Here is a 263,125-nt window from a genome sequence, read left to right as displayed (position 1 = left end):
CACCACCAAACTGAGCTGGAATCTCACTGCTAAAAATGTGGAGAGGGAACCTGGTCCTTCCCAGCTCTCCTCTCCTCTGCAACCTACCTATCCCAGTCACATAAACGATGGGAACAAAACAAGGTGGGTCAAGTTACCCTGTCGTGTTCACCAGAAAGGGTCTGCCTCAAGCGGTAAGACATTTCATTAACTCTTTCATTTTCTGTTTCGGAATCTCTCCTACTGACAGTTATTTCACCTTCCCCCTGCAGAGTAGCAGACCTCCATCACAACTCTGAAAGTCACTGCTTTGACTCTGGGTGAGCTGTGTGCTCTTCACCAAGACTTATGGCTGGCACAGAGTAGATCTTTGCTTCCCGGCATTACATCCCTCCTTATTGCATTTCTCATCTGGAAGAGGCTGAGCCTCAGCCTGCAGCAGCTACAAGCTTTCCACGCAACTAGAGCTCCTTGTGGCATCTGTACCAGTGTGGGCTTGCCTAAACCAGCATTTCTCTGTTGTTCCTTGTACCAAGCCCTCACTGATGCCCTCTGCTATGTCAGCCTTCAGCTCCTGGTAAAATCTGGGTCTAGAAGGGTTGGGAATACCCTTTGCCATCTTTTGTGATGAGGGGTGTAGTCTCAAGAAATGAAGCTCTAGAAACCTGGGCTCTATGCTTGGCTCTGCCCCTAGGCATGACATCCCACCTCTTAGTGCCTCTGTGAAAATAGTAATAATTGTGAAATGAAAATAATGACCCTGACCTGCTTCACACAAAGCTTTGAGATCTACAGATAACAACAAGGTGTTCTTACTAGCTAATCCAAGTGGAGGATGTTATTAATGATTTGTAACAATCAGACTCTCAGCAAGCAATTCAGCAACTATTTTCAGCCACAAAGGCAGCATTATTCCAAAACTTAAGAATGCTTTTCACAGGAAATGGAAATTATAGGATCTGAGTTTTTGGAAGAAAATATAGGATGGGAGAGTTGTAAGGGGGCTGGAGTTCCTTTCCTACTGTCAGGGAAAGGGGAAAAAAAAAGAGGACAATTAAAGCTGTGCTGCCCTGCGCTCCCCTGGGAGCCCCGTCCTGCCAGCTCCAGTGATTGGTAGTTCGGACTATTACTTCACTGTTCTTGGAGTAATAAAAATTCCTGGTGAGTTTCATTTGGAGCTCTGATCACGAATGGCACAATGATTCACAGAAATATGGGTAGGATTGGATGCCAAAACAGTACCAAGTAAAATCTGCTGAGCTGGTGGGTTCATGCATTGTGGGTTGTGTCCGTGTCCCGTCCCCTCCCCCCCCCCCCCCCCCAAAGGAATTGGATCTATCTGCTACAGGGAGGAGATGAAAAAATTAGGGAACAGGGGAAAAACGTAAGAGAGAAAGAAAAAGATTTGAGACTATGAAAGACAGAGGACATGGAGGTAATGGGAGTAGAGAGCTACACTGAACACTGCAGGAGGAAATTGCAGTGGCTTAAATCAGTAGGTCAGTAGACATATGGGTCACTGATGGATGTTAGCAACTGATATTGTGAAGTGATAAATGTAGAAAAGACATAAAGGAGATATACTGGGTCTTAAGGCATATAGCAACCCAGGAGGGCTAGAGACAGGAGGAGAGAGTTAATCCTGTTTGTCCTCTCAATGAGCCCCTCCAATCTCTACTAGCATGGGAGACCCCTCTTCAGGGCTTGTTTCTGTTTATGCCCTACTGGACGTATCCTAAACTTGGACCATATAACAAGAAGTATCTCCTTCCCTCAGCATTGTCATTAATTACAGTCAGGGTCCTAGTCTAGTCTATAATTTGGTACACAGAGTTTGCTTCAAAAGCCCTTTTGTACCCACCGCCTTTGAAGGAACAGAATTTTTATAGAGACCAAAGAGAGCTTCAAGTCTTCCCCTCCTCTTGCTGGGAGGAATTTCGATTAACACTGACTGCAGTCATGAGCCATACACCTCTGAGAAGTGTCTCAAAGAAAGGAAAAGATTGCAGGATTAATGAACAAGGAGAGAAGGGTGGTTAAAAATTAAGAATGTGGAAAAGAAAATGTTCCCTAGTATTATTTTTGTGTCTTGTTTTCTCTCTCCTGTGTATCTTTGCCCTCTCCTTAAGCCTGCCAGGATAAGGACTTTCTTAGTTTTGGGTTGGTTTTTTTTCTTATAGGAATTCTTGTTTCCTACCTCTTTTCTTTTTTTCCTTTCTCCCTGTTAAGGAGGTGAGGTTGAGCAGTTCTCCTGTAACTAAGATGACATTCATCACACTCATCTTCCCAGATCTGTTCTCACCCAATGCAACAGAACCCCACATCAAGTGGAGTTCTCCATACCTGTGGCAGGGAAATAAGTCTTCATGAGATCCCGCACAATGTTTGTGATTGCCAGTCTATTTAAGATTCAACACTGATGGGCAGCAGTACAAAACATTTCAGATGGACAAACAGATAATGTTTTGTGCTTAAACAGAAAACCTAATAAATAGAAAAAGATGTTGTAAATTTCCCTTTCTTTTTATCAACCTGGTCGGGGGTTGGTTTTGTGCTGTGATTAAGCAGAATGAGCAGTACAATCTGAAAAAGATTGCCCTGATGGGGAAAAGGGACAGGGTGAAAAGGTCACCTAAAGTCTATAAATTAAAACCTACAGTCTAAGTACATTCTCTCCAATTCTCTCTCTCTCAAAAAAGAAAGGAAAAAAAACCCAAACACAAACCTAAATAACCTCTATTTATTGTTATCACACAGCATGTCCAGGAAAGTATTTTGCATACTGCCAAATTTTCTCTCTAGGTGCCTACACCTTTGCCAACCTGTGCAGTGCTCAGCTCTCCCACATTTTCCCATTGTGGAAATGGATGCTCAGCTGAAGTTGCTCTGCAGGGTTGTCATGCAGTAGGTACTGGCTCTGGTGACACAGGAAGGTATGCTTTTCCCCTCTCACTTCCAGAGCAACATTTCAGCATGTTGTGAAGTCACAAAGAGGTATTGCTTCGATAAGCTCTGACTAGCAGAGGTCCTTAGTGTCATTAGGTTCTCACCAAAGTAGGAATTTTCTCTCTTGCATCCCAGTCAGAGTTAGGACTGACTGCCTTTCTCAGTCTGCCCTGCTTTTTTCTGAATCCCAGCCACCACATCTACTGGGTACTCTGTTTCTAATAGAAGTGTAGATTCTGAAGCCAAAAGGGATCAATGAGATCATCTAACCAATTGAGATTAGCTGCGCAGAGATCACCATGCTGTGTGCAGAGTACTAGTTCACAGTTCAGTGGGATCTAGTCCTAAATTCCTGTTGTTGCTGACCTATCCTCTCTTGGGCCAGCTCCTTTAACACGTTCAAGGAAAGTTCGTATTTCAGTCATCACTTGATTCTGCCTTAGGGTAGAGGATGGACTACATACTTTCCTCCCTCCCAGGAGACTTCTCTGTCCATTTCTATGACTATCACGCTGGAAAGGTTTCCTTTAGGTCAAGCTCACAACCACCTTGAGTTTCTTTCAGAGAAGAATAGTGTACACATTAGCCCACTCATTATGCATTTTTCCTGCTGCATCTCCATGTTTTATTCCCTTAAGGGTATTACAAGTTTTGACCATAGGAGCCGACTCCTGCAGCCCTGACCCACACAGAGACACCCTCTGAAATAAATAGCAGCACAGCAGCCTGAATCTGCTGGATGCTGAGACCTCCCAGCCGTGGGTTACAGGACTATATATATTGTGCAATTTGTATGTCCATAGTGGTATTGATCACAGCATTTGTAATGTTTCTCCATATACAAAGAGCAAACAGATGCTGTCAGTCAGAATAACATTCATTGTAGATTACATGAACAAACTAACTATAAGCAAAATCTCTGTGAGACAGCTCTGTGTGTTGAGCATATATCTCTCTTTTTCTTCCTCTTTCCTCTGGCATGCTGCAATGAAATTAACACAAAATAGTCCTTAAGAGCTAACAAAGTGCAAATAATGCTTAGCTCTCATGTAATGCTTTTCATTTGCCAATCTCATGGCAAACTTCATTACCCGTATTGCACAGGCAGGGTAGCTGGGGCATGGAGGGACAAGGCGGTATGCCCAAGGCTGCAGAAGAAGCAAGTGGCAGAGCTGGAAAGATGCTCCCCATGACCCTCCACTCCCAGATGAGTGCCTCAAAGTCCACCAGTCATACAGTTATGCACGCAGCAGGCAGACAAACATGCAGGTAAGAACTGTTGTTGGAACAGACGAAAGGCCCTTCTCTTTGCAGGCCTGCTCTTTAACTTCTTTGTCCTCTTGTCAGATTTTATTCCTGAGCCCAGATGGACCTGATTATTGTGATTACTCATACACCACTGTAAGGTGAAATATACAGCTTCACCCCACTGACTAAGAAAAATAAATAGGACTCTCTCCCCACCACCCACACCCACTCCCACACTTCCCTCCGAACTTGAAATAAAAAACCTGCAAAAAGATTCCCGATGGCTTTGTCAGGGAGGGGGGATGGTGAGGATTGGTACAGTATATAACATCTCAGCTCTCCCGGATCAGTCACGCTTCCTAATTCAATAAGGTGAGAAGGAGCATAATTTGATCATATTTGTTTTGCATCACTGCAAAAACAGAAAATGAGGGGCTGCAGAGCCGCACCAATTTACTTCATCCGACCTTGATTAAAAGAAAATTAATTGCCGCATCTCTCAGGATATCTCAGGCAGCAGCCAATGGCTCTCCAGAATGGCACAAAAAAAAAAAGAAAGAAAGAAAAAAAGAAGGAAAAAAACCAGGGAGCGAGGCACAGAGAATCTTTGCCCTTTCATCTCGTAGCACAACTGTCTTATTGGAAGTGTTGGCAGGCTGAGGGGAAAAAAACAAGTGCTCAGGAAATCATGGGGAAGTCAACACAGGTTTGCCAGGGTTTTCAGCCTAAATTTCCCTTCTGTGTTTACCACTGCATTCCCAACTGTTGGGGATTGTACCAGTCTCACAAGGTCTGTCTTGTGAGGCCGCAGGAGCAAAGCTGGGAGCATCTCAAGGCAAGACTTGTCTTAGGGCAGCTGGTAATGGGACACAGAGGCTTTTCTTGCTATACTTCCCCATTCACTCGGAGCCAGGTCTCTGCTAGAAATTATTTATGGTAATGTCAATTAGGGCCATGATTTTTTAACTGTATTTCTACACTGTGAAAAGCTGTAGTGTAGCTGCAGTGATACAGGAACCAAAGTGCTTTTACCAAGATAGCTGATTTCCCTCAAGAAACTAATTTAAGCCATGCCAAGCCAACAAAAGCACTCTTTGGCTGATCCAAGCTCTGTCTCCCTAGTAGGATGTACTGACAGCAATACCAGCCAACATGTTCTAGTGTCAATTAGGAAAGACAGTAAGATGGTGTAATGAATCTCGGATAGTCTTAAAGAAAGAAAGAGGAATACATTTCAAGTATTATTCCAATACCCTTTCAAGGGGTATTCAAAAGGGCTAGCTTTTGTCCAGTGAACTTTAGCCTTAACCTCTCAAAGCCAAGGAAGAAAACAGGCTGCTCCAGAGGGTGAATCACAGTGGCTAGGTTGGCTTCTACTCTGAACTGCCATCTAGGCAAGCGTGCCTCTCTCTGTGTTTGCACAGGGAACAGAGAGATTAACCTCAATATGCTAAAGATAGCCTCTGTGAACAGTCCCCATAAAGACTCCACCTAGAGGGAAGAACCTTTCAAAGACTCACTTGCACTCTAAAGTCAGTGACTCCCCAAACAGCAGCTCCTACAATACTTACACTTTTGAAAGTGAGGTACAAAGGGAAAAAAGTGTCTGTGTTCAAAACAACATACATAAGTCTTTTTCTTGTTTGGTCCTTTGGATTCAGCCATCTGAGTCACTATTTAGCGGAGAGGGGTCGGACATTAGTTGCTATTAGCTGGCTATGCTCCATGCTGTAGGTGCTACTGTATGCTCTTTTTGGCAATTTCAGTAGAGGCCACTGACTAAATAAACAGTGAGGATTTCTCTTGACCTTGCTTCTATTGACTGGATGCAAAGGGATGAGAATCAGCAGCTGATGGCTGCCCATGACCTTGCCCATCCTGTCCTCGCTGCTGCCCAGGGTCCCCATTCTTCAGCTAACTGGAGACCTCGCAAGCCCTAAGCCTGGGAACTTTCACCAGCACTAAATTCTCACACAAAATTTCTGATGGGAAAAAAAGATGACGACTCTGGCTGATCCAGTGCAATTATCAGATCAGAAGCGCCTGCTGCAATCCCACTCAAATCTGTATTAAAAATTCATTTCAAGTGTACTTTTTTTTTCTTTAGCTGCAAGTAGAAGAATTTACCCAGCTGTTTTATTAGGAAATTAAAGGGCACATTTTTCTAAGCAATGCACTGGAATTTAGATGGACCATAACCATGACTAGTGTTAATGTGAGAAAGGATATATCTGTCCTCAACATCCAACCATCCATCCATCCCACTGCACACGTTGCTGTATTAGCTATAACCCAAGCAACGCTAAATCTTAGACTCTTAATATCATAGGAATATAGGATTAGAAGGGAGCTCTAGAGGTCACTTAGTCTGGCCACTTTCTTCTATGCGGGAGCTACATCACTCTTGTTTGCCTAGCCTGTTCTTAAAATCTTCCTTTGATGGAGATTGTACAACCTACCTAGACAATCTATTCCAATGTTTAACTATCCTTATCGTAAGAAAGTTTTTCCTAATGGCTAACCTAAATCTTTCTTGCTGCAATTTAAGCCCATTATTTCTTGCAATTTAATTCTTACTTCCTGGGCCTCATCCTTTACATAAGAACATTTCTGCAAAAGTCTCAAAGTTTTCATAATTTAACATTTCCAAATTCCATCCTGATAAAGGTCAATCTATTGCACACAGAAACAGGAGAGACATCTAGTCCCTTCTGAGGTAAAAAGGAAACCAAACAGATCATTCCACAGACAGAAAAATTTCGTGCCACAGAAGATTCCCATTTAAGAAAGAAACTGCAATATTTTAAATTTGTGATTTTACAAATAAATTAAAGGCAGGGTGTTTGTTCTTTCCATGTTATCCCTACTGGAAAACTGTAGCTTAATGTATCATACAATCTGTTGTTTTGGAATGGGTGGTAAATGTTTCAAAAAAAAAAAAAGGCACAAATATTTGCTAAAGAGTCCTGATTTAAACACAAATACTTTGGGCAGTCCACAGGCCTGTCCTGGTCCCTGAAATCAAAGGAATGATCCCCACTGTGGTTTGTTCCACGCACAAAGCAGTTACAGATTTTACCCAGATTCTCAGCTGCAGAGTAGAATATGGGTCATAATTAGGATGGATGGGTACAAAGAGCAAAACTGGAATCAGACCCAATTTCCTCAGTGCTCCAGGATGCAGAGATATAAACCTTTGATTTGGGCTGTTACAGAGCTTTACACTAGCAACCACAAGGCCCAAAGACAAGACGAGGGGCTGCATGGTGTCTAGTTCCATACCAACTCCCCCAAGCAGCCATATGCCAATGAAAGCCCCAGTGCCAAAAAAGAGTGCTTCCCATTTGGACTCCTGCAGTCCCACTTACGTTTCCCAGATTACAAGAAAATTTTATTTCACTTATGAAATGGTGACAATTTGCTTGTTTAAATTAACTGCTCCTTTGGGTGCTTTTTCTGGGCAGTCTTGTAGAGAAAAGAACAGTTTTAAGTTCTGATTCTGCAGAATTTGAGGTGGCACTTAGCGATAAGCAATGCTGTGCAAACCCATCAAGTCATACTGAGGCTAAAAAGGGTCTTCCTGCGCCAGAACTTAAGCCTATCTATAAGTATGTGAAGAATCAGAGACCAACAGAGCAGTTTGGGGAAACAAACACACTTTATACATGAAATCAAATTAACACTCTTATGGTCACACAGACAGTAGAGTCAACCAACCATGAGAGTTACAGTGGAATCAACTTAATTAGCACTCCTGTTTTTAACTGAGCAGTCCATCTCCTCCAGAAAAACACTGTAGACTTTAATGGAAATGGAGTTCCACGGAAATTTTCCTAAAACCCTCCAGTCGAATGGAGAATGAGGCCCAATTCAGCTTTTGAATCATTCTACAGATTGCTATAGGAAAGACAGAATTCTGTATTGAGTGGACATAGTCCATCAATAGAATATATGCAAACACACACAGTGCACGCAAGTATGTGTAGATACACAGGCTAAGTTTTTAAGCTGCGAATTCGCAAGCCACTGCAGATCTCAACATAGGGTCATACAGGAACTTGCACAGGACTTTTGCTCAGTATGTGTAATTTGCACAAACAATTATGTAAAAATAGTATGAATTTTTGATTACAATTTGGGGATGCATATGAAACCTAAGATTACTTTAATAAAATATTTGTGTATCTATAAATGAGTCTGCAGAAGTATTTCAAGTAGTGTAAGCACGGTGGGAACAGGCTATATTTATCACATGTTATTCTATGTGCAACATTTAAGTATACTATTCCAACTATTTGTGTGATACATACCAGGTCTGACTGCTTTTATTCTGAGTGTGTACGGAGCTTTGTATATAAAAGATAACAAGCATGCATATATGTACTGTGCACATGTAGCAAGAATATTTACAGACTCTGCTCTGTGTGTATGCATGAATGCACATATGTGCACATAAGCATGTGTTTGCAGTGTATGAGATGCAGTGGGGGACCTTACATCATTGCAACCACATGTGCTCTCATATAGAACATATGTCCCAGAAAAAATCATCCTGATGTTCTTTCTCTGCTCTCCAAGGTTAACTTAAATAAAACAAAGAAAGCAGTTTCCCTGCTCAATAATTCATGGCTTGCTTTAATAGCCCATCTTAAAAACATACATAATTTCCCCCAATTTTCTGATACACTAATTACCTAGCTCTAAAGCCAATGGTGTTCTGTATTTGACCTAAGTGATACATTATCTGGAAACCCTTTCTAGCCCAGACACAGAACCATTTGCTTTCATCATCCATCACTTTTGATTTTCTTGGTGTTTGTCACCATCTATCACTCGAGCTTCCAGGTCCTGATCCTGCTTAGACTGGAGTCAACAGTACAATTCCAGTGGGAGCAGGACTGGAGGAGCACCCAACTTTCCTTTTTCTTCAACTCTCTTTCTTTCTTTTTCTTCGCTGTCTAAAGTAACAGCAATATATCACACCAATACACTCAGGAGTCCCTCAAAGATCTCAAAGCACTCAAATAGACTACCCAGACAAGTACTTGCTAGCTCAGTAAATCTCAAATCACTTTCCAAAAGAAGTTCATATTACTAGCCTCATTTTACAGATGATGAAACTGAGGCAACTGGCATAAAATGACCTGACTTCTTCCAATGGGCAAGGGCCAGAACCGAGGAAGACGTGTTATCTCCTAAGCCCCCACTGAGGCTCCACCAACTTGGCCACACTGCCTACCACTGCCCTTTCTGCCACGCAGCTGTCTCCGTGGTGGAGCACAACTGCTGCTGAACAACCCACAGGAACAGTTAGGCCAGCACAGCCTGGAATAGGAAACGAAGGAGTATCCTGTTCGTAGCTGAAAGTGCCAGGAAAGTTTAAAGAGGTTGAATGCAGCTTCTCACACTGAAATTTGCCTGCAACTCCCAGACTAAGACTATTGTTATTGTGAAAAGTGCTACTAGATCTTCCCTGTCAAACAGCAGGAAAGTCTTTGGAAGAGAAGATAACATCCCTACAGTAGTGATCCAGATACCAACTGAATGAGCAGCACCATTTCCCTAGCTTATTGTGTGGTGTCTAAAGAGGAGCTCTTGAAAATGCCCTCAGTTGTGGGTACACAGTATCTGAAAATCTAGCCTTATAAGAACAGAAGTTTTAAAGGTTATGGTTAGGGCCTTTGTACACTTCTTGTATCAGACCAAAGTGTGTTAAAAAGAAACCATTAATACAGTAAATAAGTCACATGTATGTAAACATGCAATGTACTCTCTGCAGGTGAGGGACTATATGGTGACTACAGTGTGGGTATAGTGATGTACAGCGTGACTCTCTGTATTGCTACCCAAACTGAGAAGAGGCAGGGACTGAATGCAGAACATTCAGCACAAGAAGGGGGGGGGGGAAAGTTTATCTTTCCTGGCGGGCAGCTGTAGCCAATTCTTATTTTTTTAACGATTGGCCACAAGGAGGGGACAAACAAGCCATTTCTGTCTGTCTTGCATTTCTGCAACTGGATGTGTGGCTCTAGAGGAGGAATATGTGCTATAACTTCAGCACGCACATGTATCGTCCACGTCCAATGGCCAAAACACATTGGTGTAATGCAATGTGAATCCTCTACTTCCAAAACACAATCTGTGTGCAATGTGGATTCAGTAAGTGTGTGTTGCAGAGTGTAGTAGGTGTGACTCTGTGTGCATGAGTATTTTATGTGCTTGTGAGTACAGTAGGTGTGGTGTATATGTACAGTACAGCATGTGTTTGGATTCTGGGAGTAGGGGATGTTTAGTAATTAAATCCCTTTTCATCCTTCTGCACCTGTCTCCTTCTGAAAACTGAGAGAACAGACGTCAACCGGGACAAGGGCTGGATTGAATACAGCCAATTCTGAAATATTTATTAGCTTGTGACACCACTCAATGGAGGAGAAGGAATGCTGGCTAATCCACCCAGCAAGTGCTCGCTTGGTGGAGGGGCATTTTTCTACAGTGCCTCATTATATTTCAACTACTGTCTACTTTGTCAAAAATGGTATCATTTTAATTTGTGTCTATATTTATTTTCAAATGCTTTTGCTAGTAACCAGAGATTTCAGAGCACTGGGTTCTGAATCTAGGCTTACCTCCTGGACACTCATGGCTTTCTGGCCATATTACAGAGGTGTTTTAAAGCTTCTGTTTTGTGGGTGTATTTTCTTCACATTGCACTCTTCTAACTGCCATTCACACCAGTGAGGACCATGCAAAGTACACTGAACAGAGAAGAGACATCTTAAATTTCCTGGGTTTGCATTCATACACCTGCACATCTCTCAATTTGTAATGCAACATGAAGCTCCCCACAGCACTACAGATAGGACTTGAAACCCAGATGTGAGCAATCCCTCGCTCTCACTAGCCCTTAGATTTCACATAAATGGAAGTTACATGCTTGAAGAAGGAGCATGTAACAGGCTGTTGCAGGACACTGGTCAATGCCTTATGGTACAGTAGTCAGCAAATTTGTCTGGATCAGTGACTATGAATTGACTTTAGCCTCAGGTATAACTGTGTAAGGTTTAAGTCATGACATGGGGACCCAGATTTTAAGCTTCCTTACATTTGGGAGTTCTTGCATTTGGACTCTGGTTATGAGTAGCCATCTGTGCTGGCAAATGGATATGAGCTTTCACTAGTTCCTCTAAAAAGGTTCCTGACCCATATAGGGCCATTGCTGGTGAAATCCTGAAGTGTTGTGGACTGCCTGTAGGGCAGTGCTGGACCTCCCTGTGCTTAGAGAACTTCATCAGTTCATCAAGAGTATCTTAACCAGCGAGACGCCTCCCACCAGGGTATGCACTGTGTTTGAAACAGTTCAAACTACCACAGGCTGAGTTTGTATATATCTATTTACCTTCCTATATATGTACAGATAACATATAGCTATGCATTCCTGCATATATATATGTGTATACATGTGTACAGGCAGGCATCCATGTGTGTACTTATAGCCATATACCTGTATGTAAGCTTGACATTATCTTTCTTTGCTGTAAGTGGCCACACCCTAATCCCTGAGAAATGATTATTATTTTTGAAGGTAAAACTACACTGGGAGGGATGACAACCAGGGCTTATAGTGTCAAAGGAAGGGTTCAGATAAAGCAAAGATTAAGGTCAGCTCTTGTAGCAGCAAACAGAACAGTTAGTTTCCTTTTAAATGGGAGCTTATGTATGTGTTATACGCCTTCTCAAAGACACTATCGCTGGAGAGAGCTTGTCCCTTCCTGTTAAAGAGTATTCAGTGCCCTTAGAGATAACTTCAGTCCAGAGGCTGGCTTTAGTTGAAAGGGAGGACTGGACTTTGATTTCTAGTGGAAAGCAAAATCTGCTCACACCGAAAGCCTCTGTGTGCAGAGACTTCCTGGGAAGGAACCCTCTCTTCACCAAAGTAGAAAATATCCAGTGAACCTCATGGAGCTCAGAATTAACCTTCTCGTTAGGATCTCTTGGGGATTCGACAGATGCCAGCTAGATACAGATGCTGCAGATCCCTGAATAGGGATGGGGGTTAAAAAGTTTTCTTGCCAGCACTGCGCAAAAAAAGAAAAATAAAAAAAAAGGCAAGACTGACAACAAATTCCACTGTGTGAGGCTTATTCTGGATGGTTTTGGCATGATGCATCGTTGCAACTATTTTGTTTGAGCAGTAATTAGACGTGGCCCTGGGGGACTGCAAGTGCATTAGAAGGGACGAGGCTCACCATGAGCCAAATGGCTGCTCTTATTGTTCTCCGCAGGGTACTTAGGATGTTCTTAGAACCAAATCCTTCCATAATGCTGCAGAAAAGGGACTGCAGCATGAGACCTGCAGCACCACCGATTCCCTACATCTGATAAAACTCACTCATTTTAGCACTTGCACATGCGCCACTCACCCACTTACCTGACCATATGGACAAGCGCAATTCATCATGGTGGAGCAACCTGACACTGTTTCTACATCACAGCAATGTATACACACTTTTGCAAACTGTGTGTTATATACGTACCAACAAATATTCTTTAAAGCAATTTTCAGTGTCAAGAATGGACAGCATGAGGTTTGAAAGCCAGAAGACCTGATGTCCCATTGATTATATCATTATCATTGTCTCCACACCCACTGATAACATTCAATCCCTTTTCCAATTGATCACATTGGGTTCCTCGTATCTGTTGACCATATTAAACTTCTTGGTTGTGGAATTATTCTGTTTGTCCTATAGTACACCATCACACTAGCTTCAAAACACTGTAGCACGTATTGATTGTACCAGGTATTCTCCGTCACACCGATTATACTGATTCCTTTCACTGCACTGAGCATATTGGGCCTTCCTGTCTCATTTGCTATAGTGGCTTCCTCGGCTGTACTAATTATATGGGTATTTTCCTGTCTCAATAGTTATAGCCAATCTCTTTCACAATGATGCTGACATCCAGTTATCACTGATTATATTGGAACCAAAGTGCCCCCTATGTCCTGCTGTCTCAATGACTTCACAGCATCTTTTCACTGAACACCATACTGCTATTTTATATGATATAATAGTCTATACCAAGAAGCCCACTTAGACACTTCAAGACATTTGGTTTCCTTTCAAACTTACGCCTGTAATAAACAGACAATACCATACATTTTCATAGAACAGAGATAAAGAAATAATATTTCCCATAGGTGAATTCCTCTCTTGACCCTATTTCACAATTTCTGCTCAGATTATGTTGCAGCTAAATGGAGGGAAGGAGTGCCGGTAGGACCCTCTTACAAAGATGGAAGCCTCATCTTTGTCTCGATCTCAGCTTTTGAGGTGCTTACCCACAGAAAGAAACTGCAATCTCAGATTTCAGTTTCCCCTCTTCAAGACCCTGGTTTCCCTCTAACATTTTGAAGAAAGTGGAAAAGGAGAAGTAGACATAATACATGCAGTATACCAGAAATTAGGAGAACAGTCTCATTTTAAGCAAATCCAGACAAGTATGAGACTGTCTGCTTTGCAGCTCACAGCAAAACCTGTCCCTTCCTTCTCTACTCAATGTTGCCAACGTGCCATCGACATACTGGCAGAAACCCCATCAAAAGTTAAGAGATTCTGGTTGTGCATCTTCCACTTATGACAAAAGTTTCCTAGAAATCTCATGTCTCAGCCAGGCAGACACAGCACTCGGAACCTACCAGAATCAATTCCGGGGTCAGTGCGCGGGACAGCCTGGGAATGTCATGCTGATGTAGGTCATGGTGAGCACTGTTCCACTCTGTATCTCTCACTCTTGCTTAAAGGGCCACCTAAAAGAGACGGGAGTCCCCAGACTATGGCCACACGATCCCTTCTTGCAGATGGGCCAGGCCTTCTGTTGAGAATATCAGGGCCTATATACTACTTTGCAGAGTGCTTCCCCTTTAAGACAGGACTGTGCAGTCTTTATTTGCTTGTTGAAACTGTTCAGTTTTAGGACAGGGGGGGAGGTCACACCTGTTGTGGAACTTGATAGAAGGCTTATTTATAAACTTTCAGAGCTTGGGATTCTTGCAGAGCTGAATGCGCTGATGTCCGGAGGGGAAGGTCACCGAAATGCTTGTTTATAAAAGCAGCAGCAACTGGAAAAACCATAAAAGTCTGAAATGATGAAATTAACAAGCTATTTGATCAGGCGCATCGGCTGTGCTCTGTGGTCAGCCAGAAAAACCTCGCACGTAAGAGTCTACCCTGCTGGCTGCTACCCTGAAATTCTCCTTCAGAGAGGCGAATGCATTGCACCCGAAGAGGGCAAAAAATAATCAGCTGCTTAGTATAGTCTACTTTTGGGTCGCTGGCTGGTCCAGTCTTAATTTGACCTTGCATGGAAAGGGGAAAGTCTACTCTGCACTTGGTATCACAGCTAATCCACTCTTTAGTTTCGCAACTTCAAAGAGTTACACCACTTGTTAACGTGCAGAGTGTTCTTTTAGCAAGGAGTCAGTCACACCCCAAAAATCTGCCACTACTGGGGGGGGGAGGAGAGGTGGCAACTTCTGTCTTCAGAAACACTTCCGGATTTCTGCAAAAATGTTGCGTGAAAGGTGTTGGATTTTTTGATTGATTGTTTGTTTGTGTTGCTGTTTGGAAAAGCACTTATAATATTACAGTTTGGAGAGAAGGGGAAATAAAAACCTTCCCTTGCATTTTAGCTTTAGTTTCTATTCTCATTTGACAGTAGAGCAAATTCAAAAGAATTTCTTTTTCTCCTCTCTTTTTTCTCTTTTTAGTTTTCTGTATATGTCAGAATCTTGGTTTAAGGAAAGCTTCATTTTCACTTGGTGACTGATGGCTGAACAGGTGGCTTCTGAGTTTGCAAGTGTCAGATGAACAAGCAGTTTAGAAATGGACAATTTGCAGCTCACTTTCTCTTGCTGACGGCCCTTTTTCTGCTGACAGATTCTTGCCCCTACCAGCCAAATCATGCACACAGTATCTGCCCTCCACCCCTGATAAAAAAAAAAACTTCAGGAGAAAAAAAAACTAAGAAGAAAGAAGATGGTCTCTTGGGAACTCCTAGCCATAAAATGGAAAGAACTTCACACTTGAAGGCGTTCTTGCCAGCTCAGCCTACTTGGACATAATTCATAAGAGGGGCAGGATTTTCTGCTTCATTTTCTTTCCTGGAAAGCTTGTTTGTTTTATGGGATTTTTCTGCAGAATCCTGTATAAGTGGTGGGATGCCAGAACCAGCACCAGTGACTGTCCACTGAACATGATGAGTTTGTTCAAATACCAGAGCCACCAACCCCTCTCCACAAACCTTTTCCTCGACCACAGCTAGTCAGGATCCTACCTAGAAATATTGCCAACTAGGGGATTCTGACAGGTGAATGCCCTTCTGCCTGTTAGTGATGAAGTCTTTTGATGATTATAACAAATAGGGTTGTATATAACTTTCTGTTGAGGCTCATACACAGCATAGGCATCCCGTCCCCACCATAATCCTAATCCTGTCACCCAGGGATGCAGCACCCAGACATTAGCAAGCAGAGCTCTCCCCACTGCTGGTGGCTGGCTTGTCCCAGAGGCACAGGGGAAGGTCCTGCTGAGAACAAGGGAGTGCCAGTGTTGCTCGCAGAGCCCAGGAAACGTGGGCAGGACCTGCACAGGTCCATTACTGCTGCCCGAGCTGACAAGAGATTCCCATGCCATATCTGTACATGATCATGGGGTCACCAAATGCTGTATTTCATTAATTAAAGCAGATACCAGAGTAACCTTTTTTGTAAACTGCATTGTTAAAGTATGGATTTACCTAAGGTAGCAGTCACTCTTCTGATGTTTGGCTATGGGTGAGTAACTTAAGAGCTGTTTTTTAAAGGATCTTAGAGGCTCTTGGTACCAATTTTTCAAAAGGATTTAGATGCCTTTGAAAGATAAGTGCCCAGAGGGGTCTTAAAATTTTCAAGGCAGGCTACATTAAAATCATTTGGATTTATGGGCCTATCTTAAACAGTTTTGATAATCTACAAGGTGCCTATCTGAATCTTTAGATAAAGAGAGCACTTTGAAAATATGACACTTATGGACTTGAGGAATTGTAATCTGGAGAACACATCTTGCTGACTTTCAGGGGCATTTAAACTCCTAAGCCTCTCAGAAATGAAACTTAGGATCCTAAGTCACTTAAGTGCTTAAAAAATGTTGCTATGTGCCTGTACGAGCTGGATGAGGACAGATGAGCAGGGAAGGATTAGATGCATGCATCTGTCTTTCCATGTAGCTCTCATAACACTTGAGTGTCTCTGCATATGGATAAAGGTGGATTGATGAGTGCATGACCATATGCATGAGCATATAATACGGCCGATTGGATGGGACAGGGAGGAACAAAAATTGGGTGGAAGTGACAGGTGATTACATGGATAAATAACATCATCTTGCTGAACATTTATTTAGTGCTTTTCATCCAAAGGTACCCTTAAGTGCTTTACAAACTGTTATGGATATAAGAATGACTCCACCAGCCACAGCAGCTCTTTAAGAGTACACAGCCAAATTATATGATCAAGTTATGACCAGAAATGAAGAGTATCAAGTCCCACTGAAATTACCTAGAATTTTTGGCCATCAGCCATTTAGGATTCAGTCAATACACCCAGGTTAGAGCTGTTACACAGGAAGAAAGTGCTATGGAGATCTAACAATGACAAATGGGAAGGACCTACCTTTCAACACCATTCAAAAAGGAACACTGCCAAGAGCACATGAGCTGGGGAAACTGGTTCAGCAGTAATGCAGAGCGGAGAGGGAACTACTGGCTCTCCATGGGTGGCAAAAGGGAAGATGGGGAGGGAGATGAATAAATGGTTATATGGTATTTTAATGGAGAACAAAGTTACAGGAGTTTGTTTGAAATAAACATGCATAAAAAGAAAAGGAGCAGAATGGTGAATGGATGAGACATCCAAGGGGGAGAGGGGTAGTTCAGACCTGAGAGGTTTTCAACACTGACTGTCTGAAGCTCCAAGCCCACGTTCTCACTGGGAGGAGATCCCATCTCTTCCCACATTAGCTAACCTGGGCTGTCTTTCTCGAGGCAGCACATGCACTCCAAAGAAGGCAAGTGATGCCAGCTGCTCTCTTGCCAAATGGTGGAGTTAAAAGCTGTACAAAGTCATAGACAGTAAACAATGAAACAGAAACGACAACAGCAGTTTCTCCTGCTGCCTCCACCTCTGTGCCTTGCTGCTTCCCTCTTTCACACTCTTTCTCTTCCTCTATCTGCCAAAAGGATGAAAACATGATTGAATCCATACTCTGTGACACAGCCTGGGGAAAAGCAGCTGCCCGGTATATATATTTATTTCAGTACAGCAGAAGAATCAAGACTACTATTCTAATACAACCTAAAAACTGCTAGGCACTGAACAAACAGGGAAAAATGTGTTCATCTTCTCTTCTGCTCTCCTAGCTGCATTTCCTCTGTCCGCAGCATCAAAATAGCCAGTATCTCTGACAAGTTTAATGCTAGTGAGATAGTGTCAGGAAAGGATGTCCCATTTTTGTATACCTAACCTGTACAGAAGTCTTTTCCCACCGTGAGGGGAATTTTTGGAAATGCTGCCATTGCAAAGTATAGTTTCCTCACCACCTTGAGAAGATAGTGATTCACTGAACAGAGCATGCAAGGGGCCAGCTCTGTCCTGCAGCTGTAATAAAGAATATCCTACTGTCATAAGTGAGTGCTGGTTCTTCACTGTAGGGAGATCTGTCCTTGAGTAAGGGCCAGGCTGTACAGCTCACACACACAACACTCTGCTTGACTTCGAGGGATTCAGGCAATGGGTGATGAGTGACTCATAGAACCAGTTTCCAGTAATGCATATTGCTCAGTATCAGACGAAATCCACTGACATCTCTGTGTTGTTCCCTTCCCTTTACCACTTCTGCAGCAAATACTACTGCATCCTCCCCTGCTCTGTCATTTCCAAGATCCTACCCACAGAGCCCTCCTCCCTGGCATGCTCTCCCCTCCCCACTGTCAAGCACCATCACACCCTTTGGCTTTCGCCAATGCTGCCTTGAACAGCCGTGCTCATTGCGATCTCTGCCCACACCAAGATGCTGTTACGATTGGGTCTATATTTGGAAATACTGCCTATATAGCTATGTCTAGTGTTGGAACTATGATTCTTCCCAGTGTAACTGTACTGCCAGAGCCCAAGCATATAGGTAGTTATGCTGACAAAATAATACTCCTGGTAGTAGAGTTTATTTCCTTTGAGGAAGTGGTATAAGCTGCAATGGCTAACACGTTCATAGGCCAGGTAAGCGAGGTCAGAGCTGAGAGGTTCTCACAGAACAGCTATACCGATATATTCCAATTTGCCCTTCCTATACACAAGTTTAGCTCAAAAACTGTTTATGCTTAGTACTGTTTTCATTGGGTCTCATAACTGGATCACACAAATACTAAATGACTAGTAGCCCCTGCTAAGGTATATTTAAATCAGGAAAGGAGGATGATCTCATTTCTGAAGCAATGGCCTGTGAATCAGGAGATGCAGCTCTGATTTCTAGATCTGCCAAGACTCTATGGCTAGCCTGGACACGTCACTTCCTCAGGGCTTCACTGGTAAATAAGAGATACTCCTGCTTCCTTTTTCTGCTCCTCCAGCTGCAATGCAAGCTCATCAGGACAAGGACTGTTTCTAGCAATGCAATTATATGGTACAAAGCATAGTGGGCCTCAGAGTTGGTTGAGACTTTTAAACTAAAATATTAATCTTAATTATAGCAGGGAAAATAAACAAAACAACAAAAATGAAATATGGTTATAAGCTTGGTGAGTGCTCAGGTTGCAGTTTTGTACACCAAAAGGAAATCAGATTTTTTTAAGTAAGATTTTTAACAACACTTGCTTTAGTCAAAAAAGCTATATTTGGGGGAAAAATGATTATAAAAATAAATATCAATGCTTTTGTTCTGCACCACATATTTTTGCCCACTTACAAGTGCTCCATACTTTCTTGCACGTATTCAGTGACGCTGAGACGACAGAAGCAGAGACTAAGTGCAAACCAGCTATGTTGGCTATCAGCTGCCAGACTACACAGGATATAGTCTTGGAAACAGCTAAGAAACCATCTTTTACCCTGCTTGCCTATTTGAGTATTTGCTGTGTCTGCCTGGAAAGTACCAAGTTTCTTTTACTTAAGTTTCTCAGGGTGCTGGTGAGCATCCTGTGGTGCCCAATTGAGTTGAAGTGCAGTTGTGTTTTTGTCTATGCAGTTACAGATGTTTTCCTCTGTCTCTGGGATGACCACATAAACAGGAATGGGGCCTTCTGCTCTTTGAGTTTGCTTTCATTTCTCAGTAGATACTTCCTTTGTGCACAAATAGCGCTTACTATGTCCATGCAGGAGTGTTTTTGCTATACCCTGGACTGTTAATGCTTGTGAGTAGACTTCACTGTCCTTGTGAGTAAACAGATCTCCCTGTGCCTTTGAACGTCCGTCAGTAAGTGAAATTGCTTTGCTGCTCCTACGAGCATTCTGCCCTGAATTTCTGAACAACTGGGCTGACTTAGTGGAGGACTTTCGCAAGCATGTTTTACTCATACCAGAGTATATTTCTTTCTCTATTATTTCACTAACTTTGTGTTGCGCTTACCGAGAACGAGGGAGGTCCACAATGCCTAATACAAGAACTGTCTGCATTTGTGTATGTGTCATGACATGTTTACAACTGTGTATCACTATGTTTGTCAGCATATATCAGTATGTGCACCTGTTTAACTGTATTTGCGCTTGCTCCTTTTTTTTGGCTTTGTGTGAGAATCTGTGAACATACTCTTTTCCTTTCTTTTTCACCCCAGAAGTATACCTTTTTTCCCGGGTAGGTGTGTGTATATATATAAGAAGTGTCCTTTTTATATTTGTTTTGCTCTTCATATGTTCCCTTGCACTTGTACTGGAGTGTTCATGCAGGCATGTTTCAGTATAGTTGTGCATTGATATTTGTTCCGAGTCGTGTGTCTTTTCCCGTGTGTGTAATTCACTGGCTCTGTCTGTGTGCTTCTCTGTATTTTCTTTCCGTTTCCCCATCTATGCTGTATGCAGTTACCTGGGTTTGTGCATGTATGTATCTCCCTGTTTTTATTGTCTGAGGGTTGTTTTTTTTTGATGGGGTAGGTGGTGGTGAAATTGTTTGTCATTTTGCTTTATATTTATCTTTCAATGTTTTCCCTATGTTTGCATAAAGTAGATGCAGACTACAATTTGGTGATGAATTCTATGAATACTAATCTTAGGCTACCCTTGACCCTGAGGTCAGCTAAAGATCAAAACCAAACCATTTAATATTTTCCTTTTGCAGATCAATAGAAGCATAAATTCACTCTCAATGACAACTATAATTTCAAACAGATCTATAGGAGGCATGCATGCATTTCCAGGACGAGCCGCTCATGTGCCTGTTGGGGAGTGCAAGAAAAAGAGTTTCTCTGTTGTTGTGGGTTTTGTTGGTTGTTTTTTTTTTTTTTTACCATTGAATCTCTTTTACCTTTTTTTTTATTGCTCTGAAATGCTATTTTCAGCAGCTGCTGTCATATAAATATCTCTTGTTTTTCTTCTCCTCTTTCCCTCCTGGTGAAAAGGGCAGGGGACCTATTGAAAATTCTGCTTTATCTCTTTCAGGAGAGTTCAAGTGCGGGTCGAACAATCGATTCCTCCTCCTTTTCTTTTTTAAGTTTCCTGTCGTTCTTTTGCCCAGATCAGCATTGAAGGAAAATAGGAAGGGCAGCCTGGAGTATGTACATCTATATACCCAGAGTCAGAAAGAGAGAGCACACGAGTGTGCATATGTGAGCATATATAAAGATGTTTTTATATATACACACACATACGTGCACACACATATATACATGTTTTTTCCTGTGGCTATCTGTATGTCACAAACCCATGAGATGTTCTTACAGTAAAACTATTTCAGAGACAGGAAAAAAAGCTGGGAAGTGGGAAAAGTTTGGAAGTACTGTTCAGTTCTAAACCGGAATATTAACCCTTCCAAAAATTCTCCTCTAGGAATTGCAAAAGCTTTTAAGGAAATGCTGTAAGATCCCAGACAGTTCCTACAATTTTCCATGTGGGGGGAAAGGAGGGCTATTCTGCAAGCAGCATTGTTTCAACAAAATAAATTCAGCTGATAATCCACAAATCTTTAAATCTGCATTTAGTCTAAAAAAGGTACTTTTCAAACATTTTCACCAAACCAAAGTGGCAGGAGGGGGGCCGGGGGGGGGGAGGGGGGGAGGCAGAAATATAAAAAAAGCAAAACAAATGACACCATTAATCTGCCTGGATTTTCCACCTCATAGAACAATCTGTTTAGGAATGACTGAAATAAAGTGGAATGTGGTTTAGATTTTTTTTTCCTCTGCAATCTCTCTCTGCAAATTCCTTGTTTATGGAGAAACAGTGAAAACAGGAGTTAGTCCCACCACCCCCTTAGCAAAAAAAAAAAAAAAAAAAAAAAGGCACCATAAGCACAGGGGAAAGAAGGAGGGGGGGTTTGCTTTGTGTAGGAAATAAAGACCGTAAAGTGAGGACTTTTATTGCTGGCAATCAGAGTATTGCTGCTGGCAGTGGCTAAAGGTGGAAAGCAAAGATGATTTAATTTATAGAAAGGACAAAGATGTCATGTAGCAGATTTAATCACTGAAAAGAAAAAAAGAAAAAACCTAGCTAACGTCATAATTTACATTTTGGGATAATAAAGAAGAGTGAAAGAAAGAAACAACTGAAAAACCCTGAATGGGTGAAAAAAATAAATGAAGGAAGATAAATAGATTTGCCTGTAAAACTAATAAATTTAAAAACAAAACCAGAAAGCAAAACACAGCCCCTTGAAAGTGCTGGTAAAATGGACCATCGATTTTGGAATTCATCTGCATTTTGTATTTTAATAATGCTTACTCTCTCTCTCCCTCTCTCTCTTTTGCAAAATATAAAAGCTGATCTGATAAATATTAATTTGAACCATCATAATGTATTTGAAAATTCCAGCTAAAATGTCACCACATGGAACATTAATGTAATATTTCAAGGCCCTGAGAGCAATACTCATATTGATTGCATTTATTTCACTCTAGGGAGGAGAAATAATTCTTCAATGTGGGACACATCTGGTAGCCAAAGATGCAAAAGGCTGAGGGTAGAAATGCAAAATTATATGGAAAAAACCCCATAACCTAACCCCCCAAAACAAAACAGAAGTGCAAGTGAGGCTGACAAATGCAACGCATTCAATCTCATGTTTCAGTTGCAGCAATTTTTTAATTTTTTTTTTCAGAATACTTCTCTTTGAATTTTTAGGTTTGGGGGAAAAAACCAAAAAAAAAATCAGAAAGCAACAAAAATTCCCATCATGTTTTTATGAATCTTTTGGCAGGAAAACCAACAGTATCATCACAACTCTAAAGAAAGAATGTGTGTAATTGGATTGCTTATTGGAAACACAGCAGCCAGGCTGAGAAGACAGCACAGCACTTAATTCTGCAAAACTTTGACAGAGGTTCCCAAGAAAGATGCTCTTATCTGAGGAGCTTCCTCTGAGGTTGGGGTTTGAACTTTGTAATGGTGGTAACCCAAATGTGTGTGAGATTGGAGCTATTTTTCTGTGATTCTGCAGAAGGAGCACGGAGACGCTGCCTGTCTGGAGTCCCATAAAACAGATCTTTTCCTTGTCATTAAGAATATTGATGTTCATTAGGCCCGGGCGTCAATGAGTCTTTGTGCAAATGAAACGAAATCTGAGTCAAATTGTGACCCTGAGTCCAACACATAACCGCAGATTGGCTGCAACTGGGGGGCTGGGGACAAGAGGTTCCCCCAGCACCAAAAACTCACCATCCCAACTCTGAGACAAAAAAAATCTCTGCAAACACAGCCAAAGAGCCTAAGGAAATGCTCCTGCTCCCCCCAAATCACTCATCATGTAACGTGGTTTCTGATAAAGGTGGAACAGATCAGGGCTACTTTTAGTAGTCTCTCAAGGCAAGATCTCCCCACATGAGGTAAAGGTTGCTCTCTGCCCCAGCTCTTGGCAGGGCATTAGCACTTTTGCAGGTAAAGCTCTTTCCTTTTAATTTGCTACTAGGGTTTTTCTCCCTCCGCTGTAGGTCTGAGGTTGATGTTTCTGCTGTACAAACTCCAGGCTAATAAAGAAAGCTCGAGTCCCGTAATTCACGGCAAGCTGCTTTGACGGAGCACTTTTAGTGTTAACAGTGTGACGGGTGCTTTTCGGAGCTAATGTCTCACTGATATTAACGGCCATGCCCATAGAGCAAAATCTGCAATGTAAAAGCGAGTGGCTTGCTAAATATTTACAGGCTTGCACATCTCGGCTGTCCCATTCATTTCCTTGACCTTTCATGAGGGGGGATGGGGAAGGAGAAGGAGATGCCAGGGAATGGTCTCTTCCGAGGTACAAACGCACTACAGCCAAAATTGGCTCCCCAGCCTCTGATAGTGAGACCTTGAGCTGAGGTCCCACTCCTTCCTCACCAGCAGTTCATAAAATTAAGTCAAGAAAAGCTACCACAGGCAGTGGGCAGGCTTGGGCCCGAACTTTCTGAGTGGGGATGGGGGAATAGCTCCCAAAGGAGAACAGCCCTGCTGTGAACTGTGTGTAGGTCACTGAGGCACTTCACTGCAGATCAGCACAGAGGCCAGTCAGATCCCCAAACCCAGTTGATTCCAGGCACAGCTGTTCCCGGAGGAAGGCAGCATTCCCAGGGAATTAAAGACAGGAATATATCAAGGAGACTTCTCAGTTCTGCATCCAGCTCTGCCACTGACCTGCTGGATGATCTCGGGCAAGCCTTTCCCCATCTCTGCACCTTAGTTTCTCCTGACAGCATTTAAAATAAATAAAGAAAGGGTGTAGCAAACCCTCCCACACGAAGACGGGAGAGGGCATTGTGAGGCTTGTTTAATGCTTAGAAAGCACTTTAAGATCTGCAGATAGAAAGCGTTACACGAGAGCCAAGTATTATAATTAAACTTTATATAACCGGGCTTTGTAGAAACCTCGGGGGCAGGAGCAGCAGCTCCGGTACCTGCAGCATCGTGCAGCCTGGCCGCCGCGCAGCGGGGCGAGCCGGGGGCCGGCTCACGGCGGGAGGCCGCCGAGCCAGCGCGTGCCGGGGGAGCCAGCAGCCCCCGCCGCCGCCGCGGCCGGGAGCGACAAAGCCTCCCTTTGTGCGCGCCTCATCGCTCAGCCCTTGCGCGGTTGAACGCCCTCCGCGTTCGCTTAAACTGCCACTCCGCCGAGCTGCCAAAATATTGTGACGGCTTGTGCCGGCGCTGCCTGGCAGCCGGCGGGCAGCGGCGGCCGCGCCGAGCCGAGCCGAGCCGAGCCGAGCCGGCGGTTCCGGCGTGCCCCGGGCGCCCCCTGCTGCCCGCCGGCCCGGGGCTGCCGGCGACACAGCCCGGCACTGCCGGAGACCCGGAGCCTCGGGAGTGCCTGGGGGGCTGACGGGAGGAGAGGGGGTCTCCGGAGCGCAGCAGGTGATAGCCAGGACCGGGGTCGTGTGAGGGTTTCGGTTCGGGTCTGGCCCGGCCGTGCTTCCCAGGCGGGCTCCCTGGGAGCCCTCGTCCCGATTGCACGCCCTAGGCTAAACGAGAGATGGAGGGAGGGCTGTTTTAAAAGAGCAGTTATTCAGAGATGATTTAATTAAGCCCACCAGAATCTGAAGTCCTTATACAGAGGAGGATCTATACTGCAAGATTTCAGCAGAGAGTACCTCAGCCTGGATAAGTCAGCCACATGCATATATGTGAAAAGTTACAATGGCCAAAACAGTTTAGTACAGAATTTACCACCTGTTTAAGGACCAAATATGCACAATACAGCTTTTCCTGCAGATAAACCTACAGGTCCAAAGGCTCCCCAGCCACATCAGCCCCAGCGCTTTCTCCAAAGATGCAGCATCCTCAGACTGACTTTTATTGCCAGATTCAGAGTCTGGATAGTGTCCTGAACGGGAGAAATTAATTCCCTGCAGCTGGTCTGCCCCACTACCTTGCAAATCCCTATGCTCAGGGCAGGCAACTGCAGTGCTTCCTCCAGCAGAAAAAGACAGGAATTAGCGCTTTCCCTGCTGCTCTCCATACACCCCAATGCAATACATAAGACTGCTGGGAAACTATGGGGGGACTACACCCTCAGAAGGACAGAGGTTTTCAATCATGCCATAAGCCCCCACCAGCTGCACAGCAGCAGCAGTGTGAGCACAGGGCTTCAGGTGGGCCCACAGTGCACTCAGGGTGGGACTTTGTACAGGTGCTATACCTCAAACCACTCACAGGACAAACTCTGACATGACACTTTGAGCACCAATGGCCTCAAGAGTCACGCTCAGGGATGTGGAGATGGTTCCCCCAGTCCTTCAAGTATTGCACAAGGAAATGCCCTCCTCACCGTCTCTCCTCTGCCTGCAATTTCCTCCCTTGTCATTTACATGGGCGTCAGTTCCAAGTACCAGGGGCAGGACAGAGCTCCAGCTAATGAACAAGCCCAGACGCTCCTTCAGGCTTCCACCGAGTGTCTGTCACTAGAAGCAGGGGATTAAACAGGATAGTGGTGGAAAAGTTATGATCCTAGTCTTTCACGTGAGCGACCTTGGGTCTGGGTCACAGAGGAAGATGGCTTTGGAGTAGCCTATACTCTTCAGAAAGCCAGCACCCTGCCTGGCAACCTGAGCTAAAGAAAGAGACGGGACAGGAAGAGCAGGTCAGGAAGGAGATGCAGTGGCAGAGCAGCATGTCTGTGGGAGCTTACGACCATGCATGCCAGCTTCTGGGATGTGTCAGGCCCACACAGAGGGTGATAAGGAACAATGCCTGGGGCAGCATGCAGGGCTCAGGATTTCTTTCTCAGGATTCTTGCCAGGCACAGAAATGGGCTCTGAACACAAAGACCCAGTCCAGGTATTTCAAATTTGCTATTGAAATTTCCTAGTGCTTCATAAGCCACAGATGAGAGGGAGGGAAGAAAGGCAAGACCAACCATTGCAGATAGAGAACATTTTACAAAGGTCTTGGGTCTCCATAGCTCAAGACCCAAGGGCTATGAACCTACAATCTGTGGGCAAAAAATGGCCAATAGTAACAAAAAAAAAAAAAAAGTTGGTCTGGAAGCTTTTCTGCAGCACCATCCTTCCCCCTGCAGACCACATAGTTGACTTTGCAGACCCTTAGCAAGGCAGCCTTACTGTCCAAAGCCGAAGTCCCTGGAAGGCTCAGCAAGTGCCCACCACCCAGGGTGAGTCAGGAGGTGGTTCCCAGGCAGCTGCCCTCGCTCGCTGCAGGCACGGCCCTAAAGCCTGTGTGTGTGCTCTCTGCCATCAAAGGCGGCCCCACCTTGGGGCTAAGCTACAGAATGCCTCATCATGGCCCACATCTCCGAGATTAATGACTGCCTACACTAGGACTTCTCCTTTATCCCAAGATGATCCCAATGCATATTTCACATCCACATGCTGCCGAGCTCCATTCCTGCCTACATCTATGAGCTCATGCCTTCCTCACCCATCTCTACTCCCTGCACCCCACCCAAGCCAACTTTTCTCCTTTTTCTTCTCCTGCCACACCTACCATATACTTGTCACTATACCAAGAGTGGCATTGCAAGCCAGAGTCCCCAAGTATCTCTGCCATTTGGAACTCCACCTCTCCCAGAAGGCCTGTGTGCATGCCATTCCAATAGCAAACTTTCGTACAATTAGTGGAGATGTCGGCATCAGGACCATAACACAAACCACATAGTGGGGATAAGCCATCCCTAGAGAAGGGAGTAGAGCAGCTGAGCCACTGTGGGATCAGGCAAGGTAGTCACATCCCTCTCATTATCCTCCTTTGTTCAATTTTAGAAAGAAACTGGTTGCGCCCTGGCTGTCCTCCTTGTTGTCCTTCACACCAAAGAAAAGTGCTTCCTCTTCTCCTGGAGTAAAGGCCTACACTGGGAGAGTTTTCCACACACTTTGCACTGAAGGGAGGAGTGACAGTGCAGGATGAACCATGAATGTCCCACACGTGCTACTATACCCAATCTGTAGAGGAGAATACTGAGACAGAGAGATTTGCCCGCTAAGCATTAATGTCAGAGCTGAAAAGCACCCTGGGCTCCTAGGGCAGGCACAGGGAGCATCAGGCTGGCTGGTTTTGAGTCTAGTGCTGATCCATGAGAGCTGAGCACGCAGAAAGCATTATGAAAAACTCAACGTTATGCCAGACAATTCATGTGTTTGCCTTCTCCTCCTCCAGCATCACTGCCCTTCTCTGGGGTCCCTCCTAGGTGCTGAGACATCTTCCCTTGGTGCGCACAGGGAGGGCCACAGAGGTCTGTGGTGTCCCAGTACTTCATTGCTGAGGCTGCAGCAGAGCAAGGCAGAATGATGCATGGGGACAGTGCTCAGTACATTAATAAATAATCACCTCTCCCATGCTCTGCAGGAGAGCGTGACTTCACAGTGATGTGTGTGAATGTCACACAGGCCCTAGGAGAGCTGCTGCTTTGACTGATAGCTCAGTTCCCGAGGGGCCTGCTTCTCCTTTGCTCTCCCTCCTGAGCCAGGGATCAAGGTAAGAGGCTGTACTGATTGTTGCACACAGACATAGGAGTACTTCACCAGCTAAGATACCTCCATGCAGCTGATGATTCTCTGCCATCACACTGCAAAGGCTTCTCCGCACATATCTAGAGGCTACAAAGAGCCACATTCTACCCTTTCTGTCCCCAGCTTCATGACAGATGAAGTCACCTGGTGCTGCAGCCTCCTGCTTGACTGGATCCCTGGAGTCCTGATACCCCAGCCTCCTCTGAACCATTGCCTGCACTAATGCAGCAGTATAGGAAAGGACTGTACCACATTCTTCTGCATTCACTGCCCTGCTGAGTCCAGGAAAGAAAGGAGCTTTTTTCCAGGACAGATGAGGCACAGAAACATTGCCCCCAAATCAGGTATGCCTAAATTTAAGCATATGCTGGAGTGCCTTGCAGACTGGTGGATCACTGAGTGGCAGAGGACTGGCCCTCCAGTTTGGGTTAGCACCCAAGATTCAAAGCAGTGACAGATGCACATTAAGACCGGTACACCTAGCTGGGACTAACCTCTGTGAACCTCACAGCAGTTTATCTCATGCTGGGTCAGACCTTTGCTTAATATGGTCATTCTTTTCAGCTGAGCCCACACTGACATTACTGTACTGCTTCCCTTCTTGATTCTGTGCTGAGACATCACCTCCTGTGTGGACTGAGGGTCCTTCTGAGGCAAAACCCTCCAAGTGCCCTGGAGAGACCAAGCTGGATACAGTCATAGCTAAGTGAGAGCCTGTGCTCCACGTTCAGCAGAGAATCAGATCAGAAAGCGTTAGAAGTCTCCTTTATTGCTTTCTATGGATCTACCAAATATTTCTAAGCATTTGCCCTGCCGCTGTCCTTTCTGTTACCTCACACCTGCAAGCACTGGTTCTCCTTCACTCTCCACCCCTGAGTCATTCAGCTTCTTGGCAGGGCAAAGGGGAAGGTGGGCAGAAAAGCTGTACTTAATTTCCCCTATAAGTATTGTGGAAGAACAGGAAAAGGGCTAGTGTGTAGATGTGAGAGGTACTATAAGACAGAAGAAGCTTTGCCCCAATTCACTATTGCCCCTCATCCTTTGTTTAAGGGGTATTTAGGGAGTGAGATTTCCCCTGTATCCTCTATGGGCATCACATGCCTGGCTCACCTCATTTACTCAGCTAGAGCATGTTTTATTAATCTGGAGTCTCGACAAGGTTCTTTACTTCTATTAATTTATTAATATTGCTAATTAAATATCATATTCGCAAATGTAAATTTCCTAATAGTGTCCCTTCCATTTTCAAATTTAAAAAAAAAAGAAAAAGCAGCAGCAGCTTGTTATGTTAGTCAATTGAAAGCAATTCAGTCTAATCAGAAGAGCAGGACTGTCTTGTGTCTGCAATAGAGGGAGGGCCACTATTAGTTTGCTTTTGGGCAAATATCCACCTTCTACGAGTTTTAACAACTGGCTTTCAGAGCAGGAACAAAATGGGACACGTGGAGTAAAAGGAAGGGGGTGGAAGAAGGGGAAAGCAGAGAGTTTGGTGTACATGGGAATAGGTACCAGGAAAATACCTTAGCAATTGGCACAGCAGGATTGATGGGGGCGGAGGGGCACACACATTCTAGACCCCAGGGGCAGCACTGGGTGTAAGGGAAGGAATAACTTAATAGGCAGCTGGCAAGCCTGGGGAGCGGTGGTCTTGTGTGGAAAGGGTAGTGGGAGGGGACTGGCCCCTCTGTAGAAACATAGTTGATAGGGGGAGATCCAGCATCTGAATTGTATTTTGCATGTTCCCCTGCTGACACTTTCATCTATGTATTTATATATATATATTTGGGAAGATGTGATAATTTGAGTGTTGGGATGACTGGGCTGGTGTTGCATTAAGGAAAGTTTTAAAAATACATTATATCGTTTTTATTATTAATGGTAATGATAGGGGCCTGCTCGTTATCTTCCCTTTTGTTATGAGCACTGTAATCTGAGGATGCTGTGGCAATGTGAAATGGATAATGCAGTGGTACTGCTCAATTTGGTTCTGTTTTAAAATTCCATCCTTCTTGATATTTATGATCAGAACCCAGAAAAATGACATTTTGTTGCCTTTTTCAAAGGGTTTATCAAAAGCAAAGAAACCTTTTCCTTGCCTCCACTACACAAAACAGACCTCAATAAAAAGAATCTTATACTCATTGTTTGGATGGAGAAACAGAGGCACAGAAGGCAAAATACAAATTCTAAGATTATTGCTGAATGCCTCTCCAGATCCCAGCCCTTTCCCTAGGTTAAATTCTAAACCATTTGCAGGAAGGCACAAAACAATACATTATGAGAAATTTGGGTGCAGAACGTGGGACACCCAGTATTTCATCTCTTGCTTTAAATGCTAACGACTGCCCTAGCCCAAAATATGAAAGTAGCTAGAGGGGCACATACTGAACCAAGGGAAAATACAGATTGTTGTCTCCCAGCAGGTAATTTTTTTCTTTACACAGGAAAGAACTCCCAAATGTAAACCCACCAATGGCTAGAAGATCCCTAAATGAAGAACGGTACTGACCAGAACAAAAGCTGATCCCTTTCAAACCGAGAGCTCTATGGTGACAGAGACACATTCACTCAGATGCAGTCAGACCTGTACCTTCTGGGACAAACAGGTGGAAATAAGGTCCTAGACCGAACACCTGTACTGAATCCCAGCAGCTGCCCTGCTTTTTCTGGTGCATTGCATGTCCACACACATAAAGGCTGGTGAAGGATGAATGCTTTGCACTCTGGTCAGAGGGGGCTTTTGTTTTAAGAGAGTGAGATACGTGTCAGGTGGAGGGTTATGACTAAAGGGGCAGAGAAGGAGAAGGGAAGCAAACAGCCACAACAAAACCCCTTTTCAGTCTCCCACGGAGAACAGAGACAACACAGAAAACCCTGGCTGAACTGGAAGGAACTGGTTCTTGTCACCTCACACACACTGGTCTCCAGCTGTTAATGATCTCTGTTGACATGAACATCATTTCCTCTGCGTCCTGGCGTGTATAATTGAGTGGGTCTGTGATGAGGAGACAGCACTGCCAGCTTCCCAGTTAGCAGTTACTGACAGCCTAATCTCAGCTCAAGAAATGTTGCCGAGGTATTGGCTTCTGATGCCATGTTATCTCCCCAGTTGAGAAAGTATAGAGCTCACCTCCCCATGCAGATATAATAGGAGAGGACATCACCTTAATTCCACCTCCATTAGACCTCAGAGAGTCGACTGCGACCCCACTGACCTCATCAATATTCAAAAGCTTAACAAAAAAAGGCTATAACTGGGGAAGTCAGAAATAATGTAATGCAGTATTGATTATTTTATGGTACGATTAGGTGTAATTACATCTCTCAAATTTTATTTTAATGTTACTTTCTACTACTTTTAGCCTTTTAAAATTATCCAAAACATCTCCATTTAATGGAACGAACATGCCTTCAATTTAAATGTGAAACACTCTTTTTCTGCTAAAGTGTGACCTCAATATATTTGAAAACATAAATTACTGCTATGTATAAACCATAAAAAATGAATGATGAATTTAATTCTGGTGAAGCGTGAGGGACTGGGAATGCAATGGGGAAATACTGTTTATCCAGAGGAGAGGGGACAGCCCAGGTGGAGAGACGGAGGCGAAATATGACCTTCTCTAACACTGAATGGGACATGACATGCGAAGGACTTGACTTTGGACTTACAGACTAAGGGCAAAAATAATTTATTCCCTGGATCAAGTCCTCAGCTGGCCTTGATCAGCATAGCTTCACTGCAATCAAAGGAGTGATACTGATTTACACCACTGGAGATTTTAATCCACTGTATTTGCTTGGTGTTTGATTCCCTCCAGCTCTGTCAGATGAGCAGAGATGGATGTTACAGCCAGAGACCCACAGGGTAGCCTCCTAACACTTCACTTCATCTTTCAGGCCTCTTTGCACCACCAGACTGGTGTAGAAGGACCTTTTCGTAAACAGCATAGGGCCCTAAGATCCCAACTGAACACTCCTGTCTCTCATTTGACAGTATCACCTCACCCATTATTAGAACTAATGACATTCATTACTGTGAGATCTAGGAGCCTTAGTCTTGAACCAGGACTCCATTACCAAAGAGAGGAGACAGCTGAGTGTCCCTATTCAACCTCTGCTACAGGGCCTTCTCTAATACACCAGTGGTTGGGTCTCTGGGCATTATCACAAGAGAGATATTAATAAATAACGATAGCCCAGAACTGCTTCCTCAGTGACTACAAACAGGGATGATTTTTTCCTCTGGGACCCCTGTTTTAAATGTAAACTAAACCTGGTCTTCACCAATGCTATCAAGTCCTCTGAGCACTTACTGTGCAAGGGTAAGTTAAGACTTCATATTCATAGTGTTCTCAACCTCCTTCAACAAACATTTCCCTATTTTACCTCTTAACATACAGGTAGGGAAGAAAGTATGCTCTCACCCATAAGTGTGTATAATAGTTCAAGTTTATGCTTGAGGAAAGGAGAAGCAGGGTGGCTAGTAGGGTCGCTGATAATGGTCTTAGAGCTCCTTTGGGCCAGTATGAGTGACAGACTGTTAAATTAAAGTAATTTTCATATTAGTTCCTTCCCCACCTCCTGCCTCTCACCCACTGAAATCATTTAAGTCTAAGCTTCTATATCACTGGGAGTTATAAGGAAGGTGCGTAGGAGGAGAAATTAGAAAGACAGACAGACAATTGAAATGTAACTGCCGGAGAATCTCAGCTTCTGTGCTAATGTATTCCATACATTATTTGCAAATGGAAAAGACTCTACGCAATCAAGGTATCAAATACCTGGAGAGAGTTATCCTCCACTGCATCTCTCAGCTGTACACTCTGAAGGACATCGCACACAGTGCACTGTCCCTATCTGTGTCAGAACTGAAGAGAAGGATGGATGCAGTTAGCAAGCCACCCTGGCTGGGCATTCATTGACCTCTGCGGTCAGTGACTAGAGGCTCCTAACAAGCTCCAGATTGCAGCTGCACTGTTAGATAGGTCTTGCCTGAGCATGGGCTTTCAAGGCTAACTCGGAATTCTGTAAAACCATATACCAAATCAGAATGAGTTCCTCTGGAGGAAAATCAGAAAGGGAACAGGTCTTACTACAAGATAAAACCCAGCTCTACTCTTTTAACCTGCAAAGATAACTTTAGGCAAAAGCCTGTAAATTACCTCAATTGTTAAGAAAATGTGGGAAACAAAAATTTATTCACCTGAAACAGTATCATCTGGGGAAGCTCTGTATTGCTGGATGGTTTATTCAGTAAACTTCAGAGAAAGGCATTAATAAAACCTTAAGTAAATTATCCATCTGCGTAAGTGCTTCATATTCTGCTTCATATTTCTTTCTGTTGATAAAAAAAAAATCACTGAGCTAGTTCTAGGCTGAGGAGAGCACCAGCCTACAATATGCTACACCATCTTACACGGCAGCTCAGCAAGATATTCCATCTTGAAAAGTGCTCGTACACTGCTTTCCACTAGCCATCACTGTATTTAGGCTGCCGATTCCTCCGAGTTGGCAAGCATTGCTCTTTCATAGACATTTTTACAGGGGAAATCCTTTTGTAACGGGAATACTATCCAGTGATACCACTCATTACGGAGAAAATTTGTAAGCAGAATGTAAGTCCTGACAAAGAATCAGGAGAAAGAGCTAGGATCCTCTCTGCAGACTTGGAAATCCCACAGGTTTTTAAGGGAAAGATACCACTCCTGTTTACAGACCTATGCCTATAGAGAGGTGGCATGCCTATTGAGCGCTCCCATACTCAAAGAATGGATTTAGCCCTTCTGGATCAGCAGAGAGAGCCTGTCATTTTTACAGTCTAGAATGTGCCCTGACCTGCTTAGCCTATGCTATTGTACTTCACCTCAAAGGAGCAACTTTAGCAACAGGTACGAAAGACTAAGTTCAGCCTCAGCAGCAGCACAAGGTTGGTTGATATATCAAAAAATTCATTTGGAGGAAAAATCAGAGCAGCTTGAAGTCTTACAGCAGAAAGCTTACACCAGTAGAGATCCATCTGGTAGACTGTTCTGAAGGAGCTACATTTTTGAACATTAAGCTAAACTGAAATCCACAAACCATTACATAAATTTATTAGGTGGGTTTTCCCTGGCACAGTTGGATCAGCTCCGGTCAAATTGTGCAAGTTCACTGAGAAGATAAAAGTGGTAATTTTAATTATGTGAAGCAAAGGAACTATCTAGTTTGATTGTCAGTCTAACCAATTTCTGAACTTAGGCTTCCTGAAACTCATGTACCCCGTCTCAGCACCTGTTCAAACTGAGAATACAATGGGTTGTGTAAAGTGGTAATTGCAGGGATCGCTCCCAATAGCTTTGTAAGGCTGGTCTTTGTTCCAGAACTACTGGTATGGACTTACCATGAAGGACCTGCCTGTTTAATCCACAACTTTTCAAAATACCTGCCAGCAGTTCAGTGAATTCAGCAGCCAAACATCCCAGGATGCTCATCAGCTGGACTTGCTGATTTGTTGCTATCCATCCTTCCAAGTGTTCCCTTATCTGCTTTACATCAACAGCTAGGGTGCCAAGATGCTCATTACTTCCTAATGGTCCATATTCCATTTCTATATTTTTCTTCTTAAAGACCAATTAAAAAAAAAGTTAAGTAGCTCAGCCATTTTAGAATCACCATTGATTCCAGCTCTCTCCTAATTTATTAATGGGCTTACCTTCTCTCTCGTATTTCTTTCCACCGATATACTTGGAAGAGCTCTCATTATTTATTGTGGCCCTTTGGGCCAACATTAACTCATTCTATTTCCTACCTACACTGAAAGATGGAAAGGTTTCTCCATTTGCCTGCTGGCTTCCTCCCTGTTGCTTGATGAGTTCAGACATCTAAAGGTTTTCAAATTTGAAAACCGAGGAAGTTCTGTATCGTTCCTATTCAAGTCACACCAACTCCAGCAAGCCTTGGAGATTAAAAATTGCAAAAGTGAGCATGTTCTAGTATCTCAAGAACACAGAAATGATACAGTATTTCAGGAGCAGTCTATCTAATCCAGATTCTGTTACCATTACTTGAGAAACAAGTGCTTTGGAGAAAAGCACAAGATCACAAAATTGGAGTAAAAGTAATTTGACTGCACGGAAGACTCCATCAGCTCCAACCAAAGCAAATAAAATACACAGGTTCAGCATTACAAAGTGTCCCAAGGGAGTCAGGCACAATTTCCCTGTTTTTTCTCTATTTTGAGAGAATCTCAACCTGTGAGGATAGAGGCTGCCAGGATTTACTGGATTTTCTCTCTTTTCAGATGAGCAAATTATTCATAAGACTGAAGTAGGGAAATCCACTCCTCCCTGGCCACAATCAAGTTTCCCATCAATTAGGCAAATTGACATGAGGTTTAACATTTTCCCACTTATGTTTCCAAAAGTACTATGAAAACAACCCCTCAAACTGATATCCAAACTAACCTTGCTGTGTAAAGCAACTTCAGGAAAAGCTTTAGAGGGTAAAATTGTTAACCAGAAAGACAGAAGTATTATCAGCAGTAGAAGATCGGCCAAATACAAAAGTCTGTAAGAATAAGGAGGGACTGTCTTCAAACAAAGTGTATCACACAGACAGGCACTGAGAGCTCTCACAGGTCAGACATAAGATTAGCATTCACAAGCCCATTCTAGAGAAAAAATTATTTCTACAAGGATTTCAGGTGCCTATATTGTAGAGTAAATGAAAAAAGGATGCTTATGGAGGCATGAATAAAAGGTACAGGTGTGCACAATTGTGCATGTATGTACATCTATGTACAGCAGAATGTTTCTCCATAGGTGAATGTGCTTCCACAAACAGATCTTCTGCTCTCTCATTACTCTTCCCTCACGCCCAGGTTTGCAGTAGTGACAGAGAAAAGGCTCGCAAATGCACTTTACCACTTCACAGCTAGTCATTCTGGGCTATATTCAGACTCTTCTCTCATCCTGACTCAGATTTAGAGCAAGATGACTAAAGAATAGCTTGCAATTGTGCTTACTCCCAGTTTTATCCATCGTTTTTCAAGTCTTATCTGCAGAAGCAGGAGTGTAATCCAGTGAGCAGCAATGTTAATCCCAAGGGAATACCAATCCCTGGGGACAGCCAAGGCCCTGCTTCCTGTTTAAAGAATATGCAGTGACTGGTTAGGCAAATTGTGTGTCTGCGTTTCCTATGAATATCCCTGACCATCTATTCTCAGCTCTGTTTTCTATTTAAAGTTGGCATGATGGATGTTCAGAGAGATCCGGGATGCTCATCCCTAACAGAGAGTACCAGTATCAATTCTCCTGAGATAATTCAATTTATCCATTATCATAATCTGTAGCAGAGTAGCACCTAGATGCCATATAATGCTGAATGGACACATACTAACAGGCAGCTCCTATCCAGAAAAAGAGAGAAGTCTGAACAAATAAATATGCAGAGAGGAAAAACAGAAGCACAGGGATAGAAAGCCTCCCTCTCCGTGACCAGTCACACACAGCAAGCTAATGGCAGAGGTACAAAGGCAGGATTCCTGATCCCCAGTCCAAATCAACAAGTATGATGTGAACAGCTAAAGGCTGGAGTAGCACTCTTAGGGTATGCACTCAAACCTCATTACCAAACAGGATAGAACACCAAATTCCCTTCCTTGATGCTTCTATTCTTTATTGTATCAGCACTGGATGGCATAGAAACTCCAAATATAGCAGCTCAGAAATCTCTTGCCTATTCCCTACTTGCCGGCAAAAAAGCTTGTTTTGATATTTGCAGGAGTGAATTAATTTGGTATTCCCGATAAGATCTCAGACACACCCCAATGACACTTACACCCACAGCCTCAGAGGCTGATAACATCATCAGCTGACTTCTCAGCTCAGCAGCAGTCTTTTTCACCCGTTTCTAGGATTATGAAATACATATTTTGTGTGGCTGGCTAATGCCAAAGTTACAAAATCCATGTAATTAAGATTAATTTAAGAGCTGGATTGGATCAACTTGTGGCATCCACCCATTAATTAAAAGAAACACTTTGAATTTCAAGTGGCTGCCTTAATATTTCACTCTGTGCTGGCACTGTTAACCTCAAATTGGCAAGCAAGATGCAAGTGCCCAGGTGCGAGAGGCTGGGGGCCATTGGTTAAGAAAGGCTGCCTGCATCGGGAGACAGATGCCCTCTTCTGGAAGGTGCATACATATTATCTGTACTGGACTACCTGATTCAGTGCTTCTATGAATACATGTACATATATCTCCTAGCTAAATATACACAAGCTAAAATCTATATACATTTACACAGACTTACGTACATATGACACATCTTTCCAATGCCACACATATGCTGTGCATAGATGTTACCTGCGATGACGACACATTTGACATATTACGTGAACGTTTGTGAGTTATTTCTGAAAGTTTGGACTTTTTACTACATATGCATATGTATATTAGCTCTAGAGAAGAGTATGTAATGCCCATGTGTGATAGATTTTATAAGCCACACAAAGACAACACTGAAACTGGTATGCGTTCAAAGCTGTAGGGAAAGTATTCCAACCCAGGGGAAAAAACAGTGACAAACCTTCTGCACAAATTTACATGGATGGCTTGTTATGCATAACCCCTCAGTTATGCAGGGTCTTTGGGGGTCCTTCCTGCCCAGCTCATCTCATATTTCCATAAAATCTGACCATTGTTATTAATTATTTGCACTGTCCTAACACCTACAGTCTTAAACAATCTGACATTGCCTTTGTTGCATAAACAAGGAAGGGAATCTACTAACTGCCCTGAAAAAGCTTACAGTCTATGGTACAGAGTGTTAAAACCACACTATACGCTGAAACATAAAACTTCAGGTCCCAAGATTACCTTTCATTTGGAATGGGTCCATTTACCCCTTGGGAACAAAATGAGAAATAACACAGATTTGGAATAACTTAGTTTTTCAATTTGACTATGTTGATCACCTCATGCATATATGGGAATATGAACAAAGATACATATATGCACCTTGGGACATACTGATGTATATGCATATAAGAACATTAATTCAAAGAGGAAGTTCATTTCGATGAGATGATGTACATGCACATAAAGTGTGTCAAATGTACAAGAATGTGGAGATATGTGCATACATATAAGGAGATTGCATTTATACGACCATATGAACATGTCTATGAAGGTCCTTACTTACGCAAACTTGTCAGAGAAGATGCAGACTATGTGTAAACAGCTGGAAAGATGCATAAGACCAAATGTTTTTTCTTACTGTCACAGTACAAAAAAGTTAAGAATCTCTTCCAAATCCAGATTTTCTCTTGGATTCTACAGCTGCTGAGTCTATTTGTTTTATGTATTTTTTATAATCTGAATTGCTCTCACGCAAAGACATCATTTTAATCCATTTAGAACAAAATCTCTCCCTCTTCCCTTTATGACAGGGTCACATTGTCTTCGGGGGAAAAAAGTCCGCCCCAGCACAGCATGCTGTTCTCTTCAGCACCTCCTGTTGGGTGCAGTTAGACTGGTCTCTTCAAATATATCCCATCATTTAACCCACGGCCTGTGGCTGAATCAGAGATCAATAAGTCCCTCATAACAGCTTTTGCTGGATGAGATGTAAACCAGCCACTGTCTTTCTGCCTTATTCCCTCTATATCATTCCATCAGCACTCAGTGCTGTCTGAGTACAAGGCTTTGATCAAACTAGTAGTTTCCCTTCCAGACATCATCATGATCCATATCCAACTATCCTTCAGCAGGGCAGGCTCCAACACCCCTTATTAGTGGCTTTGTATTTGCAGAATTGTGGCAAGTACAGGCTGGATGAGAACTTGCATATGTTTAATATAATCTAAACAACTGAGCAAGTACTGGATTTAGTTTAGTTTACTGATTGGTTATTCCCAATTCTATTACCCTTCTTCATTGCCTCTCTTGACACCCTGATCAACAGAGGTAATCCAGTCACTTACATTTCAGATACTAAAGCAAGTTACAAACAAATATAAGAAACAGATATAAAGGCAGGTATAACCTTACCTGTCTGTGAAACACAGCCACATCTGGAGTGCAGTACAGCAGATGTTCAGAGCATGGCAAAACTGTGGTCCAGTGTGTCTGCAAGGGAAAGGAAAAATTTGATTAACATGTTGCCCTGTACCAACTCTAAATCAGTTAACAGATTTTTTTTTTTTAATAGGAATATCTGTATTTTTGCAGAAAAACTTATGAAAGCAGCATAGGGGTGAGAGGACTTGTTTGAGGTTATCAGCAAGTGATCCAACAGTAGTTAGAAGTAGAATCTAGAATTAAGGAGCAACACAGCATTGTCTATTTTTCCAGCACCTCTGCTCAGTTATGCTTAAGAGTACCATGAGATCTTTAACAACCAGAGATGACCAGAAGGTCACCCAAATGAGCCTGCAGAAGCTGCTGTAACTAATAACCAACACAAGTTTCCATGGTGAGGATTATAAGATAGCCACCTCTTCTGATACTAGCAGATCTGTGCCCTGCTGATAGACACGAAGCCTACCTGCACCTGAGGCCAGGGCACAGCAGCAGATTTTGAGGTGTCAGTGTACTCTACATGTGTTCTCATTCTTGGGGAAAATGTTCATGATTATTTCATTTTGTGGCGGTAATGGAAAATACATTTTAGTGCTTGTGTTCTGCATTTGCAATTCATGTTCCCATACATGATTACATTAAGTCTGTGTTCTGTCATTTTTGATGAATGTAGCTTGTTTTCTGTAAAAAACAGACTCTGGGATGAAAAGTGACAGAAGTGAAGCTGTAACAAAGGATGATCAATTTTTTATGGCCAGCACCAAATGCAGGGGAAGTCCCTGAATGTCTCTCTGAAGCTGGGGACCCTTCAGTCACCGGCTGAAGTATGACCCATTCCTGTCACCATAGCGCTTCTGGCAGTCGCAGGGCAACAGTGGCTAATACTGCTTTCTTCTTTTGCCAAAGTTGATAAACTAGCTTTTCATTAACAGGTCAGTGGCTGAGAGCAATTTGGCCTCTGCAAACAAGTGTACACAGGTAAAAAGCAAGCAGCACAGCAAGCAGCAGTGGGTGGGTTTGATTCCCTTATTAGCACAGTAACATCTATGATCCTCAGATACGTTGTGCCGAGTAACAGAGACCCTGGACCAGGGGCTGCCTCTCCCAAAGTCAAAAAGCAAAGAAACAGGAAGAGAGGAAAAAAAAGGCATGAGGAAGAGAAGTGATTAACTCAGATAACTGTTGGAGGCTCCACTGGAGATTATCAGGATAGCTGCACTGAAGGTGACAACCCAAAGGACATACTCAACTTCCCAGTGACTTCAGACTGGAAAACCAGAGTAATGCAAGTCAGGCATTCTGCTGGAGGTTTTAGCTGATCTTGTTCAGACTGAGACCCCGAGTAAGAAAAATTGATCCCACATATTTGTAGGGACAGAGGGTTCTGCTGATGGCAGTTCCAAAACCTGTTTTGTGTGTTGTTTTTGTTCAGATGGTCATGAGCCAGATCTTGATCTCTGAGACTTAACAGTAACCACCTTGAAGTTGGGGAACTGACATTAGAGTTTTCCTGCTTCATAAAAGCTGAGAATAAGGCCCCTTGACACACAACGTGAGCTTATTCTGCTGTTCAAAATTCTTACTCAGGCTACAGTGGAAGAAGTTGCAGGGCTGCTGGATTTGCTTCTGGCCCCCCTCCCCCAGGACATGTGCTCACCATAAGCAGATGGTTTCAGAGATTAAGTTCTAAGAAGGTATTAGCAGGAATATCTGCACACAGCACCCCAGCAGCTGCCTGTGCTCACACCTGTTCTAAGTTTCACAGCTTTCAAAGAATCAGTGTTCAAGGCTTTTTTGCCCTCTCCTTTTTTGGAAAATAGAAGCTTTCAGGGCAAACGCAGAGCCGGCTTCTACAGACACTCAGGGGTTTCTCCCCTTTGCAAACAGATTTCCTGGAGCTGCACCTCAGTCCAGATTTTTGGCTATTATAGTCAGGCTCTGAAAGAGAATCAAGCTATTTCCCTAACCCAGAAATTAGAACAACAAGGAGAGCGGCAGCTTAGGTAGAAGTCAAAAGCCCTTATCACAGGAAAGGGAACTCACAACTGTTCGTTACCTTTAAATAGTAAAAAAATTATTGGATCACAACAAAGACCAAGGGACCCACCCTTCACACTTCAGTGTATTTCTTCGGCAATGTTTCTTCTGATCATCAAATTTAAAATCAGACAGATCAACAAGAAAAATGGCAGCAGGTAGCACTGGGGGCTGTAACAGTGGTCTCCAGCTGCTGGGCATGTGGTTAAAGGATGTAGCTCCAGCTTCTGCACTGCTGAGGACGGTGTCTTGTGACATGTGACGTCACTAAATGAAGCTGTAGGTGCTGAGCTGAGCTTGGGTCACTTTTTGCAGGAAACAGGAAAGGGATCTTCTTCCATAAGAGGAATTTAGGCACAATGTAATCTGGCACCTGGAAATGCAGTGAGTCCATGTAAGTAACAAAAAAAATCATCAGCAAAGCAACCATGCCAGAATGTCTCCTTGGTTTACCCATACTCTCCAGTTGCTTGCCATCAAAAAGCTGGGTATTTCACTGCCTACTGTGGCATCCAAGTTGCCACACAACAGATAGTAAAAAAAAAAAATTACATACATACAATAATGAACATTTGATTCTTTCATGTGTACCTGATTGTGGGAAGCTAGGAGATGAGTAGCCATTCTTGAGTGTTCCTGATGTATAAATAGAATTCCTAGTGCATATAAGCACTTACTAATGCACCTAGCACTCCTTAGAGCTAAAGCGTTTATGTGCTTGGATGCACGTGCTCACTTCTATTGCAGTTCATACGTCAGTCCATGCAAATCCTCTGTATGGTAGTGCTGCATGTTGTCTCCTGTTCTGATAACTGAAGCAATAGTCTGATAACATTCAAAAACCCAATCTGTTGAGTAGTAATGAGTCTCTATCACCACGTTTGGAATCCAAGATGTTTATCCAAGGTGATCTATAGCCATTTTCTCAGGTCTAGTGTACCCCCACCCTCTTCTATAACAGCCAGTAGGAATGGCCTTAGTCTTCACTCCCTCTCCTACCCAACATGATCAAGTGAGGTATAAACATGAAGGGGATGCTACTGGTAGCCAAAACCATTCCAGGCAAAGGCATGAGCATCAAATAAGAAACAAAGGGGTAGAAGCAGCAGAGAGAAATGAGACAGAAGAGAGTAGGGCTAGCACAGGAAACCAGAAGGAAAGCAAAGGTTCAGGGAGGAGGTGAAGAAATTTAGACTTCACACAGCCAGAAAAAAAAAGAATGAATGCAGAGAGGACAAAGATGGTCAAAGATGCCCCTCACTTGCCCATGACGTTGTGCCACTCCGTTATCCCACTGGTCCAAACATTCCTCACTACTCTGCCAGCAGTGCTCATTGCTTATTAGCAACGTGCCATCTGCCTCCACCACTGCCAAGGCACCAACCTCAGCAATCAGTACAGATCTGTTGGTGGCATCTGTTGGGACAGTCCACAGATACCAGTGGCTTTTCACTGCGCGCACTTGTTTTGAGCAATGCTCAGCTGGTACCCGCGAGTACTGGGCTGACCCCGCACTGGGCCACCGCCCGCACCTCGCGCAGCGGGGATGCCAGGCGGCTCATCCCCGCCGCCGCCCGAGCTGGGCCACGCCGCAGGGGTCGCGGCAGAGCCCCCCCGCCCGCCGCAAGGCCAGCGCGCCACCTGCAGGCCGCGGGCGCTCCGCTCGCCGCGCCCCGCCGGCCCCGCTCCGCTGGCGGGCGAGGGCTTCGCGCTCCGCCCCTGGCAAGCCAAGCTTCCAAGCGGCCTGGCCTCCGGCGCCGGAGCCGCCATCCCCAGGGCAAGCGTGCCACGCCGGGACGCCGGCCCGACTGGCTGGTGGTTTGGAAGAACAAAAACCTGAGCGCTGAACTCGCCCCCCTCCATCTACTGCAACAGGAGGATGGTCCTGGAAATAGAACCATAGGTTGACAATGTGAGCAGCATCGGGTATCTTGTGAACACCGAGAAATAAAAAGGAAAGGCACAACCACATTAGGCAGGACAGGAAATTCCTACTGCTGTGTCACATGTGGCTAAGCAGGGTCTGCAAATGGCAAGCGGGCAAAAGCTTCAATAATTTTTTCTGCCAGTTTTTTCCCTGGCTACCTGATGGCCTCACGCTGCTCTGAGAGCTGCTGGGGCTCTTCCAGAATTCACACCTCCATCTGCAAGTACATGTCTGCCACGTACCAAGGTGTGCAGTCACCAACAGCTTCCACTAAGCTGAGGTGCCATGTGCCAGAGGTCCTCCAACAGTGCCAATGCTCAATTCCCAAACACTCAGATCCAGGTGCTTCCTAACACTTTCTGTACATTTGAAGAAGGAATTCACAGGAAAACTGGTGAAATCCATGTAGTGAACTGCATTTGCCATACACACGCAGTTCCCTTCAGATAAGATTTTGCTTCTACTCTTTGGCACTTTGCAGAAGCTCAGAAACAGTCATTTATAGAAAAAAAATCCTTAAAACTCCAGAAGCACCCACATAATTGTCACAATAGTCTTCCCTTCCCTCCCTGCTTCTTAAAGAGAAATCCGCTATCCCTTCCTTCCCTCACTATTAAATAGAAGATGGACAATATTTGGTATCAGGATTACAAACATATTTTGCAGACCAATGTAAGAGCTAGACAAGGGAGCTCTAGAACTGTTAGAGGAGAGGTGAAAGTGGTTCCTGCCTAGTAAGGGAAGGAATGCCTGTCTTCCCCTCCCACAGAAATGAATGAACAGACCTTCAAATCACAATGGCCTGCCATGCAGAACAGCTACGTGACATCTTGGTTAGACTTTTCTACCATTGGTTACTTCTGTTTTATCCACTCATAGGACTTTAGAGCTTTGCTTGTGACCCTGAGGCAGTAGGAGCTGACACTTTGCCAGATGAATGAGATAAACTAGTTCCAATGCAACACAGTAAACTTCTTTAGAAAACAGTTCTAATGAATTTAGGTGAAATATAGAATATAAGCAAAAACCCAGTCAGACATAGTGTGGCCTGAAGGAGTTCTTGATTCAAGGACACTTGATTAGGAATCATAAAGGTTAGCAGTCCCTGCTCGTCTCGGCAAACCTCTGCCCTCCCTCCACCATCAGGGTGTACACCATTAGTCATGCCACACTTTGATCCCTTGCCAACTGCGACTCCTGTCCCTGCATGGCGGTTTATATAGCGTTGCAAGGGCGCCCTGTGTGACACTGCCAGCATCACCTAGTGACATGGCTGTGTCCTCTCCATTAGACACCAGACTGCCACTCCTCGCCTCATCTATTGACCATTTCCTCATTTCCTCACATCTGATAGCAACGTGTTCAACAAAACGGGCAAGCCACTCTCAGTACCAGCAGAGTCAATACCATACCAACACCATCAAGATCTACTGCTCTCGTAAGATGTTAGCGCTATTATTCTAGATTCCCGTGCTAGATCCTTTTTATCTCCCTCTCCATCACAGGCTCTGAGGATGCTGGTGGGAGAGAGAAAATGGCCATATAGCTTGGGCAGAAGATCTAGCATTAGAACCCCGAGGACCAGCTCCCAGCTCTGCCACTGTGGCTCTGCCATAATTACTTCACCCACCAGTGCCTCAGTTTCCCCATCTGTAAAATGAGGATAAGGATAATGACCTACCTCAGAGGGTGTGGTTTTCAGATGGGTTAGCGACCAGCACTACAGAAACACCCCCTACCAATAAACAACCCAGCCTGGCACTGAAGGAACCGAGGGCACCGCATCCTCCCCTCACTGATCCTGCTAAGGAGAAAAACTGCTTGCCAGAGCTCTCCTGCCTGCGACTGCGCAAATGTCCAGCCAGCTCCATCCTCATCGAACCATCCTGTGTCTATTTGATAAAGACGAATATTGCTTTTTAAATAAATATAAAAACTCCGCTTCCTCCTTGGCGAGTTCATTTTGAGTCATTTTATCTCTTTCCTCCCCCTAGATTTTTCCCCAAATAATGTGATTAAGTGAGTCAGCGTTCTGCTTTCCCTGACAGCCTCTGGATTTAATTCAGTTTGAGGACTGTGACCTTTGACTCCTTTTTACTATACTAACCCAGCTAAGAGAACACTTAGCGATTTCTCCGCTTCCTACTGGGAGAGTATCTGGTGGGGGGTGAGGAGGGGGAGCAGGGGTGGAGGGGGGAGGAAGAGAAACAAACTTTCACATAAAATTATGGTATATGGATAATTGAGAAGTTTAAAAACATGAATCTAATTGTGCTGTCCCTTGAGAAGCAGATATTGAGCCATCCTATAAAAGGCTTGGAGTATCCCAATGGTGATTTATTGCTAAATCCTAGTATTTTTCAATACATTATAGTTTTTAAATTGTGTTTAAATTGAGTGTAGAAGAGCAGAGGCCATTAGGAGATGCAGAAATGATGATTATATTTAAATATTCATGCACGCAGTACCTTATTATTGAATCTGAACACTAACAAAATCAATATTAAGTGCGGTTTGACATGAATTTATTTATGAATTTCGACTTTCTAAGTACTGTATTTTTTCACTCAAAAATTGTGAGTATAATGTAGTAATGATATCAAAACAGAGTGTCAGAGAGCATTAGCTGAGGAGGTTATAAACCTCCGTATTACAGGGCCCCATATCGCCCTCAAAAGTGCTTAGTGCACAAAACCAAAATGTTTTTTTTCTTTTTTTTTTTTTTGAAACACGTAAATACACACACACACACTCACTCAGAAATAGGAAGGAAATTCTCTGTCGGAAATTGCACTGCAGTGGCTTTGATTGCTCTCCGAGCCTGCTTCAGGGACCAGGCAAACTGGGATTTGAAGACAGACAAACCTGAATGGAGTGCCCTGGGCATGTGGTTTGTGGGGGCACTTTGGTGCTCTGAGGGGAAGCTGGCAAAAAGAGAACAGCCCACAAGCACAGGGTGTAACCAGGGTCCCAGCCAGAAGGGAACCAAATATATCAGTGTGTACCAAGAAGCCACAACTCCTGTCCTACTCAGCAGTGCTGGGTCAGTCACATTGGGATCCCAGAAGGCAACGCCAGTCAGAAGTATTCTCATTAAAAGAGTCTGGTGGTAAGTTGTGCTCAGATTGGCTGCTAGGTCTGGCAGAAAAGGATGCCCCACTTCCCTTCGTAAATGTAATGCCAGCAAAGAGAATGGAAACAGGTTTGGGGTCTCTATTCATAAGCAATGTGCAATATGGCAAGTACCTCAAGCAGTTTTCATTCAAAGTGATACAAAGATAGGGAAACTGGAAAGAAATCATCCCCTTTGTCCTCTCAAAAAAAATGCTTCCTATATTTTGCATGCTTCCTTTTTAAGGTGTTAGTATCTCAAGCAGGACACTCGGTAATCAAGTTGGAACTCCCCCAGGAAAGAGAAAGACAGCTTTCGAAAGCTTGGCACTTGGTGCCACTCATTTACCCATGATCATTTAATGGTAGCACTGCAGCAATCCCCCTGCTTCACTGACTCTTTGTCTTTTCAATTCAGACATTGCTGCTCTATCGCCATTGCCACCTGTGGAGACCTGGTGGGTTTTCCATGGAGCTATCACTCCCTCCTCGTTAAATGATCAGAGATTTCAGCTGTGGAAGATAGAAGCCTTTTTGGTAATGGGGAGGGGAAGAGGAATAATTCAGACTAAAGCCTTGACATAAGGGGACACAGAGGAGGGGTTTGTGCAGATCTATCCCCAGATAAGTGATGTATATTAAAAGCTACTGCCCTTCCTCCCCCACCAATTCATTTCAAATGTGAGAAGAGTTTTGAAGACTTATTTGCTATTGACAGGAATCTGGACTGAGCCTGCCACATGCTGTATTGTGCATCCTCCTTTGAGCCCAGCCTTGGATCAAAATACTATGCAGCCCACAGGAGGAGACACTCACCCCGCTTTCCTTCTTTAGTATAAAATGCTCCTTATCCTGGCATCACTCCCAACAGACAGGGCTATCATTTCTGCTTGGGAGCCATATACTTATGAATGTCAGACCACTTAAGTTAAAATAAGACAAAACAATTTTGGTAGCTCTCAGTCCAATCCATTGTCAGAAGCCCACAAGGAGCAGCAATAGATACCATGGCAGCAGGCTTTTCCTAGTGTTTGCTCTCTGGAGAGACTGCTACAGAAAGAAAACCATGAACCAGGAACCAATACTTACTGAATCCAATGCAAAGCCATACTGCCTTCAGTAATACCAAGGGCCAGATATTCAAAAGGTTAGTACTTAAGAGGGCTCAAGCATTTCATTTGAAGCAGACCGTCAAAGAGCACAGCCCAACATACTCATAGTTTTCTCAGGTCTCTAAAATACCAGGTGTTGGCAAGCAAGAGCCAGGGATGCCAAGCAAACCGCGCAGTACAGGAATGGTGCTGCAGTCCTAAGGGAAATCTCTTCCACTAGGAAGTCTTCTCAGTAAGCCCTTCAGCAAGGTGAACAGCATTCTGCAAAGTACAAGCTGAAGACAATACATTCCTGGAAGTCCTTTTCAGATGTAGAATTTCTGCTCAGATTAATCTTTCCTTCCTCCTTATTCTCAGGCTTGCCTCTCTCTTCCCTGCTCACGCTAGCATTTCCCAGTACAGCCTGCCAGGCTCTTAATGAATTGGCAACGTTCTTCAGGGACTGGCATTGACACAGAAACCCATGTAAAGTATCCCCTCTTGGAAGGGGTTTGATCATGGAGCACTGACATGATGGCAGATCACACTGCATACGCAGAGGCCGCACACGACAGGGCAAGCAGCAGAAAAAACATCACTCATTAAAATTAATTCCTTTCTCATTTTCATCTTAAAAGGAATGCTCAGATTTAGTGGTCTCAGCTGAGTCTCTGATGGATAGAGGCCTGCATTAACAGAGCCCAGCATACCCAGTTTGACTTGGTTTATGCTCTGCAGAATGGATTAATTCAGTGACTTTTCCAGGAGTAAGAACTAGTGGAAGAGTCCAAGACTAGGGGACAGCACTGGAAAAGACTTTGTGGGTCACTCAGTGAAGTCCCTATTACCACGTGCGTCCACATTGTATCATCTCTTTGTTAAACCCAAAGCAAAGCTATAGGATTCCAGGGGCCACATGGCCCCAAGGAAAGCTTACCATCTGAAAGGTTTGAGACTTCTCAGTTCGACAAGGAACCCAAGCATCAATAGCACCTGGATGTCAGAAGCTGAAGCCTTGATCAAAATAAGGGAATCACAGTACTGAAAACAGTAAAAATGTATGAGAAAGACATCTCCCTTTCTATCGTGTTTGCAACCCTGCAGAACCAAAGGGTGCTACATGGAGAAAAAGGGAAAAAAAATGCATTTTATAAGTGTAACGCATAGAACAAGTGATGTGCCCAAGGTACATAAAGCTTGCAACAGAGTTTGGAATCAAGACTGAATAGCACATGTGCCAGCATATTGCCTTAACCGCAAGATCTTGGTTCTTAACTCAAAATATACCCTTGGATGCAGTACAAAGGGCACTCAGGAACATTCAGCACCCAACCTTACTCTAAGCTGTTGGTAAAAATAGTCAGGTCTTAACCGCACTATGGCTTCCATCAGTGCTACCTTCTGTGGTTAAGGACAGGACAGTTTAGATTTCTTGGGAGAGGACACCAGGCTGAAGTGTCGCTGGTCTGACCCAGGTACAGCAATTCCACATTTCTCATGAGATCTCTTTCCCAGAAATGCTGAACACCATCTTGGAAACTCTGCACACAAGATATGTCTAATGCTGGCATTATTTCTAACACTAACAACTCGTTAAGTTTTTCCACTATGCATCTGTATCAATATTTTAACACAACTGTTACAAGGAAAATTGCTTTTTTTTGTGTGTCTGTGTCTCCTCCCTCCCCTACTCTCTCATTAAATCAGCATGACAGATTTTAGCCTATTCCATAACTAAGTGAATATCTCGGAAATTTAAAATCCCCAAAGCACAGTGACGGGTTCTGAAAGCTTTCCAGTGGTGCAGAGTACGAACAAACTCGATGGGCTTCAATCGTTCCCTCCCCTTATTGTAACTACATGCAGGCTGCTGTGAGAGTGCTCAAAAAAAATAATGGGATCAACCCAAATCTCAATAGGAGATAAGAACCCAATGCACAACTTAAAACCATGAGATTCAGCAGTATGACCACAACAGAACTAATTTCTCAGGTAAGATTATCTACATCAGTGTAACACCACCACCAAGTTTGATCTGATAATTTACAGCTGGCTCAACTTGGTTTAAGAGGCAACACAAGGAGTGGGGCAAGGGGGGATCCATTACACTAAAATGGAAGCCAGACATCAGGATATGGATTGTACAATCTATAGATGGAAAAGAGTAAAAAGGTCCCATCCAGATCAGTTCCCAATATGCGCAGACCAGCCATTTACTGGTATTTGGAGATATGACTAAAATGCATTAATGAAAGATAATTACCTCAGAAGATCAGCATAGACAAAATGGTCTGTAGTGGGGGCAACAAGCAGAGTATTCTCAAGCAGAGCCAAGGGCGGGGGGGGGGGGGGGATCCATTCATCAGGGAACTGATAAGAAAACCCCAAGAAGAAATTGGAGGTCTTTGACATGGAATCACCACCAGCATTTTTAAGGGGGGGGGGGTGAAGAAAGTGCTATCACCAAGGGGAAAAAAAAAACCAAACCCTCTTTTCCAGTAAATCGATGTATTTTGCTCTAATTTTATTAGGAATATAAAAGGAGCCTTTAGAAAAGTGCTTAGAGAGCAGAAAGAAAAAAGAAGAGATAGGGAAGGCTAGCAGTGGAAACATTAGTCTGTCTGTATTAGGAATCCCATACTCACATTTTATTGTTACTGTCAGGATGCAAAAGGCAGCGCTTAAAACAAAATAATACATAATGTATTACAGGGGCATAAACATCAGCAGTCATTTTTATTTTAAAAAGAAAATGCAAAAAAAATATGGAGATAGCTTGCAAGTGAGGGATCCAAGGCACAGCATTTATATCTGTGTCCACTGAGATAATCAAAAAGGTATTAGAGCAGCTGATGGAACAGGGTACCACAAAGGACTCCTCAGCAGTTTACCACTGTTCTCATTACAAGGTGGCTGAGGAAGCTCGTTCAAAGAAATCATGGGGTCAATTTTTAGGCTGGGTGGGAATTTAGTCCAACTCTAAAGATGAGATGATATTTAGGGAAATAAACTCCATACTTTTGAATGACTAGTAAAGAAAATGGGTTTTGTACATTTGTACACATTTTAGAAGGAGTGAAAGGGAGAGAGAGATAAGAAAGATGCAGAAATAAGGAGTCACTTATGTTTTCCAGCCAGCCCTTTTCAACCATTACTTTTCTGTTGCGCTTGCCTTATCTATGTTGACTTCTGCTTTTTTAGAGTTAGCTCTCTCAGTCTCTGCACAGCACACCTAAACCTCGGAGTCTAAATCCAGCATCTTTTGTCACTGCCATAATATAAATAAGCTTTATAATAACTGCCTGGCACAGAAGTAAGCAATGCACATGCCATCTGTCTTGCTTGATGGGACTACTGGGAGGAAGGAGGGGTCCTGCTGCAGCAAGGACCCTCCCTTCCACAGACTCTACTTGTCAAGTTCCTTTTCCTGCATATTGGGTGTTTGAATCAGCCCTACTGTTTCCTTCAGGTATCTGTCTACTCACAGGGCTTATATCTTAGAGTCAGCTTCCAGCAGAGATTGTCCCATATTCAATGGGTTGCTTTCCTACCTCATGCTAGCTACACTCTATTGCTGCCCTGCTTTCCATCCCCACAGCTTCACCAACAGGGTTCAGCCCTGCCACTGCTTGGTCTACTACGCCATGCAAACGGCACAGCTGGCCTCACCTGCCTTGTTCAGCTTCCTGATTCCAACACGATCTGCTCATCAGGAAGAGGGGACTCCTTTTCTCTTAGGAAGTTTCTAGAGCCACACCTGCTTCTGAGAGCAGTCACTGAAGTCAGGAATGCAAAGAACACCACATGAGTAACAGTGGAAAGCGCAGGTAAGATGCAATGAAGCAGCATTGCAAGGGGAATGCTTGGGGGAATGAAGAGGTTTTTAAATACAGAATATATCCCCTTTAAATATTTCAGCTGACAGCTGGATCTAACACCCCCACGAACAGCTGGATCCTCCTCTGTAAAAAAAAACAAACAGTTTTTCCCTCTCATTCCCTGTGATTCTCTGAAGTCCTCAGAGGGTACTTGATCCCCCTGTTTCCCTATCTGGTTGTACTGCTTTTGTCACAACATATGCACACTAACATGGCACAGCCACAGTTTGCTGATGGGATGATGTCAAGAGGATGTGACTGCTGGTGGCCTGGATGGGCAGTCATTTGGAGGACAGGGAAAGAGGATAGGGGAGGCAGATTGGCCAGAGGGCTGGGACGAGGCAGGTAAGAAATGAGATAGGCAGAAAATAAAAGACAAGCAAGTTCAGGAACGGAACAAGATTAGGGAAAATAGGAAGTAGAAATGCAATGATCTGGCTTTTTAACTGCCTGTCACAGTAAACCACGATGTATACATCTGCCAGAGCTCGTCCCATTTACTCTGCAAAAGTAAGTGGGGCAAATCGTATCTACCACAGAGCAAAAACAGGGTGTTAAAAAAAAAAGAAATCAAACTTGCTCTATTTGCTCATTTCAAATGATCTGGAAAACAAGGGTCCACTCCAGGAGCCAGGAATTATTGACAACCAAAGTTTAGAAGTCCCTTATGGAGGTGATATGCATCAGAAATTGATGAATTAAGGAGTTCTACAGTTCTGGAGGACTTGCTCTTGAGGATTGGAGAGGAGCTAACAGCTGGGTTTCATCCCCAGCTATGTTACCTGTTCACTTCCCAGCACCTGATATTAGCTACAACGCTTAACGGCTTCACCAAAATAAATAAGGATATCTCTCTTAAAATGAGAACTCTGGAGATGATCAGCATTAGTGGGACTCAGCAGTGTGTTTATCTTTCATACAAGCACAGGTATACGGAATTTGCTGATTTCAGGTAGTCTTAGAGGATACTAGTTCCTAAAATGAAAATAATTGCATGCATGCTAGAATCCTCTGCTTGGGAGAGAACTGTGGGTGGTAAATCAGAGCAAAGATATGCTGATGGAACTAGGTAAGCAGCCACGTTGCTGGACAGGACTGCTTTATGAGAAACTGTTTCAGGTCAGGCCTGAAGGGCACAGAGAGCCGTGCAGAGAAGAGTTCATCATGCACCTATTTGGATAGCCCTTGCAGTCTCCTTCCTCTCAGTAAAAATTATACTGTTTAAAGAAAAACAGAAAGAAAAAAGGAAACCCCACAGAAGAAATTATGAATTGCACAGCTTGTGAAAATTCTGCCCACAGCCCAGAAGATAATCTTCCCCTCCCTCCCCTCATGCCAGCTCGTCTCTGTGACATCTTTCCACTTCATAAATCTCTTCCTTGATTGAGAGGCAGATCTGGGAAACAGCCCCTAGGGGAAACAGTTCCTGAAAAGCCTGCGTACCAAGCCAGAGGCATCTTCTCATTGAGGTACAAAGCAAGTAAAGGCCTCATACTCAATGCAACTGCACGAGGGTTCTTGGCACCATCTAGTGCCAAGAAAAGAGACTACGGAAATCATGCTGGAGAGGAGAGGCGCTTGAAGAAAACTTGGGAGAATCTGTTTGGCTAGTAGGGGCAGCTCTGCTAGCACAAGGAGGACGAAGTAAAAGCTTGCCATCTCCAGATGCTCTTTGTACAGCAGATCCTTCCTTGTAGCAAACAAGCTAGAGGAGATGCTACATTATATAGGGAAGGCATTACGGAATCTACCTGGAGGGCATTACCTGCTGTTCTTAGCGGCAGCTTTGGTACTACAGGTGGGGCTGTACATGCCAATGCTGCATACCCTCCCTACTGTCCTGCAGACAGCAGTGGGATGGCCAATGATGGCTTCCAGAGCACATGCCAAAGTCTGGAACCCTCCAAGGAATCCTGAAACCCTGAGCTGCAAATGAAGTTGCATAAAAGGAATATGGAAGACAATATAAGGTAATATCAAGGCCACAGACTGTATGAAAATGGATCTGACAGACGGTGTAACTATCACTTTATGAGCAAAGGAAAGTCATTCATCAGGGTGCATTACTCATCCACTTCCCTCCTCTCCTGTACAGCAAGAATAGTAAACAGTTGCCCAAGTTACACAAAACAATCAGCATTTAAAACAAAACAATGCTTCTTGGTTTTCAAGTTTTCCTGGAGCCACCTCCCTTTCTGAGAAAGCACATCATCTTTCATCGTTGCTGAACATAGGCATCACCACCAGGCACATGGAACCGCAACGATACTGAGCCCTAGTACTGAACCTCCAAGAAAGTTATCACCTGGAAAAGGCTACTGGTTTGTGATGTTGACAAATTGGAGCATGTGTGCCTTGGAAGACAACAAGCATCGCTCCTGCCTGCAGTCCTCGGAAAGCAAATGAAGGAATCAATGAACTATCCAGGAGTAATGTTCTCAAATCAACTCAGCTCTTCATCTTTCTAAGGGAAGCAAGCCAAGGACCATGCTGAAACCTTAACCACAGGGCCCAGCAAGTCTGTGGACACTAAAGATGTCAGGGCAGTTTCCCAAAAATCAGGTGTTAGCTTTGGCATCCTTGGCCAATATTTACATTCCTCCTTGCTGTTACAAAGCAGCCTTTCCATGCAGTTAACAGCCAGAACCCCAGGGGAAGGTAGGCGCCTAATTCCAATTTCATTGGGAATAAGATGTCTCTGTATCTCTGAACCTGGACAACAGTGCTTCAGGATCCCTGACAGGCAAATGGGTGTGGGAGAGTTTAAAGCCCATTTCTACCCCGTCTTGAAATTCGTGTTATTGTTCATTCCATATAAAGCAGTTCTGAAAAGCTCCCAAGCCAAAACTCCCCGCTTGCACAACAGGGTAATGATTTACATTCACTTTGCTAGGGTGCAAATGGTACCTTGTGGTGCTAGGAAGCAATAGGGATCCAGACCCTGTGACAGTTAAATAGGAAATCACTGCCATGGCAGTGGATCAGACAATGTGGGTACAATCCTGTTACCTGCAATGCTCAACACTGGAAACATGCAGCACAGTGCAACAGCATCCATTCTACAGTCCTGTCTCCTTTAAAGACATGGACACATGCAGTTTTAAAGTGCTTTAAGCAGCTAATTAGGGTGTCTCCCCCTCCTTTATCCCACAAGATGATAATTGCATTATAAAAATGAATATGTAACTAAGCAGAAACCACAGGAACGGTGATGGCAGAAAAGGAGATGGAACCAGCAGCAGCCTCACTCCACAGGCACAGGTGGAAGCCCTCACATTAGAGAGACTAGCGCTCCAGTGCGGTTTCTATAGCTGTGGGGAGGAAAACCTCGAAAAAGCCCCACATCATTTAGAGTCACAAGAGTCAGTGAATGGTTTAGTGCTTAAACAATCAATGTCAGGAAGAGAGAAGATCCATGAGAGTGTGTCCGCCTCTTGCTCTCCCTGCATACATCTCCCCAGAATCAGAGTAATTTAGAGAGGGGGGGGGGGGGGGAAAAAAAGACAAGACTTGGCTTGGCCTAACTGGGGCTATCACTGTAATTGTGGAAGGAAGTGAGAACATACCAGCAGGGCCCCTGGGAGTAAAGAGCAAAGTAAGGGGAATGGAGACTGTATTTGTCAGACCCTATGAAACTGAAGAAGTGTCAGAGAACAGCACAGTGATGCCGGAGGGTGGAGCAGAGCTAAGGCAGTTAGATCCTCCTGAAACAGCAAATAGCGAAGGATCTGGGTTTGGAGCAGTCTCACAGCTAGCACATTCTTGGTTTCCCTCAGTAGCTAACACCATGGATGACCAGGTAACTGGGCACATTCTCTATACATTTAAAAAGAAAGGTATCATTGCAAACAGCTGCAGGGATGATAAATATCTTTATGCTTTCACAGAGGAAAGGGGGGGGGACTCTTCCTACCGCCAGTTCTTCACTGCCCCCTGCGGTGCATAGGCAGCCTCTGTTCTGCCAGTCCATTCTTCCACATCCAGTGCATTATTATGAACCCTCCAGCACACACAGCTAATTAGGGAAAATATCCTTTCTAGCAATTTAAATGATTTTGGCATTTTCAGGAGGGCACATGTAATATTCAAATTACTTCCACTCTGCGCTGCCTTGTCTTGCCTGGCTCATCTTCCCAGGTGAATTTGTAGTCTCTGAAATGCTTTAATTTCCCACACAAGCCATGTCAAATATAATTTTGGTGCAAAGTTGGTAATTATACGTAACATCAGTCTGATGTTAAAAACACTGAAAAATTTAGCAAGAAGAGACGAATGGAGAGACACAAGTCTGAGACCAACGAACGAAAGGCGTGCGGCCCCCTTAGTATTTGCGCTCGTTAATTAATAATAGCATGTTTTCAGGAACTGAAAGGATGTGTTTCCCGAACTGACTGGAATTCACTTATGTCCCAATTACATTGTCTCAGTGAAGAACTTCGGTCAGGTCTCGCTGAAGAGCCGCAGCTAAACCAAAAGCAAAATCCAGGCTCCCACTGAAGTCCATCACAGTTGCAAGGATATGTAAAGGAGCAGAAATCTCACCCTTGGGCTCAAACCCAGAGATTAGATTGTCTCCTCCTCTGCCACCCTCTGCTGCAAACCCCTCTGGAAGTAGTCAAACAGATTTGCATCACTGAGTCACCAAGTGTATGGGTATGTATTAGAATAAGTGTGATTATAACTGCTGGCCCCAAAGTATTGGGCAAACATTTTAACAGACTTGTTCCTTGGCTCCAAAGAGAAGAATTAACACAAAGAGTGAATTATCTGACCCCATCATCAACCCTTCCTCAAGGATGCCTGGTCTGCCTATTTCAAGGAGCATCCCAACCCAGCTTGTTTTTTGACACCATTATCCCAGCACAGTGGCTGCCTGTCAAAAACAGCTGAGAATCCCTGAGTTAACCCATTCCACTCTAAAATCCACGCGTGCAGTAACAGCTGGGAATCACAGAGCCATTTTCTCTGAAATTGTTGCTCCTAGTAATTAATTCATGATGTTAATACATTACGGAAGGGAAAACCCAGGTATCTCATCATCACTGTTTGAACAGCAGTTTCTGGCCCATGTGAGAACTTGGACCGCAGCTGGTAAGGAAGGCTTGCTTCATTTTGATCCCAAAGGCTTTATGTCAGTAGTCAAGAACCATAATAAAAGGCCTGATCACATAAGTAAATTCAGTACACCCAAGCAAGGGTTTGACCCCAAAGGGTGAAGTGAGAGCCATTGAATAAAAGCTATTATTTCAGAGGAATGGGGTTTTTAAAAACAGATGAAGCCTCAAATAAACTTGAAGCTCCTGGACATATGCAAACCCCACTTTTATCACATATTAGCCATTGTGTGCTTGTATACAGGGATTCAAGAGCTAGTCTTGAATTTCATTCTTAGTGTTTAGCATGTCACACCCCTCTCTCTCTCTTCAATCCCACTTTACAGAAAAGGAAGAGACCCCTTGTTTTGGAGAATGAACACTCCCTGGCTTTGCAGCTCTCTCCATCTACTCCCTTAAAAATTAGTTCCAAATTCCTGTACCCTTTTTTACTCTCTTGAGTTTGTGCTACTCATTTAACAGTGGCTGGCTGTGCATAAACAGAAAATCCATTATGCTCAGACCACATAGGCCAGAGAAACACAGAAACTTTCACCACAGCTTTATGTAAAGAGATTAAAAAAGATGATCTATGCAGCTCCAAGCAAACAATGAGCAGGATAGGATTATGGATCCAGAAAGCATGACCCACAGTCCTGTTAAGGGCACTGTGTGTGGGTACTTGTTGCAGGGAGAGAGGAGAAGAGAGAAAGGGAAAGATTGGAAGGAGTCTACAGAAGATCAAGGTATATATCCTGAACAAATATACATTGATGTTACCTAGCCAGGAATACATTAGTCCTGAGGTAAACACTACCAACATTGCTATTGAAGCTTACTGCATTTATAAATGTAGCAGCAAAACAAGACAACACAGACTTGGAAGGGGAAACTTTTTTTTTTGCCAGACCTCCTGGGATCTCATCTCAAAGAAGTTGCACCCTATACCCTGACCCTTTACTAAACATCCACACATTGCTTTATACTAAATACATAGCTTATTATGTAAATAATAAATGTAAATTTATTATAGTAATTTATAAATAGTAAATGTATAGCCCTTAAAAAGAGGGCTTGAGTTCTCAGCAAAAACTCTTAGGAGGCATCTATCTAGCCTCTAAGAAAAGCAGGACCTCACTATATATATCTGTTGAGATAATTATTTCATAACCAACCCATTGCAACACAACACTAGACAGACTCTCTGACCCTTACCCACTGGCTGGAACATATCAAGAAGATGCATTTATACACTAATTAGATAATCACACATGTAAATACAACCGATATGCAGGATGCATTAATTTACTTGCCTGTTCTTGAAAATCTGGTCTTGGCCCTTTCAATTCTTTTACAGGATTCCCATCTCACTGTCCAGTTGCTCATTCTGCTCACTGACTTATTCTGAGTTATCACGGGCTACTGTAGATACACTCACCGTCTACAGCTTGCTGACATCAAGGCAGTTTTACTGAATATATTGTGGCCACGACACAATGTTCACATAGCTCATCAAATGCCTTCTACTGCTGCCTCAATTTTGCCAAAACACTGCTTATGAAACCACACAGTAAACCGCATCAATAAACTCATCAGAAATAACCCTTTTCCCTAAAATGGGTTTACTTTAGCTTACATAACTGAATTAGCCTACCCAGTAGTCCCACAAACGTTCTGGGGGCACAACTACAAGGGTGGAACAGGGGCATGAAAAAGCAGTGGAAAACCTCAAGCTTCCCTTACTGCTATGAAAAAGACATGGAGCTTCAGGAAAGCTGTTAGAAACATCTCAAAACCAGGTTGAGCATGGAGGGTCCAATTAAGCATTGCCATGGTCCTTGTCCAAACAGGCACAGTAGACTACCATGTCAATTTAGTAAGAAACCTGTACTTTAGCACATGGACTTTTACTCTTAATGTAACCGTGGTAACTGACACCTCACATTAATACATCCTAAAATTTGGTTTTTTAGACTGTAAATTCTTCAGAGCAAGTCCATGACTTTGGACTTTTGCACACTATATGGATAAACAACGGTATGAGGTTGTGCTTTATGAAGCTCTTAAGACCCTCAGATAAACGCAGCTTTCTAAATGTAAGGAGTGATTCTGCACAGCTTTGCCTTCTCAGTCTGAAATGATAATGTGCAAGAGGCAGAAGAATAGGAAGAGATGACATTTGACCTCCAATTTCCTAAGTGCTAAGTAGCTTTCCTTGCCATTTTGAATCAGGTCCGCCCTTGTCTCCAGTGGAAGACCAGGATGCGGCGAGGTAGCTGGACGAATAAATAATTCCTTTGCTGCCATGGCAATGGTGCAAAAAGACTGGAGCACATGCCAAAGGAAGTTGTCATAAATCACAAGTTGGTCAATTCTGTTTAGCTTCCAAGCAAGGGTTATGCAAACTGGTTGGAAAGTGCCTCACTGAGGAGCCAATTTTCATTTTCTTCAGGAAAGTAAAGGGTTTTCTCTCTTTAGTGCACTGCTTTGCAGATTATTTAGTCTTCTCTCAACTTCAGACCCTGTTCCTCCTCGGGCCTCAAAGACTCTAATTTCAGAAACATCCCCTATTTCCAGTGCAGCTCAAACTCTGCCAGGGTATTAGGAACATAAAGGGTCAGACCACGTCCCACTGTTCAGACTTTTTTCATCTGTGACTTAACAAGGAGTCAAATAGATCCAGCCTGGAGAAACTTGCTTACCTTCAGGGGTAATCCTTATCAAGGATTCTGCAGAGTGAGCTAAGAATGCGGAATACACATTTTCAGAGACCACACTCTCCTGTCCCACTGCACCTTCCAGCAATGAAACAGTCTTTACGAGTCTGCAGCGCTTCCTACTGTCTCACCGATGCACCAGGACAGCATTCTCTGCTGCACATAGGAATTTCTGTGACTCTTATGCCTATAAACTCATTCCTTTTGGGACTGAGAAAACAAACTGGGGACTTTCTGCCCTTCACACTGGGGAATGAAACACCATGCAGACACTACCACCAGCAAAATGAAATCCAGCTTGTTCTTTGACAGCTATTTTGGTTTTGTGGGCTACAATCATTGAAGCATCTGGGAAAGGGGGAGGAGGAGGTTCTGCTCCATCATTCGAGAAGCTGCACCCTCGGCCTGCTTTATAAGGTACCCAGTTGGCAACACTCTCCCATGCGTGGTTCTGTTACTGCTTGGGGTGGCCAGCTAACAAAACTCCACTGCAAACCTTGCTGAGTCCTGTCAACACTGCATCTCATCTGGGCTAATGTAAACCAGAAACTCACCCTCCATCCCCGGGAGGGGTCAGATATAGTTGTAAAGCATGAGAGTGCTGACAGGGTCTCCAGCAACATGCTCCTGTTGTATCATTAGGTCCATATTCACTGCATCTCAGACTCCTCCTGGATGATGCCTAGGTTCATTCTGATGCCAGAGACATTCTGTAGGCAGACACAGGCTTCTTCCCAGTTCACCCAGTTCCACTCTGCCCGATTCCTCCCCCTAAACTTCACATTTACACCCATGCTAAGAGAGCACAAAACTCTACCCAGTCAAAACAGTGGAGCATTTGTCCTTCAGATGCCTGATGTTTAGATGGCACAAAGAAAGAAAGGATTTGGCTTCTTCCTGCTCTTACTGATAAGCCCTTCTTGATTTGCCAGCCCCTCCCAGCTGGTGGGACAGATATAACAGGACAGAATTATTCGCTAGGCTCAGCAGAAACCTCCTGTCCCAAAGTCTACAAAAGTCAGCAGAAAAACAGTGATAGATTTCAGCAGACACTGACTAGGTGCAGGCTCCCTAAGAATAGTAGAAAAGCAACAGCTTCACCTGCAGAAATATTCATAATTAACAGATGAAATCTGACAATAGTATTTGCATAAGGGTAGGCAGTCCCCTAAGGGCCAACAGTCTGTGCTGGTATTGGACCAAGAGAAGGCCTCCATGACTTAGTGGTTCCTTGTGAAATACACTGATCTCCTGCAGGCTTTTCCTCTCTCAGGGTAATTCACCAACTAACTGTTCCATCTAAGGCAGCAGCTGGGAAGAAAAGGGATTTTGCCTTTCTGTTACAAATGTCCTGTGGCCTGGCACAAAATAAAGGACACACTGATCACTGTCTTCAAGGCCTCTGAAAGAATTTAATGCTAACTGAAGTTAATTCTGGAGTCCTTGTTTAGACAGAGAGGATGAAGGAGGAGACTGAGTGAGAGCGCCAGGGTAGAAACTGATTTCCCGTCATTTCATTTCATTATTACCAGAATCAAATAAGCAAAAACCTCACGCATCAGGCTTTTATAATCATGAGATCTGAAAATGAATGAATACATTGGATTACTTTGTACTGACTTGACTTCAGAGCCTTTACAGTGATAGAATTTCAGACTTCTTTTGGAGATTATTGATGTCAGAACTTGCCTTTGACTCATGCAAGTAAAAAAAAAAATCTCACCTAATCATAGGACTTTATCATGGATCTTTAAGCAAAATGTCCATCCAGTTCAATTCTACTCTCATCACTGTCTCCTGAGGTTTGAAAATAAATTACCATTAAGCAAGGTATCAGAATTAGACACAGAAGAGCTAAGCTAAAATCCAGCCACACAGAGTGGTGTTTTTGGTGTTCGTACTTAAAATGGACTTCATAGCACATGTCACCATATTTCTATGCTTTAATTTTTCTGTTTCCCCATCCAAACAGACTCAAGTTATTTTATGAAGTAGGCTGAATGGGAACAGAGGGTACCTTTGGTCAGCAGTGCTTGATCAGAAGAGAGGCTGTAGCCTACAGATGTAGTTAACTCAAGGAATGCGTCTGTGAAGGTCCCAGATCAAAGTCTTGCTGCTTAAGCAGGTGATGAGCCAGCTAAAATTTGGGATACATTCATGGTTTTGACTTTGTAGCAGTAGAATGGTCTCCTATAATTTTTTGCGTTGAAACCTAGCCGGCCTGTTACCAGCATGATACAATCCAGCAGCATCTAATCGGCTGCTGCCACCCTCTGCCTTCCCCCACCCTCAACACTGGCGGATGTGTCAAAGCAAAAACATCTCTGCATTTCTGATCTCCCTGGGGTCACATCTGTTTTGAGTCAGGCTTCTCATTTGGTTCCAATCCACCGATTTCCTGCTACTGTCCATGAAAAAGAGAGTGCGACTCTGTGGCTTCCCCTGGGTGTAATGGTCTAATCTGTACCTTGTTGTGCACTGTAGAGGGGAGGGGGAATCAGTGCTACTTGGGAGCAGATTTCTCTTCCCTTATGATTGCATCCTGTTCTTATGCAAAGCACCTTTATTCTTGCTAGCAGTGGCAGCCCCAGATGTCCTGGTGCCCTCCCTGTATCATCCATATTCCTCCGGCCTCCTAATTGAATCCTTCCCTGGCTGGGACAAGCTTTCCTCATTATGATGAACTGGATCCAATTCTACTCCCTCCCCTCCATCTCCCAGTCTTTCCTTGTGAACACAGGGCAGGCCCCACAGAGCTTATGTGGGTGGATGACCGCACCAGTGAACTGTTCTTGCAGCTACTGTAATGTTGCTCATGAGGTTAACAGAGCAGGAAAGCCCCAGACAGGTACAAAGTGGTAAAGGCATCTTCTCTGCCAAGATTCTGGCAGCATCAAGATGCAGTTTAATTCCGAGAAATAATACCTAGTTCTTTTAATCTATGGCTTTCAAAGTCATTTATCTAAAACATCAGGGTTTTGCAGCTGGTGAAGCAGCCTAAGAGTTCTCACGAGAGCAGTGGCAGAGCCCAGGAGTTAAATGGGTCTCTTACAGCCTCATCCCATAGGATTCTCTCTGTAGGAGGTCAGTATCCATGAGCAATGTTTCACTCGTGCCCTGAACAAAGCAAGGCGATATAAACAGACAAATTATCTTTTTTCACTCTCACTCATCCACTGAAAATCTCAGTATTGGGGAAGAGTTCAGTCCCCTTACCTTATTTATCCTTTGGCCTCTTAATCTGAGATAGATTACCCTATGTTGCGCCATACAATACATATACAGAGACCCAAGTTTTCTTTGAATGCTCTCATCCAGAAAGTAGGAGCAATGTAGCAGTATTACCACACTTAAGATTACTCTGCTATGAAGTTGTATTAGCCCAGGCAGAGCATCACACTATATGTTGATTTTGGTACTTTAACTGGCTTGTTCAGAGATAGTTAGCTTATTACGACATGGACTGCATTAGGGTGTGCAGGAACAGCCAGGCTTATGTCAAGGCAAGTAAACTCGGGTAAACTGAGCCACAACTATATTAGCTGCATTGATGTCAAGGCAAGTTCTCAAGAGTGCTCGGCAAAGAACCAGTACTGCAAATTCCCCAAGTGCCACCACTTTAACTACTAACCCACACTCTTCCACTGCACTAAGTACATCTGGATTTCATCAGAGCCTGGATATTATTTTTAATAATAACCCAATCTTTGGAAAACAAAACCCCCCAAAACACCAGAACAAAACCTCTGATCTAGAGGCTTTTCAGCATCTCAGGGAATGAGAGATGCTATTATTGTTACTAGAAAGACTCTAAAGGCAATAGTACAAGGAATGATCTACAGGGCACAAGTATGTTTGTTATGAAATAATTTGGATCCACAGAGGAATTCCATATGTGGCTTCCCCTCTGGTGACTAGAGGTTCCCACCTTGGCAGTGATCCTGGAGTCCCATGCCTACAGGCTCAGCAGCATGGAAGGGGAGGGTGGACGCTGGAGGAGTAATGGGATCATCAGCCGCTGAGGCTGCTGCTTGGCACGCCGACAATGTTTGTTTGCACCTCTTTGAAGATGAGAGATGAAAGTGGCGCCCACATGGGCTGCCTTTGATTAGCTTCTTATTTTTAACATTGCAGCTGCGATTATTTTTCTTTTTCTTGAAGCATTTCTTCCCAGTACCAGAAACTCTGAGGTTCCCTTCTCTAGGGAGGTTCAACTTCAAGGAAACATAACAAAGAGAAGCGTGAATGTAAAGGAGACTGGACAACTCAGGGCCAGTGGGGACTTATGTAATTTTATTTTTAATTTTACTTCCATTTTTTCCCCAATCCCCCATCCTCAGCGGGTCTCAAAGAAAATACTTGTTTACTTCTTTTTTAATATGGAAAATAAATGAGTCCCAGGATTGTACAGAGCTGTCATGAAGAGGAAAATGTCTAATGGTTCCATTCCCAGCTCTGTCACTGAACCACTCTGGGACTTGGGGAAAAGTCAGTTCGCCCATCTGTAAAATGGGATTTATAATGCGTTGCTTCTCAGGAGTATTGAAGGAATATGAGTAACATTGATGGAACACTTCATGCACCTTGGATAGAAGGGGCAATAGTCCTGTGAAGTGCTGTCCTTAATAGATACTTAGAGGAGTTTCCTTCACTGTGGTACTTATCTGACCACAGCAGCCGAGTGCCTCACAGCTACTGATGGATTTTTTTTTTCCTATTACCTCTCTGCATCATACGATTGTTGCACAGGAAAGCCAGGCAAATGGCAAATTGAATGAAATGGACCCAGTCACATAGACAATATGTGGCAAAGTCAGGACTAATCCTTTATTTCCTAAATTTCTGCCACATCTGTTAGACTTTCCTCCTAGTCGTATGAGTTTTGTGATCTGAAGGGATGAGGGAAAGCCACCTTCCCTTCTTCCTACATCAGTCAGTCACACTATGGCTGTCTTCCTACTCCATAAGGAGCAAGTGGTCTGAAAGGGGAGTCAATGTTTGTTGTGTATTAGGCTATTTCCTATCATAACAGTTTTGGTTTTGTTTCTTTCACCTGATAGAGTAGTTTTCAGCCAAGAATTTGGTCAGATGTTAATCCACGTCGGGAAAAAAGTTTAGCCTGCTGTTCCTCATTTTCAACACCACTTTACAGAGATGGTAAAGAGCTATACATACAAGTGGTATCAGACAAAACTGCTGGTAATTGGCACTTCCAAAAGATAGCTTCACAAATCTCTGCCACTTGTATCAGCTTAAGTTTAACTTCTGTCAGAGGGCCTTAAAAAATGCTATGTAGAACCTGATAGCAACCATGTCAATTAACAAGATGGAAAAAGCTGGAGTAGGGATAAGAGGAACAGCCAAGAATAAATAACAATCAGGTTCTCAATACTCATGCACTTCAAAAGAAAAAACACAACCACATATGTTTATATTTATTTCTTTGTATTATCTATCAAGACATTTACCAGCCAAAGAGAAATGGGGGCACATGGGTTGAGTAAAAAATTGTAGCATACTTACACAAATCCAACCAACTCTGAGAGCAAAATATGTTTCCACCAAAAAAAGTGCCTGCTAAACCCTCTAAAAGACATTTCAGCCTTGGTATGGTCAGTCCAAAAAGCTTATACTAATCCAGTCAAAGCATATCATACCCAAGTTTCCTTGTCTTTATGGCATTTCACCTGCTCCCAGGAAAAGAGGCAGCCAGTTGTTCCAGCCCAGTGCATCATCCAGGTAATCCCAATGCCTAAATACCATCCTGCTCAATCCAGCTCCTCACAAAGGGATAAGCCAGTCTTACAGGCTCTTCTCAAGCATATTATGAAGAGATATATTGTACAGAATAGCTTATAATATATACCTACTTCAAATTCACCCCAGAGAAACAACATACTCCGGCCCAACTCCATCCAGTAACACAGACTCCAGGACATTAAATTAACCCCCTGCCAAATTTACTGCAAGCCATCTGACCATACCATTTAGCCACAGTAAAAACAAAATCTATACCTAGCTACAGTCAGGAAAGCAGGCAACTCTGTTGAAAACCTATTTATATCACTCAAGGAGATCAATGGAGAGCCCAGGCCTGGAGGCCAGTGACCTTGGATTGACACAAAACTTAAAGTAAAAAATTAATGGTGTCAACTCAAGAGACCACAGCTGTTATTTCAGAGGATTCAAAAGCCAGCCCTGCAGCTTACTGATCAAGAAAAGGTGCTTAAGTGGGGATGCATTTTTTGGAAATAGAGCAAATACTCACCCGTTGCTGGTGCAGGAGCAGAGGCACAGAGCTGCTTCCCCAATGGCTGCCTGTGCCACACAGGCAGGTCCTTCACAGCAGCCGAACCTCCCCAAGTCTGTCCCGGGTGTCACCAAGTGTGGTGTGACACCAGCAGTGGTGTTTCTGGAAGAAGTCTCTCCTCAGGCTGTCCCGAAGTGATGCTGTGGTGAGCTTGCCACAGGCTGCCTCCAGAAGGTTCTCCCTCAGGGGCCTTCTGCCCAAGGAAAGTCAGAGACCTGTGAGGAGGCAGCGCAGGGAGGGCAAGACACCCGTTGTCTGAGGAGTCTGGAGGCCACACGCAATGATAAGATGAATTTTTAGGCCTAGGATTTCTCAGTTCTGCCTCAGCTCTTCCCCAACTGCCCCAGCCCAGAGCAGCAACAATCCCTGAGGAGCCACTCAGAGGGCTCCGACAGTCACAAAATGGCAGCCGGGGGAACAGCGTGCCCCAATCCCGACTTACTGAGGTACCAGCATGGCACCATGTAGAGGACAAGGCCAGGTACTGCTGCCTGGACAATGATGCAAGACACCCATGGCAGGAGGCCAATGCTTGCTTGTGCTGTGGTACTGGCAGCTGCCTGCTGGACTGGCAAAAATGGAGGGAAATGGCGGCCACCTAGGGGGCCCCCTGAAACAGGCATCTCCACCTCAGCCTCACACAGACACAGTCTCCAAGGTGGCCCTGACCCAGCAGACACAGCACTAGCTACCAAAAAACATCTCTCTGGTGTAAACCCCAGCCACACTGAGGCAATACTTCCAGGAAGGGCTTTTGAAGGTAGAAGAAAAGACCTCACCCTGTCACAGCTGGCCCCAATTTAGAGAGGACAGCTGAAAACAGGACCTGCCCCCCCCTAGCATGGCTGTCTGGTAAGCCCTGGAGAAAGGTAACAGATTCCTGCATTTTGTTGTTCATTTATTTTTCAATTAAAATGACAAAAATGAGGTCCTGGAAACAGCAGGTTACAGGGACAGTGATGTTCAATGGAAGTTATACAGAGACAGGTTTTATTTTTGGAGTAGCCACTGACTGCTGGTGCAGTGTTGTAGACATGTTGGTGTGCCTCTGCTGCCTTTAACACCTCTTATGTCACTTTAATTTAACTGTTTTTAGCCGAGAATATATTTCTGGGTGTACAGGCCTGTACACAGCAGGTCTGCGCACAGCAGGGTTGTGCTCTCAAATGTGGCCACATGGGCCACTGGGATGCAAGTCATAGCAATGCTGGCCATGCTCTGATCTTTAATTTGCTCAGGGACTTTTTTTATTATCATTATTATCATTTTTATAATTTTTTGCACTGGGTGAGAGAGCCAGGAGGCTGATTCCCCAACCTGGGACCAGTAGCTCCCATTCAATGTCCAACACCAACCCAGCCAGCTCTCGCAGTGGAGCTGGCTGCCACATTGTGGCCCACTCCCCCAAACGTCACATCTGGCTGATGTAAAACACACATGTTTTGACTGAAGCTTTTTCTTTAAAATGCCAACATTAAAGGAAGGTTTGCTTTGTAAAACTGAAACTGTAAAACTCTTCTGAAACCCAATCTGGGGGATTAAAAGAACCACATAAAAAGGGATAAATATGACCTGGACATTTACTTCCTGTGCAGAAGTTCGCTGAACATGTGCCTCCCAGCCTGTCAGTGTGAAACAAGACCTTCTGCTCTTATTTCAGAAGGGGGGGGGGGGGAGAAGAGAGGAAGACAGGAAATTTTGTAAACTGACAACTCTTTTCTATCTCATGGCTAATGTCAGAGACATTGGTTTCTCTACAGTGGCATCTCATACACCTTCAAACTAGAAAGATACACGACTAGTAATAAGAAATTTAGTATTAATAGGCAAACTATTCTTATTCAGACTATATGGTAAAATTGGGCTTGATCCATTTTTAACTGGAAGTCAGTGGCAGAACTCCTTTGGATTTCAGTGGGAATAAGATCAGACCTAAAGATATGATGGACCGAGTCCAAGGATTCTCTGATGATGTACAGAAGAAACACATGGATAGACAAACAGATCTTCAGTTAGTCAGAAAATGGCTCACTTTCAAACAAACTACTGCAAGATGTTTATATCAGTATTGCCCATTTCAAGTATTAAAACTCATAGTTGGGTTCCAAAAACCAACTTTACTTAAGTATTATGAGACTTGAAAGGAAAAAAAAAAACCAGTTATGGATTCTCTGTATGTGTTTCCTAGGTTTTGAATCTTCAAGAAGATAGAACATTTTTTCTGGTTTTCTTTACTAATAGTGAACTGCTAGAAGCTTGATTTTTTTAAACCAGAGCTGACATTGTGATTTATTATAGTATGATTTCAGAAGATGAGACTTAGGGGAAAAAAACATATAAGAGTACGCAATACATTAAAGTCACTATTGTTCTCATGGAAAGGGTTGTCAAGCATTGGAACAGACTGCCCAGGGAAGTAATGTAAGATTTGGCATCGTCATTCTGTTTTGGCAAAAAAAAGTCCCTTTATCCCAGTCAAGTTCCCTAGAAGCCAGTTACACACTAATTTGGGATTATATTTTTCCTTCCCCCCCCCACGATGGATGATGCTGTTAAATTACACTGAAAGTGACATTAGTTGCCCAACAGTCATAATTTGGAGAAACACAACTGAAATATATAGGGAGCACAGCACTGAATCTAAAGGCAGACTTTCCACAGAAAACATTGGACTCTGCACATGAAATGTTGTGGAGCACCTTCTTGCACCACTGGCTTGTAACTGCTGCAATAGCTGACCCTGTGGATACACATGCAGGATCCAGCCTGAATCTGAGTTTGAAGTTCTCTGTTGTTTGAGGTGCTTGAATCTGGAGTTTGTCAGTTCGGTCCCACTGTCGTTTGAGTTTTTTGGTGGGTTTTTTGTTTGTTTGGTTTTTAATTTTAGAGCGATTAAGTCTGGATTGCTATTGGTGTTCTTGGATAATGCTCCATGTCCTCTGTGTGAGATATAGACACCCAATAACCCCACACCATAGTAGTTTTTTTCCAAATACACTCATTTTAAGTGGGTTTGATCTTCGAGATGGAAAGTTCATCTATTCTACTTGCAGCCTCGGTTTTCTAATTCCCATTGAAGCCTTTCACAATCTCTGCTATTGCATAAAGCTGGTAAAAAAAAAATCTTTCTTCTTTCTGTTTAGTCCTGGCCAAATTTAAAACAACACTTTTATAGTTTCAATCCAGAATCAAGTAAAAAAAAAAAAGGTGCGTTTCGAAGTCATCGTTCAATGGAGAAAGACCAGTTTCCAAGTCCTTTCCAAATCAAAAGTGGACAGTTCCTCAGTCATTTCCAAGCCGGAAAGAGGCCATTTTATGAGCCAGAAAGCATCCATTTTCTGCGTCAGTCCTGAGCCAGAGAGGCTAGTGTCTGAGTCAGTTCCAGGGGGGGAATGTCTGGCACTTTTCCAAGCTTGGGAGTGTTGCTATCACAGCAATTGTTTGGTGATGCCATCCCAATAAAGCTTCATTATGGTGTTTCTCTTTCTATAAACTTCAGTGCCCTCCAGTGTCCCCAGCAATCACTTATCTAATATTAGGATATTAAAAAATATGGAAAGATTTTAAAGAGACTTATTAAAATGCAATTAGCAGCATGTACAACTTAAGCAGTGAGATTATTTTAAAAAATGACTTGATTGTGTGGAATGCCACGCACCTTACAGAGATAATAAAGCTGCCAATCAAGTCCATTTTCAAATTAGGAAATTTTCATTCTTTTTTACAGCCCCCTAAGTGAATATTAAAACTGATTATTAACCTCGGAGTGTAGCAGCGGCCCCTAAGCCTGCAAGCTCTAAAACGAAGGTTTCATAACTGTTGGGAGCCTGGGCTTCATTCCCCATTTGGACTGAGATCTCTGTGCTTATTTAAAGGGACAGTGCTCACCCTTTGAATAAGGAAATCTGAAAAGCCTGGATGGGTCCCTTGTTTAGAAAGGGACAAAGCTGCAGATCTTGACATTGCAACTTGGGAGGCCAAACCAAACTGCCTGTAATGACCCTGCCTCGATATTACACAGCAGAGTTTTGCCATCAATAAACTGTAGGTAAGACTGCCCCCTCATGTCCAAACTGTGAATCTCACCCAATCTTTAAACTCCCTGGCACACAACCTTCATTTTGTCTAAGTAAAAATGTGTAGATTAAATGAACGTTATGTGGGAACACACACCTTCGGCATACTCAGGTTGCTGTGCATAGACTCACAGTGTATGTTATTATTCTCAGTGTAAGTTATTACTTCCCTTGCTAAATGTAAAACCATGTCATTTACCTTGCCTTCTTTTTATTTATTTTTTGTCCTACTGAGACAGTCAAGTGTGACACTTCCTGCTATTTGACTTTGCTGGCATTTTTATTTCATCTATAAAAAGGATCTTTCTCTGAGAAATTAAGTCACATTACACTGACAGGTTACTCCTTTTGCAGCTCTTTACTCCGCTGTCAACGTGGATTTATTGATGCTTCCTGGATTTCTCTCCTCAAGCTTGCAAACTGGAAATGACGAATTCTCTGGAAGACAGCAAGCTAATTCTTGACTTGAATGCTTTATTTTGGGATAAATGCAAAGATTCAAAGGGAGTTGCTTAGGAGGGGGTAGTCACTGATTCTGACTCCAAAGCAAGAGTATATTTTAGCATGTGCTTAACTTTAAGTATATGCTTAAATTTACCTTTGCTGATCTCTTTGGGACCACGCACAGGCCTGAAGGTATGTACTTAGACATTTAACCATATTGGTGCTGGGCTGCTTTGCAGGAATGAGAGTCCAGACAATATCTAAACAGGGAGAATGTCACTGAGTTTCAAAGTATCTAGGATAGAAGTTATTTTACCAGCACATGTATCTCATGACTATAGCTCCCTCTGGAATCTAGCTACGGCACCTGGATCTACTTATGATTCGCATGGAAGCTATCTACACATCTTTTCAAAGTAAATAATCTGCCTGGGTTGGATAATGGGGGTTAGGAGGATGACAAATTGGGTTAATAAAATGTCAGCAAGAGCCAGGTTTTAAGTCTGGAATGAGTCACAAGTTAAACAAGTTTAGTGGCCAGGGTTCACCCTTGATCTTGAATTGGTATTTGTCTACATCACTGAATAACCACAAGTGGTCCAGTATAATTCAGCATAACTGGCAATCCAGCGTTGGCAATATTGTTGGGGTGGAGAAGGGAGAAAGATGTTACTGCCTCTTTAGAGTCATGCCACAGTTAATGAGAAGCACTGAAGAAACAGTAGCCACAGAGATGGTATTAAGACTTTCCAGGTCTCTGGGCTGAAAAGAAGCACCTCCAGCACACCGAATGTCCTGTGCTGCTACTGAAGTTGGCAACGTGCCTCTCTTCTACTCCCCAGACTGGAGCAAGTATTTTCATGGCTCACCCATTCTGCTGGTCTGGGCGGGGAATGTATGGAGTAGTTTAGTATGCTCATCAGGATGAACTGAATATTGGTGATATTTTAGCAGTCTGAAGGCTAGAAGAGAAAGATACGCAGTCAGTCAGCATTGAGGTACACCAGTGAAGACGTATGGAGACTCAGGGAGGTATACTGCGGGTGGATTAGTAGAAGTGCATGTAAGAGTTCTGAAAATAACTGTTAGTTGTTGGGTTGTTAGTTGTTTTTTTTTTTAATTTCCATAAACAACTATTCACTGCTAAGCAAAGTTTACGATGATTGGAACCACACTGGCAATGACAAAGAGAATTAAGGAGATTTAATGGACATATAATCTTTGCATTCGTGAGGTACTAAGTGTATGGTAATGCCAGCACAGTAAATAGTGCAGTTATTAACATATTCTAAAATTAGATCAAGGAAAACCAGCATTCACAAATACTGAGACAATTCCTGGCAGAGAAGAGAGATTACTGAAAAGGTTTGAGTAAGTGCTATGAATGGGTGATTGCCAGGCTGGAAAGCAAACTTCCAAAAGCATGAAGAGTTTGTCCCAGAAATTGCCGTGCAGTCCTTGATTAGGATCAGCTTCAAGAAAAGCCTCACCGTGGGTGCTGGCAGAGCCAGACATGAAAAGAACAAGCTCTACCTAATGCCAAATCTTCCAGCTGCAGCTTTGACAGTAGGAATTGCCCTGCAAGTCTGTACTCCAGAAACACACAGTACAGAGTTACACAAATGGTAAAGCAGCAGGAAGTCTGATATGCAGCAATTCAAATACATTAGACTAATCAACTGAAAAAATAACCTTGCATTATTTGTAGCAGCTTATTGAGCAAGGTAAGTTTTGATCCAAATATTCCTGAACATGGAAGAAGTGAATAACTGGATGACACAGAGTTTGCTTCTGTGTTCTTCTCCACTCCTGAAAATAGACGTGGAAAATCTGAAACAGAAATCTGGATTTTTCTTTATTGTTGGAAAAGGGGAGAGGAAAGAATATCTAAAGCACCCCTTCACTAGAAAAGAGCAGTTCCAAAACCTGGGATCTTGCCACCCCCTCTGAGCTTTCCTAACCCAAGCTGTGTGTTGCAGAATCCCTAACTCCTCCACTCTCCTAGCTGCATCTCAGCAGTCCCCTCCAGGTGTCAGCCTTGCACTTTGCATGAGATTTTCTTCCCTCAGCCACATCTGGAGTGAAGTGCTGGGTTCAGTGGAGATTCCTGACAAGAGATCATCAGAGATGTTAAAATATTAAATGCATTCCCTAATTTTATTTCAGGAAAAATGCTGAAATATCACAGCCCGACTAGGCCTCCCTCAAAATTGTAAAACTGATGCCATTGTGTAAGGGAGGGGCTCTAAATGGGCCCATGAGCTTTCTACAGTATCTGCCAAGAGAACTGTGAACATCTGCCAACCCAGAAACAGTTCAGGAGCCAGGACTTTCACTTAAGTTTTCTTTTTTTAGGATGTAATTGACATGACTGTCCTTTCTTTGGCCTTAATTCCTAACTGCTTCCCAAGATACTAAAAGCTTCTGCTCCCCTCTGCACTCTTGCACATAAATCAGAACTACACTGAGATTTTCTCAATTGGATCTCATCGTGGCAGAGCCACTGGAAGCTAGAATGAAGGCAAGCACATGCAGGCCCACCACATCCTCTAACCCTGCTCTGATTTCAGGGTTAAGATTGTTGGCAGTGCTGTTGTTTGGTTTAGGACTAGCACTGTGGGAAAGACAGCAAATAGAGATAAATGGGCATTGTCAGATACACTTGTAGCTATGGGATTGGACAGATAGCCTGGATGTCAGAAGTAAGATTCGCCTTAGGATGTTGCTGTAGTTTATGATATTGCTCAGAATTGCTACAAATCTTTAGATAGGTCAAATTTGGGATGTATTCTTAAAACTACATGCATGAGCAATAATGCATGAAATTGTTAAAACAGTGAAATCCTTTGACAGAGCGGGAAGGGAGTTGTGTCAAGACTGAGATATGTAGTGTGGGTGGAGGAAGTTTGCAAAAATACAATGTTTCGTTCAGACTTAACTGTCTTTCAATTTCATGAGTAGAAATTAGAGTCTCAGCAGTGTCTGTTGACCTAGTAGGTGTTGAGATGACATCCGTGGATGAGAAACTGGGCTATGGACTTTCAGAATGACCTTGGGGAACCTGGCTTACCCCAATACCTCAGTTTTCCAAATGGTTGCCTACAACATTAACTGGCCAGAGTTGGATTAATTGCATTATAAATGTAAGGGCACTAAAAAGACATGAAAAGATTCAGAAAGAGAAAGATAGAAGTCTATCACCTCTGGCAGTTTCAACTGCACAAAAAGTCCATTTGGTCACATCTGGTTGATCAGTAGCTCTCGCCACTCTCATCAAGAATGACTTTCTGTTCTATGAGCATTAGTTCGCCCCTTTCCACAGCTGTCAACTATTTCTCATGTAAAGGTCTTGCTCCTCTTTCAAAATTACCTGTATTAAGGCAAATTATGTGTTCTCTTCCTTTCCTTGTTGAAAGTCATTTACATGAAGAATCACAGAACAGAGATTATAGATACTGGGGGAGGGAATGCAGAAATATAGCTAAGACTGGAAATTTGGGTGGGCCTCAATTTATCGTGGACAGCCAAAGAACAAGTGTCTGATGTCATAGTAAATCATATATATTGCAAATGATTTAAAATAATGAAAACCCATATGCATTAAATTTTGCCCTGTACATCCATTTGACATATTTTAAGTAGACAAAAGATAGATTTTACATAAATCTTCAGTAAATGTACTTCGAAAAAATATCACCAGGCAGTAAAACCTAACCATTTTAAAAACAGTCTGTCTTATACTTGAGCTCCTGCTTCAGTGTGCATCATTCAAAAACAGCAAAAAACTACCCCAGACTGTCTGCCCACTCCTTGAAAGAAGAGAAAAAAACAAAGAAGGAAAACCAGACAAAACAGCTTTTGAACAGATCCTGCCAAAGTTGTCCTTCACACTATTCCAGGTCTTACAGGAATAGTTGCTACATCTTACCCAAGCCACCTGTGTCTTTACCTTTGAAGGAGTCTATTTCCAACCTCCAGTGTAAATACTAATGTTTGTGTTCAGTATTTAGGATCTGTCACACGCTGACACTTGCAATTTTATAGACACGAAGCTAGCTCTTTAGCACAGTTCCCAGTCTGTGGATTTTGTCCTTTGGTTTTGTGCTGACAGAAGTTCATGCTCTTCTATGCTGGGAGTTACTACGCAATCTAGCAAAAAAAGTCTCTGAATCCCAGCTCCAGTATACTGTAAGAGGCAACAAATTCCTTTGGAAGATGCCTGGCACATCTTCACCAGGAACTTAGCTCTGGGAACTGACTAGATACCTCTGAGAATCACAGGCAAAAATTCTTCCCAGGCTCTGCTGTGGATGGTCCAGAAAGGCAAGGGAGGTGACTTGCAGATGGTTTGATGAGATTCTGCCAAACAAAACAGAATGAAGTTAATTTTGCATTCTTTGTGTACAGGATGCAAACATTTGACAGTTCCCACAGGTACCAATCAAACAAGAGGGTGGAGATGTCAGATACCACACACTGCTGTGCTTTGAACCCTGGTTCACAGCTCAGAAACAAAGGTAGCAGTCAGCACCCGATTGCCAGCAGTAGCTATGGAGCTCAGAGGGGCCTTTTGTCATCATTGTTGGAGTCCCAATTACTACATAACATTTTTAGTTCCTAACAGAGCTCCCACCCAAGCCGATCCTTTTGTATAGTGGGGCTGGGTTTGTTGAGTAGCAGCCAGGACACCACCACACCTGGATGGTTGACCTCAGCTGCTTCAAAGACATGCAATCTAATCAGCCTCACTGTCAGATAAGTTAATTGCCTATTCTGATTGTTTCTTGTCCCACTAACACTCAACATCTGTCTGGTGGTAAAACAAGTAGCAGCAGCAGTGACTCTTTGTACTGTGTCAGTTAGGGAAATATGGCCAAAGGTTTTTTTCAAAACAGCTACTAGGGCTGAAAGGACCCAGACTGATGGGCACTGAGTCCTTCCGGGTCTTTACAAGAGCCAAGCATGTAAAAAATATGACTTTGATTGTGTTTGCTGAGAGATTAAAAACCACATCACCTGTTCTAATCAGTTTTGGAAGAGTTAAGTAAATAAGGACATGAACCAAAAGGAACGTGGAAACTCTGCCTCTTTAAGAAACAGGACTAAACCATCTCAGGTGGATTAAAAGTGAGGTAATTGAAATCACGGCTTTATAGGATCATGGGAAAATTGCCTGAAATATTTCAGGCATTATAATGAAGTCTTAGATGCTGTTTCAACTAAGGGGATTAGGAGGAGTGTTACTGTGAGAACCATGGACTAAGTGATCTTTCCAGGTACTTTACATGGGTGGAAGCTGCTTATTTTGTTTAAGGGAAGCTTTTCTCTAGTAGTTGTTTCTAGACTGCTAGGTATTAGTAAATTTTTATGTTGATAATGTGCTTCTGTATGGAAAGCTGTCTTTATGGTAGGTATTTCTGGGGAGGGGAAGAAGTAATTATTGTAAATGTCCCTGTGGGTGTGGTGAAAGCTCCTTCAAAGGAAAAGGGGAAAAAAGTAAGTATTTTAAAGCACTACTTCTATTGCATGTGAATGGATTTTTCAATTGTAGCTAGGAAAAAAGAAATACTACTGATCTTGTTCCTTCAAGGGAACAGCGCCTCCTTTTCTATGATATAGTCTCTGTTTAATTAGAGGCTTAAATGGCTTTAAATTACAAAGAGAAATAAATACACTGAAAGGTGTCCTGCTCCTTCAGACAATTGCATTCAAGGTGGGCTTTATTTGGTGCATGTGGTAGAGAAGATTGTGCTTAGGTATGAAAGAGTAGGGTAAGGCTGACTGAAAGGAAGCAGACTACTTAAGGGCACAGTCCTAGGGATATGATGATAATGTGCTTTTTTTTTTTTTTTCCCTTGCTAAATGTATTTAGAATGAGAACCAACACAGAGAATCTAATGTTTCTATTTGCTCAGACTTTTCTGCAGAGAACACTTGTTTCGTGTCCAGAGAGGGGAAACTGTGTTCATCCTCCTTACACTCAGAATAAAGCAGGAGAAACTCGATGTTGAAAAAAGACTTCCACTGAGTAAGGCAAGAGGTAGGATTTATTAACTATTGGCAAAATCAGGCCAGATTCTGACTACGCTGGCATGCCATCATTCATTAAATCCTCCTGCTTTTTACTGCTGTGTGATTAGAAATAGGCCTAAGCACTCCATGTTTTTCAGTACCCACAGTTGTGTAGTTTTTTTTTATCATGAGGTTATATTTAGATGCCCATTGATGTTGTTTTTCATCCCAAGTGCTTTTGGGAGGGTGAACAGCTGATCATTACACTGAGTTTGCTTGTACCCATGAGCACACTTAACCTAGAGCAGCAAATAGTTATTGTATTGCATTTTGTTTTGTGCCTGTGGGCACACTTAAGTCAATATACATGATGGCTAGTACCACGGTATTGCATTTGTCTACACCCATGGGCACTCCGAATTGCCAGTGTGAGGGAATTGGTGAATTAACTAGCTGTATGCCCACTGGTGTAGTTACTTCAAGAGCAATACTACTGTTAATTGCTTAACTTAAATCTAATCATAATGCAAAATAACAGAAGGAAACTGCTGCAAGAATCCCAGCTTACAGAATATGGATAGTAACATTTGTTTAATTCTAAGCTTGTTTGTTGCCAAAACTGAGGAACAAGCTCTTGGGGCAGAAGTCTCTGTTGTGAATAATTGCCCTTCTTTCCCTGTCTTACAGCCAGCAAGCTGCATCAAGCTCATTGCTCTCTTCAAGCTTTTACCTGCATGAAATCTAGTTCAGGGTTGATGCTTACTCTGCTCATTAGTGAAATTACCACCAGATGCTTTGTTAGATAGAGGTCACTCTGGCTGAATGCCATGACAACCTCTTCAAATAGTGGGATTGCTAAACTATAGCTTTGACTCAAAATGGTGCAGTAGGTAATGTTGACATGCTGCAATTACTGCTCAGTCTTCACAGCATGTTCAAACAATGCTGACTATCTCCGTGCCGACTTGGCAACACCAGAACTGGATTTGGGATGTATATTGTGGATGACTAGAAAATGTAGGAATTTAAGGGGAACGCCTACATGGAGCATGAGCTTATCACATTAGCCTGTGTCTAGTCAGGTTCTCTCAGAACTCCGTTGAAAAATGGTAATTAAATGATAAGGCTGAGTCTAAAGTTACATGGGCATAGATGGGCTAGGTTTCAGTGGTGCTGGGAGCCAATTTTTGCAACTGAAGTGGGAGTCTTAAATACTCAGCAGAATACATTAATGCAAGGCACTGGATTAGCCTTTCCTAGCAAGTACGGTCATCTTTCCTTACTGATAAGACTTATTTTTACTTCTTTTTAGGAGACCGGTGCAAGGAAGGCCACCTAGGTGGGCACTTGGAACACAGCCCACATGTGGACTGGATGAGTGTCAAAAAGGAACAGAGGAGGGCGAAGAAGGTAGTAGAATTATTTTCCTTGCAATAGCGTGGTCCAATCTACTGATTAACTCGCAGAGCAGAGCTGGTTAGAGAAAGCTCTGCAGTGCACTTCTTTTCTCTCTGACAATGGCAGGCAGGACTTTCCAGCTCTGCTAATGACAAGCCTGTGTGGCTTCCTGTTCATATGTATCTTGTAATGAAAACTGATTGTGTTGCAAGTCGTACCAGAGACATCTGTAACTAATGTGACTGTGATTGATGGACCAGACAAGCTTATTATTAAAGTATCAGAATAAAATAACTTGGAGATGTGGAATGGCAATTATCCAGATACAAAATTATTAAAACTGTAGAACAGTTACTAATTTATAGCTTTATAGTATTAACAGTAAAAAAAAAGTGTTTATCTGGAGGGCTATGCTACTGAAAGCAGATGATTAACCTTATAAAAGGAACCAGACCAGGTGGAAAATACCATGGTGGCAGGAACATTGTTTTTCTTCTCCGTGTGGTTCTTTTGGACAGAGACTTGTGTAGGAGAGACAAGCAGGAGAAGGCTTGGCACGGTAGCCCAGCTAGCAGTCCTTCCTGTGACTGCAGCTTAGGAAAATGTATGTAGATGGGCTCTTCTGCACACTTTTTTTTTTAAAGAATCAGAAAAGTGGCAGCAAGAACATGAGTGTCCCTTAGCCATAATGGCTTTGGAGTTCAGAAATTTGTAATACTGTATAATAAGGCTTAACCCATTAGTCTTTCCATTAAGTAAAGGAAGATTGGGTCTAGAGAGGATTAAGCCATGTTATAGCAAACACTTACTAGGTATTAAAGGACAGGGCTAGAACTACTAGCTTTTTTTTTTAACTTCTAGCAATCCTACAGAATTGTTTGTTGACCTGTTTTATACCAGGTCAGAGCAGGGCAGTGAATGGGGGGGAGAGGCAAACCACCCCACCCCCCCAACATCTGGAATAATTAAGGAAGACATCAGTTCTGAGTGATGAACAAGTTGTTAGGGAAGGGGGGGAGGGTGTCAGACTAATACACTAAATATGATATACAGAACTGAGCTGCCATGAAACTGTCTGCATTAGTCAGCCTGGTTAATCTAGTTCTTCCCAAGATCCTCAGGGAATGCCTGCAGGAGATCTGCAGACAGAGACATGTCGGATGAACCCTTCCTACCAAGAGCAGAATAGATGCTATTCAAGTGGCAACATGCCTCAGCTGGTATCACTGATTTGTGTCTTTTGGCAGGAGGGTTTGCCTCCTGTGCTAATGTTAAAGATAACCTTAAATGCAGGCACTTTCCTGGCTGATGCTCAGATACAGCAGTGAATGCTGTACTCAGCATCTCTAACGCTATCATCGTGTTCTGTGAAAAAGGGATCTTAAGGTGCATATGGTGTCTCCTCCTGCCCAACTGATAGAGCTCTTGGTACACTTAAGATCATTCATGGCAGACCTCTCTAGTGATGGAGACCCCTCATCTTCCTTGAATAAACTGCTTCATTGGTTAGGGCTTGTTAGAAGGAGCGTGGGAGGTTTTGGTGGTTTGTTTGTTTTTAACTTTAAGGGTTTTTTTGGCTACAAATTAAGTGCACTCATTCTTGTCTTTCTGGTAACGGGGATGGGAGAGAAGGGGATCGCTGCCCTTTGGTAAGGCTTTTTTTGCACACCGGGAAGTCTCCGTTTCCCGCACACTCCTCTGCCTCCGCAGATCCCTTTTCAGACGTTTCCGCGGGCCGCCTGCCCCGGGGAGCTGCCCCGGGAGGCGCTGGGCTACGAAGGCGGGGCCGAGAGCGCGGCTGACGTTCGCACAAAGTCCTGCGCCCCCTCTCCCGCGAGAGCGGGACCTGACCGGTCTCTGCGAGCCGCCGGTACGGCCGTGGGGTCCCTTACAAACTACCGCGTTTACCTTGAGCGACGGCCGCTACCGGGAAAGCGGGTCCTTACACCACCTGCGGCTTTGCGTGCCGCCGTTCCCAACGCCAGGCTGGCACTGGCGAGACCCGCCTTAGTCTGGGCCGCTCGGCCCGACGCGGAGTCCCCGGGGCCGGCCCGGACTGCAGTGCGGGTTTGGGGCTCTGCCGTTATCGCCCTCGTTTACCGGCAGCAGCCGCCTCCCGGCCCGCGGGGCGGCGTTACGGAGGGCCTCAGCCCGGGCCCGGATAGGACTTCCCGGCCCCACGTGTGTGTGTGTGGGGGGGGAAACCTCGCCCCCATCCCCGGCGGAGGCCCCCCCGCGGCCCACGGACAGCACCGGAGCCGCCCCGCCACCGCCCCTTCCCGGCAGCTCCCGCGCTCGCAGCGCGGTTCGCGCAGGCGCGGGCAGGGCCGCACCACCGGCCCCGCCGCTGGGGGGGAGCGGGGCAGGGAGCGGTCCCTTCGCCGGCTGCTGCCGCTGCCACTGCCCCCATCCCGGGAATACAGCCCGCGGCTCCGGCTGGGCGCGGGCGACGCGTCGCCGGAGAGCGGTCAGGCCCACGGCACTCCCCGCGGCCGGGCGTGCGCCGCTGCTACTTCTCCCCGCCGCTGGGAATGGTTCGCCCCGCGGCCCGGTTCGGCCTCTGAGGGGGCCGCGGCCGCCATTTTGTGCGGCGCCAGCGGAGGGCAGCGGGCTGGTGAGCGGCGGAGGCGGTGAGGGTCTCCCGGGGACGTCCCTCCCTTCCCTGGCCGGTGAGCGGGGCGCGCTCGGGGCCCGCCGAGGCCGTCGGCGGTGGCGGGCGCGGCGGGCCGCGCCGCGCCCGGAGGTCGCGGGCTTGGGCGGGCCCAGGCAGGCGGTGGGGCCATGGGGGGCTGTGCCCGCCAACCCGTCACCGGTCCCGGCCCCGCTGGGGAAGGCTGCGGCGGCCCTGGGACATTCCTCCGTACTTCGGGGAGCCGTCGATGCTGGTCCCTCCGCAGCCTCCGGGATGGGCCGAGGTGTTGGTCCGTGTGTCTGTCGGTACGGCAGGGCCCGAGGCACTAACGTCAACGAATAACGCATTTCGGTGTACCCTGTTGTGTAATAAATACAGATGGGCTTATGCCTTAAGGCTAGAAAGATGAACACCAAATCAAGGGAAACCAGGTGATGGCTTACGCCCGCTTTCCTCCCCTCTCCTATACTTTAGTAACTTCCAGCAAAAATGTCGGAGTATATCCGGGTGACGGAGGACGAGAACGATGAGCCCATTGAGATCCCCTCGGAGGACGACGGCACCGTGCTGCTGTCCACCGTGACCGCCCAGTTCCCTGGGGCGTGCGGGCTGCGCTACAGGAACCCGGTGTCGCAGTGCATGAGGGGGGTCCGGCTGGTGGAAGGCATTCTGCACGCGCCGGAAGCCGGATGGGGAAACCTGGTCTATGTTGTTAATTATCCCAAAGGTTTGTCTTCGTTCCTTTGGCTTTTTTGTACAAGCTTGCTTTTTCAGTCAAGAGGTCTGTGTGAGTCACTGCTAATTTAACATGCCTACGATATTACTGTTGAACCCTCTCGTTTACAGAAGTTCAGCGATTTTATTCATGTATCTGTCCTGCAGAGCAGATCTGACCCTGCTGCGTTTTCAGATACGCAGTAAGATTTTTAACTCTCTACCCATACAAACACTTTAATGACAGTCTTGCATTATCCTTGGAGGGTTTACAGCCTTATATAGACCTTTGAAGACTGTGGTGTAATGGGATCTCTGTGTACTCACAGATGCTGCTTCTCAAGCCATGGTTTGATCAGAGGTACCATTTAAAACAAATGCTCAGGAGCCTGATCACCCTGCCCCCCCGCTCCCCCCCCCAAAAAAAAAAAAAAGGGGAAGGAAGTAAATTGCTTACAAAATATTCTTGTTAAAAATTCCTGTCTTCTCCACATCCTTATAGGACTGTGAATGTTACTGGATAATACTTTAGTAAACTAATGCAAAACTAACTCAGTCAAATGGCATTTTGGAGGAGGACTTAAATGTAGACTGTTCTTTCTTCTGTCCTTATTCTTGTAAGCAGTTGGGTATGGATTGTAATACTGAGCTCCCAGCAGCTGGCATGTGTTCTTTTGTAGTCTGTACTCTTTCTCATCGTAGTCTATGATTGTACACCATGTGGTTCATAATCAGTGGAAGCAATTTCCAGAGTTGAGGATGATGTCTAATGTACTTCTTTATATTCAGATAATAAGAGAAAAATGGACGAAACAGATGCATCATCAGCCGTGAAAGTGAAACGAGCAGTACAGAAGACTTCAGATTTAATAGTCTTGGGTCTTCCCTGGAAAACCACCGAACAAGACTTAAAGGAATATTTCAGTACCTTTGGAGAAGTTCTGATGGTGCAGGTAAAATCCTTTTGCAGCCCAAGTAAGGAGGGACATTAGGTAGAAATCGGTCTTCTGATGAAGCCAGTAGAAACAAACAGAGCCATATAAACTCGAAGATCTGAAGCTGTGTGTCTCTGTTCCTAGGTTGCATTTTGTTCCATGAGCTTTGTAGCTGCAGGCTTGCGTAGGTGCAGATGGTCAGGAATATTTGGGAGTGGTAATTCATGCAGATCAGCTTAATGGGTACAGTGTTCTTAAGAGCTTTATAATTTATATTACTAATTATTGCAGCTGTATGTGTGTTTATATATATGTATATGTGTTAAGGAATTGGAGATTGCTGTGATGAGATTGTTTACAAGACTGATAAACTCTCAAACAGAACTTTACTAATTCGTTCCGTAACAGCACACTTCACGCTAACAGTTACTTCTGTGTTATCACTGCCTACACCAGGCTGTTAGTCTGTAACGCACATCTCCTGATTCAGCTGAGTGCACGTGGTACCGTGGACCTGGTGCTGCTTGGTTAGCATGGATGCCTGGGACCTCAATGGCCTTAGCCGCCGAGGTGGCCTGGCCAGGCGTGAGGGCTCTTTGGTGGCAGAAGTCGGAAGACAAACCTGCTTTGGTTTTTTTCTGTCTTCATGCGTGATGTTTTTGTCCTCCCAGAAGGGGGATCTCACCTTGGCTTGTTCTTTATCTTTTGTTGCTTGCATGCCTCCTGTGCGCAGCTACACGGGTTTGTCCCTTTGGTGGACAAGTTGCTTATACAGCTGGTCTGGCGATGCCGTCACAATATTACAAAATATTTATATCCCATTTTTGGTTATGCTTGGGCTCAAGGCAAGCTAATAAGTGTCACAGGCCCCTTCTTTGACTATATAATATTACAGTAATTTTCCTAAGAAAATGGAGGCATATACAGTGAGATAATCAAAACTTTTTGTGTACTTTTTCTGGTGATCTTAATATCAAGGTTGATACAGGAGATAACTGGTAAATAGCATGTCATTAAGTCACACGGGCATATATTGTTTCTGTGATCTTTTAAAAAATCTGCTTTTTTTTTTTTTTGTCTTAGGTTAAGAAGGATATTAAAACTGGCCACTCAAAAGGTTTTGGTTTTGTTCGGTTTACGGATTATGAAACCCAGGTGAAAGTAATGTCTCAGCGGCACATGATAGATGGAAGGTGGTGTGACTGTAAACTTCCCAATTCTAAGGTACTTTCGCATTTATTGCTAGTTTTATTTTTACCAAACACTCAAAGTGCCCTTATTCAGCAGCTGTCTTAGGTGAGCAGATGAACAGATTAATAATCCACTCTTGGATGTGGCTTTTCAGTCTGTGAATGGACAGGACAAGTGAGACCAAGGAAGGAAAATAGGGAGGAGGTGGGTGAGCAGGAAGTGAACAAGAAATGTTGGGAAAATAGCTAGTTATGTGGGGGGAATTAAGTACAGATGGAAATCTGAAAAGAATGTGTTTTAATGTCCAGCAGTACCTGCTTAACATGTCTGCTGCATGAATAAATGGAGAATAAAGCAAGCAGAATTACAAACCTAGGGAAGATCGGAATGAGTCTTTGAATTCAAAACTGAACCTGAAGCTTCTGTCTATTTCCTGCGTGTATATATACAGTTATTACCAAAAAAACCCACAAAAAAAACGTCCTTCCACAGTGGCCTTTTCCCTGTTCTTGTGTATTGCTCCTGTCTTCATTTTCTTGTGACTCTTCTCCACCTGTACCAAAGTGTAGGCATGTTCTCTGAACAGAGCTTTTTAAGTCTTTAACTTACAGTCTCAAACTTTCTTGATCTTCAGTCCTCGGAATAGGCTAGATTAAAAGGGGCCTTTATCGTAATGTAGGTTCGTTCTCAAGGACAGCTGTGATTTTTTTTTTCTTTTTTTTTTTTTTTTCCTCTCCAATTCTCTCCAGCAAAGTCCTGATGAACCTCTGCGTAGCAGAAAAGTGTTTGTTGGGCGCTGCACTGAGGACATGACAGCAGATGAACTCCGACAGTTCTTTGCCCAGTACGGAGAAGTGGTAGATGTCTTCATTCCTAAACCCTTCCGAGCTTTTGCTTTTGTTACATTTGCAGATGATCAGGTATGTCTTAAAATATTATAACTTCATATTTAGACAGCCTACGTTTCAGTAGCTTGATAAAGCATTATTGCTGGAACTACACATGGAACACTGCCTTGTCCACTGTCTTGGGAATTCCAGTGGTATTCGCTTGATTTGATTTATTGAGTTGTCTAAGGTTACACTTTTCAGATGCTGTTGTACAGACGGGTTTTTATACTGCAGTTAGTGTAGTAGCGAATGCAAAGATAAAACACTTCAAATTGGATTAAGTATATGCATATGCTTCCTTTGCAGGTTAAATATCTGCTCAGAATCATGTGGGTTTTTTTTGTCTTGTACTACTAACATTTAAAAAAAAGAAGTCTAACATATATTTAATCAATCCCTTATTTCTTATAGGTTGCCCAATCTCTTTGTGGAGAGGACTTGATCATTAAAGGAATCAGCGTACATATATCCAATGCTGAACCTAAGCACAATAGCAATAGACAGTTAGAGAGAGGTGGAAGATTTGGTGGTAATCCGGGAGGCTTTGGGAATCAAGGGGGGTTTGGCAACAGCAGAGGAGGTGGGGGAGGACTGGGTAACAACCAGGGCAGTAACATGGGTGGAGGCATGAACTTCGGAGCCTTTAGCATCAACCCTGCCATGATGGCAGCAGCACAGGCAGCCCTGCAGAGCAGCTGGGGAATGATGGGCATGCTGGCTAGTCAGCAGAACCAGTCGGGGCCGTCGGGAAACAGCCAGCCTCAAGGCAACATGCAGCGGGAGCAGAACCAGGGCTTTAGTTCAGGAAATAACTCCTACGGTGGTTCCAATTCGGGGGCAGCGATAGGCTGGGGTTCGGCCTCGAACGCGGGCTCCAGCAGTGGGTTTAACGGAGGCTTTGGTTCAAGCATGGATTCCAAATCGTCAGGCTGGGGAATGTAGACGCAGTGGGCTCTCATACTGACTCTATGGTGGGAAATCAAATTTTTCTAACTCGTGGTAAGTATACTGTAAATTACATATATACTAAAATTTTCCAAATCAGTTTGTTCAGTGTGCAGTATATTCAGCAGTATTTTTGACATTTTTCTTTTTTAAAAAAAAAAAAAAAAGAAAAAGAAAGGTAAAAGGAATTTTCTAAGTTTTGTTACATATCTTGTTGGAATACTGAATGTTTGGAAGCGGACTGCTGTTTGCCCGATAGGTAAACTAACACTACAATCGATAGGAAAGGTTCTCCTGTAATACTTTATCCCTTGTTTCCTGGCTACCTGAATTCTTTGCATGTTCAAAATGGAAACCATTGGTCAGAAACAGCATTCTCTCCCTCTTGTTTTTAATTTGATCCCACCATAAGACTCTCCAAGTGCCCCAGTTGGAGAACACGGTGTCGTTTTTGTTTCGTTTGTGTTTTTTTTTTTTAACACTGTCTCCCCTCCATACTAAAGTACGATATGAAGGCTTCATTTAATCTCCGCAGTTCATCTCATTTCAAATGTGTATGGAAGAAGCACTTCATTGAAAGCAGTGCTGTAAATATTCTGCCTTAGGAATACTTCTGTCTACATGCTTTCTCATCCAAGAATACTTCATCACACCGCACATGCTGCGTCTTAGACGGTGGGTGTTCCATTTTTATCCGCTACTCTTTATTTCATGGAGTCGTATCAACGCTATGAACGCAAGGCTGTGAGATGGAACCAGAAGGCTGTTTGAACTTTTGAAACCTTGTGTGGGATTGATGGTGGTGCCGAGGCATGAGAGGGCTGGTATGTGCGAGATAAAGGAGAGAGCGCATGCAGAGACCTGGTGGTGCATTATGGGATTTTATTTTACTTGGCGAGATGTCTCTCAATCCTGTGGCTTTGGTGAGAGAGTGTGCGGAGAGCAATGATAGCAAATAAAGTACGAGTGTTTATTGCATTCAAAGGACATCCATATGTGGAAGACTTTAAGTGGGTTTTATACCTAGTTAATCAATTAGTTGAATGTGTTACGTGAAATGAATATTTGTATTTTTTTTCCCTTATGTCAACTGCTGTGAATGCTGTATGGTGTGTGTTTGTTTTTTTTTTCTGTTAATGATCTGTAAGTGTGGTAATGTGACTTGAAGATGATGGGGTTCGTGATGAGAACATTGAGCTTGTGGTGTGCTTTGCAGTAGCAGAGATCACTAGCGAGCTCAGTGTGCCTCTCCAGGGTGGAAGTTCCACTGTCTGTAAGATATCCATAAGAATGCTGTTTGCTGCAGTTTCGTGTTTGGATGCTTTTTATAAGATTTGTCACTGTAGGAAATTCTTAAATAAAACTGATTTAAGTAATATGTGTCTTTGTTTTGCAGCCCTGAATGCAAAGAATTCATAGCAGTTAATTAATTTTGCCCTTTTGAGATGAACTTCTGTAAAGCTTTTTTGCAGTAATTCGGTTTGTTTCAGATAAGCATGCTCTAAAAGTTGACAAGTCAAACGGAGCCACCGCTCATCATGTATCGATACCCGACACCCAACTTTAATCCACTGTATTTTTGCACTGTTCAGTGATACGTATATACCTAAAATCCAGTTCCCACACGTTTGGGTGTCCACACCTAGAATGGTAAGCAGTTCCCTCCAGATTGCATCTGTACCAAGGAACGTTACTTACTTCGTATTTTAGGAGTTGGAGTTCCTCATCAGAAGTGGGTTGGGGGAAACAAACACTGTCAAGATGTATTTCTGTCCACAACATCTCCTTTGGGGATGGATGTTTTTAACTTGTTTTTAGACCAGTCCATTCATGGGAAGTAGGGTTCTGCAACACTTTCAGCCCAGAAGAAAGCTATAAACTCATGTTTAAAACTAGTCACAGGAAAGACTTTCCAACTGAATAAAGCATTAGTAAATGTACGTAGACTTTGATGGAAGTCTTAATCTGAAAAACGAAGTTTATTACAGGTGCAGAAGCGTCAATTAAGAGGCGGCTTCTTAACAAAGAGCAGGATGTTTCAGCAGAAACTGGTGGAAGATCATTTCCACTGCCAGTAGGAGTTGAGGAATTGTTTAATCTACTTGCGCTTGAAACCCACGGAAGGTTGATCCGTATTTTTTATACACCATACTACTATGCTGTAGCTATGAACGTTCTGAATATGGATATTTACACAGTTTTTAACCTATTTAACTTTTCAAGTTCTATCTTCATTACTGTGTATTATATTGAGGCTTGTGAATAGAAGACCGTCTAAATAGTGGACAAAACTGCACTACTGTTAGTTTTCCACTTGCAGTATTAAAAAATCAGCTGGGTCTCAATGTCCATCTTAAAGGGTTTGAAGAGGGGTTCTAAACACTAAGGCTGAAAAGTAATCCCACACTTTTGTTGTTCATATCCCACTGCAAAAAGTTGCTTAGATTTTTTTTTTTCCTGCACCTAAGTCAGAATAATCTCCAAACTCTGTACCATCTGTGAATTTTGCATTTTAGCACTTGCACTATTACCAGCTACTTCTGCTGAGTAACACTTAAAAATGGTATTCTTGGACCTCCAAAGACTAACTGTGACCCCCCTGCAAGGAACTTCATGGTAAGTTTTTGTAATTAGCATGGCTTTAATTTTGTTTAAATTGTCCAGGTTTAGGTTTTAACAGGCTGGTTGGCAGCATTGAGTAGTCTTTTTGCTAATAATTTTAGCCTTCCTTCACCCTCAAGCAAAATCCCTGAAAATTTTAGAATAATTTTCGTTTTAGTAGTATTTTCTAACTGCTTTGCATACTCTAGTGTTTATAAGTGAGTAAATAAACTACTATTGAAAACATACTGAAGTGTCTGGAGTCTTGTTTTTTTTTTTAAAGAGGTTTAATTTTCAGTTACTCTAGAAAGTGAAATACTAACGAAAGGATGTGAGATGCAGGAAGGAGGAAGCTTATGTAATTGTAAGGGGGATATATATTGTAGTCAACAGTTTTTTCGTAACGTTGCTTCTAATTAGTTCTGAGAATCTGTCGTCATCTGAACATGTACTGAACTTATAAATCTGAATGTGAAAGCTTATTCTTTATAAAACTGTGTTCAGAAAAACATAGTTTTTGCAGCTGACAGCAGGAACTTCTTTAAGGCAAGGGCTGTGCCTACACTGTGTACAGCAGGTACCTATAGAGATACCTTGAAGTGTGCAGCACTGTATGTAAATGCTGCCCCCAAATACAGTGTGCAGCTGGTTCTGCTGGGAGTCTTCAACTACCAGTATACACGAGGCAGCAGTGCAAGGTACCTGGATGCGCTGCACGCTTCCGCTGGACATGTGTTCATTCAAAAGCTGCAGTCTTGCAAGACTCCAGAGCACTATTTAAAAGAAAACAAAATATACTTTGTTAAGTACAGAGTAATACCTTCTTTAGGCAGATGGCAATTTTGTAAATCTAAAGGTCTTTTAACAGCTGCTGGGACAGAAAACAGAAATTAATACTGTATTTGGATACTCAGGGGTTTTTTTTCCTTTATTAGGCTTAACAGTTCTGTTAAAAAGTTAAACATTAAGTATTTAGTGTTGTTTTCTAAGTACTTAAATACTGTAGCTATTAGTGTAATCTAAGTAATTGCTGGTAGGAGTTACAAATAAGTCTTTTCAGAATTATTTACAATAGTGCTTTCAATCCAAGGGAAGTAACTGGTGACTCTTGCCTAGACCCCATTCTGCCCCGCAAGAGCACAGCCTAAATGCCAGGACACAACACCCATGATAAACCTTTTGCTGGCCTGAGCACCTAAGAGCAGTCCTCTGCTGTCCCCCTGACCAGCACCTCCGCCCCCTCCCTCAGCTCCAGCCCACGGCAGGTTTTCTGGTGAATGGTTTCTTTGCGTACACATCTGTATGTCCTTTCTGGCTGATGACTGCCAGCTCAGCGTGCAGCAGTAGAACAGAAGAGCTCCTCGTCTCAGTTCTACCCGACCGTTTGCTCTCATTTGAAATCTGTCATCTTTTCCTGGTAAACAAATGGGTGTGATATTGGTACTAATTGAGACTTTATGCGCCAGTCTAACCAATGCCATATCACTGTCTTAAGTTGACAAGATCATTTTTATAACCTTCATTAATAAGCGTTTTTTTCTGCCCAGGCTTCTTCATAGCAAAATGAGCGTTTGTTCAAAAGCCCCAATTTAATCCTCAAAGCTGAGGGGTTTCTTTGATCAGCTACAACATCAGCAGCTGTTAGAACCCAGTTGTCACACAAAAGTGAACCACCTCCTAATGCTCCTTGCTCTGTAATTAACATCGCTTGCCAGGGAAATGCTCCAGGCTTGGCTCTCCCTCCTCCATATATACGCTCCACAGTTCCACTTCTCTGCGTTCCACAAACTGCAAAACAATGCGTGCAGCAATAAGTGCTGAACATTTTAAGGTTCGGACACTGAATTATTATGCTGGTGTGGATTAAATTAATGATTCTAAATGTAATGCCTAGATTGTTTTGGAATGGTAAAACTGCTCGCCAATGAATATTTGATTTAGAGTACAATTTTCATTAGTCAGTATTTCATACATCCTTTGGAAAAGTTCTGTAATCAAAAGAGAGAGTTTTGCTTAGGAATTTGGGCATAGAGAAGTAAGTGTATTTGTTCTGAATGTAAATTAAGGTAACTGGAATACATGGATATTCTAATCTAAAAGACAAGAAGAACAATTACGCTTTTACATTGTAAAATGTTTCTCCCAAAACTCAGTCTTGGAGCTTGAGTAATTTTACGGAGTAACTAACTTAGCAGTTCAAGCATTAAAAAAAAAAAAAACAAAACCAAAAAACCAAAACAAACCAAACACCTCCAACCCCGTACTCTGCAGTAAGGGTATTCAGTGGCTTTTCCCCCTCACAAATACTTCTGGAGTGTGGTTCAATTTTCCTGTCGGAACCAATGCCAAGCAATTTAAAAGGAACAACAATTTAGTTACTTATGAAACTGCATTCTCCAAAAGAGAGCTGGAATAAACTGAAGGTTCAGCTTTTTACTCTCTTCAAGGGGAACTGAACTGAGTTTCTGGCATTAATCTGCAATGCTAGCAGCAACAGGGAGCCTCAGGCAAGACATGTTAAAATAGTAAACAATTTAACAGATAACTATAAGGTCAACATTAATAACTACAGGGAGCACCAGTCACACTGTGTAGTTACCATAACATTTTGCGTTGTGTTAATGTTCCTCCCTGTAAAACAGCAATTGCCGCACTTGCCATTCTGAAAATCAGAGTAACATAAAGATGGTCACCTGATTTTTAAAATGAACGTTCTACAATGAGGTGGTTCTGCCTCATCAACTTAAATGCAGTAAAAGAAAATCTAAGCAAGCCATGCTGTTATACCCGCTACTTAACTCTTTACATAAACAATGGAATAGCTTAGTTGAGTAACTTGGTAACAGCCCAGCATCTGTAGTTCACTGCAGGCTGGCATTTAGGAACAAGCATCACAGAACGGAGCTGAGCCCCTTCATTACAGGAAACGTTCTGAAGTTCCAACTCAGGTGCATGTAAGTGCATTATCGGCCTACGTACAATCTGCCTCGCCGGCTCCGTAACAAAGCGCAACCATGGACCAGCAACAGTCATGGACCAGTACTAGCCGAGACCTTGTTAATGATTTTGCAGTAGCTGCTAATTCCAACTACTTTGTACATTCATGCATTGCCTGGTTCACAGACAGGAGGGGTTCTCTCCTTTGGAGTTTTTCCAGTATCCATCATCGCTGCATGTATATTTACCTGCATCTCACAGAGACAACAAAAATAAGAACAAGTGCATAGAACAACTGGGCATCATTTTAAAGCAACACAGAAGTGACACTCTAGAGGCAGTGTTAGACATCGTATTTTAGGTCTCCTCTGAGTTTACTGCAGGCTCATAAGAGGGTGACTCCGCATCACTTACCCGCCTCTGGCTCTGCGCAGGATCTAATACTATTAAACGCCACTAACTGGGGAACGATAAGAACGTGTTAAGCTCCCAACTGTTACTGAATTAAGCCCACCTGGGGTACCTTTCAGTATGCTTACGTACACGTCCTTAAAAACGCAAATAACACTTCCCAAAGTTAACAGCCTTTGTATTGTGTTTCAGAAAGGTTCTGCTGACCTTTACAGGCATGTCTATGTCAGTCAGGGGTATTCACTCTGCACACCATCAGAACCAAGAACCTCTCTTAAGCTGATGTTTAGGACCTACCGTTACTATTAGCCTTCATGGTGCAGAAGGGGGCTTCACACTGGTACTGAATTTCAGCATTGTAGATGGTCTTCTCAGGCCCCGTAACGTCAGTAACGGCACCGCTGCCTATGTTCTCAGGTTGACCACAGTCAACAACTAAAGCAGTTCAAAAGCATATTAAAAAAAATAAAAGCTAGTGCACTGAAAAAGTCAACCTAGTCAAGCAGGATTCAACTGTCGTCTTCAGGGAATGGTACAAAGCCTCTTTACTCGAGATAACAGAAACAGAAATACCAGTGAAGGTTCTGTGCTCACAGTTGGGCAGGCAGACATTGGTAACACCACAGCTGAGTACTGGGAACTGGGAAGGTTTTAGTAGATGCTGTGGTTTCCTCAGAGCATTTGCACTCCCATCCACTAGATTAAGCTGTGACTGTGCAAGACTCACGCTGCACACTGTGTATGCAGGAAACCGATACATATATTAATGAACACAGACTAATTAAAGATAAATTGTACCAGTACTTTAAGAGTACAGGTACTGTATTTTTCTTCTATGATGCTTTTGCTAGTTACATAAGACTGTTGGGACGTTCTACACTATTTCAAAGGACACTACCACACTTTTTTTTTTTGTTTTTTTTTTTTTTTTTAAATAACCATCAGTGCTTTTTGGAGATTTTAAAGAATGGCAGACATTGAAACATCTTCCAACTTACAAGTACAAAATGCACTTTGACAGAAATGGAATAGTTACCAAACAGAAGAAAATGTTCTCATACTGCAACTTCTATCATTGTCTTTAAAAACCCAATGTTTTAAATATAAATATTTACACAGACATTTTCAAATTCACAAATATTAGCACTGACTCACTGAGGCACTCTGCCATTGGTTTGTTCTAAGACGCATCCTTTCGACATTCCACTACAAAAGACTTCACAACATTTTAATTCTCCAAGAAGCACGAATAAAAATAAAAGGTCAAATTAATTCCACATCAAACAGGGTTAATTACAGAAAAACAACGTCAGTTACACATTTATTTGCTTATTCATAAGGGAAAAAACAGTAACTAGATTTTTATTTGCTTAAAATGTCTTTACTAAATGTACTGCTTTGCTGCACTACTTTCAAAGTGGGGAAAGGTAAATCATTCTTATGCCATCATCACATATATCTAAATGTGGGTGCTACTAAAGGCCACAGTGGATTGCTGTGGATGTGAGGGAGAGTTACCCTTTCTGGAATTTGGAGGCTAACGTGCATTTGTTATGTAGCAACTCCACCACTTACACCTGCCTCGTCACCAGCAACGATGGCACACAGTGCTGGTCAGTGCATTTCAAGGACAACAAGGAATACAGCCTTCACTTGCCTGTTCCACACACACCCAGCTTTCCTACTATTTGCGTTGAACACTAACCCTCACATCAGGTCGGTTATTCTGGGTTTCTACATAAACAGTAAGCAGTAAATGTGTGCAACTATCAAATCAGACAGACTATAAAATAACTGTTGAGGTAAGCCTGTGCCTTCCTAAAACACAATCACCTAACTGATTTTAAAATTTCGCTGTAAGCATACACGGACTACAGTATCTTCCAAAACTGCCTGCTGGGAAGCAGGATGTTATTAAGAACTAAGTCTGAAATGTGGCATTCAGCAGGAATAACCAAGTATTCCAGTTTTAACTTCCCTGGAGAGATGTAGTAACAAATGAAGGAACATTAAAAATTCTCGCTACACTGATCTTGTGAAATCTTTCATAAAATCATTCTTTTCTTCCAACATAATTACAAGCAAATCTCTAAGCAGCAGTGTTCAGAGAGCATCATCATGGGCATACATACACGCAGGCATACACAGAAACTTAACTCTTTGGGGAGGATATCAAAGAAAGGACAACTGCTAACAAATTCAGTGTTCTGAATACACCTCATAATGTGAACAGCAGAAATTGTTAATGAGAAAAGGCACCTACATGCTTAATTCCTGAGAAATTAAGTCCACTAGGGCTGACGGTGCCATGGTTCACCTACTTCCAAGTAGCACATACCCGATGTCACAAGAGAGAGGTCACCCAGAATGTACTGCACTTGCACTGGTGCAATGTGTCCATCGGGTGGTGCTTCAGGACTGGGACATGGCAAACCTGCAGAGGATCAGAAAACAGAATATTCCCCATAAGAGCGAATTCGTTACTTACTGCTAAAGACTCGTAGGGGAAAAAACCCACCCTTTCTCTGCCCTTTCTCTACACTGTTTCACTTGCATGGACACAAATCTACAATTACTGAGAATAAAAGGAAAAACTGTGACTGGCTTACTGCGATGCTCCCACATCAAAGGTGTGCAGTGACCTGCACAGAGCCAGGCTACCGTGACAGGACTAGCCCAGTATGTCTGCTGCCTAAACATGCACCTCGTAACTCTTGACAAGTTGGGAAAATTGTTCCCTAAAATAAAATCATATGCCTGAACCCCAGTTGAACTGTAGGATCAGCTGGATTTCTGGAGTTCTCTTAAAACCTTACTTCAGAAGTAAACTACTTAGTAGCTACATTGTTTAATAGGTACGCTACTGAAAACTAAGCATGAAACCACTGTTTCAAAGCACCACTATTTGGTCGCTATTCAGGCCTTTCCAGAATGAAGTTCTGGGAATAGCTTAGACTTGAGGACTAAACAGAGGTCTCCTACCCACCTGTTGCTGTGTAATTTCATCTTCCACCCAGTGTGTGCTCCCGAGATATCAGTTATGACAGTAATATTCACAACACTTGCCTGTGTCTCAATTTTTGCAAGCAAAGTCTTTCCACAGAATGGGCCAAATCGCTTTTTGGGTGTTTTAACCTGAAAAGAATGAGAAAAGGCAAAACAAACTGTCTTTACTCCTTCCCCCATGAGGCTTATGGAAGAACAAACAAAGATTTTAATGCAATTATTCCCTGAACTTGAATGGTCCTTTCTTGCAAAGTTTAAAAAAAAACAGGCAGGTGGTTAGAGTGATGGCTCATCACTCCGGTAACTCAAGAGTGCCTTTTCTCCAAGCATTCTAAGTGCTGCGGAATTCCTGGGAAGTGACCGCTGGGTCCATTTTATAGATAAGCAAACTGAATGCAAAAGATTTAACTGACTCCCCTGGCATCACTGATCTGTGATAAGGGCAGAGGTTGTGATGAAATCTTTCAAGTCATCACACATATGTGTGCTTGGTTTTGTTTTTGGTGAATTTCCCAAAAAAGGAAGCTTTGAAACAAAAAAAACCAACAAAACTGAAGGGACGAGAAGAAGAAATGAATGAGGAGAGATACAGGGAGACGAAACTGTAAATTAACATGGCAAGACACAGGCTGAAGAAGATGCAGTAAAAGAACTGGGCCTGTCTCACAAAAGCTGTGACAAAATGCAATAAAACTCAACTTACCTTAAGGACATCATAGCAGCACAACACTTCTGGGTGTGTCTCCACATTAAAAGTCTCCATGAAGTCCAGCGTGATCAGGAAGCCATCTTCTACCTGGATACTGTAGCTGCAGGAGCTGAGCGGGGGATAAGGTGTTGGATAGTCAGGGCTGGTGATTTCTCCACTTCTTTTGGTAAAAACCTGACTCTGACAGTGGGAAAAAAACAAAACCAAACAACTGAAAATGATGATCGTAGTTGTATTAACTCAGTTCAGCTGTGCTGGGTAAAGGTAGTGGATCTTTTTCTACACTAGTCTATCCCTTTGAGAAAGTTTCAGAGCCACTATCCAACTACCTATGAAATGAAGCTAGTCTCACATATTTCACCAGCGGGCATCTGTCACTGTTGAGAAAGTTGCCCTCTCTCTCTGTTGTGGCAGGACCAGGGCCCGAGCATTATCCAGCACTCCTACCTCAGAAGCGGTGCAGGGAAGGACACCAGGAAAGCACCACTTAGACAGTCACAGGACTGGAGGTCAGAAATAAGTGTGATAGCTGGAAGCTCGTCAGAAACATTCCAAGGTGTTAAATTTGCAGCTTGTCTGCTGCATGGGAGTGTGTTGAGTGGTAGGATAGCTATCAGCTCCTCAATTCCAGAAGCCTCTGAATGCAGCTCTTTCTTTTTAATGCCTTTGTTGCCAGACATTTAGAATGTAATTGTATTCTCTGAGCAAAACCAGCTGTGCCTCTTGCCGACACAATTGGAGCCACAAATGCTCCCTGCTGAAGAGAAGCAAGAAGGAACAGCCACAAGTGCCCCGAGGATCTCTGCTTGTTGACAGCATCTGATCACTGTGAAGTGGTGCTTTGATCAGCTGGGAACAAAGGCTTTATGATGTGCTGCAAAAGCTGTATGAGCAATCCTTTAATTGATGAGGAATGCTGGACTGGCTGATAACACTGGCATATTTTTGCACCACTGTGACACCGAATTAATTGTAAGAGGGAAATTGTTTGACTTTGAATTGTATCCTCAAACACACCATGCTAACCTCCACCAACAAAAATGCCATTATCCAGTCACTGATGAGTGATTATAAAATCGACCATACAGTTTAAGGTTGTCATTTTAACGGAAGGGGACCAAGTTGTGAATGAGAAAATTAACATTATTGTCCCTTAACCAACTATGGATTTCATTAGTCAAGATTCTAAGCTCCTTTTACTTCAGAGAATGAAACCTGCTTCCACCCTATACCTATGCAACAGCCCTACTTGCTGCTACAGGAAGTATTTGGATACAAGCGTTTCCTTGGAAAGGAAAGCAGGAACGGGTAAAAGAATAATGTTTTTATGTTTGTGTGGCTCTTAGCACAACTACAATACCACAACACAAGTAATGATGCACTTGGGCACCAAGTGTTTCTTTTAGCACAAGCTGTAAATTCAGAACAATCTTTCTCTGTCCATCTTCCCAGAAAGTTATGAGCAGCTGCTTTTATTTGACATAAACCTATCCACCACCACAGTGACTTAGCATCTGTGTGTGCTCTACTCTGAATTCATTGTCCTAGATTTCCAAACACAGCTGACAAATACACAGAGTAAAACAGTTAATAAATACCTAGAAATGCCTGTTAAAACTGAGCACTCTCCTAATTTTTAAATCCTGTTTGAAATGCCTTTCTTGGTCTAAAGAAGCAGAGAAATCTTGACTAATTCACCTGGAGGTTCTGGCTGCCTCTGAATCTAGCCTAACAGCACACTGCTTTGCACCAGCAGACATAGTTGAGCTACAATGGGAATTAAATCTTTTCCTTTCATGCTATACTTGTAGAGGATTATCAGCAAGTGGGTTTTTTCCTTAATTGTTATTACCTCATTCTTCCCAGCTAAATGCACGTTTCTGTAATTCCACCGATTGTGCCTCAAACTACAGAAGCATTTGATGGCTATGTAAGAATAAAGCATGTTTTCCAGCACACCCTCCTGAGCTGCTGCAGGTGCTGCTTACAATACTGCCAGTGACACAGTTCACTGCCTCTCCTCAGTCTTTAAGGCCCCACTATAATGCCTCCTTCCACCTGCTGCAAGCCCAGGTTAAGAAACACCCCAAAACGCAAAACCTACTTGATATGCAGCGTTAGCAGCATACTGCTCACTGCCATGTCAGTGCAAAAAAAATCTGCTTCTCTTAAAAACTGAGATTTCTTCATGCTGCTAATATCTGTCCCAGCTCTACAGCCCCTACAGGAGTAGTCTGGAGGCAATTATAGCAAGAGATAGGAATGAAAATATGAAATCCTTGGGTGTGAAAAAAGTCTCAGTGTGAAGTCTTACCCTAAGCATACAAGCCACAATATAATGAGTACTATCTTTACACCCCTAACTCCCTACTGAAATCATTAGGAAGTTAGAATCTGAAATCTTCTGCTAGTTCTGCATCAGAATCCTTTCCTATTACCTACAAACCCATTTTTCCCCAGGCATGGGATCTACTGTGTAAAGAAGGGATACTCAGGTTGGTAAGATTAAATTCTGTCTTACGAGAACCTCAGAGCTAGAAGGCAGCAACACCTTGGCTTCTATTTACCATAATGAACATGTCATCTTCATTCCTTAAAGGATGTTTAAAGGAATGTTATTAGACTAAAGCTCAGCATGAAAACATCTAAGGGAGAAATGGTGGAGAAAAGACCACTGTGTGGTAACACACACACACATGCATGTAGAGACAGAAAAACACTGCATATAACCAAACATTATAGTTTCTGAAGGCTGTTTACTTTCCCTAGTAATAAGAGGGTAAAGGGACACATGATGAAATTAAAGGCCAAAAACCACAAATCTGATACAAAAACAATATTAAGAAATAGCATATAATTAATCTGTGCAACGTGCTGTCATACGAAATTTAAGGCAAACTTTTGCATGCTAGTGCCGTAAATTCAGCTTACGCTAAGTAGCATACAGACAATGCAGGATCTATTGCACAGGATTACGCTTCTGTATGGGAGTATACTTTAAAAATCACTTACTGAACTGTATCTTCCACTGAAGCGTAAGATGCTGGCCAGTGTCAAAGGCAGGAGATTGGACTCAAGGGATCCTTAGCCTGGATCCATTCTAGCAATGCGTATTCCAGAATTACTCTGAGCTGCCCAGGTGCTAGTTGAGAGGGTCTTCAGGGCAGTGATTGCTCTGGGTTCACGTAGCAAAAAATAGCACCATGCCTCTGCACAGAGCTGGGATCCCCATAGGTTGTTATAGTACAAGTAAGAACAGTGCCCCTTTAATACCCTAGTAATTCAGAAAACTGGCCTTCACCTTGTTTTGAAGGTGAAAGTTAGAGACTAATAGTTCTTCATGCTTCGTTACATCTGTCTCCTTTAAACTCATTCTCCTAATTTTGATGCAAGATTTTCATAATACAGTTTGGAAAAATGTGAGTCATCACCAATAAACTCTCTTGACTTGTGCTCACATGAGTAGCCAAAACTAGCTGACCCAACAGAAGATACTCTGTTAGTCCAAGGGAATTTGCAGCTTGAAGATGAAAAGGCTTAGACTGGACCTTACTTTTCTCCTAGTATCTCCTGGATGTGGCCGCTGGGAGTTTCCTTTGTCAGGGCAGTATTTTTTCCATAAGTCTGCAGGCAAGAAAGTCATAAACTAGCCAGCACAAAAAGGATCAAATAATTTTTTAACATCTGCCAGCAGAAATGATGTCCCTTGACTTCTCAGTCCAAGCTTTAGAGCTGTCCAGAGAGTGCTCAATTATGCTTAGGCCATATTTTTATTAGAATCACAGTGAGCTGTTTGCCAGAGGCTTGAACTCTGAAAAATGATCCCCTCAAAACTTGCAAGTCCATTGTCATTGGCTCATTAGGTCTCCAATGAAAGGTGGGTCATAAATTGTATCACCGAGCCATGACAAAATTTCAAGCTGCTTTGATCACAATTCACTGTGACCATGAAACAGCTTCTGAACAAGATTAAATACAGCAGAAGTAAGCCTTGGTAACTGCTTGCACAGCCACTCTACCCCCAAATCAGTTCTCTGCAGCATCTACCTTCTACAACACTTAACTAAGCATCTTCCCAGTAAGTCAAGGCAGTGATGTTACCTCTCATTTTGCAGATGGATGTTCAAAGGTGGTATCAAGAGACTTGCCCAAGATAACACAGAAGTCTGCAAATGCAGTGACCTGAAATGAATCAAGCGTCTCATCTAAAAGACTCTCTGTGCCTCCCGTGCTCACTTGGAAAAGGTGAGCCCCGTTTACTCCAGGCACTAAAGAGCAGAGAGAGGGTTGGAGAAACTGAGCCTCATAAATTACAGTTAAAAGCAACTCCTGCTAAATTGCAGAAATAAGGAAATGCTGGTCGACTAATACTCCTTAATCTCTCGAGCTTTTTGAACAAAGCATTGTTTTACCTTCAGCAGTTCACCTACAGCTGCTCAGCTCTGACTTGTTAACCTCTTGTAATAATCATCATGTTTCCTCCACAGTTGGGGAGCTCTAGTCACTGACTAGTACAGAGCACGGCATTTCTCCAACACGTTTCAAGAAGATGGTCCCTGCCCAAAGAGGGTACAGTCTAACATAGCTACATATCTAAAATCTGGATATTAATGTGGAGCAGTGAGAGGCACTGTGAGGGACTGAGACAGTATCAATCAACGCCACAAGCAATTGCGCTGAAGAACAGCATTCCTTGTGTTGCATCTACTGTGGGGAGGGCACTGTTGCCTTCCCTTGTATGAAGGCAACACACCTAAGCTGCCCTGGTGACATTCATATTACTTTACCAAACTCCTGGAACTCTGAGGCTTTGCTCACCAGAACACATTTCAGCCATAAGGCTAGGTTCCCACTGGGAGATATGGCCAGAGTCACAAAATTCGGATCAAAAAAAAAAATTCAAACCTTTCCAAAGAGTGAATGGGCTCTGAATATAAATAGTTTCAACCTACAAGTCTGGGTGCAGACAAGAGCATATCTAAAAGGAACATTAGGGAACAAATGTGTGGTTCTGGCCTTGTTGCAGTTTAAGAACTATGGAAGGTCAAGCAACAAGAGCTGGACAACAAATTCAAGAGTCTTCAGGTAGCTGTGATGCTCAGAGGCCTTTCACAATGGCTTCTCCTGCCTTATCTACCTTCTTCTTTCCATAGTGACACATGGGAAATGCAAGAAAATGAATGTCCCAGAGGCTGCCATCAGCTTTCAACAAGGAACAGCCTCTTTATTGTCTGCAGGAGGCAGGTCTGAAAGGCAAGGAACCAAGACATACAAGTCACCGAGTAAGAGAAGCTTGCAGCCCTTGGGCAGACTGCAACAGGCAGGTCAGGAGGGAGGGCAAACCAGCTCTTCCCAGCACATCTGTCTCCATCTCTGCCTAAGCGAGGAGAAGCTTAATTATCTCACGCTGGAAAATAAAGGAGAAAAAAAGAGCCTGTCAATATCAGCCTGCTCAGACAGGAGCCCAAAAATCAAATGGGGCAGCTTTTGCCCTCATCTCATGAAGGCAATCCGCAGAGACCTTTGCTTTGCAGCCCAGCCCAGGGGCTGGAGTGGCTTCAGCACTTGCATCTAAAGGCCTCTGAAACGCGAACAGGTTCCAGCACATCAGCTGCACCACAGTAATTCCCAATGCACACGTTTCCACCCATCAGGGTAGCCCAGCCCTTCAATATTGCTGATAAGCTCCCTCTACTAGTGTTATGTTCAAGGAGGGGGGCATAAGTATGCACATATGAATGGTCAATGCAAAGCTGCTAGTCTGCTAGTTCATAGCTGTTCATTCTGCACCTTCATATTAACACCAGGCACATGCTTTATAGCATAAGTAAATCCATATACTTGGGCTAAAAGCCATCACTTCAGGAAGGGGAGGTTGAATGAATAGGTCTGTTCCAATACACTGGAGATATGAGGAGTTTGAATCTTGAATCAGACCCAGGCAGCCATGGCTGGAGACGGTTTGTAATAGGCTGGAGTTGGGAAGCTAAATGCCAAGGTGGCATTAAGCACTGGAAGTTAGATCCAATTCTGCATTTCAGCACTGGGGAGCTCAAAGAAACTATCTTCCCATCTATGACAATATTTACTGAGCAGTATGTGTGCTGGTTCTTTCCAGACAGGATTCAGCTCTAGGTGGGCAAAGCTGCACCCACAAAGGATGGATCTGACACTACATGTAGGCACACGTTTCACTGCAAAGTGAATCCTGAGGTGTTGATCACTGCGCTGATTCAGACAGACACTTCGCTGCCTGACGACACATAAGCTTTCCCTAGTTCTGAACTGAGAAGCAGAGCCAGGCAGAAGTCAGCTAGCTAAACCTGTATGCCCTTCTGAACAAGAGATCTGTGCCTGGCCTTGTCTCCCATTTAATGAGCGGATCACTGTATCTGGTGTCAGTGATATGTGGACTGTGCTGCTTCTTGGCCTGTGTCCTTTCCAGGGAGAGTAAGCAAACTATTTCTCCATTAGACTTCGCAACTCGATTGTTACTTTTTCCAACACATCTACTAACTCAGGTCCAGAATACTCAGTATCTCAGTACCCAGGGACCAAGATATACACTCATTTTCGCAAGGCTGGCTGCACTGGCAGCCATGAAGACTGAAAGTGTCTGCAGTGGGCAGCGTTAAGACAAGTTTGTTGCTTCTCCATTCAATCTGTCTAAAGCTGAACACAGGTGGATGCTGCCTAAGGAGTAACCAAAACCAACTGCCAGTGCACCATTTTACTGCAACACAATATTGCTGTCCCTAACGGCAGCAATTAGCCCACAGCCACTCTGCAAACCAGGGCCTCTGCTCACAGTCCTGACTAACCCCCTGTACCTTCTTCCAGCTGCACCAGGCGCATAGGGAATACTGAAAACAACACAAAAACCCCACAGCTTTCATCTCAATGCTAGTTTTGGGACTGGATTTAAGTGGATGTTGTAGGTAGGGAAGTATCTCCTGATCTAGCAAGAGCTCACCTGTGCATGTCCTCTTGTTTTCATGCAGTGTGTAGCCAATCCGACAGCTGCAATAGTAGCCCCCCACATAGTTGTGACAGTGATGATTGCAGAGGGGTTCACCACCAAACAGCTGTTTGCACTCATCGATATCTAATGGGTGAAGCACAGAATTAGGCAACCAACACTCTTCAACAACACTTTGTCTTGGTCTGAGCCGCTCTGTGTTTTGTGAGGTTGGCCTGTTTGCCTTTGGTTGCTGTGCCCTTTTGCATCTGCCTCCGTACAATAAGACCAGCTTCTCCCACCTCACACCAGCAGAGACAGCCTATGAGAGCACAGGGAAGCACCAACCCCACCATAGCTGTGTTTCTTTCATCTGCAAGAGGGGCTGGTCTCTTACCTTCAGCAGCATAAAAGGCCTCAAAGCCTGTGAATGGTTTCTCATTGGAGTAGTCAGACCGAAACACTACCATGAGGTTGTTGTCAACGGAGACATATGTCTTGTTGCCCGGAGCCTCCTCAGTGTCTGTACTATCCTTTCCACACAGCGTAGCCAAGGTCCTCCCACCAGAGCTCAGCTGCAAAATGGGCAGACAAATCTACCAGATGAGCACAAAGCTTTGCTCTTCCCAACCTGCTGCCATGGCTTGGAAAGCATGTGTTTAATGGTGTGAGAAAGGAGGCTTGGATGCTCTCAAAAGGTGCTTCTAGAAGCCAGTCTAGATCCAGGGACAAGTAAGAGAAGATTTCCCCTATTCTCTGTGACTTAAGCCCGTAACTTTGTCTCTCTTTTTCCTTTCAGAGGCCCACATAAAGCTGTGATGCCAGTCTGGGCTATCAGCACCATGCTTTGTTTATAATGCTCTTGTTAACTTGGCACTCTCAGTGACAATCAGATCTCAGTAAAGCCAGAGACAACTGGGGTAAAAAGGTTTCATACACGGACAAATTCAAATGTATAGTAAAAGGTGTCTCTAAACTAGTGACTCACTTGCTCTATGATTCACTTATTACAGTTCCAGCTCTTCATTTATCTTGTGTTTTTAATACAAGAGAAATGTTCTGATACATGGGGTTCATGTTGTACATGGTAGTCATAGAACTGTGTACTACAGACCTACCAGAAATGAGTACTCTGTCCTGCCCAAAGGAAATTACATGAAGAACAACACAGATTTGGGGAATGGGAGCAACCTGCCACATAAAACCATGGAAGCGAGATCTTCCTAAATGGGAACAAGGCTCCCTGATTCGGTTCCATCAGATTCAAAAGTACTGCTGATGCATTGGTTTTGCATACTCCCTGTGTATACAGCTCCCTCTTCAATGTGTATCAGGCCCATGCAAACAACAAAATGAATGCAGAGATAGCATGGCCTCAAATGAGTGATGGGGCCGCCTAGACTAGAACACATGCTAGGACATGGAGTACAAACCTTTCAGGGACATTGCTGATCACCCAAACACTTCCCCAAGACAGTATCTTTGTTTCTTTTCCTGAGGTTGTTTCTCAAATTAGCTAGCAAACACACAATAGCAAGTGCTGCAAGTGCACGTTTAGACAAGCTGACAGTATCTTGTTTAGACTATCGCTTACACTTTTACGGTCTCCCATTATACTCTGTGTAAAGCACTACTTGTTAATTTAAAACACACACTGTAACTTCAGCAAAATGAAGCTCAAATGTTGTTTTGGGCAAAATTTCAAACCTTTTGCTTCACGAGAGGGGAACATCAGAATTTTCTGAGCACAAACAACTGAAGTTTCAGATGTTCCAACATGACAACCAGTTCTACTTCCTGGTCCCGTTGGCCTCAATAAACACATCATTTAGAAATCAGCTGAGCCTGAACTTTACTAGCAGACTAGAAGCAAGCGCTTACAACAGTTATGTTGGTCCTGCATGTGTCCAGGATCACATATACACAGTTTTTAACAGCTTCACCTGCTACACATCACCCTGCCCTACACATACCTTCACATAATCGTATTCACACAAGTAGGACAGCTCCAGGTTGAAATGCGTGAAGTAGATGCAGACAGAATATCCCTTGGGGACAGTAATATTCCAGATTCTCTCCTTGTGATTTGGGTAGACATTTGGGAAGTTGGGGGACGTGATCCTCCCATACATTTTCTGCAGCACAATGCTGCTGCTTACTCCACTGTAAAGCATAGCTAGCAAGACAAACAGCCTGTGTCAAAGGAACAGAGATTAATGGAGAAAGAGTGAGCATCAACTCAGATCATACCCCAAAAGCCACACATCCAAGCTGCCAGTCTCGGTACCAAATCACAGATATCTCAGCACTAGCTGAAATCTTCATGCCCAACACGCTTCTCACTTGACAATGGAAGAAATCAGGAGGTATCAGTGGAGTCATACTGTAGTAACAGCTAAATAAGATGAGAATCACAGTCGTGCCTTCTAAGGCCTGCACAAAGCCAAGTGGCCAGAGGAGCTGGGGAGGTCCCTGTGACTGCACTTACCTCATCATGTTGCTCTCCTGTCTGAGCCTGCTCTGCTCTGAGCCTTGGGGAAGGAACCTCTTCTGACGTATTTGCATTTGGGGGTGGATGTATTTATTGTGTGTGCTCTGCTGTGTTTGTCTGGATGTTGAACTCTGATGTTTATCTCCCTTCCACCCCCTTCAACCTGCTGAGTTCTGGGAACAGCAATTACTAAAAACCAGGCTTGTGTTCAGCACATGAGGCCTCAGTCAATGACAGGGAGAGGCAGACAGAGATGGAGCGGATGGATTAGGAATGCTGCAGGCTCTTGGAGGGAGCCGCAGTATTGCAGCTCTGCGGGAAGGCAGGCAGTGGGAAGAGGTACAGAGTGGCTCCAGACAGTGTCTGCATGGGGGAGCGAGGGGAGCTGGGCAATGCTCCTTCCCTCTAACCAACTGATCTACAATTACTATTAATGCAAACAGCATGTTACTGGAAGTACAGTTTCTTCCATTGTCAGAGCAGGAAGGTGTTGAAAACAAAATAATGGGGGACATTACAGGATTTCAGAATAGTGAGTGAGTCTGGTTAGATGGTTCTGTGTAATGGGACAGGAATACTCAGGCATCACAACACTACAACACACACAGGCACAAGTTTAAGAGAGGCCAAAGTCTTCCAGTTCTCAGCTGCACATTTTAATCCAGTGCAAGCTTGTGTTGACAGAAACCTGCTCCATGCCTTGTTTATACTCATGGATTACTTTTTATCCCATCCACCCTAGAACACCAATAAGGTAAAAAAACATACTTAATAAATTATGTCTTTTGAACCTGGCTTGCTACAGAAACAAGACAAAATTCCTCTGCGCTTACATCTGCCTGTGTAACCTAGCTTACTAACTTTAAAAGCTCAATGGTCAATTTCTACCAAATCTGGCAGAAGAGGAGGGGTTCCAAGGATATCAGTGCAATGGAAATAGGCAGATTGATAAAAAAATGAATTCCTGTTACTGGGATTCTCTGAGGAAAAAACTGAGAAATGAACTCAAATTTCTTTTAAACATTTGCGAATCCACACAGGGATTTCATACCACTGTAAGACCCCAGGGAATTCAACTGGGAGAGCCAACGCTATAGGACATAAAACTTTAATTCCACTGCTTGCAGACTGCTTCTTTCCAAGTCTGCATTTAGGTTTCCCACAAAACTCTGATTCCAGCACATACGGAGATAGGCCTAAAGTTATAGAGGGTGAAAAGCCAAATATGTTAATGCAGAACCTAGGTCCCACCTCCTCCCTGACAAAAACGGACAGAGAAAACTGATTTGCAGCAGGGAACAGACTACTGCACTGCATATGCAGGAAATTTATACTGAGATATCCTGTAATTAAATGGACACCTTTTCATACTCATTTTTGAACAGCCAAAAAATCATTACCCCAGGCAGTGAAGTTGGTGCTGGCAGGAAAGCAGGAGTGCTTGAACAGAACTAAAGCCAACAAACCATTTAGCAGACTGCAAACAGAAAAAACCATTTAATAAAAGTGAAGGAGAAACCAGTAGCAGTAATAATTAATTGCGTAGCAGCAGTACCTACAAGCATGGTTAATGGACAAGAACCCAGAGGGGACTAGCTTTTCCCAAGGCCCACTAGCTGCTAAAATGATCCTATCAACACATGCAAGATGTAGACTTTATACTGGCTGGAAACGAGGGAAGAGAAAGAAATTTTTGCAGAAAATCAGTCCATGCCTAACTGAGCTGGTGCTTGATTCCCACAGACATAAATACTTCCAGAGACGTCCCACATTAGGCTTCCTGCTCAGTTCAGTAGCAGAGGCACAGAGAGTCAATTCTGATCTTAGGTCTGAAAAGTTTCTCACAGCCCCAGAATTTGATGAGGCCCCTGAAGCTGATGGTTGCCGCCTAGCCTGAAATAAGAAAGTTGACCTAATAAACTGTAATCCTGGAGACTGAGAAACTGAATGCTTGGTGCACATATTAGCTTTCCTCTGGCATGGTCTGTGGGGAGAGAAGACTGCTGTGATTTTAGTCCTTAACACCTGACATGACCAACGCCAAAAACATTGTCCCTGTTTCTTTGCCCAGAAACCTTCCACCTCCAAAAGGCCGCTGGGCATCAGCTAGCCAGGTGCAGCAGTATCTTGAGAGCACTGTGATAGCTAACCTCAGGCCCCACAGATGCTCCTCTTGCCCACAATTTCCCTTTTGTCTGCGCAGGAATAAGCCAGCCTGTAAGCTGAGTGGACTTCATCCACGTCACTGCAGTTTCCAGCTGTCTGTAACTTGCTGAGTTAGCGATCCACTTTAGGAAGCCTGGGTGTTATCTGAAATGACAGATGCCTCTTGAGAAGACTGCCCAGCTGTCTTCTTGTGGCCCTGTCTCCTTCCATGCTTGAGGGCTTAGGTAGCACAAAGATAAGCCGTCACTTTCAAGAGAACCACCAACATGTGTGAAAGCCAAGGTTCACAGAAAGGACTTCCCCTTGAAAAAAAAAACAACCTTCTGTGGAATGGAGGAATATGGAATGACACAGAGATACTGGAGAGACCTTGTATGAGCCCATACTCTCCCTCAGACCCTGCACAGTCTCTCAAAATATGCTTTTACTACTCGACACCGAGGTCTGTCAAGGAAAGGTTTCAAATCCCTCCTGTGGCAACAGTAAGTGCAGACTGCTAAGCCACAGACATGAATAAGTCAGCAAGAGCAGAGCTGCTCAGACAACACAGTGCCCCTCAGGCTGGTACCACTAAGATCCAGAGACCTGATCTCCACTCTTCCTGCAAAACCAGACAGCAGCAGGAACCAACTGAAAAGATGAGAAGGCTGGAAAGCAGTTGTACAGCTAAGGTCTTCATTAAAGTTGTGTGAGATCCAGGCTAAGTCCCGGGTTAGCTCTTCTAGTTCAGATTTCCCTCTGACCCCAAGTTTTGAAACTGGAAAAATGTTACCTGAGGTAAATTCTGCCAAAGCTATGTTCCTACAGAAAGAGCTTCAGCTGTGACAAACTCTGAGATCCTGTAAAAATGAAGTCAATACAGCTCCACATCCACTTAATCAAAAAAGTCCCAGACAGCTCTGTTCTCAAATAGACCATGCAAAACCACACACTGCCTCAGAAAATCATCTTGTGCCAGGGGAGAAAACCATCTCTGGGCCTTTGAAAGGCAGCTCCTGCATTCTGAAAGTAATTCCATGAAAACCACTGCTATGACTGATCACAGTCAGGACCAGATGTTTCAGGTGTAATAAACAGGACAGTGAGCATCTGAACGTGCCTCCAGATCCGAAACACAGGTACGGTCCCAAAGCAAGAGACTGGTTAATGGAGGCAAAGCATGCACAGGCCTTCCTGGCTTCTAAGATGAGACAGTGCAGTCATTTAACATAGCAGTGGCTATCCTTGCGTCACAAACCAGGAGAGCAAATGAGCGTAATAACTGCTTGCTGTGATCCCCGAAGACATTGCTCCCCACTGCCCCTTATTTCTCAAATGCCAGCTGCCTCTGCAGAGCCCTAAGAGATTGTTTGGATGCTTGCTGTTCCGTGGCTAAATCCAAACCTCCTGCATTGAGGGGTTCAGAGGACTGGGGGGAGGACACAGCAAAGGAAAAGGCATTCTGTTTCCTCATTACAAATCAAACAGCGTGACTGACATCAAAAGACAAGCACACAGACGGAGCAAGCAGAGCATGGAGTGGGGCAGGGGGCAGAGCCCGGCTGCTGTGAAACAGGAAAAAAATAATCTTGCCAGGGCAAAAATAGCAGAGAAAGCTCATGCAGTGGGGCAAGATACCTTCTCTCTTCAGTTAGGGCATGCTTTCCTCCTTCCCATGCTCTCTACTGCTACCTGACTGTTTTATATTCCGTTTGCAAAGATGGACTCCAGCTGCTACAGAGTGCTAAGGCACATTTCTCCACCAGCGAAAAAAATCACTGGATTTGTCCACTCTACTCTGCACTACCTGACTTCCAAAGGACAGCCAATGCAATTCTACAGTGTCATCCTCATCTGAAAGCACTCGGATGTGAGCATAAATTGCCTAGGAAGATCAACAGAAGCTCTGGGGTAAAGATAGTGGTCGACAGCTTTGCTCCTCTGCCGTGAACAGAGCTCTCAAAAACAAGGGTAACTGTCATCTGTGTGGGGCTGGTCTCAGGCTGTGAAACATGACCTCTTCAGGAGCACCACAAAGCTCTGAGTGCAAAGTACATGTCTCCGAACATGTGTGTCTGTGTGTGTGTGCACACGTGCATGCACGTTAGAGACCACGCACACACAATTTATAAATTATTTATGTGTACACAATCAAAATGATAATGTGCAAATACCTGTATAACTTTTGCTCAACTCCACAGCTGCAGAATCCAACAGTATGTAGTTTTCACATATGCCAGCCCATTTCAACCACCGCACAGATGTATGTGTATGTATTTATGCACATGACTATACAAATTCCAAGGCAAACCCCTGCGATGCACACGCTCATCCCCTTGAGGAGAGAATATGACAGCACGCAAGTAAGAGATGCTGGTCACATTACTCTGCCTTCTCCTAGAGAAAACTCCCACTCTGCCACAGGGAAGACAGCATAAGAATTGCGTAGGTCAGAATCTCTTTTCCCCTCACCTGCCTCCCCAGACCCATTAGCCTGGCTCCCAAAAATTGAACTAGCTCACAAAGCTACCATCTTGCTCCCGCCCACATCCCTGGTAGCTGCAGCATGTCTGCTGGGCTGGCTCTAAGTCTGTGACTTCACTGTAGCAGCTGTTTGTGCTGGGAAGAGAATTTGGTTACAATTCAGATACAGCTAGAGCCAAAGCTACTAAACAGAGAAGTGCTGTCTTCTCTCCAAGCAAACATGCTATGCACGTTACAGGCACAGCTAACACACTTTCCTTGGGTAAGCCTGCCTCCAAACAGCTAAGAGGAACAAAGGGGACGGCTGAGTAACACACGTCTAACATGTATCTCTTGTCCAACATAGAGTCTCAAAGGAGAGAAGGCAGACTGGGGGCGACAACAAAGAAAGGCAAGAAAATTATGACAAAATCTCTGTACTAGAGGACACAAAGACCAACCAAGGATGAGCCCATCAGGAACTCCCTATTGTGAATAGAGTGAGGCTAATCAAAAGCCTCCCCTGAACCTACCATAGCCTCATCCAGCAAGCAGTTTGGCCTTGCGAAGTAATTAGGAGACTTTTCAGCTCCCAGAACAGCACCCAGGAATGACAATCTCATTTAGAGAGAGTAGTTTGAGGTGACACACCTGCCGTGATGACTGGAAGGCCTGGAAAGTCACTTGCCAGCTTAGAAAAGGCTATTAGCATGTGCCATTCCCTCCAGCGCACAGTCTCCAACAAGAGGATCCACTTGAGCAGTAGCCTCTCTCCAAAATCATTCTTTTTCAAGGGAGAACTGAAAAGCAACCTTGGCAGAAGAACCATATCCATCCCCGGCTGGATTTTCCATATAATCCTCCACTGTTATATCCTTTCTTAAACAAAGCTTAAACTCTTTCCTATCTGCAGAACCAGACTCTGCAGTGTACAGCGACCACCACTAAATTTGGGATGAAGCCCTTGTTTTTCAAAGAAGGGGAACCAAGACTTCATCTTCCACATCAAAACCACAGCAGACAAGTTGCTCTCAGCTGAGAGCACAAGGTCTGCCTTTGGAAGTCAAAGCTTGGCTGCTTGTCTCTATTTCCATCTCCCTTTCATTTCTTCCTTCTTCTTTCATGACTGCTCTTCCTCTATGTGCAATAATTAACACTGTGAAGATCTGTATTCATCTCCCAAATGTATAACCTCCTGAGACTGGAGGAGACAGTAAATTCCTGAGGCTCACTCCCCCCTCAGGAAGAGGGAGAAGCTGAGAAACGTGCTGAAGAATAGGTTTCAACAGCATTAGGACTGGCAAATTCATTAAACCCACCTGCAACAGGTTCCTTGTCCATATATACATCCAAATGCATTTTCTACTCATCCCTGTTCAACTCAAACATTTTTCACCATTTCTCTTCCTCTGCAATTGTCCATAACCTCAATTTTTTCTAACAAAGAGGCTATTACTCCACTAATCTAGATAAACAGTAAAGCCAGCCCAAAGCACTCCCAAAATAAGAGCTACTGCTCAGACATTAAAGAGTTAGTATGATACATTGAAACGGACAAATCTTCCCTCTGGCTAAATCCCTCACTGAATACACACAACCTCATTCCTGCCTTGGAGAAAACAGATTGAAGGCAATGTCAGGGCCAACAGTCGCATCAATCAGAATCCATATATTAAAAAGCCTGTAGCACTCCAGGAAAAAAAAAACAAACCTACCAAGCAACCAGCTGTGCTAAACTTTTGCTTACCACCTCAATGGAATAATATGCCTTTCCCAGCTATTTCAAATCGACCCCCCTTCAAAGAAGTCTCGGATCCCTGATTGTTCTCCGCTCTTTGGAGGATAAGTGAGGTACCTTCTAGATGCATTGCCTTTTACAAAGACTGGCCTTATCTATCTTATTTTTAAGGCAGGAATGTCAAATCTATTTCTGCCCAGAAGAACTGGAAATGTTCAAACCAAACAGTGTCTTTCAGTCTGGATCAAAGCTCACTTTTGCCAGAATTCCATCCTAACGCTCTTGTTTCTTGCCCCAGGGGATAAAAAAAAAAACAAGCCCACCAAAATGCAGGGCAAGAGTTCTGTGCTGCATGGACACTTTACTCCTCAGATTCTTTGCTAGCTTTTGCTTCTCTCACAGAAATCTTCACAAAGCAATAACCAGCAAAACATCCTTTGTTCCCATGTGCTTTTGTTTTGGGCGATGTCAAACACTTGGATTTGAGGTGAGATTGCTGTTGTTTCATAGAGAAATTTACCTTGTCTTTTAAATGAGTGGGACACTTACCTGGGCTTCCTGCTCCTCACTTTTCAACACGTTTAGTGAAATCCACAACACTGAAGTTTCTGCAGGAGTCATGACTAAAGCTTGAACAATAGAGGAAATCTGCAAAAAGAAAATAACAGCATTTAAATACAGTTTTCAACAAAACACAATTAAACAGAAGCACTACAAAGGAGGAGTGAGCTCGTGCCAACACAGCACTGTATTCTGTCTCAGAAAAATCTGCACTTCAGAGATGGGCAGAGCTATAACCTGGCTGTACAAAAACAAATGCTCAGGTGTTGGTACTCAAATACTCCTTAGATTAAGAGGTTATCAGACTGCTGAGCATAAGTGATTACATATATGGCTTTTTCACACGTGCTGGACATATTGCCACCTGTTTTTACCTACTAACAGCAGGCCCACCACTTGTTGAGCCTCAAAGCTGTATGCAAAAAAAGCCCACTTGAAATTGTTGACATACCCCAGAGGCATTGGGCCTGCTGGCAAGTGAAGGGAGACTTGGCAGATGCTATAGCTCTCTAATTTAAAATTAGGCACAGAGTCTATGAAAGTATATCCTAAATTGCCCCAGCCATAATATCTGCCAGTGACTTCCGCTAGCCACCAAACGGCTGCAAGAGCTTACTTTGCTCCAGCAATGCTCAGCTCTACTGGAAAGGCAAACAAAACCATTTGGCTATATGCAGAGTTAACTTGGTACAAGGATACTGGATCTAACCTGGATTCCAACCTGAATGCCAAGGCACTCACAGCACTGAGTACTTAATGGTTTTAGTCAAGCTCCAAGCCTCCTTAGCTAACAAAAATGAAAGAAGACACTCTGGGGGGTCAAAATGAAAATACTTCAGGTACACCTCTGTGGGGCAGGCCAAAGGGAAACAGTTTTGCTATAGCATGTGTTTATCTGAAGTGGCAAGAGCAATACAGAGCCACCAAGCAGCCAGCAAATTAAAAGATCATTGCCTGTAATTTAAATGTTTGGCTGGGATCCCCTGAGGCCTGGTAGGAAGAATCTCTGAGGAAAGGAAGATATTTTGTTTGATATATGTTAGCAAGGAGGAAGCTGAGCCAGAGCGCTAGCATGGCTGGAAGAATCATTCTTGCTGAAGTCAGATTATTCTAACTTGTCTGTTAGCCTCTGCTTAACAGCACTGTAATGACCCAAAATTGCAGCTGACAGATTGGTGCTGAGAGTTTGTCTCATTGAGGCTACCGCATGTGGATGGGCCATTACTCTTTCAATTTTGGTCTCTGATGCCTGTTAACATACATTAGGCTTTTCCATATGGTGCTTTTTAGTCTGGTGTCCAGGGCAGCTGCCTGGGCCTCTGTCCCCACCCACATGCTCAGGCCCTGTCTAATGAAAATGGATTACAGCCCCAGCTTAGTAATGGGACACAGATGGACCAAATGGTTTTTCGCTTTGAAACATATTTTCATTTAAGAAAGTCTCCAAAGACTGTGGGGTTTTTTTTCTTGTATCACTGTAATATTCCCCCCTAATACATTGCAATCTTCAGACAGGTGAGGAATTCAAAGTTGCGAACTTTCAGTTTAACTGGATCTGGAAATCTACAGACCAATGTCCTATTCTAGTACTGCTATTCTGCTGATGGCCTTGACAGTCACTTGCATGTTCTCTCACTTTCCTCCTCTCCTATCTCACCTCTTCTACTCATACTGAAAGATCTTCAGCATGAGAAGCAGCATTTTTTTGGGCAGACCTTCTGTTAAGGCCTGACAGGCTGTTGAACCAGCCTCAGCTGAGGGACTATACTGCCTCCCACATACAGATAGTAATGAGAAATTAAACAACTGTTTTGCTATTATGAAAGCCTTGTGCAGACACAGCAAAAGGAGCCTCCACAGTCACACGTGAGAACACATGACAGGGGACTGTGCAATGGGCATGGCAATCAAGGGTCATCCCCCAGCAGGACTCCTCATTCTTCAAGTTATTCTTCTTGTTAATAATATTTGTATTCCAAGAAGAAGCAGAGTCCAAATGTCAGAGGAGAGTCAAACACTTCCACATAATTTGTGGGAAAACAAAGTTCATCTTTTAGATGACACCAGTGTAGTACCATACACTCACCAACAAATGTGCAGAGTTAAAGTATGCAGTAGGCAAACATCTACTGCAAGATGGGAGCCATCTGTATCTTGGGCCAAGTGTCCTGTGCCATAAGTTGCCACTGCAAGCCTATAGCCCAGTAGTGTTTTGCAAACAGCATTTCACACACCTCTTACGCTAACTTGCTCTTGGTGGCTAGCCTGGGGCATCTCATACTCAATTCCATGCAGACTAGACAGGACTTGGTTGCAGCCCGCATTGCCACAGTGATCTGGGAAGCCGCACAGAACAAACTCCCCTTTGCTGCCTGCTTTGGTGACCCACTTGTTCTGTGGTACACCCTCTAGGAGATAGAGTTCCCTCGCATTCTGTGTCTGTACTCTGCACTGGGAAGTTCCCAAGGGCTCATGAGGCTGTCTCCAACTTTCCGAAGTGCTCCTTGTTATTTATGGTTTCTGCCCTCGTGCTAAGTCTTTTCAAATAATTTGGAAATAATCCCCTTAATGCTAGGGCAGTGTTTGCCCATGACATCTCATTTACCAGGCAGTCTATCTTCCCAGAGAGGTGAAGCCTAGCTAAATGTTTCTGAGGGACAGGGCAAGTGTCTGTCTGTGTGCACGTGTGAAAATGGGATGGGACTCAGGAAAACAATTCTCCTCGAATCTTTCAGCCTTCATTACAATTCTTCTTTTAAGTGCCAGCTCTGATTTATGGCCTGCCATTCAGAGGCTATGAAGGCCTGCAGCGAGAACTGACCAGCTGTCAGAACAGGGCTTACAGAAACAGGAAACATATTAACTTGTCTCTCCGCCTGCCTAGATCCCGCAACTGATACAGGAGCTGACAAAGATGGGCTGTTCTTGGCACGTTACTTCCACTGAGAGCATTGCTTGGGGCTGTGACTGTTCAAAGGTGGAGACACCCAGAACCGTGTGAAGATTCCGCAGGTGCAGTAGTTTGGACATAGCTGTATCTTGTGCCCCAAGAGAGAGACTTGCTGGATTGTGGTCCCCACCCTCCTGCTTGCTTCCTGCAGGATCTTTAATACATCAGCTGGTACTTTGGTTTGTCTCCTGTTAAATATGTTTGATGCACAAGAATGTTGGCAAAGGTGGATCATCTCATGAAGACTCCTTCATGAAAACTGCTAGTTAAATAAAAATGGAAGCAACAACTTATCTGAAAATAAGAATACGCAAATACAGACATGCACAGCCACTTTCTCCTTGCAGCAATAACACTCAGTAATTTCATATTTTATACCAAGCCAGAATAACAACATAAGAAGATTGACAAAATGCAGGCCTGCCTGTGACTAAATGGTTTAAAGGGAGGGAGGACATTCCCTTACCTCACCCTACTGGGTTTATGTACTCTCTTCCACAGCTTCCGAGTCACACACTATTTAGACAGCTTTGCAATATGGAGACATTCCCATTTTTATTCTGGAATGGAGCAAAAGGCCACCAGTGGCATTTCTTCTCAGTTATTCTGCTTCTAGCTCACTCTGTCCCATGGCATGACAAGCTGCCTTCCAGCACTGAACAGGGTTCAGTTATCTTTTTCGGAAGAGCAATCATAAGGCACTTTCCAGCCTGCTGGCTCCCAGCAGTGGGTAAATTCATCACTTCACAGATGAAGATGAGCATTGTTTGCAAGCCAATATTTTAGAGCACAAAGACTGCTGTTTGCTCCCCATGGTTCTGGGCTCCTGAAGTGTAAATCCATGGGGTTTTAGGCAGCTGCAACTCCCCGTCTGTACACCTGCACCTAAGCTTCTGGCAGGGCACCTCTCACCATGGGACTGATGTACCTCTGACTAGATTAGCTGCACAAGGCCAAGGACAGAGACAGAGCTCTCAGAGCAAAAAAGGCTTGTGTGGAAACATGTCCTGACCTCTGGGTTTCACTCTGAGCAGGGGACTCCCTGCACAGAGTCTTGTCCCAACTGGAAGACTTAAAAGCTCTGTATAAAATATTATCACAGAAATACTGTCCTTTCCCTTTCTCTATTAATTAAGCTGCTGCCTGTGCTAGGTTCAGCAGATCAATACACCCAGTGCTATCTAGACAATCTGCTCTTGTTCAAATACATAAACAGCGAAATCAACCAGATTTGAAGACTCTTCCTCCTGTGCAACAGTGACCAAAGCTACAATGTGTCTAAAATGATGGACTCTAAAATCATCATCTAAGGGACCAAAAGTCTCCTGGACAATTTCTGGAATGTACAAGCCAGGAGTGGGCAGCTTTCCACAGCCATAAATTCTTGGCTTCTTCCTCTCTGTCAAGAAAAGACTAAAATACACCAGCCAAGCACGGCCCAGTGAAATTGAAGACATTTTTAACAGCAGACTTACCTAACCAGCAAACAATCTTACAATAGGAAATTGGCCTGTCTTCAAGCCAAATTCAACAAGGTCCCAGCTATAAAGATTGCTTTTATATATATATATATATTTTTTTTTTTTTTTACACTAAACATTAATTGGTTTAAAACAAGAGTCCTCCAGGTTCCCAAGGTACTGCTAGAACAGAAATTCCTCATTCCCAGCTGAATGCCCCGAGCCCAGGGAAACAGTACGCTCTCTCCTCTGGCACAGCTACATATTCCCTTGTGTGCTGTAGTCCTGCTAGACAACAACCTTTATCCAGTGCAGCCTACCACTTAAGACTAAGACATTCTCTGGGGAGGTGGAAGACATGGATTTGAATTGTTCAGACTTCCTTCACCTCCCAAATGCTTCCTCTGAGACTTTCTATGAGCCCTACATAATTTTAACAAGTGGGAAGCAGACATGCTGGAAGGTTTGAATCTAGATTCAAACAGCTCTCTCCAAAGCTCCTATCTTAAGGGACTGAAATGCTCACTTTTCTCTCCAAAGCTCGTATCTTAAGGGATTGAAATGCTGACTTTTTTTCATCTGGTACCTCCCTCCCAAGGCTGCAAAACGAGATACAAATCTAAGAGTGAGAGCTCAGTAAGCTCCAAAGGTGCTGGAGTCAGCAAAGAGGAATACACAGATCAGACATGTCTGCTACAAGAAGACTCACAGGCTCAGTGCAGGTAGTTAAACTGATCTGCCTTTGCATGGGGTACAGCTGCTCAGTAGTCTGGGTTACAGGCTGACAGCTTCTAGAGTCTCTGGTTGTATTCCCAGGCTTCTGCAAAAGGCTTATTCACACAAGCTGATTAACAGCAGCGTGCTGTTCTCCAATAGCTCCTGTCTCGCTTACGTGACACAGGCCCTTTGACTCCCAAATATTTCCTGCTTTAAAGGCTCAGTGATTATTACGAAATCAAAAGCAACTTTAACCACAACCGATATTCTGCAGTAACGCTGTCAGAATCTTCATTTTGAAAGTTCCCCCTATGCTGACAAGTCCCAGTTTGCTGTGTGTCTCTGGATAACTGATTTTTACCTACCTGAACTTCATCATCCACTGCCTTAGTGGTAACTCTGACCGTAACTCCTTATGAACCTCTGAAGAAAAGCTACATCTCTTAAATCCTTGGAACAAGAGCACCTTCTGATTTGCCATCTCTCAGGCATTTACAGCATACAGACATTCGCACTACAGTTTCACCAAAAAGCACAACACATTAACACTGCCTGTCCTGACCTAGTCTACAAAGACTACAGTGCTCTGGCAACCCCCTCTCGCTCCCTGGCATCCTCCTCTCAAATCCCTGCAAGTTCTATCAGAGTTCAGCAAAGACAGGAAAAATCCTCTGGGTAAGACATCCTCCCAATTTACCAAGAGGTCATTTGTACTCAGGATTTCCTACATTGTACATGTCTTACATGAAGCTATTGTACATTCTGAATGGTCAAGATAACAGCTTCTTTCACTGAGCAGCCTTCATGGAATATAAAATGCATTTACAGCCTGCTGTTGCTGAGGGTTTTGTGAATACAGGAGCTCAGAGAAGTAACTGAAGTTAAATCTTCAAAGCCCACTTCACACATGAGAGAGGCTTTCAGAGCTCAGAGAACAAGGTCACTGAACAAACTATTTACAGTGAGTAACAAATAGACAGTGAACAAATGCCTTCTTTAACCTGTGTTATTCTTCCACTCAACAAAACCTAGTGTGGCAGGAAAGTCAGCAGAGCCAAAGGCAGAGGTACATGTGGCATCATGGTTAGAACAAGACACAGAGCAATCTCTTGGATCAGTATCTCCCATCACCAAGCCCAAGGCATAAGGCAAATCTAGCCCATACTGCCAAGAAAGATAAATAAAAGCAGTGCTTCTGTGTCACAGGGATGTTGTCAAGTTTGTTGCTATCTAAACCACCAACTTATGAGATGAAGGTTGTCAAAAACAAGCATCCCGTCAGAACACATTCTGTGAGCCACTACATTAATCTGTGACCAAGAGCAACAGCAGAATTCACTCGACTCAGTGGAGAAAAGATTCCCCTTTAGTGCAAACGCAGTTACTCTTTTCCCAGTTTGTATCTGACTGCTTATATGCTATCAACCTCAAAACAGATTTTTTTTTTCTTCAATAAATGGACTGTGCTTTTCAAACACACGTTCAGTGTTTCTGAGCAGAGCCATATATGGTAACAACGTAAGACAAAAAGACACCCTGTGCAACCTTATGCTTCATTCTCCCTGCAATACTAGGTTTAACCTTAATTTTCTGTAGCTATAATCAATGCTAAAGGTGCCTCACAGGCCATGCATTGTTTGAGAATGACAGATGTAGGACCACCAGACTAGGTAGTACTGTTGTGTTCCCACTAAATTTAACTCCATTTGCCAGCTACCTGCAGACAGACAGTATCTTTGTGAAGTCTGGTCAGATTGTAACTCTCTCCTTGGTCCAAGGCTGAAAACGCACACAGAGCGTACTTCACACAGTGAAGTATTGATTCCCTGCTAGCTTACCTGACAGTATGTATTAAAACAAGATCTTCACTACTAAAAGCACATACAAACAAGTCACCATGGAGGGTACTAAATTTCAAATTAATACCTCCCTAGTTCCTCTGTCATATCTGTCCACCTATGCACATGCTTTGATCTCAGAGTAAATGAGATTTACTCTGTTTTCATCGAGGAATAAGCTACCTTGGACTACTTCACATTTATCATGGGATAGGATATGCACACACAGAGTTACCCCTGGGTACTGAGTACACTGTAGGTTCACTGCTGAGCTTGTCCCCATGATAATTTCTTCACTTGCCTGTAGCTTGATACATAAGCATGAGCTAGCTTGAGGTTAAAAAAAAACAAAACAAAACAAAAAAAACCCCCAAAACAGGGAATACCACTGGACTGTGCATTGAATTAGGTGAGGTCAGCACTGTGTCTGCTAGCTGACTTTAAAAGTTTGCCTTCTGGCATCTTTTTTACTTTTTAATGTGTCTTTTTCACTTTTCTAAAAATCTGGAGATAGCTCATAGGTATTATCCACTTGCTCATACACACACACTATTACTGTGAGCTATGACAAGATTTTAAAAAGCATTGGCTATTGCATCTAAAAAAGAAATAACATACTCTCGCTCCCTTCTACTTGACATATACCATTATAAGACTTACAATTCTTTTGTGAAAATTTAAATAGAAAATGCCCATATATAACATGTTATTTATAACCCTTTGTTAAGCCCCTCCCACTGAATCTAATTTATCATGCTACACTCCCTAATATTAAATGCTGTCATTAGGCAGGATCTCACATTGCTTCAGCCTCAGCACATTGACTTACCAAGGAAACTGCAAAATTAAATCCAACTCAAACACTGATTTCAGCACCGATGAAAGAAGCTGCCTCAACTGTGCTGGCCCCTATCCACAGCACGTGCACTGGCGGCGCAGACTTCCTGCTTGGTGCTCAGCCAGTGTGCCTCAGCCTACACCAGCAGGAACCATCTGTAGGGATGAAAGAAGAGTTCAACTTCCAAATTTACTTCCAACCTTGAGAGTAGCCGGACTACTCTCTCCTCCAGAAATCACTAAATAACACAGCATACATAGTTTGCTGAACAGGCAGTCTCTGTTAGGGGCAATCTCTATGTCCATGTGCTGTGGGACAGTAAAAATGTTCTCATTTTTACTACATGTTGTCTTGAACATTATTATCACAGGCAAGATTTAATGGTGGATAATAAGGCAACTCATATGAGAACACTTCTAAGATACTAGCATCCTGGTTGGTCTCACACTGCTCCACAGGTCTCAGTAACAGTAACGGCTATGATTAGCTCTTACGCAGCACTTGTCACCCATGTATCTTAAGAAAAATTATAAAAGGAGACAAGAGCTATCATCCCATTTTAAAGACAGGGAAACTGAGGTATTGAAAGGGAGGTAATGATAAAATGCGAATGCCAGCAGCAAAGTGAGGCATAAAACCAGGTCTCCTGCATCCTAGCCGGGTGCTCCAGGGAACACAGTTGGAAAGCTCCATATCCCATTACCCATATACCGAGTTGCTGAGTTGTCCCAGCAAGGATCTTATTTTTCATTATGGGGTGAAAAATAAAACAAGCCACAGGGCTCTAACTCCTCCTGCAAGCCAGAGACACACAGCCAGAAATTTCTATGGCAAACGACGCAGTGAAAATGCAGCCTGACACAGAGCAAAGTGGCAGCAGCAAGCCAGCCCATCTAGGTGCTGGAGTGGTTGTATCACTCATTATTCAGGGAGAGTGGGGTAGTTGGAAGTGTTACTTCAACTGTAAGAAAACAGGCTGGCTGCTGATTAATCCAAAATGCTGCTGTTGAGATGAGAGACCTCATGGTCACTGGCCTCCAAAAACAAAATGTAAAGGTTCAAAAGCAAGCCACCACAAATAACCACCTTCTAGTTCTCACCAGTGGCCAGTCAGGCCTTGGACACAGGCTCAGTAACATACAGCTGAAGTCTGCTATTTTGTGTGGTCATTCTCAGCAATGTAATATAGCTCCGAAACTCAACTTGTGAATGCTAACAATTAAAGCAAATAGAGCAACTGAATTTCATACCTTTTTTTTTTGCCAGCATGCGAGACCAAGGCCTTAGCAGTCTCCTTTAGAGAGAAATATCTGTGCTGAACTCAAACATATCTACCTTTCTTATCTCTACACTACCTGTCAGTTCTAAAACTAACGTTCAAAAAGCTCCTCAGCAAGCCAAAAGAAATAAAACAAGCAGCCCTACTACTCTCCAGACAGCAAATGGCACCCAAGAAGATGAGTAAGAGAAATCAGGTGTTTCGGGTTTGTTTTTTTTAAGCAGGATGACAAGACACCACGAAACCATGAAAGAACCAGAGCAGAGTCAGAGCTGTTGGCCCTGGGATCACTGCCAGTTTATTTCAATCAGTTTCAGATGCAGAACCCAGCATTTCAGATGCACACGCAGCCCCAGAGCAACCGGGGAACTGCTCTGGAGATATCTGCTGTCGAACCAAAAGTGGGCTAGGGCCAGTCTTTAGGCACGTCTCCCCCTCCCACATCCCCAGCAACCCCCAGACAGTGCCCCCTGCACCCCCCACCTGCAAAGCACTGCCTGGGTGCTTCACTCGGCCACCCCCAAGTCACAGCCAGCACAGAAAGGAAAATAGGGGGCTGCTCTCCCACATGCCCGGGACCAAACCATCCTTTTATAGCACCTTGTCCTGACCAGGGGTTAGCACAGAGAGCCCTCCCCACGGGGCACAACCCCTGCTGCCCAGCGCCTGGGGCCTCACCTTGCCCACCCTGGCACAGAGGGGATGTGCACACCCACCTGGTCCCTCAGAGGCCGAGGGGGCAACTGCAGCAGCTTTAAGGACGGCTGCGCCCCTGCTCGCACCGCGAGGCTCCTCCCGGCGGGGGAGAGGGCCTCAGCCCCCACTGCACACCCTGAGCCCCTCGCCGCTGCAAAGTCCCTTTGCAAAATGGCTGCCACCCACCATGGCTGCCCCGCAAGATGGCCGCCGCCCCCAACGGCTCCCGATGGCCCCTGCGCGGCCGCGCCCGCCCGCCTTCCCCCGTGTGGCCGCACACGCCCCGCACCACCCCGGCCCGGCCTGGCGGGGCGCAGAGAGGCAGAGACGAGTCCCCGAGGCGCCATGCTTTATTCTGAGGGGTGGAGAAGAAAAGGAAGGGAGCTCGGGGGGACAGGGTGGATGAGGGGAGGGGGGGTTGTGTTTGCAGGCAGGCGGCCCAGAGGGACCAGGCCAGGCGGCACTAGCAGGAGGTGAAGGTTTTCCAGAAGAAATTTTTGCAGGGGGCCTTGCGGTCCCGCTGTGATAGCTGGGCGATGTGCCCCAGCACCGCCCGCTCCTCCTCCAGCTTGCCCGCCTCTTCCACATCCGGGGAGGCCACCTCGCGCCCCAAGTCCACGCTGTCCAGCAGGCCCGCCAGCATCTTCAGGATGGCATCTTTCCGGACTGTGCTCTGTTCCTGTGGGCAGAGAGCAGGGGAAAGTGGTGGACGGAGGCCCTGTTCCCCACAGCTGTCGAGGCAGGGGGTTGTTGCAGGGTGCGAACATCCCCCGTGGGGTCCCTTCTCATTTCCCTGCCTCCCCTGGTGCCCTGTCCTCTGAGCCGATGCTTTTCCCATCGGCAGAGCTGTGCTGGAGCTGAGGAATCTGTGGCTGCAGAGGTCACTCCTCCCTTCTGTCCCCTGTCCAGCTCAGCAGGCTGGACAGGGAGAGGCACACGTGCCATGTTATAACTGGAAAAGAGCTGCTAATAAATAGGCATGAATTGGCTGTAAAGTCCCTTGCTGCCTACACTAATTAAATTTCATTGAATGCCACACTGCCTTCTCTCCTAGTAAGCCCGTGCTCCCTTCACTGCTCTGACTGCCCAGCATCTGCTGTGGGAAGGTCAGGGAAGAGGCACGGAGTCCTGAGCAATATTTAATTAAGCGCACCGGGGGCTGCAACCCACTGTAAAAATGCTGAAAATTAAATGTAACAGAGGGCTGGGTTGGTGGGGAGAGAGACGCCCTAAGTATCTGGAGCAAAACATTTAATCAGTGGAAACAGGCAGCTTGTATTTCAAGAACAAGAACCCGTATTTCAATAGCCTGACCTTGGGGAAAGGCAGAATGAAAGAGGAGTTGTGGAGCTCCATCCCTTTGCCATAGCAGTATACGGGCGAGCATAGCCTGTGATTTGGGGCTTGAGGGATTTCTGTCAGTAACAAGCTGTGAGTTATCTTGTTTCTTTTAACTTTACATCCAGCAAATCTGAGGAATTACCTCTTGCCTGAGTATTCCTGGTCTGTGTGACTCATTAGCGGAGACAGCTGGTACTGGACAAGCTGGGATAGATGGTTTGACAGGAACAGATCCTGTTTCCCATGCAGATGGGAATCTTGGAAGCACATTTCCACGTCACTTCTCACAAATGCCATGTTTACTGCTGGGACTGCTATATCTATCTGCTGGCTCTGTCAGCACCAGCACTCGCTAAGGACCACTTGGTGAGCAATGCAAAAGACAGATAAACACAGGCAGCAGCAATTATTTTGAGTTTACATTACAGAATGTTTATGGATATTTTTAAATCACTTTTTTAGCTCTATTAACTAACCCTGCTTCCACACAAGAGAAACTGAGGCACAGAAAAATTACATGCTATGTTTGTAGCAGAAGAAAAGATAAAAGTCAGCTTGTGCCCATCCCGATTCCTACTGTTCTGCAAGTACAGAAATGTCTTGAACCTTTGGGAGGTGGACGGGGACTGGGGAACCCAGCTAAATGTGTCTCCTGGGTCATGACTTCCTCATGAGCTTCTTTCCTAGCTGTAAGTGCTATGTTTTGAAATAACCTGTTCCAAGCAGAGCCAGCAGCTTCAGACTCAGGGGTGGGGAAGGCAAAGCTTAGCCGGCTGTTAGGGGATATTCCTTACGCATGATCAGCTGTGGCTGTTAGTGAAACTAGGCAGCTCTTCCACTGCACTAATCCATTGCTAACATCCTTTCTGCTGTGAGAGATCAAGACTGGCAGCAGCTATAGATCTTAGCACGGGTGGCTTGTGGCACACCTTTGAGGTAGCTGCTCAATTCCCTGTACTACATCTACCAGTGCGTCAGAATGCGCAGATCGATCTTTTGCATTGTTATGCATTTTATGGTGGTTTATATGTAAAATCCCGATATTCTTCATACTTAAAACATTTGTCTGAGTTACAGCAGTGGTGACTGTAGGGATTGGTTCATCAGTATCTAACAATTTTTCAGTTTGTAGAATGCTCTAAAGAGAATCATTATATATATTATAATTATATCATTATTTTGTAAGCAACAGCATGTAGAAGACTAAGAGTCATTACACTTGAATGCATTTTTACCAAAGCCTTATTTACTGATTTATTCCTTACAACTTGTTTCTTTTTTCCCCAGCAGCTAGGATTTGCACCAGAAAGAGTTTACTTTTTAAGTACTGGATTCGTTATTGTAAGGCTGTACAGCTGAAAGTTTACAGTTATCCCCAGAAGGGTTAATCCCAGCCAGCTGCAGAAGCCCTGATCTCTAACAGAATGCTAGCCCTAGCACCTCACATCGTATACGTTTCTTCCTCGCAGCCAGTTTTGTTGTTAATGGGATGTGAGCCCACTCCTGAAGCAGTAAGACACTGATGGATGAGCTGGAGCCAACACTAAGACAGAAAAAACGATGTGGATACGCACAAAGGAGAAGTTAGTGCCTTTGAAACCAACACTGGGATCCTTCACTTCTCTGGGTAGCTCCTCTGCAGGACTGAAATAACAGCAGCCTTATGGATACAGCTGTGAACCGGTCTGGCAGAGTGTGGGGTGACCAACCACAGCTCAGAGGAACCTCAGGGACAGCAAGGAACATGCAGGTGAGAAAGCTGCGGGGCAAGGGCAAGCAGAACAGAGCACTTGCTTATGATTATATTATGCTGTTGCTTTCTACCCCTTTGGCCTCTTGGGGAAATAGTCCAGCAAAACAAAGTTATTATAGTGCTATAGCCATTATAATATTAGAGTTTTGCCAGTTGGTAGGATAATTGTATTGCTATAATAACTTCTGCCACTGCATAGAGCTGTGCTGGTTCAGAGTGTAATTATTCTAGCAGAACTATGTCAGTATAACTCCCCTTGTGAATACTACTCTGGAAAAAGCAATTTTATTCTGATATAATTACTTCATTTATTATTCCTCTGTTACTTTCCTACCGAACCCATCTTTTAAACATTTGTCCTTCCCATGAGTCCTATTTAAAATATCATCTCCCTTGATCATTTTACCAATTATGTATCTTTTCTCTCCCTCCCTAGTACTCTGCTTTATTCTCTCGTACTGCACTCTTTCAGCATTATTTTCTCCTTTTCCCTCTCTTTTCTGCTCTGTTCTTTTTGCCAGCTTTTGCTTAGCTCAGACTTCACTTTTGCAGCTCTCTGGCATCTGCCCTGGTGCCTTTCCTAAATAAACTGGCTAGTAAGCTGTAGTAATAACCTGTGCTTCAGCAATGCATGAAGCTGTAGTGCCTTGGAATATAGAGGGGTGGAAGAGTTGTTCGCATCAGGTAAAGCCTAATTGCCCTTATTACCCCTCCCTTGGCTCCAGCCTGCTTCTGTGTGCTCCCACCTTACCCAGCTCCTGCACAGGGTGCATTATACTCACCCTAGTGTTCTGTATTGCGAGTCTCTCTTCTCCGGGCAGTGCGGTGGCTCTCACGCTCCACACCAGCAGCAGAACGGACACCAGGCTGGCCACCAGCTGCATGATGTACAGGCTGTCACTACTGTGCTGAATTAGGAAGACTGGGAGAGGGAGCTGTTTCTGGGCTCTCTTCTGCCTCAGACAATGGCTGCGGCCCCTTTTATAGCCCTCCCCCTAGCCCAGTGGGTGACGCAAACAATTAAGTCTATATCAAAGGCAAATTAGACTTTGGAGAGGTTGTTAACACTTGGCTGCTTGAGTGGGATACTTCAGTGCCTCTGGGCTTTCCATGTGCCAGACCTGCAGAGACTGGGGAAGCAAAGGTTTGGGACTCTCCAGTAACATGCTGTTTCTTCACCCTGAGAAATTGTAGGCACTATCTGTGCCTCTCCTAGTTAGCTGAATTCTGCTTGGGAACATAATGTTGGATAGAATAGGCCACCAGCTTGCACAAACCTCTGGCCAATGCTGGATGATTCAGAGAGAAGAGGTAAAACTTCTGGCCACCAGTACGTAGATATGGGCTTGGACCCTCAGCCTGTGTGTCCAAACAGCTCCAGACTCTAGGGGTATTTGGATCTGGATCTCTGCATCTAGTGATTCATCTCATTGTGGAATGCCAATATGCCTGGCTTTCTGTTTACGGTAATGGGGACACAGGCTGCAGCTATGCAGTAATATAATCTGTCTTGCAAATGTACGTAAGACTACCTGGAAGCCAGTTGGAGGTTACTGGGTTTTGTTCCTAGTATTGTTTCAATATGTCTTGAACCTATCCCAGAAGTATAGGTCAACACAATGAATCCTGACTTGCAGATGTTGGGTTTAAATGTATTAAAGGGAAAACAAAGTACTGAAAGGCTGGTCAGAGCTGGAGCTGCTCTGCTCCATGAGGCTTTAGAAAAAAGCTCATCGTATGCCGGCACTGACTGCAGGCTGCTTGGAGTAAGTTCCTACCATTTCTGATCTCTGGTTAGCAGTTGTTAATAATGCTTCTCCCTTTGCCCAAAATGCTGTCCTACCAGTGAGATTGGTTTGTGGGCCAGCAGAAGGTGCTGTTAAGCACTGCTATCTGCTTTGCATGGGAACAACCCCATCATGGGGGATACCATCCACTGGCACATGCCTGTGAGATGCAGAGACAGAGCTAAGATCCCATCTCACCACTAGCCCTTTCTCCAGAAGCATTTGCCTCAGGTCTGACCCTAACAACAAACGACAGTCAAAAGTTAAATTGTTATCCTAATTTAGCACATAGAAGAAACCCACAGGGAGGTGACTTGGCCAAGGGGATGCTGTGGCAGGGCTAAGAACAGAAGGCAGAAAAACCTGTTCCCCACTTCTACTGCTTACCAGCATTACACTTCCTGGAAACAGCATGATGAAGTTTTGCCTGCAAATAATCCAGCTCCTAATGCCAGTTACACCACTCTGGATGCTCTTAAGGGAAAACATGCCATCGCTTCCATGCATATTTGAAAAGAAATGCCGGATTCCCTCACTGAAAGGTACAAAGAAAAAAACCTTTTCTGAGTCATATGGACTTATGGGGAAAGGTGACAATCTAGCAATTTCTAGAAATGAATTTTCCTCAGAAAACTTTGTAACCTCATTGTTTCTCACCCCCACCTCGTGAGAGCTGGCTTCCGTGCACCAGTTTCAGATGAAACATTATCTGTTTCCTTTTAAACTGATCTTGCTAGTTTATCAGAATTGCTGTGTTAGCCCTTTGTAATGGATTCTGTCAAACGCTTCCCAGCCAGTCTGGAGCTCGAGACAGAGAGCACTGAAGTACCAGGCTCCAGCAAGCAGACAAATCACAGGGACTTGCCAAATGACTCGCAGCCGATTTGCTCCAGGGGAGGTAAAAGTGGGAGAATAGCAAATGGAGAAAGCACACTTGGTTGCTCAAGAGGAACGAAGGGCAGGTACTTGTGAGTGTGAGATGTGCCTGGGCTGACAGGCAGGCAGAAAGTGAATCCTGTACTGTTGGTTATGAGGCAGGACTAAACCTTGTGGGCCTACTAGCCCAAAAGCTAGACAGACAGCAGAAGCAGTGCAGTCAGGTCTCCGTGCTGGGGGCTATCTGGTCTAACCAAACTGTTTGTTCTAATAAATATGGGTTTGTTTGAAGCTTTGCCTTCTGAATGGGCTGTTTTCTATAAAGCTTCATTGAGCGAATGGGGTCACAAGTGTAACAATGCTCTTCTAACAAAAAAGGGATGATGCGCTGAGCCAGAGATCAGCTTCTGGGGAGGCCCATAGGCACGTAAAGTGACCAGGCTGCCGTGAATCTGTCCTGGGATTAAAGGGCAGTAATAAAATAATTGTTACCTCTTGAAGGGGTTGGCTTTGGAGAGAGTTTCTGCCAGCACCGAGCCTGTGGCCCTGCCGAGGAGCACAGCGCAGCTACAGTTCTAGCCTGGGCAAGGCTGGGTGTCTCTTCCCAGCTGGGAGGAAGGGGAATAGGGACACATCAAAGCACTTACACTCTGGTGCCCACAGTAGGACTCGATCTCTAAATCCAGTCAAGTTCCCTCTGGGCTCTGCTACAGCATCCTTCAATATCAGACGCCTCTTTTCCAGATTCCTCCATCTTCCCTAGTGCCCTTCCCTTTCCTCACATTCCCTCTGCTGCTTTCCCTACATTAGTCTGTCCTCCTCAAGCTCTGGTCCTCTGGCCCCTTTGCAGAGACCCTGCTGGTTCTGCTACCACCACTGCTGGCCATCGCCCCATCATAGGCGATGGGGAGATCCCCGTTTACCTCCTTCCCCAAAGGAAGTAAAATAACTCTGTGGTGATAAAATAGGTCTTTTTAGTAACTGGAAAGAGTTCAACATATAGCACCAGGATTGTTCTTCATTCGTACTGTTTCCTATTCCCTGTAGTATTGGCTGTCTGACCTTTAAGAAGGCCCGAATTTATTTTTTTGCCAACCCTTAAATGCTTATCACTCTGTACATGAAAGGTTAAAGGTCTTCCCTTGGAGGAATAAACATTTCTGACAATTCTTTCCTTGATTTCCTCTTACTGCTTTCTCTCTCTGTTATCTGACTCACCGCTTTAGAAGTCTTCTTCCTCGATTCTCTCTTCTGTCCAGAGTTGCACATGGTCTGAGTGGGTTTCTACCACTTTACAGTGAGGGTAGATGTATCTGAAATCAGCATACCCGTGAACACATCCATGGGAACCTAGTAAGGGTGGGGATGCTCCAGAAGGAAGTTCAGCATACAGTAACTTGAAAAGGCCTGGCTATCCAAGGATTTTGGCTCACAGTTAGCGTGGCTTCAGCAGAGATGCAGAGTGGGTTCAGAAGTACAGCAGACTATGCTTACACAATCACATAAGACAACCTCCATCTTTTTGTGATTAACAGTGCACAAGCAACATGCAATAGGAGAGGTTTTATCTTTCAAGAAAGAGGTCCCTGACCTCTCCTCAGTGCGTCTGTACAGCAGCGAAGACTGGGCATTGCTGGAATACAAAAGCTAAGACTGTGTCTGGCACCAAATGCCACATTAAGGAATGAGGTAATTTCTCAATTGCTTTCCTCTATGGCCTGGATATTCGCCATCTTCTGCCCATTTGTTGCCTGGTCTGGGTTCAGATCACCATGTCTTGAAGCACGTAACAGAATTGCATCAGGCTTCCAGAACAAAGTCTGGTTCCCAAAGGTGAGGCACTCAGCTGCAGCTGAAGGAAGGGTTCAAATGCTTCTGCTTTCCTGTCATTGAAACCCTTTCTCTCTGCCTCAAGAGTCCCTAGTTGCAAAGGCCAATGCAATAAATAAAGCAATAGTCAGCTGACAGTTGTGAGCCTTCCTGGAAGGGGAAACCAATTTGTTCATGGGCCTGAAATCACAGCTCATTTATCAGGCCAGGCTTGCAGTATTCCCTCGCACTGCGCTCCCCAGGGGCCTCCGAGAAGCATGCAGGTGGCTGTTCCAGCCACGGCTTTTAATCGGCACTAATCTAACAAACCAAAGGAATAGACTGTGTGAGCGTGGGCTGGAGCCTACTGCTCCCACTCATCTCTGATAAGAGCTGCAGAGCAGGTGCAGGGAGGAGGAGGGGAGTACCGCAGGGATGCTGCTGTCAGAGCACGCACGACTACAAGCCTGTTACAGCTCTCTAGGGAGGTGAAGCAGGGAGAGTTGTGCTACCTTCTCTGTCTGTCGACCCCAAAGGGACTGCAGGAGGATGAAGGGAGGGCGAGTGTAACGCTTCAGTGGTATGCTCAAAACCTTTTGTTATTTTAAAATGCATGTGAAGTTAAACATTTCAGTTATTCCACCAAAAGTCTTCCTTGAAAATAACTATGTGCTATGAAACACTTCTATTTCAAAATACCTCTATTTTCCACTGAAAATGTTTTGCCCGGCTCCAAGTAGGAGGCATTTCAGGCTGTGAAGCAGGCTGAGGACCCCTGGGGTTCCCGCCTACTGACATATGAACTGACCTCTGTTATACCAGACTCGTCCTGTTAGTGGTAAGATTGGCTGGACAAGACTTGGACGGAAATGTTTCTTTACCATTTGGATTTCCTGAGGGATCACATACACACTGCGCCTTGTGGGAATTCAGTCAGAAAGAGCTCACCAGGGACATTAACACGCTGACTGTGAGACTGCCAGCACCACAGCAGGGACCACTCGGCTGGGGGAGCTTTAAACAGGAATTCACGTGCTCCATGTAGTGTGGGGTTCTGGTTACTCCTCTCCTACAGCTGAAGGGGATGACCCTGCATGTGTTTCATCACATACATCATCTTGCCCTTAACCCTGGCACACAGAATTAGCTTTGTTAAGCAAACTCCTTCCCGGAGATGCCCGGCTGTGGGCTGCTGCAGCAGCCGTTCAGTACCAAGGAGAGGGCAGCCCCCTCCTGCGGGGTCCCTGCTCCAGCCAGCCCTCGGTTCTCACCGCCGGCACTTCAAACCCCATTAGCCACGGAACTGGCGTCCTTGAAAGGCCTGCCGCTGAGATCCCTAACATTCATAATAATCCCCCCGCCTTTATCTGCTTCACACATCACTGTGCTATACTTGAGATTCCCTGGCTCTAATCCCCCACCTTTTGCATATTTTAAAAGTACTTAACTCCATCCTCTACTTGACCAGGAAAGAGCGTCACCTAAACTTCTCAGTATTTAACTTGGTTAAATTTCTCATCTTACTTTTTAACGTTTTGTCTGACTCTTTTGTTAGACCTGAGCTGCTGTTTCATGCTTTTGTCCGCACTTTTCCCTCCTCTTCCCCCACCATTTTATCAAAGGAACTTTCCTCTCCCTGAACTTGGTGGCACTTGTTTCTACTTTTTTGACTGTTTGCTTACTGAGGCTGCTGTTCTCTGATAAAAGATGAATTGTCATTCTTACTTCAGCAGTCTCTTGCTCCAGCCAAGCTCCATCAATAATTCAGCCAGACCTCGATAACATTAGCTCTGGATGAATACAACACTCGTGCCAATTAACTGGCTGAAAGGGCTCGAGATACAGGCAAGAGATTTCTCTTAACTTTTTTAAGCTCTTTTCTGAACTTCTAAAAATTGAGTTAGCTCAATGAGTAAAGCACAGAGCAGGGCGTCTTACACAGTTCAAAAGGCGCCAAGAGACTAAAGCCCATCAGGCTCTATTCCCTCACTTGTCTCCACCTGCTCTGACTGATATTACATTGTAAGTTACTTGGGACAAAGCCTATCCCTGTTCATGTGCTCCTAGCTTAATAAGATGCTGGAACATGACTGCAGCATGTCTAGACAAACATCTTTGTGGATCTTTGCTTATGAACAGCCTTGCTTGACTAGCCTTGGGCAAAAGCCAGCTAAATCTCCAAAAAAGTTACTCAAGTATTTTAGTTGCCCACCTGGAGATACTGCAAAGATTGCTTTCAAATGTTCAGTGCTCAATTCTATACGAGGCCCCATTAGTTTTCTCCTGTTGGGCATTACCCAAATAGTCAATCGCTTTTCAATCACCAGCATCCTTGACCACAGCAGCCTGCAGCCTAACAGCTCAGACCTCATATGTTTGTGGGAGGGATAATCAATCTGTAGACACAATTGCCTGAGAGATGACTGCCATGCCAAATACCATTCTAGCAGCTTAAATGGCATGTAGACCTTGTGGCAGCTCTCAGCACAGGAGTGACTAACAGTCATAAAACACTCAGAGCTGCTCAGATGGAACTAGCTATAGATGCACAAACTCTTGCTCCCTCTTTTGCTGCATTGTTAATGAGTGCTTGATTCAGGCACTGATCTCGTCTTCACCTATTGCAAGGCACTGAAGTATTTGAAACTGCCTGTAAAGAACAGTGATTTGGAGTGACTTGGAAACTGTATGTAGGACCCTATGGACAGAGTATGTGTGACTTAGATGGCAAATGGCCTTGTCTTCCTGCTCTCATCACTGGCCACTCACTGAACTTACAAATTTGGAGAGAGCTCAGAGAAACAGAAGGAATAATTAGCTGCGTGGAGGCTAGCAACAGGTTTGAGGAAGCTCTTTCCCTCCTGGGCATTGTTGTACTCACCAAGGGTCGGTGGAAGGCTTGAACTTGTTACTAGTTGGCAGCTGCTCTAAGGCCTTCCTGAACTACAGTCCTGGTCTTGATTCCCATTCCAGGGGAGAGAAAGTGCCAGAGGTAGTTTTCTGTCAAGGATGAAGGGCTGAACAGGGTTCAGGTCCCACAGCAATTTAAACAGGAGCAGCTAGAGCCAGCCTCCATTACTGGTCTGCTCTTTATAGTAAAAATGCAAGAGTTGAGCAATGAAAATGCCTGAATAGCCCTAACTAATCAGTAGCTGTGGGGAAAAAGGAGACAGCCACTCAGACAATTAAGAGACAAAATGGGTGTGATCTTCTCAACACAAGAATACAAAGGAGATCCAGACTCAGCTCTGCAGCTTAGCAATGCTTTGCAAACCCTTACGACAACAAAGAAGCTGTACTGATACTGGTAGTAGAAGGGGGCATTGGGGAAGAAGTGGCAAGTCTCATCAGAAAGGGGAGAAAGGAAGAGGGTTGGTACCGACACCACAGAAGTCCCTTGCTGTAGGCACACAGTGACTGCACCATCTATGCTGTTTGTAGGGTCACAATTATGGTAAAGCCCAACCTCAACCTTTGCCAAAGTCTGCTCCTTCTAGTTTTCTCTTATCAAGCCAAAAAGCCTCCCTCAGAAGGAGCTTTTTTGTCTTCTCCTGATGCCACCTAGCGACTGTTCCCAGCCTGTTCAGCTTGAGTTCAGTACTTGGTTCAGGCCCACGGAGCCACTAAGCCACCACAATTTTTGCAGAGGAAAGGATGGTGCAACTGAGTGGGGCCAGTGATTGACAGGAATTATGTGATGCTAGCAGGGAGATGGGCAGCTACAAAACAGCTTGGAAAGCTGTACCAGAGGCAGCATTTGGGCTAGAGCCTAGCTTGGATATAAAGTACTGAATTCTGCAGCATAGAGGATGATGGAAGCTGGAGCTATTGCAGTGAGGTTACAATACAAAACATGCAATGGGATCACTCTTCAGAGCTTATTTTTGGTGGTAACTTATCATCCCTAGAGACAAGGGAGAGAGGAAGTCAGACCAACTACAGAGCGCTGCAGGATGTCTTGACATGCACAGCAAACTTTTAGGATCTCTGTTTCCACCCCCACACTCTCCCCAAAGAAGCACGCCGACCCACACTGATGTCACCTTAACCAGAGCCGAGTGTTTAATTGATTGCAAGGGAGTGACAACCGCACAGTGGTTGTGCTGGGAAGATACCCACTGCACAGTGGTGGTACGGAGTCTTTAAAACAAAAGTAAAGACGTGAAGGCAGATCCGTCTCACAACAGAGTACAACAAAAAACAACTTACGCATCTGGGGATTCTGGGGGCAGCATTAGAAATAATGATGCCTCCTAAGGACTAGCAAATACCCAGGCCTGAGGCATCTCAGCATGACTGAGATGAGAGATTTGTCAGCACAACTGACTCCCCAACATCAGTACTGAACAGCAGGCAATGGATCTAAGGTTTTTTTGTTTTTTTTTAATATATATATATATTTATATTTATATATATAAAGCGCCTATCACCATATTGATAAACATTCTTTGGAACCACTCTGACGGCAGAGGTAAGAACAGGAGTCAGCCTGTTAGTACCTCAGCACTTCTGTTTCCAACCAGTTTGGAAAAAAAAAAAAAAAAAGCCACAAGACTTTGCTGCCAGCCTGCCTGGCTGGTGTTTAATACTGCTACTCCATCGGGGTTGGAGGGAGACCTGTTGTGAACGGCAACAGTTTGCACTGTGACTTCTCCAACTGTGCTGCAGAACAGTGCAGGTGTTGCAGAAGGGCAGTGGGACATGAAGGCTCAGACCCGTTACCAGTCAAAATGTCTCAGCAGCAGGGAGCTCCTATTAGGAGAGAGCAAGCTAACTTTGTGCACAAAGCTCTCGCTCTCTGTGCTTAAGGCTGAGTCAGTGACCCTTCTGGACTCTTCCCAGGTTTCAGAAGATCACCAGACAGAAATACATGTCAGTTATAAATATATCATGTCAGTTGCAGGGGGTGGAGGTGGGAGGGGGGCGCAGGGAGGGGAGAATTTAGAATGGGTGCAGGGAGGAGAGAAAGGAAAAAGACACCTTACGTTTCCAGCACTGGAAAGAACAGTTTTGACCTCACACAATAAGTCACTGGGCCTTTTCAATAGTCTTATCTGGCTTATGCCCCATCATCTTTAACACATCATCAAAAGGAATGTTGGCTGGCAAAGGGTTAAACAATCCCACACAGTGGAGAGCAAATCTGCAGTCTGCTGGGAAGGTCCCCACCACATCACTGACGATCTCAGGGTCCAACTTGAAGGAAGGAAGCAGCTTCTCAGGCTCACACATCACTCAGGGCCTGGAGACAGCCAAAGACAAAGAAGTGTCAGCGTGGACCTGCTGCAGCTCTACCAGTCCTCAGCAGGAATATGGCTCTGAAACACAACCATGGCATTTGCCTTCATCCCTAGGGCACTCTGAGGAGGTTTCTTCTGGAACCTGCAATTGCAACCCAGTTGGGAGATGACGGAATGATGCAGAAATACAGACTATCCTTCAAGAAGGCAGACTATGCTAGAGCATCCTTTCTTTACCCTCTGGGTTTGCACTAGAAACTACAACCACATTTTATCTAAGACTTTTGGAGCTTTCCAAAGGGAAACACCAGTTCTGCAGGCTCTTGGACTCAGTTTTGGTACGTGAAGTAGGAGTGATCTGCCATGAAGGCATGGGACATCAATCCAAAGAACAGTTCCAAACTGAACTCCAGTCTTCCCAGACTGACTCATACTCTGCTATGTCATACAAAATGCTGTCCTGCCCCGACTTGCTCACAGAAGCCTTTAGGGCTGCAGGAAATCCTCAGTCCTGTATACTCCCACTCCTGCCGACGAAAAGTCATACCTCATCCTTGACGGAGGAACAGCAGCACAGCCTTTCTTACCTTCCGTGCAAACTCTGGCAGAACGAAAGCTGCCCGATGAATGTCAGAGTTGTAGTATTTCAGACTCCTCTCCTCTACTTGTTGCTGTGAGAGCTGCTGCACAGGCTCCCGGAAATTTGTGTTCTGCAATAAAGAAGCCAGGTAGCTCTGTAGTGTTTGGGTAACGAGCAAAAGGCTGTGTGACAGGCATCCTGATTCATAGCAGAGAACCAAGAGGACTTGCAGGAAAACAGATGACTTTCTGTTCTAGTATGAGGTCAAAGGTTCTGCACAGCTCCAGCCCCAAGGGCTGGAGTTTACACTCCGTACCTCGTGTGACTAGCCCTTGTTCACAGATGTCAGCGTATGAGGTCAGACTGCATGTGAGCCACGTGCCAGATGAAGCTGTCAGATTGCGCCTGAGCATCTAAGAAGCAAGGCTTTTGCTCTTCAGAGCAGAAGCCACATCTGCGTTAAGTCAGGCACAGTGCATGCTGCCAGTGCCCCAGATAAATAAAATACAGCAGCAGAAGTGTCACTGGCTCCCTAAACCAACGTGACAGTTGCATTACAGGCTTGCTGTAATGCAGCAGATTGGGAAGAGAGCAGACCTCAGTGGTCTGACACAGTTACCAGCCCACATCCTAACACTGACTCTCACTTGGAGGCCTCTGTATGAGCAGATTACTAGTCGCAAGCTGATTCTTATCAAGCAGGTGCCCACTTTGTAACAGCCAGCATCAAAAAGCCGAAGCCTTAACAGGCTCTGGAAATTGGTAGCGACATCCTCCCTTCCAAGTTTGTTGTACTAGAGAGAAAACCAGGTCCTTTTCTAACGCAGCTGGTTACATTACTGGTCAGTTCTGCACTTCATTCAGCACTGAGCAAGCTGCATTGCAGCTCTGGGGCCCTGGGCTGGTGGAGCCGGGGCCCAGCCTGAGTCTAGAGGCCGCACAGATGGGAGAGCTCAGTGCCACAGCTCAAGCTCTGTAAGGGACAGCCTGCGGCAGGCTCTGCAGGTGCTTTTACAGAGGGGAAAAGGGCACATCAGGTGCCTGAAACTCACCGGGTTCTTGCTGCAGAGCATGAAGCCAATCTGCCCGCTGGGATACGTGGGGATGGTGCAATAGGCGTATTCCACAACAGGGAACAGAGACTTGCAGAACTGACGCATCTCCTTAATGAGATCCAGGTGCAGCCACTGGCACTCACCTACAGGGAGAATGGAAGACAGGATGCAAGGTGAGAGCTGCCCTTCTTCTCCGCACAGGCCTGTGCCAGGTTAACAGTGGTTCCAAGTCCAAACCTGCTCTACTGCGCACAGCTTACGTGGTTTCAAAGGCGATTAAGACCCTTACGCCAGTTTTACTAAGCGCAGTCCAGCAGTTAACGAGTTGACGTATACAGATCAAAAATGCTCCTGTACCTGGGAGCTGAAATGGATTTCACTCCCTGCGTTGTGTCTCCCCAAGAAGAGTCCCCTTTGTGCCTCACACTTTTCATGCAATGGTCTGGCAGCAGCCTCTGCCCAGAGACAGCATCCTCACCTTGGCAGCAAAGAATCCCATCTTCTCGCAGGGCTGTCTTCATCAGCTGGTAGTAGGATTCTTTGAATAAGCTTTCTGCAGGACCTGGGAGAAAAGTGAGTAAAGAGGTTATGTCTAGAGCAAGACTAAGATGGTAGGCTTCTGAGAGTTTTCTGAATGCCCAGGCTGCACAGGGACTGCACTGGAAAAGAGACATTTCAAATGGCTTTTCGGTGATCACAAGTGTTGGCTATAATCTGGAAGCAAAATTTTTGACCCTGGGTGAACCCCAGCCTGCACCTAGCACAGCAGAACCATCAGGATTTTAGCTCTGCTCAACAGCAAGCCCAGGACCTTTATCAAAAAAAGTCCTAGCAGCTGCCTCTTGCTTCACTGAGCATTTTTTAAACTCAACTCCTGCTGCAAACTGCCTTTTAGACATGCCTCTCTCTGCTGACTATAGCGAGAGTGAAGGTGACTCAGGCACTCGTCGTTAGGTCCCTAAAATGAGGCGCCGTAACTACATTCCCTCTTTACCTCAGTTTTCCCTTTCAGAAATACAGCAACCTCACTACAGCCATCTTTAGGCTAGGTAGCTACACCAACAGCACATGAGTCACTACTTCATTAGCAGGCACACGTGCAAAGCTGTCTTTACCAGCATGGTGCTGTATCCCCTGTGGGATTACTGGACTCAAGGATCAACCCTCTGCCAGAAGCAATAGCTGCTGGAGTTGAATTTTGAGGACAGAAACGTGACAGCTGGCTTGAAGCCTTGCTAATACAATTTTCTGGTCTTCATCCTTCCCTTTCTCTACCAAAAGAGCCAAGTCAGCGACAGTCTTTTCACTTGAAAGGAGCCTGGGCAGGCTGGCATTACTTCCAGGACATAGGCCGAAGAGAAAAGGAGGAGGAGTGTGGAAAGCAGTACCCTTTTATGGCCAGAATTCTTACCCATGGGGTCAGACGAGTCCGTGATAATCACATCAAAGGCTTCTTGATTTTGTTTCATGAACTCAAAACCATCTCCCACATGCAAGGTCAGCTTAGCGCTGGAATACCCCACTGCCATCCCTGGGAGGTATTTCTTGGATACCTGGATCACATCCTGCAACACAGAGAGCACAAGCTGATCAGAGGGCACTACAAGGAGCTGCTTCTCAGGCTACTGGACAGCTGCAGCTGAAAGAACAGCACAATGAGTCATTTCCTTCCATGCCTTCAGCACAAATCCGACTTGCTAGCTAGATCCTCAAGAGCTGTCGGCATCTTCAGCCAACAAGCTACACTCGGCCCTTTCCTATGGCCTCAGGGTTCAGTGACACTGTTGATCTGTCCTTGCCAAACTCAACAAGAACTTGCAGCCTCAAAAGCTCCCTGAGGAACTAAGAGAATATGATTATAGATCTGACTGCTCTGTGCTCCTTTTCCCTGTGGACATCGCTTGCAGAGGTGATCTCAACTAAAGACTTCCCCCCCCCCCCCCAAATAAAACCATGCCAGCAGGTTTCTGGATGCAAGATGAGAAATATTCCCACCTCTGCTCTGTAGTCATTCTGTCAATCCCCTCATAAGATACAGTTTTCTCTCTAAAACGGCTACAATGGTTACACTGCCCTAGGCCCAGCAATTGTACTGAACACGACCAGCTTCTCACAGCTGGCAGAAACAAAAAAATACGCTGTTGTCAGGCAGTGCTTGTGCAAAACCAGGCACATATGTCTACTTAGCTTGGCAGACAAGGTACGCAGTCTCATATAGCAGTGTTTCCCATTCCTAATACAGCCTCGCTTTGAGGAGACAGCAAAACTTTCTTAGAAAGTAAAATATCAGAACAAACTGACCGAGAGGAGGAGGACCAGCCCATCTGTCACGGAAACAAATACCCCCCGCTTATTTCCTGCTTTCAGTCACAGGAGACTGCTTAATAAAGCGACCATCCTCCTCTGGCAGGAGCAGCACTCTGTTCTGCGTTTGGGGAGAGGGAAAAGCAGCACCTTCACAAAGCCAGAGCTCTCCTTCTCCAGATCCCACGCTTGGCCCACGCTGGCCTGGAAGGGCCTCTACCGTACGTGTGTGAAAGAAATCACATGAAAGAGGCTGCCAGCTGCCACGTAGATGACTTGTAAGGCAAAGAGGTGGCGCTGTCAGTGTCACGCCAGCAGAACCGGCAGCAAATGCACTCGCTGCTGACAAGGGACAGCAGGTGAAGCAGCAGCTCCCATGGATGCTGTGAAGTAGGGCTGCTTTTTGTTGGGCAGCCTGCCCGTCTGACCGAAGGCCCAGGGCACCTCCGCGCAGCTGGGAGCCCAACGCACCTCATCGATTTCGCACTGCACCACAGACTCCACGGTCGGGTGTTTCACCACCTCTCGCAGCACTCCCCCATCGCCGCCACCGATGATCAGCACCTGGGAAAGGAGAGGGCAGAAAACCGGCCATCAGTGGGGTAGGCTCACGGGGAAGCTTTCACAGCACGGCCTAAAGAGGACGGCTTGAAACCCAGCAGCCCTCTGCGCTCGTCCTGCCCCGGTGGTCGGAGATGTGCTGCGGGGGCCCACGAGGGCTGCCTGCGATGCTCTGTCAAGTGCCGAGCGTAGGTGTGCCAGAAGCAACGGCCCACGCCAGCCTCTCGCCGCGGCAGCCCTGAAGGGGCCGGCTGGGATGATGGGGGACGGTCTGCGGGCCCCGGGGCCGGCTCGCGGGTCCCGGCTGGGGAGACCCCGCGGAAGGGGCCGGGGACGACTCACCTTGCGGGGGTCGGGGTGGCTGCAGAGGGGCAGGTTGGCGATCATTTCCTGGTAGGAGAACTCGTCCCGCTCCGTGCACTGGATCACCCCGTCCAGGACCAGGACGTTGCCGTAGGTGGTGCTGGGCAGAGCGGGGAAGCGGGGTTGGAGCCGGCCCGCGCCCCGGGCCCGGGGCCGCGCTCCCCCGCCCCCTCCCAGCGCCGCCAGGCCCCACACCGCGTGGCGCTGGGAGCCGCGCGCCCCCCTCCCGCCGCCGCCGCCGCCGCCCCGGGGCGCCCGCCCGGCCGCGCCGCACCTGCGGAAGACGAGTATCTCCTGGTAGCGGGAGCGCTGGTGGTGCAGCAGCTCCTCCACCTGCAGCGACATGGCCTGCCCCGGCCACAGCCGGCACGTCTCGCGGAACCAGCCCTCGCGGATCAGCGCCGCCGCGCCGCGCTCCATCCCGGCCCCGGCCCCGGCCCCGGCCCGGCCGCCTCGCGCCGCCGCCGGGCACCTGCGCGCCGCCGCCGCCGCCGCCTGACCCCGCCGGCGCGGGAGCCGAGCAGAGGGGCCCGCGCGCCGCCCCGCCCCCGGCCGCCAGCGCGCGCGCCGCCGCGCCCCCATTGGCGGGCCGCGCGCCGCCGCGCCTCCATTGGCCCAGGGCGGCGGTGACGCCGGCGCCAGCAGGGTAGGCCGGCCGGCCGCCCGGGGCCACGTGGGGCGGGGGCGGCGCGCCCCGGAGCGGAGCCGCCCCCGCCCCGGCGGCGGGAGGGCGCGTTTCCCACCCCCACGCCCCCGCCGCGCGTGGGCTGCCGCGCCTCCGCGCCCGGCCTGGGCGGGGGGCGGCCGGGTCCCCCCGCCCCGCCGCGGCGGCCCCTCCGCGCCACAAAGGCGGAGCCCGGGCGGCGGGCACGGCCGCGGGCGGGCGGAAGACGAGGCGCTGGCCGAGCCCTCGGCAGAGCTCGGCCGCCTGCAGGAACGCGAGCGGCTAACGACTTTCGGGGGAAAAAAAAAAAGTCTCGTTCGGATGTTTCAAGGGTTAGGCGTTATGAAAGCAGATTCCTCCCTCGTGTTCGTGTGCCCCGGCGTGCGCTCGGAACCGTTACAAAACGTGGTGCGCGCTGCGGAGAGCAGGCTTTGGGAGAAATTCACCAAGGTTACACCGAGAGTAGCTCTCCAGCCAGGCTATGCAAAGATCTTCTGGAACAGCTGCTAGCCCTTGAAGGCAAAATAGTCTTACATTACGGGATTCTGGTGCTGCAACTTCACCAGATTCATAGGTGCAACCAGGTGAACAAAGCACGCGTGGATTTGCTAGTCGCTTCCACAAAAGGCATTTTCAAAACCTAGGGCAGTAAGCCGCAACTTGTAAAGGGAAAACAGAAAAAGACCAAAATTAAAACCATCCTTGATATACACCCTGTGTAGAATTTTAAGTAGAGGACTTAAAGAAACGACAGGAATTTCAGTATCTCCGCAGCCAACGGGGCTTTTGCCAAGAGTTACTCGTTCTTCAGGTTACAGAAACATCAGAACTGGTAAAGCGGACAAGAAGGGGAATTAGCAGCCCCTGCAAACGCACTTAGAGACAACTGCTATTTCACTGCCTCTTTTCAAAAACACCCTCCAATATTCAGCCATGCAAGCAGGTTTTATGGGCAGAAAGGGACTCTGTTCTACCATCACGATGCTGCTCGGTCAGCACTGTTCATACAAAGATACCTAAGGAGGAAAAACCCTCCTCTCTATTCCTTCCACTCCCCACTCCCCAGAAATATGGCAAAAGATTGAAAACAAACAAACAAACAGAATCCCAAACCTCCTCACAGTCTTTGTAAAATAAAGCCCTCGGGTTAGGAACAGAGAGGGAAGTTTTTACCACTACCTGCTCAGTCCTTGCACCTAGCCTAGCAGTCAGAGAAGTAAATTCTGTCATTGCCAAAACAGGTGAGCATGAAATGGAAAATCCTTAGTCAGAAAAGGAAATCACAGAGTAAAGACGAGGCCTTTGGGAAAGGGAGCAAGATCCATTGCTCAGCGCAGCGACCAGGAATCCAGGAAGCAGCTCTGCCACTGATTTAATGTGGCTTCGAGCAAAGTCACATCAGCCCTACCCTTCGGCACTCCCGACTGTAAACTGTAATGTTGCTTACCTCTTTCGCAGCAGCATTACCAGCCTTCACTTGTCAGCATTTAGAGTAAGCTCTGCCATCCATCCATCAAATCATGGGCTGATACTCTGTCTACAAAGACTTCAGGATAACTCACTGTGGGTATTTAAAACTATGAAATGTTAGTATAGCTGTACTGAGATTCGGCTGCAGCACAGAACCTCACTGGCTTTCCCCAACCCAATAGCGCCCTGTGGTTTTTACCTTCTACCTAACGCTACTGCTTTCACTCTATGACTTTATGGTGAAACCACTGGTCTCTGATCCAAAAAGTACCCTAACTCTTTTTTCCCCTTAAAATCTTTGCTTAAAAATACACAAACGCTGCCCAGTAAACACACTCATTTTTCATATTACCTTGTCTTGTAAGAGATGAGCTGCGTAGTGCAATTTGTAAGCAAGGTCGAACACAAAAGACCGCCTGGCCTTATTTCCTCCTCTGGACCGCTGGGGTTTGAGTCACATCTACTGAATCTCTCTATTATTTTTGTGCTGGCTTTAGAGATGCCAAGAGATTCCTCTCATACTCCACTAACATGCTGGTTCTGGATTTCAAGCAACTCCAAAAAGTGACAAGTTTAGCCTAACTGTGTTTGAGGACACAGGATAAACTTTCAAAATTAGAAACAAAGCAACATTGTGAGTATAATTAGAAAAAAACCAATGTGAATATAATAAAAGTGAAATCAATTAAGATGTTTTTCCTTTTGGAAAAAAAGGATTTTAATGGGTTTAAAAACTTTTCTGTACAAAAACTGCTCCATGACTGGTATTTGCCTTCCCATGGTGACAATACTTCTGACTATTGTTTCGTTCAGCAGCAACTCCCACAGGTCCTGTAACAAGGACTATCTCTTTGGCCAGTGGTGCCTGGATCCCCTGCAAAAGACAGTTACAGAAAGACTTTAACTCTGACTCTGAATTCACTCAGGACTGAAAACCTACGATAGGTTACAATGATTCTATTGAGAAAGGGTCATGATGCAGACAGAACCTTTCTCCCTCCAATGCTGCCCTTACGTAGTGTTGCTCTTTTATGACTAAACAATACACAAGGATCAAGCCTCCTAAGCTACATGTTAAGTATCTAAAATACAGAATAAGAATGTTTGTATTTGGCAGTACTGTTATTTATCTTCCTCCCAAGCTAGGCAAACCCTTCTTCCCACTTCCGCCTATCTTTGTGGCCAAAGAAAGCGACTCCCACATCTATTAACACAAACTTTTACCTCAGCATTTCAAACCTTCCACCCAGAATTGTCTTTGATTGCATTAATCCTAAGCTTTTTTTTTTCCTTTAAACTGACGTCAAGCTGTGAAATGAACGTGAGTAGGTGTTACCCAACCTCTTCCCATTAAACATGTGCTTAAGCTCCCACAGCAATAGAGGACAATAGCTATGCTTTGCCCATAGCTCGAGGGCACAGGCGTGAACACTCCACCACTGCGCGAGGACAGCAGGCTCACAACATACCTATCAGCTTTCCCCGCCAGGTAGGACATGCTTCGGTTTCCAGATTGTTGAAGTTTGTTAGCTCCAGCAAATTTCTGCACAGAAGAAAAAAAAAAAACCCAAAACACCACCACAGTGAGGTAGCTGCCAAATACAGTATATTCCATGAGATTCATGTGCTGTCAGGTCCCTCCAACTTCAAGGAACACTCCTCATTTACACTGTTACCTTTTATGCTTTAGGACTTCTTTACATGCATAACTGCTGAATGCATCTGAGTAAGTGCTGTTCTATGGTCTAACCTTGACATATGAGGCACAATACCCCACTGACAACAAACCTTACCCATCTAGACAGAAAGATCTGTACAGGTTGTCCCAAATTCACCAGTTGGTTTCTTTTTTTCTCCTGAAACAAGTTTCAGCTGACACAGAAAAGGGATCGCACAGGAAACTGTTTCCTACACTATTAGGCATAAACTTGTTCAGGTTCTAAAATATGATTTTTAATGAGTATCTGAGATGCTCCCTGGTACCATTTGCCCTCCAGTTAAACATGCAGAAAGGTAGAATGCACAGGAAAGAGGCTGAAATGCAAGAAATGAGCTTCAGAACTTAACGCTCGAGCACCCAATGAGTTCATGCATGGGCACCCTATTACTTCATGCCTGAACGCCCACTGACGTCACGCATAAGCACCCAAATGCTCCACGCATGAGCACTATGCAGGGTATACATGGTGGGGTTTAGGTAACCCAGGTCTGCAGGGGTGACCTCAGGTGGGGGGGATGACGACACAGGAACTGTCCTGTGCTGGTCACAGGTTTCCCCAAGTATGTGTTTGATTGTTTATATTTTCTTTCTTCTCTTCAATCTCTCAATCTCAATTAGCAATAAATTAAGTAAAAATTCTCTGAGCTGAGACTGTTTTCCTAACGACAGTACTTGGTGGAGAATGTGGGCAACACGCAAACGTGCCACGGCCTGGAATAACTGGACTGACTTTGAGATTTTTGAGAGTGCCTTGAATTTGGTATTAGCAATTTGTGGTGGTGTGCTGTGGTCTAAGTGTCATGCCTGTGATGTATGGGGGTGCAGGTGTGAACAATGTATGAAGAGGTGGGAAACAACAGGAGGGTCTGAGGGGCCCCAAAAAAGCTCTTCCTGAACGGGAAGAGGTTATAATACAAAGTATGACCTCATGATTGGAAGCTGCACCTTGGTACCAAGCGCTGTTAGGGAACATTCTGCAGACCCAGAAAAAGTCATCTGCCTTCCCCAGCGAGTCCCCAGCTGGGTACATGCTATCATCAACATTTCTGTTCCTTCTTTCATGACATGCCTGTACCTTGCCTGCATAAGCTTGCTTGGCAGGATCAAATTGCGGCGACTGCTTCGATTTGCTGCTTCCTAAGGGAGAGAGGAGAGAAGCTGTCACTAAAATTTTCCAGAAAGAACAGTACATTCCACGGTGTTCCTCTGATAATAAGGAGGTTTCACTGCAGTCTCCCATATGCTAAAACCCACAACAGTCTCTTAAGGGCAGGAGATGCTTTTCAATAGATACTTGTTACAAAGGAGTCAAATCTCCTTTGCCTCCTAGTTCCTGTGGTCCAATTAAACAGATGACTTTCTCTACAGAGAAAAGAAGCAAAATACGAATTCACAATCCCCTTGGCCGACGGTTTCAGGATTTTGTTTCCAAATCAGAAAAGGGATGCTAAACTGTACATTCCCCAACTTAATTTCTTTTAGTATTTCCCCACTGTAAGGTAAGTGCATTGTAACAGTTTGTACTGCCTTGGCACCTATATTCACACACAGCCTTCTCAGGGCTCAGCTGGCAACATTTTCCACAGCCTGCAGCACTCTAGCAGCAAGAGATCCAGATCTTACCCGCAAACACTTTGAAGTTGGACTTGCTGTAATCAAAGGGGGTAAACTGCTTCGGTGCTTCCAGCTCCTCTGGTTGCTGGGAGGCTTTTGGCCGTTTCTTCTCTTGTTTTGGCAACTCTGTTCCTGTTTCACTCATGACTCTCTCCCTCTTCTTATTAGCTTGTTCCTGCTGTTAAAACAACCCACAGAATAGAAACAAGGACAAGTTCAGGAGAGGAGAATGAAACATCTCTGTGTAGGCACGAATACCAGCGTGCAGGTGAACTGCCCAACAGACCTAGGCCCCAGTGACAGCTATTGTCTGTGGTAATAACAGTGTGGGGAGAAAGCGCTGTGTTCTTCTTTGGGCCAAAACTGCTTTTTTTTTTTCCTTACAGCAGGGACTTTTCAGATGAAAAGCCAAGTTGTCGTTTCACACGATACTAGAGGCTGAGATCTGCTGTGGCCCCACAGGCAGATTTGGGGGAACCGAGGCAAGTGAGGAGCAGAGAGATGCAGCAGTGGAAAACATTCCCTACTGAAGATATGGAGGGACGCGAGGATTTGCACAGCACAGTTGCTAGGGGCCTGTTGCTACACACAGGGCAGAACCACAGAAGGACCACTACCAAAACACTGTCATTCAGGTATTTCAGAGTCATAGGGCTCAGGGTTTCATTCTGAACTATGCCGTAAAGGTCAAAAGGGGCAAAGGCTGGAAGTAGGGAATTCAATGACATACCATAGCTTGCTGACGAACTGACACAATATTTTCTGTTGCCTCTTTATACACCTTCTGTGCCTGGTCACGAGCAGCTATGGAAACAAAGAAGCATTACTGTAAAAAGCAGGATTAAGTCACCCAGGAGCTTATAAAAACCAAGCAAACCAGCTTGTAGCAAGTCTCAAACTAAATAGAGTACAATCTTTGTCAAACAATCTCATCCATCAGGAAATCCATCATCTAAGGTTTTCTTGTAACTGGGAAACAACGTATCCGCATTGCGAAAAGCATGCTAGCCAACACATTGAGGAAGGGAAGAATGGCTGTACCTGACTGCTGGGCTGCTTTCTTTTTGGTTTCATCCTTGGACTCCTTCTGTACTTGTGTCTGACTCATCAACTTCCATCGATTGCTGATCTGCAATGAAAAAAATTACCTGGGATCACTTTCTTTGAAGTTTTATGGCAAAAGGGAGTTTATAAACTTGCTACCACATGCTGGTCTTCATTAAGAGTACAAAAGATCAAATTGGTTTGTAAAAGAGATTAAGATCTGCTGCACCAGGTAAAGTAAAACCATGTGCCTTAAAAGTTCTGACCTACAAACAAGCCATGAGAACAAAGGCAGATACAGACTTCAATAGTAGTTTGTAGCTTTGACAGACAGGCAATATACAGTGGAATGTCTCCAATCCCTGGTTCTTCAAAGGATACGAATGCTACAGAAACAATGAACTACAGATTCAGAAACATGTCAAGTTTCTCAAAATTTAGATTCTTTTTCTAAGGAGAATCCAAGGAGAAAAAAAAGATTCCTATATTGCTGAGGTTTCCAAAGGAAAATCATCTACTTATTTGTTTCTTTTGTACTACTTGGCAGGAAATTTTAGCACGAGTCTTACTTCATAAATTTTTGATGATGGGTCAAACTTTGCAGCTTGTGAGACATAGGCAGGATTCTCTTCTGAAGGTAGGTACTGTAGAGAGGAAAAAACCATTTTGTTTTAAACACAGCACATGACATTTAGCTCATTGCCAAAATGCTACTTAAAATGTTCCAAATCAAAAAGTTAATATTTAAGAAACATTCTACAGATAGATCACATTTTGGAAACAGAAAAGTTACCACAGCTGTGGCCAAGAGAAACATTAAAGAAAAACCAAACAAAAAACCCCCGAAAAACCAACCCCCAACCACACACCAGAAAAAGTTGTTTTGATATTATTTACTAGTAATTTGCCACTCCAAATCTATAAGAAAGTATTCTATTGTTCTTCTGATTCATTAGAAGAGTAAAATCAGCTCACTAACTCTAGCCATAAAGTATATATGAAAATGTGATGCAAATTAAAAAACCCTCAAACTTGACTAAAAAAAAAAAAACAGTGAGAGGTCTCTTTACTATGTAGAAAGACATATATCTAAGAGGTGTTTCAATGTGTTTTGAAAACAAGTCCACACATGCATGCTTTGCAAGAAGGACAATCTCCCGATTCCAGTAAGAGAGCAGCGGCTGATGCTATATCAAGCTCTTTCAGATATGCCTGGAAAAACAGCTCAGAGCATCCTCTGCACTAGGTAGTTTATGAGTCCCACTACAAGTATGTATTGGGAGCTTTTACCATTCTAAATGGATTTTCAAAGGACTCCATTATACGCTGAGCTTTCTGCTGTGCAGTGGTTAAAGCCTTCTCATTTCCTTCATCTTCATCACATTCCTAAAAAAAAAAAAAAAAAAGAAAAAAAAGAAATATTAACATTCATAATTTTTGGTTTTGGCTACTGCCATTTCATGCACGTTATTTCTCACTCTATCTGAAACTCCACTGATGGCAGTAACCCTCCAGAGAGATGTAATTAACTTGCTGGCCTCCTAACCTAGTTGTCTTGGTTATGCCATATGCTTGACAGGAAGCCAGTATCATTTCCATGCATGTCCCACCTTACTATTTTTCGCAACACTTTCACACAGTTTGATCAGATTATTAAGTATGTTTTCTAATACTTAAATACTGACACTATCACAAACACGTTGCTTACACTGAATATGCTGACAGTGGCAGTAGCAACAAGACATGTTGACTCTGGCTGAACACCCTGAATATTCACTGTCCTCTCACTGTCTGAAAAGAGACAACCATGTTCCAAAATTGGTGCAGGCTCTACATGAAAAGGAAAAGGAGACAAAATTTTTATTAAATACTTGTATATTTTACTGCTTTTTTGTGCAGTGAGATTTCACTGAAAGTTTCTTCAGGGCTGCTTATTTCCCCATGTCAAAGCCACATCATGTCATTATTAGCACAGTTTTTAGGTTAAGTCCAAATTACCCAAGGCAGAGTTGTTCTGAAAATCATCCCTAGGAATCCGGGAACTGTCATGTGGTCCAAAGAAGGTATTCTCCAGCTTCTGCAGAAAGATTCAAATTACAAACACCATTAATACACTACTCTATGAATCTCTATATGTTTTCACATATTGCAGAGACACATTAATGAAAATTCAAATAAAAGGGTGAAATTCAGAGACTGAATATTCTTAATATAGCTCACCTGCCAGAGCACATTGCATCTGGCATCAAAAGGATATCTGTGCAAACACCCACTGGCTAATGGAGATGCTTTACTTGCTGGTAACACAGCACAAGGAGAGTAAATGAGTCAGCCTCAGAAACTCATCTGAAACTTCTCTTCTTACAGATCAGTCAATATAGACTAACACACATGAAACTGTCCAGCAGCTAGAGCGTTTGCTGATGAAGCCTTAAGTGCTGCTATTACAGTGGTTTGTAACATACCAATTCACAGCTGGTGATGTTATGAGTCTAGCACAGAAAAGCAACATTAAGCTAAAGCAGAGAGACCTGTAAAATGGATGAGAATAAACAATTTACTAGAAGCTAGAATTTTGCTACATTTGTTTCTGAGTTTAAGGCTTAAGACATTCGGTAACAAATATTATGTAAACAGTACCTCAGGGTTGGATAGAGGTGCTCTCTTCTTGACTACCAAAGCAATCTCAGACTAGAATGGGAGAGAAAGGCAAGTCACTTAAATGCACCTCCCCTATTTCTTCTAGGTTGAGCTCCTTATCAATGTTTTCAACACATTTATTACAAGCTAGCAGGTTAATAAAATTACATTCTTTCTTCTTCTCCTGCAGTGTTTGCATATGGATACATTTAAACACCTCACACAGAAAGGACACATTCACGCTCAAAAATGGTTTTGTTTCACTAAAGGAGGAAGACTGTATTAATATCAACATGCTGACAATGTATTTTAACTAATGAACCTCTTACACCTAGGGCTTTTTTTTCACTTCACCATAGCTGTAAAAGATTTATGAATCCATTTACATGGTCAACAAATTCCACAAGGTCCAGTTCTTCCTCACACAGGCAAACATGATGTGCAATGGAAGACAGACAACTGCACCCTGTTCAAGTAGTGTCTGTTGTTTTACTGCTCTAGTTCTCCAGGAAACTACACTGTGTTTACTGCAGAGCAGACAATAGACAGGCAAGCAGTTGCAATATATCTTTCAGCTCTACTACAGAACACTATATTCACAGTGCTCAAAAAGCAAACTTCAGCATACACATCATCATAGGTCATCATTTAGCTCTAGTCCCTGGCTTATAGAAAGAAAGTGATGAGTCTCTTGCGTGGTACGAGCTACTCCTACCTTGAGAAGAGGCATCTCCCGGGCCTGCTGAATGAGAAGATGCAATTCATTAATCTGCTGGCGAACTAGTGGTGGGACTGGATTACAGCAAGCAATGATGCCCTGGGGTTCTCTAAAGAGAGATGAGAAAAATTCAGTGTGCTATATTTATGGCTGATGTGTTAGGCATTTGCATTCAAAGGACGTGCAACCAGATATAACCATGGTCCTGACTGTGACAGAATAAGACAAGTCAGATTAATCTGTCAGACTTCATTTTCTGTGGTGAAAAATTCTTCTGTACCAGGTGTGTGCAGATAAGGAGAAACCATTAACTCAGCTCTCCTCTCACTTATCTTTTCTGTGGTCTATCTGTCTGTCCCCATCTTCGTTTTGTTCCTTGTTCAGTATTCATCTATGGAAGTTGAGCCCAGCAGTGGACTTGTGTTTCAAGATGCATTTTTATTATTCTCAAGTATGGATGTTAGATGATGAGTGCCAAGTGTTTGAGGAAAATGTTGTATAAATTGGGTGTTTTAAGGGATCTGCCCCATACTCCCCCTGCCAATCCCTTTAGGAACTGAAAAAAACCCCAAATAAATGTTTCGGAGAACTCATCCCTCTCTTGCTCTGTAATACTGTAGGAATCTCCAGGGAGACGTGTGACATATAGCAATGCAAAGGAGTATGTTTTATTAGTGGAATAAAATGAGAGAGAGATGTATCCCAGAAGAAGTTTGGAGGCATCTGAAAGAGTATTGCTATTTATTTCTCTTCCAAACTGAAGAACTGTAGAGAAAAGCATTGACATATAGTATTGACAGCTGGAAGGAAGGAACCAACTGCAGAAGTAATTACACACTAGGAAACGACTTGCTGGATATTAAAATCAAATGAGACTCCTCAGGGGTGAACAAAACTTACTTGGGCAGCTCCTCCGCTATCTTCAATAGCATATGATTTGGTAGCACATATCTACAACACAAAGAGGCAGTGTGAATGTAACAGAATGTTAAAAACTCTTAAAAATACCTTCAAAGTGCACAAGTCTGCCCCAATTACAAGGTCTGAAAAGATGAAATCATTTAAAAAGAAATTAAGTAGGGCTGATCTAGATACCTGTAAGAATTTACTGCTAACAGGACTTCTGTATAAAAAGCAGCCTGAGGTAGTACACTAATTTCTACAGGTAACAAAGTGGTTCCACCGGGGGGGGGGGGGGGGGAGAGGAAAGGGGCAAAATCCAAGACACTCATTGACATATTAAGCCAGTGTCTGTAACTAAAGACTTCCTACCCTGTACTCTCATCCTCTTGACGTGCCATCTTATCTCTCCATGCAAACAGCAACCTAAATGCTGCTAGCTGCTGTGTGTTGAGATGTTTTTTCTGCCTCCTGTAGAGTTCAAGGTAGGATTCATCTGAAAAGAGGGGCTTGATGTATTTCTGGACAGGAAAAAAAGAAACACTCATGATCAGTATCAGATTTGTGCTTTCTAGTTTGCCTTGCTTTACTAGGACAGACAATCTCACACAGACATGAGGGGACTGAATAAACTCAGGTACAACGTGTCTTGAAGCTTTTACCCTAAACTATTGGTAAGAGCCTATCCCTGAAAAACATACATCTCATCCATTTTTAGGGGAAAACCACCCTCACCAACTCCAGGAGCAGCTTTAGACATACAGTATCTTCATGCTTTACTACATTAGACAAGGCCTACTTTCATAGACAGTGTTTTCCACAGGCACAATATCATTATCTCATAATGCAAGCCAGCTAGGCTTTGAACTTCTAGGAACATCCAGTAGAACTGGAAATGTAACCTCTCTCTTGGGAAAAACACACCTGAAAGCATCAGGAGGCCAAGGAGTGCCAGCATTGAAAAAACAGGAAGAGAGCATCTGAATCTTAAGGATTTTAGCTAGTGAAAGAAGTGACTGCACACAACTGAGTCAGAGTTTATATAGCTGTTTTCAGACACACAAAGAGGAAAAAAACCTGCACCTATGCAACAGACGTAGAATAGGCAAAGGACTTTCTGTCCTACTAAACCCATATTCTGATCCAGGTAATCCAACCAGGTGAAGCTTTACCTTCAAGCAGATGTCCTTGCTGCGTTGCCACACAACCTGCAGCTGAGTGGGCTGCTCGTTCCCTTTCTCCCACAGCGCCTCCCTCACTTTATCATAGATGTAGAGCAAGTAGTGAGTGTCATCACGGGCATACTGAATCATTTCTTCTGGCAAAGGGCTAGAAAAAGAGCCAAAATTACACTAATACATTTCAGTTGCCCCGCCAAACTGCCACTTTCCTCTTGCAAGGCATATTAGGGCAAACTGCACGTAAAACACGCCAAGAACTAATAAGGAAATTCTTTTGTTTCCTTACTGAAGTATTTGTTGGGCAACAGCAGTAACATGCTGTGCACTCTCCAGTTCAGATGGCATCTCGTTCACGTGCCGGAGAGCAGGATTGCCACGTAGCTAAGTCAGATGGCAGAACTGCTTGCTATGGTATTTGTCATAACTCATAACTCTACTTTGCGTATGCAGAGCCTACATAAAGTAGACCTGGGATCTCTGTGGCGTGCAGGGTCCATCTGCATAGCCAAGCTCATTGCTCCAACAGCATACTGCTCTACCTAGTGTGGGCGACTGAATGTTTTTGTGGGGGCTCTAGAGGAGCAAATACTGACTTTCTCCATCATACTGCAGTGGTTAAGTGCTGTTCCTAAGAAGTGAGCTTCCAGGAGCTTTTCATTGCTTGATCTTCCCTGATCTTCCCAAAAGAACACATTTTCTAAAGAACTACAGGAAAATGTAACACTCATAAAAGAACTTAAAGCACAGCCAGGTAAATGCTGTGCTCGTTCACTTTGAGACTAACCTACAACTATGGGGTTTGCAACCAGAAACATGCTCCTGCTCTAACAATACAAACAAGGATAAGTGCTACCTTGCAGCTCCAGCCCATTTAAGGAGTCAGTTTTTACCGTATCCTCCAGTCAGCCAGCTGGTACTGCTTGTCAGCATCTACATTGCAATACAGCTTTAGCAAGTGGTCCAAAGAATGCCTGCCAAGATTGAGGAGACGAGCAGCTTGATGAGTATCAAACATGTTCACCAAGTACAGACCAAAGTCTTTTTGCAGCCATTCCACATCTGAATCAGCACCATGAAGGACCTTGAAGAGCAAAACAAATTGAGAATGATATGAAGAACATTTCTACTCCAGGCTAGCAGCACTGTGGTTTCATATTCATGTTTCTGGGACCAGATTTCTTTTCTCTCTGTTAAGTGCAGAACTACTAAATGAGTGCACTTGGCAAGTAACTCCCCACTTGCATCAAGGAAACAGGCACATGAACAAATTACAATGAAAGCAGAGCCAAGTGACCAAGACAGAGCACACAGTGTGCTTTTAACTATAAAAAAAGCTTAAACTAAGAAGAAAAAAAAAAAAAAGAAAAAAAAAGGAATTCTGGTGGTGAATTGGTGAATTTGGCAGCTGACCTTCACAATTGCAGGGTCTGTGAAGGTCTCGTTGAGAATGTTCATGTCGCTGCGCAATTCCAGTGTATCAATAATGAAGTCTTCTGTTCGGGTGGAAATCTGCATTAGGCACGTCAAGCCCAGGAAGCTCCTGTAGGAATGGTGCTGAAAAATATGGGAGAGAGATGTAAGCTAGGATCCATTACAGAAGTAATACTATAAAACAAACAGCACCCCAAATGAAGGAAGAAAAAGTAACAGAGAACTTCTTAAAGAAAAAGACAATTGGATGAGCAAGCTTTCTCTTTGCAGTCACTAACATGACATAAAAAACATGGGATGAATTGAGAGAAGATCAAATTCAGTATGAAGTGTGCAGCCAGTAATAGCATTGGAAAACTTACAATATTGCCACAGTTTAATTCAACCTTCTAGATAATATCTGACAGGTCACGGTCATGAACTGTCTTTTCATGTCAAAAAGTACAAGAAGCAGGAGAAAGAGAAGACTACAAAACAGACTAGAAGAATATAATGGTCTCCTAGGTACTAACAGTACACATGTAACTTTTAAACAGAAAAGGCAATTTGATTACCTCTAAGTCCAGGGCAAATTCTTTACAGTTCATAAGATTTTCATTTAGTTCTACCAGCTGATCCAGTGTGGTGATAAAATGACAGGGTGTTTCCTTGATGGGCCTGTACATCTGGCAGAGCAAATTATTAGGCATGGTATGTTCTCTGTCAATTCCCGCCCCTGACCTCCACCCTCAATTCTGAAATTCATCAAGTATGGCTGGCTGTAAACTTACTGAATCTGCAGTAAGTTTAAATTAATGTGGGCACCAACCTGGGGTTCTGGTTTCTTGAGAACTCCATCTGGTGGAGAAAAATGTTCCAGTTCATACTGGTAAGGGTGAGCAAACCTGTGGAAATTAGGAAGACAGGCACAGGCTAAATTTCAGTCATCTTTATGAAGCCAGAGCGCAAAGACTTTGAGAGCTATGGCAGTTTCCCTACTGAGTAGAAATTTTGTCTCTTATTAAGCATAGATTTAAAATAACTGCAGATGTCTAAAGCAAATCACATGCAACGTAGTGTGCGGACACAAACACATGCAGAGCTGTTACACATGAATAGCATCAGCACAATGGGACCATACAAGTGCACATTCACCAACGGTACTCCAAGCACCTTGCTGTCAGTTTAATTTCTTACATGTCTTGCTCAGTTTGCTGTGTCCTCTGCTGGTGTATGAAGTCTGCCAAAGCAGCTGGTACATCCAAGTCTTCAGGGCGCTCCTTTCGTTCCCGTCCACTTTTTGTGAGGGCTGAACAACCAATATGGAACAACTGGACTGGGTCCCACGCATAACATGTTCTCAGCCTACTACTCTCTCCCCTCCACCCACCACAAGATATTATTAAAATCATAAGGTATCAAAAATCTTAACAATTTAGACCTGCAGCTTTTGCTGTCAGCAAGATTTCTGTCTGCACCTCTAATGACAACTCAGTTACTAGGTTTTACCAGGCTGTTGTTAAGCAAGACGCAAGGTGGCTCTGCTCGAGAGCTTGGAAGGAGATTGAAAAATCTTCAGAAAAATCTTTCAATCATTCCCAGTTACTAAAAGTACAACCGCATCAGTGCGGACTAAAGATGAATCATCATCAGCAGAATGACATGTTGCTGAGACAGGATGTTACGCCGGCGGCTTTGATAAAGCACCCAAAGTAAAGGTAGGTCTAACCTTACACCTGGCGCTCCTAACTAATTAGAAAGAAGTATCTGTAAAGCCAACTAGACTAGCCAAGACCACTTCTGGTGCCAGAGTGACTCTCATCATGCACGTTCAATGGTGATAAAGAGAAGCAGCAGAATATCTGTTTGGAACAGATTATTTACTGTATACCAACAAGAAGATGCTGTATGCTGACCTACCCTTACATTGCACATGTATAAATAAGTGTCACAGAGTTTCCTGCACCTAAATGGTCAACGTCTCCTGCTGTTACTTGTTTTTACAGTCAATGATTTCTCCTCTAGACTGTGAAGACAGATTTGTGTCAAATACTCTCAATAGGTTACCCAATAAAAAATAAACCTCTTACCTTCAGGCAAAGGTTTCAAAGCATTTGGCTTGATAAAAAGTTTAGGTACAAAGGGAGTGTTGGAATTGTCAATCTTTTCCCGAAACTTAAGCTGTGGTCGAGAGATATTCTTGGCATGAAGCAGTCGGAAGGTTTCAGACTGAGTTCTCTTGTGAGAGTCTCCCGCCTATTTAAAAAAAGGTAAACCACAGGTAAAACTCACATGACTTAACAGATGTTCAGAGTTTCTTTTACTCAGCCTGACCCAATATTCAGAGGAATAAAGTTGTACTCCAAACTCAAAAGTGAGTCACTCTTTTGCAGCAAGTCCAGCACCTAAGAATGAAAGTTCTCTGAATCGGCATCCTGAATTCATATGAATAAGCAAAAGAAAGGCTGTTGTGTACATGAAACTGAAATGGCAATGGAAAGCACACAGAATCCAGAATCAAGTTTGAATAAATAGGAAAAGGAAAAAAGAGAAAGTTAGGACATGTAAAAAAACGTGACGGAACATTTAACTACTCAACTCCACTGGAAAATCAGTAGTGCCGATGCTGGGAAAAAAGCTAAGATAAACACAGCAAACCGAGAGCAGAGGCCTCACCTTGCGGTTCCAGCTGGAAACGATCGTCTGTGGGGGCTGTAACCCAGCAGGGAGGACTGGTTGCTGGTTTTTGTTCACTCCTGCTGCTTCATCCAATAAAATACCCTAAATTCCAGAAAAGCAAGGTGAAAACCAAACACCTGTTAAATTACCGTGCTCAGCCACTCTAGTCAGACTGAATAAAGAAAGTCACACAGGTAGATACCTCCACAGCCATTTCCCCCAAATTCTGTGCAACATGAGACAGACAAATGTGGGAGGAGCATGCTGAACATCAGGGGTAGGACGTGTTTCCTCAGAGAAGCAGCTCTGTGAATTTACAGACCTGTTCTGAGGTTGTGAGGTTCTTGTGCCAAACTGTATTTAGTTTCCTCACAAGTCACATATTACCTTCCTTCCTTTTGGGCCATAATCCATCTGCCTTAGCGGCTGTGACCGCTGCCCTAGCACATGGAAATGTTGTTAAAGTAAAAAGGAAAACTACCAGATTGAGGAAACACTAAACATAACTGTAAAAGCACTACTACTAAAATTCTTGCAGTGAAAAAAAAAATTGTGGCAACTGAACAGTTTATAAGAACAACATCCAGAAATAATTTGCTTACCACTCTTTCAAGAATGATGTCATTGGAGTCAACCAGCATATCAAATTTATCTTCCAGCTCTGTCACTTTGCTGCGATCTTTCATGTGGCTACGGCAGCCATGGTATTGCATCACCTTGCTCATGCTTGCAAGAGAACAGTACAGCTATTAGCAATTTGAAAGCAGGCATGCTGAACACTAAACCGTCCAATTCTCTTCAACTTTCTACATCTTCAAAGTTTGAAAATAAATCAAATGCAGTACCTATGGATAACATCGCGTGAGCAGTGAATAGAAGCAGCACCTACGCAGTATTAAGCGTTAGAATTAATTTCGTATGAACCACGTGACTTTTTAAATAGATAGCCTAATGCGTTTTATATCAGCCTCTGCTCCCTGCACAGCTCTTTATCCAAATCATTATGAAAGGCTGTCTGTAAACTTGTTACTTAAAACTTTCAAGTGCTAGAAAAGTAGCTAAAATTAGGTATGTGAAATAAAACATCTTTTTATCTACAACAAGTTTGGAGTCTCCAAAGAAGGGCGCTACCTTCTGTTTTGGATTGGAAGCTATTAGCAACGGCCCAGAGACGCAAATGCATCCTTACCAGTGAAGGAGACGGTCACCCTGTGTCTCACAGTACGCCCGGAAGCCAGGGAAGCTTCGGTAGAAGTCATACTCATCGCCAGGCTGAGGGAGCCCATTAGATGCCTTTGTCGCAGCTACCACTGTGCCGAGAGCATACTGTGCAAGAATACCACGTTATTAGCGTTTTTTCAGTATTTTGTTCCTCCATTTACCCAGAATGCTATTTGGTAGAAATGCATTTTGCCTAGCTTGTTTGAACTGCGTGATTCTGATATATAACATCATGGGGCTTTTAAACATGAGTAAGTTTACAGCCATTTAGTTCACATCGTCTATTTAGGGACCTTTAAAATCATGAAAGTCTAATAACAAGACTTAAAACTCAGTCTGGTATTTAAGGCGTGAAAGAACGCCTGTTAAATCAGCAGGAATGCGGATAACTACTTTATTATCTTAACAAAAAAAAACCCCTGCCGATGCTTCCTGCTTGAGAACCGGTAGGCGCTCCCTCTCTTGGAAGCGGCAGCGTGCACAGGTGAAACACAACGTAACTGATGCCGAGATCTGTAATCCAAGGGGCAATGCCCATCGCCACGCGTCCAGCAACGGCCCTCGCGAGGGTCCCGCTTCCTCAGCGTGTCAAGGACTCGCGCCGGGGAGGCGGCAAACCCCCACCCAGGGACGGGGCGCTTACAAGACCCTGCTCAGGACAAGAGGGCCGAGCCCGGGGCCGTAACAGGCCCCAACGCGCCGCTCTGGTCCCCGGCACCCGTGGGAGCGGCCCGCCCCCTCCCTGCCGCGTACGGCGGGGAGCGCCCACGGGGGGCTCCTCGCGGGTGGCACCTACTTAAGTGGGGGTCCTCAGGCAGCCCCCCACAGAAAAGAACTACAGCTCCCGGCATGCCCCGAGCCGCGCACGGCACGCCGGGAGCAGTAGTGCACGTCGCCCGCCCCGCTCCCCCCGGCCCCGCCGCCGCGCACCTTGACGAAGGCGTCAGCGTTCTCGAAGCCAGGCAGCGCCGCCGCCGCGCTGTCCCCCTCCGTCTCCGCGGGCCGCCCTGCCGCTCCGCCGCGCCCCTCCTGCCCCGCGGGGCTCTCCGCTGCCGCGCTGCCGCTCCCCCCACCGACGGCGGCCGCCATGTTGCCCCCGCAGCCACGCAACGCTCAGACGCTCTCGCGAGAACGCGGTCGTCTAGCAACGGGGCGGGGGGGGGCGGGGACCGGCGGGACGCATGCGCACGGGGAGAGGGCGCCGGGGCTGCCCTCTGGCGTCCCCAGGCGGCGTGGCGGAACAGGCTCCTGGGTGGGAAGAAGGGGGGTCCCCGAGGTGGGGGGCACTCAGGGACACCCCTCAGGGCTTAAAAGGGGCGAGACCCCCGGCACTCTTCTCCCACAAGTGCCCACCAGTAGGGCCAGGGGCTGCCTACAGAGCAGTCCCCAAGACAGCCACACCAGTGCCTAGAAAGGGGCCTGGGGCATTGCTGCCCAAAGCCCCTGACTGCCACCTCCCTCTTTCCCATTTTTGGGGCACAGCACTGGCACAAGTGGCTGGGGAAGCCTACAGAGCCCCAGCCAGGACAGTGACGCACCCCACACTGTCCCTCGAGCTGCAGCTGTGACCCCGAGATCAAGAAAGCTGATGTGCTTACCACATGGTTGACATTGCCTTGGCTGGAAATTAAGATTTGGGGGTTGTATGGTCAAGTTTCTTTTATACAAGTGACAGACATCATTCACTCTTGGTAATTTTGCCTCCAGCTGCTATCAAAAAGGAAATATAGCCAACCACCTGAACTGATGCAGAAAAAGATAAGTCATATCCATGGCAATGGGAAACTTCTTAAAAAGAAAGAAAAAAAAAAATCTTAATCTGCTTCCCTGTCTCTTCCTAAGAAGTATTTAGGAATAAACAAGAACGCAGTCAAAATGTTTACATTTTGGTGTAATTTATTGGCACAAAAATATTCAAATACAACATGGCATCTAAACATGGCTACTCTGTTGTATTTTGTGCATTGTTTTTAATATGTTTAATTCATTTATCTTCACTCTCATGTTTAATAACCATTATTTTCTGTTTCAAGTTATGACCAGTTCTCCCCACGTCTGCCTCCTATGCCAAGTAATAACTTTCCCTAGTTATTTCCCAATACTGCTTTTTAATCCAGACACTGCGGGAAGCTCCCAAGTGGTATTTCGTTTGTACCCTGCATCCGGTTTGCCACCGATCAATCCGCATAGAGGCGCCTGACTTTGCTCAGCTCAAGGTCTTCAATTCTTGGATCTGCTCTACTATCCTGATCTAGTCTGAAACACGACTCCTGCACTAGTGTACTGAGCGGATATACAGTTTCCAATTTTGGGGCAAGAATCGAGTTTGAAAACAAGGTAACAGGATGAAACAATGGTGAAATTCTGCTTCTCTTCTCTTTCTTTCCAGTTGTCCAGCTCACCCCCCCAAGCCTAAATGAAGCCCCCTGCACAAGTGCATTGAGCCACACCAACAGGACTGACCAGGGCAATAATTAATCTGCAAATGACTTAGTTACATTGCAAAGTAAGTCAAAACCCGTATATAGTTATTTTCGATGGATCACCAGTTCCCCAAAGACCAAGTGGAACCATAGACATCTGTGGTACAATCAGTCTTCACTGTCCTGGAAACCCAAATCAAGTGTTGTGTTTCAGACAGCTTGTGTTTCTCCAACAGCAGCTATACATTGGCTTAAACCAACTTTTAATATACAATAACTCTTTTCATTTACATTTCAAAATATTTGACAAAGGCTGTATTTCAGTCCAACGTTCAGTTTATGTTTGTAGAAGAGCAAGTTTGGAGTGCAAAAGCCTCCAGAATAAAAGGCTGTGGATATTTTGGAATCTTCTGTTACCAGAAAGGACACCTAAGGGGAACAAAGATATTGTAGTAATGCTGACTTGCATATAGTTTCACAAAGGCAACACTGAGAAGGACCGAGATTCCATACTAACTAGGCACCATTTTAGTATAGGAAAAGTTGACAGGTGATCCCCATGCTTCTTTCCAGCTAACTAATGTTTAAAAATGTGAAAAAGATCTATTTCCTTAAGCATAGTCCAAAGGTAGCTAACTCTCAAAATGAGAGTAAATTGTCTTTGTTTACTTTAGAACGTGGTTCTTCACTGTGACTGAAATCAGTGACCATCACATGCCTCATTTCAAACACTTAAAACGTTGAGGCTGATTGCAGTTTAAATGTTCTAAAATCCCTGTCACTACTTAAAACAACTTTCTTACAGAGGACTGTCTATGGGATCACTGTCACAGGCTTGCAAAATTTACCAGAGCAGATGCAACATGTGGTAAGGCTCCTATACATAACTAACTACACAAGTGACATTTTCCGTAGCTATTCTCTGCTCTGATTATTCAGAGAAGAATTTTACAAGGTTAGCTGAATGACAAACTCACCATCCAATGTAGCACTGGCACAGATTCTCATGAGAAGTAGCTTGCTTAATGAGCAATTCTACTTGTGTGGGTACATCAAGAGTTTCGTCATGAGAGAAGTCTCGACCTTTGAAATTGAAGGATTAAAAAAAAAACCATAAATGGAAGTCACAAATCATGTAACATAACTTGCTTCTGGGTGCCAAATTAAGGACTGATAGGACTTTTAACTACCCTTCCCTTACAGTATATAAAATGCAAAATTTTCCAAACATAGAGAACCTCTAAAGGCATACAGAGCCCAGAACTCCGTTTTCCCTATTATTATGGTTTCTTCCTTTTATCTTCTCCAAATAATGGATAAACCAACAATAGATAACTTTCCACCCTTCAAGTACATTATTTGGCAGGTGGGGGGTAGTTTCTTATAAACTTTAAGAGCATAAAATTTCGCAGCTAAATGCTGCAAACTATAAAGCCAGGACAGTAGAAATTCAACTTCTACTAACAAGCTAAGATACACAATATACGAAGTCTATTTAGTTACAATCACCTCTGTGCTTTTCAAGTCAGGCTCCTTTGTATCTAAATGCAGGCACCAGTACTCTGGTGTTAGGCAAAAACAGGAAAACGGCCTCATCCACTTAATCATGTTAAATTCAAGGATTAACATAAAATACAAACACTAGAAGTAGTGCTGATCCATCTCATCAGATTTTACGTTCATCTTACATAAATATAAAAACATGCTCACCAGTGAGCTTATCTCGAACCCTGTTGATGATTTGAATTGCCTTCTTATTTAGAGCTTCTGGCTTCACTAGACCATCTCCTACTAAAAGACAGAAGTAGGAAAGAGAATTAGGATTTCATCTGAACAATAAACACCTCTGTACTGCTGTTACAGCTGCCCTTCCCAAACACCACAAATACCATTTTGAGAGCAAACAAACCTAGATACCAGTACATTTTCTGTCACCGGGTTGTTTGTTTTTTTGGTTTTTTTTTGTTGCAGGGTTTGGGGTTTTTTTTGAGTTGAGAACACAGATAATTATATTCCTCATTTATGCTGATGAGGAACTGTATCTGTCCCATCTCATGTAATTGTATCTGGATCATGATGAAATTTTCTGATCGAAGAACAAATTTCTGCATCAGTATAGAAACAACAATGAAACTTACTGAAGGAATGGATGGATTCAGGCACTGTGGTCCCAGTTTTCTTATGGGCTGTCTCACCCAATTCCACACTGTCCAACATTTCTATTGAAAAAAACATGAAAACATGAAAGTGTAAATGTGAGGCTGAAAAGCAGATAAAATAACATTCTCCTGGAAACATTAACAAAACTGTTAATCAGCTCATTTGAAAAGCATATTTGACTGTGACCAAGTGTACCACACATCTCTATCACTAAGGGAAGCATAGCACAGGAGCAAACATTATTTTTTCCCCCCACTAACATACTGAAAGGCCTGATCCAACTTGTAGGAACATTTTGTATAAAACTGTAATTGAAAGATATTTTGAAATGACGTACAATTGATCTAAAATTACAATCAAATAAGTATGTTTATTTGTAGAACTCTCCATATGAAACACTGTCCCTATGTTGCAGTCCAATAGTGAACAACTGCTAAGATTCAACGCAAAGCTCTCAGCGTTCAGTCAGGTGACTACTTGCCAGGTTTTGCACACTAATATTTGGTAGCTAAGTAAATAACTATCACATATCAGTTATACCTTGGATTACATCAGTCTGTGTGTGCTCCAGAAGGGTGTTAATATAACTGTAAAGGAGCATCTGCTTTTTGAGCCAAAGTACTGAACTCACGACTTCCAGTCCTAAAGCTAATGATAATAAGCTGTTTATCTGTCTACTTTTGAGAAGACAACTGAAAATATTTACCCAGTCTTGTGCACTGCTAAAAAAACCCAAACACTCCAAACATTCATGACATACACCATCTTTTCTACTCACCTACTGACTGACTAGCTGAGTAGGAGTCTGTTCTTGTTCGTGAGCGCTTATTGCCCTTTGTATTTGCTGCAAGAAAATAAGGAGTTGAAAAGCATGAACGGGAGTTTCAGTGTTTCATAGCAAATTTGTCCACAAAAAAATATGTATTTGACTGCCTTTCTCCTTCTCCAAATTTTATGGCACCTGAAAATAGCTTTCAATCTCCTGATGACAACTAATACAAAACCAACCCAAATTTTGCTTGTAGCTTAGTTCGGCGTCTGTGTTTAAGGGCAAAAGGGTTTTAACCACTGTGGTAATTTCACATTACAATCGCTAAAACTGTGTGCGCACAGAAATAGCACTTGCAAACCAACAATTTCATCAGATTGTCTTCAAACAGACATTGGATTTCAGGCTTCTGGATTTCTTGCATGAAATCAGGCTGATTACTCTCTTGCTGTCACTGTTTCATCAGAATCACTTACTGTCCATCAGCCGCCAATTCAACAATGGATCATACACAAAGGCTTCAAGCACAGCCATGACACTGTCCTTATGTTCACGCAGGACTTCCATCACTGTGTGACAGGTGATTCTGTAATTGCCATCGAGGCCCGTCACCTTCAGAAAAGAAAGAAGTGAATCAACCATGCTACTTCGTTTACTACGCAACTCCAACCCTAACATTCAGGGAGCAGGAAGTGGCTTCTGCTTTGAACTGGAATTCACTTCCACTATGCTTTGTTCATTAAGAGAACAAGATAGATGTTCATTACAAACTAAGAAGCTCCCTTCTGCCATTAAGATGATCTTTGCGAAGCACCATGCCATTGGCTGTGTCAGGTTGATGCAAACAGCTATTTGAAATGAGGAAACTAAGGAAGGCCTAAGAAATTGGAGGAATTTCAGGGTTTTTTTGCATCAATGAAAAAGTTGCTTTCCACTGTAAGGTATTGTGAAGATCACAGGAGATATTTTAACTTACAGAAAATGCAGCTGAAATATTAACACCTCTGGTTCTTACAGGAGTGGAGAGGTTTAGCCACAACAGAAAATACAGGAAAAAATGAGAAATTGGTGCCATTTTCCCTAGAAACAATCCCCTTCATATTAAAGAGGGGATGCTTACCTCCATAGCATTTGTCAGCATCCTTGTTAACCTAAATGGAATCTTCTCAGGGAATTTTTCTCTTGTCATTGCAACCTAAACACACAATGATGGAGAATTAGTAAATTAATAGCTACCTTATAATTTATGAGTTAGTAAGTATTGGGGTTTTTTTTGCTACAACCTTGAAGGTTGTATTCCAAATAGGAAATAAAGTCCCAGATTTATGTTCCTCAGTTTCCACAGATTTTTGGGAGAAGCTAGATAATTAACTTGATAACAGAGGGAAAACTCAAGTGTGTGCCCAGTTGCTAGTGTCAAGTAACACAGACTGCCTATCAGCAGCTTAAATTGCTCCAAGAAATTTTATGGAAAAGTGATGTTAGCACTTCTTTGCTTGTTCCAGTGGTCAGCTAATCCCCAAGACGTGCCTCTGAGATAAAGTATCTATTATTTTCATCTTGCCAGTAGATAAAGTGAAACCCAAAAGAGAGCCAAAGGGCTTGCCCAGGATCACACTCCAAGGTCAGTTTGTCCTGGCTTATAGATTCATTTCTGTTCCACCAGAAAATGTGAAATATTACAGAAAATTTAATGTCCAAATACAAAGTTTTACCTCAAAACAGTCCCCGAAGTCGATATGCAGGATCTTTCCACTCAGTCTGTCTAACATCAGATTGGAGGGGTGTCTTTGATGAAGGAGTAGGAGAAAAAACAGAGTGACAGACCATTATAAAAACCCAAAGTAAATCACAGCAGCTCCGGTCTGAAATTATATTTATCTTCACGAACAAGAACAGCCAGTGACAGCTTGCTTGTCTGAGAACTTCAATCTCAGGATGAACAGAATAGCTTCCTGATAGTGCTTCTATCACATTATTTTTGTAATTACTTCTCAGGAGTTAGAGATCATCTCACCTTGGAAGATAAACAACCTATTGGACCAGAGACATCAGTACATTTCTTGGATATGAACATTTATTTTTCAGTTAGGATAAATTCTTCTACTTGTTTTTATGCTTTTTCATTTTTTCAGTAGAGAAGAATGTAATGAATTATGCTACAGGTGAAGCAAATTGGATTACTACAAGAAGAGAAGAGAATCAATCCAGACTAGGAAAACCACAATGCTGCTATTCATGCTGACTCGTTCCAATTTTGTTTTAATTCAGTTTTCAAAGGTTTATAATTTCATTATAAAGACCTTTAAGTTCAGGAATAAAAGCTTTTGTTACGAAAACATTTGAGGGTTTAGCTGTTTTTGCATTACAGACCTTAAATCATATTGTCTTCAAAAGTATATTGGAAGTTATGATGTCCCCTTTTGACAGTAAGCCATATATTAAACCAAACATTTGTTCATTTTATCTTTTTTTTTCCATTATTTGCTCAATCCATTTGGACTGTACATACTTCCCTCCAGAACATGTCTGCATTGCAGATCAGAAAAAGCACCATGTTAAGTAATAGTTAAACCAACATTAACTTTCATTTATTTTAAGTCTACAGCAGTCTTTGGGGAGTATTTATGGGGACTTCATGTATCTCTCTGACAACTGCTGTGAACACACATAGCACTAGAGGTTCCTGCTTCACAGAATAAATATCCACTAGGCAAGAAAGTATGCAAAATAAGTAGTGATACTGAACTCATTTGGAGGGAGAATCAGAAGACCTCTGCCACTAAATACTGTCTGGATTTCTTTTTGCTACTTCAGGGAACAAAAACTGATGCTCGATCATGGTGCTTCTTTCCTCCCCAAAAAGCTGGATGTACATGTACAGTCCTAACGGACTTTGCAAGAAAATTGCCGTCTCATATGCACGAAGCACACACAAGCACACAGACTGGTGGCAAAAGTCAACAATATTTCTGTTTTATAGAATAGATGGAGAAAGACTTCCCAATCTGTGAGTGAAAGGACAAAATTAGAACTTGTGGTCCTTGACGTAATTCTGTGTGTATTCCTCTCAATATGGAAGAAACTCTTATTTGTACTCAAGATACACAAACCCTACGTCTCATGCCTGCAGTGCTGAAAATAATGGCAGCAGAATTAGGTCCTGAAAGATGGTATCATTACAACTCAGCAGTAACCACAATGAAAGATGTTATCATAAGAACAGAGCCAAGGAATGAATTGATAGGCCTACACAGTGTGTGCTTTTATTTAAAAGAAACCTTTACAATTTCACTTACCTGTCCCCAAGGCCCAAAATGTACCCAACCATTGACATTACAGCTAGTGAACGAGTGTAGTTTGTTCTTCTGTCAAACCACACCTACAAGCAGAGACAAAATAGAAAAAGCCAGGCAGGCATGTTGCACGTTTCAGCTTATATTTTAATTTATACATTAACAACTTGCATTTTGCACAAAGCAAAACTGCGATATGCTTAGGTTCAATACACCCCATAGCCTGAGGGGGTTCAAACATCCTGTGGCCTTGAATTAGATGTCTAGGCCATTAAGAGACTATTCTGAGGCTCCTGCTTTTCTCTCTCCAGGTACAGTATATGGAGCTTCAGTCCCCAGTCTTGTGCTTTGGACTGCACTCTGGCAGCCATTGTGATCTGACCCTTATAAGGCCCCTTGTGAAGGGATACACGTGTGGATACACGTTCTGCAGTGATTCATCTGGAGTTTATGATGAATAAACACCATCTCTCACTCGTTCTGCAGAGAAGGTAATTCCACAATATGCTGACTGCCAAACACAAGCCATTACACGTGCTGAACTCACCTCCGAGCTTGGACTTTTCAGCCACAGCAGTTTGGCAAGGTCATCACCAGCTGTGTTATTGACAGCATGTTCAAATACTTCTACTTTCTGCATCAGAGTCAGGTGGTCATAATCTGGAGCCATCTATAATTGAGAAGTGACACTCAGCAACTTAAAAAAAACACCTCCAGTAATCCCTAGTTGTACTATGAGAAACACAGTAATCACAAATAATTTCAATATAAACTTGGTATGAAATTATTTGTAGACTGACCAGTATGTTCCCAAACACAGTGAGATGACTACTCAACAGTGAAGAATTCATTTTAAATGGGATAGCAAATGATTCAACATCCACAAAGTAGTCCATACCCATATTTAATTAAAATACTGCGATGGCAAATATGTTTCAAGAAACATTATCCAAATAAGTCTTCTGGGCTGGCACATGCTTTCCTTTTTGGCAGGCAATTCCAATTTTTCTAGTAATGTTCAGTTTCTCCAGTCTGTCTAATTTTGGCCCTGTTGCTTAGACACAATGTTTGTAAATGCCAGCAGTGTGGCACCTTGTATAAGGCACATCATAGTCATGCAAAATTCCATACACATTTTAGTCACCAGATGGTAACAACTTACGGTCACTGCTAAAACAGGAAAGGAGAAACAAATAAACGTATGGCCAATTTTACCTCTTGGTAGCATTTTATAACTCTTATCTAGTATTTTTGCATTTATTACTGGTACCAATAACAATCAGAAAACAGGCAAAGGAAGAACAAGCTGCGCACCATTATTCTTCATTAAGACACTGGAGTCCTAAAAGAATGTACCAAAAACTCTGCCAGCTTTGCCCTTTACCCTCAGCATGATGCGATGTTCAATGTTGAGCAGGATCTTTTTCTTCTCTCTGTAGTCTCGGATGAGTGCGTGCAGTGTGTCACAGTGGGGGACCCAACCAATCAAGCCTGAATTTGTAGACAGTGGAATAACAGCGTATCTCTGGATGCTACAGGAAAAAAAATGGAGAATCAGAGCTCAAATTGATGTATGTTGTGAATTATTACATTTTGAGATGCTTAAAACAACTACTACTAAATCTGAACTCTGATCTAAATTGTCTCTTCAGTAGTTGCTCTGCTTTTCTTCTTTTCAGACCTGAAATATTCATTTGGATAGATTGCTGCCAGGTAATTTACAGACATTCTCAAAGCTTACGTGGTTTTCACTGAAAGACTGCTTTCAGAAGGTACATGTTATGTCACCATGATGAACTATTGTTTGCACATGACATTTGATATGTTCATGCTTGAAAGACACTGTACAGAATTGCAGTCAGTGACTATTCACCAAGCTATTTAGTGAGCTCTTTAGTGACTATAATAAAAAATCCTTGACAAAAAACCCCTGTTCTCAGGCTCCTAAGGCAGTGCCCAAGCTATCTTGAAATAAGGGTTGCCTCAAAGACCGTAACTGTTTACGAGATGGGACTTCAATTAAGTAAAAACAAATGATCCCCTCAGGATACATTTCCTCCAGGTTTGAATTCCTGAATTTTTTTTTCTTTCTCTCTCTTTTTTTTTTTTTAAAATTAACTTAGTTCCAAGATTTGCCATTTCCTCACAAACCAGCTGGTTGTGGCAAGGGTTACTTGGAAACTGTCCCTACGTAGGGTGTCACTTGTGCATAAGCACATTCAGTGATTACCAACAACACATACCTGAGGTTTTTACGAAGAGAAGTTGGGTCATTTGCTAGCAGAGTGTTGACCAACCCAAAAAGCTGCATCACTCTTTCATCTTGGCGAAGGTCTTCGTGACCTTTCAGAAGGAACACAAACTCATGCCCGTTGCTTCCTGCAAAAGAATTAATACACAGAAGTTTACTCTTGCTGAACAAACAGACAAGAGACGCGTGCACCCAAGAACTGGAAAGCGTGGCAGTCAAGACTGACCAGACCACTAAGAAATACCTCACTTTAAAGGAAATGTTGGAGAGGTTTTACCTGGTAAATATGTAGTTTGTCCTAAAAGCAACGACTGTTTAAATACTAGAATAGCTAAGTGAAAACTGCTCTCTTACCCATTAATGTTAACTTCCTGGGCCGCTGCTTGGAGGTGATGACCTGCAGCGAAGGTGCAATGGACTGAATGCGTATGATGGGCTGGTTGGGATCGTATGTTCCTGGCACTGCCAATTCCAGGTCCCGGCACATTAAGAGTTTTGGTGACACGTACTGTAGTTCCAAAGAAGTGAGCTACCAAAAATAAAAGAAATACAACCCCCCAGAATTTCAGTTAAATCTCACTGAAACATCTGAAGAGTTCATGCTGTTGAGGGACCTCGAACAGTTCAGTCAGTCGTCAATACTTCAGATGCTTGCAGGAAGTGCTGCTTAAGCAGCAAACTTGCAGCAAATCATATGCAAGTATTTCCAGAATACTGAATTTGAATGTTTTGAATAACCAGAAAACATGAAACAAAGATTGGTATTGACAACTTGCACTGTAAGACCCACAACAGAACTGTACCTCTCCCCCACCTGAGGCAGCTGCTTTGAGATACGCCGGAACACATGGTAATAGAGATCCCAAGCCTGAGTTAGGTCTTTGACATTTCCCGATTTCATGTACTTCCTGCACCATTCCTGAGCTTCCATTAGATCTCTGCCATAGGCCTAGGGAGGAAATGAAAAACAACAGAAGAAAAACATTTCTACAGACTATAGCGGAACAGGTGGAAACCACTTAATACCTACAAAGAGCATCACAGTCTATTTTCAGATTGCATTACAAATACTTGATCTCACATTTTTATAGCATATCGGAATTAAAGATCCAGAAATTCCTGGATCCAAGACATGCACTGCGTTTATTAGACAACGTTGCTCACAAATAGACTTCATGATAGGAGGCAACAGAATGAGTAGAATCACCCTTTAACAGTAGACTCACAAGCTCAAATTAATTCCTTTTGCTGGTTTGAGAGAGGTCATCTCTACTAGTGGTTACCACGAAGCAAAGCAGACTGGAGTTAGAAGAATTAACTGCAGAGCAGTTGTATGTTTTCTAGACCCTATCAGACACCCAGTCGATACAAGACTCCAGGGCAATCTGTACTACCACGGCTCCTGTAGTACTGTAGTCACCAAAAGCGATACAGATCTGAATATTAACATCAATAATGAAGCCTGCAACTAACATAATAAGTCCCAAAAGATTTACTCTGTGTTAGATTGCAAAGGTCCTTTGTAACGCCTCTGGGGCAGGCGGCTGTCCTGCCTGTTTTTGAGGGCATGCAGAAGGTTGTGCTCTTGGCCATTTGCCAATACCTGATTGAAGGATGTCTCTTTTAAAGTCTGAGGCCCACGCTCCATCATTGCATGAAGTGGTTCCAGCACCTCAAACATTCCCTTCACGTTCCTTTCGCCAAAGTATAGACGAGATGCTTCTTCCAACCCTTCATGCCACATCTCATGCCATAGGATGGCTACACGGATTAGCTCTTCACTCACCTGTTTTAGGATGGGGAAAAAAGATTAAAAGCCTAAAGAAAAACGCTATGACTGTATACTGACTTACAAACACAAAATACTTTCTTCTCTAATGATTATGAAATATTTGTTGCTGGCAGCTAGAGGGAGCCACAAGAACTCCCACAATTCTGTTACGCTTCTTTTCTGCAAGAAGCTGATCAGGCTTTTCTCACCTTATTTGTTGCCTTTGAGATTTTCAGTATGTTTGTGTAGCTTGGCCTGAAAGCATTACTTTCTATTCATAAAAATCTTCAGCAAATGAATTAAATTACTCTTTCCATGCTATGCTTGGTAAGTTTTGTTTCCACTTTTCATTAAGCAAAACCATCTCTTTATGGAACAATGATTGTTCATTTATTTCTTCTCTAAATTTATTCATAAGGAGACACAAGAACTCAGTGTTTGAACATTATGGTCCTTTTTAAATTAAAGCATTCTCTTGCAATTATACTAATACTTTAACTTCTTCCAAATGCAAAAAACACAAATGAATTGTACTTGAACAAAATTAACAATAAATAGTCATTCTGTGTTATTATACCTGTGGTACATCCATTCCTGAAACTCAATACACTAAGTACTCACCATCATTGCCTGCTGCACCAGAGTGTTACTGTGCTCACACATGTTTTTCAAGATCTTATTCGCAGCATTGTGGCGAGCAGTGGTTGTAGATTTAGAGGCCACAGTCAAAGGATAGATCAAAGCCTGCAAGGGACATCAACCAATAATATTTTAGAACCACACAGAAGAACTACGTAAATTGCAAGATTAGCAAAGTATTAATAAATAGCAGCCTTAGGGCTAGACAAGAGAAAGCAAGCTTGCTTCTAGAAAGAGGTGATAGGAATTTGCTATTCAAAGTCTTCCAAACTGAAAAGCTTACAAGGCTAATTCACTGAGTAGCAGAATGACTTTGAGAGCCTGTATCAAACTGGAAGAACAGAAAACTGTTTTTAGCCTTTTGTGATTTTCCACACTGTAGGAAGAAATTCAGATAAAACGTCTGTGAGGTAGCCTCTTAGTAGTCACTTAATGAGATTTAAGAAGGTGATTTGTACTACCCAGTACTCTATTAGACGGAGAGAACTTCCCCTGCTGCATGGCTCATGCACCTCTTCTTTCCATTTTTATGTGAACAGTGCTGAGGTGAAAGAAGCAGCAGCAGGAATAGTTCCCATTCTCACTATTTTCACTTGCTGTGACTTACAGTGCAGGCATCCAGACTAGGTGAAATGGAACATAGGAAATGCCTTAATTGGCTATCAGTCTATGGAAATTCCTCCTCTAAGCCAAAGCTTACCTGGGGATGGTACCGTCCAATATCTGTGAGGAGCTGATGAATGAGACGTCCTACTAATGGTCGAGGTGTGTCAATTCTTGCAATGAGCTGAGGAATAACCTAGTAGTAAGGATAAGTAAAATAAACATCCCTGTCATCTCATGTGTTTAGTTCACAAGCTGTTCTGCCCTCTGCTAGAGATCTCACAGTCTCTAAAGGAGACAAAGAGGCCCACCACTCATTTTCGAGATGGTCAGAGGATAACACAAAGTTCCAAACAGTGTCAGAAACACAGAACAGCTCAGTGAGATCACAAGTGTTCTGTGCAAAACTGTTACAGGATCCTCTTATGGAAAGAGTAAGATGTGTCTTGAAGTGTAATGCTCAAATAAGAAATAAAGCCTTTTTTTATATATTTACAAGAGTCCTTCTACAAAGCAATCCTGAAATAGACTGACTGAATTACATCAGAGCAGCACAGTGGTGTTTTATACTTGATCACCACTGAATGCATGTCATCTTCAATTTTAAAATTTTCATTCTTTCTCATTCATATGCACTAGTCTGCATATAAATACAGAAATGCATGCAAGGATGTTTCTCATGTCTCTGTTCAAGATGCTTGTTAAATCAGTTACAAATTGTACTGCATACTGCTCTCACCACTCACCTACAGAGGATTGTTTAGCCAAGGATCATTGTGGATATCGTAACAAATCCCCAAGCTCCCCCCAGAACCGAGATCTGTCTTAGCCCTTTGTGTGCCTTACCTGCAGCCAAGTGTCTATTTGGATTGCCTTGACTCCTTCTACCAAAGCCTCATTCACATCAGGCCAGTGACCATAGTCAAACCACAGAGTAAGGACTCTTAAAAAGAGAAATACATTCATTAGGAATGAAACAAAAAACCCAAACCATTCCAGTTAAATACCTTCAGACCCATTTATAAGTGACTATTCCCAGAGCCTAGAGATAGTAGGATAAGGGCTAATCCACCTAACACAAATTAGCTTGGACTGAAGCATTCACTTAGTTTAACCATAACAAAAAAAGCAGAAACAGGTTCTACCTAATTTTAAACCATGTGCCGATATCAGCTGGATTTCATTTACTATGTGCTTTATTATGTACCTTAGAGTGTCTTGTAGGTTGTTCCCTCGAGACAGAGATATGGATCGGAAGAAACCCTGGACAGCAGGGACTGTGTACATCAAGAGGGTCTTGGATAAATCCTTTTGGAATGAAAATTGCTGCATTAGTTCTACACAAGTGCATCAGTCCACATGAATCCTAAACTTAGCAAGTGGATAGAGGGAGAAATATGTGGAAACATAGATCTAATCCACATTATAGTTGACTTCTGCTCATACTCCTCACATGATATGTTGCTCCTGGAATTTCTGTTTTGCTTGACTACACATAGGTCTTTCAGTCTGGCAGGGAACACACTGTGAAGTGTTTTTACACTTCAGTTTGTTGGCAAAACTATGGACAGCAAAGCAGCCTAAAAACTACGACCCTACTATAACTGGTAAGTAAAAGAGATTCCTCACAGTCTTTCATGAAGGGCTTAAGCAGCAGAACTTATTAATGCACATTTTATCACCTATGATAGCCATCCATGCCTTTGCTTTAGTTCACAACTAACTTACGATCATTTGCATTTAGTCCTCTTCCATTAAGACTGAGTTAACCTCAACTTTCTCACTTTTGCTGTAAGCTATGAGCATATATATACATACACACACGCAGAGACATCTCCCACAAGCCAGGTACACATAGTAGCTTGTTCCCCACCATAACGTTTTCCTGCATCTAAGCAGTAAGTACCAATCTCTCAACATAGGGAAGAAGGGTACCTCAGTGACTTTTTTCTGCACTGGAGATGGGATAGGACTGTTCTCTGTGCTCTCTGCATCACTCTCACTATTGCTGCCCTCGGTGTTAGCGCTGGTGATGCTAGCTCCACTGGCATGACGTAGTTTCTTCTTCTCATCTCTGGCCTGGTTTTGATGTTTGTAGTGAAGCACTGCTTCAAAGTTCATCACTGCCCAGGCATGCCAGGCCTGCCAACAAGAGAGAACAAAAGTCAGAAGGAAGATGAATCCTTTCTGCAACCTGTACTTTCTAATTATTAGAGATAACAATCCAACCTTTCTGATTCCTCAGACAACAGTAGTAAATAATACCCTGCAGACAACACAATGCTTTGTTTTCTCTAATCACTTGTAGTTTTAACTGCCTTATTATCTTAAATAACATCATGGTGAGTTCTTGGCGAGGAGCTCCCTGTTGGATATTAAGGCAAAGGAGCTCTGTAGCAAAAATTAAATCACATTCCATTCACATACATCTTAATTTTTCAAAGCTTAAAATGAAGATTAGTATGTTAAGACTAGGGGAGGTGTAACGGGAAGAAATGCAGGAGATGGCTGCCCCAGAGAAGATCTGGCACCAAATATTCACTGAAATTTCACAACCCTGAAATCAAAGGCTCTTTGGAGAATTAGCAACAAGGCTACTTTCCTAGTTCAAGTATACTGAGTGAGAACAAATTAAACTTTTTCCATTTAGATTCTCCTTTCTCCTTCACTGTTAACTGACAGGAGAGAAAGTCCCAAAAGCAAGAACAGAAACTGAATTGTGGTCTAGTTTTACCAGCCAGATAAAATTCTAAACAAGAATCTCATGGTTGCCTTGGGCTGCTTTCTCTGTTTCTTTAATCCTACTCGCAGTAACAAGGCAGATAGATATGGGAGATCTTCCTAAGAGCACCTTCCTTTCCTGTAGTATGGGACATGATCAAATTTACTGATCTTTCTGCAATGGTGCCTGGAACCTTTTCCTTACTGACCTTATACCAGTTGCGATCATGCTCTGTTGCAGCACTGTAGTATTGCAAGACTTTGGGGATGGTACTCTCATTGATGCCTTGCAGGTTCAGCTGCCACTCACCCAGTTTCAGAAAACACCTGGTTAAGCAAAGGGATTATTGACTCAGAACCTAGAATGAAAACGAAGCCCGCTGGATTAAGAGCCAGACTTCTTATCTGAAGCCTGAGAGACATTTCATGTAGTAAACCCACTCAGTAAGCCTCTTCTGCAGACTGGGAGCGTATGTGTTAACATGTAAGGTTCAAAACACCTACATCCTGATTGTAAGTGAGGAGCTAACTAGTTAATGGTTTAATTTTTAGGGGGAAAGGTGAGGGTCAAACTTTGTTCCTCATTTATATCAGTTAAAATAAATGTAAGTAGCTAACAGTAGCATCAAAAGACTCCATGAGTATTGATAAAATGCACACAGCATATGTGCTGGCTAGCTATACTTGTCAACATACGAACTAGCCTTCTGGAGAGAGCACTGCGACAGACAGTAGAAAACACAGAGCAACTGCTCTTCCCCCAAGCCAGAACCTCATTAAGTCATCCCCTCCCTGAGGAAAGGAAAAACAACATATTTTTACTGCAGAAGGGTGGGGCTGTGAAGGTTTGTGCAAAGCTTAATACTTTGCTCCCTCAGCAGGCTTTAAATACCACAGTTACACAGCTGTCCTTTCTAGATTTTGAGTTTTCCAGAAAGCATTGTGCAAGAAAAATATCGTGTGCAACTCATTACTAATTTGTCTTCCATGATAGTCACTCTGAAAAAAATAAGATGATGGTGTTATCAAGTTCCCATTCTCATAAAAGCAAATTTAGTGCATGCCTCCCTTTAAAAAAAGCAAACCTTCAATAGTAAGCACTATGCAATTTCTTCTTAAAATTGGAAACAACAGATCTGGCACCTCCAGATCCATAGAGGAAAATGGAGATTATAAGATGTGTTTTTAATGCAACAGTATTTTAAGAGACCATCACATGCTGGGCACCTATTGCCCAAAGCACTGCTGTTGTACTAAGGGCACACACTGCCAAGCATAGATGTGCCAGGCATGTGGGAAGTGTTTCTTTCCTACTGACTGGATCTCTTGAAAACCAAAGAAATAGCCATGCTGAGAGCTCTGCCTTCTGCCAGTCAGCCACAGCGCTGGAAAAATACAACCAGCCATCAGCAACAAATACAAGCTTGTTTATGCTGATGTGTCACAATAACATTTACTGAACATTATATGATAGGTAAGGATGTAATACCAAACAGGACTCTACCAGCTAAATGAGAAATCCCCTGTTCCTTTTAATCAAAGCATGGGCCTTCTCTGAAATGCGTCATCTGCATGGACCCTGCAACCTCAGGAAAGACATCAGTTTCACTATATAGCTAAAGGGTGTCCAAGGACCAGGTGCTGACCGTGCCATGAGCTTGTGGAGTTCCTGCTTGTGCTGCTGGTCTTCAGTTGCAATAGCATGCTGTGCCTGCTGCTGCATTGTCTGCACGAAGTGCTGCATGTGCTGGAACGCATCAATCTGTAATTGGATGATGGTTGCAATAAGGACCACAAGGGTTAAATAAAACTTCACAAGAGAGGAAGACAATGTGGAAATAAATTTTCACTGAAAGCAAAAAATACAGTTTTGTTTTTTCAAAGCTTTTTAGCCATTTACATCCCTCTAAAATCAGTTTATACTCTACATATGTAGCACCAAATAAACGAAGAGGTTAGAGATTCTTGATGTCTCGGAAATCTGGCTGCTGAATTGCTACACTGAGGAACAAATAACTGCATCCTTCCAATGCTAGGCACACCTTCACGTCATACGTACAGTCAAAAGCATGACCGACTATAACATAAGCTAACATTGTGCTCTGATGAGCAAGAACTCAACTCTGGAAAAGCAACAAGGTCACCTGTACAAGAAGAAAACTTCAGCAGCAGAGAATGTCCTGTTACTGCTCATGCAGAGTGAGATTCTAGTAATGATACAGAGATGTCTCATTTGCAATTGAGCATGCACATCAAAGACAGTCCAGCAATTCCAACAATCAAACAAATGTTCATAGCTTACAAACTGTATCTGACCAGGTCACTATCATAATAGACAGGATCACAAATCCAGAAAAGCCTGTCAATAATATGTTATGGCCTGAAAAAAAAAAAACAATTTGAGAAAATAACGCCAGAAGGAAAACTTGCAGCTTTCTGATCTTCCCTCCTAACCCCTCAGCTTTGGCTAGGCTTACAGTACACACCATGGGATGTAAACTTCGAGTTGTTTCAACAAATTAAAGTCTAGATTAGTCTAGTCTAAGGTTGTTTAAGAAATACAAGTGTACATTGCTCCTTTGCTAGCAGATTACGTAAGGCAGTAGTGCTAAAGCAACTTGCACTACCAAATTTTGAGGGAAGACTTTTTTTGAAATTCCTTGGAAAGAATTATGGGGTGAGAAAACCTGAAATTAAAGATTTAAGAAAAAAAGCATGCACACTTCACTGGAAACAATTAGAGTAAAGCTCTTGCAATCTGCAAGGTCATTTCAGGTCAGAAACTGCAGAATATGCTATTAAGAGTCCAATTTACTTCTGTTCCATCCACAGGAATGAGCTACTTCAGAGTGAGACAAGAATCACCTGAGCTGAAATGCCTCATTTATCCCATTCAGATGTCAGCATGCACAAGTCAATTGTCAGGAAAAAGGGTATTAGCCCAGGGTGAAATAAAAGAAAGTATCATACTATTAACATTAACTGGGGGCACTCCACAGCTTGTAACCTAGATACTTGGTTAGAAGGGGGCGGGGGGGAAATAATCTTATAAATAGTTCTGCTGTTATGCCAGACATTTGTCAAAAATAGACAAAAAGATATTGCCGAACAGTTATGTGCCCCTCTCATATCTAGACACACCCAACAATCTGCTCTTCAGCTTCCATTAATATTGAAAACTGATCACCATGAACTGACAGGCAGAGCACTTAAGACTGAAAGCAGTAGGTTTTCTTTAACAACTGAATTCCTAAGTTTGTATGCAGCCTTGTTACGGTATATGTCTGTAGAATGCAGCTGCTGGCAAAGGTCCTTGTTAGAAGAAATGCAATAGGGTTTACTTATCCATCTTTTTATCTGTTGTTTAAGAAAAGATTGTTGTGCAGCTCTGCAAGTGCTATGCAGCTGGTTTCCATCTAGATGCCAGTTTTTTTCCTGCTGGATCTGGCAAGTTTTAGGTCAACCAAGGAAACTTGAACTCCTCAACTAGAGAAAATGGTCATTTCCTACCATACCAGCCTACCTCAGTAGCTTATTACTTAGGATACCAAATCAAGTGAACACACACAGTTATATAAAACTCTGGTCTACATACATCGCTAGGTATAACTATGTATTTAGTTAACGATAGTCACTCAAATAGGACATAAGGATACACCCAACCATGTAATGCCTCCGGTACCAGGAGAATTCCCTAAACACTTTCAGTGTTTGGTATAAACAAACACTTACGTCTCACTCCAGACTGCAAACTCTATTGTACCCTAACATAGCTTCTTCTGCCACAGCCGCACCTTTAACCATGAATTTCAAAAATAAGCATCTACTTTCCAAGTGCCACAAAGGACTGAACCATTGAGTCAGCCCTTCCAGCAGAAGAGCGCTCAGAGAAAGGGTTGAGACTTGCATGCAGGTCTAGGATTAGTGCTACCTTGGGTAAAGTATTCCTCCCTCAGCACTGTAAATAACACCCAGTTTTAATGTGTTAGAAAGAAGAAAAAAAAAAAGCCCCTAAGCACAGAGCTTATGTAGTGTATTTAAATAGGAAATCATTCAACGAGCAAGAGGAGGTGTTTCTAACCACATCTGTTCCTCCTTCTCATCTTTGCTGCTTTACCAATCTTTTTTTTCTGTCTTCATGGGGTCCATGTATTCTTTCATCAGTTTATTTTAGACACATTCTCTTCCCCCACCCCCTTAATCTTTGTGCCTTCTTTCATTCTGCTTTCTACAACTGCACCAGTTTCTTGCATCTTGTCTGTCTTTATCACAGGTCAAACACAGAAAAGTCCACTTTCACTCAAAGAGGCAGGCAGAGAAGACCCATATACTTCTTGGGTCATTTACTGAAGAAAGTAAGAGACCATTACACTATTTTACAAAGCCAATAGAACAGGGCCTCATCAGCAGTTCCTTCTGTTTTTTAAATTCAAATAAAGAATAGTTAGGTCATGGCAATGTTCCCATAGCAATGGCTGTGCTCCAGTGCTGGCAATCCCAAAGACAGGAAAAATAAAAAAGATGTGGCAGAATATGAGAATAAATGGAGGCTTTAATGTATATTAAAAAAAGATAAGTTATCCAGTCTGGAGCTTATTGGATTTGATTATGTAAATTCTCCCTGTGTTGCAATGTCAAAAACATTCACCCTAGGCTCTTTGGAGCCAAACTGTTCCCATGACAAAACCCTATGTACTTTTCAGCTGTCTTTCAGTTAGAAATTTTCAATAATGTCCTTAATAAAAGTCAGTTCTGCTCAGCAGCTAAGTACAAATTGTTCAGGATATTTTTCTAAATCTGGTAATAAAAAACCTTACTCTTTCAGCATGTAACCCTGACCATAGGTATAGTGTGGAGACCTGGCAATTAGAACAGGATGAAAAAGTCAAGTACCAAGCCTACACAGTAAAATCCTGGTGAGGACAGAAGAGCTACTATTGACCATTAATCTTGGCTGCATCCCTTGGGTACTTGATACTGGTTTAGCAAAAATAATCTTTCCATGTAGGACATAAAATTAGGGCCAGGCCATCTCTGTCACTACAGAGTCTTAAAGGAAAATTTCAAAAGCTTATCTTCTAATAACAATAAGGAAAGGGATTAGTTACTCTTTTTTAGGTGAGCAAAAATAAAACCTTCAGCCTTGACTTTGTTCTGTGGGGATTATGAAGAGCTAACGTGCATGCTACTGCACAAAACCTGAGCAATGAAACATAGGTTCATTCTACGTTCTTTTGTACCTTACGGGCGCTCTTCCACATGTGTTTCATGTATGCATAAGTCACTTGGGGATGTACTGTTGGCAGTGGGTGATCCAGCTGTCGAGATGGATCTACTCCCAAGAGCAGGACAAGTGTCTTATGAGCCAAAGCCTGGAGAAAGTTGCAAAGAGACAAAGCAGGTTAAAACAAGCTCATTCTTACCTCCATTTCATATTGACCTCAGAATTGCCCACCACTAAAAAATACCTCCGACCCTCCAGATAAAACAGGGACATAGCAGCCTTATTACCACTCCCTGGACTCATAAGAATACCACATGCTAAACCCTATGTCTTCATTGGGATCAGAGCGTTAGATTCTCATTTCAGAAGCCAGTAGAGAGTGTGAAGTCTCTGTTTCAATTATCTTTGGTAATAAATCTTGTGGTGAATGTTGAAATAGGATTGTAATGTTCAATGATAACAATATCACATTCCAGATTTGACAGAGTGCTTTAGCAGAGAGAGGTATTAATAATTACCAGTGCTGCATAAGAGCTTTCAGGTATAGCATGCAAAAAAAATTGGCTCTGAGGCTCTCAGGTATAATACTAGTCCCACAAAAATAACCTTGGCTACAAGCATGAACGCTATGCTAGTTACAACTTTAGCATTTCAACAATTTCTGACCAGTCTCCTCCTCAGAGGAGAGCCCATCCCACTCGGGCAATGAAAGTACTTGGAAATGCTCAAGGTTGAAGCAGCATGACAAAGCCAATCGTCTAAAAACCTGCTGTAGAGGGTAGAGCTTGATAATGCTCACCAGTCTCCCACTCTTGCCACACAAGCTGGCATACTTAAGCCAAGTTCTCATGTCCTCATGAGGATTCACAACAAGAGATCGGACCATCAATATTCTTTGCCAGTCTTCCACAATTCGTTGACAGCCCTGAAAGAAAAAGGAAGAGAGAACTTGTTAGCGTTTTATCTCCTATCTACTCCACGAAGCCTCAATTCAGAATCTGAAGGGACTTTTCCCAAGATGGAGAGACTTCAGTACCCATAATTCACAGCAGGCTGACATTATGAACTAGCTGGCTATTTCTTTAACACTGCAACGTGTGAAGTCCTTGACTCTTACTCTCTGCAGCCAGCTCAGTGTTTGCAGTCTAACGATATCCTCTAATTGAAAAAGGAGAAAAGCTTCTAAAGCAGAAATGCATCCAAAAATCAGGAAAGCTCTTTGTGCAATTCCAAAACAAGTCAAGAGTTTTATAACCCTTCTCAACCTAATTTTCACACCTATTTTTGGTTTAAACAGTGACAAGTCTCAATATGGAGATGGTACAAACCCAAATGGTTGCAAAGATATTTTTATTATTGCCCTTTTTCTTCTCCTTGCATGTGTTGCTTTTAGAGGCTGGCATGACTGAACTGATATTCTGCCAGAAACTGCAGTTCCAACTGCTATACTGCTTGTGCAAGCATTGTCTGGTTCTTGTCCGTCTGAAGGGAGAGGCACAACATTGTCAGTCAGAGCAGGATGAGTCTGTATTTCAAACATTCAAGGATGTTACAGAGAAGCAGAATTGTGGAAGGGACAGTAACAACCAAATACATGGTGCTTGCTGTAATGGCCAAGTACTTCAGGGTAACAGTGATGCTCTGAAGTTCGTATTGATCCAGAGACAACTTAGACTTAGTTTTGAGGTAAACAAAAGAATTTCCAATGGCAGCAAGCACCTTATCACCAAAACATCTGTTTCTTTCCCTTTTTCTTTTTCCCCAAAATTGAGGGCTGGGAAGTTAGCCAAAGCTTGTTCCCTAACACCCAAATAAACCTCATCCAATAGGCATTTTAAAATTATTAAAAAGCAGCTATAAAATGTGCAAGAACTGTATGTACTGCTTTCAGTACTATAAACAGCCGTATTCAGACATTACACTTCCTGTCACTCTCAGTTTCTCCACCCCAGTGGAATGCTCCTGAGCTTTTCCAGACAGGAATGCAGATGAGAGACTAAAAGCTTTGTCAGTTTCCCAAACAGCTAAAAAATATGCAGCAGCAACAGCCTTTCATAAGGAGGCAGATATAGCAGTCACAGTGAAGAACTCTGCATAGGGAGAAATTCTTCTTCCAGGCAGTGTATCAAAATTTGGTATAATGACAGCATTTTACCCTAATTATGCTTTTTTTTTTTTCCCCTCCTCTTGCAGGAATCAACTCTTTAAACAGTATTCCTGTATGTACTACTTCATCTGATGATGTTCATTTTCACTGTAGGGATGCCTCTTGTAAGGAAATAGTCTCGAAATATTTGGCTGATTTAAATCTTCAGAGGTGCTTTGGATTTTTGCTGTTTAGAGTAAGAAAAGCACAAACTTCTCTTTAAATAAAGGAAAAGCAGCATTGCTAAAAGTCTTTTTTTAAGAGGACAAGGCTAATCACAGAATCATAGAATCATTTAGATTGGAAAAGACCTTTAAGATCATCCAGTCCAACCATAAACGTAACACTGCAAAGTCCACCATTAAGCCATGTCCCTAAGTGCCACCAATCAATTGGAAATGTTCTTGTAAGAGGTCAAAAAGGAACAGGACAATCTTTTAAAAGTATGTGAATTCTCTGTCCAGTTTTTCAGCATTGTGAGATAATTCACTTCTCCTTAAAATGCAGCCAGCCAGGTAAAAAGTTCAAACTAGCCTTATCCAAACCAGTATTTCCAGGCGTGATCCAACACTGAGATAAGCAGTCTTGGAGATGTTACTAGCATCTCCATTCTTTACGCATCTATTTCAAGGCTTAAACCACCCTACTAAAGTGTCACACCAGTTGACAACTCAGGAACATTAACCAAAACCAAAAAAAGCCCAAACAATCAGGACAAACGCAAAGGAGACAGAAAGCATGCAGCCATGTAAGCATATACCCTATTGGGATAGAAAGGAAAATGGAAAGATTTGCTGAGCCATCACACTGACTTGAAAGGAAGCTGTTCATGCCAGCACATCAGCATCTCAATCCTTGATCTTTACATAGATGTACCTGCAGTCTTTCCCACCAGATCTGGCGGATGATCTCACGGCGTTCTGGTACAAGTTTATACTGGATAACCTCTTCCAGCTCTGACAGCATCTGGCAGGATACCATAGCCTGAAGGAAACAATCACATTCCATCCCAATCACTACAGAACAAATCTATAATTAAGGAACAGTATTTTGGCATCAAAATCTTAAGTACATATGCTGCCCAACAGGTAAAGGACTGACTGCTATATACTGGTATCTAGATGATCTGCTAATTCAAACTTTCTAAATGTCAATTCTTATTTCTTTTTTTTTTTTTGGGTGGGGGGGGGGAAGGGGGGGAGGGCGCGCGGGGTGGGAAGCTCACTTCACTGTTTAATTTGTCCCAAAGTTGCTCCTATAAAGTTGTATTTCTCATTTGACAAGAGCCATTTAGCTTGTGGGCCTACACAGGTCTTACGTTTGATACAAGTGCTATTCAGAAGTTTTATGCAACTTCTAGAGACAGTCTGAAGCAGCAATGAGGAGAACGAAGGCTGAAAGTTAGACACTTACCCCATAGGCTCGACTGTAGCTCTCTCCTGCCATGGCAGTCAGCTCAGCATCTAGCAGATCTCTGGCTTTGTCAATGCACTGAAATAGAACAAGATATTGGGGCAAAGCTGGTATGTTTTATCTAGAGTCAACTGTTGGAACTGCTATTCATCTGTTCCATCTCATGAACAAAGCTGGCATTGTTTCCATTCTCCAACAAGAACCAGGAAAGGATGTTATCAATAGAAAGAATTGACAGGAAAACAGTCTCCAGCAGCAGGTATAGGGGAAGTCAAGGGGGCTTCATTTATCACCTGCACAGTCTGAAGTTTGTCTTTCTACCAAATCAAAGTTTACAATGACAGTAGCATTAGAAATACTGCAGAGATCATAATTAATAACATTTATAGAGGAAAAGAGAAGTTCACATTTTAGTGCAAGAGAGTCAGTTACAAAAAAGCCTCAAGAAATGTCTCTTGATAATATACAATGACAGAAAATAGCTTTCACTGTTTTACGTAACCCAACAGGTTTTTATGAATTTTACAGGACAGCAAATTCCATTTCTCTTCCTCCAACTAAGACATGCTCTTCAAGCATGAAATAAATCCTGCTCTGGTTCCAGTCATTATATAATCTCTCATGTATAGTTTTTCCTGTTCAAAATCTTAAAGGTTAATCACAAACTCTACCCCTTTGAATGCCTGGCTAATTTTACTGTGCACATGACCCAAAAAATCTATGTACGGGTTTTGATAGAGCAGACTGAATTACTCCTTTATCTAAGTTGGCAAGCCAGCACAGAATTCTGAGAAATGGTACTTGAGCTTCCTTGGAAAGTAAACAACATGCTTTACATCTACAGAGGGTAAAAAGTCGCTCTGCAAATCTCCTCTGTGACAAATAAGCATACCAATATGGCTAATTCCTTGCCTTGATTTCTCATCTCAATCTAAGATTTAAGATTTATCACTGCTACCAGAAAAATTAGAGGAAAAGTTCTGGTACATGATATATATGAGCACTTCACTGAAAAAGCTGCAGACAGAGGTGCACAGAACACCCATGAAGAATCTTGTGTGTGTCTTATGCCATGAATGCCTTTTATCAAGCAGTGCCTTGTAGAATGGAACCTCTGCTGAGATAATCCTTGCGCACTGTCTGTCTAGAAAACAGACATAAAAGTAAAGAAGCCTAAGAATGACTAAGACATTCTTACTCTCTACAGCACTGGACCGCTACTATCTGTACATATATTCACTGCTGTGTTTCTGGAAATACAAGAAAAGCTCAATCACCAAGATCTAATACATCAATGGAAAAAAGGTTACTGGGCAATTCAGAAGTTATAGTCAACTGCTTTAAAACAGCATGTCTTTCCATGCAGCAATATAGCCTAGTTCATCTTAAACTAGGTTTTGGGAAGCCAACAAGGAAGATCATTACCTGCTGAGCCAGTGAGAAAAGGTCCTGATGAAGAGCCAGTACAGCCCTGTAGAAAGCACCATCATGGGTGTCCCTCGGGATCATGCAGGTATATTCTTCCATGCTATCCCACTGACCTGCAGAGACACAGATATCCTCAGTAATACAACAGCCTTCTCTGCAAGATAAGAACAGAACTATGCTACAGTGCTTAGACATCAGCAACTAGGCCTGAATGCTGTGTGGTACTTCTACATTTAAGTCAGCTCTCCAACAGCTTGTCTTTGGCAGGGACAGTCTGTGTTATATACAGAAACTGTATATATATACACACACACATACACAGAGTTATAGACAAGCAAAAACTTAGGCATTTTTCTTCTAGGCCAATTGTTATCCTCATAGAAAAGGTTTTTGCATTCCTTGTGATGAAAGAGTTGAAATGCTGACATTTCCAGAACATTTGAATGAATTAGTGTCCTACAAAGCAAAAGATTAATTTTTCTCAGCAAAGGCTGGAAGACAGTAAGCGATTTATAAGCTTCTCTAGTAAATAACCGGCTATCAGGATAACCGATATTTGGACCATTTACAGATTTATTCCACTTAAGATTGTCTACTCAGCAGATGCAACCTATCAAAATGCTCAACAGATATTGTTCTATTTTGTAAATAAAAGTCTGCCACAAATCTGAGAAATTCCATTAAACTCATTTCAAGTCTGAGCTATGTTCAATGTAAAACTAAGTAAAAGGGACCAGTTAAGCAACCGATTATCTGCTCAGACCAGTAAGGCAGTCTCTTTGATACTTGAGACCACACTGGGAGACCTTATGTAAATGTAGGTTTTCCAAAGGTCTTCAGCGTTGAATGACACTTACTTCATATCCCAAAGTAAATAATTTTGTTCTTTGATTTTGCTGTTTCTTATGTTTTGTAATTCTGAAGTAAGTTAAAACTACCTGTGCTTCCACATTGTGGGTTGTCATACACTACCACACAAGGATACATTACCTAGACCCCAGGCAGCAGCAGCAGCCATCCTAGCCATCTTAGCTTGAGTTTCATCATTGACCTGCGTCCACTTTTCACAGCATTGCTGGTGGAGCTGCCCCCTAAGAAGAAGCCACAATTTCTGATCAGCGAAAAGCCTCTTCTAAGAATTCCGCCTTGTTAAACGACTTTCCACAGATAAGATAACCAGCCCCATCGTTCTTTTTATATAGAGTGGAGAACAGGATTCTTCTCTTCTGGCCAACTCAGACACGCTAGTCTGATAACAAATACCCTATCATCAGAAAATAATTTAAAGGTACACTATGCTTTGAAAACACAAATCCAGACAAAAGTTTGTATTTGTTCCTCAGCGGTTAGTAATGCCTACTTTATGAACTGAACTGTCAACTCCAGTCTACAAATACAGAAAAAAACCCCATTCCCGAGAAAAAAAACAAACCACCACCAAACAAGGGATGCTTAAAGTTTTTTTGCAAGCGTCAGTACAAGGAACATATGATCTGAATAGCTTGTGCATGGCTCCTGCTATCAAACATTTTGGATAAACACATCATCAAGTTTGAAGACAGAGGCTAGAGAATCAATGCTGCTGTAACCTAGCATGAAGACTTGTTATAGCACGATCTCAGAGGGGATCTGAATCTTTCATCTCCAGTGGAGAGGAAGCATCAGGATTTTTTATATTATTTCTTTTAAATCAACTGTGAATGCTCCATTAATCAAACCAATTAATGTAGGTGTTGCAGATCCAGAATTTATCAGGCTGGATACTCTGTAGCAGTGGAATAGCTTCCAACTGTGAGGGAGGCCAACTTGCCTTCTCTACTGTCATCCTCTCCCCTCCCAAAAAGGAAGATGAGTTAGTCAAACAGAACCAATGGGCTGCCGCAGGCAAGATAGTCTTTCTGATAGCTTAATGGCCCAGGAGAAAATACCAAAATAAAACAAATGAAAAACCAAGCCAAACCTAGCAACAGCAGTAAATCAGGACCTCACAGATGCTAATAAAGGCGTATGGCTCTTGCAGACATAACTACATCAGGAGACAAAAGGCTAAGAATATTTTGGCTGTACTTTCAAAACGTCACTGCACAGAGTACTGAAATAATGATGCTGTGTAGTATCAGTTCTAGATTAACTGTCATATTCTGCCAAGCAGACTCCAGCAGCACAAATAGTCAAGTTGAACACTACTGAAGAATATCAGCAGCCAAACCATGGAATCCTTAGTCTCAGGATGATGTCTCTATAGTCAGTTGCAAGGTAGGAGACAGCACTTTGCAAAGGCACTTCTGAATTGTAAAAAATATCTGCATAGAGACAGAGTGCAGTTCCACAACAGGAAACACACAGATCTTTGTGAGATTGTGATTGCTGTCATCACTACAGACTATCAATAGATGCACAATATCTAGCTCCAACAGAAGAAAAGCGTCCTTTTGTAATATATTTGTCACCGATATGTGAAGAAGCAGGAGGTTCAGAGAGGACACTTCACACAAATACATGTCCTGCAGGAGGGAGAAATTCCGTAAATACCTGGTGGGAACTGCCTACTCCTAGAAAAGATGATTGAGAAACGCTCAGTAAGAGGATCTGTTTTTCCTACTGAAAAAGCTATGCCCAATATGCCTCACCCTCATCTAGAAATAAAAAGGGCAGAAAAATGCTGTCAGAATCAGGTTTCTCAAACAGCTGTTTCTCTAACAGTAAAATGACTTTAGTGAAGAGGAATCTCCTTACTGTGTGCCATCCCATGGGTTCATGTCAGGACCCATCAGGAGAGAGCTCTAGTGACATGAAAAGTTCAGTAGAAAGGCGGAACCTGGACCAAATCACATATGCCCCTGGGTAGAACTGCATGCTACAGTGCACAGGATGCCTTCTCCAATTATCTTCTTTGAAGTGAACAGGGAGAAAAAACAGAAGCCCCCAATTAACTAGCAAGCTATAAGTCACTACCAGCCCACCCTCTCACAAAAAATGACTCTGATCAGTTACATGTTGACAACGCACATTTAACATAGGGTTTGAAATACCAAATGTCCACAAAGACAATGCTTAATGAATGCTAAAAAAAGGTAATAATGAAAAACTCAGCCATCTACAAGATGGGCAAAAGGGTTTTAAAGTGAGAGTAATTTATTTGGCATAATCTTACACCCAGGTGACTATGAGGAAGCAGACAATTTCACTAACAGTTGTGCAAAAGACCATGCTTTCTGGATAGGCATAGGTCTGACCATGAATAAATACAGAAATCTCATGTTTTAATCAGAGTTTAAAAAGGAGGGCCACAATGAACTCCTTTTATAATTGTTTTTGACAAATGCTGCCCAGTTAATGTTTCCTGAGAGGTCCCTTCTATTTACAATTTCTTTCTCTGTTACAAATGGGATTGATCTGATCATAAGACTGCAGATTCTCTTTCAGAGAGACCTTAACTTATCAGATGGCCCATCCCAAAAGGCTTAGAGATGTTATTACCAATTCTGACTTCAATGAACAAAGGGAGAAGTCACTGGAAATACTTAAACTATTAAGTAAGCAAGACTAAATAGGAATTCAGGCAAAAAACTTTCACCTGGATGACAGCATGCAGAGAAGAGTTAGGCACCATTTTTAAAGGTGCCATTTTCCTCAGTCTTCAGGCATTCCCCTCTTACCATTCACCAAGTGCTTCCAAGCAACGCATCCGTCCTAGCATCAGCTCAGGATCGTCTTTGTTGGTATCCATCTTCTTGTCATAGGCCACCAGAGCATCTTCCCATTCATGAAGCTTTTCATACCAGGTAGCTTGAATTTCCTAAGGGGTGGGGCAGGGGGGAAATCGGAATAAATAGGAGGATTAATATTCACCATTCTATATTAACTACCGCAGCTTTTTCTGAAAAATTCTGTGTCTATGGTGGTCACTTAGTCCTTTTTTCATTCTAAATATCCTCATGGACTTCTACGATACAGAGAAAAGCCTTGAGCTAGCGTGAAAACAGGAACCCTGAGTATCGCTTAACCTGCACAGAAATGAATTCAGGTTTACCAGAGGGATCAATCCAACATCATCCCCCTATTCAGTGCCACTGAAATACTAGCTGGTGCTTTTCTTTTTGGAGAGGGGGAGTGAGTGGAATAGGAAAAAGGGTAAACCTATAAAATATTCCACTTCCCATTGTTGCACATGATTGCATTTAAACAAGAACAGCAGTCCTGTGTTCAGGAATGGAGTGACTAACTGGAAAAAATAAAAACCCCAAACCCAAAAAGCACACTGTGCGTCTGGCTACTGTTAGGCCATTTTTTAATACAGCAGGTAGTATGATGTTGGGGTCTAATCATAGCCCTCACAAGGAAAGGCTGCGGTTTGTAACAAAGACTTCAAAAGTAAGCCAAGCAGTGATCCCTATCAGCTGCACAAACTTTTCTTCAGTCTTTGTTTCTAGATTTTGTTTCTAATTTTCAAGAAATAAAATGCCTTAATATTTTTTCCATACTCATCTCTGCCAATGTTTTTCTGCTTAGTCCTTGGCAGCTTATGTCTTGACATAGGCTGCAAAATAGATTCTTTTCCCAGCCCTGTGGGCAGGGTCAGTATAAACCACCCTCTGCATGCCAGGTGTTTCACTTTGGATGTTTGTATACCAGCCCTTTAACTTCTGAGCTCAGTCATAATATTTCAAGTAAGTTCCTGAAAGTAGAGCTCACAGCTCCTCTTAATTTCTATTCACTGCCTATTCTGGCAAACCCTGTGTTTTGAACTACATTTAGTGCTAGAACTACATTACTGCTAAAGAGTGAGGTCAGAATTAGGTTAACATAGAGCTTTGCTCAATCCACCCAAGGAATCATAAGAAGCTGCAAAGATGTTCTAAAGTCCTTACTTCTCCCAGAAAGGACTTCTTTTCCAGCCTAGGTCAAAACCACACATAATCCTACACCAGAAGAATTCCACCATTTTGTGCTTATACCTGTTCCCACTTTCTAGTGGTTCCTAATGAAAGGAACTGTCCAGGGCTGTCTTCCTTTTCCCAATCACCCTAAGGCACTGCAAGAATTATCACTGCAAAATCATCTTTTTAACAGAGTAGAGTTAGCAGGAAAGCATAGATGCTTTAGTCCCTGAACACAAATTAAATGCTTATAAAAAAAGAAAGAAAAAAAGGTAAGTCATGCAGAAAAAGACACAGAACAAATACAGAATGGGGTTATTTTATTCCTGTGAGCAGTCAAAATTGTAAGGGACTGGCTAATCTGCTACTCTAAATAATATGTGAACTCTGTGACAGATTCACGTGCCTCCTGGATGAGAGAAGCTAGAGGCGCAACTTCCATTAAATCCTCACCTGGAAGGCATTGATGCAGTTTCTCAAAAACCCTCAAGCATTTAAAGCTTAGAACAGAAACTTAATCCCTCCCTTCCCAGCTTCTTGTAAATAAAATGACTTATTTTGTCAAGTTGCTAGTTCCCCACAGCTGCATTTAGTGTCAGCGATAGCTGCTAAATTCTCCTCCAAATCATGTTCTTGCAGCCTTCCCCAGCTATCTAACCTGTATGCAGTGTTTGCTAGTATACAGCTAAGTCCACAGTATATATCCCCATAGGCACTAAGGCACCTTCAGTATGAACGAGGCAATATTATAAGTGGGGATAGAGTCTCAACGTGATTGATTGAAAAAAACACGCCACCACACACAAACACCCACCCTACAAAAGCCATGAAAACATAAGACATGAAGAAGAGACTTATCCAGCAGGACTCACCAGCTCCCCAAAGTGCTTCATGGCATATTCCAGTACCCCAGCAGCTGCTTCTGGCTGTTGCAGTTTATTGTTAATGCTGAAAAGGTAGGAAAAGAAAGACCATTTAACACAGTTGGCAATTATTAGGGGCTGGTATGAGCTTCTGCTTGATAATACCAAGCTCTATCATTTAGAAATACCAGTGGAACGCCCTCCTTTTTCTTTAAAACTTTCAAGTGAATGATTAGACTACCTAAGACACACGACTACATATTTGCAAAACAATAGGTGCATGCATCTTCTCTGCACATATTCTCAAGACTTGTTACACGAAAGAGTGATTGTAGATGATTATCAATTCTAAATAGCAGCCTGCATAGAGAGAATAGCTGCCAATAGTTTGAAAGGCATAATTTCTGAAACAGCTGCACTTATTAAGAGCTTTACAGTACTGATTTTTTTTCCCCTTTCTCTTAAACAGACCACCAACTCCTTTAAAAATCAGAGTAGTGATTTTAATGCTCCAGGAAATAATCTACATCATTAGAATGGTTGACAAATGTCACCAGGAACACACCTGCTGACTTCACAAAAAGCTTGCAACCTTACTTTCAGTTTCACGTTTCATATAATGCCTCTGCACTGGTACCAACCAGTACTGGTGCTGCTCTTTCGCTGGTTTTCAAGAATGTCAGAAACTCCTGCCATCACAACCAGTCCTCATTCTGTACCAGTGAGGCACCTTGCTTTGCAAGGGCAGCTGAATTTTGTGAAGCACAAGCAAATAGACTACTCGTGAGCCTGGTTCTCCAGTTCAGCAACATGATGTTCAGCTATCCTCTTAAATCATTTCTATTTCACATTGGTTTTCTGATCTTACTATCAGAAATGGCTCTGTCTGCACATTGGTGCTTGGTGATCAGCGCTTTTGCTAAACCCCAATTTAATGAGGAAATAAACTTTTTATGAAGCTCCTGCTATTTTATAAAGCTTATTTATGAACAGTCTCTGGCTCATTGCTCTCCTCTTTCCCTAGTGGCACTGGAGAACAAGAAGTGCAAGTGTTTCAAAGCAATGTCACAACACCTGAGCACGCTACAACACACCCTACAGTCCAATATTAATACTAGTTAACATTTGGAATGGAAACAGCATAACCTAACAAAACAAAGCATGTCAACTGAGAGCAATGCAAAGAGACTTTCAACAGTCTTTGAATACACTGCTGCAGATGTAGGCAGCTTTCAGAAATGTCCCTTCTTGCCTGCTATCATCAAAACGATCGCATATTTTTCCCCCCTATGAGAGGCCTGTTGATCAGTAAGAGACAAGGAAATCTACAGTATTAAAGGGAGTACTCTGAACAGACAAAAGAGGGGAAATTTTCAAGTAAGTGCTATATTTCTTCTCTGAGGAAGTTTCCTTTCCTGACAACTAAAGAACCAAGCTCCTAGACACACTCTGGATATCTGGGAAGGTCAAGTAAAATACTCTTGGAAATAGGACCTCAGAACGGCTTGAGCTCAAATCAGATTTAGTCAGGCTAAGAATGCACCATAATCACAGTTCAAGAAGACAGGCACCCAACAATGGGAAGGCACTTGAAAAATACCCGTGCCTTTTTTTAGCAAGATAGTCAAAGAACATACTACCTCCACGCTTCCCAAGGGAAAGCTAGGCAGCAGTGCCTCATAAAAGTGATAAATGGCTGTCACATTTCATATCCTGATGGTTTAAAGAGCCACTGGCAGACACATCACTTCCAGCATGTCAGACAGTTAATTACTTCCAACTTATCTTTCTTGTCAATGCTTCCTGACAAAATTGGCCGTTATCTTTTATTCTTTAACAATTAGCACTGCTCTTTTGCTGATGCTCCCTGGTGCACTCAATTACGCCTTTTTTGTTTCGTACTTTCTTGGCTGTCCAAAGTAGAATCAAAAGTTTCAAAGCTGTCTATGGTTAGGTTTAAGCAAAGGGAGGGGAAAGAAGGGAAGGGGAAGGACACAGACTTTGATTTAAAAGAATACACAGCAGTAGATATAATACTGTGTTGTCATAATTAATTATAAATTACTCTCTTGTAACAAATGATCTAGCCCACACAGCGAGTAAAGATAGGTAATTCTGTGGACTAGGATAAGCCACTGACTGGGAAATCTCCTGTCAATTATTTCATGTTTTGATGTACCACATTAAAATAGTGTATACACAAAATGGGGGGGGAGGGGGGAGCAACAACATTCACTGCTTTGGCAGAAATGGACCTAAACACAGAGAAGTACAACTGTCAGGAAGAGTACAAAAATCCCTCCAAAGCAAGACTCATTCATCAAAGTGGGCTTTATTACTACGGCTGAACATTCACTGACTTATTTCTTCAGAGTAATAAAACCTTTGTAATCAGTGCATCGTTTTGCTATTCAGTTTTACAGGCTAAGGGAAACACAGTTGTGTGTGGATTAAGTTCTTGTGTTTTGCAGGTTTTTTGTTGGTTTTGAAAGACCTTGGATTTCTGCTTTTTCTCATCTGCTGGATTTGGTGTGCTCTGAGTGTTGGAAGTCTATTGACAGTTCCCAAAAATCACCAGTACCACAGCTGACTGGAATGTGTTTTCAACAGACCCACAACTCTCTGTGTACAAGTCCTCTGAGGGTGGGCCTGCAGATTGTACTTCTCTTGGAAAAGCATTTCCACATGGAGTCCTGTTAACACATTCAAAATACATGTTTAGAAATCATGGCATTCTGTGCTTCCCTACCCTTTCACCTTCCTACCATTAAGGCCTTGCCTTTCGCCCTGCAGATCTGATGAGGTCTGCGCTCAAGCAGAATCTTCTTAAATTTTGTAACACTCTTAAAGCACTACAGAGCTGTTTTCTAGTTATCGTGCTGGAGACTGGACAGAACGAACAACACTACAGAAAAGCATCCAGGCACACAGAAGAGGCCCCGAAGGGCTAATATTCCAGCCAGGCAGAGTTGCCAAGGGGGTTTAGTCACAGTATTGCTGCTGGAAATCACGGCAGTTTACCGGATTAGAATCAGGGGAATAGATTTCTCCTTGTATCTGGAAAAAGATAACTACAAGATCTTTCTGGATTAAAGAAGAAGGTGGGAAAACATCTCTCAAGATAGAAACAATGCTGCTGGCTAACTCAGAAGACAGTAACTTAAGTCTTTATTTACTGGGTGGTGTCCTTGCAGTTGTTCCTAATTCAGGATAATATGAAGTTTAATATTAAGGTGAAGATCAATTGTTCTCCATATCCACTGAGGGTAGAACATATTAATCTGTTAATTTTTGTTTAGAAGCTAGAAAAAAGCCACCGCTACCACCTAATTTACTTGAAGGCTCATCAGCAGGCTGTAAAAGACTACTACTGTACCTCCTTACCTGGAAGTTTTTAGGTATAGGTTTGGAAAGCCATAGGTTACATGTCATCTTTCAGGAAAGGCCTAAGTATTCAGCTATGCTGCCTGGTATGGACTGGCAGAATCTTCCCATATTAATGCTCAAGTGAAATATTTCAAAATTATGTATTTTAAATGCCACATGTACATACCTAAAATCTTCTCAAACTATTTTGAGACAGAGCTGTCCTCATGTTTGCAGGTAGACTATTAAAATGGGAGACCCCAGAAACAACAAGATTGCATAAGTCATATCAACAAGATTTTGATATAGTTTGACCTAATGTACTAATTTCACTGTTTAATACCCACCATTTGATTTCACATTTTATGCAATCAAAGTGATTAGAAGAAACAAAAAACCAACATTAAGATCCTTATACTTTCCTTCAAAATGAGGATTAATTAGTTGCAAAACTGATTTTCATCAATGAAGTTTTATATGAGTTTGGCTCACCTGGACTCACTGCGTAATTACATAATGCAGCACTGTAAAATTAAAATTGATGTCAATCACAATAACAAAAGCATTAATTCCTATATTCCAAGTGCACAATCTTCAGCAGCTGTAAGGGGCAGCTGGATAAGGATATGAGACTGGCACAGAAAGCTTTGTAAGAAGACAGTTAAATCCAAGATTATAGGTAGTTTTTCCCCCCTGTTTATTAATATCTGTACTGTAGCCAGGATAACATCCAATCCTCCTGTTCAATCCTAACCTATTTGCAGCACTTGATCGTGATGAGTGGGATATTAAAATGTGAAAAGCCTTCTAATGAAAAAAATTTTGTAGGGATGGAATGACATAGTAATTGGAAAGAGTGACTACCCTTGGCAAAGTCCCTGATATAAAAATCTTGGGCAAAAAAATCTTAAATCTTTGAATTTTATTAGTAGTGAAAGGTTACATAAACCTACTGTTTGATTATTAAGATATCAAATAAAAATGTAAGTCTTAGATGTGCAAAGGACTAAAATGTAGCACACTGAGCTAGAATCACAAAAAAGAACACTATTTAAGAGAAATATACACCTATTGCTTGTATATTATAAAGGCTATTTAAACAGAAACCAGACATGAAGTGGGAATGAAAAACAACTTTACTGTCTTCAGCAGGAAGAGCACTCAAATGATGGACTTTTCTCTTCCACAAACCCCAGGCATAAATGTGTAATGTTTACTAGAAATATTCTCTTTTATACAGTCCTGGAGCTTTCCAGTCTTCCATTATCTTTGAGGGTCTCTAACAATACTCTCTGTCTCTCACAATATATATATAATTTCCAAGAACTCAGAAGTAAGAGACTGGACCTTTCCCTACCTTTCCATAAAAACGAAAAACTGCCTTTTAACAAACTCTTTTCAGGAGGTCCCAAGCCTATCTGTGAGGGAACACACACATTTCCTATTGCCAGAAAGCATCTCAAAACTTGGTAGAGAAACCTTATTTTTGCAATAAAGCAGCTTGTGTTCAAACTCTAGGCAAGAAGCCAAACTCTCCTTTTTTTTCATCTCCCCAAGTTTGTTTAAAAAGCTGCTCTATGTGACAGATTTTACCAACCTAAGTCAAGCTTGTTTTTCCTTCTGAAGAAGTGCTGAGAGCTTGCTTCTGGGATTAGAAGTGGAAGGCACTGCTACTTTGTGGATACTTTGGGGAACAGATAATCCTCTGGCACCAGGAATTGGCTTTGTTGGCCAGTTTCCCCAATTCTACAGTTTATTTGTGTTCAGGCATCCCTGAGTCCTTGATTCAGCAAACCTCAGAAAACAACCAATTGCCCTCCAAACAACTCCAAAACCCAATGCATTTCCATCATGCCACTAAAAATTATTCCCATGCTGGGAACAAATACATTTGAGAAACCAATACCAGCAAAGAGCTGTTTTCAATAAACAGTTGTGATGATTGCTTACAGGCCAGAGTAGCAGCCCCTCCAGCTTTTCACAGCAAGGGCGCACCACATTGCTCGCAGGCATCAAAATTGGCCAAATTCCCAATCTTGATATAAATGCTTGCAAATTAAATAAAAACATTCATGAGCTTTGAAAGGAAAAGCAGTGAAAACCATTACAATAAAATTCTTAGTCAGCCCTGCTGCTCAGGCTGCAAAAGGTTTTCTATCACCTGTTCCTTATTAACCAGATTCAGTGAAGGCAGAGAAGAAAAAAAATTGCCAGGGAAGATATTTAGCAGAAAAAAGGTGAAACACAGAGCCAGAGTCTTTGTGTATTGGTTATGCAAAGAAAGGATACATTAAATAAAAAAGAAATCATAAATGATTGTAGGTAGTATCAGTATTTTGTTTCTCATCAGGCTCTTTCAACTTGTTCCACCTGTTCCTATGTAACTTCAGCGATTTACAATAATTATTTGTGGTAGACAACAATTTTATTTGACTTTACTAGGGATTTAGTCATTACTGTAAAACTACAGCAGAGTGAATGTTAGAACATTTATGAGCATCTCCAAAAGCCAGAGGTGAACAGTTTCACACTTCCTGGGAGGGGAAAGCAGTATTTCACAGAGCTTTGACTCCTGCGATCTGCCGGCAGAGAGCTGATGAGAGCCTTTGCCATCTCAGCAAGCACCAGGAATGCTAGATTCTAAGCATTTGCCGGATGCATATTAAGGGTTTTGCAATGACCAGCTACCAAATAAATAGCCACAGGGCACTGAGCTTTTCTTCTTGTCTCAGCTTCATACACACCTGCCAGAACAGCTTCCCAGAGAAGGCAGTAATTTAAACCCACCTCTCATTTAATCTGGCCCTCCAGGGACAAGAGCTATCTGGTTCTAAGCAAGTAATACTAATATACTTGAATTTGGTAACATCAATCGACATTATAAGCACAGGGTACATAATAACTACAACTATGTTTAGACTCAATTCTCCCAACCACTTCAAACCTACATTGTTAATGAAGTCAAAAAGGATTTGCCTCATGTTTTTGACTTTAGGATCTCATCTTTTTAGCTACCATGTTGCAGAATACTTCCACATACAAAATATAATGGAGGAAAACCAGGGCGATGGATTTCAGACCAAATGATAATTCCATTTCTCTTATCAGTATTGGGGGAAATGGGAAAATAGGATGTCCTGGTTCCGGCTGGGGTAGAGTTAATTTTCTTCCTAGTAGCTGGTACGGTGCTGTGTTTTGGATTTAGCATGAGAATAATGTGATAACACACTGATGTTTTAGTTGTTGCTGAGCAGTGCTTACACTAGTCAAGGACTTTTCAGCTTCTCATGCCCTGCCAGCGAGAAGCTGGGAGGGGGCACAGCCAGGACAGCTGCCCCAAACTGGCCAAAGGGACATTCCATACCATGTGACATCATGCTCAGTACATAAACTGGGGGGAGTTGGCCAGGGGGCGGTGACCGCTGCTCGGGGACTGGCTGGGCATCGGTCGGCGGGTGGTGAGCAATTGCATTGTGCATCACTTATTTTGTATATTCTTCTATCATCATTATTATTATTATTTCCCTTCCCTTTATGTCCTACTAAACTGTCTATCTCAACCCCACAAATTTTACTTCTCCCCCCCCCCCAATTCTCTCTCCCATCCCACTGGGGGCGGGGGAGTGAGCGAACAGCTGTGTGGTATTTAGCTGCCTGCCAGGTTAAACCACTACATAGGACTAGGATGCACTCAATAATCACAGAACTAGTTTCTCCCTAGCTATGCCCAAAACTATGCCTCTTTCCAAAATATAACAGGATCCTGAATTCAAGTTGTACGTACACCAGTACGTAACAGTGGAACAGTTTCCTACAGACTGTCAACTTCTACAGCTGATCTAATCTGGCAATGACTAGCATCAGTAGCTATTGCTGCCTAAGTGATTACACTCAGTTCTCCATGCAACAGGGAAAGATTCATCTTTCAAATACTCATAAGAAGTCAAATTCCATTAAGGCTAAGGTCTCTGCCAAGAGAGATCTGTCTGCCCAAATCTCTCTTAATGCTTCCTTAAAAGTAATGACAGACAGGAAGATTTGTACTCTTTTCCGTTCCTGCATAATACGTCTGTTGTCACCCCCTTAGACCAAACAAAGTGAGAAAAAGAATTATCTGTTTTAAAACAGGTAAATCAAAGTACGCAAAAGAAAGATGGCTTGCATTAGGATACACAAATCAGAGGCTGAACCCAAAATAAAACCCTGGCTGTTTCATTTCCAGTTAAATACTCCAGTTTAAATAGGGGATTTGGAGGCCTTTCTGCACTCTTTCGTAACGTCTATGTGCAACAGAGGGTTTGGCTGAATCCTGGATCTTTCCAAAATTTGTATCAAGAGGGAATGCATGGACCTACAAGTGGCTCCCCTCTTCCACATCTGTCCCGCATGATGTGAGTGTGTGTGAAATTCAGACTGTACAAGACAGATAGAAGAGTTATGGCGAGTGAGAGCAGCAGTAGAATGGATCAAAGTCCTATGTAACACAATGGGGATGTTAGCAGGGTGGCTTTTTGGGGGCAGAGAAGCCAGAGTGTGGCCTGTACTATTCTTTGTTCCAACTTTGACAAAAACACATTTCTCATCACAGGAAGCCTGAGAAGAATTTGCCCCTGGGAATGACAGAAGCTCCAGCTGGAAGAGGGCTCAGACAGGATTAGAAGCGGAACAAAAAGGGCAGACTTTCATCCGTGTGCAGTGGCACTTTCTAGTCTGAAGTATAAAAGGCAATTTTGCTATGGAAGGTTTCTGGAATGTCCATGACAACACTGTGACTGAAGCCTACGGTCTGCTGCGGAGGTATCCTCAGTACTTTAATCAAATTGTACTTGCATATCTCCAGCAGTATCTCAGGCCACCAATACCACACAGTAGCCTTGCCAGCTGATACTACAGACTACAGTGGTTTCTGCCTGAAGTACAGCAGAGAGGCAGTCACCCACAACGAAACTCAAGACGCTCATGCTGTCTGTTTGGAGATGTCTAATTCTGACCTCCTCCAAAAGATCCCCTCTTCCTCCTCTAAGAAAATTCAGGTTTATGAAACATCTGTATTCATATTCCACCCCTTCAGTGCTTTGATGCTTTCATCTTCCTAAATCTTTGCACCCTGTGGGGTCTCTCATTACTGTTCTGCAGAAAAACTATTAGCCAGCTGTGGTGCAAATCAGAGGCAGAAACAAAGCATCTACCAACAAGTGTAACAAAGCTAAGGAGGAAGAGAAACTGTACCAACAAGAAATTGTGCTTCCTATTTCTCTGAAAGTGGATGTCAGATCAGCAAGGCTTTTCTAATTAAGCAGAAATCCCACAGCCACTTTGGATCAGCAAAAGAAGTCTAGATGGGATAGCATGTCTCAGTTGGGTTTGTCCTTATTTTCTTTGTTAAAGGAGCAAGATTAGCTTTCTTTTGTTTTCTTGGACACCAAGAAGCTTTAATGGCATTTACCCCAGGAACAGATACATGAGCCTTTTACTCCTTCATGTGCATCTTATCTCTGCCAGTTATCACAACCAGAAACTTTGCAGGAAGATGCAAGAACCCACATGTCAGGCAATTACAGAGCAGCTGGCCTGTGGAGAAACAACTTATCCGTAAGGATCTAGAACAAAAGTTGCAGACCTTTTGCAAAAGACTGCACCATCGCTGAAACAGTTCTACTTGGAGATCAAACAGCTATAATCAGCTTTTGAACTGTTAAAAGATATAGAAGAGGAGACTGGAAATCACTATCTCAGCCAGCTGATACTTGACCTATACTCTGAATGTCTAAAGATTTAAGATTTACTCTTAAACCTACGCTTCATGTAACTGTGGACATTTTAATTACCCATAGATTTTCCTCTCTTAAAATCCTGTTAATAAACTGGCCTCCATAATAGTGGAGTTAGACCAATCACATTGCCTGTAAAAAACCCACCTCTTATAAATTTTAAGTAGACTGTCTTTCAGCATTACTTAATGTCTTTTCACTTGTCCACTATGAGTAAACACAGGCATGGGTTTTGACTTACATACTTTGCAGACTTCTTTCCATCCCACCCTCAGATATCCCATCTCTACAAAGAACAGCACTGAATGCTACAAAACAAATAGTGCAGAAACACCAGAGTCCAGAGAGAGGAGGATTAGATGCTGACTGATGAATTTGCTAAAATATTATCTAAATTAAGAAACATTGCAAGCACAGAGTTACCCCCTACGACTTCTGGGGAATATATTAGTAGGACTTGTTGCAGCTAGGGCTGGCTACCTGCTAGGGAGTTACCTTCCTTGAACTTCTATAAACTCATCCTGTTTGGACAGCCTTTTCACATTCTGGACCTCTAATGCTGTTATGTTACTGAAGTGCCAGAACTAGTCACCAAGAGGGCTACAATCCAATAGGCAGTAATTGCTGGAAACTCTTCTCATTTCATAGCCCTCTCCCACACCCCTTCAAGACAGAACTGAGTGAAGTCTCTCCTGCTCTCCCCAACCTTTCTTGGCTGAAACCTGTTCCAATTTCACCCTGTAAACACCTGATATGAACAGATGAACTGGGAGGGGCCAGGAAGCTCTTCATAGCTTCAGGGGGGTGGAGGTAAACAGAAAAATAGTATATAAGATGCTTTGAGACAGACTTCCAAAGTGCATAGACTCTGACAGGAGGGGTCTGAAAAAAAGCTACTTCTTCAGGCTCCACCTTCAGAGACTCACTTCATTGGAAGAAAGCTAGGTACCAGTCTGCTGTAGCACTTGCAGAAAGTTTCATACCTATCCCAGCTGCATTCAGACTACCCGCAGTCAGCTGGAAGTTTTCTGTTGCTGTAAGCAAAAATGCCAGCAAGATCCACTGCTCAGCTGGCATGGCTCTGCATTGTCACTGTGTCTGTGGCAATCTATCCAGCACTGCTGCAGAAGCCTCCTAAAAGAAGAACAATCAATGGGAACGCACAGTCCAAGATGACAGGCTGCTGCGAGGAGATTAAGGAGCTCAAGTTGCAAGTAGCCAACCTGAGCAGAATGCTGCAGGAGCTGAGCAAGAAGCAGGAAGGTGACTGGGTGAACGTGGTCATGCAGGTGATGGAGCTTGAAGGGAGCACCAAGCAGATGGAGTCCCGCCTCATTGATGCAGAGAGCAAATACTCCGAAATGAACAACCAGATAGATATCATGCAACTCCAGGCAGCTCAGACGGTCACACAAACTTCAGCTGGTAAGAAGGGAGTTGCCAAGCTCCCAGATACACCTCTTAATGCACAAAGTGAACTAATGACTAGTTCTTAATGCTAGCGTGTCCCACTAATGTCATTAGCAAGTATGCATACTGAATACTTCTGCTTAAAGTATTTCCGTAGGCAGGTGATCCTGAGAAAACTAGTTTGAATTTACCTGTCAAAAGTCCAAAGATCCAGCTGTATTTTAATATCTGTATGTCTGTTATCAGGGATTGGAAAAACTGAACAGGTACTGTATTTGTACAGTGAGGAACTCAGTCTAATATTTCATTTTCTGAGCACTACAGTACCCATCCAAAAAGAAAGGGAGCTGGCTTTGTCAGGGAATGGCTCTGGCAGTAATACCCTCTGAGTTCACAGTGCTGACAGGGGACTAGAAGTTGGTAAAACAATTAGAAACGCTCTCCAAGCATTACTGGAGATTTGTAACTGTATCTTCACTCTGGTTCAGAGATAGTCGTAAAAGAGTGATTCATTTTTTGAATGATAATTCTCAAAAATTCAAGGCTGTAGACAATGAAAGATGCAAACTGTTCTGGCTAGGCTTATATCAGAGTTAAGTTGTTCAAAATTCTCTCTTCCCTGAGGGAAGGTTTCACTGCACACAGTGATTGCACAGGCCTGTACTAAACATGGAATGCAGGTGCATTTTGTAGGTCAGCTACCTGTAAAGCCACTTCTAGAAGAAAGTGTGATTTTTGTTGATTTTTCTCTTAATATGACATTCACTGCAACAAGCTTAAAACTTCCTTAAAAAGAAACTGCTGTTGTCTGGGACAACTGCGTTTGCCAAAAGACTTCATTTGGATTTTTTTTGTTTTTTAAATGCAAAGGAAAAACTTCTAAATCTATTTACTAAGTAATTCTTAGAAAAAGTTCCACTTGGCTAGTTTTGACACACCACTGTTTACAGTAGGTCTTAAATAAAAAATTATACCATAACGAATCTCTTTGGAGCTGTAGTAAAGGTTTGGGGAAAAAAAAAAAAAAAATACAGTAACACACAGAAGAAACCGGTCCAGAAGTTATTTAAAACAGATGTGTCTCACCTCACCAGGTAAGAGACACTTAGTCTGTACTAAACTAAAAACTGTCAGAATGCATAAAGCCTTGCTTCAGCTAGTTTATCTTCCTCAGAAGAATAGCTGTGCATTTTAACATCTTCAAGTCAGCTCCTGCACCGGGAGGAAAGGAGGCTTGCAGAGACTGACAGATTGACTGCAGCTAAAAGCCACCATCTCTGTCACAGGCTCTAGTGCAAGAAGTGTTGAGCAAACATGCCTCATCTGCAAACTTGGCTAACCTGTTCAAGCACACAATCAAAACAGGCATCTGGCAGCAGGCCTAGCCATTCTATTAGATAAGCCTTTATTATTTGGGAAGGGGACAGCAAATATATACCTTTTTACCTTCCAGCACAGACACACACAGTAGCAATGTGAAGAGAAAGCAGAGATGTCTCTTTGGATAGGAGAGGTAAAAAAACAAAACAAAACAAAACCACCCACAAAAAACCCCCCAAAACATCATGAAGTCCCAGTGCTACAACCTTTTTCCAATGCATGCACTGATCAAAACTAAATCATTTCAGGAAAACATTAGACTTGTGGGAAGTCTTCTTCACTGATTACTCCTTGTGTAATTACTAAGCTTTACAGAAACCACACTTACAGGGGAGTTGTTCTTGCTGTTCAGATTCTTACTTTCTGGTTCTGATTCAAGTAGATGCTGTCTATGACTGCTCATCACTTTACCAGAGGAACTACCGAATCTCTGGTGTTTACAAGCTACCTCCTGATGAATTTTTGGGGAGTCCAGATCTGGAGGTAAGGATGTCAAGTACACAATGTATATTACATGTCTTTTCAAATATAGTCAAGAAATACTTATCTACCATGGAGATGAAAAGCGCACATACGGAGTTATGATACCCTGCACTTTGAATCAGCATCTTTATGTAGGCAAACTTCAAGGAAGGAAAGAGTGTACATTTAAGAGGGAAAACAGAAAGAGGGTTCATTTAATAAATTTTTTCCATGACTTTTAAACAAAATAGGAATTTCTTCAAGTTGTGAAATCTGGAACAATGTCTTGTGTTAAGAGAATTGAACCATCCTAAGTCTACTGACAAGTAAACACTGCCATTTTTCCTGTTCTAGGTGTTCTGTGACATGGAGACAGATGGAGGTGGCTGGACTATCATCCAAAGACGTAAAGTTGGTTTGACATCTTTCAACAGGGACTGGAAACAATACAGGGAAGGATTTGGCAATATTCGGGGAGATTTTTGGCTGGGAAATGAAAATATCTACCGACTTTCAAGACGCCCCACTGTTCTGCGAGTGGAGTTGGAGGTAATTAATAAGCTCTTAATTTCAGCAGCAAAAGGTTTTTTGTACAAAGTGATTCTCCAGCAGCAGATACCATCTCCTATCTCTATAGGAGGCCCAAAGAACTTGCATGCTTTAATTGCAGGAGAAGGAGGTAGGATAGATCTAGTGATACATTCAAGGACAAGACAGAACTATGTTCTCCACCATGCAAAGTCAGCAGGACAACCTTCTGTCTGCATATAGATTGTGTCTTAGGGAACATGTGGGGCTCTAGAGAATCCTGCGGAACCCACTGCAGACAGATCAAACTGTTGACCACCTCAGATTTAAAGATTCACAGAGATGCCCCATGAAGTTTTAAAGACTCCGAGACTTTTCCTTTTGCAGCACTTCCTTCCAGCCTGTGTACAAAAGAGTTTGCATTGTATTATCCCAAAACAATTTCTACAGTCTACTAAAGGCTTGGGCTTGACTTAGACTAGTTTATAGCTGGTACAATAGCTTTGAGGGATGGGATATGTACAATGGAAAAAGTGAGCTGAAAGGCTTTATGTCTATAAGTCACTGTTTCAGAGAGGAAAAAAAAAAACCCTACTTGAGGCAGCACACTGTGAGACAGGGATGTTGAATGCAAGAGCTGTGTACCAGGTTTCCATACATATTGTTTAATACCAGTGCAGATAAGACTTGGAAATATGATGCTTTGCTCTGGAAAGTTTCTTTGCCTTAACAGATAAGTTTCTGCAGTCTGAGACAGAAAAAGGTCATGAAAAATCTAGGATTGAGAAAAGATAGGCAACATGCACTGTATATAACCATAGTTATATGAGTTTTATATATATATATATACACACACACACACACGAGAGTCTTTTCATAAACTATTCTAATAGCACCTATTTCTTCTTCATTGTTCTGTGGCAGGACTGGGAAGGTAACATACGCTATGCGCAATATAAGCAATTCACGCTGAGCAACGAAATAAATAGCTATCGTCTTTTTGTGGGGAACTACACTGGCAACACAGGGCGCGATTCCCTAAGGTACCACAACAACACAGCCTTCAGCACAAAGGACAAGGACAATGACAAGTGTGTGGATGACTGCGCCCAGTTCCGTAAAGGTAAAACACACAAACACTTTCCTGTCCTGAGAGGGCTGCCTGGGTAATCTGTAAAGAGCCCAACTCCCTCTTTCCAAGTAACTAGTAAGTAGTATCTGGATGGCAAATCAAGGGAAAGATGAACAATTATGGAATACACACTTATTGGTTATGTGGGAAACCTGGCAGTTAAAGCTGATTTACACAGAGCCAGACTGTATGTTATAGACATCAGTACTCTTCAAATGATTTAGTGTATGCTCTCACCTACACATAGTTATCCAGCCCATTATGTGTACCTGCCAATCTGCCAGACTATCTCAAATGTTGATCCAATTCAGTGATGCAGGAAGTTATTCCTGTATATCTAGAAGGTTTTTATTTTTTCTTACATTTTTATGAGGTTTCAAGTTCTAATATTAGGGACTTGTAATTATTCTCCTACATTATTATCCTACATGTATCTCAAGGTTCGACCTGTATTCTAATCTTTATTCCTACTCTATTAAGAGCCTCTAATGAGGTTACTCTCTTCATTCAATTTATCTTTATATGAGGTCTGTCACAAAGATAATTGTCTTCATTGCATCTTGCCCTTTATTTTTAAATTTCCCCATTGGGACCCCATGCAAGATGCAAATAAAATTGTTGACATCAGTCTCAGTAAAATAGCGCAGCTTACTTGCAGAGTCCAGAAACATTTTTCAACACCTTAAAACGCCCAAGCTAAGAACCCAAATTCATTTCCTATGCTAACTCTCAGCGTCAGAGACAGAAACTTGTCAAGGAAATATTCTAAGAGGAATGAGCAACTAATTGAAAAGCTACTGGCCTAATTTGACTATGTAACTGTAAAGCCTCTATGTATTTAGTATCTATGTTAAGTTTTGAATTTACCTGCAATCCCAGCTATTAGGGCCATAGGCTCCAGGGATTAAATGCTGCATTCTGGTCACTCTCTTCAGGGAAGAGCAATAATTCTTATTATTAATACAAAACAAACCTGCTCCTCATCAGGAATCTATTCATTTGCTTTCTGAAAAGGTGGATATTGGTACAACTGCTGCACAGATTCCAATCTGAACGGGGTTTACTACCGCAAAGGAGAACACACCAAGAACATGGATGGCATCACCTGGTATGGATGGCACGGATCAACCTATTCACTGAAGAGAGTTGAGATGAAGATCCGTCCAGAGGATTTCAAACCGTAGAGGGAACCAATATTTGATTGTACAGCTACACGATGCCACTGCACAGAAGGTGGGCAACGGACAGCTCAAAATCAGCCAAATAATTGTTCATTTCAACTAAAACGTGCAACAGCTACATACTGGCTATGTACACACACAAACACTAAGGCACATTAAGCACCAGCCACAGCCACTAGTATTATCAGGGCTCAGACTTATTTCCTCCTCTTCAGGCTCTTTCCAAAGGGAAAAATATTGTGTTACAATAGGTTAGAACAGAATGCACTTACAGCACCTTCAGAAAACCTACTGGTGTGTTTTCACTAGCATTGAGTAGTGGGTTGCCTTAGTATTAAGCAGCCAGACAGGGACCGAAAAAAGAAAGCCTCCTTGTTGCCTTTCCTTCAGTGTCGAGAGTAAGCATTGCTGAGTAACTCCTTCCAAGAGGGACTCAAATCACAAAAATGACATACCCATTTCAAGCCAGAGGAATCAATCAGAAGTGTCCCTGATGCACCTTTCTTTAATGTATAGTAAGTGACTTACATTCCCACAGAGGAAAAAAATGAAGCTCAAAAATTTTGGATTAATTAGTATTGCCCAGGTTCTCTCCTGAAGTTTTACTGCCATCTCCTGCTGCTGCCTCAAATAAGTCCCCATAGAGGGCTGCACCCAGCAGATAGTAACCCTGGAGGAAGGATTTGTCCCATATGCTCTGGGGCGTTTATTCCTATCCACAGATCACCTAAAGGTTGATAAACTAGAAAGCAACTTTCTGGGCTGCCACCAAATTATGTTCAGGTTAGAATATAAGTGTGCTATATGTCAGTAAGACTAAGAGAGAACAGCAGGTTAGCAAAAAAATCCAGACCCAGCCACCCAGCCAAAAAACTCTACTCCAACACTTAGAACCACTGTATCCATGAGCAAAACACTAGTACGCACCACAGAATCCATAAGTGCCAAAAGTTACTCAAACGTAAGGGACTGTTTGCTAGCATACCACGTTGAGGAATATTAAAATCTGTTCTGAAAAACCACTCCAACTACAAGTTACCTAGGGATGTTATGTCAAAAATCAGTATGTTTCTCCCTTACATAAGTGTTAAAAACAACAGTTAAAAAGGAAAGAGATGCCTCCTGTAGCCATACAGTTATTTGAGTATATTGAAAGAGATAGTTATAGTTAATATATCTATTTTTATTCACCTTAAAGAGAGTTTGAATCTAATTTAAATTGTTCAGTCTTGTATGAAATGGGAGATAAAGGTGTCTTGGGAATTGCCTTACATATGTTTGACTATTCATACTGTAAATTTCAACTGTGTGGAACTATAGTTGGAACTATTTTAACTGTGGTCTACAAAATGGATTTTTAAAGGTTTCTAAACTTTTTCATTTCTAATAAATTGTCTGTCATTTTTAATCCAGCTTTACTTCAAGTCTTTGCTCCTTAACTTGCTTTTTGATACACAAAGAAACAGCTGCACAAGTGATTGAGGCCAGGAAAGGGAATACGCTAAATTCTGTATTTTCCTCAGGAAAACAAGAGAGGACAAAGGATGAAAGAATAAAAGAGGGGGAAAAAAAACAGGAAAGCACAACTCCAAGGAAGTAGGAGGGCTGAAAAATTCACTGCATACAGACAAAGCTAAGTTTTTCTCAACCAAAATCAATTTGTCCATCTCAAATAGTAGAGTTGACGTTTCTGTGACATGAAACTGAGATTCATGTTTGAAAACATGCAGTTTAGTACCAAATCCTGTGCAGGTATTTCAGGCTAACATCCTTCTTGTTGACAAAGCTCAGGAAACAATACACTCTTGTTATAATATCTTCTATTTGACATATGAAGAATGAGACCTAAGCTAGATGAGCAGAATTTGATGAGAAATTTTAATTAAGAACTTAAGCTTTTCTGGCTTATTTATACGTAGGTGTAGAAATCTCTCTCATCTAACTTACAGCCACTCCACGGCATCCCATATTGAACTTGAAGGGCGAGAGGTGAAAATAAGACGACTCCACTTTTTCCTGCACAACTTCCCCCGGCTTCTATCATAATTTTAACCGCATAATAGAAGGGCAGAACTCAGCAGCTAGGAGTATACATATGCAAGCTAGTTAGTAAGCCTACAACAACATCTTGTGGCAGAGAGTGAAATCCTAAGAATTGTCTAGATTCATCCTAATGGTATCCTAAATTGGGTACTGATGCCAGAGCAGAAGTCTCATCAGGTGCAGTCCTACCTGATGAGAGACTCCAGAATGGCCGGGGTGGGACCCTTTTGAAATTCCAGCTCCTTGTAGTGAAGGGCCTTGGCATACGCTCGACATTTTGCAGCTCTTTCCCCCAGGAGGACAATGCCATTATCATCTCTCAAAGGCAGTGGACCCTGGGTAGAAGCACATACATCAAAAGCAGGATGAGTATAAAAAAGAAGAAAGTATGCATGAACTCTTCACACCCTTTCCATAGACTAGACATCAGCCAGCTAGCCAGCATTAGAAAAAGAGTTGCTTAATGGCATCTCTACCTTGTCACTGTGTTCCATGAATTCTGCCAAGTTCAGCAGTGTCTGAGTGACTTCTGCAATGTCCTGAGAAGTCAGGGCCAATTCAATGCTTCGGATCAGCTCATCCTGCTGGTCTTCATTCAGTTCAGACCAGCATGAAACGAAAGCAGCATTGAAGAGATCTCTGAGAAGGAAAACAGAAGACAGTGAGAGGTAGGGATTCATTATTCATGAAAAAAAGTCTATTTGACAGTGGACTTGCCTTCTTATTCAGAGAAAGAGCTACAAAATGCATTTATATGTCTACCTGCAATAAATAGTGATTAGTTTTTATAAAGCTAACTTCTGTACCAAATACTTAGTGAAACATGCATTTTAAAAATATATAATAGGATGATATACTACAATAGTAGAAATATTGTATATCATATGCTAGCAAGTATTTTAGGCTAGAACAAACTCTTCATAGCAGCAAGGATGGTCTTCTCTTCTGCTATGAGGAAACAGGCCTAGTCTGTCTTAGATCACAAGTGAGTGTAGTGAAAAAGATGACTGTACATTTCTCTGGACACACATGCTGCAACACTTATGTTTTCTGTGCTCACTAGAGGACTGCAATAGCTGGAGTCTGAATTAGTGGCAAAGCTACAGGAGTAAAGGTGATGAAAAACAGGTACAGTGACAGCCCTTGCCACCGCTAGTACTGTGGAGAAATACTGTGGGATGGGTTTGAGATGCACAGAGTATACATGGAGGATGCTAGCATTACCTCTGACTACCTAGAAATTGCTGACTTTTCATCATGCTGTTTGCCCTTCTACTTCAAAAATGATAAAACTCACATTAAGACAAAGTTAAACCAGGAATGAACACTTTTCTAACAGCAGTAGTCAGATCCATATGCACTGAGATGACAAGTGTATATCATCAAGAAGAGATAAACAGGCAACTACTGGCAGAACCTCAAAGTTTCTCCAGACATACTGGTTGCAAAAGAAATAAAGCACTGCGGCTTATTCCACTGAGGGGCATTTTTGTTCACCCACAGTAGATCCTTGAAACTACTTCATACTCTACTGTGTTTCCAGCTTCACTTTTATGTACCTTATGTTTTTTCTAGACTAATATGCAGAATTCCACTGAAAGATTTTGTGCACATCATGGAGCAGTCAACTGGGAAGGGTGGAAATGAAATCAAGTTGCCAGCTATTTGATTTGTCCCAAAGCAGGAACTATCTCTATTTATGGAACCTAAGAGCTTTTAAGTAATTTTCTTTTTCCTTATAATATCTGGCTTGCATCTGCAATTTCAAGTGATCCGAAAAAAACAGAATTACTCTACCGAGCCATAGGATTATATGCCTGAGCCAGGGCCCAGCATGAGCGCAAGGATGGCGAGGAGGAATCTTTCAGTAGCTCCAAACTCAGTCTTCTTAACCATTCCAACCAGTCATCTTTGGAAACTCTTCTTGCTGCTCCCCAGGCCTGCATTACAAAAGCAAGACAATTCAACTACCAAATGAAGCACTATCCAAAAGCAGAAGAAATCCATCAGTGGGCAGCATTACTTCTTTACAGCTCCAAATCACATTGCTGAGATTCCCTGTTCAATACCCTGAAATCTGCTACCTTTACCAGATAATTTGCAGTACTTCAGTCTCATTTCTAAGAAATCTTCCCTAAACGTATTCCTGTCATGACATGCCAAGTACTTAACATGAATAATTCTTTCCCTACAAAAATACATCAAGAGCTGAAGCCATTGTTGAAACATCAGCTTAAAAATACTTAATACATTTAGAATGAAATTTTTAAGTCCAGCATTTTCAAACCAATCCATCCCACTACTGAACCGAGTGCTACATACATTAACTGTCCAAATTAGCCAGTGCTTAGCTATTAACTTCTATACTGGCTTCAAGAGAATATAGCACTAAGATATACGAGAAGTGGCTGATGAAAAAAGGCAGAGACTCTGAAATAGGTGTCTCTAGAAGCTACAGATGATTCCTTGTGATCTAGGAAGTTTTGTTCATACTTCACATAACAAGAAAGTGTCAAGATTACTTCATGCCCATTAATAGTCTGATAATTCAGCTGCTCCTATCTTTAAAGTTGCTTAGCACCTTCTAATTTTAAAGAGAGTCTCAGACGCTACTTTGACCTCAGTTTTGTACAGAGCTGGCAACGGAAAGATGTAAAACAAATGTAGTTTAGATGCACTGGACAAACTCCTTAGATGTGACACAATACCTCCTCCCTTCAGTAGCAAACTCATGCTGTGCAGCGCTCCAGTCTTACCTTCTGCAAGTTGATGGTGCTAACATGTAATTTCTTCATGGGACCTGTTTCCACAGGACCACTGGCCAAAGTTTCTCCCTGGTTGCTTCTCAACATTCTGTGCTGATAAATCAGGGGATCCTCCTCTTCATCAGCAAGAGTATAGCCCTACAATAAATGGCTTACAATGAAGATCACACCCACACATACAAAAGCAATTTTCTACAAGTCAAATGGATGATAAAGTCAGAGCACTATCCAATCTCATGGCAAAATTTGTGAAAGCAAACAACCGTGGTTTCATTATAATGATCACACCTTATAAGCCAGAGAACTCAAATGATATCCCTTTTCTATTCAAGGTAACTGTTAAGAAATCTTAAATACACCTTAAAACAAGCACTCTTTCCTATTTGACTCACTAGTAAGCCGAGAACAGCAGTGTGCTGCTTGTTCCACACTCAGATTGCAAAGCAGTTACTGAGTTTTTGAAGTGTGGGACATGCTACGGAAAATACTGAGATAAACAAGGTCTCCTTAAGTCCTGAAACTGTGGAAAAAAAAATAGGGTAAATCCACATTTAAGAACTACTGAGAAAAAAGTAATGACACTGGCTACAACTCTAAGTTCTTACCTAGAACTTGCAGTGATTTTTCTATAGGAAATAATTGATACCAGTTGACAATAATTTTTCCCAATGCAATCTCAAAGTCTCTTTAAAAAGCTGTACTTAACACACAAATACAGCAACAACCATTCTTCATTTTATGAGTAACTCAAAGTGAAGTTTCCAGCTACATCTGTTTCAACATGAAAACATCCCCAAAGTGCACTTATGCAAACAACTATATACTTGTCAACTCACCTTTACAATTCTGCAGATAAGAACATCATAGCGTTGATGATTAATTTTGTGTCGCACCAGAACTTTGTTCACCATCGGGATAAAAATCTGGTACTGTACAGGGGAATGCATCAAAAGCTAGTTACTCAGTCTCACCAAGAGCAGTAAAATCCCACCTTTGTTTCATTGATCTTATAAGAAACCAATTCTGAAAGTTTGATTTCAGTAACTCCCGATTCCAGAAAACTAAGAGAAGAAAAATCTGTTTTCTTTAAAAGCCAGAATGAGTGCATTACAAATACTCAACTTTAAAGCCTTGATCTTTGGGACAGTCCCTCCTTCTATGAGCTTTCACGCCTCAGAAGAATATTACCTTCTTTCCCAGCTGGAACACCAGAGAGGAGAGGGTGTCCATTGCAGTTGTTCGTAGCTCAGGGCTCTGATCTAGTGTTCGCACGATGGGATGAATAATCCGTGAAGCATAATCAGTGAAATCCAGGGACTCTGTCAAGCGGTCCACTGTTTCTAGAGCAGCTCTAAAGTCAGAGCAGAGAGAAGGGAAGACTTATCTCTCATGGTATAAGACAGGAGAAACGAGATGTAGAAATACAGTAGCGATTCAAGCTCAGTCCTCCTAGGCATCAACAGTAATAGGAAAAACATGTCACCAGAACTCTGTTAATGCAGCTAGTACTTGCAGGTCAGCTTGCAAGTTGCAGTGACTAAAATACTGGCAGGTGAGAACCAGAAAGTAATAGTCTATACCCAAGAAAAGCTAGTAACAGTGCTGTGACATCCAACCAAAAATAACCCTCCATAATGATTTAACACAGAGAAAACTTGTGGAAGGAACTAAGTGGTATTTCATTCTACATGTGGCTAGGGCAGCCATTGCAGAACTTGGATATCGCAGGCAAAAAAAAAAGAGACTGCAAAGCCACCAACACTTACTTGCGAGCCACCACTGGGACATCTGGGGCATCAAATAGCTTTACAATGGGAGGTAGTAACAAATGAAGGTAGTCATCCAAGTTAGCTCCAAAGAGCTGGATCGCATTCAATAGCTGGAGGGAAAAATGGCCGAGTGTGACTCAAAGTCATGAAAGAGATGCATTTTAAATAAGTCAGTATCCAGTGAAAAGTTGCTTCAATCCTGCACTTCAAACAAAAGTGCTGTCTGCATCATTTCACGCCAAGCCACTGCTGAACTGCACCTATCCCATTTGCTTGCAACACACAAGCAGCAGAAGCCCTGCTGGAGCATGGCACATTGGGCATGCACCTGCATCAGCAATACCAAAAACCCCGCTGCTGCAGCTTCCCACTCACCTTGACAGAGACAATGCGACTCTGACTATTGTCATGCATGAAGACCCGTAACATATGAGGAATGAGCTGAGGCAGATAAAGTTTGAATTCGCCTCCTAGAGCTACCACAATTTGCTCGATAAGTAGGATAATTGTGCTCTGTATGGAGTTGTTCATGACCCAGAAGTCCTACAGAAGAAAAAAAAAAAAGGGGGGAAAAAATTAAACAGTTCTTCAACTGAGCTGTACCAATTAGAAGAAAAGCAAACTGTAGGAGACAGTCTCTAGATAAATTCAAGATTGCAGGGAGGGACTATACTTCCCTTATAAACTAATATAAATTGGCAGTTTTGGTCTGTTTTTAAAACACTCTGTGCCTTCAGTATATTTATAGCTGTTAAAAACAGCCTCTAGGCAACTGATTTTTCCTAATCCTTCTAAGTGTTTGCAAACAGTTAGTGAAAATGAAGTGAAATGCCACCTATTTATGAACTCCAAACACCTCTTGCTAAAACTGTTGTTTCTGAAAGTAGTAAGTGCACAAAATCCAAGTGCTCGGAAGAACTCAGGCACTAGCAGAACCTAGGAGCTGCTCTTATTGCAGTTACTAGTAATAATGTATATTATTGTTTCAAATACACGTTCTTTCAAAACATAATTATTACTTCAAATGCATGGAATTCTGCAGTTCATATGAATTTATTAAGTAATTGATACATTTGATAGTGACAGAAACACTATCCACCTTTTCCGACAGTAAAATGCTAGCTTAAAGATTGTACTCACTCTCATCAGGGTGACAATTTCATCCATGTAGGGCCGAATATGACTTCTCACAAAGGACACCAACATCCCTAGCTGCTGGAACAGGAACTGGAAGGAAGAAACGTGTAGTGATCAATGTATCTTATTCAAACATCAAAGCAACGCTGGGTAAACGGCGTTTCACAGGCCAATTGCAAGCTCATTTACCAAACAAATAGCATGCATAGCTCCTATATGCTCAAAATCTGGGGCTAAATTCTCGGCAGCTTCAGCTCAGTAGTTTGGGTTTTTGGGGTGGGGGAAGTAGTTTTGGGGTTTTTTTTTTGTTGATTCCCACCCCTCAACTTCCATCAAAAATTTTATGAGCTCAAAGCCTTAGACACTCAAGCATACAAATAGGGGTTTATAATGTGTCAGCAAATTTATAAAGTGTCAGAACAGACTTGCAAGCACACACACCTCAACTACAGAGCTTTGTAATTTAGCTTTGAAGGATGCCTCCAAAAATTTAGCCCCTAATCTTTTCCCCCTGCCTGTAAACCAAACTGGCACACGTTTTAAGATACTCTTTCTGTACTCTTTCCCATCCCCACCAAGATATATTGGTGAAAAGTTACTGGGGAAGAGAGTTTGGTCCTTGCCAGAAATATCACATTTTTTTTGAAAGACGGTTGATTGTACCATAGAAGAATTTTGACTGGATTTAATTTTATTTGGATATATTAGGGCAGTTTTGCAATTCCTTTTGCCCCAATACAACCTTATACACTCACTCATGACAATGAATTTACTTTTGAGATTGATATGAAATAATGTGGGTTAAATCACTTTGTCCACAAAATAAATGTGTATGTCTTTTTTCCTCTAGGAAAACAGGAAAATGCAAGTTATCATATATTAAATTTATAGTCTTCAAATACTGCATGAAGAAATGAGTGACAAAACACAAAGTGGAGCTCAGGAGAAGAGGTAACAGATTTTTGTGAAAACTAAGTAAGCAATAACATCAGCTACTTCAGTGAAAGCAGTACACCTACATTTACCAAAAATGAACCCTGAGCTCCTGTACTGTGCCTTTTTTTTACTGTAGTGAGAGGATGCTTACATATAGGACAAGGACCTGCCTCCTTTAGGCTTTAGTGTCACGCATACCCACCTCAGCTCTTCTCCCCAGTACACTTTCACCATCTTCTTTTACCTGAAAATTTTTAAACAGAGTGTGCACAACTGCATAGCTTTCAAGCAAGTTAGATCAGTCAGGTCTAGGAGTTCAGCCAACCCAGGCGTGTGAGGTGTTTTCCTTCCAATCTGAGTAGTAGTTCAGTCTGGGAGAAAACAGCAGTTCTATAGCAGGGTTGGGATTCTGCTAAGGGAGCACCCATCCCACCTATAAAACACAGTACCAATAACTAGTACAAACTGCCCTTCCCACCCCAGAGATTATTTTCAGCTGCCTGAGGAAAAGGCTTGGCAAACAGCAGCCATCTCTGGTTAAGTGAACCTTAAGCCCATTATTATCTTCACACAATTCTCATTTCCTTCTAAAACTGTAACTTAAGTGGGAAGGAAGAGAAAGCACTGCTGTGGAATCACCACCCACACTGCTCTGAATGTTAGCAGACTGTAGCAAATTGAATTTTCCTTCTCACAGATGAGCCAAAGTACATGGTTGCATCAGAAATTTAAAGAATCTGCCTCTATTATTTAATAATACTGTTTGCAACAGTACATTAATGCAGAGATCATTGAAAGCTCTGGAAGCTGCACAGGCTGTTTTCCTGAACAAAGCCAGCTTGATAAAAAACACAGAATCAAATACTGGCCTTCTAAGGATTATGCTCAGAAGCAGCTGTTTCAATAAGCAGCAGAAAAATTGTTTCCACGGGATATTCTACCAAATGCTCACAGGAGAGAAAAAGCAAAGCTGAACCTCACTTCTGCAGCATGCTTGGCAGCAACACATAGCACAGCAATGCCCAAAGCCAGTCGCATTCTCTTTTAAGAAATAGATTTTTATGTTAGGGCAGTGGAACAGGAGGGAAGAAGGAGTGGTCCCTAGTACACTCACCTCTCGGATGGCACCATCACAAACCCGTATTACATTAAGGAACGTTGGCATGACCTGGGGCAGGAACTGCACACACTTCAGCCCAAGAGATTTGAAAATAAAGGTGATGGCCTGAACTACCATAGTGTGGTGTTGGGACAAGGATTGGTCTCGGAAAATTCTCATCAGTGCCACCATAGAGACAGCTGGATAGAACTCATCCAGAGGGAGGTTTCCCATGTTCACCAACATCTCACTGGTACTGTAGTCCGCTAGGAGAAAGAAGGTAGTGTCACAAGCTACATATTAAATAGTCTTGAAGCACCCTAGTATTAGGTGCCCTCAGGAGCACCTGAGTATTAGGTGAAAACATGTACACTAATAATTTGTTAAGAAGAGGAGACAAACTGGTAACAACAAAACAAAACAACAACAAAAAAGTAATAAAAAAACCTCAAGACCTGTTTGTAGATTATAAAGCTATTCACTTGAAAGAAATTCAGATGCTTACAAGAATCCTGGCTGGATTTGGACTCTGAGAGGCTGACAGCTGAAGCATCTCGTGACTGATCAATCATGCCAATGTTCACTTTGTGTTTATAAGGGTCCAAAGCGCCCAGCAACCCTAACACACGAATAGCCTGATAAGACAGAAAGAAGAAGAAAATTCATCAGAACTTCATCAGCAAGGCAAAAGTCAACACATGAACCCACATGTTTGGAAAGGTCCCGAGGATTAGAGAGAAGATCTGAAATTAAAATGACTGCTTGGAAAAAACATCAATGCTTTCCATTCAACAGTTGGAGGCCATTTCACTGACTCAACACGTTCACCCTCTTAATTCTGCTTATTGTACTTCTATCAGCCACAACAATGATCTTTCAGCTCCCTCCCCCCCCGAATCTATGCAGACACATTTATTTGACAGCTCTCTCTCCCCCAAAAACTTTTAGAAATGGTTGTGTGGTAGATTCATGTTCATACCTCTCTACGAGTGCCCTGGTTCTGCTCAGTCTTCAGAAAGTTCAGAAGCACCTCCAGCAAAGTTGGATACTTTCTGTATGGTTCCACCACATACCCAGTGCTGGCCACAAGCTGTCCCAGTGTCCAAAGAGCCACCTGGAAAGATCAAGCCCAGAGAAGATTAGTTTTGACCAGGGAATTTATTATGTCTCCTGATCCATCAGTCATTCAACTTCTGTAAAGTTTCTTTGAGTATTTTAGGATCACACTGCAAAGCATAGTCCATGGTTTGAAAGCCTCTATAAAGAGTGTTTTTTAATAAGCAATAGTAAAGAAAGTGATAATCAACAATTTGTTAGACTTTGGCTGCCATAATTGCCCTATTGCCCTCACTCAGAGATACAATTCAAACAGGCATCCAATTCAGTGAGTCCAAGCCTTCCAATAAGAACTGCTTCCTTTTTTTTTCTTCTTCTTCTTTTCTTTTTACAATTCTGTACTATGTCACAACAGACAGGCACTGCAATCCCTGACCTGTGTGCCACGAGTGTGACCGTACACTCCACAGGAGACGCTTGAGTGATTTAAAGGTTCATTTTAGCAGCTATGATGGGACACGTGGATATTTCGTTACAGCTTTGGTCACAGCAGATGGCAAGTTTAGTGCAGTTGTCAAACACTTACTTGTCTTTTAGCCAGCAGGGAAGAGTCCTGTAGCATGTCCATAATTATGATGAAGAGCTCATCCACCCACTTCCTCATCTCCAGCCCACTGACCTATCGAAAGACAAAAATCAAAGTCCTTCATCTAGCATTGCCAAAAGCTTAACAACTGACAAGCATGGCAAAGAGGTACCTGCAGTAGCCTTACCTGTGCAAGCTCCCCTATGGTAGCTAGGACGTTGTTAATCACCCCTGGATTTGGATCTGGATCAGGATCTTTCAGTTTCACAATCAGTGCCTGGTAGGTGACAGAGGAACAAATTAGAATGTGTTTAGAAGACTCCTTGCTGTACGTACAACACTCAGAATGATCTTTCCTTTTGTTTACACCTGAAATTGATTCCATAGGGGCTCAACTTGCATCATGGTGAGCATTTCAACAGTAAATGAAACTTTCGTTTCACAAACTTTACGCAAATCCAGAATCAAGTTACGCTACACTGTCACATACGTGCATTACTGTGAGTAATATCCACACCAATCTGATTTTTTCCTGCTATGATGAAGCAAAAGAACTGCAGCTCCTGACAGTCATGTATCCATTTGCTGTATCATTTCACTTCAAAGTCACCAGGAAATGTACAGAGACTTTACCTTAAGAATAGGCTCCATATACGGACGTATGAGGCGTGGAGCGTTAGAAACCAGGTGACCCAACATCCTGGCACTTTGCTCTTTAATCCTGCCAACACCACTGTGTTCCAGCTCTGTTAGAATCTGCAGAAAAGACAATGGAAGCATGAGAACAGGGAAAATATAGGTAGGCAAAAATTCTTTGGATTTCCTCCTCTCCTGTCCAATGACAACAGAAAGAAAAAACAATCTCAGCACTTGTAAAGCATGTTCTACATTTACACTCCATCCAGTCATTTATGTCTAAATGAAGCTAAAATTAATTAGCATAAAACTGAATAGATGGCCTTCAAAACCATCTACGTTTATGAAGCGGTGCCATCCATTGACCTAAAAGAAGCACAGAACATTCTGCCTCAATACTGATGGAAAGCACTCCAGCATGATGAATGTGGGGTGAAATAATGACTGCTATCCTTTCCTCCTAATACATCCTTAGAGCTTCAGTCCAAACATCTATCACTAAAAAGTCTTCCTGAAACCTACTAAGCTGGGTAATAAGTATTTTCCAAAAGGGAGATATTCCCCCACGCTCCCACACATTCACTACAGCTAGATAGCCCAGTTCTTTAACACCATCCTAATCTCAATACCAAGTACTCTATTTTCACTGCAGGCATCCCTCTTCATTACCTGGATTAACATCTTGCGCAGGAAAGGCATGACAAAAGCAGGGTTCATGCTGCTCAGGCGACCCACAGTACAGATGGCCAGCTCTCGGATTTCAAATACTTGATCATTCAGGGCCACAAAAAGAGCTTGCAAATTTTCTGCCTGGGCAAGGTGAGCATCAAATCGCTCATCCAGAGAAGCCAACACACAGAAACGTATATCAGGGTCTGCAAGAACACATTTGTTTCTCTTTAAATGCAGTAAACTCCCTCCTGTTCTTATTATTACCCTTATTCACAAACTGGCCTCAAAAATTCTTCACAACCTCAGGGAAATGCTGAGAGCTTCCCCAGCATGAGACACTATACATTAGTGTTTTACACATGAGAAATGGGGTAGGTCAACCCAACAGATTCAGTGCTGCTCAGTACTGCCCCAATACCCAGATCAGTACAATGCCAGCCTCTCGCACTTACAGGTGGCACATTTGGAGGCAGTGTGCAGAAAATGAACTCATCTCAGGTTATCATATTGCAACTGAAAGAATAAAAAAATCAAGTAGGAAGACTCAACAGAAGGGACCAGTCTCTTCTCAAACTACAAAGTTGAAGGCCATGACACAGAACAGCAGCAAAGCAAGTCTCAGGGTTCTACCTAGTTCAAAGGATTACCAAGGGCACAGTCTGAAGATTTTGCACTAGTGTTCTATTAATACCTCAAAAAAATCAAGATTTGGGAAGAGAAATTGGGAGACCTTTTTAATTTGTAAAGAACGACAGTTTAAGTTAGTGGCAAATACGTTCAAATTCTACGACAACCTCATATCAAGACCTGCTCATGTGCTAAAATTAATACGTGGTAGGAGAACCCTTTTCTCTGAACCCCACACTAACCTGGGTCGGTTATTCCAACCACAAGCAGTTTGCTGAGAACGTCAGCCACAACCTGCACTGCCGTCTGACTGACCACATGGGCATGACCACTGATCAAGTGGATGGAAGGTGTGAGCAAGCGAGAGCAAGTGCGGGCTGCTTCCATCCGGATCTCCTTGTGTTCACTGTTCAGAAAGTGGTCTGCACAGTGCCGAACAAACTGAGTCAGAGAGTGGCCTAGAAAGAAGAAGATGGGGAGTTTAACACAAGTTTACACCTCAACTGCTGGTCTTACCAGGGAACAGGAGTTTAAAGAAAGTGCTCTCACTTTTCCTGCTACTTGTACTCTACTCCAGTGCAGTAGTGTTTATATCCCATACCCCTTGGCCCCCTGCTTCTTTATCTCATCTTACCTTCAAACTCAAAGCTACCCAGTGTACGAAGGGCAAGCGTGATGCTACCCACATCACTGGCCTCTGGGATGTTGGTGAGGCTAGGAGAGGCAAGCTGGTGGGCAAGGCCCTTTGGCATGCCTGGATGTCGCAGAGGCTTGTGCATTAGAACAAGGGAGAGCATTTTCAGCAGCCCATCCTGGATATCCTTCTTTAGCTGAGGGATCTGACGACTCAAGTCATACAGCACAGCTGTTAGAGCAGGGCTGAGGGCAAGAAGCAGGCAGACAGTCATTAGAACAGAAACAATACGAGGTGTGCATTTCACCCTTGTTATTGCCTTTGCCCATCAGAAGATAATCGTGGGCATTCACGCATCACAGCAACACCTGCCAGCAGAGCATAGGGGTCCTTGCATGAACTCAGGCATGTGAGATGACCTTCTTGTATGAACTTGGTGAACAAACTGCCAGGACTACAGCACACATTGCTACGATAGGCAATATTGCTAGAATACTGTTAAGAATCTAAGTGATTCCTTATACTTGTGCTTTTTAGACACAAAGGCAACTAAATTTACTTCCAGATGGTAACATTAAGCTAATCTAAACAGCTTTGTGCTACCTAGATACTTTCTCCGTACCCTCCCATACTAGCAGTTTTGTGAGCTGGGAAATTTCCAATTGGAACTGTCAGCTCCAAAGGTAAAAAAAGCTAGGAGCAAATATTCAGCGCTTCAATTCTCCTTCCCTGCCAATCTGATATGGCAGAAATCTGCTGGCCTTCAGAGGCTTTCTAAATTTTTGCAGGCTGTTGCCAAATGTATTTGAATAGTGGAAAGTAAAGGAGATTGCTTTTGAATTCACTAGCTGTTCTACAAAAAGATTTCTTTACACAGAGACCAATGCTCTTAAGTAACTCAGACACATTAACACTTAAAACATACTATTCTTCTGAAAGAGATATACTGATCTTCTGAAAGATCATTTAAAAGCAAGAATCTTCCTTCTCAATCTGAAGACTTTGAAGGTCTCATTCTGTATGGCCAACAATGCCATCCAGTGGCTAATAGAAAAATATGCTCCCATGCCTTGTACTTACCTCAGGCCCACAGCCAGCATAGGTTCCAAAAGCTCTTTGATGTCCTGCTGGATACTGGGTCCCATGGCTCGTGCCAGCATACTAATGCAGGTGAAGACTGTGGCATCAACCTGCACAGACTTCTGCCTCCTAGAAAGGGACCACATAAAAGTTAATTAAGAGGAGCTGCTATTTTTCAAACATCTTTCCTCATCCTACTTCTGTGTTATCAGTCTTACAGAAATACTTCTGATTTTAATACAATAATTTGATCTCACATCACAAAAATTATACAAAAACCAGGTGTTTCAGTTTCTTCCTCTAACCTTTACATACTTACTTGTGGGCAAAGTCCTTTGGTGGAAGAGCTGCTTTTATGATTTCAAGGACTTTTGGCAGGTAAGCTTGAAACTCAGACCTCACAGCCACAGAAAGCAAACCCAAGGCTTGGAAGGCTGCTGTTCGCTCCTTCTCCTTCTTCACACAGCTGAGAACATGATTCATGGTGTCTGGAAGATACTGATCAGCTGCCCACAAGAGAGAACAATACAGATTTTGGAACTCATTTAGGTTTATACAGTTGCATGACATTTGCAACTAAACCTTTACAAGTATAAAACTAGGGAACAGACACAGCCATATAAAATTTGCTGACATGAGCAGTGGCAAACACATGTAACCATATAATAAAATTTTCAAAGCCCAGAAGGCTTTTTAAAAAAAAAAAAAAAAAAAAAAATCACCAAAATAAGAGCTATGAGAAAAAAAAACATTGCAACAGGTTCTATACACAAATAAGATCCAAGCATCTTGTTTTTATAGTGATTGATTGGAAATTTGGAGTAACACCACAAAGTTTGTTCCAATCCACTTAGAGCAGCTTGGTGACTTGCCTCCAACTCTGATGCTCTCCTAAGCTTGCTTGATAAAATCAATTGAACTGCTTTAAAGCCAGCAGGTATTTCCCATTTTTACTTGATATTTCCTGGCACATGCAACAGAAAAAAGGAAGACAACTCTGCTGATAATGTTTGGGATACACTGAGTGGCAGCAAGAGAGCAGAGTTCAACCCTAAGTCTGACATACTGAGGAAAAAACAAAAAGGAGGTTTTAATCTCTCATGGTATCGATCACAGAATTCAGACAATAGTTTTCAATCCATTTTCTTCACCAGAGCAACATTTGGCATCAGATATCAAGTCACACTTATTCAGAAAAAAAAAAGACTGTCCTCCCACAGAGGAATTTGCTCATCTTACAAGCACCACATTTGTACTGCTGCATTGCCTGTACAAGCTCATCTGGACCAAAGAGAGCTGGATAACTTCCAGCCCAATTTCAGCAACACTTCTAACATCCAACCATCTGTCTTGTCACCTGTGAATGCTGAAGGACGGAAAGCTGCCAACCGTGGTAGCAGATTGAGAACAGTCATCTGGATCAAAGAATTTTTGCTCGTTCTGCACTTGAGAACCCACTGGCACACCTGAAAGGAGATAGATTGGGCTTTGAAGGATGACCATTGGCAGTAATGCATGAATCTTTATTACCTGGGTGCTTTACGACATTCTACTGACATTTGGCTTCAGAGTTCATCAGAAAGATGGATAGTTAAGACTGCTTCCAAAGAAAGTAAATCACTTGCTCTAAGAGAGACAGTGACAAAGCCAGGATACATATAATTAATGAGTTTTGATGCCTCGATTCAATACTAGGCAGTATCGCTTGCTAAGTAAGGACACAGAGGACAATTGCTGTACAAGAACTGGTGTTGTGAATGTTGGTAGAAAAGTTGAAGACCACCAAACACTTACTTGATCAAACTTCTCTTCCATTAGATCCCTGCAGCATCGACTTTCTACCAATGTAGACTTTGCTGGGACAGGTGAGGTTGCAAAACCCATGATTCCTTGGTGAGAACTGTATCCCAGAAGACCGGCCAAAGCATTTGACTGAGAGGGCTGAAGAGACTGGAAGCTAGTGAAGGGAGTGATGTGGCGAGGTTTGGTACTGAAGCCCATCAGGTCTTTGCAGTACTTGTCATGCACAAGCTGCTGCTGAGTGATCTCCTCCATCTCCTCTCTAAGGCGCTGGACAAAGTAGAAAAGCATGTTTTTAAAAAAAAAAAAAAAAAAAAAAAAAAAAAGTAGCTGAATAAGAGATTCCCAACACAGTGCTACCCAAATCTCCTGAGCAGCATCCTGTATAATTGATATCCAAATGGCTGTAAAACATCAACTAAGCAAAATCCAGCAAAACATGCAACGGAGTCCTCATTCTGTATAAAAATCTTTTTCATTGTAATTAATCCAGTTAATAGCACTTTCCATCAGAGCTTAATACCTACTCAACCCAAACTTGTCACTGTTCTTTCTCTGACACACTTCAATTTGTAATAATCAATGCTCTGACTCCATGTTCAGATGACTTTTCAGCCCAACAACCCCATTTCAAACACAATGGGGTATTTCCACAGATTGATTGACAATGTGTAGCAACTCAGCAATCTGGCAACCAAAAGTCATAATCCCCGTCTTGTTCATTTGCTCACCTCTCCCTCCATACTGCTGATTCTCACTAGCTCATTGAGGATCAGTAAGGCACCATGGATTCGGTCATCACGGTTCATTCCTTTCTCTTTGGCCAAAGTCTCATCAAAACCCTTCTCAGCCTCTTCATACGTATGCTTGGGGAAAAGAAAAAAAAACCAATCTCAAGGATCACGCAGAAACAAAGCCTGTGGAAATAAAGTACTACTGCCAGTCAAGATTTACTGATGTCCTGTAATTTTCCCAAGAGTAGCCACAAACCTCAACTGAGTAATAACAGAGTATAACACCACAAAATTCAGATTAACCCAGAAGTTGTGGACTCTGCTGCAGAGCATTTTCAACAGATTACTAATCAAACAGCCAGTCAACCATGCCATGGTATAAACTTTATCAATATCTGCATCACATATTTGACTATGAGGAATCCAAGTTCACAACATTTGACTGCACTGTCCAAACCTTATTTGATATTATGAAGCTTGAATTCATGCGAGAATGGCAGCAAAGCTAAGGTTCAGACAAAAGAATCCTTACCTTTTTTGCTCATGTTTTATCTACACTAATAAAACCATCTGCTAGTAAGAGATGACAATAGATAGATGATTGCATGGCTGTAAAACTAGGTCAGGCTCAACAGCTGAAAATGAGCTGCAGATAGAGCAATGGATTCTTGATGGAATTAAGTCTCTTGGTTACTTTTATACTGGGCTAAAGGAACTACTCATTTTGTAAGCCATTATATTTTCAACCCTTTCAAGGGGAGGCAGTTTTCTACCGACAATCAGACATACTGACCAAGGTGACACAGGTTCTTAGCTTAGACAGCTCTTCTAAAAACTGGCACTTGATCATTTGCCTTGCATTATGAGGAGCTGCTTCAAAACAAAGTTATTTTCTTACTCTGTACCACTGGGGCTTCTGCATCTCTTTTGGCTCCCGTTGAGTGGTGAGGATAAGGCAGGCTCTTAAGGCAGAAACAGCTCCCTCTCGGATGGCCTGTTTGGGATCCCACACAGCCACAAATATATTGTCAAAGAATGGCTGCACTTGTTGGAAGAAGAAGGTAGGCACGCTGATTGCCAGCTCACGCAGGACAAGAACCTGGAGGTGGGGAGAGAAACAGTAACACTCTGTGAGGATGAGCACCCATAGACAAACCTCATTATTTCTAGACTATAATATCATTTATTCATACTGTTAATGTCTGTGAGCCTGATCTGTTTCCAGCTCCATACTTTTACAGTTCCTAGCACAACGGTATCTCAATCTTCTTTAGTCACTGGGCTAAGGTAGAAGCAACGAAGCAGCACTATATCTGCCATGAGAGCATCACAGATTCTCAGACATGGACTGGCAGCCATTCTGATCCTAATCAGAGCTTTTCCACAGCTTTCTGTGCATGTCTCCTACCACTGTTAACTAATCCTAACCATCCCATTCCAAGACAGGTGAAGACAAAAAAAGATCACTTACAGCTGCATGTCTTCGACCTTCATTCCTGTCAGCTCCCAGCCATTCCAGAGCTCGTTTCACCTCAAACTCCACATACTCAGCTGTGAAGGTGTCACCAGCCATCGCAAGCCGCCCAATAGCCTTGGAGGCCATCTCCATTACAACAGGGTCATTGGATGGCAAGAGGTTCCTCAGGTAGTTTGCAAACCTGCCGATACGGGTGGCATTACCTCCTTCAACACCAATAAGGCTTGCTGTAGAGAAAGGAAGCAATGCTGTAGGTTCTCCCTAAGAGTCAGTGAGGCAGACAGTAGGTAATCCCTGGATGAGAGTTAGTATTCCCTATCCATTCCTTAAAGATTCCCATTAACTCCTCCTAGACTGAAAATCCACAGGAAAAAAAAAAAATAATCAAGCAATAGGAAAGGGCCACCATTCTTTCGAACCTGAACTTGTTAAGTGGGCAGGAAAATGCATCCAGTAGCTTCAAAGATTTTCCCCATTTTTAGTTTAAAAAGGAAAAAAAAAAATCCACCCTGGGATCACAGACCCATTCCCAATAGAAAGGCATCCATCCACATGCAACTACTACAGCTGGTCCGCCTCAGTAGAGAAGTCAAAGACTAAATGGACCAAGGAAATTGCTCTCCCCCTCAGCCCTAGAGATGGTCTCTCCCGGCCAGGGTGGAGGCACCTTGGCAGGCGGCAGTGTGGCAGAAGCTTTCGCTGCCGGTGCCTGGGTTGTACCTGCTCTGTAGATAAAGAGGCCATCAGTGTCCAGGGTTGTCAAGCCGGCACCTTTCAACAGCACTAAATTCACAGAAACAATTTTAAAGTGATACTGTCAGCTTAAAATCAGATGTTGTCAACAAAGATTTCTCTAGCTAAGGGACTTCCACTGTCTTCAAACACGTTGGGATTGGATGATTATGTCTGTGAGCCTAAACCATAAGCACCTCCTATTTGGTTATTAAAGAAGTAACTGCTACATACAGGCTACTTGTTTGGAAGGCAAAGTATTTATGCAAGCTGATTTCCCTAAGAGTCAAAATGCAGGCAGCTCTGCCATGTCACAGCAAAAGCACAACCAGAGCAACTGATGGAACAGCTGATCAGAATCAAAGCAGAAGTTACGTGAGCCCCTCCCAGGAATGGAAGCTGCTGATATTGAGCCAGGTAAATTTAAATAACAAGAATCAATCTCCTCAGACAGAAGAGAGTTGAGAAAGTCAGCCCACCCCAATACATATAAATGGACAGCACAAACTGTTCTCAGCTGAGCTCAAGAACAGAATTTTCACATGCTCAGCACTCACATTTGATGCTTGACTCCCAGAAGAGCTCAGGGCCCATTAAGCACCAGGTTTTCAACCACTCTCAGCACTCAGCAGCTCCCATGCTGACACTTAGAGACAGATTTTCAGAGCCCAGCAACTAGCACGCACCCAGCGTACTGAGCAGTCAGACATAAGGCCCCAATTGTAAAAGCTCATTCCTTTTGAACATCTGTCCCTAAAGATAGATGCATGAAGAGAAAACTCACCAGAGGCATTAAGCACTTTCACTCACCTATAGCCAGAATGCCACCCTTCCTTTCATTTGCATCAGAGCTAGAGACCAGCTCAAATATGTGATGGTTCAGCTGATCATAAAACCTGGTAGATTCTTCCTGACTCATCTGTAAAAGGAAAAAGTTCAAATCAGCTTTTAGCACTCTTTCCTTCCTTCCTGCCCCCAAAACCTCCATAAAGACAATGCTTCTTAGGTCACTTAAACAGAAAGAAATTAAATCAACCACACATTACAAACAGAAAACAGTGTCTCTTCTTTGTGCCCTCGATGTGTCAAGTTTATTTATTCTGGTGCTTGACCATCCTTCCGTGTCACCAACTCACTCACCTCTCCTACATGCTGGGGCAAAGGTAAGCTCCCTGCTATGCCCCACCTCCTCTCTAAGACCAGCTTCCACATTCCAAAAATCTCCATCCCCAAAGTACCCAGCCTGTGCCCTACACTCATATGATAAACAAGGATAAATTATCTCATTTGCAGCACTCACTTCACGGAGCTCCATGGTGACATAATGCTGCAAGTCCTTGGCAGCTTTCGCCCTTGTCTCTTCACTGCGACTCTTCAAGCCATTGGCAAATTGTTGGAGAATGGACACAGTGCCCGACATGATGGTCGTATGCTGGGGCTTGGGGCATCAAGTCCTGTAAATTCTTCAGAGAGAGACTTTTTTTACTGCTTTCAGCTACTGAGATCTCTGAGCTTCTTTCTTAGTGCTGCCCCTGCTGCCTGCTTCCAAAACACACATCCCATTGCATGCAAGGATGCTGTGCCAGTAAAGCATAAAATTACAAGTAACAACTATATTCCTTAGGCCTTAAACCCTGCGATAAAACTGTATCACCACATAATATCTTGACCCCCAGCCTATTTGCTCTCTAGTTCGTCAAATACCAAAATATGCTCCAGTAGGTCAGGTGCCCGACCCCATGGTGATCTAATTCTAAATCAAGGGTCATGCAGTAGCTGAAAAATAGCAAGGTCAGATTAGGGTTTACAATTACCCTATAATAAGTAGGCATAATCATTCCCATGATTATATCATTATCATATCTGACTCGTCCTTGAATGCTTTCATCCAAGTTTCTCCACAGAAATTCTAGTGTTGTGCCAACACAAGGAAGACTCAGCACTTGGGGCCTGGCAAGTATTACATTCTCCAGTAGATATTCAGAGATGGGAAGTCTACTTATAGCAACATCAATCATTGCAACAGGATGTTTACTATCATAACACATAACCAAACTTTCTCATAAGTCCTTCTTTATGTGGAAAATATTTTAGAGGTTTGAACCCCCCGATTTTCAGATTACATAAGCCCAAACCGAGCACTTGACAGAAGGGCCCACAGTGACACAAGGCACCAAAACTTCAGCGCCTTCTTCCCCAAATATCCCCCACGCCGTCACAAGGATCCACCAAGATTACAGCGTGAGGTGGCTTCAGGGCTTCCCCGCGGCTGGGAGCCAGGAGAAGCTCCCCCGGAAGAAGAGAGCAGCCTGAGGCTGCGGCCCCATCACCGCCGGCCGGGGTGCCCCTGCGCGGGGGCTCCCTCACAGCCGCACTCGCAGAGAGACGCGACAGCCGGCGGGCAGGAGCCGGCAGGCCCGAGCCCGCGGGGGATCCCGCCGCCGTCGTTCCACAGGCCGGGAGTGAGGGAGGGACGAGGCAAGGCAGGGCGGGCACCGCCGCCCGGGCGGGCGCGGGGCCTCTAGCGGCAACGCCGCGAGGGCGGGGGGCTCGGGCAGGCTGGTCCGGGCGGGGAACCGCTGCGCGGGGCGGGGGCGCCGGTGCCGCTGACAGGGCGCAGGGCGCCAGCACGGCGGGCGGTGAGGCGGGAGCGCGCGGGGAGGGCCGTGACGGCGGGACCGTGACGGGAGGTGGGGGGAAGGGGAAGGCGATGCTGAGGGGAGGTTCCGGACCCGCACTCACCGCCTCCGCCCCGACCGCCGCCGGCGCCGCCGGCTCCCCCGCTCCGGGCCCCGCGCCCTCTCCTCCCCCGCGCCTGCCGGACCGGCGAGCCGCTGCTGGCCAATAGCCTCCCAGAAGTCCTTTGATAGGCACCGCCTCTGACCAGTAGAAAAAGAGCGACAGGGAAGGAGCGCTCTCAGCTCCGCCCTTTCTCCCAAGGAACGGCAAGGCGATACCGTCGCCTCCCGGCCAATCATCAAGCCAGCCGGGAGTGAGTGGCAGTAGAGCTGACCAATGGAAAGGCTGAACCTGCTCGACTGGTGAGAAGTCCACGCTAGGCCCACCTTCTAGACGCCGGCTGGTTTCCGCCCTCCCGGAAAGCCTGTGCGCTGTATGCGCATGCGTGGAGGGAGTAGCGCGGTGCGGTGCCGCGCCCAGTGTGCTTCGCTGAAATGTGTCCGGCTGCCCGTGACAGGACCAAGGGCAGCCGGGGAGGCGCCCGGCTGTAGGCGCTCCGTTGCCGTCATGGCGCGTATAGCAGTGATGGGGTGTGCTTCAGAGTGACCCCCTCGCAGCCGCGCGTGAGGACGTGGACCGTTTAATGTTTACTCGGGGCGCCGGGAGGTGCTGGCGGGTCGCTCGGGCGCTGCTCTGGTACGCGACCCTCCGCGGAACCCCCTGCCCGAGGCCGTGGCGGCGCGGGGCCGGTGAGGAGGAGAGGGACGCAGGCGCGCGGCAGGCCGGCGGTTGGGGCGCGCGGGACGCTGGCCGCTGGGGCGCGCGCGCGCAGGGCGGGGCAGGCGCCCGTCAAGCGGGTAAGGGCGGCGCGCGCCTCTCCCTCAGGCGCTGCCCGCGTGGCCATGGCGGCGGCGCCCCCTCCCCGCTGGGCCCCGCGGCGACGGACGGGCTAACGCTCGACCCTTCCCTTTCTAGGTGCTGGCTGCTGCTGTGAGACGGGGCGGCGGGGAGAGCATGGGGCCGGGAGACCCGGTGCAGAAGATCAGCATTAGCGCTGAGAGCCCCCGGGGGAGCGAGAGGAACGACTCCGGCGCCGCGCTGGCGGGCGCTGAGAGGGTCCCCCCCGGCACCTGGAGGCAGAAGTGTGCGGCCTACGTGCTGGCGCTCAGACCTTGGAGTTTCAGTGCCTCCCTCACCCCCGTGGCCCTCGGCAGCGCTCTGGCGTACCGGGCCGAGGGAGCGCTAGACCCAGGGCTGTTGGTGGGAAGCGCCGTGACCGTCCTGGCTGTGCACGGAGCCGGCAACTTGGTGAATACCTACTACGACTTCTCCAAAGGCATCGATCACAAGAAGAGTGACGACAGGACTTTGGTGGACCAGATTTTGGAGCCTCAGGACGTAGTCCGGTTTGGAGTCTTCCTTTATACTGTGGGCTGTATCTGTGCTGCTGGGCTCTATGCTGTCTCAACGCTCAAGCTGGAGCACCTGGCCCTGATTTACTTTGGAGGACTTTCCAGCTCCTTCCTTTATACTGGAGGTAAGTGCTGTATCTCTTTTGCTGTGAATCTGAATGCAAATGTGACAGAATTAGCCGACTTGTCAAGCGTTTCTAGAACACGCAAGTGATCTGTCTAGTTAACCGCCATAAAAACATTTGGTGGTATTTCCTGGAGTACTGGTACCTAAACTTGTATTCTTTGCCGCTGATTTTTGTGGGAAGGTGTGGGAAGAGGCACGCTAAGTTCTTCAGTTGGAAAGTGGTGTTGAGACATTGTTACTTAAGTATATGGCTTTAGATGCTCATCAGAACTATTGCTGAAACTTTCTGTGATGTGTATCTTGTATCCCTCAGCAGTGTGGCTTACTGTGTATGTTCTTTTCCATTGCTGGAATCTGTTACTTTGTTTTGGAATGTTTTGTTGTTATTCTTTAGATGGAGTTTCATTGTGAATGTAGAACAGTTTGTGTTTGTTCTTAATAAGAGGAGGATATTTTTATTGTCTTCCTGTGTTGAGTAGATACAAACATAATTATTAGGAAAAGAAGAACAAACTCAGTTTCAAACTGTCAAACTTTCAAAGAGTTATATTAGTTTCCTTGAAAGAATCTTGTCAGTTTTGCATTTTGTTCTGAGCATTTTATATATTTCTTCAGGATCAGGTTCTAGTATGCATGATCACACTAGAGAGTACCTTATTTCTATAGATTTCTGCAGAAATAGGTACTTCTAGATGTGAAGATGGGTATTAGCACCCCGCCCTTAGTTTCTGTTACATTGTTTGAAGAAATTCAGAAGCTGCATTTATTTTATTATCTTTGGAAAAACAAGAAAATACACCTCTTGGCTATAGCTACATGTGCGTTGGTTGTTTACAATATTTCTGTGGGAAGGGCTGATCTGTTATATTATCCATTCTTTTCTGTCATTTGAGTTGTTTGATGATGCTTCATTTTATTCTTGTGTCTTGCCACAGGAATTGGATTTAAATATGTTGCACTTGGAGACGTGGTGATCCTGATCACCTTTGGGCCCCTGGCTGTCATGTTTGCCCATGCTGTGCAGGTCGGTTATCTGTCTGTCTCGCCACTGCTCTACGCTATCCCACTAGCTCTCAGTACTGAGGCCATCCTGCACAGCAACAACACACGAGACATGGAGTCTGACCGGCAGGCGGGTATTGTCACCTTGGCTATCCTCATTGGCCCTGCGTTCTCCTATATTCTCTACACCGTGCTGCTCTTCTTGCCCTACCTGATTTTCTGTGTGCTGGCCACACGCTATACCATCAGCATGGCATTGCCGCTACTCACCATCCCGATGGCATTTTCACTGGAGAGGCAGTTTCGGAGTCAGAGCTTCAACAAAATTCCTCAGCGGACAGCCAAACTCAATCTCCTCTTGGGGCTTTTCTATGTTTTTGGTATTACGCTAGCACCAGCCGGTGCTCTGCCCAAACTGTAACAAGAACTTTAGAGTCAGGCCTCACAATTCAGTATTAACGCTGATTAACAGTGGATGATGTGGGTAGATGATCCATTATGGACAGTGGGAAGAATGGAGAGACTGTCTTGAGCTGTTGATTGTGTGTGAATTTTATAATTTCTCATCTTGGTTAGCTTGTACAACAGACTTTGAAGAAGTGATTTGTCAGTTCTTGGGAAGGGGTGAACTGTGCACCTTTGCTTCAGGGGAGCAAGGCGACGTGAGGACAAGGAAACATTTAAAGAACCTCATCCTTCTGCCACTGAATTCTTTCACTGTCAACTCAATGAAAGTAAGATTGAGCCTCAAATACAAACTCTCTGTTCCCTTCACAAACACAGCGATCGCTCTTATAACTCCTTTTCTTGCCATGGTCAAGGAGTCCAGTGGCTCCTGTGTCGTAAACAGAAAATACTGCCAAATGTTTAGCATCACAACAATGTAGGTGCTATTACTTCACTCCCTTGTGAGCATAGTTCATCTTCATTGGTTGTATGTTTTAATTTTTTGTTGGTGGTTTTTTTTTTTTTCCTAGCCAAATTTTGAGGTTTTATTTCCAAGCCCCCTGAAATGCACTAGATACTAATCCATTAACTGTTGCCTCTGCTTGGTCCTTATAGTCTAGAAATTTCAAAGTTGTATATCTCTGTGGGATGTTGGTGCTAAAATGGAGCATGAATAGCCCACTACACAAACTTCAAGCCAAACCCATTAAATTTATATTCCGCTACGAAAGCTGAAGCTGTGAATGCAAATAGTGCAACTGAAAAGCCCTCAATGAATAGAAAAACAAGTGGTTTCCATTTTTGGATTTGCTTAGAATTTATTCTCTGAAATGACAGTCTTGGAGTTTATGGGGACAGACAGACAGAGTGCCGGATTTCTCTGGCTGCGTATAGATTAATGGATACATGAGTGGAAGAATAAATGCTTAGTTTAAAAAAAAAAAAAAAATTTTTTTTCAATTGTCATTCTCTGTTTATTTAGAGGCCTGGAGTCAAATGTCTTATAATAAGAAGCCCAGTTGAGCAAAGGAGAAAGATATTAGTGTTAGAAAAAAGAAATCAGGATTATTGCATTGGCTCTGCATAAAAATTAGGACTGGAAACAGGAAGAAACCATTTTTGTTAACAAGATTTTTCCTAATAAGAGTCCAGAGTTTGTGTGACTGAATCACGTTTAAATGTTAAATTAGCTCTGAAGTGAAGTTCCCCACCTCTTTCCCCCTGCTACACCTTATGGTGTTGTTCTGTTTTCTCCTACAGATCTTGCCACTTGATAGTCATGTGGCCCTTTGGAGAACTGACTGTTTCAGCAATTATGTAGCAGTGTGAAAAACATGCCAAACACAACTGGGAAAAAGTGTGACTTCCGGTGCAAAGATGAATTTGATCCATACCATGTTACTCAGTGGCAACCGAATTCTCTCCTGTATTGAAGAAAAAGTATTCGTTTCCTGTATGCAGGGTTTTGGTGAAAAGTTTGTTTACAGGAGTTGTGGAAAACTTCAGAGGAATTGGTACAGGTGTTAAACTAGAGCTGCTGGTGCCTGGAGCACAACCTTGCTTTTGAACTAAGTGGGAGCGTGCTAGCCACTATGTGAAGGGCTTTTAAACATGAGCAATAAACTAGCGTGGTGTTATCCTGCATCTGTCGTAAGTTATGCCCTTGTGGTGTTCGTCTGAAAGTGCTGAGTGTTACATTAGTGGAGTGTACTGACAGTAGTAAAGCTGAGTTGATGGTACAAGATGACATGGTATAGATAGTTAAGTGACTGTTTTTATGGCTTCATGTTATCCAGTGTTACCCAGCTGTTGGTCTCCTGCTTTACAGCTGTGCTGTAGTCAAGGGGAAGGATTCTTTGCAGGTGTATTTTATGAGCCACAGTTTCATCTTTCATTAAAATTGGGCAAATGATCTCACTAATCTGAATAGGCACAAGACAAGAGGAAATGGACTTCAGCAACTGCGTGCTGCTTTCTACAGCAAAATACTTGTTTAGATTAGAAACATGAGGAGAAAATGCAAAAGTTCAGCTCAGCTGGATGGAGGGAGATATCCAGAAGGTTTTGGAAACTGTTTTCAATACAGACACACAACGCAGCATCTACTGTTACTTCTTTGTGGACCTACAGAATAAAGAAGAGCCTGGCTCCAAGACCCACTTCACTTTTCTGCAAAGCAAAAGCTCTTCTAGGGATATGGACCGAGCTGGTGAATCTGTTAACCTTGCAACTGGGGATATGTGGGTTTATTAGGTTAATCCCAACATGGCTTTGTTGCTACCCTTTGTAGCAGCTGCGTGCTTTATTTTATGATAGCTTGTTCCTGTAGATCAGTTTAAAAGAATGGATAGTTATCTTTTCCTACTCCTTTTACATAAACTAGAGTACTCAAGCTAAATTCCTTAAAGTAACTAATACTTGGCTCATATCTTTGATAACTGTAATGGTAACAGTGGAAAGATCTAGGATATGATCATTGGTGGAGTAGTGTATGTAACTCTAGTTGTATCTAGGTTACCCTTTACTAGCAGGGAAAAGCCCCGTGTGTAGGATGTCTGCTTACTCCTGGAAAGGACCAGTGCTTTTTGTTACAGAGATGAAGGAAGAGCTCACTAGTACATGTATGTGTTTGTGGAACACTTTTCAAGGTGGGAGGGATTCAAAGCATTTTAATAGTAAGAATGAGATGAAAATTTGCTAATTCCTTACTAGCAGATGCTGGTTGCCTCCAATTCCCTGTCTGTGAAAAACAGTATCATTCCAGGTTCTTAAGGGTATTAGTAGTAAATAACACATTATTCACTGTGGCTTTGAGGAAGTAATTTAACTTCTCTGTGTCTCAGAAAACAGCTAATTTTTGCCTACCTCACAGGGATGCTGAGCTGACATCATTGTCATAGAGAGCTTTGAAAGTAAAAAGTGCTTTATCTCTGTGTGCTTTCCAAAAGCATGTTAGTACTAGAAAACATTTTGGGTATGAACTAACCTAACAGGTGACTTAACCAATGTAAGTAGACCAAAATAATCTCCACATAGACATTGAGTGGTAAGAGAGGTTCCTTTATTGGTTTGTTTTGTGATGAGGATGCTGGGTCTCTTTCCCTACCCCTTTCCTCCCTGTCCGATGCTACTTTCCCTGAATATAAACTTTCTAAACTTCTTTCAGGTCTCTCTTGATGAGCTGTGTTGCAATGTGATGAGTCTACACTGGTAGATGAACAGATCTGTAGCCCATCTGTTGATATGTCCTAAAGCACCTTCTGGCCTTTCTTCTTATCCAATAAAGTGTCTGAATGTTATTCTGTTAATTATGCTGTGTTTGATTATTTTATATCGCTCCAGTTGTATTTTTGCACATGTATTAGAGCATCCTCCTGGAAGGAGAAGGGTCTTTGTCTGCCGTGTTTATAGTATAAGTGCATAAAACATCATACTTTTTTTTGTGTAAGAGTCCTTTTATGAATCACATAGTCCTGTCCTTCCATATCATTGGGTAAAAAGTTCAGTAGCAGTGATCATCTCATACTAATGGCAGACTTCAGAATAGTTTCGGTATTTTCATCAATGAGCAGAATTTTCTTTGATGCCATTTTCTGTGTCATGTACTGTTCAGCATTTGTAAGGAAGTTTCAGCTGAACTTTTAATCTTTTTAATAAAGATGGACTTTTTCTTCCTCACCTGTGTGGTCTGCCATTCTTCCAGTGCCATGGTCTCTGCTTCTGGCTTGTAATGATTTTATTTGCTCCATAGGACTGTGACAGCATAATGCCTCCCCCGTGTGTGTCATTAATAAGCCTAAAGCATGGTTTGAAATTTTTCTGTCTTGGCCACTGGTGCAATCTTCTATACAAATGCATGTACAATTAGCTTGAGGAGACTAAGAAGTCTTATTTGTCTTACATGTTTTCTGGCTCTTTTTTTCGTATGTGGTTAAAGTGGTTTCAACAGTCTCGAGAAACTTCTTGGCTCTGCCACCTCTATTGTCGATGATGCACATAGGTGAAAACAGATACAAAGAAGACTTGATGTGTGAGGGATTTGTGAAATCAAATGATTTCAATTTTTGCTTCTAGATTAAAATCCATCTGAGTAGGAAACAACAAAAGAAGTTCCTGCAGTAAAGCTTAGTAACCATAAACCATTGTGGAGCTAATGCTTTTACCTGCAACGCTACCTTACTATCATTGTCTGCTTTGAAGTGATTTTCTGTTTGGGTTTGCAGGACATTCTGTGATTCTAAGACAGCAAGGCCTGGGGGAAATATTTTTCAACCTTTCTGAGGTGCAGAGTGGGTCCCAAGGTCATAGCATTTGGAGATAATTTTAGAGGATAAAATGCAGAATAGCATGGCATCGAGATACACGTGGGCTGTACTCAAGAATCCTCCCAAAGAAATATGATAAAGCTCTTTTTCTGAATCTCCAGAAACCAGTCTGCCGAGTATCCTTTAGCGAGACAGCATGCTGGGTGTTTTGTTAATACTGTAATTGTTCTGCACTTGCTCTTAAAACACACTCTAACGCTTTGTCCTGGTAGCAGGCAGAGTCTATTAGTAGTCAGCTTAAACTCATTTTAAAGAAACTGGACCTCTAATAGAAAATGTTGAGAGTTTTGAAATTCATCCACGTTGAACACCTTTTTGTCCAGTGCCTGTCTAGGTGGAGGCTGTAATTCTGAGTGTCCGCAGATGGCAGCATTGCTCTTCCACCACTGCTCCAGCACTGTGGTACCTGTGCCCTAGGCTGAGAGATCCTCTGCTGGGCAGACAACAGGGGCCACTGCAGAGCGCTAAAATTGTCCTGGTACCTTTGACCTTGTTCCACAGTCTAAAAAAAACCTGATTCCCCCTGAGAGAAGTGGTGGACCAGATTCTGCTGTTGCTGCTCCTCTGTTGCTCTAAAAGGTTGATCCAAAATCCTAGGTCCACTTCTTACTGAGTGGCAAAATGTTTTATGCAGCAGACTGTATTGTTATTGGAGGAGGAAGGAGGGGTGTCCCTCCTGCATTTATGGTTTTAGGGGTTGTGCAGGCTCAGGTCACTGCATTGATCAGCACTTCCTTCTTATTTGGGAGGAATTTTTTTAAATCCATGACACCTAGGAGGTTTTTTGTGTTTTTTTTTTCTCTCGAGCCAGTGGATCAAAAATCTTCAGGACAATGGAGAAAGGAGACTTTCCAAATATGTACTTAAAACTGCCTCATTTTTTTGTCTCTATAGGAATTTGTTAGCTGTATTTGCAAGATCTTTTAGTGTTTGTCTGGCTGTACCTCATTGGGTCTCCTCTGGTGTAAGGAAACTTGGGAGGTAGATGGCTGCAGATGAATTTCTGATGTGCAGATTATGTCTGGCCAGATGCTTCTGGCCCAGGCAGGTAATGGCAGAAACACGCATTTGAAGAAAGCCAGTCAGCTCTATCTTACATTTTTAAAGCCTTTGCTGATGGCTTAATAAGCTTATTCTGGTCAGATGCTGAAGGCTGAGCTTTCAAAAGAGTGTGGGCAAGCTGTGCTTCATGGGTAGTACACTTGTGTGGGGAAAAAATGCAGTGTCTGCACACTCTGAGATGTACTTCAGTCAATGGCTTTTAACACATCTTGAATCACTGTTGGAAAATCTTAATACTTTTATAGTGTTTTTAGGAGCTTGGACTATATTCTCTCTATTTCGTAGGTGAGTAGTCTGAGTCACTGCTGCTTAATCAAGGTCATGCTCCTACATGAGAGTTCTCCTTTCCAGTCTAGTACCTTAATAATAACTACGCCTTTCCTCTCACATATTGGTTTGTCTTTTAGGTCACTGGTAGATTATTTTTATTTAAATCACCTTTGGTTGCTTTATAGTTGGAGTTTTGTGCCTGCTGAATTACATATTTAAGGAATGAAATGCTGCTCTGGCTTTTTAAAGCTATTTTTCATTTTAAGGTGGAGTGAAATATCTAGCCCAGTTAAAATCTATAGCTCCCAGAACTGCTAAAAAATGCGTAAGTTTTAATAAAACTCAGCACGGCTGGCTTAGTGCAGCTGTATGTCTAAAGGAAACAGGCCAAGCACTGGATAGAATAATGCCCATGCTTTACTGACTGAAATAAGGTTTTTGCTCTTTTGTGTAACTCAGAGTAAGACCTAAAATGAACATGTTTATCAAGTTTTCTTTTACACCTTCTGATGATGATAACTCTTAATACTGTCAGTGCTTATCCTTTCTATATAGTTGCCTTTCTATATAGTTAGATCACAGGAAAGCCCATGTTCTAATCCAGATGTTTCAGTGGCCACATGGATTTGAATGAGAAATATTTGAAGGACATAGTTCAGCATTCCTTTGGGGTCAGCTGAGAGAGTGTCACTTGCTTCAGTATTCAAGTCTCACTGATCTCCAGGCACAGTGGGTTACCGACCAAGTGTATCTATTCCCTTGGAAAGAAACCTATGCTTGGGCATCCATCCCAGACTTCATGCGTGCACTGTCTTGGGAGAGAAGTTCACACACTGGAGTTCACAAGCTCTGCACATGAAGACCCAAATGTTTTTTAAAAACAGAACAAATCCAAACAAAACTATAACCCCTGATTGTCCTCTGCTGACTTCTCATCTGGCTGCCAAGGCCAGAGTGGTTTGAAGAATTAAAAATCTATGGCACCATTGTGCTGCTTTCTCATGAAAACAACAAGGCGGAGAATCTGCTCATTAATCAGATGGTTCTGTCAATAATCAATCAAGATGCTGGCTGAGAGATGTGTCACATAGGCAGTTTGTCAGGGACCAAGGAAAGCGGTGAGAACCTCACTAAAACACATGATCTGGCATGCTGCTCTAAGAGCTTGAAAGTGATCGAGAGCTCAGCAACAGGAGAAGAGGTTAGGGTCTGCCTCCTACAGTCTAACTCTTGGTTGGCACCTTTCAGATGTCTTGTCCTAGCCTAGACTAGTACTGGGCAGCTCTGCTCTTCTGGCAGTGGTTTTAGGTGCTAACTGAGGTGGGAGATCCTGGCATCTGCTCTTTGTTTCTAGTGCTAGATCAGTGGCCAGTTTGTTAACTGGGAAATGCTGAATAGCCCAGCAATTTTAACAAAGGTTAGAGGAGTCTTCCCTCTTCTTCTTTTAGGGTAGAATGGAAAGTTCTTTCAGGCAGTGGTTTGGTTTGTGTGGGAAACAGTGCTTTGTAACTGATTTAGCACAAAGAATAAAGACAATGCGTATTTTTAGGTGTCCCAGTAAGCCAAAAAAGAAGGCCTGCTCCCTGAATCAGCTGACTTACTAGTGGTAAAGGAATAAACTGAATGTCTGCTCCATTTAAGGGGCAAATTCAGGCTGTTTGCATCTCACGCAGTGTTTGCAAATAAGGCTGTGAAACATCATCACGCTGTGGGAAATAAGCAGTTTCTTAGACTTTGACCTAATGGAAAGAGGGTCTAATAAACCATCTTCCCAGTCTTGTTAGCTATTGTCTTAAGAGTTGATGAAATTAGTTCAGATAGATTATAAATTACTTTCTGTATGGCATAAGGCCACTGTATGCCATAGTTGAGTCATATTTTAACCCAGGGGGGATAGCTCTACTACTGTATAAACCTTAGCTCCGGTCAATATAAATAAAGGAGAGGTTGAGAATAACATGCTAGAGATTCATGTGCTTTTTTTTGTGTGTTCTAGAGCTCAATAAAGCCTTAAGAGTATACTTGGTGCTGTGCCATACCATTCTTCATCTGGTCTTTCTTCTTCCTTAAATTAGTTCTTAAGTAGAAGTTAATTAGCCACCCAGAAACACAAAGCTTCCTCCTCAGTGATGTGCTGTAGGCTTTCTATAAAGTTCCCTTCTGCATTTATCCCCTGCAGCATCCCTGCTTCTTCAAACCTTTGCAGTTGAGGTTTCCAGGAAAAGGTGGTACAACGTTTGCATGTGGATGGGGAGAGGAGGATTAAGGGGAGAGATAAAGAAGGGAGATGGAGAGGACGGTTATGTATTAATGAACTTCAGAAGCTGAAATCCTGTCTTACTTTGTGCCAAAAGATTTTTCTTTTTTTCCCCACTACCTCACAAGGCAGGAATCGTATGCTGTTCTGTGAGCAATAGTGGGTCAGCGTGGCACACAGAGCTTCCCTGCCTCTGTCCTCCTTTCAGCCTGAATTCTAAAATCCATATCCCAAATTACCTCGTTTTCAAGGTCATTGGATCCTAGGATTTTAACTTGTTCAAATGCAAGAGAAAGGATGAGCCAGGGAAGCTGAACCTAAACTATTCCAGGTTTTTAGTGGTTCTGTCAGTATCCCTGCATAAGAAGTAGGTACACAGAAATTCAGGTGTTCACGAGGGAAAAAAAAATCTCTCTTATATGTAGGGAATTTTAGCATTTTTATGTAGTGCTGCTTCGTGCAGAGATACTCAGCATTTTCACAAAGATGATGGTATGACTCTTAGGACTGAAGAGCCTGGGATTTGGAGAAGGGAAGTGACTTGCCCCAGTGTGTGAACTTTGCATGTGCCTTCTGAGATTACAAGTCCTATGTATTTGTCTACTGGCTTACTCCTTGTCTTCTGCAGAACTATGTCCTGGGAAACCATTAAACAGGAAAATGGTCTGTTCCCAGGGTATGTGTGTGTATAGGAATCTCCAGCTTCAAACAATGTTTATGGCCAGAAACAGCCAAGTCCTAAATTCCTCTGTCCCTTTCTGCAGCCTCTGATCAGTAGATACACATGTGAGATACACCTATCGACAGAAGAGTACTGGGCTGAAGGCAGCAGCACCAAGGTGTTTCTGCTTTCTGTGAGTCAGGAAGGGTTGAATGCATGTACATACATGAAAGTGATGCACGTTCCCATTGCGAGTTAACTCATTTCCAGACGGTGAAGAAACGCATCTAAGTAATTTAGAGGCCCAGAATGTCTCCTGAGGATTGAGACATAAAAAGAAGAATATCAATCTTTCTAGCAAGCTAACCCACAGGAGAAGAAAAAAATGAATGTTTTCTAGAGATCTGTATGCTTTTTTGTGTGGGAGAGAATGTGTGTTTTGTTCTGACTTGTGTAAAAAGCATCTTATGGAGGAAAAGTTAAAGGGAAGAAATGTTTTCAGCATTTACTTCGGCAAGGCTTTGTACTTTCTAGGGAAAACTGAATTTGAATCATTGAATCATTGAGGTTGGAAAAGACCTCTAAGATCATCGAGTCCAACCGTCGACCCAACACCACCACCCACTAAACCATGTCCCTAAGTGCCTCATCTACTCGTCTTTTAAATACCTCCAGGGATGGGGACTCCACCACTTCCCTGGGCAGCCTGTTCCAATGTTTCACCACTCTTTCAGTAAAGAAATTTTTCCTTACATCCAATCTAAACCTCCCCTGGCGCAACTTGAGGCCGTTTCCTCTCGTCCTATCACTTGTTACTTGGGAGAAGAGACCGACCCCCCCCTCGCTACAACCTCCTTTCAGGTAGTTGTAGAGAGCGATGAGATCTCCCCTCAGCCTCCTTTTCTCCAGGCTAAACAACCCCAGTTCCCTCAGCCGCTCCTCATAAGACTTGTTCTCCAGACCCCTCACCAGTCTCGTTGCCCTTCTCTGGACACGCTCCAGCACCTCAACATCCTTCTTGTAGTGAGGGGCCCAAAACTGAACACAGTATTCGAGGTGCGGCCTAAAATTTGCTGTAGATTCTTTCTCTTACACTCAAAACCTGGCCATCCTAGTCACCACTCTCCTGCTAACTGGTTTGGGGGAAAAATTGAAATTCTGTGAGGCCCTGTCTGTGTATGGAGAAGGGACAGGGAATAGTTTGAGTCCCAGGGAGGTAGTGCAATAGAAATGTCTATCCTGCAATGGGAATGGTGGAAATAGACTATTAAATTTTCATCTGCTAAACAAGAGCTTTAACACTAAAATTGACCCAAATTGTCAGGCTATGGTGGTACATGTAGAAATGTTGTATTTGGATCTTGTGTAGCTTTGAACAGTTTGGCTGAAATAGTAGCATAAAGCACCTTGGAGATGGGGCTGACACTGATGGAAAGGGCTGCCATCAAATGGTGCCAGTCCAGGTGTGAAAGTCAGAAACTAGCTCCTGTGACAGCAGGGCTGTTCACAATACTAGCACAGGCATTTGTAAAATGTCAGTGGCCAAACACAGTCTGGCCAAACACAGTCTGTGCCCCATTTTTTGTCCTTGATGTGAAACAGCTGTCCAAAGAGACTATGGTGTTCCAGCAGGCACTTTACTGGGGTGACAGCCCGCTTGGACAGGAAAGGACATTTGAGTGCTGGGAGCTTTGAACTCTGCACGTGATACTGGTCTGTAAAAGATGCAGACAGCTGCATTATTCTGTGTCTTTGTGGTAGTAAATCAGTTTGGGGTCCTTGATCAGTTCAGGGACCAGCTAGAGGAGGAGTCATTTACAATAACAAAGCTGATGTGGGTGGGCACAGAAGTAAAGGCATAAAGATGAAGGCAGTGCCTGGTGGAAGTCTAATGGTCTTATAATGCATTTCCAGAGTTCATTCCTGGCTGCAGTTTTACAGGTGGCAGCTGAATCAGAGATGGAAATGAAATAGTTTCATTATCAAGTCCTTACACTTCAATTTGCTATAAATTGCTCCAGTCACTGCCAAGTGAGTGACAGTAAAGAGAGTCCCCTGGCTTGTTGCCTAGCCCATGAATATAATTTCAATCAGTGCTCACTGTAGACATCCTGGATGGGCAGAATAGCATGTATATGTGGTTGCAAGGTAGGACTGAAGTGAGCTGGAAGAGCTGTATATGGAGAACCAAGATCGGAAAAAGAATAGGGCTAAGGGGATCTGGCAGAGCTTTTTATAGTCCTAGACCTGAAAAAGCTGTCTAGCACTTGCTGGGATGTCAGGAGTCCTTCTAATTAGGAGGGAGCTGGCTAGCAGCAATCCGTTGTGCTCAGCCCCTGTCCCTGATGCCCTGTTAGCTCACTGCATCACCTAATCTTAGTCCCTGTGCTTTGTCCTGGAGCAGGGCTCTGCGGCTGATGCTGCAGCTTATCTTATTGCCTCACCAATTGGGATTCTGTGCTTGCTAGAGTTCAAGGTTGGGCTATAAAAATCGGTTCTAGTCTGAAATCTGCCATAAAACTAGTTACACGTGAATGGATGTATTTACCAGGCTGCAGGGGGAAATGAGCTCAGACATTGACAAAGGAGAAAGTCTTGGTTTCTGACAGATCTTTTTGTTAGTTTTATTTTCAGTATAACCTTAAAAAGTCTCCATATTTTTCTCATGCAGGCTGTTAGCACACTTATTAGAAATTCTTTTTACCTAATGTAGCGCACACCTTTGTGGTTTGCAGTGAATTGGAAAAAACCCAGCAAAATGTCATCTGTGAGACAGCACTGGTGTTTGAGAGGATTCAGACAAGATCCCTGGCTGCTCAAAAGGTGTAGTTAACAACCTGAAAAATTATCTGTTTACAGCAAGCCCTACCCATATTAACAAACGAGTGGGTTTGATTTATCTCCAAGAACCATGAGGGCTGAATTTTCTTTTTTGCTCCTGTCCATGATCTTTATTCCTCTTTTGACACCAGTCTTTGTCTAGTGTCTCATTCAGAAATGAGCAGTTCCTTGAGGATGCTTTCTTTTCCAGAGACACATTCCTTCTCCTTATTAATTGGTAAGAGTCCTTGTATGAAACATTCAGTGGTTGTTGATAGCAGTAATACTACCAAGGAGACACCAGATATAATCTGGACTATGAACTTCATTAGTTTCTGTGAAGTGATCCTCACACACCATTGCTGATTTTGGCTCCTTTTTTTTTTTTGGTTTAGGACTAGATTTAAGGCCATCGATGTTTTCTGTTTATTTCCTGCTGAGATGGGGATAGTGTGTTTGACTTGCTCTCTGTGTTTTGTTCTGCATTTGTGAAGATGTTTTACAAGAGCTAGCTTGGTTCCACTGTATTTACAAGCTCCTCTGTGCTGCAGCCTGGTTCCACTGTATTTACAAGCTCCTTTGTGCTGCAGCCAAACACTTCACAGTCCTTGAGAGATTATTTTGTGATTTAATATGGGTTCTCTATAATGAATAGAACACCTCCCCATCCCCCATGCTTTTCTGCTAATGCTATTGCCTTTCAGTGCCATAACCTTGAAAAAAGCTGACAACACAGCAGCAATATTACCTAGACAACTTATCTTCTGAGCACTTCATGGTGGGCTGCCAGATCTGGGCTGGAGAAGTATTTATCCGGCTCTGTTTAGACAGGAGCAGGCTCTTGCATACAAGCTAACCAGCCAGCACCCTTTAGAGAATGGACTTTATCATCCTTTGTGTTTGTGGATGTTGTGAGCTGTTGTTTTACAGCAGCTGGGAGAAAGGCGTATCCCACTCTATGTTCCATTAAGAAACACAAGACAGATGCTGATCTATCAGAGCCTGACTTCCCTGTATCTGCAACATCTTTATTTTTTCCCTGCTGTGATGATTTGCAAATTGTTACCTGTCTCTTGCAGGCAATGCTGGAGCCTGCACTGGATCATGTGATAAAAGACTAATTGGGTACCTTCTGTCCCAGCAGAGTAAACTGAGATCATAACCTTTCAGGGATTAGGAATCCAATTATCTGGAGAAACAGCCACCAGATTGAAATATCCCTTCTAACCTCTTATTGCTTAGTATTCCAAACCTGTACCACCTCCCTGCCCTGGAAGTTTCAAAAGTCACCTAATAAAAAAGATTAGAGTTACCCTTAAATAGCTTCCATAAAGATTATTATTACCTATTGATAATTCCATTTCTGAGCTTGTCTTGAGTGCTTTCTGGATCCAGATGGGCCAAAGAGAGCTGATTGCTTTAAAAGACTACACTTATTTACAGGCCCTCTAGGGTGAAGCAGAGAGCTTGGACTAACTGTGCACTTCAGATGCCTAGGAGGAGACTTTCCTTTTTCCTCCCCACTATTTCATGTTTGATTTATGGAACTCACCACTGCATGACAGGACTGAGAACTATTTACCTGAACAGAACTGAAGATGGGGTTGCAGATGCAGATAAAAGGCAGCTGCTTCATTATATTGATATTAGCAAGCATCTGAATAAGCACGTGCCTCACAAGGTTTAAAATTATTATTGGGTCAAGAAGAGGTTTGCCTCCACAGTTTAGCACGACAAAAGCATTCAGCACTCATCATTACCAACCTGTAATAGCCAGAGTGAACATCTCTTTCTGCAATGGATGAGAGAGATGATTTTGGTCTATGAATCCCCTTCTGACTGCATATGCCAGAAGAACAGATGCCCTCAGTAAGGGGGATTTGGAACTATTTATTGTATACAGCAATCTACTTGTTTCTGTTTACAGAAAAAGTGTGTGGCTCTCTGGGTTTCCTGTTTCTTGGGTGAGCTACAGGTAGATGAATGGGTAGATTTACACAGTATGTAATCCAGTGGAATGGTATGATATGGAACAAGCAAAAGAATACTTGAGAGATTGAGGACACAGGTAAGGGAATGCGAGTGTAAGATGTGATTCAAAAGAGTCTCCGTTTTATACAGAGGCTCAGTGAGGATTGTGTGGACTGAAAGCACATCTGTTTCATAACAGAGGGCTTGCATTTGCCAGACTGCTATTTAAGTATCTACCTTACCCTGCAGAAAATTCTGTATGAGCCAGACTTCCACTCCTGGTCCAAGAGATGGTAATGACGGAGATCAGGAAAGCTCAAGAGTGCAAAATTCCAGCGTGCCATGGGAATGTTTCCTTCTACTTGTTTGGTCTGACAGCGGGACAGACATGGTGGGAACCGTGGGAACAGAAGAACTGTGAGACACTGAGATTATTCTCTTCAGCACCGCTGCTTGTGATTCCTCTCCATTTGCAGCCATACAGAACCTGTTCTAGAGCTGAAAAGAGTTTTATGCTGTATTTACTGCTTTTTCATTTTGGCCTTACATATTTTTTCCTAGGTTTTCTTATTCTTCTCTTAACCTGTTGAGTCAGATAATGCATGTCTTTCCCCTTGCTGAGGGACTGAAGGGCAGCACTCCCACTGCAGTCAGTAGAGCCAAGTGGCAAAGTCAGAAGCATTTCAGGGGGAGTAATGGGGAGAATTTGGGTTGAATTGTGGAGGTCCTTTGCAAGCGCTATACAGCTTCTATTAATTTCAAATGGAGCACCTCCAGGAAACAAGCACCCTATGAATTGTTGTTTTCTTTAAGTTTTTAGAGAGCAACACAGAGGTGTGCATTTATTTTGTTTGCAAGACGGAAAATATTAGTGCAACAGGCAGTATACAATGGGCTGTTCCTTAACCTGCCCACTGCTTCTTCTCTGTAGGATAGTGGTACGTAGTGGGAAGTTTCCCACCAAAGGAGTTAGGAACATACATAGTTTGTTCTTGTCTGTGTTTTGAGTACAGAGGTCGCTATGGCCATTGTTTTTTATTAGTTTAATATATGTTGAAGTCTGCAAATAAATGCTGGGACCCAGGTGGAACGGATGAGATGTGACTAAGTTCTTGGATGATTGATAATGAGCAGGGACTGGAAAATCAATCGTGTTAATTCCTGGCTTGTCACTGGGACGGAGAATTAATGAGAAAATCCGTCTAACTTAATGGTATTTACACATTATACAGACTGTGATAAAATTGTCTTCAGGTGCTGCTTGGCATCATAATTACAGGATTATTGTAGATCCAGGGGCAGGAACAGAAATCCACAAGCACAAAAACTCCCTTCACAAACAGCAAACAAGTGATGACACGGACCAGCTAGGAGGGCTGAAGAGAAAACAGACAGGCATCATTTTTTGCTTCTTGTACTGTATGCTTAGGAACTTATTGTAGGGGCTGTGACATTGGTGTGTGGTGCTGTGCTTGTGATAAACACTATGCCCCATGGGAATCCTTCCCTCCAGGGGTCTTAAAGCACTTTGTAGACAGCAGGGAGGCTGCTCGTCTTGCAGTGCAGTGGATTCTAGGTAGCTGTTTAAAACATTTGAAAGACTTGAGCCCCCATCTTCCTCTGAGTTAGGGAGTGGTCTGCAATTATGCTCACTGAGCACGAAGAGTTTGTGCCAGACCAGCAGTAGTATTATGGCACTGAGGGTGAACCAGTGGTGCTAGCTTCCCTACACTGACCTGCCAAAAAAGTCAGGTAGGAAAGCAGCAGATGGCCGTCGGACTCCTGCAGAAATTTGTGAAGCTGTCAGTAACTCCTCTGCAGAACAGAGCACACGTACCTGCTTGAACGAGTGGGGAACGCTGGTCTTGATCATGACTGACAGAAAAGCGAATCCATCTCCCCAACTGCCTCCTGTCCACCAGCAGTTAATCCAGCTGAGACAGCATCAGTATAATTGATGGTATATTACTGAATAAGTCATCCATAAACCTTGTGTACTCAGAACACTTGCATCTCTCTTGCTTTTCTTATCAACCTCCCTCTCCTTGCTGTTGTGCTTCATATGTCCTCCCATCCTCCAATCTACATTTAAGTACGCTGAGTGCTTAAAATCCCAGCAGCTCGCAGGACTGTTGAAAGGGGAATAAAGGGAGATGCTATATAGAGAGTGACGCTAAATTTGTTTGGTGTTTTCTCTCTAAAGATTTGGTGCAGGTTCTTTTCTTTCCATCTCAGTGTGTCAAGGCCTTAGTTATGTTGGAAAGTTTTGGAAGAGAATGATAAAAAGTTCCCCCTTCTGACAGGCAGACAGCTACAGGGATGAGAGTCAGAGGAATAGGCCCCCAGAGCTGAACTCTGCTGGTTCTTGAGCTGCCTAGATAGCCTCTATATAGCTGCCTCTATAGCCTAGAGGTCCCAATTCGCAAATATAAATTTTTTTAGGAGAAATCCTACAGGGCAAGTCCTGGTTATCTCCTCTAGGTTGTGTTATCCTCAGGTTTTCTACAAGGGTCCTTAAACTTTCAGTGCCTTTCTTTGTATTAGCCAGAACCTATTGCTAGCAAGAGATGTAAGGAGCATCTTTCTGCTACAGTCTGCTTAGCAAGAAAGGGACTCAGATTTTTCACAGTTTCCAGACTGCTCTAGCAAAGATTCCCAGGTTCTCTATTTGCAGGCTTTGAAACTACAGCTGGGTTGGATGCACTGTGAGACTTGTCTGATAGTGGTTGTTTCAGAGATCACATGCTAGAGGTGTCCAATATGCTGGTGGGCAATGAACAGATACAGGCTTTCCAAAGCTTTACTGTGCATAATCTGCTATGAAGAAAGAAAATAACATCCAGAATGAAACAATGTGCGACATACCTTTTTGAGATACAAAGGGGTGATCTTTGTCAAGGTTCAGATTTAACCAAATTTTTTCACAGGTGCTCACTAAAGTCCTAGACTCAGGCAGAGACAACCTATTCTATGGCTGTGTTTAAATGATGGGAAAGAATTACCACAGTGCCGTGAAGAAAAGCAGCTGAGAGCTCCCAAATTTGATCTCTGTCTCATGCGTAGGTGTATTTCTCTCTCTGATGTGTTGCCTAACTGGGAAGAATCAATAACACTGTAAAAACAGGATTTCTAGGGTATGACTGTGTTACATCTGGCAAAAGATGTAAAATTCAGTTCTTCCAGCTCTTAAAACATCCAGAGAATCTCTCTTAAATGCCAGTATAAATGCACTTGTAATACATGGGTTGACTAGTTCTGATTCTCTCTAGTGGAGGATAACGGCTTGCCTGCAGCCTCTCAGCTTTACTACACATCTCCACTTAGCCAGCAGGGAAATTTAGGAACAGTGTGCTCAAGCAGCCTGCTTGAGGCCACACAGTGGATAGGTGCTGTCGCAGGTATAAGACCAGGAAGTGAAACTATTTGCTAGTCCTTTACTTTTTTTGTTTGTTGTTCATTTCATGGAGGAGGGAAGATGGGCTTAGAGGTAAGGAGAGCAATAAAGGATCATTCTTTGCCAAAATGCACTGAGAAATCTCTAAGCCTGAAGGAGTTTGCCACTACACTGTTCCTATTCCTTGGAACTCCTCACAAAGGAAGCAGCTGTCCAGAGTTGCTTTGGACATGTGTCCAAGGTGATTTGGACTTAAGGAAGGCACCTTATTTCCCCTTCTGAATGTAATTGAATTCAACCCTGACAAAGCCAAATGAGGTGGCCACTGTGGCTGCCAACTGTAATTAAGAACAGAATGCTCTCTGAGTAAAAAGAAATTTAAATACCAAGCATTTTTAATTCTCATGATTTTTGACAAGTTTGTGGAAAGCTGGCTCCTTAATTCCCCGGCTGTGTTCTGCTTGGAGTCCCCCTGCTTTCATGAACTCCTGCTATGCCTGTGTCACACGAACATCAGACAGGAAGATCAATGATCAGATTGTGCTGCACCTACATGCTCTGACATACAGGTGTGCTGTCTCACAGTGCATAAATACACATTTGGATGGCCCCAAACTGGATCACTTGGATGGAGAGAAGACAGGAATTATGAGGCTGTGGGGTCAATCCGTAATGATGCATGTTCTGCTTGGCTGATGCTCTGAATGTTGCTACCACCAGTAAAAAGTACACTGATACGTTGTGGGAGAGGATTCTCAGCACTGAGAGCCTCAAACAGTAAAATACAGTGCAAGTCTATGCCCACTGCAGTGATCTGTCCTGGGAAGAGGGGCAAAGTGTTACTGAGGGAGCAAAAGGCTTGCTTCCTACTGAGTTTTATGTTTAGGCGGTAAATTATAAAAGCAGCTAGTGGTTAAGGCATTAGTCTGCAGCTTGCAGGCTAATGTTAAATTCTTTGCTCAGTAACAGGTTTTGTGTCTGATAGTGGATCAGATGCTTCCCTTTCCTGGTCTCAGTTCCTCATCTGTAAAATAGGGATAATCGTTCTCTTCTTGCCAGAGCATTGTCATGACACATCTGCTAAGACCCTGAGGTACATAGATACTGTTGTAATGAAAGCTTCGTCAGTAATTAAGATGGAAGTTTAGATGTTTTTCTAGGTGATCTCCCTAGGTCCGGTTCTGGGGAAGGGCTTGCTGACAAGAGGCTGAATCAGGACTTCCTTTCTTTTGTTCTGCTCTTGTCTACAGGGGAATTTTACCTCCTTCTGTTGTGGGCTTAATCACTGGAAACTCGAGTGCATGATAAGACTGTGAAGAAAAAAAGATTAAAAAGCAAAAGGATTAAAATCTGAAGGGTTCATCCGCTGTGTGCTCTGGAGAATCTGCTCAAACTGAAGCCTCTTGGAGAAGTTGCATATACCTCTATATTAGTTCTGACAAGGAGAATGTCTCTGTGTCTCTATTATTAAGGCTGAGCAGCTGTGTTCCTGGACCTTGGACAGAACTTAGGCATCAGTTTCTTCAGACCATAGCCTGGCAGGGACCTTGAAAATATGGCATGGACAGCTGGAAGCTTAAAGTGGAGAATCTAGGTCCTGAAGTAATAGAGTGTATTTGATGGGGTTAACATTGTTTTCTTTCCTGGGGAAACCATGACAAGAGTTTCTCTGATTTTTTGTTTGGTTTCTTTTGAAAATGTCTTAAACATTGTGGACTGATCATGAGCATACCTTGTGGCTGAATGCAGGCAGCTACATCCTTCTTATGCCAGTTCACCTTTGGGAAGCGAGTAGGACTTAGACCAAGCACTACGTCTCAGCTGTGAGAGTCTGCAGAAGAGGGGAACCTGTGGTCTGCCAAGGATGGAGTTGTGGCTTATCCACAGTCATTGAGAGATTTCCTTGAAATTAATGGTATGAATTGCTTAGGAATTGAGAATGAGTGGTGGCAGGGGGAAAGGAGGGCATGGAAATAGGTCCGGGAAGAGAACCATCTCCTGGGGAATAGTCAACAAAATAAAAATCTCAGCATTCTTTTTGCCGCACAAGGCTTATACTTGGATGGGTCCTCAAAGGCCTTTGAAGACTTATTTGGCAGAGTTGAATGCTGGCAGTGTATCAGTATGTCCTTTGTGGCTATAGTAGTCCTGGATTTACTTTCAGGAAAAGCTACCTTTGTGTAGTTCTTTAAGGGCTGGAGCACTTGTAGACATTCATTATCTGGTTTCAGAGGTTCCTCTCGTCTAAATCCTCTCCTGCCTTAACAAGGGATTAATGTGTCCTCTGCCTGGCTTCTAAGTTAGGATGGGAGAGTGGAAAATGATGGATTTGACGGAGTAGCAAAACTTGATGTTCATCTTAGGGAAGCAGATATTAAAATACTTCAACAAAAAAGAATCTCTGTATGCTTCAAAAGCCTGAAATGGCTGAGGGGCTGATGAGATATAACAATAGGAATAAGGGGAAGGTTTATTAGCAATATCCCAGGAACTCAGAGTAGCTGAATAACTCATAAATCTTTCATGAATTTTACAAAAATGAAGGATGAAATCCTAAACACTCTAGATAGATATATAGAGAGATATAGATATATTTCTTTTGCCTGAGAATATCTTGGTAAATTATTATCTTTTGAAATTAAGGAACTGTCTGGTTTGGGTTTATATTATTTTTCTGCAGTCTGAGAATTTATTGAACACTTTGTCTCAGAGTATTGTGATCTCCCTTGATAGAGGGAATGGGGAGGGAGAACATTTTAAACAACAGATTTGACTGTGAAATTGTTACTCCAAAGCAGGAATGGGATAAAGGAGGTAAAAGAGATTGCACTCCAATTTATTGTGGAACCTCTGTGATTTCAGCTTGCGGTAAATAATCTGATTTGTGCCCCTTATTCCCTGCTGATGGCCCAGTAAAATGTCTCCTGGAAACCAAATTTGCCAGTCTCCCAAAGAGGGAGAGACCTGGGGAGAGCAGCTGGAAGATGCGTAATGTGCATTTCTCTTTGTATCTGCATTCTTACATTACAGTTGTCATTGTAAAGGGGTCTGAGCCAGATCTCATTGAAGTCTATGCTCAGAACTGAGTCCTTCTGATGGATTGGGACCTGGCCAACAGCCTTAGGCAGCCACACTGTGCCCAGGAACACTGAGGCATGGCACAGCCTATTTTATGTTGCATGACCTATACTCTGTGGTGCCAACAGTGGATTAGACAGGAGGTAAAGCCCACTCTTCCCCTAAAATCCACCCAGAAGATTTAAAAAGAGGGGAGAGGTAACAAAGCAGTACAGGAGAACTCAATGGAAACTGCAGGCTGAGGGTTTAGTGCAGAAGGGCCACTGAGGAAAGGAGGAAATTTGGAGATTTGCAGGCTTACAAGAAAGTTCTGTCTTATTCCAAGTAGCTATATTTCATCCCCTGCTGGGAATCTAATCCTCCTTGATCTTCAGAGCTTTGCCTGTGATTCCAAAAGTGTGTCAGTCTCAATGCCAGCTTGTTAGTAGTGTGTGGGGGCAAGAGGTAAAAAATCAGAATGAAATATGATAGGGCAGCAAATGCTTTTGGAGCGGGCAATGAGTGAGAAATATGCTAGGGACTTCCTTGGCCTTCTGTCCAGAGATGCTGTGCCTTGAATGGGAAAGATCTGAGGATCCATATAAAGGATCCTCATTCCCTTTCCATACCATTTTTGTGTCTGTTCCCTCCATAAATAGTACCTCAAGACCCATCCATCTTCACTGCCTCTAAAATACAGTGTAGTTTAGTGGTCGGTATGGGTATTTGAAAGCCCAAGTAGTAAGATCGTATGCCCATTTCTTCTGTAGGCAACATTTTCCTCTCTGCTTAGAGCCTCAGGTTCTCCAGTTGCTCTACAGAATGCTATGAGCAGACTGCACTGAGAGAGCTCTGGAGGCTAAGAAAGCACTTAGCATCCTTCTACTGCGAAACTTTTTCGGCACATCTGGTTAGAAGGAGATACTTTGCAGTATACTTGATAGAACCTCTGGGAAGAGAGAACTCACAGCTGAAGAAACTTGTTTTTGAGTGAGAAAACTGTGGCTTTCTCTGTTTCTGTGCAGGCACGCGGCTAGATGCTGCATTGACCCTGCAGAGAAATGGGATGGCACCCACGACAGTTTGAGAGCTTCCACCAAATCCTGGTTTCACTGGAATTGTCCTCTCACCCATGATGCTGTCCTTTGCACATCCATGTTATAAGCAGTTACGAAGGCAGCCAGATATGCAGGGGAAAACACTGCTTTGTTCTTCTCTGACATATTTTTATTGGCCTCTGTTGCTCAATTTTAACAAGTGCTGATGGAAAAGTTTGTGCTGGTAGCATAGGAAGCCCAAGTGCTCTGCTGCTACAGAAGATGGTTAGAGGTAACACTGTTTCCCTCAGGCTGCACAGTCAGTGTGGTTCAACCAAATACGCAAGCACCATTCTGCAACACCAGGAGTCCAGCCCATTCAGTGTGTGACTATTGAAAAGGCACTGCTAAAAAAGGATTAGCTACTGTAGTAGGAAACTGGGGTGGGAGATCTGTCTTATTGCAGAGAATTGCCAGGACCTGTCTATGATGAATGTCAAGGCAGTCCTCTTTGAAGCTACTGGGCTATGTTTCACCCTGTTTTCCTCTAGCTTTCTACCTAGCTCCCCAGCTGACTGCACTGCGTATGCGGCACAGCAACTCTTAGATGTTGGTATGCTGTAGTTACTGATGTCTTCAGAGAAATTCCAACAGGCAGAAAGGCTTTTTATCCCAGTGCTGTTCAATCCCAGATTCCTTGTGTCCAGCAGAAAATACCTTGCATGCAGTGTCAAGATTGGCTAGAGATAAGGCTTCAGTTACATCACTAGATGGAGCTCACAACATGAGAAATACTTGACTTAGAAGAGCCAAATGCGGTGTTATTGACTAAGCTGGCTGTTTTAGAAGCAGCTGGTGTGGGAGGGGTAGCAAATGAACATGTGGGGGAAAGATACAATGCGAAGAGAATGGAGTGGAGCATGTGTTAAAGGAAGGGGGGTACTACAGAATGGGGGTTGAGGAAGCATGAAGTTGAGAGCTGTTGCTTTGGGGTGAAGATTTAAGCTGCAGTTCAGTGAGACACATTGTTCTTTGAGGATCTGCTGTATCCCATATTTGTGGATAGTTTGGGCACCTGTCCTAAGAGCATGTTGCGGAAGTATGACTGGTAAGGACAGTTACCTCAGGTCAATGGCATCTTATCAAGCACAGGTGTATGTGGGCACATTATCTCTACAGGCACATGCACATCACAGAATAAAAGGACAAACAGTCATCTGTTTGCATCAGTTTGTTTCAGCCTTTCTCACACCCCAGGCAAGTTGTCTCACTGACGTCACTGGGAGGAGCATACTTTCTGTATGAGGGAGGTGTCCAGGTTGATTCCTTTGTGTTCACTTTCTATAATATTCATACCATCCAATCATACTAGGCAGGAGGGAAGGAAATTTTAAATTCCATTTCTGTCAGCATCAACATCAGAATCAATCAAGGAACTCATCGTTTGTCAAGCCATGGAGCAAAAATAATTCCAAATGACAGTTGTAACTAAGCAACCTAGCCTGACTAGTGAGCAGTATAGAAAATTAAATTAGTGAAACATTTTGGTAACTGATTACATTCAAGTAACAAATCTGTTGGGTAAAAAAAATCTCCCTCTCTCCAGAGACATTTTGCAAAAGAAGGAAGAAAAACTTGTTGAGAAAGTTATTTGTTGTGATTTACCTGGCTAGTAAGCTCTTTGGGGCAGGGATCATCAGGGGTCTTTTCTTCTGTGGTTATATTGCACCTAGCACATGGGCTACCCTCTGCCACTTGTGGCCTATGCATATAACTAAATTCAAACAAATAAAGTAACTACAACCAGATTGAGGTACTTCATAAATAGCCTGTAAAGGCTCAACACGTGTCTAGTGTCTGAGTATTACATGTTAGGGGTTGGTATAAGGCACTTGCATCATGATAAATGTTTATCAAAATCTGCCAGTCACTTATTAATGGATAGATCTTTAATGTTTGGTAACCACATAATTAATGCAGTTCCAATATACACGGTGATGAAACATTGGTGAGAGCAGCACCAGGGCAATTGTACCAAAGCTCAGCATCCTGATGGACTCCGCATGCAACCCATCCCATCCCTGGGGATACGTGACTGGAGTTGTCTTCACACTTAAATGATATTAGCTTTTCTAGGTATAAATCAAGAGGGAAACCTCGTGGGCCAAAATAATTTCTGCCATGCTTGAACTGGCTCAAGCAGGATCATACTAAGGATGAATTTGTTCTCTTCTGCTATCTCTCAGCATCCCTGGGGCTTTAAAGCCAGCATGGGAGAGATGGTATCTCTTGCTGCCCTCATATCTCTTTGAAGTTGGAGTCCTTCTTAAGCCTTGGGCATTAACATACTCCTCCGCAGCCAGCCAGTGACAGCAGCAGCATGTAGTGGCTGTAGTATCATTCTTTAGTTTCTTAATAGCACAGTATAATGACTAGCTCTGTTACCGTATCACTGACACAGAGCATTACTAATTATGATGATTAATGGGTTTAATTTACTTAGAAAGAATAATGTGCAATAATTCCATTGTCAAAGTTGAAATCTGGAGTACCAGCTTCAGATCCTGTCAGCACTGTTGTTACAAACCCTTTTGTGTTGGAGAAAAGTCATTGAGAGATGTTATTTCCCATATGTTTTAGAACACAAGCTGCCTTGGGAATTTTCCTATCCACTGATAAGGCTGCTTTGCCACCAAAAAGGCTATTAGGAGAAATTATGCCTTACTTTTTCTTTCCTGTGCTTAAAATTTTCTTTAATGATGCTTTTATAAACAATAAGAAATATTTATTACCTGTTGTGTGGAGGTAAAGGAGTGCTGGGTTTTTGTAATGGTAGATGAGAGATAGCTCTCGATGGTAAAGAATATGAATGGTATTATTCCATTTGAGGCTGCTGGCTGGACAGGCCCTGTAGTGCTGTGTTTTCTAGCTCCCATGCTAACTGGTACTGCCTACTGCAGGTCTGCCTGTTTCCTAAGCTCGAAGGAGCAGTATTGGAAGGGATTGCTTACATCAGGGTAGTTTCATGCTATTCCTGTCGATGTGCTGTTTGAAAAAATCATAACAATTTTTTGTAGTGTCAAAGCCTCCAAAGATGACTGGGGCCCCAGCTGAGCTGATTCAAAGGTGATATAGTCCCTGCACACCCCATCTCTCTCCAGGACAGCCTGGCTGTTTTTCTGATTTTTTCCCACTACCCAGGTTTGTCTGGCTGTGACTTCTATGCACCAGACAGTTAAGTTTCTTAGATCAGCAAGATCACTTCTGCACTCTGTAAGCAAGGCAGAAGAGGACAGATACAATGCACCATTGTCTGTGATTCGGGAATCTTTATGGCTTTGATTGTTGATTTAATTATCTCTTCCTGTGAGCAAGAAACATTCCCCAGAGGTAAAATAATTAAAAAATCCACGTTTCCTCTCCCAGCTGTCATTCTAAGATCTAGTGACTCTGTGCTTACAGCAGCTATAAATAAACTGTGCTTAAGCCCTAGTGACTATTATGATTCTAGTGAGTCACCCAATTGACACAGCTTTAATCTGTGTATCTCTGCCTCTTCCCATTACTTATCCAGTATCACATTTTGTTGTGATCTATGCTCATGTCAGTACTTTGCATCAGGGTCTGTGTCTGGCAAAGAAATAGCTCACATGCCCATAGCACTGTCTGTTAAGCCTTAATGCTGCAGAAGCATTAACAAATTAATTGCTCTGTGATTGAGGGGAAACTGAGTCAGAGAAAGGTCACCCAAGGCCTCCCAACTGTTTATTGACAGACAGGAATAGCAGGATGTAGCTATGACAGACAGGAATAGCAGGATGTAGCTATGCCCCCTTAGCCAGTGAATGCTGCTTTCTAACTTAAATCTTGTCTAATCTGTGCTGCACATGGCATAGGTGTTCAACCTTTCTTCCAAAATCTCCTCTTAAGCTGCTGGCCAGAGCAGTTGCCCTTTAATATTGATGCACATGAAGGTCACAGTTGCTTGCTCATAATCCTTGATAGGAAGATGATATTTTTCAGGTACACTAGAGGAAGGAAAACTGAGTGATTTACAATATTTAGCAAGGAGTTGTCAGAAATCTGTGATTTTTCCAGCCAAACCCAATTCTCATTGAAGCCTGTACTTAGATTTTTCTGGCTTCAACGAGAGTTGTATGAAGCTATTTCGCTGCCAGCCACTGGTGTGGCAAGGTGTTTAACGCATTTAAATAGGATATGTTGCTCCCTGCTTCCTGCCCCTGTCAGCGGACTAGTATCAGAGGCTTATTGAGGTGGAGGCTGTGTATCAGTAATGAGCAAAAAGGTGTCTGATGTACTCTGCAAGGCACCTGGAGGGTCAGTGCTTTTGGAGAAAAGCCCTTGTAGAAAGAAAGGATATTGCTCCAGTTATGAATATCCTAAGAATCGTGCCCCGGGCAGCCTGCCTTGTCCTTGCTGAGCCATTCAGAGCCAGCGCATTGTGCTGCTGTGGCACCCCAGAAAGAGTACTCCTCTGCAGAGCCTTTGCTGTGTGCCGCCTTCTGTACCAGCCTGCATTGCATGCTGCTGGGCTTACATACCCAATGAACTGTCAGCTTGCCAGAAAGCTTGTTTAATTCTTCAGCTGCCTCTTTGGCTGCTGGCTCTAACCATAAAAAGGGAATCTCAAACCACCCACAGGCCATTGCGACAGGGAACTCTCTAGCAGTCTGTCTCTCACCTTATGCACTTTCCCTCTTTTCCTCTATTTTCTATCCTTGCTTTTGAGTGGGCTCTTTGCTACTGGTGTGTGCAGTAGAGCAGACGGTGCAAGATCCTCACTGAATGTCGTGCTTAGCCCACAGTTTTAGACTGTTTATTCCATCACTGCCCCTTATCTCCCTCATAACTCCAAGTCAGATAAATCAGACATAGCCAGCAAAGCCTGCCACTGACTACTGTTGTCTGCTTTCTCTCCAAGAGTTTGTCTGTCACAGTGCTCAGATGTGGCCTCCACTCCACTCTTGAGCTGGCAGAGCGTTGGATTAGACATTAGGAGAGCAGGTTTCTGTGCACTTCAGGAAGTGACTGGTGAGACAGAGGGCAACTCCTGTGTCTCCACTTCTCATCTGCAAAATAGGACAAGCCTTCTTTCCTCCCCATTTTTTCTCTGCTTTTAGATAAAGTCTCTGAGGTGTTGATATAGAACAAACACATAGTGCAGAGGGGCCCTAATATAATTTGAGATCTTTAAGAATGCTGTAATATCCAAGGGGATATTTTGTGGCATAAAAGAGGATGATGTTGAACTGTATGTGATTCCTTACTGGCTCAGCTCTTATTCAACTATCTATTCAATCTGTCTCCCCTCAAATGAAGCAGAATCTTCAGTATCCATTCCCTCTTGCTCCACTGAAACAGTTAATAGATAATGTTCTTGTTTGTAGTCCTGCCAGGATTTTTTTAATTACCTGTATGGTTTTATTACATAATGGCAATGTTTGCTCCGTTAGGCTATTGGCATCTTTGGAGGAAGCAAACAAACCTACTAGCATCCATCAAGTTGAGTAATTACAGAGAGTTTGTTTACTTTTTTCAGTTTTCCTGATCAATACTGGCACTAGCTCTGCAGCTCGGGCTCCAAGCCTAGCTGCTCATGCAGCCAGTGCTTATCCTGCTCCCTTAGCAGTCGGCTAGTTGGGAGATGATGAGGGCTTGATAGTCCTGAAAGAACAGGAGAGGGACAGACAAATGCTGTGGTATCATCCCCAAGAGCATAGGCACAGGCAATGCCCAGATTGTGCCCTGATCTCTTCCTGTAGTTTTTTATAGCTGGTGGAATCTAGACTTTTGTAGGTGTTTGTAAATAGGTGTTTTTTACAGGGAGTTGGGAAGTGCTGTTGGCTGGTTGTGTTTAGGCAGGCTGGCTATCTATTCTGTGGAGCTTTCTGGGTTAAACATCTGTTCCATACGCATCCCCCGTTGTAGGCAGTAGGGTCCACTGGCCCAGCTCCTGCCTTTCAGGCTGATGTTTAGAAGGAAAAAAACCTAAAAAATGAGAGCCCGAGTGTATTCTCTTTCATATCCTCACCCTTATATGCTCAATTATACTTGTCCAAATAAGGTGTAAAATGCTGCCTAGCAGAAGGGAATAATTTTGCATTGTAGCTAGCAATAAGATGAGGTGCAAAGTGAGAACAGCCTAACCCAAGGCATGGATACAGTGTCACTCTCTGTCTTTCCTTCATTGCAGTGTATTGCTGCGGAATTGTGCCAGCCAGCCAGCCATCTTTGGCAGTGAAATACTTCAGTGACAGACCAAACACACCCTTAGTAGTGGAAGAAATGGACATCATCATGGGAGAAGTGGCATCTCGTGCGTAAGCCCTCCTTTCACAGCTTGTTTATACAAATGCTCCGAAGTGGGTCACTGCTAGCTTGCGGAGACCAAGAAAGGCAGAAGATCCTATTCAGCAGAGAGGGAAGAAGTTAAGAGACAGCAGGTCCTCTTCTGGTGAGGGTAGAAGGGGAAAGAAAGAACCAGACATTGAACTAAGTGGTTTCCATCCTGAACAGAAACAACTTCTGTGTGCAGAGGCAGAACCTCTTCTGTCTGTGTTGGAATTTACCTGGCAGGGCTCAGTAACTTGTAAGGATTGTGTGGCCTGACATTCATGAAGTGGAATGTGTTAGGCACTGGGGGAAGAGTGCAATGTCATCACTATTTGAGCAGTGAGATGTGGTATAGCCTAGTGCAATGATTTCCTGAAGAGAAGGGAAGGTGCAGTGAGCTCTGAGAGGAGGTGGGGAGACTGAGCAAGGATGGCAAAGGAGCAGGGTAATTCATATAAATGGCAGTGCTTTAACCCTCCTCTCCAAGGCATGAGGAGTCCGAATGCCCTGATGCAGGGACATGTCTGTGGAGATAACTATGAATGGGGCAGCCATAGGAGAGTAGAGGAAAAGCCACACATTCCCCACACAGTGCCTGTGACCTTTCTTCCCCACAATGAGAGCCTTTGGGAAGTGGAACAGGGCCTTATGTGCTGACATGCTGTTGATCTGAAAACTGCTGTGTCCTGCAAAGTCAGAGCAAAGGTTCGTAATTGAATCCAGCAGGCGCAGGAACCCAGCTTGGGGGTTGATTGGTATTCAGCTCTGGTGCAAAGTGCTTAAGAAAAAACTTATTAATTTCCCCTTCCACAAAGAGCAGGAGTGCGACAGTAATCACAGTATCAAGTCATAATAATAAAAAAAACTCAATTGAAAATAGCTGTTAAGACTCTGGAGGGTTCAGCAGGGGAAGATTGTATTAAGATAAAGTAGATTATAACACTGGTGGACATTAAAGGTTGTCATTGTATGGTAAATCACATCAGGAAGTCACAAAAGCTGCTCTTTACACAGTCAGAGATAGAATACTCTGATATAGCACCTGATTTATTCTCTACCCCCGTTACGCCATCCCTGGCAAACATGTAGGAGAAAGAGGAGAGGAGGAAGGGAGAGACTTGCCAGCTAGACTTGATTTCTGAGCTGTGGTTTTGGGGAAGATGGGTGGAACTGGGGTGAGGCCAGACACATTCATCCCTTCCCCTTCTGCAGGGTGCTGGGGCTCTGCATACATACTGCAATGCAGAGGCATGGATTGAAGCTTTCCCCCAAACCCTTCTCTCCTGTGGAGTAGCAGCAGTGATCTGAGTAGGATACACATGGTTCTAGTGCTGTATGTCCCACAGGGAGCATCCTGTGCTCCCCTTGATGATGGAGGCTGCCGGCTGGGCTCCCCCACTATTCAGACTGTCTCATTGCCATCACAGAGGCAGCAGCCCACCAGCAGTCCCCAGTCCCCAATATGTGCATATCCAGCCTGGAACATACCCTAACTGAATCCCTAGCATCCCAAAAGTGTCCCAAGCACACCTACCTACCTTTCAGCTGTCCAAACCCTTTTGAAACCTGCCCTCTCCCTTCTCTGCCCAAACTAAATTGCCAAAATCTCTTTACTCCTTGCTTAACAGTTAAAATCCAGAAACAATGCAAGAACACATTTAGACCTGCCAGACGTTTCCTGATGGGACTTTACACATTACATAGCTTGAGCAAAGCCCTTTCACTGTTGGAAGAGTGTATGTTGGTAAGCGGGCAAGACAAGGCCTACCGGCTCCCTCCTCCCTGGCCAATGCTGTGTGTGCATCTTCCCAGGAGTCTGACCCAGTTCTGTCTCAGATATGGATTAAACTAATGCTTAAAATCACCTGCCTTCCCATTTCACAGCTGAGTGCTTTCAAACTCCTGCCTATCATAGTTCTGTGTCCTTGACAGATACACAGTTGAAAGTCACTTTGTATTCTGCCCCAGATCTAAAGGTAATGTTTTACCAGATAGCCATACCAGCAAGGAGTGTGAAAAAACCTGAATGGACAGGGATCTGCAAAGGTCCCATGATTTTCTTCTGTACAGATACTACTGACACCTGCAAAAGAGCCTTTGTGTTGCTTGTGTTGCTTTTGCAGACGGTTTAACTGTAGCAGTGCTGAATTCCTTCCAATGGTCAGAGCAAGCATTGTACCCTCCAGGAGCCTTGGTGAAGGTTGGAACGCTGTTGTCTTCCTTGCACACTGAAGGTGACCTGCTCTGTCACCATCAGAAGTGTCCTGGAGACCCAAGGTGTTGCCCTGTTAAACTCTGACTGACAGCAAGGTTTGTTAGAGTCTCCAGACTGGTCCTCAGGTGAGGCCCAGCATGACAGACTTGGCTTTTTTTGGGTGCAGTTATATTCAAAACTTTCCCCAAAACACCATTTTTTTCAACTTGCTTTTTCAGATCAAGCAAATATTGTTTTCACAGTTCTCCTTCCAAACTTTGTTTGATGTGGAAAGCTGTATGGAAGCAGTATCTCTCCACCTTTTCCTAGGGAAATGTTATAGTGCCGTTTGAGCCATTGAGAAGAGTGTGGACATAGAGGTCTTGCTAAACTTGCACAAATGTCTCTTGCACGAATGTGCTTCTACAACTAAAATGGATGCTTTTTTCCTGTCTTTGACACCCTGATCTCTCTAGTTCTGGGTAAACAGTCAGTACGCTGGTTTCATTAGTGCTTCTGAGTTTTATGATCCTGAGAAGTGAAGGAGAAGGCATATTAAGTATAATAGGCTTTTGCTGAGATGGATGTTAGCTGCGTAGATTAACTTAGTAAGTTGCTTCACCACCTAATATGCACATTTAGGAACAATTTTAGAGTGTGAAAACATTTAAAAGGAATGCTAATTTCAAGCTGAGAGAAGTATGTTTGTGTAGAGAGTAAGAAAGCCAGGACTGGCCAGGCAAGAACCAAACTGATTTAATTCTGATTCTTCTGGTTCAGCTGCATTGCTATGTTTGTTAATGTATTTCAGATCTTTTGCCCATCATGCTGCTTTATGAGCTCTCATGAGGTGGAGGGAGAAGAGAAATAAGTCGCCACATTCCTAAAGGATGTCAAGGGGAAAACATGTGAATAATAAAATGAAAGCTGTGGCAACAGCCAAATAGCTGGAATGAGAATGGAATAGCAGGCTGCATATTGCAAACAAGCACTGTGATTAAACTGCATGATTTCAGCTAACTTGCTAATGCATGGTTTTCCAAAGAGCAGCCTGGATTCACCCAGGTGCTGAGCTCTCTTGAAAATACAAAGCCTGTTGTGGGCACTGAGTCTGCTTGCACGTTCTGCCAAAATCGTATTGTACCTCATGTTAGAAGCAGAAGAATGTTAGGGGAAACCTGACTCTTAGTTTGCCCCTGATACTTCTTTTCCCAAATATTTAAGCAGGTGCATTTTGCTGATACAGAGTTTTTTTAAAGTAATTTGAAGCTGCATGCACAAGCACTCAGAGGAGTCAACATGAACATTTATGCACTTCTGTGCTTTTCAATTGAAACTGTTCTATCTGTCTTACCTGGCCAACAGCAAAGGAATAGCTGCTCAAGCCAGTGAATTTTTATCAAAATTTTATGTCCAGTGCAGATAAACTCAGTGAACAGCTCTGAATAATGACTACACTTCTGGAAAGTCTGTTTTCCGTCATGGTAGAATCACAACTTGTGTATATTTATTCTTACACAACTCTGTGAAATGTGACAGTGCCAAGAAGTTGCATCTGGTTTATACAAAGGAAGCTAAAGAGGTGACTTGATCACAGTCTTTAAGTACAAGGAAAAGATTTCTGATAATAGAAAGCTCATTAATTTAGCAGACAGTGGCCACAGTGAGTTCCAGTGCCTGGAAGCTGAATAGCTGGAAGTGTGTTTAGTCTGACTCACTTAGGCTGGAAATAAGATTTAAACAATGCAATAAATAGGTATTGGAACAGCTTGCCTAGGATTGTGGTGGATTGTCTGTTAGTAGAAGTCTTTGAATCAGGCTGGGTGTCTTTCCAAAAAGTGTATGATATCTTAGGTGGCTAGGCTTGTTGCAGAAATAAGGTGGTCTGTTTTCTAGCTTGTGCTCGGTAAGAGACTGTGTTCTGTAGGTTAATGATCAAAATGTTTCCTTTTGGCTATAACAGCTAGGAGCCTTGCTCTTGCTTCCACATCACATCTACCTTCTTATAGCATTATAAAGGGTGTAGAGAAAGGCTGTGGATCAAGTCCCACAGCTCATTAAAATCAGCAGTGGATTGGTCACCGTCTTCAAAGGGATCAGGATTTTACTCCTTGTCATATTATTCGTGGCTTTGATTCCTCCAGCCTTTGTCTATGGCACGATGGTCCCACCAGGAGAGCTGTGCCTTGTAGGTCGTGATACTTGTTGTTCTCTTCTGCTGGCTGGTGCAGGGACTGGTCTTTCCCCATGTGAAAACCACGTGTAAGCTTGCAGCTAGTGAGACTCTTTCAACACAACTGCAGGGTGTCCCTGACTGGACTCTGGCTGTCCATTATGGCTCTGTTTCTCACTGAATGTTAGTATTTGAAGCAACAGAGAAAGCCTAGGGTCAAGATCCTGGGGCAAGGAGAGAGAAGTTGTAATCTAGAATGGACCCTCCAGAAGTGGTTGTTCTGGAGTTTCCCTGACAAAACTGAGCTCTGTCTGCTTTCTTGACATTGGGAAGCCAAAGAAACTGTCTCCTCTAGGTCATCTCTACCTGCTTCATGTAAACTATTTTCCAAGCACTTTTCTCAGCATTCTGTCTTGCTCCCTCGGGGGGATTCCTAGGGAATTTCTCTGGGATTTTCCCAGGGAATTTCTCTCTGGATCTTGTGCCAGACGTGCACTCCTCACATGCTGGGAAGTATAACAAACCCAGCCTGAAACTGCACATACAAATAGGCTCATGAGGCTGTATGTTTGAGGCCTTAGTTCCATCATCTCCTGTTGTCAGAAGCCTAATGAGCTGTGTTATTAAATGGCTCTACATTGTTACCACCTTGTGCTGGTGATGAACATGGCCAGTGGCAAAGAGGAGCTAAGCTTCCCAATTGTATTGATTTCTCCAGTGCCCACAAATTCTGGATTGTATTGCTGACAGGGAGTTGGTTTAGCACTTTAGTGACTGCCCAGAGCCTCATCCCATCTAGGGAAGGCAAATGTGACCCACAGAAGCTGCTACAAATTAGGCAGAGGAGGGAGCTCAGCACACATCTGTCTCGTGAGAGAATGTGCCTTGTGTATTTTGAATCCAGCCTAAGAACTCCCTAAGGTGGGGAGTTTCTCTGAAGATGCTTCCCTTGCTCTTGTTTTGCCAGGATTTGAGGCTGGGTTATTGCTATGATTTCTACTGTGACAGTACATGGAATCCCAAAGGGCAGGTTCCTGCTCGATTAGATACTGAGAGACATTGTCGCTTCCCCAGAGAGCTTGCGATTGAGGTAGGTAAGATAGACAGTGGACAAGTGGAGAAACAGAGGCATACGCTGACTTGCTTGTCCATTTTATCTCACCTTGGTTGGCTGGAGTGTGGTTATTCCAGCTCAGTTGTTGCACGTTATATTGTTAAGCCCCATTTCATTACTTGCTCACATGTCTGAATGACAGGGCTTGCTGTGAGGGAGTGACTGGGAACCTGAAGCTGGTGATGTGGTCATAGTAACATGCAAGCATGTTCCTGGTTATTGCAGCCCGCCTTAGAAATAGCCATTGTCCCATGAAAGGGACATGTCAGATCCTGTTCAGAGGGCAGAAGGTATGAGTTAGCACTTGGAAATAGAAAAACGAACTAGGAGAAAGTTTGCCTCATTAGTGAGTAGCAAGTTGTTGATAACTCCCATTCCTGCTGGCTGAGGGGGAAGGAGGTAGTGTACAAGTATTTCTCTCTCCTAAGGGCAGTTTTGATTTAGGAGAAAGGAACAGGAAATAACTGTGGTATGAGACATAGGTAATGCAATTATGATGATATAAAACTAGCAACAGGCACATCCTGAGTGACAGAACAAGGCTGAACTGTGTCTGGAGTGTGGCAGAGTGGTGCCTAACTTTCCATCTGCCTCCCTTGCCTCATAGTGGGGTTTGCTGTAGGGAGCTGGAGCACCAGCAAGGGGGTGACAGGGCTGTGAAGGAAATAAATGTACCTGTACAGAGTGCTGCCCCCGGGAATGGCTTGCTATTAATAACAGTAATAACATATGCCAGGATGTGGAAGAAGCATCTTTTGTAAAGTGCTGATCACTACCACTATCTGGGGTAGAAACAAATTGAAAAAAATGGTTTCATTATTTTATAATGCACAATAATGCCACTTTTGTATTTTTTATTATTTCCTTGTCTTTAAATTTTTGTCTGCAGGAAAGCAGACATTTTTAGTAGGCCATGCTGCAGATTGGCAGGTAAATCGGGGTGCTGTATGAGGGAGGATGCTCAGCAGCCCTAGACAGCCATAACTAGAGTAGCCAGAACAGAAAGGTCCCAGGATCTAGCTGCTCTGGAGTTTTATCCACTGAGACATGTCGCGGTCAGCTTGTCCTCCCTCTGCCCCAGATCCACAGCAAATGGAACAATTTGGAATGCAGCCCAAATCCCACTGGAGCAATTGGGATGCAGATGGTGAGGAAAGCTGAAGGTGATTTCCTCCTCCCCTTCTGCCATACTAAATAGTGAAGGTGCAAAGAGAAAAACCTTCCCTATACAAAGGGAGAAGGGGCAAGGGAAGAGAGATTCACAGAATTCAGACAGTTCTTGGACCAATGTCCGTGCTGAAAGTGAGCTGCCTTCAAGATCAAGGGATGTCCATTCATGGGTTTAAAGCAAGTTTGGATGCAGTGCAGAGAATGTAAGCCTGTGCAGCACTCAGGCAAGGAGAAAGAGGTCACCCTGAGTAGAGATCAAAGGTTGTTCTGAAGGAGTTATCCTGGGCAATATCTAAGTACTATAGCTTCAACAGCTTTTCTTTTATTAAGGAAAACATTTTTGTCGTTCTCATAAACTATACTCAGCAAAGCCTTCTTACACTGAATCATTTATTTTTCCACAGGGAAAGATGGCTGTGAATGTAGGCTCATTATGGAGAGAGTCGCAATGTGCTTGTTTGTGTTGATTGAACGAGAGCGTTTCCCGCTGTTCCCTGATGCAGTGAGTTTCTCTAAAGGTGAGTAATCTCCAGTCCCTGAGGATGGTCCCTTTGGGCAGACAGTGCAGGATTCAGGCTGCCTTCCAGGGCCCCACCCCCAGTGCACACTGGGCCAGAACTTGGAGAGGCTGCTCAGAGCTGCAAGGGTGCTCGTACAACTCTGCTAGTGCCGTAGCTTACAAGAAATGTCAGTGCATGGGTTTGGAGAGGTCACAGTACAATGGGGTTCAATGCCAAAGTCATTTGTACTCGAGTTTCTGTGAATGGGGGGCTTCTGATCAGCCTGGGTATATAAAACAGCCCCCAGACAGAGCAGGCAGGGAGAGCAGCTGCCACACCGGCACAGCTAGCCGGTGAATTGCCTAATAATCCTAAGCATGTCACAGTGCCCTTTGCTGTGGCGCTTGGGCTCTACCACATGTGAATAGTGCCCCTAATAGCATATTACGTGTATGAGATGTCAAAG

The 263,125-nt window shown here is 43.4% G+C and overlaps 8 protein-coding genes and 1 long non-coding RNA gene across 20 annotated transcripts; 3 read left to right on the top strand and 6 right to left on the bottom strand.

The window, feature by feature from the left end:
- Positions 1-65,949: 65,949 nt before the first annotated feature.
- LOC143169018 (uncharacterized) lies at positions 65,950-79,239 on the bottom strand. 4 transcript variants are annotated; one of them, XR_012996825.1, is made up of 3 exons: positions 78,907-79,239; positions 70,458-73,947; positions 65,950-69,848 (listed from the first exon to the last, which is right to left on the bottom strand). It is a non-coding gene; the product is annotated as an uncharacterized LOC143169018 (long non-coding RNA). The 4 variants fall into 4 exon arrangements; XR_012996826.1 differs by having other exon boundaries at positions 65,950-70,550; positions 73,538-73,947; XR_012996827.1 differs by having other exon boundaries at positions 65,950-70,550; positions 73,855-73,947.
- Positions 79,240-79,555: 316 nt separating this feature from the next.
- Positions 79,556-85,681, top strand: TARDBP (TAR DNA binding protein). 2 transcript variants are annotated; one of them, XM_076356452.1, is made up of 6 exons: positions 79,556-79,667; positions 80,105-80,357; positions 81,134-81,297; positions 82,363-82,503; positions 83,220-83,390; positions 83,772-85,681. In XM_076356452.1, exons 2-6 carry the CDS (start codon positions 80,120-80,122, stop codon positions 84,300-84,302), a joined length of 1,245 nt encoding a protein of 414 aa, XP_076212567.1. In that variant the 5' UTR covers positions 79,556-79,667; positions 80,105-80,119; the 3' UTR covers positions 84,303-85,681. The 2 variants fall into 2 exon arrangements, with proteins under 2 accessions (XP_076212567.1, XP_076212568.1); XM_076356453.1 differs by having other exon boundaries at positions 79,561-79,628.
- A 1,499-nt stretch (positions 85,682-87,180) lies between these two features.
- On the bottom strand, positions 87,181-103,467 carry MASP2 (MBL associated serine protease 2). Its single transcript, XM_076356454.1, is given in 18 exon segments — positions 87,181-88,187; positions 88,189-88,285; positions 88,288-88,396; positions 88,398-88,445; positions 88,447-88,694; positions 90,019-90,041; positions 90,043-90,097; positions 90,552-90,689; positions 91,410-91,496; positions 92,585-92,611; positions 92,614-92,688; positions 93,241-93,253; positions 93,255-93,389; positions 93,964-94,160; positions 100,943-101,074; positions 101,325-101,502; positions 102,901-103,120; positions 103,416-103,467. Coding segments are annotated over 18 exon segments (2,031 nt in total). The 5' UTR covers positions 103,424-103,467; the 3' UTR covers positions 87,181-87,946.
- Positions 103,468-120,450: 16,983 nt separating this feature from the next.
- Positions 120,451-124,122, bottom strand: CORT (cortistatin). Its single transcript, XM_076356240.1, has 2 exons — positions 123,980-124,122; positions 120,451-120,782 (listed from the first exon to the last, which is right to left on the bottom strand). The coding sequence occupies exons 1-2, from the start codon at positions 124,079-124,081 to the stop codon at positions 120,567-120,569; spliced, it is 318 nt and encodes a 105-aa protein (XP_076212355.1). The 5' UTR covers positions 124,082-124,122; the 3' UTR covers positions 120,451-120,566.
- Positions 124,123-131,708: 7,586 nt separating this feature from the next.
- SRM (spermidine synthase) lies at positions 131,709-138,192 on the bottom strand. Its single transcript, XM_076356239.1, has 8 exons — positions 138,047-138,192; positions 137,752-137,872; positions 137,320-137,412; positions 135,956-136,109; positions 135,023-135,106; positions 134,542-134,687; positions 133,497-133,619; positions 131,709-132,911 (listed from the first exon to the last, which is right to left on the bottom strand). The coding sequence occupies exons 1-8, from the start codon at positions 138,190-138,192 to the stop codon at positions 132,894-132,896; spliced, it is 885 nt and encodes a 294-aa protein (XP_076212354.1). The 3' UTR covers positions 131,709-132,893.
- Positions 138,193-140,597: 2,405 nt separating this feature from the next.
- EXOSC10 (exosome component 10) lies at positions 140,598-156,122 on the bottom strand. Its single transcript, XM_076356153.1, has 25 exons — positions 155,964-156,122; positions 155,002-155,138; positions 154,415-154,538; positions 153,810-153,914; positions 153,224-153,389; positions 152,331-152,442; positions 151,963-152,038; positions 151,709-151,819; positions 151,134-151,277; positions 150,614-150,804; positions 149,715-149,871; positions 148,915-149,063; positions 148,543-148,593; positions 147,640-147,751; positions 146,925-146,975; positions 146,283-146,361; positions 145,993-146,114; positions 145,575-145,670; positions 144,854-144,928; positions 144,282-144,369; positions 143,971-144,044; positions 143,250-143,418; positions 142,702-142,763; positions 141,376-141,449; positions 140,598-140,780 (listed from the first exon to the last, which is right to left on the bottom strand). The coding sequence occupies exons 1-25, from the start codon at positions 156,120-156,122 to the stop codon at positions 140,750-140,752; spliced, it is 2,715 nt and encodes a 904-aa protein (XP_076212268.1). The 3' UTR covers positions 140,598-140,749.
- A 789-nt stretch (positions 156,123-156,911) lies between these two features.
- MTOR (mechanistic target of rapamycin kinase) lies at positions 156,912-225,421 on the bottom strand. Of its 4 annotated transcripts, none has more exons than XM_076355869.1 (59): positions 225,376-225,421; positions 223,934-224,096; positions 223,444-223,552; positions 221,896-222,128; positions 221,323-221,523; positions 220,422-220,556; positions 219,685-219,960; positions 219,248-219,356; positions 218,210-218,396; positions 217,891-218,019; positions 216,811-217,055; positions 216,419-216,634; positions 215,547-215,752; positions 214,875-214,997; positions 214,429-214,518; positions 214,242-214,334; positions 213,579-213,713; positions 213,105-213,234; positions 212,615-212,865; positions 211,703-211,744; positions 210,568-210,654; positions 209,803-209,970; positions 209,425-209,537; positions 208,847-209,009; positions 208,495-208,587; positions 207,650-207,796; positions 206,691-206,833; positions 205,370-205,532; positions 205,083-205,228; positions 187,630-187,705; positions 185,537-185,676; positions 182,868-182,968; positions 181,875-181,990; positions 180,450-180,527; positions 179,913-180,020; positions 177,690-177,815; positions 176,907-177,038; positions 173,313-173,428; positions 171,876-171,993; positions 170,881-171,087; positions 170,153-170,253; positions 169,792-169,888; positions 169,043-169,141; positions 168,325-168,447; positions 167,536-167,718; positions 166,747-166,881; positions 166,287-166,461; positions 165,925-166,060; positions 165,066-165,213; positions 164,229-164,351; positions 163,685-163,767; positions 162,101-162,173; positions 161,506-161,580; positions 160,862-160,997; positions 160,395-160,460; positions 159,595-159,675; positions 159,167-159,247; positions 158,434-158,539; positions 156,912-157,885 (listed from the first exon to the last, which is right to left on the bottom strand). In XM_076355869.1, the coding sequence occupies exons 2-59, from the start codon at positions 224,051-224,053 to the stop codon at positions 157,870-157,872; spliced, it is 7,608 nt and encodes a 2,535-aa protein (XP_076211984.1). In that variant the 5' UTR covers positions 224,054-224,096; positions 225,376-225,421; the 3' UTR covers positions 156,912-157,869. The 4 variants fall into 4 exon arrangements, with proteins under 4 accessions (XP_076211984.1, XP_076211985.1, XP_076211986.1 ...); XM_076355870.1 differs by having other exon boundaries at positions 159,167-159,244; XM_076355871.1 differs by lacking the exon at positions 211,703-211,744.
- ANGPTL7 (angiopoietin like 7) lies at positions 197,654-203,500 on the top strand. Of its 2 annotated transcripts, none has more exons than XM_076355972.1 (5): positions 197,654-198,182; positions 199,930-200,030; positions 200,364-200,558; positions 201,462-201,660; positions 202,684-203,500. In XM_076355972.1, the coding sequence occupies exons 1-5, from the start codon at positions 197,804-197,806 to the stop codon at positions 202,851-202,853; spliced, it is 1,044 nt and encodes a 347-aa protein (XP_076212087.1). In that variant the 5' UTR covers positions 197,654-197,803; the 3' UTR covers positions 202,854-203,500. The 2 variants fall into 2 exon arrangements, with proteins under 2 accessions (XP_076212087.1, XP_076212086.1); XM_076355971.1 differs by having other exon boundaries at positions 199,927-200,030.
- A 582-nt stretch (positions 225,422-226,003) lies between the features above and the next one.
- On the top strand, positions 226,004-262,616 carry UBIAD1 (UbiA prenyltransferase domain containing 1). Of its 4 annotated transcripts, none has more exons than XR_012996823.1 (4): positions 226,004-226,008; positions 226,288-226,849; positions 227,787-228,587; positions 262,564-262,616. XR_012996823.1 is itself a non-coding variant. In XM_076356066.1 (3 exons), exons 2-3 carry the CDS (start codon positions 226,327-226,329, stop codon positions 228,272-228,274), a joined length of 1,011 nt encoding a protein of 336 aa, XP_076212181.1. In that variant the 5' UTR covers positions 226,004-226,008; positions 226,288-226,326; the 3' UTR covers positions 228,275-231,608. The 4 variants fall into 4 exon arrangements, 2 of the variants coding, with proteins under 2 accessions (XP_076212181.1, XP_076212182.1); XR_012996822.1 differs by lacking the exon at positions 262,564-262,616 and adding an exon at positions 229,561-231,608; XM_076356066.1 differs by lacking the exon at positions 262,564-262,616 and having other exon boundaries at positions 227,787-231,608.
- Positions 262,617-263,125: the final 509 nt, after the last annotated feature.

The sequence above is a fragment of the Aptenodytes patagonicus genome, chromosome 19 (genome assembly GCF_965638725.1).
Source record: "Aptenodytes patagonicus chromosome 19, bAptPat1.pri.cur, whole genome shotgun sequence".
Taxonomy (NCBI): Eukaryota; Metazoa; Chordata; class Aves; order Sphenisciformes; family Spheniscidae; genus Aptenodytes; species Aptenodytes patagonicus.
The sequence above is the reverse complement of the archived record's forward strand: the minus strand, read 5'-3'. Positions and strand labels throughout refer to the sequence as shown.

What these genes read in the sequence shown, in the direction of transcription:
- TARDBP (XM_076356452.1), top strand. Translation starts at nt 80,120, where the DNA reads ATGTCGGAGTATATCCGGGTGACGGAGGACGAGAACGATGAGCCCATT. An exon ending in GAGAAGTTCTGATGGTGCAG is followed by an intron (nt 81,298 to 82,362) that starts GTAAAATCCTTT and finishes TTTTTGTCTTAG; the next exon opens with GTTAAGAAGGATATTAAAAC. An exon ending in TTACATTTGCAGATGATCAG is followed by an intron (nt 83,391 to 83,771) that starts GTATGTCTTAAA and finishes TATTTCTTATAG; the next exon opens with GTTGCCCAATCTCTTTGTGG.
- CORT (XM_076356240.1), bottom strand. Translation starts at nt 124,081, where the DNA reads ATGCAGCTGGTGGCCAGCCTGGTGTCCGTTCTGCTGCTGGTGTGGAGC. An exon ending in TCGCAATACAGAACACTAGG is followed by an intron (nt 120,783 to 123,979) that starts GTGAGTATAATG and finishes CTCTGCCCACAG; the next exon opens with GAACAGAGCACAGTCCGGAA.
- SRM (XM_076356239.1), bottom strand. Translation starts at nt 138,192, where the DNA reads ATGGAGCGCGGCGCGGCGGCGCTGATCCGCGAGGGCTGGTTCCGCGAG. An exon ending in GAGATACTCGTCTTCCGCAG is followed by an intron (nt 137,873 to 138,046) that starts GTGCGGCGCGGC and finishes CGCTCTGCCCAG; the next exon opens with CACCACCTACGGCAACGTCC. An exon ending in GCCACCCCGACCCCCGCAAG is followed by an intron (nt 137,413 to 137,751) that starts GTGAGTCGTCCC and finishes CTCCTTTCCCAG; the next exon opens with GTGCTGATCATCGGTGGCGG.
- EXOSC10 (XM_076356153.1), bottom strand. Translation starts at nt 156,122, where the DNA reads ATGGCGGCCGCCGTCGGTGGGGGGAGCGGCAGCGCGGCAGCGGAGAGC. An exon ending in CAGCAAACTGAGCAAGACAT is followed by an intron (nt 152,039 to 152,330) that starts GTAAGAAATTAA and finishes TAATTTCCACAG; the next exon opens with GTTTGCTCACCCTTACCAGT. An exon ending in AATTTGCCCTGGACTTAGAG is followed by an intron (nt 151,278 to 151,708) that starts GTAATCAAATTG and finishes CATATTTTTCAG; the next exon opens with CACCATTCCTACAGGAGCTT.
- ANGPTL7 (XM_076355971.1), top strand. Translation starts at nt 197,804, where the DNA reads ATGCCAGCAAGATCCACTGCTCAGCTGGCATGGCTCTGCATTGTCACT. An exon ending in TGGGGAGTCCAGATCTGGAG is followed by an intron (nt 200,031 to 200,363) that starts GTAAGGATGTCA and finishes TTCCTGTTCTAG; the next exon opens with GTGTTCTGTGACATGGAGAC. An exon ending in TTCTGCGAGTGGAGTTGGAG is followed by an intron (nt 200,559 to 201,461) that starts GTAATTAATAAG and finishes GTTCTGTGGCAG; the next exon opens with GACTGGGAAGGTAACATACG.
- MTOR (XM_076355869.1), bottom strand. Translation starts at nt 224,053, where the DNA reads ATGTCGGGCACTGTGTCCATTCTCCAACAATTTGCCAATGGCTTGAAG. An exon ending in TACTGGGGAGAAGAGCTGAG is followed by an intron (nt 210,655 to 211,702) that starts GTGGGTATGCGT and finishes TCTTCCTTCCAG; the next exon opens with TTCCTGTTCCAGCAGCTAGG. An exon ending in TGGTGCAGCAGGCAATGATG is followed by an intron (nt 167,719 to 168,324) that starts GTGAGTACTTAG and finishes ATCCTAAAACAG; the next exon opens with GTGAGTGAAGAGCTAATCCG.
- UBIAD1 (XM_076356066.1), top strand. Translation starts at nt 226,327, where the DNA reads ATGGGGCCGGGAGACCCGGTGCAGAAGATCAGCATTAGCGCTGAGAGC. An exon ending in CTCCTTCCTTTATACTGGAG is followed by an intron (nt 226,850 to 227,786) that starts GTAAGTGCTGTA and finishes GTCTTGCCACAG; the next exon opens with GAATTGGATTTAAATATGTT.